At 45.6% G+C, this 276464-nt stretch overlaps 2 protein-coding genes across 25 annotated transcripts in view; both read left to right on the top strand.

Moving 5' to 3' along the window:
* The window catches only part of LOC146175052 (CUGBP Elav-like family member 1-A), a 566960-nt gene extending 542253 nt beyond the window's left edge, over positions 1–24707 (top strand). For 18 of the 23 annotated variants that reach the window (XM_084584452.1, XM_084584454.1, XM_084584456.1 and 15 more), the window contains 4 exons: positions 2517–2585; positions 4314–4487; positions 9179–9367; positions 16158–24707. In XM_084584452.1, coding sequence (XP_084440578.1) covers positions 2517–2585; positions 4314–4487; positions 9179–9306 — 371 coding nt within the window. In that variant the 3' untranslated portion in view covers positions 9307–9367; positions 16158–24707. Of the gene's footprint in view, positions 1–2516; positions 2586–4313; positions 4488–9178; positions 9368–15378; positions 16122–16157 lie in introns of those variants that run through there. The other 5 variants (XM_084584458.1, XM_084584444.1, XM_084584443.1 and 2 more) reach the window with 2 other exon arrangements.
* Positions 24708–84254: 59547 nt separating this feature from the next.
* On the top strand, positions 84255–237283 carry LOC146175055 (uncharacterized). Of its 2 annotated transcripts, XM_084583476.1 has the most exons (8): positions 84255–84518; positions 120840–120869; positions 124210–124341; positions 163871–164014; positions 214495–214652; positions 215100–215115; positions 231263–231480; positions 237173–237283. In XM_084583476.1, the coding sequence occupies exons 1-7, from the start codon at positions 84473–84475 to the stop codon at positions 231421–231423; spliced, it is 687 nt and encodes a 228-aa protein (XP_084439602.1). In that variant the 5' UTR covers positions 84255–84472; the 3' UTR covers positions 231424–231480; positions 237173–237283. The 2 variants fall into 2 exon arrangements, with proteins under 2 accessions (XP_084439602.1, XP_084439603.1); XM_084583477.1 differs by lacking the exons at positions 215100–215115; positions 237173–237283 and having other exon boundaries at positions 231263–231475.
* Positions 237284–276464: the final 39181 nt, after the last annotated feature.

The following is a 276464-nucleotide window of genomic DNA, read 5'->3' on the forward strand; positions in this document are numbered from 1 at the left end:
GAGCTATTTCCAGCTGAAAACCGAAACATTCCAGCTAGACATGATTTCTGGTTCCATAATCCAGCTGGCAATAGATGTCTTTGCAACTGTAAAAGTGTGGTTTCCTGCTGGAAAATTTGCTTACACGGTTCGATAATCTTGATTAGTTCAGCAGTACAAGAGTGATATGTGTGACGCTTGGTCGAGCATTACTGCTTCAGCATCCCTCGCTATGTTAAGGGATACTGAAAACAGCTCTTTCATAATGTGAACCAAAGCTTGAGACATGGTTATCACGACCACAGGTGGTTTAGCAAGCAAATTGTGGGGACGTCGAGTGCGCTTTCTTTGCACAACGCAGTCTCTTACTTCCACCTAGCAGCCTTGGAGTCCACAACTCTCTCTTTCTGTCAAACATATTAGCTAAGGTGGCAAATGTGAATTAGGTGTCTCTATTCTTGGCTCCATATTTTTGAGCAATAAATGTGCCTTTTTGCTAACAGGGCCACAAAGGGCCAAGTGGTTAAGTTTTACAACTGGAAATGTTGGAGGCAGTTGCCGGTACAAAATGCAGGTGAAGGGCTGATAGCAATACATACATACTGCTATTTGGGTAATTTAGGATTTCAGGAGGCGTTTGCATATCAGCTGCACCTGCTACTGCAACTCAGTGGTTACAATGTGCAGCCCCCGAGCTGTAGGGCCGGTTTTTAATCCTGGCTGCTGGCAGTCAAAGTTCCTTGGACTGCCAAAAGATCAAATCAGTCGATATTGTCGACCATAAACCCTGACTGCTCATTGGAGGGTCAAATTCTAAAGTTAAAGCTCAGCTACTTTGGTCATCTGATGAGAAGAGAGGAGTCGCTGGAGAAAGATTTGATGTTGGGAAAGTTTGAGGGTCACCGGAGAAGGGGTAGGCAGCGAACGCGATGGTTAGATGGCATCCTCGAGGCACTGCAGATGAAGTTATGTGATGTTAGGAAGATAGTGAGAGACCGGAAAGCGTGGCGTGACATGGTCCGTGGGGTCACGAAGAGTCGGACACGACTGAACGGCTGAACTGAACTGCTGAGGCCACTTGTGCAAAATGCAACCAAAGTTTGGTGTCGGTACTTTTTTAATGTCTGATGCGTGAAGTATTGTAAAATGTAATGAAATGTAGTGAAGTAAAACTAGTTGCTGGGCTAGTTGTTGCATTACTCATAAAAGGTAAGATTGAGAGTGAGAGGCACTGACTCTAGCTTCTTTTTCGAAACAACACCAAATTGAAACTTCTTCAAAAGCAAATGCTCCCACACTGTCGGCATCTACCCACCCATTGCCAATCTTGTGATTTCAAGCCAAAGTTAACAGAAATGAGGCTTTCAAGCCAAGAGCAGGGACACTCTTGCCCGTGAGTTGCTCGAATCCTGTAATATAAAATGTCTAGGATTGGACTCAGTATCACTATTTAGTGGAGAAAGTCGTCTTCTGAATTTTGTTAAGATAGGAAAGGCCTAAACTGGCATACTTGTAGTCGCCGGCAGTGTGGGAACATTTATTTTTGAAGTTTCAGTTTGGTGTTGTTTTGAAAAAGAAGTTGGAGTCAACGCCTGTCCTGTGTGTCTATCTGTTAGCGCTGTCAATCTTACCCTTTATTTGTAATGAAATGTTACATTTTGACTCTGAGGGACTGCTTGGCCAAACTGCTGCTTCATGCCTGACCATGTGCCCTTTGTCCTTGGTCTGCCTTTCGTTATTGGCCTGCTCGTTAACACCATTTGCATTCCTCAAATTGTTGTTGCCTTACTTTGCTGGCACCTTGCAGAGCTTTCGCATTTTATTTAGCTCATCAGACTTTTGTCAGCCATGGTTGCTCGGTTGATCTTCTCAATTGTCTGCTGAACTCCAGGTCACCCTTATTCCAATCACAGGATGCCTTATTTTCATCAGGGCTAACTCGTGTGCTGCGCGATGTCGGCGTATTCTACAGAGTGCCATGTGATTGAAATTAGTCTTTGACTGCCAAGCAAGATCATTCCCAAGAAGCATACCAAAATTGCCAATACTAGACAATTTTTTCTGCGTAATCTTGATTCTAAAATTGTATTTCTTGATTAGCTTCTGATTAGAATTAACAGAAAAATTCAACAAAGAAAGGACAGCTTTTCCTCATTGCATGCAGCCTGCAAACATAAGTCGGTGTCACTATCGGAAACAAATTCTACATTGTCAAGATTACCACTGCCAGAACTGCTCAAAGAAGTTGCTCTTTTTCACGAGATATGGCCGCCACAGGCAGTCTTCACACTGACAGCATTGTGAATTGACTGTTTTCAGGTTTGAAATGTGCGATGCAAAACACATTTTTTTTTTAATTTACATCTGCTGCCCCCTGGTATAGGAAATTGCATTCAATGCAATCGTCGGGCTCGACGAGTCCAACTTGTCGTTGGCAATATTAATATGTTAGCCTAGATGAGAATGTCCACAGAAAGAGGAGAGCAGGATGAGGTTTTCAAGTGGCGCCTTTCTCTTTCCTCCTCTCCCCCGTCTAGCTGTGCCTGGAGCCTTTGCGCAGATTGGTCTACAGCAGTCGCAGAATCCTGTTGGGAAGCAGGTTGAAGGTAATGGAGTGCACCCTTGTCTTCTTTGGTGTGGACTGTGTGTGTGTGTGTGTGTTTGAGTAATGGAGTGCGTCCATGTCTGGTGATAACTGTGTTGGTGTTTGTGAGGGACGTTTTATCATTTTTAACCCCTGGTCTTCCTTGTTAACCTTGTCCACTTTGCAAACAGTTAGCCAGAATGTAGCAACCAGCCTTGGAACCTAAGTGAAAGGTACAAGTTCTTGGATCGGCTGGTTAAGGGCAAACAAATGTGCTATCGTCGTCAAATGAAATGCGAACAGTGGAGCCCGTGGAAAAAGGTATAGCTAAGGCAATCTGCCTGTCATCATCAAAGACGGGCTGTTTGTGATAGTTTTCCATTTGTTCTTTAATGTTGGGTTCCTCTCATTGTGCCACCGGCGGGCTTCATTCGTTCTGTCCAGAGATGGTGACTAGCACAACGTGGCTGTGACTGTGACACACGCGGTGGTGAAAGCGCGATGACAGAAGCGAAATCCCACGCCAGGGGGTGCAGTAGTTATGGAAGTGGACTACTGCGCCCAGGAATGCAGGATCGAATCCGGCGGCCGCTTTTCGATGGAGGCGAAAAGCAAGGTGCTCGTGTGCTGTGCAATGTCAGTGCACATTAAAGAACTCCAGGTGGTTGAAATTTCAAGAGTCCTCTACTGCAGCATCTCTCATAGTAAGCTCCACTAACCGCCAGAAGTAAAATCAAAGCGCTGTAGTCCAGCGAGCAAATTTAAAACCGTTCGCTCCAACTGTGCGAGCTACAGCTGTAACCGGTAGCGAAACTGCACTGCACTAGTCACCCTCTCTGAACAAAATGAATGGGGCACTCTAGTGGCACAACGAGAAAACTAACATTAAAGAAAAACGGAAGGGAAAACTATCGCAAACCGGAAGAGCAGGCCTATATCGGATGACGATGGGCAGACTGTCTGAGCTAGACCTTTTTGATGGGCTCCACTGTTCGCATTTCATTTGGCGTCGATAGTACTTAATTCCCTGGAGGGATTTAGCCTTTTGCCTCAGTTGAGTGGGGACTAACAACTATGCCTGGCATCTGGCTATCAACATCCCTTAGGGTCAGACAGAAACGGAAGTGCTGCTGCTTTGTCCAACTTATTCACCATTTCTAGCTCAAGTTGTCCTTGTTGGGAAAACTTCCACGGCCTGATGAGAGTTCAGAAGTTTTTGTGGAGAACAAAGTTTTGATCAGGTTTTCACCTCTTCCTGCAATCTCCTTAACCAACATTGCATGAATCCATCATGGTTTACTGTGAAAGTTTCTTAACTGGAGGACGTGCCAATCGGTTTGCATCAATGGAATTTTTTTAAAAATTTATTAGTGTGAGAACCCAACCAAATAGTCTCGCATTGTTCACCTTATCCTAGAACTCATCTGAACTAAGTGCATCTTAATGAGAGTGTACCGCATTGGTTGCACTGAACAGTGAAGCATTGCTAAACTGAGTTCTGCGTGCTTTGATTAAAATGTCTTCAGTTATTTACGCCCTTTTATCTCACTGGGAAATGAGTTGAACCAGCAGCCTTGTGTGCAATAGGTGGCGTCGCTCAGAGAGAAATTGAGTTTTGTCATGTGATGTTCTTCACGTGTCTGTTTGCTTGGAGTGACATAGTGTGTATGTGTGTGTTTGTGTATGCCCAATGCCTTTCTGCCCCCCGATGCGGTGGGGGTTGGGAGCGGCTGTGTTGACGGAGTGGCAGAGTGCTTCCTCGCGGCTGCAACGTACGCAGGTCCCGAGGGGGCCAACCTGTTCATCTACCACCTGCCGCAAGAGTTCACCGACAGCGACCTGGCGCAGACCTTCATGCCCTTCGGCAACGTCATCTCCGCCAAGGTGTTCATCGACAAGCAGACCAACCTCAGCAAGTGCTTTGGTGAGCAGGACAGCCCTCCGCATGTTGCAGTATGCAGGTGTACACAGTTGCCGACCAGTCTTCCACAGTACTGCGAAATATGTCGGATAAAAACATCAAACTTCAGTAAGCCCCACCGTGGTGGTGCAGTGGCTAGGGAGCGTGACTGCTGTGCCCAAGGATGCAGAATCGAATCCCGGCCGTGGTTGACTCTTTTTGATGCACGCAAAAAGTGTGCTGTGCGATGTCTGTGCACCTTAAAGGACACCAGGTGGTGATGGAAATTTTCCTAGCCCTGTGTCATTTCTCATAGCCTAAGTCACTTTGGGATGCTAAGCGCCATAAACCGAACCAAATATTACAGAAGTGGAGGCTGGGCCTCAATTAGGCGTAGTAAATCAGACTTGACCAACATTTTTGTTTACACTGTGGCTCATAAACGAAAAGAAAACAGCTAGTAGCCCCGCCGGGGTGGTGCAGTGGTAAGACGCCCGACTACTGTGCCGGAGTTCCCGGGTTCGAACCCGACCACGGCGGCTGCGTTTCGATGGAGGCGAAACGAAGAGGCGTCGTGTGCTGTGCGATGTCAGCGCACGTTAAAGATCCCCAGGTGGTCGAAATTACTCCGTAGCCCTCCACTACGGCTCCTCTTTCTCTCTGTCCACTTTCATTCCCACCTCCCTCCCTTCCCTTACGGCGCGGTTCGGGTGTCCACAGAGCAAGTGTGACAGTTACTGCGCCTTTCCCTTCCTGTGAACCAATTTAACTTTAACTTTAGTAGAAATGCTGCAGAACACGTTGGGATCTTATGCCACAGGCAAGAACAAAGAAGTGAGGAACCATACTTGGACATACTCTTTTCTCGCCATCACTCTGTAGATAGAAGGCACAGCCTGATTGACCACGCCCAACCCGAAGAGAAAGGCCAGTAAATTTGCACTCAAAGCTTCACACCAGTGCTCCACTTCCTCTTTTAGCTCCACTTCTTCTTAATCTCTTGCTTTTTGGATGAATAGCCGGTGCTATTATTTTGTTAGATTAGACTTTAACAGCTGACCACTATAAACAGATTGGGATTTGTTTAAGGTGATGGCCTTTCTAGGCTCATGGGCTGCAGAAATGTCAGCAGAAAATGCTTACATGAATTTGTACTAAAAAAGAAAATTGTATTTACCGGTCTGATCCCCAGCGAAGTGTGTGCAAATAACTACGCCACGTTGGGCTCATAAGAAGCCGATCGCAATTCTCCTTGGCCATTGTAAGGCCGATGGTATCGATGACAACGAAGTAAATGACAATAATAATAGTGATAGTACAGTAAAAGCTCGTTAATTCGAACCGCAAGGGGACGCCATCTCAGTTCGAATTAAACGAAGTTCGAACTAACGAAAGCAATGAAGAAAAACAGGACACTGCGACCAGGAAGCAGCAGGGCATGGCGCCAGTTCAATTTAATGTATGAAAAAATCCGTAATTGTGGTCTGCATTTTTTCTTTGAAGGCAACAGCAAGCACTTTTTGCTCTAAAGTGCGAATGTTGCGGAAGGCTTCCTCTTCGCTTTCTTGAAAACTGAAGAACAGGCGGGCGGCATTAAGTCCGGCCGTGACTTCCGCAGTGGAGGGCCGCACCGGTGCCTCGTCGTCTTCCTCGTCGTCGCCACTGGCAGCGACAGGCTTTATGTTTTTAACTTGGGAAATGATGTCCTCATCTGTGGTCACACCACAGACAACTGCGCTCGCATCCACATCTACGTAGTCGGCAAAGGAAACGTCTTTCAGAACGTCCGGCATGGGAGCAGTGACGCTAGTGACGCAGTCTCCGTGCGCAGGTGGCTCGTCCACGTGCTCGCCTTGCGTGGTGGAGGCACAGTGGCGATAGCAATTGGCTATTGTAGCCCCTGTCAGTTGTTCCCAAGCACGCACAAGCATATGCAGTGCACTCAAGAGCGTCACTTCGTAATTCTGGCATAGAATAATTCTTTCTAGTATGTGGTGCTGATAAAATGTCTTCAAATTTTTTATAATGCCCTGGTCCATGGGCTGCGGCACTGCCGGTGTGTTGGCTGGAAGAAAGGCCAACTCAACGGCATTCGTTTGAACTTCAATCTTGTGCGCAGAGCAGTTATCGACAAGAAGAAGGATTTTGCGGCCACAGCGCTCGAACTTCTTGTCTACCTTCATGAGCCACTGCTTAAACAACTCTCCAGTCATCCAAGCCTTCCTGTTTGCTGCGTAGTCTGTTGGGAGGGACCTGATGTTCTTGAAGCAGCGAGGATTGCTCGACTTTCCTACCACGAACAGCGGTAGATTTTCACTTCCTGTCATATTTGCCGCAACCATCACCGTTACTCGCTCTTTGCTTCGTTTACCCCCCGTACACTTGTCATCTTTGTACGTGATCGTTTTGGCGGGCAGTAACTTGAAAAATAAGCCTGTCTCATCAGCATTAAAAATGTCCTGCGGAGAGTACTTCCGTATGTAGCCTTGTAGGACCTCGGAGCGCCAACTTTCACATGTTTCCAAGTTAACAGCCTTCATCTCCCCTGACCGCACGAAACACAAGGTCGTACCTTTCACGGAAGCGGTGCAGCCACCCATCTGAAGCTGCGAAGTCGTCGTAGCCCAGCCGCAGGGCGAAGTCCGCTGCCTTCGCCAATATGACGGGGCCACTCAGCGGTATGTCCTGAGCACGCATCTCCTTAATCCAGAGGAGAAGCGCTTTTTCGAGGTCGGGGTACTTTGCCAGCCGCATCCTCTTACTTTCGCTGGCAACTTCTGCCTCTAAGGCGTCTTCAATCGCCCTCTTATTTTTTATGTAAGTGGACAGCGTGCTCTTCGGCATTCCATGCTTCTTGGTGATTTCTTGTTTCGACAAGACTCCGGTGTCCACTTCCCGTATGATGTCGCATTTATCCTTCAGTGTTTTGGCGCGGTATTTACCGCGGGCGCACGCCATTCTGAAACCGCACGTCAGCACAGCGAAGCACACCACCGAGGCCTAACTTATCAGGCGATCCGCACAACAAAGGTCGTAAGCGCGCCGAAAACCAGAGAACTCGAGGCTGCCGAAAGCGGCCGAGACCACCGCGAGTTCAGGACAAAGACGTTGACGAAGGCTCCTCCTATTCGTTCAATTCTCAAGTGCTAGCGGAGCTGCGATGTACTGGATTCGCTGTATTTTTTGTGCTGGTTGCGCCATCCATCGGTTAACAACTGCAGCTGTACGACAAGATTCTTAGGCCTCTGAGATCGGCGGCTCAAAACCGGAAACCGCAGTTCTCGGAGGTAAAGAGAGGGTGTAGCTGTTGCCACAGCTGCCACCCCTTGCCCTCCAGCCTCTGCGCCGGGTGCTGGCACCGGTTTTACCCGCTTTTACCTTCTCTCCCCATTTTGGAGGCAACTCAGTCACTGCAGCCTCGCGACAAGGCCTGCTCTGGCCATGTGCCAGGCGGCACGCCGCCCAGGCGCGGCGGCGCATAGTTCGAATTAACCGTGGCAGGACCAACTCGCGTTCGAATTAACGGGCTTTTTTATACATGGACTTCTATGGAGCTAGACCGGACCAAGTAGTACGGTTTGAATTATCCCGAAATTCGAATTACTAAAGTTCGAATTAACGAGCTTTTACTGTAGCAACGACAATGACAGTGCGTTTAGTTGATGATGATAGTAGCAGTGGTGATGATAGTAAGGATGACAGTGATGATGAGGTTAGTGAAGACAGTCCTGTAAGTGGCTTTTGGCATTTGCTCTTTTGAGCAGACTTAAGCGCAGTCCTGTCATTTTTTTCTTGTGTCAGTGTTCTGTGTATCCTGTGACGAAACATAGAGACAATGCAGTGGTAGTTATGCAAATGCATGCAAAGAGGGTGCCAAAGGGAGGGACGAAGGTAGCTCAGGTGAACACAACACGCGACATAAATGCAACATTAAGTACCTGAGAAAAGCAGAAGATTGAACAGCCAACGTCTTAGGTCAGCCGCGCAAACACCAGATTCGAAATTCAGAGGTCTTGGGTTTGAATCCCATCAGTCGCGAGTGGTTCTTTTTCTCCTATTATCTAATCACTGCTGTGGAGCAAGAAGTGGTAGGTGTAACATTAAAAGATAGGAAGCATGCAGAGTGGGTCAGAGAAATAACTCTAGTTGGTGACACTAGTGGAAATAAAGAAATGGGCATGGGCAGGGTATGTAGTGCAAAGAGAGGATAACTGATGGTCGGTTAGGATAACCAATTAGGTTCCATGGGAAGGAAAGCGTAGCAAGCGGAGGTAGAATCTTGGGTGCGAGGATGAAGTTATAAGAAGCTTGCATGGGTCAGGTGGATGGATATCGAACAGGATCGGGTTCATTGGAGGAATTTGGGGAGGCCTTCACCCTGCAGCAGGTATAGTTTGGCTGACGATGGTGATGATCTAATTATTTATCCCCGTGATCACATTTGTACTCTGGTCGGCATGAAAAAAGAAAAAACTCCCATGCTTTCTTTACTATCAGCAGCTGTTGGCTCCTTTTATACATACTAATATAAGTTGCACCTACTTTGGGACTTAATGTGAACAACTGTGAGTGTGAATGCTTCTCTGAATGTCGCCAGCAGCTCCATTGAATTGGACATGCTTGCAGACAGCGGTAGTAAGGAGGCTATTCTTGGGGTTGCATCTGTTTAAGTGGACCCCTCGTCTTATTTCCTTCGTTCTTTGTTTTGTTCACAGGTTTTGTGAGCTACGACAACTCCCTAAGTGCGCAAGCGGCCATTCAGGCCATGAATGGCTTCCAAATTGGCACAAAGCGACTCAAAGTGCAGCTCAAGCGGTCGAAAGACGCCAGCAAGCCCTACTGAGACGTTGACCTGACTGACCCCACCCCTCTCGACTCTAGGCGGACACCCAGCAAATGCTTGGGTAAGTCTCCCCATCTACGCTCTCTCTTCCCTCTATTCAGTGTCACAAATACATCAACATAGAGTGGCGCCACCTACGGGGTATGCTGAAGCATTGGATACAGCTGTGGAGGCACCAGATTTTTGTTGTGATTTCTTTTTACGAAATTGAGTGCAATTCTTTTTGAAGTATGACTCACCTCGTCAACTTTACATATGACTTGCAAATAATTATAATTTAAATATGTCTCTAGTGATGTCTTCATTTCCGTTTGTGGAGCTGAATAGTGGCTGTGACACCAGGAGTAGGTCTGAGATCATGTGAGAATATCAGTGAGACATCGAATAGCGAGAATATGTATTGTTGTCTGGTGAATCTCGCTCCTACATTTGAGTCTTCTGCATTGTTGTGTATAACCAGCTTGCTGATCTTCATCATTTAGCGAAACTCTAGATGCATTTAAACCTGGTTATAACGAAATTGTAAAATGTCCGAGATTTTTTGTTGCATCCAGGTTTTCGTGAAGAGTCAAAAGGAGAATCTAGAACGAAAACCAAATTAGGAATTGAATGTAAGGGAAAGCACATCGAAAGAGTTCATTGTAAATCAAAATTACATGCAGTTATAGAAGCGGTGAAACGTATCACTTTCGCGCTGAAGATGCGGCACAATTTTGGCAGCAATCTCCACCTCTGCCGCGGTTCGCACGACGCGTCTACGAGGCAGCAGGAAAATGGGGGTGGCGGAGGAGTCAGAGCGTGGGGGAGAGCGCACGCGTTCACGCAGCCGCCGGGTGGGAGATGCGTCTTCACGCATGTTCCCGCTCGCCTACCACAGTGCCACCGGCACTCAAGTTTGATCATGCCATAGAAATCTACTCTGCCTCGCGCCGCAGGCACGTTGCGCTGTTCCCCCTTCCGGCGCGAGGGAACCCGCGACCAAACGCGAAGGAACAATGGACACACAGTACTTACCCCGTGCCTTTTTCTTCCTGTTTTTCACTGCTTTAAGCATGAGTGATTGTAGTGCCAAGTTCTAAAAGCGAAAGCAGCGGAGAGTGCTGCGTTTGCCATGTAGATACTCCACAAGCTTTCAAACATGGCGCGTTGTATCAATTGCGGTCACTCATTGCTATCCTAGGTGCTCCTCTCGCATCAGTTCGAGTTTTGTCATCCTCAAACTTTGCAGGGTTCTGCCAAATTTCCAGTAATTGAACATTGGCTAAGAAAATGTTGGCGCTGCGAGTTCGCTATGTCAAGGTCAACCGCCGTGACATTTTCGTCATATGGAGTTTTCCCAATACATGCACTTTAATGAGGGTGGCATTGGAAAATTGAAAAACTTTTAATATCAATTTATTCGGTACATGGAGGTTCTTTACATAAAGGTTTAACTGTACAAAAATTGCCTTGTCATTGCAATCCACCCCAACTCTTCTGCTAATGCGTACCATGAGTCAAAATAATGGCAAATGAGGGGACAGTTGTTAGACTGCATTTCTTAATTGTACATCTCACAGCATCTCAAACCTAAACGTGACGTTATGCTCACTTTTCAGCTGCTGCAACCAATATCTGAGTTGTATTGGAGTAGAAACTGAATTATAGATGATGTATCAGTCACTGGCCAAATTCCATATGGCTGATTTGGTGAACTAATGTGTCTAGCATTTATTCCAAAACAAAAGAAGCAAGGCAGGCAAAAATCTAGTGTGCCTACCGCACTCACTACCTTACCCGTAAGTGGCGCTTCCCTTTGTTCAGCCATTTACCAAAAAAGAAAAAACAGTGTTCTCGTTGGCGTATTGCATGCCTTTTCATCAAAGGCAAATGATGCATGCGAATGCAGTGAGCGTACATCTTGTGAACTTAAGTACTTGAGGTTCTCAAAAAGAGGGGCTCATAAGTAGGGGCTCAAAAAAGGGTGTTGGCAGCCAGGGTTTGTAAACAGGTGTTCTCAAATGCATTCTCAAGCAGGAACTCTGAGGCGAATAAAGGAGTGAGCTGATAAAATTTGCTGCATAGGAGCATTGGTAAATGTAAACTGTGATGCATGACACCCATGTCGCAAGAGCATTTTTGATGCTCCGCAGATGACAAACAAACGTCGTGGGTGATGATTACCAAGTACCTCTCTGCATGGCAGCATTTTTATACAATTGAAAGTGTAATACTGGTTCTTTGTTTCAGAGCCCTGAGCAGCATCACTTATCATTTTCATGCTCGCTGAAGTGTTGAATCATAATGGAATATGAAACACTAACTGGTAGCATTCTCTTTTTCGCGTTATGGTGAAAGGAATTTTTTTTTTCTCATTTTTAGAGCAAACTTAACATCAGTGAGCAGCAGCTTGATAGTGTGTCAGCCCATTATGGGAGCATTTGCCTGAGGTCTTGTTCATGTAAGGAAAAAGGGCTGCAGCTTGCACATAGTAAACTAGAAAAGGAAACTCGTAGTTCTGCGTCTGTGGAAATATTTTTTTTTTTCATCTTCTTTATTTGTTTTATTTCTTTCAAAGAAGAAAAAGCAATCTCTGCCTGCAGAGTAAATGGATTTTCCACTAAAGGCTGGGCTTAGAATTTATTCTCAACCTCACCCATGTCCACTGAGTATTCATAACACTGGTGGGGACGTTTGCGGGGCCATAAATGTGAGGAAATGAATTAGCCTAATGTTTAGTGGATAACTTTCGTGGGTACTTTCGTGTAAAATTGTTGCTGATGACTAGTGTTCTTAAAATGCCAGTGAAGAGTACAGGAAAGGTGGAGCACCTGTTCTGGTTATCTGACATTTGTCATGCCGTACGGCACTGTTCATAATCACTGTAGTCGAGAACACAGGGACATAGTGCTCCCGCCATACCCCGCCATGCCCCTTCCCACCTCCCCCCTTTTTTGACCCCGCCGGGGTGGCGCAGTGGTTACGGCGCTCGACTACTGTTCCCAAGGACGCGGGATCGAATCCCGGCCTCGGCGGCAGCTTTTCGATGGAGGCGAAAAGCAAAGCGCCCGTGTGCTGTGCGATGTCAGTGCACGTTAAAGAACCCCAGGGGGTCGAAATTTCCGGAGTCCTCCACTACGGCGTCTCTCATAGCCTGAGTTGCTTTGGGACGTTTAACCCCACAAACCAACCAACCAACCTTTTTTTTTGTTATTCCTCAGTGAACTCAAGCTGGAATTTATGGCCGACTTTGTGTGCCAGTTTCTTAGCCTCCTAAGGGCACATAGCACAGGCCCCCTTGTGGCGTGCATGTTGCTTTAGGAGAGGATTTGGGCTCTGCTGTTTGTTTGTGGTTAGCTACCAGGTTTTTGTTGTGCACACGTATGTATTATGTGTGTGTGTCTGTATTTGTGACAAAAATGAGTCATTCACTGTGGATGGAAGGGTGCACCTCGCTATAGTCTGCTTCTTAGCGCCAGCTGCTCTGGAAGCAGTTGGTGCTCGTAGCAAAAAAGCTTGTCTTCATGTGACGCCACCTCGGGTACCACGTCCAACGGTAATGTTTAAATTGCCGCACATTACTTTGGATTCTTAACAGTCCAGAGGTTGCAAAGGGTGCACCGGAGGTCGCGGTCACTAATATGAGTGATACTTGGGAATAAGATGATTTGCTTAGGTGGCACACGCAGATTGGCGCTCGTGCGAGTGTATTCTGTTGCTCACGCTTGTTTCCACCGAGGCTCATTTCATGCACGGTCGATTTTGATAGGTCGATAACTCAAGACTTAGAGCATTGCAACAGAGCAGCTTATATGTGGGCCAGACAGATGCATGAATACAGTGCACCTTGCAGGCTACACAAATTATATTGGCCCAATATCGGTACTATGTTGGGTTGGATATTGCCGATGCAGTACCACTATTGGGACAATTATTTGTGCTACCTGGGCTATGCCAGTGTAATGCTTTCTGCTCTGACTGGCCACCCATCAACATACTGGCAAGACACTTCTTGCTGCTTATCACAAAGCCTAACTCGCCTCTCACTGAAGTGCATGGTGCTTTGCAAGGATGGATCGCAACAGGTCGTTTTCTGCTACCGACCTACTGCAGCGCAACCATACCTCAATTAAGACAAATTACAATTGAATTTGGCATCACCTTCAGTCAATGAGGCTGGTTTCACCAAACGACAGCCGATGCACCATACAATTGGCCTCCCCTCATAACAGCAGTATCGCTTTGAAAACAAGCACTCCAAACCGAGAGCCACCCTTGGGCACATCTTACATTAACCTTATCACACGGTCTCACAGCGCCAGTGCTTACAGAAGGTACCCAAAGGTGCACATCCGACCCTGCTGCACGCATGAAAAGTTATCACGAGAGCACGATTAGCAGGAGCACCACTTGCACAGACTGCCACATAGTTCGGTTTATTGTTTCATTGAGCAGAAGTTTAATAGAGGCTAACTACACTGCTATGCTTTTACATGCGATTTTCGAGGTTATATGCACAGGTATTGATATGTGAGGTTGCGGTACGTATTCAGGATTGACTGCGTAAATAAATCTGGGCACATGTCACCTGCACTTGCCAAAAATCCCCTTGGAGGCCTCCAAACCTAAGGCAGGTAGGCAGTCGGGGAGTGTAGCTTTAGTGAACAATGTGTCAGTGTCATTTTGAAGGTGTTTCAATCGTGTTTGTGTTTGTGTTTGTATTCTTAAATTTACACCGGTGGTGGTGTAGTTTCATGCGAACTGTTGTGAATGTTTTTTTATTGTGTCCTTTCTTTGTCCTCACACGCTGCGTGCATTTCTATACCTTGATTTCAGAAGCCTTATTTGTCCATTATGAATTATAGGTACATTTACTCATATCGTACTGGTATACCATATCAGTAGGTAGTGTTATCTATCAGTGCTCATGTCACCCTCCTCTCTCCACACATATGCATTATGTTTCGTGTGTGGAGGAAGAGGAGGAGGGTGCTATTGGCAGCCCAAATTGTCGAGGGACGCACATTCTTGAGAAAAAAATTACTGTACTTTGTCTCGCAATTTAGTAGCAGCTTGGTATTGTTACCAATGAATAGAGCATATATGCCCTCCAGGCTACTTTATAATAGCTCAAAGCAATAAACAAAACAAATTTTGTACTGCTGTATTTACTCGCATAATGCTCGCACTTTTTCTCGCGGAAAATTTATTTGAAGTTGGCGGTGCGATAATTATGCGGGGAAAATTTTCCGACCGAGTGTTTTGGATCACTAAAAGCATATATAAATATGTGTGAATCGGGATTCTTAGTAGAACTTAATTTTGGTATAAATGTACAGGATCGCCAAAAGCATGAATTGCTAAAGCACTTTATTTGCCGTTTGCCGCATGCACCCTCATCATCACTCCCTGCATTTCATGGTATAATGTTTGCAGCAGACCATGCTCTTCTACTCTTGATCAGAAACTTGACCTGAGTCTGTGTCGACACTGCAATCGCTGTCTGCAGGAGCATACTACGCAGAGCTTGTTGATGCCAAAGTGCCTGCTGGCAGCAGGGTTGCCATGCTGTAGCGCAGCCTCGAAAGCCTTCAGCTTAAAAGCAGCTGTATAGCTTGCATACCACCCCATCACGATGTGACACTAAGAACACGATAGACTTTAGAACAAAGCAAGTAGTACTGACAGAACGAAGAAAAATCATAAGATGTGGAGACACCTCTCAAAATGGCCGACAACTACGAGCATAATGGAGGTAAAAAAGAAAAAAAGATAATGAGTCTATACTGATGATGATGATCTACCTAAGAACACTATCACCGCCTTGTAGCGTGCACACACAACAAGGCCAGCTAGGTTCAGTAGCACTCCAAAGATGGTGCTTGCTACTACTAGCAGTCGGCTCTTGCAGTGGTAATATTGGTGACGCGATGATTATGCGAGGAAAAAAAAAATTTTTCAAATTTTTGACGCCTAATTTAGGGAGTGTGAGCATTATGCGAGTGCGGGCATTATGCGAGTAAATGCGGTATTTTCTTTTCTCTGTTTAAATGTGCAACTGAAACCTTTTTTTTTTTTTTTCTTTATAAACAGGTGTCTTATCTGAGGAAGTGCCAACCTGGTTTAACATACCATATTGAGAACATGCATATCTCCTTTTGCCGCCACCATCATTTTAATTCCAGTCACCATTTGCAAATTGACATCAGTAACAGACAGTAGTTCACCATAGGAAACTGCGTTTTGCCCAGTGCTACTTTGTCTCTTCAGTCCCAGCCGCAGCATCCATACCTTGATGGCTTCGAAACAGGAGAACGCCTTTTTACTAAGTCTCCCGTGACTCTTGAACCCCAAGTGGTAAAAATTTGAAGCCTTGAGTGCTTGAACGGTGTGTAGTGCCTCCCTTGGCGCAAGCTTTACTGATCAGTTGGCGGCTGTAAATTGAATAGTAAGTGCCATTCTCGTAGATCTCAACATATGGCTGCTTTAGCTAGTTTGGTTAGCTAGCTTTTCTGGATATGCTTTGCTGCCTTTGGTTCAGCAGGTTATCCAGTGCGCACCGCCTTAGTGCACCACAAACTGTTCCACTCGGGCCACTGCCACCATTTATGCATGTGTACTACCAAAGCAGGCTGCCGATTTTGCGCAGCGGAAGCGGTGGAGCGATGTATCTGTTCAGTTATATCAGTGCGGCACAATCGCTGCAGCAGTATCAGTACGATGCTAGTAACGGCGCAGTGGTAGTGGTGGCTGCACTGAAGTGCCTGTGTTCATGTGTGTGTGCGTGTGTTTGTGGGCATCCTCTTTAATGGTTTTCTGCTTTTGTTTCCCCTTCCCTCCCCCCCTTTTTTCTTGGACCGGCTCTCTTCTAGAACGTTCATTGTCTCCTGTCCTGTGTCACGTGAGCAGTCCTGGGCTTAAGCCTGCACACATGCATACGCACGCCCGCACCTCGCCCTCCCAGTGTGTGCGAAGCCTGGCAGACTTCTTTCCGTTTTTCTTTCTTTTTTTTTGTCTACGACGCAAAGTGAGCGATAATGAGAGGCTATGAAAAGAAATGGGAAAGGCAAGAAATGCGGCAAGAGTGGTTTAATGAAGGAGGACGACCCCCACGATGTGCAGCCCTCGACTTGGCGGCGTCTTGCACTTTTTTTCTAGACTTATTTTTTATTTTATTTGTTTTGCTGCCGGAAGCACCGCATTGGTAGGACACCCACTACGTTGAACCTCTTGTCTTCGAGGCAGATGAGAGAGACACTGAGATAAAAAGACTCTCCAAGGCATAGTAGGAAATGTGTTGTGTGCTCTGGCCTGTTGCTGTTCAGTACCTCTCTTTCCGCTTATTTTTTTTTTCTTTGTCTCCACTGTGTTGCCAGTGCTTTTGTTATTCACAGCGTGTGAGCGTGCCCCAGAGGAGCAGGCAGGGAGAGGTGTGTCTTTTTTTCTGCCTGCCCTCATTTCGACACCCACACTTTTAGACATCGTCGGGGTCCAGGACCTCTGTGAATGCTTGTTTCCAGGCAGTTGGTCCCTCAAATTAAGCTGCGCTCATAGCTGTCAGTGCAGTGTTATTGTTTGTTCACCGGTTTTTAGTGTTGTGTTCCCCAGTGTTGAGAACATTAGTAAGAGTGTCTCGCTGTTGACTTCATCTGACTGAACTGTACCATCTTTTGCATGCTAATCGTCCAAATGAGAGGAAGCAACAAATAGATTGAGTTATTTTCCTTTTCCCTTCTAGTCCAAAAGTAGGGAGGGCTTCGCTTGGCATAAACGCATGCTTTTCCAGGATTCTCTGCAATATAGCCATCCTCTGTCACATCTGGACGTTAGCGGCCTCTTGACATACCGTGATGCGCACCGTCACGCCCACACTGTGTGGACGCACCGTGACACGTCACACTTGGTTGCAGCTCAGCGAGCTCGCATTTTTAGCTTGAATCTTTGGTCTTTCTTGTGAGTTGGACCAACTGCCTGGGCCAAGCAGCCTATGAACCAGGCCATGTGCTTCGCCATTTGGTGCCACAAGAATTAATGATATTTGAACACATAATAAGCATTCTTTGGACTGCAATAGTGCTTCTACTAGGCAAGACTTTGGATTGGAATTAATTATATCGGATGGGATATTGATTGCTACTGTTGCTCTGTGGGCAAAAATTAAGCACTCTACAAGGCAGGTGTCGATACTGTCTAGCTTCTGGTCCCCCAGGATCGCCCACAGGTCTTGTGGAAGTCTTGGCTTCACGGAGGCAGGTCATACAATTTGCTTGACCACTTAAGGAACCACGTATGTGCAGTGCATAGCCTGGCGCATAGGCCCCACGGTCCAAGTAATGGTTTCCTTTGGTGCCGTCTTTTTGCTAGCATGTGTGTGCGCAGTTTGTTAAATAGTGTCATTGCAGCTTTGTTTGGCAGGATGATATTTCTTTCTTCGTGCTTTTAATGAAAAATGGAATAGCTGCAAAATGTCCTGTGACGGCATGTTGTCAAAGCAAGTGGTAGTCGCCGTCTGTGTTTAATTTTTTGTTTGTTTGAAGCTCTTGTCGTGGGACCTGCCAAAAAATTCAGAGGACCTGCTCCTGACATGCATAGTTCTGAGGTGTTGAACGTTTGTTTTTATTTTTTTTATTTCAATGTCAGTCGAGTGTTAACGAGTCCGGGAGGGGTGGTGTGCTGTGTTTCTTATGGCTAGACAAGAAGGTTTAAAAGAGAGAGGTAATGTGTAGCGCTTGCAGCAGACAGCAACGGGCAGATACGTTCCCCACCCTTCTTTTTTTTTTTTTTTTGGTATGCCTGCTTTTTGATTTCTCATTGAGACGTGTCCAGCCGAGCTGTTTTGTTGTTTGACAGGGCGTTTACCTTTTTTTTTTTTCCTTGTCTTTTGCTTGTTTGTTTATTTGGCGGTGTGTGGTTGTCAACGTAGAAGGATTACAAGGTTATTTTCAACACACGTGTGGCGGTGTCTGTGGCACGTGATGGTTAACGAGTTTTTCATTCTTCTAGTGGTTGGTGTTGTGTAATCATGTCGTTTGTGCTTTACATTTTTCGTTTCTCTTTCATTTGTTTCATTGAATTTTTTTTTCCTTTTGTCAAGCGATTGCACCTTTCTTGAATTTTGTTTTCGGTCCCGTATAGTTTGTGGTTGCAATTTTTCACTGTGTAATGCGTGTGTGGTGTTTCTATCCTTTTTTTCACCTTTTTTCAGTCAGGGTATGCATAATAGTAACCCTTATAGTAACAGTGTAATATAGGAGTTTTTGTATTGTTCTTTATGGTTATCCTTTCCAGTTCTTATCCTGGCCAGTTGCAATCTTCTTCTGTTTCTGTTTCTTGTCTTTGACATTTTTTTTCTGTCAGAATTTCCAATGTGTAGTGTGACAAAATTGGATGGCATGCACACATTGTTGGTGCATGAATTATATTTTGTTGATCGTTTACAAAACGTAAGCTGTGCCATCACAAAGGCTTTAAAATGCTCGGTCTGTGCAGATTTGCTCAGCAGGATGTTTCCCTACCGCAAGAGAATATGTTGTGTTTTGTCTCATGTTAGTAAAGTAAAGAAAATAGCCAGTTTCTTTTTCTTTTTTGTTGCATTAAGTTAGCTCTATGCAGTCTTCATTCCCCGCTACTGTGTACTCATAAAGTCTTAACTTTTAGCAATTTTCTTAGCAGGTCATAATCTAATGATGAAGGCATTGGCAGTTATTATGCATTAGTTTGAGAGCACATTATTTCCACCAAGTTTGTTTGACGCGTCTCACGATGCATTGACAAGAATTGCAAAATGAAGACATTTAAAGTCTACTAGTAGAAGCAGATTTAGTCAGAGTATATATTTTTTTGGTACAGGATGTACAGCCTTCATTGCAAGTTTGTGGTCCGCTGCAGTCATGTCCGAAGTGGGTGGTGCTCACCATCACTGTGGTTGTGTCAATTAAGGAAGCATTTCACTTTTTTTGCTGACTGAGGCGCTCACGGAGGAAGAGCTAGGGTCATGCTATGGCAGTGCTGCCACTATGGCCATGCTCGTGGTGGTCCACAAACTTTCGACAGAGGCTATACCTACTGATGTTTGTACCTCAGTTTTGTCACGAGCCAGTGTTGGTAGCACATCATCACTTGTTTGTCCCAGCCCTCCGTGTTTGTGTCGCGTTTTGCAAAATTGCCCGACTCTAATGGGTTGAGCATCTTTTATGGGATTATTTGTGGCACTCTGGTTTGCACCGGTGGTGTTTGCTGCTTTGTTGTGCCTGCTATGGCTTGCAAAGGGATCAATGCGCCTAAAACGTTCTCTGGAATCTCAACGCGCCAGCATCCACTCTGTACATCCCACCATCCTTTCTGTGGCTGCCAGTTCACCATCATAACTGGTGTTAGACCAATCGTATGTCCAGAACAGGTTTGTTAAGTGCATGAAGGACTGACCCGTCTTTGTCAGGTGTACAGAGCTTAACTTAAATCAACAATTACGGCACATGAATAGTTGCACACTGTTCTAGCGTAATTCATGGGAAAAAAAACCGAAGCAGGAAGTGCATTCAATGATGGCCTGTAGGAAAAAGGACTGTACTGGGCTCTTTTTTGCCGGGGCGCTGAGTCGACATTGTGAGAAAGTGGCACATTTTATGTCCTGTCGAAAAAGCTCGAAGCCTGTTTTCTGTGAAGCGCCCCGGCTTTCACCCAGGCAGCGCTAATGATCAGCTCACTACTGGTGCTGCGTTGGCAATGTGTGGCCTTGTATAAGGTATGCATTGCCAATATGCTCCTGCATATTGGCAATGGTTTGTGCTGAATGTCTAGCCCAATATCGGGTCAGTACATTACCAGTATGCTCCTATAGTGGGCCCTTATATCTGGTCAGTACATTGCCAATATGCTCTTATATTGGGCCATGGTTTGTGCCGATACTTCGTTTTTGTGGATGGTGAGTGGTTGGTCAATATTGGTGCACGCAATGCCTTCTCTCTTTTTCGATGCCTGGTAAATAGGTCATCTACTGCCCGTGGAAACGGCATTCATCATAAAGCATTGCGAAACACCAGACGAAGAAGAACAGGAGACGACACGAGCGCTATCCACAACTCGCCCAGTTTTCTGGTCTCGGAAATAACATTGGTGCCTCATTCACTAATCCAGCACAAGCACAGTCCATATCCTGTGCACCATGGCGGCAAAAAGGAGACGGGGCAGAGGTGTACCGGAAGAGGGAGAGATTCTGTTGGAAGGAAGCAGGGAAGGATAGGTGGGAGGAGTTGGGAAAGCGTTCGATTTGCCACTTTTCAGCTCACGTGACAGGCATTGAAAAACGCAGAAGGCATTGCGACAGGTAACAAGCATCATTGGTTTGTCAGCTAAAACGGTAAAATGTTTGCCACGGCGTACTCTGGTCACCTCAGCCGGTGCGACTATTACTCAGCTAGTTTTTGAAAGAACAGTCGCAAAGCAGTTAAGAAGAGGTACTTATTGATTCAGTCGGTAGTGTTGTATGGGCAGTCAATTCACATAGTCAGTATCGACTTGTGAAAAAGAAACCTTTGCCACCAGGTTGAGGCGCAATTTTGCTGGGTGACTGTTCTCGCACTCCAGTTCTTCGGTCCTTTCACGCTGACCTCAGGTGTGACCAGGGGGGTGTTGGCTGTGGTGATGTAGTGTAATGAGTGATAATGAGCAACAGCTGAGCGAGTTAGGCCACTGCATACAGAAATCCTCTTGGAGATAGAACACAACTTTGTCACCTGTGACGTGCTGTGTCTCACTGATGAGCGTGCAAGAAGTATATTTGTGCCAAACGCTTGAGACGCAAGATACCAAAAAAAAAAAAGATATTAATGTCACTGTTTTCATGTGTGTGCTTGTGCGTGCCAGCACAGGTGGCCCACAGCATACGCCGAAACGAAAGTATTTGACGACAGTTTTTTTGTGGCGTACGTTTGTCTTCGTTCGTTGTCTTGGCCTGATGTTGGTGACAAAATGGGCCCGTGGTGTGATGGTCGACCCAGTTTCGTGGAAGAAATCAAACTCCTCCTCCTCGTCGTTTCTGAAGCTGTGACCTCCCGAGCCCCCACTGTACGCGTGTTCTCTTGCATCGATGTTAAATTAATTTATTCGCTTTGAGTGTAAACTTCCACGTGCCGTCTTAATTATGCTTTGGCGCTCGGGTTTGTCCAAAAGAGTTTGTAGATTTGTTTTAAAGAATTTTTGTTAATCATCTATTTTTTACATAACCGCCTTGCGTATAGCAAAGACGAAGCACCCTTCGCGAGTAGCGTTTGTAGACTGTTCTAGTTTTCATTTTTTTTTCATTCATTTAGATAATCTTGAGGCAAAAACAGCATACCTCCTAAATAAAAAAAAAACGCACCAGCTTGTCTTTTGACGGCATTCAAAGAAAGCCAGCAGTTATCTCTCCGAGATTAACATATGCCTTGATGCAAGATGACATGACCAAACTTTAGAGCGAGTGTAACGTACAAGAATGTCACATGCCATTACCATTATGGGATATTCTTTGGCAGCGGAATCAACGTTGAAAACGAGGCGGAGCCACAGTATCACATCACACAGTCAGAACAATGCATGACAGAGGGTTTTCACAAACTGAGAGCAAGTATGAGTATACGCTACGGTGTCAAGGACTGTTGTCCAATGCACAGAAGTCGTGACGTTACAGGCATATGCGGTGTGACTATTCGTATAGTGCAGATGGTTGCCAGAACCTGCTGAATTATTTAGAGCAAGCTGGGAGTTAAAATGTTACAAGAGTTCATTTGAAAGATTAATGCGGGTTAGCCTACCGTTAGGGCACTCATCACTCAATTCATGAACACCTTAACATTGCCAGTGTGTCCCTAGAAGGGGAATGCTAGTTTGTTATCCTAAAGTGTGATCAGGAACCATTCTGCCAGAGAAGATGTGTTATCATGAGGTTACTTGGAAAATAACCCTAGGGAGGACTTGAAGTACTTATTTTGCAGAACAAGTAGCAGTTCCACAAATTGAGCATATTTGCAGTAAGCATGTCAAGAGGTTGCGGGCATATCTTGTATGCTTGTCTTGCACAGCTTCATGGAGTGCTATAGTAGAGTGCGAGAAGGGCATCCGTAATGTCACAGTACTTGACCGTGCGTGGCTCCCTCTAGTGTGCACCGTCATACTAGAACACCGGTCATCACACCGCAGATACAACACGAACACAAAAAGAGCACAGTGTAACCCTTGCCATTTTACCATTACACACACACACACAGTTATAGGCAGGCTTTCACAGGGAACACTATTTTCAACTCAAGAATTCCGACACTAGGTGGCGTTTCCACTTTGTTGACGCTTCCCTTCTCATTTCAGTCGTTGAAGATGGGATATGTAGTCAGTTCATAGAGAGTTACTATATGCCTTGAGAAAAGAAAAAGTGAAGGCTCTCCTTGACGTGGGCTCTCGGCTCCCCTATCCCGCAGGCTCCCCCTTTCATGTTTGTGAATCGTGATGTGTATCTGTGTGTGGAAAAAACAAACAAACAGCTAAGTGAAATTTACCACGTGTGTGTGTGCGTGCCGTACGACTAAGACATAAGGGGGAAAAAAGTAAGAAAACACAATGGTCGCGGTTGGAGGAGGAGAGCATTGCGTGTTTCTACACAGTGCAAAGGCGATTATTTTTGTACCTGAATACAAAAAGAGTTGGGCCCTTGAGATGGCCTTTGTTTTTCTTTTTCCTCATTTTTATTTCGTTTCCGTTTATTTTCCTCCCCTTCAGCTCCTTGTGCTTTATGAAAGCCTTCTGTGAGCTTACTCCTCCCTATGAGGCAAAAATACCATGTCGCGTTTGTTTTGGCTTGACAGCGCAGCGTTTTACAGAAGTTATAAACTAAGCATGGATAAAAATCTGGCAAGCAGTCTAAATGCTCCAGGAACAAGGGCTTTGAGGACAGCAGCTTTGGACAGGCGCAGTCGGTGGAGCACATGGTGGCTAGCCTTGAAGCAGCTTTGAACGCTGCATCGACTGCGTTGTATTCAATGTGTTACTGTACCAGCCATTACACTTCAAAGTTTTACCTAGCCCTTCGGGACAAAAGGACTCGCTTTTTTTTTTTCGGTCCCTTCGGCTAAATTCTATTACATTGGCGACTTACATTCAGAGTTCTCTGCAATGTACTAATAGCTTCGTGTATACCAGTCATCCATTGTGTTCTGACAATTTAATCGCTACGGTTTTAAAATCTGCTAGTTGGCATGACTATTTTATTCCCTCCTCCTCTGATGCGAACGGTACGCTTACCTGCATCGTTGCTGCAACGTCTCCTTAAGAATGTGACAAGTAGGTAATTTTGGAGCGTCTCGTATTTCAATCCTTTTTTGAGCCTTCGATCTATTCCAGAGCAAAATTTTAGGCTTCCCTCCCTTACTCCGTTTTATTCATTGTTACTGATATATTACTCTAAATACATACAGTTATCAAAATTAAAATCTTCTCAAGCTTCTCAGTGGATTTCGCACTGTTTTGCAGCTTTGGAACATTTTTACTTCTACGCTCATGCTACCATAGGTTGTGTGATGCAATTTGAGTGTGGGAGCTTTTTTTATAGTGTTTCAAGTGTTAGAAGACTGCCTAATAATTCTGGAAATGACTAAAGTTTAAAAATTAACCTGTGTTTGTCGCCCCTATTGGACTGACGCAGGTAGTAAGCTACCTTGTGAGGAAATGCCTGTCTAGACTAAAAACAGTAACCAGGGAAGTGTCCATCCCAAAGCGAGCTGTCCTCCGACTTTTTGTACTTCAGCTCAACTTTTTCAGGATTCTCATACCGAGCCGTATGCTGTATCAGTGTGATGTCTGCCTTTTTAACCACGAGGAGAAACGCAAAACTGCTAGAAGTGTCTCTGTTGTCCCATTTGTTGCAATCCATTCAGTGTGCACTATTTGTTAAAGAAAGGGGGTGTCCCTTACTCCCTTACAAAAGGTGTTCACTAAAAGGGGTGCGGCTGGCTGCACCATGCCTTTGTTTCTCCGAACTCCTTTTGCAGAGTGCAAATTGTACTCTTTGGTAGAGAAAGCAAGGACAAAGACGTCACACCATAGCCTTGCTGACGACTGTGTAAAACAAGGCGATAGAGAGAGCAATGGACTGGATTGCTCAGCTCTATTCCTCATGCCCAGCCTTTATGTCGCGGGCTCAGCGCAGAAGCCCGTTTTCACTGTCGGAGTGCATGTTACACGCTCCAGTCATTTTTTTCTTTGACATTCTCCTTCTCTGTCCACCCTACCCCTTTTTTATTCTCATTTTCTGTTCTTGTCTTGGAGTTGGAGTTGTGTACACACAACCTTGTTCATTTAGTGCTGACTGCAATGCTGCACCGAGAGGCTATTATTTTTTTCTTTCGGGTTACGAGAATTTGAATAAAAACACCCAAAGTAATGGAAACGCATTGTGCTGTGTCCAGTGTGCTTTTTTCTCTCCTCTGTATCTGCATCGACATTAACATATTTCACTGTGTTACAGTTTAAAATGCTCCTTTTTCCATTTACTGTTACTGTCCACTTCAGATGGCTAAACTGTCACTGAATTTTGGTGAAAATGAACAGATATTTCTTCACATAGTTGTAGGGAAAGCATGGCAGTGTACAAGAAATGAGGATTTGTAATTTCACCTAATTTAAACTCTCAAAATAGTATGCATTCAAGCCTACTGTTCTGCTTTTGGGGTGGATGAATTGTCCAAATGGCCTAAATCCATGCAAACTTTAAGGGGATAGCTTTCTAAGGCATCCTCTTTGAATATTTGCATTTTACTTTATTTCAATAAAGAAGATAATTTGAAGTGTGCTAACAGCATTGAGCAATTGAAATGCTTTTGACATGCTGCTTTACTGCGTGAAAATGCCAAAGTCTTCATATTGGACAGTTTAAGAAGTGGGTAGAAATACCACAGTGCTGGAGTTATTGTGAACTTTATCATAACAAAATGTAGCTCGTGAGAACCTATATGCATATCGAATAATCGCAACAGTAAAAAGAGATCAATACGTTGAACAAAGGCTATTTGGTCGTGTTAATTTCACATTTAAACAGTGCATTGGGCAACAAAAAGATTAAAACGTTAAAAGCTATTTGGTTGTGTTAATTTCACGTTTAAACAATGCATTGTGCTACACCAGACCTAGCAGGCAGTCACTCAACTTGTAAATTTTAAGGGGGTCCAGTTTATCCATCGCAATGGCTCAGTGGTTAATAAGGCTCTCTACTGCCGAACCAAAGTGCCCAACTTGGAACCTGGCCATGGTGGTTACAATTTAGTGCAAAAGGCATTTGTTTACTGTCGAGTGCACCAACACGTGGCCATAACTAGTCTAACCCTCCATTACATGTTTTTCACTCCTACCTTCCTCCACTCGCTTGCAAGGTGGTTCATACCGAGAAGTGGGTGAGATACTGCACATTTTCTATAACCAGTTAGCAGTTTTTAGAGGATGCACTGACAATTTTTCATCAGCTCAGCAATTCAATACATGTTGGTGGGTATGCATTGTTGTCATAGAAAGGGGTAGATACCTAATTTTTGTGTTGCTGTTTTCTTTATAATGATGCATACAATATTACACAGACATGGCAGTAATTGAATTGCAGAAATGAAATTACTGTAATTTAATTACTTTTGCAGTAATTTGTAATGTGATGAATTACTTTTTGGTAGTAATTTCACAGAAAATGTAATTCCTTTCGAAATTACTTTTACTAAAGTGCGCTACTACTACTTCAATAGACAACGAAGCAGAGTGCCGCGAAAGCAGGAACGACATGCGGCAAGCCGAAGCCGGCGTAACGGATCGGCAAAAGGAGACGGAACTGAGCAGAACAGTGCGTCTGAGACCTCTAGCGTAGTAGTAGGGTCATTTAGTATGGCAACCATTCTCCAAGCAGCAGGATACAAGCGCCAGGAGAATGCCGAAGGGACAGTTGGTGCAAGAAGGCCGGAGTTGAAAACTAGTTGGGAGCGCGGCGCAGTGGCACTAGGGTCCAGTGGCACTCCGTGTGCCTTCGGTTAGAGCACAGTGGTGCCTGGTTACACTCGTCACCACGGGGCGAGGGAGGATTGGGTTAGGGGAGATAGGCGGAAGGGTTTATGGCCTGAGCCACCGTGGCTTCAGCATTGCTGAGCAGTGAGCACAAGGTGCCGACGTCGATTCTTGGGACTGCGGAATCAATAACCTAGCTTGACACTGGGTTCTTCGGTCATTTCACGATCATTCGACCATGCTTCTGATTTTGTTCTTTTTTTTTTTTTTCCCTGTTGTCTTGTTTTTGTAATGGCAAGTGCAGTAGGAAAGAGGAAAGGAATAGCTCTCTGGGATGGAATTTGGCGGGAAAACAAAAGAATGTGTGTGCTTCGCGTCTGAGAACAAGTTGCTGTTTTGTTTACTAGCTTTACATAGTTTTGCATGTACGGAAATTAGGAAGTAATTTAAAAGTAATTGAATTACTAAGTAGAAGTAATTGTAATTTATTTTATTACTTTTTGGGAACAGTAATGAGTAATGTAATGGCCGAGGCTGGAGACACGCCCGTGGCAGCAGCCGACCCCACACACGTTCCTCCTGCTGCCACGCACGGAAATACGTCACAGTCATGTGACCCGCGCTTGATGACGTCAGTGGATGCGCGCTTCCGTTTAAAATGGCGCTCTGCAAGTGTTCAGCCGAGTAGCGTTTCATCTGTGTGATATTTGCTCGTCATAGCTTTAAAGGTGTTAATTTTGTTGCGGCGGTGTTAATTATTGCTATTGGTACGTATGAGCTATTTTGTGTTGTGAGTTGTGCGTTAAAGGCGAAGTGTTGCACGCGCGCAGCGAGAACAGTCAATTGCTGCGTTCCTGTCTCGTGTAAGATACTACATATTTTGGCGGCGAGGATGTTAGCTTAAACCAGGACCTCGGCGTGGACTGCTGGCCGTCTATCATGAGCTTTTCAGGTCTTCAGCCGCCTCCGCCCTTCCGTGGGAGTAATGGTAGCTGGCGTTCCACAACTACATGCTGGCGTCTGGTGCCTCCACTAGATACCTCCACACTTCTGCTAACCGGAGAGGGCTATCCTGCCAGCGAATTTTCTACACATTGTCGCCGTCGTCCACTTCAGCGCCTACCGCTGCTGCCTCACACTCCGGTGACGATGCTATCTTTATACTGGCGACGCATTACAAATATTCCGTAAATATGATCGCCGCACGCCACCGTTTTCACTGCCGAGTACAAACTGCCGGAGAAATAGCATATGAGTACATCGCTGCCCTTCGCAGCCTTGTCGGCGACTGCGGTTTTGGGAGCTTCGCGGACATCATCAGGGACCAGCTGGTGAAGACCATTAGTCACTATTTCAGTAACCGCCATCTCCTTCTTGACTCTGTCGCGCTAGACAGTGCCAGCAAGCTTCCTGTGAAGCAAAGGAGCTGTCAGAAGAGGTCGCTCCAGTAGAGCGCGTGGGATGCGAGTGCACATCAGAACGGGTCCTTCAGGTCCCTTGCATCAAATGCAGTTTCCACGTATGTAAATCTTCATCTGCACTTCCGGAGTGTTCGTGCTATCGCTGCGGTTCTCCTGCCCACTTGGCGAACGACTCCACATGGCAAGCTCGCAAACGAAAGTGTCGTCGGTGCGGCGAAGTGGGCTATTTGGCATCTGTCTGCAAGTCGTCTGATCGTTCTAGTGAAGTGCAGAAAGTCGAAGATGATTCTTCCAGCAGTGCTGCTATTATTCAGGTCTCTACTGTTCCTCTGCAACCTGTTGCTTTGCCAGGCAAGCTTTGGGATGAGCCTGCTATTGACATCGTGGGCCGTTTCGACCAAGCTCCTAGCAACTGTCGCTTTGCAATAACACTCATTGACTATTACAGTAAATGGCCGGAGGCTTCTTTCACAACTGCCACAGTTCAAGAATTGCTTCTAGGTACATTTGTTCACGAGGATTACCCTGAATAAATAGTGTCGGATCACGGACCACAATTTTCATCCTCGGGGTATACGTAACTGCTACTCCTCAGTTTATGACCCTTAAGCCAATGGACTTGTAGGACAGTTTAATAGGGTTTTCAGGGCATATGCTCAGATGGCTCTTTGCGAGCGACGTGACCTACGTACCGCTATTATAACTGTGTCTACCACTGTGCGCCACATTCCACGACAGGAATCGCACTAGCCATCCTAGTTCATGGCCAGATGCCTCGCATAAGACTTAACGTTGTGTGCCTGCCCGGATCAGTGCTTCTCGACTGATCGTACAAGAGCACTGAAGCTCTATTGCCAGTGGCTAGAGCAGAAGCAAGCCAAATATAAGCTTTATGTAGACCAGCGGAGTGGAACCAAGCACTATGACTTTCAGATTGGCGACTATGTGCGAGTTTGCGAGCCGATTGTGTGAGGCAAACTGGCTGCTCGGTTTCAGAGCCTCGAAGAGTTGTTGAGCGAATTGGACCAGTCTCACACCTGCTGGATGATGGGCGAGTGTGGCACTCGTCCAAATTATGAGCTGTTAGAAAAGCAGTTGTTCAGCGCCAACCTCCGCCCTCAGCTCTGATGGCTCTCCCCGCTAACATTTTGTTGCCCACTGACTGCACCCGAGTGTCGACCAGTCCACTACCAGAAACGCAGACCAGAGTCCAACCTCGCATAACCCCAATAACGCAGGTGTTAGCCCGGGAACTTCCTCATTCCTGGCTTTGCCCGACACAGAACTGACAGACCCCCCCTCAACCAAAGTGTGCCTCAACAGCAGCAACTACTACTCCTCTTCCTTCTCCCCGCAGAAGTAAATGTGAAAAGAAGCTTCCCGCAAGGTTTAAAAGACTGTGATGTATTAGAGGATATTTAGCCATTTGCCAGCAAGGTTTTTTTGTTTTTTTTAAGTGCGGTGGAAATGTGATGACGGTGTTGCACATGTGTATGCAAGAAAACTAGGAAGTGAAATATAGAATGGCTGGAGAGTAGTCAATTGCTGCATTGCTGTCTTGTCTACGCTACAAGTTGCATTATGTTTCTTTGGTTCGAACCCGGGAGCTTCAGAACAGTAGTTGGTTATGTAAAGTGTTGCTCAATTCAGGTATAGGCATTTGGTAGGAATGAGCTAGTCTTTTGCATATATTACATAGCCCTTCTGGCCTTTTGTGCATATTGTCGCTCGCAAGAGAAAGGGATGTTCCTTACTTTTGCTAACCTTCAAATAGTGTCGTGGTGGCTGCATGGTGACTAGGACAGTGAATTACGTTGACCAATATTTTTCATCACGTCGCAGTCACGATTTTGTACGAGCAGACAGAAATAGCTGAAGATGTTTGCACGGGGCAAATGACATCTATGTTCTCATTTACCAATTCACTTGACCGGTTATCTTACGCCATTGTCGAGAGCGAGCCTTTGGCGTAAATCGCTTTCTTTCCCATTCTCCTGTGAGACCATAACAAGTACACAGCTAATGTAAGCCAGACCACTCAACTTCTACACACAAACGATTGTTATAGGCAGGCACTGCATTGTGTATCCAAGGTGGTGAGGGAACCATGTTCCTTGGCTGGAGTTGCAGAGGCGCTCTATTCAGCGCACCTACTGGAGGAATAGTCGAGTCTCCCTATTTTGGGCTGGAACTGACCTGCGACGCTATTTATTAGGACTACTTTCCACCAATAAGGTTATCTGCTTTTACTTCAGGTTTCCATGAAAATAATTAAATAGTGCTCCTTTGTTAAGGCGCTACACTGATCAGCTCCCTTTTTAACAGTGATCGGACGTTCCAAGAGCCTAAATGGGGAATGTTGCATACACATGCAGTTAAATTACTTAGCATTTAGTAAACATGTTTATTCAGTCATATTTTTTGACCTACTATGTCTAAATATTAAAACATCCTTGCAGCCAGTGGAATTACATTTTTTAATCAATAGCTTTATGGGTTGAATTCATGATCGAACCGGACGAAAAGCACAACAGCTGTATACATTCCAGACCAACTTGGGCTATGAAGACTCTGTAGGGGAGGGCTCTGGATCATTTCGATCACCTTTAACTTCTTTAACAGGTACTGACTGTGCACAGTACACGGGTGCTATGCTTTCTGCATCAATTCAAACACGGCTGCCACGGCTCAAACCACTGTACCCTGGTTCAGTGGTTGAGCATCTTAACCACCGAGCCACTGTGGCGGGGTAAAAGTAAAAAAATAGGTATATAAGCCTTGACTTTTTTCTTTGCACACACCATAGTTTATTTCATCCATGTCTCTGCTGTAACACCCTAAGTTTACTTCACTTGACAATAATGAATCAAAAGCCAAGACATTTGTGATAGCCACAGTTGCTTATGCGCCATAAAACCCCATATAGATAGACATTGAAATTCTGCATATGGAACTGCAACTTTAAACCCAAGCTCTAAGGCCATCTTAGCCCATGCAGTGCTGAGGGCACTGCTGCCACCCAGTCAAGTGATCTTGCAACTTTGGTGACAGGTTGCAAAGCTTGAACAGTTACTGTGCACTCCTAATGCACTGTATGCAATGACTATGGCGAAGGAAGGCTAGAGACGGTGGCAGGCGGGCACCATCTACAAAGCTATCCGATAGCCCTTTTCGGGCCCTGACAGAAAGAACACTTTCATATAATGCCTCCTTCCTGGTAAGCATGTGAAGCTCTCATTGTTACAATTGTTTTTTTTTTTTTTTCTTTTGAATTATGTTTATGAAGAGCAGTACTCTCCCCCATTTTTTTCTTTGTGCCACTCTACCGAGAGTACCATAATGGCAGACCCTGATTCTCTGCAAGAACAAAGAGTAGAGTTGCCTGGCACTTCCTATGATTTTGTTACTCTTCAGAAATGCTTGCTTTTGTCGCAACGCCCCGTCTACTTACTCCCTTGGCTTTGGTATCTGTGACAGCACCTTTTGCATGACATTGTGGCCTATAAGGTTTGACAGCAGTAGTCAGTAAGCCAAGCACAGATTCCTCGTGAACTTTTACTAAAGCTTTCGTAGCACACTTGTTGCATGCAGGTTACCTGCATGGTTGGTCAAAGGACCCCATGCCTTGGGGTGTGCAGTTAAGCTGCACAATGGGGAACTTGTGAAGCTGCCAAAGTTTCTCAGGGAAGCAGACAAGACCATCCTCACCTTACATACATCTTGAGCTTTGGGCTATTTGTGCCTCATAAAAGAGTCAAAAGATTGTGACCTATTATATACATTCTGCTTCATAAAGTGCTTTTAAATGGCACCTTCGTTTCTTAACAAAGGTAGGACTTTTCAATAACCAAGATCAAGCAAAAAAATTATGCCGAATTCAAATTTACTGCAAAAGCATGGGGTAAATAAAGATGTGAGGTATGTCTGATGCCGTGGCCTTTGTCTTCAACTATTTGAGGATGCCTCTTGCAGTTGGCAGGTGACATGAACAGGTGACTCCTGTGACGTCACAAGACCGCACGTCATGGTGGAATCGGCAAGTGCTGCTAACTTTAGCTTCGCCATTGAGATGGGAGGGTGAGATCAGAATCGCCTTTTGAGTCCCAGGCTAGACATGCTACCCTAGGTCACACAAGCACATTCATATGGCTTGGTTAAAGTTGGGCTTTATATCTATGTCACTCCCGGCAGCTTGAGCAGCACACATTACGGCCCACCTCACAGCATGCCTCTGGCAGGTGGCATGGCTGGCCACTTTTCGGCTGTTTCTGTGACATCATCTGTCTTAAATTTACCTGCCTTTGTGTTTGCTTGCATTAAATGTGCGTGTGACATCAGCAGTGACATATGTTCTCATGTGGTTTAACCATGTAAACTGTCCTGATCTTCAATCTGCTTTAAAATAGCAGGCCTGGTCCTTTGTGGCAGTTGTCAAATGCCGAGAAACTTGCGCTAAGCGATACAAGGAACAGCAGGCAAGAAGATACAAAGTCATCTACATACACCTTATGTCACGTATATCAAAATAAACTACGCCAAACTAGTGTTCTTGCTTGCTTTATTAAATTTCCCACATTAAAAATTTTTTTCAGGTGTCCAGTTCAGTTCAGGCGTTCAGTCGTGTCCGACTCTTCGTGACCCTATGGACCATGTCACGCCACGCTTTCCAGTCTCTCACTATCTTCTTAACATCACATAGCTTCATCTGCAATGCCTCGAGAATGCCATCTAACCATCGCGTTCGCTGCCTACCCCTTCTCCGGCGACCCTCAACCTTTCCCAACATCAAATCTTTCTCCAGCGACTCCTCTCTTCTCATCAGATGACCAAAGTAGCCGAGCTTTAACTTTAGAATTTGACCCTCCAATGAGCAGTCAGGGTTTATGGTCGACAATATCGACTGATTTGATCTTCTGGCAGTCCAAGGAACTCTTAAGAGTCTTCGCCAGCACCACAATTCAAACGCGTCAATTCTTCGGCGGTCAGCCTTTTTCACAGTCCAACTCTCGCATCCATACATCACAACTGGAAAGACCATAGCACGGGTTATACGGATCTTGGTTGGCAGACTAATGTCTCTGCTCTTTACTAGGCGGTCAAGGCTAACCATTGCTCTCTTTCCCAGAAGCAGGCGTCTCCTAATTCCATGGCTGCAGTCTCCTTCCGAGGTAATCTTGGCGCCCAAGAACAGAAAATCTGTCACAGCTTCCACTTCTTGTCCATTGATGCTCCAGGACTTGATAGGGCAAGACGCCATGATCTTCGTCTTTTTAATGTTCAGTTTAAGCCCAAACTTCTCACTCTCTTCTTGTACGCGCATCAGAAGTCTCTTGAGTTCCACTTCACTTTCTGCCATTAAAGTGGTATCATCCGCATATCTAAGGTTGTTGATACGTTTTCCAGCAATCTTCACTCCAGCTGAAGACTCGTCCAGACCGGCCTTCCTCATGATGCACTCTGCATATAGGTTAAATAGGCAGGGCGACAGTATGCAGCCTTGCCTCACCCCTTTCTCAATCGGAAACCAATCAGTAAGACCATGCCCAGTTCTGACTGTGGCCTCTTGCCCTTCATAAAGGTTCCTGAGGAGACAGATGAGGTGAATTGGAACTCCCATCTCTTGGAGAGCTTGCCACAATCTGCTGTGATCTACGCAGTCAAACGCTTTCGCATAATCAATAAAATCAGGTGTATATAACAGCAAAAGAGCAGCATTTCTTCGTTACAGTACAGATCTAAGTATGATCATTTTTGCATTAACTACACTTACATTGAATACTTGGGCTCACAAAAAGACTGAGGTAGACCCTAAGTTCCATGCCGCGGCGACCCCTTTTGTGATGGGTAAACCAAGGCGCCCTTAGGTTGTGTGATGTCAGTGCACGTTATAAAACCCAGGTGGTTGAAATTTCTGGACCATTCTACTGTGCTTTGAGACGTTAAACCCATTAACTAAAGAAGTAAACCCCAAGTGATCTTTCTTTACCCACAGAGGAGTAGCACATTATACGGCTGAAAAGAAAGTTAACTGAATCACAGAAAATGTGAGCGCATACAGCTGTAGGTATAATAATCTACTGGTAGTAAATTTACTGCCAGCTGGTTCTTAAAAGGACATGCATGTGTACACATACTGCTATGACAGGAAGCACACTTCTAAGCAGTAATAATTTTTTTTTAGTGCCTAAAGCTTTGAATAAACATGTGCATGTCTTTTGAGTGTCCTGCATATGCTAACGAGCGTGCATACTACGAACATAGCATAGAAAAGCTCTCCCCAGTGCCTTTAACAATGGGCATTGTTTTAGGTCTCTCAGCCTGCCCTAGGCAACAGAGACTCACAACAAACTTTTTATTTACGTATTTGAAAGACATTGGACTTTTAGACAAACTAAGTTCACCTTGAATGTCACACTGTGGCATTTTTCACGCTGTGAACTCTATAAGCACATTTATCGGACTATGCATTTCATCATTTCATTTTATACCATGACTCCACGATGCACCTTAGAACGCACTTAATGGCTGCATTTTATCTCCCTCTTCATTTCTTTTAATCTCCTCAGGATTCTTTTTCCATCGTTACCTCCCGAATTCCCCTTCCTACACAGAGTAGCATGTCAGAGAAATTTAAACGGCCAAAATCTCTGTTCTTCATTAAAGGGTCTCTCTCTCTCTGTGCATGTCTTTTGACCTTGTGGCCAGCAGGCACCACCACAACACTTTGAACTCGCACAGAGAACATACTTTTGTCGGCATAAAGGAATTTTTCAAGCTCACAAGACTTTTAGAATAAAAACAACCAAAGTAATATATATGTCTCTTTGTGTGCATTCTTGTGACAACGTACCAGACACATGGATTCTTGTGAAATTGCTGCACCTACTGTCCACTGCTGTACATTTAAACACCCAGCACACCAATCCTGTTTTGATCTGTATTTTTTCATGTTTTCGACATAGCACAAGTGCACTGGTCCACAGTCAAGAGATGTGTAAGAATGCCCTTCCCGGTTGAATTGAGGCCTTTTGTAGTTACAGAGTCAGCACCTGTGACTCAAGTCCCAACATCAACTACAGTTGATGTCATGACACATAAGCCAAGGTGGGGCTCATTTCTAGAAGAGTCAGTATTTTAGTCCACATGGGCATGCCTGCTACGAGCAATGATGAATATGTTTTGAAAATGCCCAAATATTGCAGACAAGAAAAGCATGCTCTGCAAAGTCTGCATTAACCGTGCCCATGACATGGACGAGCAGGGTCATGTTTTTCTAGTGAAAGTAGCAAAGGACAATTAAGCTCGGCTCAGTGACTACTTTTATTTCTTGAAGTACTGGGGAAGGTGGAGGTGTTCTGGGTGAAAACAGAACATATATGAGGCAACACAAGCAGAAGTGCTTTTAAACTGATGAAGAAAGTATACTGAAGTTCTTTTGGACAGCAATAGAAAATGAATTGACTGGTTCTGTTCAGAATTTGTGGTAGTAGCACAGCACAAAAGGGTAAACAAGGATCAATATATTTCTAGCATCATCCTGACATTTCAACAACTCATTTGGCATCCTAGACAGTATGACGAAATATTTACAGCTATATGAGAAAAGTTAACCTTTGTTTATATTTTACGAATTAACAGTTAACTAAAATGTAAGCATGTACAACAAGGCAGTACATGAAGTCCCGGCAGCCCATGACATGAACCAAAATACAGTGATGATAATCTGCCCTGGTGCTTCTCTGCAGTGCACAAGTACAGAGGGGCGAAGCATACACAACAAACAGTGTGCTAGCATACAGGCAGGCTGTGCCTAAGACAGCTGAAAGCAACAACGATGCACTTACATATGAAGGCCAGTTCTCGGGAAAGCAACATAAAAAAAAAAAAAGATACTGCAACAGCGAGTAGCTCTCACAACAAACGGTGTGCTAGCATACAGGCAGGCTGTGCCTAAGACAGCTGAAAGCAACAACGATGCACTTACATATGAAGGCCAGTTCTCGGGAAAGCAACATAAAAAAAAAAAAGATACTGCAACAGCGAGTAGCTATACGGGTAGCTACCGCACCAAATTAGCATATTACTACGTACTACTTTAAGTACAGCACTGCACACTTGGAGAAGACGTGACCGAAGGGGCTGTAAGCAACTCGCACTGTACACAAACCTCGCAAGTACACACACTGTCCCGCTTGTATCCCAACGACGTGAAGAAACCGGGAGCACAATTGATTGAAGTATCAACGCGCAAATTTTACGATAAATGACTGATGCAATAAATCCACTGTGAATTCTTTTTATATAACTTTCAGTAATGCTAAGAGAGCCTTACCAAAACAGTCAATGCGGGAAGTGTTCTCAATGTGGTAATGGTCCCTGGAAAGAGACATGACACTGTAGAGGCTAGCACATTTGACTAGCCTCTATATAGTGCCTAGAATATCTTCTATAACTTCCTCCATGACTATAACTACAGTGCGCCGCCATTTGTAATACGTCCCGCAGTGAAAGTAGCTTGCAGCAGTGCCGCACTGTACCATTTGTTGACAAAAAAAAGAAAAAGAAAGCAACCGCAAATGAAATCATCATCATCATCAGCCTGATTATACCCACTGCAGGGCGAAGGCCTCTCCCATATTTCTCCACTTAACCCGGTTCTGTGCTAGCTGCATCCACTTGACCCCTGCGAACTTCTTAATCTCATCCGCCCACCTAACTTTCTGCCGCCCCCTGCTACGCTTTCCTTCCCTTGGAATCCAGTTTGTTACCCTCAGCGACCATCGGTTATCCTCTCTTCGCCCTACGTGTCCTGCCCATGTCCATTTCTTCTTCTTAATTTCCACTAGAATGTCGGTAACTTGAGTTATTTCCCTGACCCACTCTGCACGCTTTCTATCTCTTAATGTTACCCCTACCATTTTTCGTTCCATAGCCCTCTGGGTTGTCCTCAACTTAAGTAGAACTCTCTTGGTTAGCCTCCACGTTTCAGCCCCATAGGTGAGTACAGGCAAGATGCAACTGTTGTATACTTTCCTCTTGAGCGATACCGGTAAGCTGCTAGTCATAATCTGCGAGTGCTTGCCAAATGCGCACCATCCCAATCTTATTCTTCTTGTTATTTCCTTTTCATGGTCCGGATCTGCGGTTACTACCTGTCCTAAGTAGACATATTCGCCTACTACTTCCAGTATTTCGCTACCTAATGTAAACTGCTGTTCCTTCCCGAGGCTGTTGAACATTACCTTAGTCTTCTGCATATTGATTTTCAAGCCTACCTTTCTACTTTTTCTGTCTAGGTCATCAATCATTATTTGCAGTTCATCCCCGGAGTTGCTTAGCAAGGCAATGTCATCAGCAAATCGCAGATTACTGAGGTATTCTCCATCTACCCTTATCCCTAACTGCTCCCATTCCAAGTCTCTGAATACTTCCTCTAAACAAGCTGTGAATAGTACTGGGGAGATTGTGTCTCCTTGCCTAACACCTTTCTTTATGGGAATTTTGTTACTTTCTTTATGCAGAACTATGGTTGCTGTGCAGCCACTATATATATCTTCCAGCACTTTCACGTACGGCTCGTCTACCCCCTGATTTCGCAATGCCTGCATCACCGCCGAGGTTTCAACTGAGTCAAATGCTTTTTCGTAATCAATGAATGCTATGTATAAGGGCTGGTTATACTCCGAGCATTTTTCTATCACCTGGTTGATGGTATGGATATGATCGATAGTAGAGTACCGTTTCCGAAACCCTGCTTGATCCTTTGATTGATTGCAGTCTAAGGTTGTCCTGATTCTATTAGCGATTACCTTAGTAAATACCTTATACGTAACAGACAGTAAGCTGATTGGTCTGTAATTTTTAAGGTCCTTAGAGTCCCCTTTCTTGTGAATGAGGATAATGTTTGCATTCTTCCATGGTTCCGGTACCGTCGATGACAACAGGCACTGCGTATACAGGGTGGCCAGTTTTTCTAGCACGATATCCCCCCCGTCCTTCAGCAAATCTGTAGTTATCTGATCCTCTCCAGCTGATTTCCCCCTTTTCATAGTTTCTAATGCTTTCTTGACCTCGTCTTTCGTCACTGGTGGAACGTCTGACTGTTTTTCCCTACCGCCAAACTCATTACGGTCCTGACTACTTTGGCTGCTGTAGAGATCTGTATAGAATTCCTCGCAAATGCAAATGAAATATTGCACTTAAAAATTAAATTTCAGGCTCTATAAAGGTCCGCATAGATGGTGTGTTTTAGTTTTCGCCTGTCAATTCTGTTATACCATCCATGGCTGCAGCTGAGATGGCAGAAGACGTGGCCTGGGAGACACGAGAACACCATACACGAGATAGTATACAACTTCGAGTGTATCAGAGAATTGCAGTGAACAGGACATCCGACCTAACGACGCCGAAGCGTAGCTATATATTATCAGTAGAGCTTCCGTGTAAGCAATTCTAGGTTATATGAAATGCGAAGCACACTAGGGTCGCGGTAGTGCGCGCGGCCTGTTATCATATGTGCCAATATATTACAAGTGAGACATATGTACCACAGAAAGAACAGGGTGCTCGCATTTGGGCGTAACAGCTGGTTGAATATATTACGAAACGAGCTGTGGTGATCATGCAAAATAATAATAAAAAACTAAAATCTTTATTTAATGCATGCGGGTTGAACTATAGTCACGCGGCACATATTATATCTGCCGAATTTTTCAGCGCTGGAAAATATTTACTTACTGCCCCATCTCAATGATTTTCCAGGTACGCTGTTTTTGAAAGAGAAAAGAAAAAGGAACACTGTAGAATGATGGAATGCAAGGACGTCTTCAGTATACAAACGGGGGGCTTCTCTGCATGTCAACTTATGTTGCTGTAAAGCCCACCGATTATGATATTTTTTTACAAAAAAGTACCCGATATCCTCTTCACTGGCTGTGATGCTGCATCGTGGGCGGAAGCCGGCAAAGCAGTGATAGGAATTGGTTAATGTAATAAAAAAGATCCATGTTGAAAATTTATAACTTTTGCTACAAATATATTCTACAATTTAGCTCAAAGGACGGGATTGCTGCACATATTTTGGTCATGTTAATGTAAAGTGCTTGCTCCGCAGAGCGAACCGCATGCAAAGGTGATGACAAGACCTGTTTCCGCTCATAGATGCATGCTTCATCTATGCCAATAAACAATGAACAAGAAGCAAATCAGCAATTGCCAAATAATTCTTCAGCTGGTAGCAACATTAGAATAATAAAACTATTGTGTAAGTTGTATTATTGTTTGTTTTACATAAGTAATTATCTGATCTTTTCAATGTTATAATTATTATGTTGTTATAAATTATCAAAGAATATCATTATGTTGTATTATAAACATTATTTAACATTACAAAGCAAAATCCCTTTGATATAGTCTTCTCTACATAGTTATGCACTTTTTCAATAATAACTGTAAAACAACATAATAAAAATATACTTGAAGCAGTGGGTTGCAGAATTTTCTCCCTGTCTCTTACCGCGAAGACATCTTTAACTAACAGTACTTTGCAACTAAATCTCTTAAATTCTGCCTGCAACAGAGCGCATGCACAGATATAGTATTTTGTTAGAAAGGTTTGCTTACTACCCATTCATCACTACCCCGTGGGGCACCCTTTTTTTTTCTATTTACATAAACAATAAAGCAGAGGGCTCTGGCTACTCATTTTCACCCACTCATATGAATCACCTGGTCTGACATTAAGCATTACGTTAACATATCTACATAATATCACACAAACACAGTCAGTACACTAGCATATAAAACCAAGTACTATATAGCACCTCTTAATTATGGCCTAGTTATTGTATGCTTGGCTCCATGCATGGTATCGACGCGAGTGCACCGAGTTGTATATGTTGTTTAGTGTTGTGCAGGATCATATATATGTCACTATATGACTTGTTGGAGTCACTCTAGCTAAAAATTGTTTAGCTGTTTGACTGGAGATGTAAATTTTCCATCTGGAAACAAAAATACTTTTCAGATGGATAGGTAGTTCAATAATCCAGCCTGAAAACTGTCATTCTGGCAGGAATATATATGGTTTCCAGCTGGAAAGAAGTGATTTCCCGTTCAAAAGCCCAGCTGTAATTCAAATTATTTTAATTCAATTCATCTAATTTATGCTGAACATTTCATTTATGAACTCTCGGACAAAAAACTGCAGAGACAGTTTAGGACGAGGTAAGGGAGGCTGCAGTGACAGAATTATCAAAAGTTCAAACAAGAAGTTTCTAATGAAGAAATTCAGCCTTTTCTGAGTGCATGAATTTAATGAAGGATGAACCAAAGTACCGACAATATGCAACATTACTATTCCTAAAATAACATAGCAAAATGCACACAAAATTCACATTTATAGGTTCAGTGAACAAGGTACCATGCAATGCACAGTAAAATAGAAAACACAGGCCCCTCTAGAAATATTAAACACAAAACTTTGTCACTCACAAGGTTGATATTGGAAAAATACAGTTTATTTAGTAGAACTAGCACTGTACAAGTTAAAAGACTGAAGGAGGTAATTAGTTTGGCAATGTCAATTATCATCCCTTTTTCACAGGTACAAAATATTAAAACAATGTTGCCCCTGATTGGGTTATTAAATTGCTGACATTTTTCATCATCAAAGTGCAAATGATAAAAAGATGGTAATAATAAATTATAAAGAAATAATATAGATAGACAATTTGATGCTGAATGGTTAGCTCTGTTGAAGCTTGACAGTAATTGTTTATGAAACAAACGGCTTTTTTTTTTTTCTAGAGGCAGAAGTGCACTGATGTCTTTTTTTTTAGTAGTTGCCTTCCATACCAGCATGCAATAGTTAAGGTGGGAACAGAATATGACATGGTAAACTTGGTTCTGGGTCTGAAAGAGGGCATACCTACAACAGGAGTTTTTTGGATACCTGCTCAATATGACTATCCCATGTCAGCTGACTTGAGAATATACACCTAGGATTTTATGCTGTATCACAACGTTTATTTCATGACTTCTTAATTTTAAATTGAGGCTTGGGGAAACATGTTTGTTTTTAGGAGCAAATAAAATTCCTTCGATTTTAGTTTCATCAATTTTTAGGCTGTTTATTTGGTAGTTCAAGTAGTTTTTACAGTGCACTAGCCGTTAGCCATTTCAAACATATCAAGTTTATCAGTTGAGCTAAAAAACAAACTTAAGTTGATGCATGAGATCATTTATATATAAATTAGATTTAAGAACAGCCCAAGAATGCTGACTTGTGGAACATAGGTGCAAATTTCTCTAACTGGCTTAAGGAACAAATTTCTAGTTCATCCCAGCTGGATAACAATGGATCCCCAACTGTAATTCAACTGCTATTAACTGGAAATTTGTTCCTTAAACCAGTTAGACCAGTTAAGGTTTTCACCTGGCATAGCAAATTAGAATGATAGCCATTGATGTGAATGTACCGAGTTCAGCCGGTTAGATATGATTGCAAAAGAGCATGGACACTATAACAATCTAATTTATTAAGAGTCACATGGCATAATAAATAAAACAAAAATGCCAAAAGTGAATATGTCAGCCTTAATGTTGTAACCACAGAAGGGCGGATTGACCTGCCCTTTCGAAAGCCATGCCAAGATTTTGATAAAATATTGTGCTTGACTATGTCGAGGTGGCTTAGAATAACCTTTTCAAGGCCCTTGGAAAATATTCTTTCATCTTTTATATATGACCAAAACTTTTCCTTATTTCATGTCATTTAGAAAACTTCCAGATGAAATAAGCGACTAGAGGTTGAAAATTCTGTAAACATGTAGTGCTAACAAATGTCAATGTCGAAGCTAGTGTACCACAAGAAAGTATGATACACTTACGATTCATCTGTGCGATGGCAAAGAGGGAGTTAAAGTGGTCCCAGTAAACAAAAACAAAACAAAATAAAACATTGGAACCCCCTGGAATGTCAATCGTACTGATGCACTCAATTTTTTTCCAATTGGAATTTTCCTTTCAAGTAGGCAGCCCAATTGGTCTCAATGGGTTTCAGTTGGAATTCATAGGAACCCACTGGGAAGTCTATTTGGAACACTTGATTCCATCTGAAAATCTCATTCCAGTTGGTTCCAATTTGATAGGTCACTTGGATCCTGCAACTACTTGTGCAAAGTAGTCTATAGAGTGCCATCTGTGCATAACTATAGTATTAATCAGATCATATATGTTCCAAATGATTACTCGGTTAAATGAATCTTTACCAACTGGTTAGCCCACTTTATCAAACCCATATGCACACAGTGAGACAATTACCATCTGAGTCCAATTGGTCTGGCCAACTGCACTGGGTGTATCCATGGGAACATTTCCATATTTCACAAAGAAAACAAACACAATATTCAAAATAACAACAATCAGCAGTTAACTTCTGGAAGACAGAAAACTGGACGAGTTGGTTTGGATATATGACTATCAGTAGCTTAACCTGTAAAACACAATTCTTCCTCTTACTATCGCTGCGCCTACAAAATTAAATGAAATAACTTCACTCGAATGGCAAGACTGGCCCCAGCATGAGAGTAGGAAGAAGTATGTTTGCTGGGTGTATGGAATCTTGTGTTATATAATGCATCTGTGAAACTGTACAGTATTGCATTTCTTATGCGAGACGTATGCTTGCCTGTACTCCTTGATATCCATCAAGCATGTTTCCATGCAAATTGTAAGTCAGTCTACCTTTTGTCCCATTCGGTATGTTCCGTTGGACCCATTGTATGCAATGAGTGTGACCCATTGTATATACGTACCATTGGCACATCCCATTGGACCCACTGAGTGCAATTGGTCTCACCCATTGGCTGCAATGGGTTAAGTGTCAAAAAACACCATTGGTTCCAGTTGGAAAATTAAATGGTTACAGTTGAAAATATCCAATTGGTCTTTTTTGACTGAGCTCGTATAATGCAGGCCCTGAAAGCATTGATTCAGGTTGAATAAGTACTAGTACTAGAACCCCTTTATAGTAAAGTCACTCGGACCAGCAAATTTCTTTACTATATCTGCTTATCAGAGCTGCTGAGCCTAGTGGTAAAGAGTTTAAAAAACTTTGCTTTTTGCTTTTGCGTTTCTATAGGTATATTTTAATTCATGGGAAGTATGTCGGCGCGGCCAGACGCACTTCAAATTTTTGTCAAATATGTATTTACTATAAAAGTGAAAAAATTACAGTTGTCTGCAGAAGACGAACTGGGACTTGAGTTTTCATTAAATGTAACCATGAGCTGTTTGCTGTAGCAAGTTCTATGCTCAATTCAGTTCAATTGGCTAGCCATTTGGTCTGTACATCAGATGTCAGTTTATTTTCAAGGTGAAGTTAGCAAACAGGAGATATATATGGCTTGTTTCTCTTCACTGGTACTTGAAGCAACCACAGTCCCAACAGTCTTATATTTTAAATAATATTTTCCAAGTGCTGTACTGGAAGCTTCACTTTCAGAAGACTGCAAATATAAATAAAGGAATTGCAGTACTCAAAAGCAGTAGATTACTGCTTCATGTCTCCTTATCCATAAAATGAATGAATGAATGAATGAATGAATGAATGAATGAATGAATGAATGAATGAATTAATGAATGAATGAATGAATGAACATTATATATTTTACACTTGACCATAGCAGCTTGCAGTTGGTAATGTTCACGCCATAAACATTTCCACCTGTCTCTCCTCCCCCTCCCCCCCTTTTCGCCCGTGACGGCAAGTGTAAGGCACCACTGTGCCTATAGCTGACACAACAGTGAGTGCTGCTGAGCGCTTTCAACTAGTTTTGAATTTCAACCACCTTGCACCATCTGTCCCTTCGACGGACCCTCGACGCCTCACGTACCTTAAATTCTGCTCGGAGAATGGTTGTGACTCAGCGACCGCAGACAAAAAAGCCACCACTCTGTAGCTTGAAAGTGAGTGACCCAGGGCAAAAGCAACATAAACAATAAAATGGCATACAAGGGAGCTTGCAAACAAAGCTAACGAATTACACGGCAATATGTATATATATATATATATATATATATATATATATATATATATATATAATGGAATAATAATGTTGGTGTACATCAACCATACTCACGACAAAATGCAACTTCAGTGCCCTCAGAGATGGGGAAAAGAAATCATTTACCCTGGAAGTATATTTATTTACCAATTAAATGAGGCAATGAGAACTACTTTAGTGCCTGCAGTGTCTTGCATAATTTATTCTTAAGGGTGGCAGAACCAATTTATCAGTGCATCGGGTGAAGATATATTTCTCTTTTGGTTTTAATTTAGCGAGGGACACAAGAAAAGCAGCTGCTGTGGGAGAAGAGAACCTCAGATAATATACTAGTTGGTATTTAGAGAGGACATTAATGCAAATAATCTTATATTTAAGAAGACAAATCTGCTGTTATGAGCTGTATAACTGTCCCCGACAATTAATCTAATTACTTTCTTTTGAAGCATTAGTAACTTATTAATGTTAGTGCTTCATGTAGTGGCCCAGACCAAATGGCAATAGTTAAGATAAGATTCAAATATTGTGTTGTAGATTATCAACTTTAGATTTGGAGAAATTTCTGAGACATCTGCAAAGGACACCAACAGACTGTGGCACTCTTTTTATGTAATCTGTTCTGTTCCTTCTGTATGTGCATCAAAAATGACGCCCAGCGATTTAAAGCTGTAGATAATTTCTATTCTGTTATTAATTTTTAAGGTAAATAAAATGGGCATTGATAAAGTTGCTTTAATTTCTATTCTGTTATTAATTTTTAAGGTAAATAAAATGGGCATTGATAAAGTTGCTTTAATTTCTATTCTGTTATTAATTTTTAAGGTAAATAAAATGGGCATTGATAAAGTTGCTTTAAAGTTTAAAAGTCAAAAGAGATGTCTTACTATTGACAATTTTAACAAGTCCATTTGATCTTAACCGTGACTGAAGAACAATGTTTCCTCTTTTTAATAGGTTACTTATATATGGACGAATCAGTAAGAAAAAACTTTTATCATCAGCATACAGAACATATAAAACGCTGCAAAACTACACACGCTGCACCTTCACTTCTTGCCACCGCTGCCTCATGCTTTCTGCTGCACAGTGCTGGGAATGTTCGCCCGTTTCTTCCCCTTAACTATTTCTTGGTACACTTTTACTCTCATTTACTCCCTGAACGGACCGCGCCGCTTCCTTTCCATGTTTGTAGACAGCTTTTCCCTTTTTTATCCTACGCGCTGCGTGCTTTCCCTCACGGCTACAAGGCCTTTGTAAAGTAGGCTTCTTCTGAATACTGCTAAGTCTGATGGTAAAGTCACTTAAAAGGACACTCGGTGTTATTTTTGTCTCGAAATACAAATATATATATATATATATATATATATATATATATATATATATATATATATATATATATATATATATATATATCTTTTCCCTGTGATTTTAGGTAGTACGCGGGCGGCGATGTCATATCTTGGGAGTCGTCGCCGCGGCCAGGCCCACTTTACTATAACCGATTTTTACCAAAATTATCTTTACATAAAGGGGGGAAAAAGTACAGCTGTCTATGGAAAATGGACTGGGACTTCAGTTTCACTTTACTATATCCGAGTTTATTACAACGGGGTTCTTTATATGCTGCATCAAGTGGTGAACAAAGCTCAGTGTTTCTAAATGCATCCATGAGTTACCAATTAATACTATCGATATTATCATATACATTCTGTCAGAATCAGTAAAACTGTATGCTGCAGAACATGCATGGTACAGCTAGTGAAGTGAAACTGCAGTTCCATTTTGCCGCCTATAGATAACAATTCAGTTTTTTTTTTTTTTTTTTTTTTTCATATGCGTATGTCTATATACAATCCACATAGTAAGTATAAGTATTTAAATAGCGCTGCAACCTGATGGGTCAGTGATTGGGTGCTCGACTGCTCTATTGAAGAATATGGGATCGATTCACGGCTGTGGAGACTGCTTGGAGGTGCCCATATGTGCTATGGGATGTCAGTGCACAAGTGGTAAAAATTTATGAAGCCCTCCACTACAGCATGTCGCATAACTTGAGCCGCTCTAGGATGTTAAAGCTCATCCCAGACGAAAAAAAACACTCATTTCCTGCTGGATTATGGAACCGTGTACCGAAATTATCCAACTGGAAAACTGCGATTTCCGGCTGGGAAAAAGCAATTCCAGCTGGACTGACATCTATTTCCTGCTAGATTATGGAACCAGAAATCATGCATGCCCAGCTGGAATTTTGAGATTTCCAGCTGGAAAATTTACACTGGAAAATATGGCCGTCCAGCTAGAAATTCAGCTGGAAATGTGCTTTTCCAGCTGAAATGGGTATGTTTGAACAAAGTCTACTAGGTGTCTATTTTCATGGGGGATAACCGACCTAGACCTAGTTACTAAGGGCAATTTTAGTACACTCAAATTAATGTGCTTGATATGTGCGCCATCTTAAATGTGTGTCAAATTCAGCTGCCTATGAAAACAGCTTGTATTAAATATATGACGGTACAATGCAGATGTTTTAAACATTAAATATCTCAGTTTCTCTTAGGCATGCAAATGTTCAACACAGCATGCCTCTCCAGGGCATGTAAGTTTCAAGTTACATATCATTAGCATAATCGCATTCACTATACAGCTAGGACAAAGGCATCTATAGTTTTTCTCCAACTAACCCTCTCCAGTGTAAACTGCTTTATCCCTACAAGCTATCTACTTCACCAGCCCACCTGGCTATCTGGGTCCCCTTGTTACATATATATTTTCCTGGAATTCATTCCTTTACATCTAACTGTTCGATATCTTGCCTTTGAGCTCCTGCTGGTTCACTAATCCACTAGGCTCTCTTCCTACCTTTGCTGCTGTCTTAGATTCAATTTCAAGCCTTTTTGAAGTTTCTATCTCATCAATGGTCACAAGCAAGGTATCATATAGGTATCATATACTCTTGGAGGCATATCGATTACCAGCTGCTAGCCCTGATTTCAGTGGGAATATACTTGCCAGATGCACTACACTAGCATTGCAATAAAGGTGCAATTCACAATAGCCCACATTATTATTTTAGATACATGAAAAGATTATCACTTAAAGTCAGGGGGATGTCATTGTGTCTGAGAACCCTCATCAGTTTTTACGAGAGGTCTGAGACCCCCCGCACTTGAATATATCCGGTGTCCAGCACTGCACGAATATGAAGCAGGTGCATCCGTTTGGCAAAGGCCTTTATATTGCCTCATCATTGTCGTCAGCCAAAGTATCACACTTTTGCGGCAGCTCTGATCGGTCGAGACAGGATGACGTCATGGAGGTCTCCACCAATCGCAGAGCACCACCACAGTATGCGCGAATGCGTGGCTTATATGGCCATATGGCAATCAATGACTGTTTACTAATCAATTAATGGCTAACTGCAAATAAATGACTTATTATTTATTTCATTACTAATTACACATTAATGCCTAATTCATTCATAATTATTAATTAATGCCACACACCTGGTAAAATCAACCACACAACAGTAAATGTAGAACAACTGCAAAGATACAAGGAGCGCGATCTTGTCACTGCGCTGCCAAGCAGAATGCACTGAATAAATGCACTTGCAGAATGTGAAAGAGTAGTCACTCACTTTACTTGTAGCAGCACTCATCGCTACATGCGCAACAGTCGCGTAGCAGAATGCAGCACTCAGGCTTACGCCTTTCATCACTTTAGTCGCCAAAGTGTCCCCGAATTTTATTCTTTTCAGTGGCAATCAGAGAATGCTTATGATTGTTAGAAAATTTTGCAGTAAGTTTTTGTAAGAATTATTACTTAAATTTAGTAAGAATTAGAATTTTCTAAAACCTGTGATGAAGAAAACAAAAGTTAGTCTTTTACACAGAGGCTGGAACTAATTAAGGTATTTTCACATGCCATCTCTTCGGTTTTGCCGGTTCGCACTGTGTTTTGGTACTAGCTGAGCAAATTGTCAATATGCTCACGCAATATTATTCAGATAATGTACTTGTCACCAGACAAACCAAGCTGGTAGCTCTTACAATATTTTTTGCTAATTTTCATTGCGTTCACTTGAAGTGTAAAAATTATAGCATATATATTGTTTACTTAGTTGATTTTACATTTAACGTGCAATTAAGATTGTACTTTCTATATAAAGTGCTTTAAAGAAATATTGCATATGTTACAAGTGCTGACACTTTGTTGTTTCACTATAAGCTGCTTTACATCACAGATCATCGATCATGCTGGCAGAGTGCAGGGATCACTTTTTCAGGTGCATGTCATAAAATGATCACAAAAGCCTCCAAAATATATATATATATATATATATATATATATATATATATATATATATATATATATATATATATGTATATATATATATATAATTTCTCCCATTTAAATAGAAACATGTGCAAAGGCCGCCAGCCGTTTCTCTCACCCTCTTAGTTCCTCCTCAACAATTGCGCTCAAATTTCTAGAGTCTCTCTGATAGAGCCAGACTTTAAGCACTGAAAGTAAGTCATTCATTTCAAAATTACTTTTACTAAAGTGACTCACTGCTGTTTCTATACTTCATACTATGTACTCCCGGTACGATGCCAAGAAAGCAGTAATGACATGCAGCAAGCCTGTCCCACAGTGATGGATAAGCAAAAAAGACAGAATTGAGTAGAACTACATGTTCAAGGCCTCAGACCTGCCCTGTGTCTCCGGATCACAACCATTCTCTAAGCAAAAGGTATACATGTAAGGCGTTGAGGGTCCATCGAAGTGACAGATGGTGCAAAATGGAAGAAGGTCAAAACTAGTTGAAAGTGTGCAGTAGCACTCACTGTTGCATACTGGCTATAGGCACAGTGGGGCCTGGTTACACTTGCCATCACGGGCAAACAAGGGGTTTGGGGGAAGAGACAGGCGGAAATGTTCACGGCGTGTTTGACCACGATTGTTTTTGTTGCCATTGTCTTATATTTTTAATAGCCTGTTCTGTAGGAAAAGGGGAGGGAATAGTCTTACTGGATAGAATTTGGCAGGAAGATGAAAGAATGTGCTCTAGTGTTTGGAGAGGTTTTGTTCACAAGCTTTACTTAGTTTATATACAGATGAAATCCAGACAGTAATTAATGACACCAAGTGTCTATTAGGAATGAAATAGATTAAGACATGCCAGCTAGATTTGTGAATGTAATCAGGTAGCTCAAATGGTTTCTCTACTTCTGATTGGCACTTCGGAACATTCAATTGGAAGGCCCTGTTGAACATTCAATAAAAAAATGTTACAACTTAAACTGCTGTGTAGTTTGCATAATTTCTATAACCACATAAGTTGTGATTAAACAAAGTAACTCTGACTTCTGAAGATCTGCCACTGAATGCAAGAGGAGGGTCTAATGTGCGAGGCTAAACCCCAACAAAGAAAAGATCGTGTCAACTCTTCGGGTATATATAGTGTTCCTATGGTCTATGTGTCATATGAATGCATGCTTGCCTGTCGCCCGCTTGGAGCTGCCATTTCAGGTCAGTGCCAGCAAAATAAGCATTAAAACTGGAAACCTTAGCTGAACTGCCTAATTGGAATGTTCAATTTATTCAAACTGGTGCTTCGAGTCTGTGCCAAAAGCATATTTAGAAATTTTGCAACTGCAAACCTCAATTGACAATCATAATTTTTTTCCTTGACTGGGCCAGTGTCTCGATGAAAAACATACCATACTGCCCATATCGCAACTTTCACACAATAACAAGTCAAAAGACGATGCCGCTGCACTGACTTGAACGAATCTCTGAAAGATGGAAACTATACAAGTATGGGCGGGGAGGCTCCACGAAAACTGCTGAGTTAATTCAGATACAGGGCACACTCAGTACAACTGAACCTTCCAAAAATAGGAGTTTGCATTATGTACCGTTTTTTCTGACTTACAGATTGATCAGCCACACTGCTGAGCCATAATGCAAACCCAGTTCGCGGTCATACATATTAGTTTCATATAAGTACCAAAGGCAACCAAAGCAACCTCGAATATTCACCAGCTGTTGCTGCCTGCAGTTTCTTTCTGACAAGCGATACTAACCGGCCATACAGCCTGTATTTCCTGTCTCTATCAGATACATTAAACACTGAATTATTAATTGCGAACGCGTAGCCTAACTGACCGCAAAAAGGAATTCGGAGGTAAATAAATGCAGTGCCATAACGTACAGAGAGCTATGTAACAGAACACTGCACCAACTGCGTATTTGAAGGCGGAATACCTTCGGCAGAACAACGAGATAAGCAGCCCACGGGGAGCCTAATTCCCTTGCGTCGAATGAAGCGCACAATGCACAGCCGAACCCGAAGCCCAGAGCGAAGCTAGAAATTGCACTACACGAGAAAAACTTCGTCTGCAACTGTACGTCACAATCAAGCGCGTCCAAACTCCGCGCTTGATTGTAGCAACCAAGCGCGGATTTCTCAAATCCTTCTTGCTAATCCAGAGATTAGCAAGGAGATTAGCAAGGACTATTTGATATATGAGTACGCGAAACGCTTCGACTGAAATAGGCATGGAAATAACCAATGAGTACAAGTGCGCGACCAACGCCATGACCAACGCGCCAACGCCATGCCAACGCCGCCGATACACATAAGTTAAAATTATTAAGAAAATGAACAATAACTTATTTTAAGCCACAATTTTAAGTTATAAATTAGTATTATAAAGGTTTCACTTGCTGTTGCGCACATTTTTTCTTTTGCTTAGGTTATGATGACGTAGGTGACGTATTTTGTGCGTGGCAGCAGCGTTTTACTAGTGCCACGGTTTTCATTACTTTTCTGCGATTTTCAGCAGAGTAATTAGTAATGTAATTTAATTCCTTTTAAAAAGTAAATTTGCATGTATGATATTACAGCACACGTCACATGAGATTTGCCTATGGCTGCTGAATTAAATTTTTGCGCAAGTGCTGTGACATCGAAGTTAATTGTCACATGAAGGATGAGAAACAGTGACATGCATCTTTTCGGTCATTTGAGTTCACTACATTCTGAAGTCTGCCTGTATCAGAATTGCAGTAGGAAGCCAGGTTTACTACATCGTTGTTTCCGAGTGGTACGTATAGCGCTACAACTCAAAATAGAAACCTAAAAACCGCTTCAGTATATATGGGTGACCTTCAAGCTCAGCCAAGGTCTGACTGAGACTTAGTCTGTGTAGTGGCAAGTCGCTCTCAGTACAGTATGCTGTGAACTATTCATGAGCATGTGATAAATTAACTGCATTACTAATTGTGCTTCATAAGTGTGAATAAAAAGAACTTTAACTCTACATAGCATAGGACATGGTTAATTGTAGGAATATGGGAGAGGCATTCGCCCTGCAGTGGGTATAGTCACGGCCGGTCTCGAGGGAGAGCGCGTTTCTCTCTTCTCTTACGGCCTCTCCAATGGGGTCTGTTTCCACCGCCCTCCGCGCCTCGGTGGGGTCGCCACCGCCCCACTGCTGCTCCTCCGCTCACGCTCAAGGGAAACGCGCGCTCGCTCTTCGCTCCGCCCGCATCGGTTGCAACCGGCAGGTCCTGATGTTTCACCCCTTATGGCTTATAGGAAGAAGCCGTAATCAGCGTCTGATTTATCGTGCATGAGCAATAAAATAGTCAATAATGCGCGTGCGCGCGAGAGCGCGCCTTCGTCAGTGCTGTCGCGCACGGTCGAATGAAGTTTCGGGTGCACTTACACTTTTTGTCCCTAAATTTTTCACAAAACTATATGTACCATTTTATGCAATGTGCCTTTGAAAGCTGTAAGCAGGTATATAGCGCGACCTGACGCTAGTGCATGGCAAACTGTTGGTGGATATTCCAAGTATTCTTTCAACCGCTGCCGTTTTCGTTTAGAGCAAAAGAGGCACTGACGAAAATTCATAGCACGTCTCAGATTCAGAGTAAGGAACAAAAGTTTACGCATACAGTTAAAATTTCAGTTGTCTAGTGATGTGGGCTGTTCTAGCTTCGTTTAAAACAAATCAGTAGGTTGAAAGACAGCAGATGTATACGTATAGTCTCGCGACTGACGCACACGTAGACAGATCAAAGAAATGGGCATAAACAGATATGCATAATTGAAAAGAGTAGGTTGAAAGACAGCAGATGTATACGTAGTCTCGCGACTGGCGCACACGTAGACAGTCGTAGTCAGTTTAATATCAGTGATAAAAAAACAACATTTAATCAAGGAAATGGGCATAAATAGATATACATAATTGATAAGAGCAGCAAGCAATAAAAAAAATCTCCTTCAAAGTTAACACATTGCACTCATTCATCAAAACGGTACATGCGGCTAGAAAATTAAAGTCTCAAAATCTTTCTGGACGGTTTGTGCACATAATTAAGGAGCTGGCCTTTCGTTCCTGTCTGTCACCTTCTTAGCATAATTGACAAGAAGGAGTCTGAGAAATTTCTCACATATTAAAGAAGCGGACCTTGGCTATTGTCAATGCCTTCCGGGCAACTCAGCAAAGGTGAGTTCTCAAGTGCTGGCTGGATTAAGATTTGAAGGACTTCAAGGACATTTGTGTGTGGTAGGTGCACGACAGCTTTTTCAAAAAAAGACACAACCTTGTCCAAGAGAGCTACAAACTCTGGTTTTGGATAATGCAGTCCGCTAGAATCTTGTCCTCGCAGAATAGTGTACATGGGGCTGCTTCTTTCGCTGGTTTCAAGAAGGATAGCACAAGCGTCACACCCGAAGTCACTGATTACCTTAACAATCTATCCAACGTGACGTAAGCTAAACCAGAATACGTGACAGCTAGTGCGTAATGGGATGACAGGAGATACCATCACTTCTTTCACTTCTTTCAGTTCCTCGGTTACTGATTGCGGCAGAACTGAAATAATTTCGTCGGTGTCGACACTAGGTGCCTAGGCGCGCAATACAGCGCGACATACAACTCCTATAGTCACCTCTAAATAAATAGCACAGAGAAAAGCTTTTATATCCATTATTGAGGAGTGTCCCTTGAGTAACAGTGGCGAATGTGTAATAAGAAAGCATTCTACCAAAATAATGGGGCTGCGATTGCTCTCTAAGGCAGGTATTACTGCACAGATAATTACAAGGAACTATTAGTCCAAAAACATACTAGAAAAAGAAAGAAAATATCGCTAAGAATTAGTGCTTGAAATAGATTTCCTGTTTTTTCACGAAATAATTATGATATCATGTAAACATTTCTTAAACCAACGTTTATTTGCAGAATTGAAATAATGTTTATAATACAACATAAAACATTTGCTGGTCTATAAATTATAGCAAAATTGAAAACAAAACTTAAAAGCGTTAACTCTGACGTTATACTATTAATACTTTATGTCATGTAAGCATTGTGCAACTTACCATTACATTTTTATAAAATTATTTTCATCTTCGGTGTTACCTCGATGGTTTCTCATCTAGCGCTGAAAGACGGTTTTGCCATTGTTGCTGTTATGTTTGCCTTGAAGAAGCTTCGATGTGATCACTGCTCATTCACTTTTTTTATTCATCTTCTTGTACAGGCTTGCGCAAAAATTCAGATTAAAATGAACAAAAATAGATACCATGCCGCAATACATGTCATATGCTTGTCGAGCGTTTGCTGAGCGACAGTGTTTTTTAATATACAGACTCCATTCACGTGTGTAGCACGCTGACAGGATGCCGCTGCAGCATCTACCTTCTGTAATCTTTCATTTAGGGGCTGCACTCACCACGAAACCCGCGGGCGACAGCGCGAAACCAGGCAAAAGCCACCCGCCGCCACTGAAGCAGATGCGGAGCGTACAGTGAGCAGGTCGCGCCCCTTGCGGCGGCGGAGAGCGTGACTCAAGGAGAAAAGTTCCCATTGTTCACGCGGCGATTGAGAAGGCCGTAAGAAAGAGCGCGCGCTCTCTCCCTCGAGACCGGCCGTGGTATAGTCTGACAGATCATGATGACTATGATCATATTGTTGGGATCCTGCCGCGCTGGTAGTGCGGTTATGCATGGTGCTTGGCGTATGTGCCACAGGAGGCAGGATCAAATCCCAGCCGCCGCATCTCTCTTCATCAAGCCATCGGTATTTTTAGATGACTATTGAAATTGAACTTGACCAATGTTTGGTATTAATTACTGTTAATTAGGTAATGTGATTAATAATTGTACTATATTCTACACAATCGGGCTACATATCTTGCCTCGCCTATGTTGAGTGTGTGGTTGTGACTGAGAGCTTAATTATTGCTGATTAATAAATTAAGTTAGTCTGTTGCACCAGGGGTTCAAACTCTGCCCGCGGAGCTTTGCAATGCTGCCCGCCAACTAAACGTTTCAGTACTTGTTTTGAAAGCACGAGCCAACTTCAAGAGTACTTTAATGTTGGATATCAAGCAGGATCGTACTGCACTTTGCAAGTCTTAATTAGTGATAATTAGATAATCGATTAAAAACCACGTTAATTCGTATTGAAAGGTTTTTACATGTAGAATCCGAAAATACATATTGTACAGATTGCTCGATGTTGGGTGTCACCAAAGTTAAACCCGATTTTTTTTTTCCCTCAAATGATCATGGTCATGACAGCTAACATTTGAGCATAAATTGATTATTGCGTTTCACTCCACACAGGTTAAATGATATATCCTCGAAATTTGAACTCATTCGGTGCAGTAGATAGTTTTGAAATGAATTTTTATTATTAATGTCGAGCTTTCTGGTCCGGCAACCATTAGCCGGCGACGTCACAACGAGATCTCATCCCCATACTGTGCAATGTCAGTGCACGTTAAGGAACCCCAAGTGGTCAAAATTTCCGGAGTCCTCCACTACGGCGTCTCGCCTAGCCCGAGTTGCTTTGGGACGTTAAATCCCACAAACCAAACTATCATCCCCATGTCTGCTATTCGCGGTGTCGGCTGCGCTCTTGCATGCACGCCGTGGACGGTAGTCACTGAGAGCTTTTTTTTTTCTTCGGCAAAAATATAATCGCATATTCTTTTTCTTTTATAAGCCTTCACTATAATCTGCGGCCTCCCTCGGACTTGTTTTGGGCTTCGTCTATATATTGTCGAGGAGGCCGGAATCGACGGATAATAGCATACAATAAGAAGCATATTCTCACATCATGAAAGCTTGTTTAGCAACAGAAAGCTCCCGCATATAAAAAGGCGCATATCCAACATTTCCTTCCGCCGTGTGAGCTGTGAAAGGGGGAAGGGGTTAGCGTTGTGTTGCGGATTGCTGAGCTATTGCCGGTCGCTCTTTCGGTCCAAAACTTTTGCAATATTTTTTTTTTTTTGCAAAACTATGATCAGTCTGACCACGGCTAGCTCACGAAAGCATATGCACCACCACCGCAGGTTCAGTCCCTTCATTGCAAAACCCAACGTAATTCGAATGCGCTTCACTGCCCGCATCGATCAAGACCTCCCATCTGCCCTCTCCGCGTTTCGCCTTCCCCGCAGCCGCGCGCGCGACTGCGATCGACTCCCGAGAAGTCTCGTGAGTGCTTCAACGTAAACACAGTACACTATTTAGTAGTGTGTAAGTGCTAAACTCCCGCAGGAATAATGTGCCGATTCGCGGATTACGACTCCGCCCCCAGCATGTTTGTTTATACGAAGTGTCTAAAGGTACGTCCGACGTATCCATTCGATTCTTGTTAAGATACGGCGGACGTCGACATACAGGCTCATGGCTATATGCACGTCGAACGCGGCCACATTCCGCTTGCTACGCGTGAGTGAAACTTATTCGCTATGATATCAGCTAGCCGCGACTCTCGATGAGGTGCTACGAAGAGTGCATCCGTTCTAACATAAATCACGGTCTTCACTTAGGGTTGTGTACGGCAAGCATCGCTGTCACGCATATAGCTGAAATTGTGTAAGGCTCGATTCAAATTTCTACGTTGTTCACTCTTCGATTTCGGTGGATAAGTTAGGCATCGGAGAAGGTTCCACGTAGTCTTGCTTTTTAGGCAACCGTTGAGGGATTCGCACCTTTAAGTCAATTGGTGCGAGCGAGGTCCCATGCGTATTGGTCTGCTTGAGTAGTTAGCTTCGCTATTCGAATTTCGAGTTTTCGATTGTGCCTTCGTTTCTTCCACCATTTTAGGAGATTACGGCTAGCTTCCCAAAGGTGTAGGTGATGGTTGTCAACAGCTGGGTGGTCCTCCGTGGTGGCAAGAATTTTTGTGAGGTTTTCTTTAAGGTCAAGAATTGATGCCGCCCACTCTTCGTAACTAGTTATTTGTTCCGATGTAACTAGTTTAGTGTCCTTCCTGAATTTCCCCCAGTCTGTCACTCTGGCTTGCCCACGTGGTTTACTGTGCTTGTTGCTTTCAAAGATGGTCTACAGCACGTAGTGATCGCTGCCTAAGGTCTCTCACGTATTAAGCCACTTATAGTTGCGGGCGTTGCGGACGAGCGTGAAATCGGGGGAGGTATCCCGAGTTATGCTGGTACCAACTCGAGTCGGATGCTGCGGGTCAGTAAGGTTAGCGATGGCGGAAGCTATTTTCCTGCCTTTCATGTCTTCCTTTGGATATCCCCATAATGGGCTAGAAGCGTTGAAGTTGCCGACTATAGCTAGGGGAGCTGTATGAGCTTCTCTTAGTGCTTTCATAAAGATAGCATCAAAGGCTGCTCGCCGCTGTTTGGGCGACTATATATATTGAGTATATAGGTACCCTTGCTGTTACGGTGTTGTGGTAGCAACTTTATGAAAGTATATTCAATGTCGCTGTGTAGATAGATGTCTACGGTGGTTGCTGTGCATGATTTGTGGACCAAAATGCATGTCGAGTGGTTTGTTTGATATGTTCAGTATCCTCTGATCTTAGCCTCCATATTCACTTCTTGCAGGGATATTATTTGCGGCGCACGAGAATAAGAGTCTATGCATTGTTGTAATGTTTCCCTCTTACGCTTTAGTCCCCTGCAGTTCCATTGTAGGATAGTGAGTTTAGGTTTTGGTTGTGGCGCCATCTTGAGGATTAGAAAGGTGTGTCTGATCCTGTGGTGAATCTTCAGGTTCTTTATCAAGTTCAGGGATGACTAGGCGAAGATTTCCCATTTTGCCCTGTAGTTTTGTGCCCTTGTTGTGAGAAACACCCGAATATTCCTTAATTTTTTGGTCAATTCTAATCTCCTGCGCTTGCATCCTGATTAGAACTGGTTCAAGTTTTTCCATCATGGGGCTTGATGACTGATTCTGACATGCTTTTGATTGTCTTTTCGATCATAATTTGTAATTTATTCTCCATGAGATCTTTGTGTTTTCTAAGCGGGTAATGCGGTCCTGTGTTTCGGTGTTCTCGGTAAATTGCGGCATGGGTGCGTGTGGTGCTGCTGCCTGTTGTTGTGGTACCTGCGGCATTGGCACCTGCTGTGGCGTTTCTAGTGCAGTTTGCCTCTCCAGTGTGCTAGCATTTAGCTGCTGTAGGTACGGAGGGTGTACCTCTTCCTTGTCCTCCTCCATCGGACATGCCTGTTGCGTCAATGGAGGTAATGTGTTGTTGGGGTTGGCTGCGATGCCTTATTGCTCTTTTATTTTCTTATTTTCTGACTTTAGTTTCTCGATCTCTGCTTTAAGTTGTTTGTAAGCCAACGCTTCGGGGGAGGAGGCAGCTACATCTGCCCAGCTCACCTTGCTGTCGTTGCGCTGCTCCTTGTAATGGGGTCCTGTTGTCTTCTCAGCTGGACGACTGCCAGTAGGGTGCGATGCCTTGTCGGTAGTACCAGGTCCTTTGCTTGATGACCGTAAGCCATGTGGTGCTGAGTTGTGCGGTTGAACTGGTGACTTTCTTGGTCTGTCTTGGATTTGGCTGGTTGTGATGTTCGGTACTTGTACTTGCATTGACTCGACCCCATGGGATGTAGGCCTTCGCACACCGGGCACTTGGGTTGGCAGTCATGGGCTTCTTGAATGTCGTCCTGACCACACTGTGGACATCGTGACTGCGCAGGGCCAGGGCAGACATCCGCCCGGTGTCCAAGTTTCCCGTACAGTAAACAGGCTAGTGTTGTTTTCTTGTACAGGCGCACGGGAAGCGCCTCACCGTAGTAAAATACGTGAAAAGGGACCTTTCGTCCTTCGAAAGTGACAGCCGCTATGTTGGAGGAACCTAGTTTTCTCACGCTCACCACTGGTTCGTCTGGGGAGCGAAGCGCTTCCGTGATGTCTTCGCTGGAAACCCTAGAATCCACCTGTATTACTCCTTTACATGTGTCATCAGAGGGCCGGAGATAGGAATACACTGCGTGTGCTGTGTCCACTAGTTTAAGGTTCTGAATTGCGAGGATCTTTCTGATTATTTCGGCGTCTCGCACGCCGACGACGATGATGTTTTGTTCCCAAATGGGCCAAATGCTGAGGGCTGCAGATGTGTTGCTAATGCCTGCTGCCATGTGCAAGGAACTTCCGAGAGTGTTGCTTACCCTGAATTTGCTGAGATTCAGTGTTCCTCTAGGCTTGATTATGATGACTGCATCTTGCTTGTCGAGACGCGGCTGCAGAGGAGGCTTCCAACGCTTGACTTGCGTGCGTGGCGTCTCCTGCAGCGGCATATCAACTGCGGTGGTTAAGTGGTCATCTGGCGTTCGTTTTTTCTGCCGTGCTGAGCGGTTGTTACAGGCTGAGGCGCGCTCCCACTCTTCTATCTTGCGTTGGATATTGGCTTCCGTAACCTTGTTGAAAACTGGCGTTTTCGCCTGCGGAATGGAAACAATACGCATTCCATCCGGGTCGTACCCCGTCAAGGTCGTCATGATTTGCGGCAGACTTTGCCAGCGGAGCTGCGGCAGGCAGCTGAGTCGAGGCCTATCTCTTAGGCTCAGCTACTCCCTCGATCCGCTTGAACTCGACATCCTCGTTGTATTTGTGAAAATGGTCCCACCTGAGAAACGGTGGTCTCCTTGCTGTTCTGAAGTGCCCGGGAACAAGTCCTGATGCTTTTGAAGCGCTTTAGAAATCCTTTTTCTGGAAAGGAGCATAAATTCGGCAGAGCCGATGTAACACATGGCCGTCCTTCCCGACTGCTCGCAGCGCCCTCGACCACCTGGGGATCTTTAACGTGCTAGCATCACACAGCACATGGAAGCCTTTGCGCCTCACCTCCATCTAAACGCACCAGCCTGGGGAACTCTTCATAGCCGGGTTGTTGGCAAAGTGTTGTACCGGTATTTCTTAGTCACTGTATCTACTTTCTCTGATCAGACCGGTATACTCGATTTTAAATAGCTTTATCCAGAAGTTCGACGTCCATTTTTAGTAATTGAAACAGTCCAGTAGACCTTTCCAGTAATTCCGCTGTGCCACCTAGTGATCGTGCAAGGTCCGCTGGGAAAATGGAGCGCCGCCACGCTCACGTCTCCGACTCTGCCGGTCCTCAGGCGAACCTTTATCTGCCATTTGCAGATTCGATTCCGGCTTATGGAGGAATCAGTTAATCGTTCCGCGAACTGATTTGCTCTGTGCTGTGGGATGGACAGCAAAACTTTGCGGTGTGCCTCAACCCTGTAGGTTGCCTCTATTGCCGATATCATTCGCGACGAGGTAGAATCTTTGTCAAAAGTCCTGAAGCCAGATGATTTTATATTCAGCCGCAAAATGAAGCATTTAGGGTGTCATTAAATATTAAAGGGCCGTGAAATCCAATGAGACCGTTTCTTTATTCTGTGATAAGAAACAATTCTTTGCACTTTAAATGCCCTTCGGCTTAATGATGACGTGACGGCTCCTCTTTGCGTTTGAGACGAAAATATATTGGCTTCAGGACTTTTGACCAAGACTGTATGTCCTGCCATTAGGCCTCAGTCACTGGGGGATGACCTACAGTACGTCTTACCAAGCAGAGTGCAGGCCTCCGACATAGTCAGTCAGTCAGTTCAGGCGTTCAGTCGTGTCCGACTCTTCGTGACCCTATGGACCATGTCACGCCACGCTTTCCGGTCTCTCACTATCTTCTTAACATCACATAGCTTCATCTGCAATGCCTCGAGAATGCCATCTAACCATCGCGTTCGCTGCCTACCCCTTCTCCGGCGACCCTCAACCTTTCCCAACATCAAATCTTTCTCCAGCGACTCCTCTCTTCTCATCAGATGACCAAAGTAGCTGAGCTTTAACTTTAGAATTTGACCCTCCAATGAGCAGTCAGGGTTTATGGTCGACAATATCGACTGATTTGATCTTCTGGCAGTCCAAGGAACTCTTAAGAGTCTTCGCCAGCACCACAATTCAAACGCGTCAATTCTTCGGCGGTCAGCCTTTTTCACAGTCCAACTCTCGCATCCATACATCACAACTGGAAAGACCATTGCACGGGTTATACGGATCTTGGTTGGTAGACTAATGTCTCTGCTCTTTACTAGGCGGTCAAGGCTAACCATTGCTCTCTTTCCCAGAAGCAGGCGTCTCCTAATTTCATGGCTGCAGTCTCCTTCCGAGGTAATCTTGGCGCCCAAGAACAGAAAATCTGTCACAGCTTCCACTTCTTGTCCATTGATGCTCCAGGACTTGATAGGGCAAGACGCCATGATCTTCGTCTTTTTAATGTTCAGTTTAAGCCCAAACTTCTCACTCTCTTCTTGTACGCGCATCAGAAGTCTCTTGAGTTCCACTTCACTTTCTGCCATTAAAGTGGTATCATCCGCATATCTAAGGTTGTTGATACGTTTTCCAGCAATCTTCACTCCAGCTGAAGACTCGTCCAGACCGGCCTTCCTCATGATGCACTCTGCATATAGGTTAAATAGGCAGGGCGACAGTATGCAGTCTTGCCTCACCCCTTTCTCAATCGGAAACCAATCAGTAAAGCCATGCCCAGTTCTGACTGTGGCCTCTTGCCCTTCATGCTGCGTATGTTAATTGGGACGTTCTGTCCCGCCATCGGCGCCATTTCTACCTGTACAAGCTCCAACGCCGCCTTTGTCTACTGCACCAGCTCCGGCGCCAATTTCGCCTGTGTCTCATGATCCTCTGCCATGCGTGCAGCCGGCCCAGTGCACAAAGTCAACGAGCGCCTAGGCGCAGATCAGACATCCGGCGTGCTCCCGATCGAAGGTCCATCTGTTTTCTCTGCGGTGAGCCTGGCCATCTCTTCCGTCAGTGCCCCTATCGTGATCTAGGCCTGCAGGGTTTCCCCCTCCACTTGATGACCACCTTACAGACAACGATCCAGGGAAATCGAACAGAATGTCACTGAGGAGCGTCTGTCTTCTCAGCGGCGACTGTTACAACCTCCTCCTCCTCGCCGCCTCTCCACATCATCCCAGACTTTCTCCCGTGGGGCACCGACGTTCTAATGAAGAGGGGGAGGAAAATCATTTATTTAAACCCAATAACTGGGCTCTGATGAGTAGCGAGCGTCGGAGACGTTTGAGCGGGAAGAACGTCTCTCTATAAGTGGCTACGCCAAGTCTCGGATCGGCAAAGACGTAGAGTCGCGCTGCCGAAGTACAAGGAGAAGACCATCCAACGGTACAGCAACAAGTGAAAGCTTAGCGAATGTATGAAGAGGAAGTTCAGTTTTAATTCGGCATCGAATCCTCACTTTCAGACTACCCAATGGGGAACCGTCATTGATATTGTGTACCAAAAAGAGCCCATCACGTCTATATGCTGCGTATCCAAAGCTGAGACGGTTGCAAACTATACTTTACACACCACCTATCGGTCTTGGTGTCTATAAAGCCTAACATTGAATAAACGTGCTTTGTACACATCAGAAACCGCGACAGTGTCTCAACTGATTAACCGGTGCAGCCCTCTACCAAGCCAAACCCTACCTTTGTTACGTATATATCCTGGCCAAGCTGAGTTAAGCCATTGCAAATTTTTTCCAGGGGAGTTTTTGCAAGTTTTTCCTCGCGCTCTCCACTGCATGATTTTGCTCCGCACAGTGTTTATTATTTTTGGTAACGAAATTAAATTTTGTGGTCAATTTGCCCGATTTATTCCTTTGAAAATGCTGTCGCTACTGCCATCAGTGTGCAATTGATCCATATCAGCAGATGCTCAGTTCTCAGCTATCACATCGCAAATGTGTGTGTGTGTGTGTGTGTGTGTGTGTGTGTGTGTGTGTGTGTGTGTGTGTGTGTGTGTGTGAAAGAGAGAGAGAGTGAGATAGAGAAAGATATATATCTCGGATTTACCGCCCCTGTACTTCGTCGGGCGGCCTTGGCAGCGCGACAAAAGCTGTCGCGGCAGCAGCGGCACGGCTTGTGCTGATGGTGACAGCCGCGGCGGCGAACACTCGCTCGGCTAACTTGGTAGCTCTCCAAGACGCTGCGGGGCAATTCTATTAGCCAGCGAGCTGCGACGCTGCTGAGCCTGCAGCCAGGCGGCCTCTTCATAAAAACTCTTCACATTGCCGCTAAGGCTAACCCTCAGGCAGCGTTAAAGATTGATAACCTTCCTGCATTGTTTTTCCCCCTTAGAAAGTACAATACTTGTGTGCAATAAATAAACAAAGCGCATTCGTCTCAGCAAGATTTCTGTCAAATGAAAATTGTTGGAAGGTACGAGTGAGTCAATAATTTCATAGCCACTCACTTTCGATCAGGCGTCGAAATTTTGTCTCATGCGCATATCTTGGACACGCATTGCAGTCCAAGGATACAAGACCATGGTTCAGAAGAAAGCCTTTACCAGACGAAGGCTTAAAGGTAGGTGCTGTCTACTACGGCGTATAATATCACTCTCAAACGGGTTAATTCACTGACGACCAACTACACAAGGAGAGCCAGTATTGTAACTACGTAGCCTGCACTGTTCAGACGACGCGAATTAGAGATCAGCGCGTTTTTTCTTCTTTCTTTTTTTTTTGTAGTTCCTGCGACCGCGGTCACAAGGTTATTTTGGAATGTATATACTATAATGGTCTTTCCTTTTCCCGCCTGGCACCGCTGTGTTCAGCTAACGCACCCCATCCACGAGTTGGCACGTCGGAATATATGCAGGTTTATCCACCACTCGCTAACATAACTCTGTTTTCTCATTGTTTCTTCAGTATGTATATGCATGTTCTCGCGGGAATATATTGAGACTTTGCCGACAAAGGGAATGTGATGTACGGTTGGTAACGATCCATTCTTCTGAAAATACGAGGCTGTGACATGAACGTTGGAGAAATAAAATGTGGAAAGGGACGGGAGAGCGGATGTGTTCTGAGCGTTTTTTTTTTCGAGGATTAATCCACCCTCGTTAAGGTATGACGGCTGCGAGCGGCAGGAAGATTTTGTTTTTTTTTTTTCTGCTGAACAGTTGTACCGGAAGTGAGAAGCTAAACTGCGCAAAAAAAAAAGAAAAAAAAAACATCTGCGACGCAGTGCAGCTCTGTTCCATGTGTTCAAACTGTGGCTTAAATGTCGGCCGTTGGTATCAGTGGCACATACCTAAATCTTGGTTTCTGTTTCCTTCCTGTCCAACCGTAGCATTTGTCTCAATACTTAATTGTTCAATGTATACTGTACTCTATATCGCTATATTGCTGCCTAAATCGCTACTAGTGTGCTTTTTATGTCACTGGTGCACATCACAAGGATTTTAGCGCACGCGCTCGAAGCGACGGTACTTTAGTAGAAAGCGACACATTTTGCTTGCAGTGACCCCGCGACGGTAGGAGTAGATGTTTATGTCATTATCGACTTCGAATTTCTGAGGGGAGCAACACAGTAGTGTCGAACTACATTTTTGGCTCTGGTATGTAGCGAGGAGGGAGTTTACTCTCAATTCACAATAATGATATTGTAAGGTAACGCGAAGGTCGGACTTGGGGGATCAGGCTTTATTGCAGACCTGAAGCCTTGGTCGCACACTGCAGCCAAACACACTCCGCGATGACGATGGATATCTACAAGAGGGAGCAGGATGAAGATGAAGCAGCACGTTCAGCCGTGTGGAAGATGAAGCGCCAGACAGTGCTCGCACTATTTCGCCCGCGCAGTTAAAGCGGCCAGCCTGGCCGCAGTTAGTCCGCAGGATTGCGCCGAATAAAAGGTTTCATACGTGAAACGTGGACAACTTCAGTGCCACGGTAACGACAGTCCGGAGGAGGGTGAACAGGGGAGACGCGATAGTTGACCGGGGAGGTTTTTGCAAGAACTGTGTAAGGACCAATGTAACGGTGCTGTAACTTGTCACAAAGGCCAGGAGTGCGTAATGGGGTTCAAAGTAACACCTCGTCGCCGGGACGGAACGAAACTTGGCGATGGGTTGCATCATAGCGGCACTTGTGATCTTCCTGGCTGGCTTCCGTGTTGACGCGAGCAAGCCGGCGAGATTTGGCCACTCGGGAAAGGAACTGGTCAGGAAGAGAGGGTGAGGAACTGGCATGTGTAGAAAGGAAAGAGGCGTCAAGAAAGGTAGCGGGAGAACGGCCGTAAACGAGGAAAAACGGGGTGTAACCTGTGGTCCGCTGTACAGCCGTATTGTAGGCGAACGTAACAAAAGGAAGTATTACGTCCCAGTTTCGGTGGTCCTGGTCGACGTACATAGACAACATGTCAGAAAGCGTGCGGTGGAACCGCTCAGTCAACCCATTGGTCTGCGGGTGATAGCTGGAGGTCAATTTGTGATGTGTGGTTGAGGCCTCAATAACTTCGGCTACAATCGTCGACAGAAATGTCCGACCACGATCGCTGGGAAGCACTTGAGGGGCCCCATGGCGCAGTACGAGCGATTCCAAAAAGAAGGTCGCGACCTCATGTGCTGAGCCATTAGGCAGGGCAGCAGTCTCAGCGTAGCGTGTTAGGTGGTCGACGGCGGTGACGATCCAGCGATTACCTCGTGCGGACAATGGAAGTGGCCCGTATAAGTCTATGCCAACAACGGCAAAATGAGTAGCTGGGCAAGGTAGCGGCTGTAGTAGGCCAGCAGGAGGAGAAGTAGGCCGTTTGCGGCGCTGACATGGCAGACAAGAGGCGACGTATTTTGCTACACTTGAGGCGAGGCCTGGCCAGAAGAAACGGGTTTTCACGCGGTGGTAAGTTTTATGAAAGCCTAAGTGACCGGCTGTAGCATCATCGTGGAAAGCCGCCAGGATACGGGTGCGAAGCGCTCTCGGAATAACGGGGACCCAACGGGTGCCTTCAGAGCAATAAATATAACGGGACAGCACGCCGTTGTCAAGTTTGAAATTTTGGAGTTGTCTGCGCATCCTAGCGGTAGGAGGGTGAGAAGGTTGATTAGGGAAAGACAGTAGGGATCGGCTTGCTGGTGTGAAATAATGGCGTAGCGATCTGGAGCAGCGGCAGGAGTAGCACAGGGGATGTTTGGAGCTCTGGACGACATTGGGACGCCGAGGGTGCACGCAGGAAGGCGTGAAGAAGCACTAGGTGGTGATTCTGGGAGCGGGCAGCGGGAAAGAGCATCGGCATCTCGATGTTTGCGACCCGATTTGAATATGACATCGAAGTGGTATTCCTGCAAACGCAGAATCCAACGGCCCAGGCGTCCAGTCAAATTTTTGAGGGTTGATAACCAGCACAGAGCGTGGTGATCGGTAACAATCGTGAAATGGCGGCCGTAGAGGTAGGGGCGGAATTTCTGAACTGCCCAAACGACGGCGAGGCACTCTTGCTCTGTGATGGTGTAGTTGCGTTTCGCTGGTGTTAGAGTTCGACTGGCAAACGCAATTACTTTTTCCCGAGAAGCGGTGTCACGTTGCAGAAGTACGGCGCCGATACCGAGGCTGCTGGCATCGGTGTGGAGAATGGTAGCAGCAGTGTCGTCGAAGTGAGCGAGAACAGGGTCCGAAGTGAGGGCATTCTTTAGGGTTTGGAAAGCTTTTTCGCATTCTTCGGACCAATTGAAAATAGTACTGTCGGTAAGGAGGCGGTGGAGCGGTGCAGCAATGGTAGCGAAATTGCGAATGAAACGGCGAAAGTACGAAGACAGGCCAAGGAAACTGCGTAGTTCCTTAGTCCGCTGAGGGCGTGCAAAGTTCAAAACTGCAGCAAGCTTGTCAGGGTCGGGTCGAATGCCATCGCGGCTGACGAGGTGGCCCAGTATCTTGATTTCTTTCTTGGCGAAATTACACTTTTTTGTGTTCAGCTGGAGACCGGCGGATGCCAGGCCCGTTAATACTTGATCAAGGCGGCATAAATGATCAGAAAAAGTCACGGAGAAGATAACTATGTCGTCCAGGTAGCACAAGCATGTTTTCCACTTAAGTCCTCTAAGAACAGTGTCAATCATGCGCTCAAACGTAGCGGGGGCATTACAAAGTCCAAAAGGCATGACATTGAATTCGTAAAGCCCATCGGGAGTAGCGAATGCTGTTTTTTCTTTGTTGGCTTCGTGCGTCGGTATCTGCTAGTAACCGGAACGCAAATTCAAAGTGGAGAAATATGCGGCGCCCTGAAGACAGTCGAGAGAGTCGTCAATTCGTGGCATAGGGTAAACATCTTTGCGAGTGACTTTGTTAAGTGCGCGGTAATCAACGCAAAAACGCACGGACCCATCCTTTTTTTTGACCAAGACAACCGGAGATGACCAGGGGCTAGCTGAGGGCCGAATAATGTCTCGCCGGAGCATATCATTCACATTATCTTCTATGATTTTACGTTCTGATAAGGAAACACGGTAAGGGCGGCGGCTAACAATAGAAGTACCTTGTGTAATAATGCGGTGCTGTGCAGAAGACGTTCGGCCCAAGGTCGGAGAAGTGACATCAAAGGAGGCTTGGTGTTTTCGAAGTAATTCCTGCAAAGCTTGGCGGTGAGTCGCAGGAAGGTCAGGGTTGATGGTGCCAAAGAGAACACAGAGAGAAGCATCGGAAGAAGCTGCTGGTGAGGAAGAGGGGGCGGTAAGGGTGGTGAGGGACACCGGGTGAATGTCCAGGGCACAAGGAAAACATGTCCCTTTAGTCAGCACAATGGGCTCTGGGGAAGTGTTCGAAGCAGCGACAAGCGCTGTGCCATGCTCAAACCGAACAAGACTTGGTGGTAGCGCGATTCCACGGGTCAGATGGCGATCAGAAGGCACGATTAGCACATCTCCGTTATCAATGTCAGTAGAAGTAAGCGCGACAAGTTGTTCGCATCCAGGGGGCAACACTGAGTTAGTAGCGGCAAGCAGGCGATGACGGGGCACGGGAGGTTCAGAAGACGGATCGCTCTCGTTCATGTAGATGACCCTGTCGCGACACGAAATGCTGGCTGATGCGGCAGACAGAAAATCCCAGCCTAAAATAATTGGGTGAGCGCACGGTAACATCATGGCAAATTGTACATGGTGGCGGACACCATCAACAAAAACTCGCACAGTACACTTAGCAAAATGCCGAATTATTGCCCCATTAGCTCCACGGAGTTCAGGTCCATCATAAGGCGTTTTCACTTTTCTTAAGCGGGAGCACAAATCAGTGTGTATCACAGAAACAGCGGCGCCTGTGTCAACCAAAGCCTCAACAAATAAACCTTCAACCCACACTAAAATAATGTTCCAGGGACGCTCCGGAGGATTTTTGGGATGGCCGAAGAGTGCAGTTTTCCCTCCTAAAACTGCAGTGGTCAGTTTTCATAGGCGGGGGGTCGTCAGAGAAGCTTGACGGAGAGGCGAGGTTGAGCGGCGAAAAGGCGAAGGAGAACGGCGTCTTGAAGGCCTGTAACCAGCAGGCGGAGCGGGGCTTTCTGGCGGGGGTGATGAACGTTGCGGATAATCAGGGAATGAACGGGGGTTAGAGCCGGAAAAGCGAGGAGGGTAGTCTGCTTCAAATGTGTCGTAGCCGCGGCGTTCATTCTGGAGCCTGCGACGACAGAAGCGGGAAATATGGCCTCGGTACCCGCAGTAATAACAAACAGGGCGGGCTGGGCGCCAGTTGGGGTAGTATGTCGGCGCCGCGGCAGGTGGTGCCAATGCAGCGACATGAGCAGTGGTAGGCGCCGGTGGCGTAGGCGCTCCAACTGCAGGCGGTAAGGACGTGACCTGGGCGTACGTTGGTACCTGACATGGTAGGAGCGACCTTATGTTGGGGGCGAATAGGTAATTGAGGCCAGCTCTTCTTTGACAATGCTACGCAGGCCGGCACTTGAAGGATGTGGCTCAGATGCAGGGCGGCACAAATTACCTTGAGCCGAGAGCTCTTCACGAATTAATTCGCGAATAAGCGCACGGAGGTCAGCGTTGGCAGTGAAACCAAATGAAGTGGGATCAGGCTGCAGGCATATTGACTGTAGTTCGTCAAGGCGTTGACAAGCCGATATGATGGCATCGATTGTGGTAGGGTTCTGCACGGCCAGGGCGTTGTAGGCGAGTGGCCCAATACCTTTAAGAACGTGCCGAACCCGCTCGGCCTCTGGCATTGTGTCATTGATGCGCCGACAAAGTGAAAGTACATCTTCTATATAAGAGGTGTAGGTCTCATTGGGCCGCTGAAGTCGGGCTTCTAGCTTCTTCTTGGCGGACTCAGTCCGAACAGTAGGAGCGCAGAAAATCTGCCTTAACTTTTGTTTCAAGGTAGCCCAGTCTGGAATCGTCGATTCATGATTTAGGAACCACGTTTTGGCCACATCCTTCAAATAAAAGGACACATTAATTAGTTTAAGCGAATCGTCCCACCGGTTGAAAGCACTGACCCGGTCGTAGCTGTCGAGCCAGTCATCAGCGTCGTCGCCGCGGAGACCGGCGAACATCTGCGGGTCGCGCTGACGGCTGCTGACAGTCCGAGTGGCAAGGGGAGCTGGAGTCAAGTTGGTAGAAGCCGAATTAGCGGAGTGGCCCTCTTGAGTCATGACGATGGTGGTCGGGGTCAAACGGCGGCCAGAACGAAGCTCCAGGTGGATGCAGGTGACGAAGCAGCGGGGAAATCAAGGCGCACGTCCACTACGTGTAAGGTAACGCGAAGGTCGGACTTGGGGGATCAGGCTTTATTGCAAACCTGAAGCCTTGGTCGCACACTGCAGCCAAACACACTCCGCGATGACGATGGGTATCTACAAGAGGGAGCAGGATGAAGATGAAGCAGCACGTTCAGCCGTGTGGAAGATGAAGCGCCACACAGTGCTCACAATATACCGGGTGTCCCAACTAAACTGAACCAAGGGATACAAAATAATACATTTGAGGTAAGTCAGTGAAACCAATTGCATTCAACTGCCAACCTCCTTACGCACTACAGGCGATTTTTTGTTTTGCAATTACGTAATTAGCTAATTATGTTAATTTTTCTAATTGACTAAATATCGACTTTAGACCAAACATGTGAATTGGAAACTTGTAGAGCACCTTCAGAAACCCCCATTCCATTAATTGCGATAAAGAAAGCCTCACGTGTATCTTTTTTTCTGGGCTCAAAAGAAAGCCCGCGAAATACAAATAATACCACGTGACTAGTGCATTTGTGCGCCGCGATTGTGGTGCTCTCAGTCGTGGTTTGAGCGAACGAAATTAGCTGCGGCCGTGTCTCCTTTGCCCGTTAAAGCGGCAGGCCGATAGGCCTGCGATGGCTTCTTCGCCCGAGTCCGACAGCCGGCCCACGTGATGGTGCAAGTAGCACCGAGAGCGGCGAGCCGACAGCACCGGGATTCTAACAAACCCTCCTTCTCTCCAATCAGCGAACTTTACGGCAAACGGATGAGCGATAAGGTATCAGCCACTGAATCTGCGCATACAGGCTTGGTTTGGGTAAAGGGGCGAGATGACATGTGACTCGACTAAAATTAGCGCTGCACCTTCATTTGCCGGTTCTTTATCGTCATCCGCCCCGTCGTGATGTAGGCTGCTGCGGTGCACAGGCCTGGCCAAGATCGCGGTGACGACGGGCGAGCTCGAGCTCGCTCGCTCCAACCATCGCCAACATTTCTGCCTGCCGCTGCAACGGGACCATCGGGTCACGGCCGCAGCTGATTTCGTTCGCTCAAACCACGACTGAGAGCACCACGATCGCTGCGCTCAAATGCGCTAGTCACGTGGTATTATTTGTATTTCGCGGGCTTTCTTTTGAGCCCGGAAAAAAAGATACACGTGAGATTTTCTTTATCGCAATTAATGGAATGGGGGTTTCTGAAGGTGCTCTACAACTTTCCAATTCACATTTTTGGTCTAAGGTGAATATTTATAAAATTAGAAAAATTAACATAATTAGCCAATTAACTAATTGCAAAACAAAAAATTGCCTGTATTGCGCAAGCAGGCTGGTAGTTGTATGCAACTGGTTTCACTGACCTACCTCAAATATATTATTTTGTAACCCTTGGTTCAAGTTAGCTGGGACACCCGGTATATAACCACGACGGTCTTAACTTGTATTCCGGAGATCCCGTAGTCATATTTTCGACGCGGCAGCGTCAACGGCAAATCGTTAGCGTTGTCGGCGGCATTGGGAGCAGCAAATCGCGAGCATACATCTGGCAGATGACATAATGCAGCACGTGTCGTCGCGGGAGGAGCTTCTGACGCGGGCAGCTCCTTTGAGGGGCAGGCGTGAAATGGGAGCGGGACCCTTCGATCCTCAGTCACACACGCTATCCACTAAGCCAAGGAGACAAGTCCGTGCAGCCTGGTTAAAGAGAAGCTTTGTATCTATGCCGGGTGCTTTTTCACGTTATGTGATATCCTGCGACTGTGCGCAAATGATAATGTATTAGATAACAGAGCCACAAATTAAGGAATTAGTGATCAAGCGTCATGCCCTTGAGAATGTGTCGCGCAAAATTTTTGCGTCCTGAAAGTTCGGTCTGGGCTGAGAAAAAGCTTTTCAAATTGCAGTGAACCCATTCGGTCAATATATATATATATATATATATATATATATATATATATATATATATATATATACCGGGTGTCCCAGCTAACTTGAACCAAGGGTTACAAAATAATATATTTGAGGTAGGTCAGTGGAACCAATTGCATACAACTGCCAGCCTGTTTGCGCACTACCGGCAATTTTTTGTTTTGCATTTACTTAATTAGCTAATTATGTTAATTTCTCTAATTTATTAAATATCGACTTTAGACCAAAGATGTGAATTGGAAAGTTGTAGAGCACCTTTAGAAACCCCCATCCCGTTAACTGCGATAAAGAAAATCTCACGTGTATCTTTTTTTCCGGGCTCAGAAGAAAGCCCGCAAAATACAAATAATACCACGTGACTAGCGCATTTGTGCGCCGCGATTGGGGTGCTCTCAGTCGTGGTTTGAGCGAACGACATAAGCTGCGGCCGTGACCCGATGGTCCCGTTGCAGCGGCAGGCAGAAATGTTGGCGATGGTTCGAGCGAGCTCGAGATAGCCGAGTCACATGATGTAATCTCGGCCCTTTACCCAAGCCTGTATGCGCAGATTCAGTGGCTGATACCTTATCGCTCATTCGTTTGTCGTGACGTTTGCTAATGGGAGAGAAGGAGGCCTTGTTAGAATGTCGGCGGTGTCGGCTCGCCGCTCTCGCTGCTCATGCACTGTCAGGTGGGTCGGCTGTCTGACGCGGGCGAAGAAACCATCGCAGGCATATCGGCCTGCCGCTTTAACGGGGCCAAGAAGACACGGCCGCAGCTGATTTCGTTCTTTCAAACCACGACTGAGAGCACCACAATCGCGGCGCACAAATGCACTAGTCACGTGGTATTATTTGTATTTCGCGGGCTTTCTTCTGAGCCCGGAAAAAAAGATACACGTGAGACTTCCTTTATCGCAATTAATGAAATGGGGGTTTCCGAAGGTGCTCTACAACTTTCCAATTTACATGTTTGGTCTAAAGTCGATATTTAATAAATTAGATAAATTAACATAATTAGCTAATTAAGTAATTGCAACACAAAAAATTGCCTGTAGTGCGCAAGGAGGCTGGCAGTTGAATGCAATTGGTTTCACTGACCTACCTCAAATATATTATTTTGTACCCCTTGGTTCAAGTTAGCTGGGACACCCGGTATATATATATATATATATATATATATATATATATATATATATATATATATATATATATATATATGAAGGAAAGAAGCCAACAGTCGGCGAGGCCAAGGAAAGCGTTGGGGATGGTACTTTTTTTTTTTAATTTTAACTTGGATAATCACAGAAATTAGTAATGTAATCTGTTTAGGGGAAAGATAATTAGACACAAAGTAGAAGAAAAAACAACGTGCCGATGGTGGGATCCGAACCCACGACCTCCGAATAACGCGTCCGGTGCTCTTCCAACTGAGCTACATCGGCCGCTGTCCCCCCTGCTACTTTCTTGGGTATTTATGTTGTCTGTATACGAACCTTGAGAGTGTTCACCAGCGCCACCCTCAGCCATAGCGGCGGACGTGGGACGTCCTTTGTTACCGCCAGCGTCACGTAGAACGTGATCAAGAGCGAGGGCGAAAGCTGTGCTAGAACCCTCTTACGCTACCTATGGCTTCAAGACTGCCAGAACCGAGACCCCCTTAAGCTACAAGCAGATCAATCAAGGGGAAATGAGGGTGCTCGTTATAATACATGAAAGAAAGAAGCCAACAGTCGGCGAGGCCAAGGAAAGCGTTGGGGATGGTACTTTTTTTTTTTTATTTTAACTTGGATAATCACAGAAATTAGTAATGTAATCTGTTTAGGGGAAAGATAATTAGACACAAAGTAGAAGAAAAAACAACGTGCCGATGGTGGGATCCGAACCCACGACCTCCGAATAACGCGTCCGGTGCTCTTCCAACTGAGCTACATCGGCCGCTGTAGCTCAGTTGGAAGAGCACCGGACGCGTTATTCGGAGGTCGTGGGTTCGGTTCCCACCATCGGCACGTTGTTTTTTCTTCTACTTTGTGTCTAATTATCTTTCCCCTAAACAGATTACATTACTAATTTCTGTGATTATCCAAGTTAAAATTAAAAAAAAAAAAAAAAAAAAAAGAACCATCCCCAACGCTTTCCTTGGCCTCGCCGACTGTTGGCTTCTTTCCTTCATGTATTATAACGAGCACCCTCATTTCCCCTTGATTGATCTGCTGGTAGCTTAAGGGGGTCTCGGTTCTGGCAGTCTTGAAGCCATAGGTAGCGTAAGAGGGTTCTAGCACAGCTTTCGCCCTCGCTCTTGATCACGTTCTACGTGACGCTGGCGGTAACAAAGGACGTCCCACGTCCGCCGCTATGGCTGAGGGTGGCGCTGGTGAACACTCTCAAGGTTCGTATACAGACAACATAAATACCCAAGAAAGTAGCAGGGGGGACAGCGGCCGATGTAGCTCAGTTGGAAGAGCACCGGACGCGTTATTCGGAGATCGTGGGTTCGGATCCCACCATCGGCACGTTGTTTTTTCTTCTACTTTGTGTCTAATTATCTTTCCCCTAAACAGATTACATTACTAATTTCTGTGATTATCCAAGTTAAAATAAAAAAAAAAAGTACCATCCCCAACGCTTTCCTTGGCCTCGCCGACTGTTGGCTTCTTTCCTTCATATATATATATATATATATATATATATATATATATATATATATATATATATATACCGGGTGTCCCAGGTAACTTGAACCAAGGGTTACAGAATAATATATTTTAGGTAGGTCAGTGAAACCAGTTGCATACAACTGCCAGCCTCCTTGCGCACTACAGACATTTTTTGTTTTGCAATTATTTAATTAGCTAATTATGTTAATTTTTCTCATTTATTAACTATTCACCTTAGACCAAAAATGTGAATTGGAAAGTTGTAGACCACCTTCAGAAACCTCCATTTCATTAATTGCGATAAAGGAAGTCTCGTGTGTAGCATTTTTTCCAGGCTCAAGAGAAAGCCCGCGAAATACAAATAATACCACGTGACTAGCCCATTTGATTGCGCTCAGTCGTGGTTTGAGCGAACGAAATCAGCTGCGGCCGTGACCCGATTGTTCCGTTGCAGCGGCAGGCAGAAATGTTGGCGATGGTTGGAACGAGCTCGAGTTCGCCCGTCGCCATGCGCACCCCAGCAGCCTGTCACGACAGGCGGATAACGATAAAGTGCCGGCAAATGAAGGTGCGAGCGCGAGTCACATAATCTCATCTCGCCTCTTTACCCAAGCCTGTACGCGCAGAATCAGTGGCTGATACCTTATCGCTCATCCGATTGTCGTGACTTTCACTGATTGGAGAGAAGGTGATGCAAAGGCCTTGTTAGATTCTCGGTGGTGTCGGCTCGCCGCGCTCGCTGCTACTTGCACCGTCACGTGGGCCGGCTGTCTGACGCGAGCGAAGAAGCCATCGCAGGCATATCGGCCAGCCGCTTTAACGGGGCCGAGGAGACGCGGCCGCAGCTAATTTCGTTCGCTCAAACCGCGACTAAGAGCACCACTATCGCGGCACTCAAATGCGCTAGTCACGTGGTATTATTTATATTCCGCGGGCTTTTTTTTTTTTTTTTGAGCCCGGAAAAATACATGCTCGTGAGACTTTCTTTATTGCAGTTAAAGGAATGGGAGTTTCTGAAGGTGCTCTACAACCTTCCAATTCACATTTTTGGTCTAAGATAAATACCTAATAAATTTGAAAAAAAAAATCATAATTAGCTAATTAAGTAACCGCAAAACAAAAAAATGCCTGTAGTGCGCAAGGAGGCTGGCCGTTGTATGCAACTGGTTTCACTGACCTACCTCAAATGCATTATTTTGTAATCCTTGGCTCAAGTTAGCTGCGACACTCGATATATATATATATATATATATAGACATGGATTGCTTGTTACTAATGGGCCAGAGTTAAATTCAAACAGGATGTCACACAACTTTCCCGATTATCTATTTTATTCAACAGTTTCGGACAGTGGACCGTCCTTCTTCAAGGTAGAATTGAGGAATCTCAATTCTACCTTGAAGAAGGATGGTCCACCGTCCGAAACTGTTGGAATAAAATAGATAATCGGGAAAGTTGTGTGACATCCTGTTTATATATATATATATATATATATATATATACATATATATATATATTGTTACCGGGAAACGCGGGACCAAAGTGCGCTCACTGACAAAGACGACGATCGAGGAACGCGGGCACGACGAAGCGTTGAAAAAGAGAACGACGCTGAGAGAGTAGATTCTGCACGCACGGCTACCGAAGTCTTAGCGTCGAGTTCAGCCCATCGCAGTGCTATGCAGTGCTGTCACATTAAGTACTTCCCCGTAACGATATATATATATATATATATATATATATATATATATATATATATATATATATATATATAGGAATAAACATAACTGATGACAAAGTTGCGTTTTCGCTGGCCGGGACGACGAGGAAAAGTGTTCGAGAATTGAAAAGAGTGGGGGAGGGGGGGGGGGGGGTGGGGGGCACAAGATGAGAGATATTGTTTCAGTATTTTTTAGTGCGTAGAAAGTGGCAGTTGATTGAGTTCTAGAGACAGACTACCGTAACAGGATGGATAGTTGTCAACTAGCACATATAGTCAATTCATGACGACTTTTTTAGCCGCGATGCTAGCTGCCTACATTTGTTGAGCACACAGATTTTACGCATACTGTGTTTTACACCATGGAGAAAACAATGGCGCTGTGCGCGCGGAGTTCGAGGCTACGTTTTTATGCTCTCCGGAAAAACGATGTCCAGTCAAAGGTGATACGTTCTGCTCGCTCTTAGAGGCAATAATTTAAGTTTTAATCGACCTCCTCTAGAACGCTTAAACATCGCATCCTGAAATGGTGGCGTAGCCTCAGAACACTTCAGTTGTCTTCCTGCCTCTCCGTGGCATGAATCCACCATTACAGTCACGAACCGACCGCAAGGGCCGGCAATAAAAAGAAGCGCGGCTTGTCCATTACTCTTTCTTCGTGACAGCGACACGGTGTGGCGGCGCACTTGCAGACCTTCATGACACTCCGTCGGCGTATGCGCATCGTGGATGAATGAATGTACCCTGTGCACCTGTCTCATTCGGCTGACACGGGCCGAGTCGCTTCTCCGCATCCCTTACCGCACAACAACGGGAACCTGGCAGGATAATGGCCCGCGTACTTCTCGAGTGCCTCGTAGCGGTGTCTACACATTGCGACGCTTCAAGTGTTGGCGCATTCGTCTGCAGAAACTAGCGGGTGCATATATTGTGCTGCTTCCGACTGAGTCGCCTGATGTCGTCAATTTTCGGAGTGTGACCCAAGAGAACAACACGCGTGCGCTGTCTCTTAAATGTCGGCCTTTGTGGGCGCATGCCGCCTGCTGCCCTCGCAGGAAAAACTCATGGAGAAGAAACGAGTAAGGGCGGGGGCACGAGATAAGATTCTGGGAGTATCTTCCAATGCGTAGAAGAAGGAGAGATTGCCGAATTCCACCCGTTAGGCCTCCTCCTTAAAGCTGCAGTGATGTGCATGAAGTGTCTTGAACGATCGCGAGAATTCAATAACTTTTGTCACCGAAGCTACAACTGCTTATTTATAAATACAACTGAAATACAGTTATAACTCGATTTAACGAAGTTCAGGGGAGCCGTGTATTATTTCGTTATATCGGAAACTTCTTTAAATCGAGCGGCACATTGCTCGGTCGCTTAATCCGATAAAATATATTATACGGTGTAACAGCATCAAAGAAGTACTGTGGCTTGATACCTGTGAAGCTTAAATTCGATGAAAATAAAGCTCGTTTTAAAAGAACGCAACAGCGCAACTTATACGAAGAAGCAGGAATGTTTGGAATGTTTATTTTTACGTCTTTCGAAACGTAATAGCAGCAATTGTCCAGGATGTTCATGGCTGCTCTGTACCGAATACCGATATCGTAGGTGCGCCGTGAAATTAGAAAATTGCTTTGAAATTTTTTGGGTCCATGTATTCCTATGGGCGCTAAGCCTAGTTTTCACCCCCAACCGGCCCAGCTTGGCGACAGAAGCGCCATTGCATCGCTCTTACGTCACAGATCGGTGTTGGTCTATATATGCAAAACAATCTCGTTGTTGCAACGCTTCTAGATTATGAATCGGGAGCTCTGAAGTTTTTCCCCTGCTGTAATTTGTGGCTGAAATGACTAATGCAATCTTACAGCGAGTTTTTTGCTTCACCGAAAGCGCACCACGGCTCTAACTCTGAGCAAAGGGTTGATGCTGGGGCCATGTGATCGGTGAGCTCGTCTCGCTCACCGTGTATTGTCTGGGCTGAGCAATGACGAGGCAACACAAGCACCGCGGACGTTTTGATTGTGGGTGTTATGCCGCTCTCCCTCAGGTTATGGAGCATGACATATCAGAGATGCGTGAGAGGCGACGCAGCATGGCATGAATCTGGAAATGAATAATAAACGTCTCCGTTTACAGCGAGGGCACGCAGCGGACAGGCGGATCGTCATAGGGAGGGAACTAGGACGCTCTAGCGTTGGGAGGACACAGCAAATAAATGTTGTGCATTCGAGACTCCTATAGGTATCGATCATATTAATGCTTTCGCAAAAGTTGCATGTACTCGAGATCGGTGCATCGGACCCGGCCCGGACAGCTCGAGGCATATGTACCCGGGGCCGGCCCAAGTACGAGGCAGAGGGATTCAGAGCGATCCGGGTCAGGCTCAGGTACGGGCTTTCGGGCCGGCCCGAGCCTGTGCACAGCTCTAATGTCGTCATCGTCTTAAACAACTTCCATCCTTGAGCAATGGGTCCTTACTCACAGCGTTATCCCAGTGACTCCTTGAAGCGGCCCCAAAATATTGTAGTGGGTGGTGATGGTGGTGACTGTGGGATATTTTGTGAAAGGGATACTGGTCGCGTCTTATGTTGGCCACCTTTGTGGCGTCACTCTTGGCGACCAGGGGGTGGGGGAGATATATTTAGGGGAAGGGGTGGGGTAATTTAGGGTCTTTAAGGTACCCGATTTCGCCGGTGTTTGCCTGAAGTTTGACCTTGAAAACTAGCCCTCCAACCGAAAGCGAAATAAAATGTGACGTGCTTGCGCGCATATTGCACATTTGGCCAACTCAGCCAAATCGGTTGCAATTGTTTTTAGCCCTGTCTCGTCCCCGTTAGCGCTATCAACTGCAAAAATTATGATGTATTTCAAATAATCCTTCCTGAAGTTAGTCGTTAGCGTGCGATGATGCCAAATGCAATGAGTGCTTTTTTATTTTGGGGGGAAAGGGGGGGGGGTGGCATGATTGAAACCTATTGCTAAAGAGGCGGTACATGCGGGCCCAAGGTGTAAGGGGTATTACAACGTACAATCGTGAGTAAATAAAATATATATATATAGCCCAAGTGACTGGCGACCACAGCTGTGTCATCTCACCGCGTTGCGCTTTGGTTCGGAGACGTGCTTATCGGGCCGTTCCCATTTTTGCAGCACAGGGAGTAAGTCAAGAAGTAACCAAAGCATGCCAGCATCTATGCGTCGAAGTGCCGGCCTTACGTGATAGTGCATCTGGCATTTATTTCTGGCTCGATCATCCTGAACAACGATGGCTTCTTTTCTATTATATTTATGTCAGACGAAAAAGAATAAAAGGTTCGTTGGGCCCTGAGTTTGCTGAACCCCCTCTACTACTTAAGGGACGGCCCGCTGCCCACGTTATCAGCATTTTCGTGAACTACAGTGTGACGCGTTATCACTCCGAAGATCCGGTGATCCGTCACGTGTAGTAGTCATTTTTGCTCGTGACTGTTTTACACCTCGTTCTTTCCCTCAATTTCGTTTCTCCCTTTTCCGCCCCCTCCCACTTTTCTATTAGCGCAGGTTAGCCAGACTGGCCTTAAGATTAACCCCCCCTTCCTTACCCGGGACCTCGCCTTGCCCGAGTCTCGGTGTAATGCTGTACTGCGAGCCAGTTCTCCAATCATCTTTCCCGTACACTTCGTGGCCATGTACCTCGTTGCATAACGACAAAGAACTGCGGCAGTTAGTTGCCTCTTTCCCAAGTTAACGAGCTGTGATCAACAAAACTTACGAGCCTGCGACGCCCGAAGCAGAAGGTAACTAGCTGGAAGAGTGATGCGAGCTTCTCTCGTTTTCTGAACCGCTGCCGACGACCAAGTCAAACACACGCGGAGAGCGCAGGCGCCGGTTCCACAGCGGACCTCTCCCTTCTATTCGTTTTTGCGCTTCAGGGGACTGGAGTTCGTACTGCATTTGCTCACACATTAGCCGCTCTACTTATTAGGCTTCTTTGCTTATCAATAGCGGTTTCACATTTTCAACGTAGCGTTAGCGAAAACGTACTGTTTGACAAGATTTTCCACTTTTCCACAATGTAAAACGATCTTTCATTTTCAATTCTTTGCGTGGCTGTCGCGTTATTTGTGAGTCTTACTATAAAATTTTCAGGTATTTATGTTTACTTCAGTTGAGGATTTTTTTAATCTTCTGTACCATTGTATAACTTCTTGGAACGGACAGGCATGTGAGACATTTTTTATTTATTTACCGGTAAGTTTCATTTCAAAAGATGAAATGCACCGTTGCAGAGCTCAGCTCAAAACCTCATTTTCAAATTCGAATCTTTATTTACATCTATCAAATGTTAGGAGCGCAGACAAAAAGCTCACATTTGAGCTTGACTGAGCGCCTGCGCCCCCGTTTAAGGCTTCGAGTATTGGTACGTAACTTTAACATTGGCAACAACAAAGTAATTTCGCCTTAGGAGATAATGGGCGACGAAGTGTTTGCAGAAAAAGAAAGAAAATGCGAAGAATCGTCAGCACATTAAAATAAGACACAAGAAGTTGATAAGATTAACACAAGGAGCTGAGTAATGATTGAAAAACATAGCTGACCATTTGACGTCCGTAATTAGTCTGTATCTTTGGAACGAACCATTCTTTGGGATTTCGTATGGAGTGTGTTCCTAAGTTTTAGCTGAGCCAACAGCTTAAGGAACTTTCGATGAATATTGCTTCTTTTATAATGTTTTACTAGATTGGCACTGTACTCGCATTGTTCAGATATTGAGTTATAATGAAGGAATTAAAAAAAAAAAGGTCTAGTTGTGACATCGCGAGGGACGTTAGCAATACTTCTTATCGCTCTTTTCTGTATTATATGCAGCCTGTGTAGATTTGACCGTGTGTAGTAATACAGCAGACGGTAAAACAGTAGCTTAGGACCGAAGCAAACATTGAATAATATAAAATTGGTCTTACGTTTTGCGGAATAAAGCAGTGCCGTTTACTGAATATACCAACTATTTTTTATAACTTCTCAGCTGTCTTATCAACATGTGTTACCCATGATGAATGCTTCCTCAAAAATACTCCCAGACTTTTCACAACTGGGATAATTTCTAAAGGCGATGATGCAACTTTAAGTGAAAGGTCAGTATCGCACACTAATTTATTTCTTGGTATGAAAAGCACGGCTTTTGTTTTGCTTATGTTAACAGTTAATGAATTTCTCATGGACCGGGTATTTAAACGATGTAAGCACCTGTTTGCTTCTTCGGTAAAGTCGTCTGTGCTGCTAGAAGTGAAGAATGGGTTGTGTCGTCGACATATATTACGAAAGTTGGTCGCGGGTCAATGAGAACGAAGTCATTTATGTAAAGGATATAAAGAAGTGGTCCCAGTACACTTCCCTGTGGAGCTCCAGGTGAAACTGATTTAATGTCGGATAATGTTGCGTCAATAAGTCAATCAATACGTCCATCAATTTTCCGTTTGTAAGTATCTAGCTGTAAGCTTTGCATATTATCAATTATTCCTTTGTGCCACTTATGAAGGGAAAGTAGCTCGATATTTAGCTAACGCAGGTTTATCGTATGAAGGACGAATGAAGGCAGTGGTTCTAAGTCGGCAGTGGTAAGCTGTAGCGCCATCGGAAAAGTGCATGAGAGAGAAGTCGAGGGCATGACAGATTTCCATCTGGCCCAAGGAATGCAGCAGAAAGGCACTGAAGCCGACCAGTAAATATTTGTATGAAAATTTCACAGAAGCCAGTAGAGCTAAGTAAATTTGTTTACAGGACACTAACACACAAGCAGCGGCGAAAGAAGGCACGGCTGGTGAACATATTCATGAGCGAGCTCTTCGAGCAGAGAAGACGAGCGCGTGCCAGTCTCCCGAGTTCGACCACATGGCGGCGCCAGTAAGTGGTTAACATTGCGGCAATGTATATTAAGGATAAAGCCATTGCCTCATCGTTGTCATCAGCAAAAGTGTCACGCTTTTGCGACGGTTCTGATTGGTCGAGGCGGAATGACGCCATAGAGGTCTCGACCAATCACAGAGCACCACCATAGTATGCGAGTATGCACGAATGCGTGCCTTATATGGCCATATGTCAATCAATGATTAATTACTAATAAATAGTTGCTTACTAAGGCTAATTAACAATTAAATAACTAAGTACCGACCACTAATTAATTTACTAATTTTAATTACTGTCTAATAATCAGTAAATTTTAATTAGCGATAGTTGTGTAATTTCTAATTAATGCCGCGCACCCGGTAAAATCAACCACACGCAGAACAACTGCGAAGATACAACGAGTGCGATGTCGTCGCTGCCAAGAAGAATTCACCGCATAAATGCATTCGCAGAATTTGATAGAGTAATCGCTCACTTTACTCGTAGCAGCATTCATCGCTGCATACGCAACAGTCGCGTAGCAGAATGCAGAACTCAGGCTTTCGCCTTTTATTACTTTAGTCGCCAAAGTGTCCCCGAAATTTTTTTTTTTTTTTTTTTTTTTTTTTTTACGTTTATGCTCCTAGATTGAGATCCCCGTTTTGGGAGCCGAAACGTCAGAGATAGTTTTACTGGTCAGAGGAACTGGTTTTTCAAATAATAGTGAAAACGGCACGCGAGCAGCGTCTTCATAGCCCCATGGTTTACCGCCTCGCGAGTTTTAGCCGAATCTCATACGCGACCCTTAGAATCGAGGACAATGTCATGGGTGCCACAGTCAGGTCTTATAGAATGGAATGCCGCCGTTGGCTGACTGCAAATACGAAGAGCTAAAGCTTTGTTCTCTACGCCAGATTTCGCGTAGATCGCTCAGTAATTATGCACACAGATGCCTATCACTGCAGTCAACTAAATGGGAGTATGGACCTAAAAGAAATGCTCCTGTTACTGTATACGAAGAATGATTTTCCCTCCTCGCAACTGTTACCGTTTGTTTTCATAGGAAGGCAAGTGTCGGCACTGCTGTCCGCAGCCTATAGATAGTATTCGTTCATATCCTTCATCTCGGCACTGCTGTCCGCAGCCTATAGATAGTATTCGTTCATATCCTTCATCTTCTGTCCTCCCCTCCCCCCTTATTTTTTTTTTGCGATGGGTGCCTTGTGGTGCTGTCGTATTCGTAACCGCGCACCAAACCCCAACAGTTCTGAAGTCTCACCCTTACTCGTGGTGCATCCGGCTACTTCGGCACTGTGAACGCCGCATCCCAACGCACCTACACTAAACCTGGCCACGAGCATCTGCGGCGCCGTACATGACACCGCTTCCTCATCGCTGGTTATTAATGCGGAAACATTAATAGTCTATGTTGGTGAGGCCGGACTGCGGGAACAAAATATGGATACAGAAAGTGAAGCCAGGGCTGAGTGCGGTATAGTGCGGCGCGGTGTCCACGGAGAAAGTGACAGATGCAGAGGATTTCCTTTAACGTTAATCAATTGGCAAAGCGAAAGCATTTAGTAGGCTATGTAAAAATAAGCAGTGATATTTAGTGATGATGTTTGTACCAATACCTATAAAGTAAAAAAAATTAACTGTTATAAATAACGATAGTGGTAAATAGGAGTAACAAATTAAAAGAAGAAAATACTAATTACAACAAATAAATGACATACAAATAAAATAAAGGTATAAAACGCAAAATACATTAAAATAAGAAACAAACGGATTAAAATTTAAAAAACTAAAAATTACAACTGCGTCACGGCAGTGCTAATGCTTTCTGATTCTCCCAGTGCAGTTTCTGCAGTGAACTAAAGTTTTGCCATTAAATTTTACACGTCCGGCCAGTGTGTTTTGTACTAGAAAACGCTTTTATCACAAGCTCATTTCGGCAAGGCTGGAACCACGCTGAAACCACAGCAGTAGTCGCAGCGAAAGACGTGTGAATCAATCCGCTTGCAGCAATGAATAGAAGAATTGCTCTGGCCGGCGTTTGTCTTCGCTCAGGTGAGATGCGTGGAAAATGAGCCACTGGACGCAGCTTCTATAAGCAAAGTTTCAATATGTCGTGATGCTCTTTGGCCACAGCTATAATAATCATTATCATAATCCTCACCGGCAGAAACCCAGAGGCTGCCTCAGTTACACCCCCCCACCGAGATGAAGTCTGAACAGGACATAGAAGAAAGGTAGTAGTAGATATTGTAATCAATACAGTAAATATGAAACAAGAATATACAGTCAAACTCACTTTTGATAATACCACTTTGAACATTATATCGGACATATAATGGGAAGTTGTAGCAGCACCGTCAACTTTACAACATGTCTGATGGTAAAAAAACATGAATATAACAAAGCATTAGTAGTAGTGTATCGGTTGTAGCAATTAAATTTTCGTCGCTCAGCTCCACCTCTAGCAGGAAAAAGACTTGCAAAACGCCATGACTGTATACCAGCCAAACCTTATTACGAATTCCTAAAAACGATCAAGTCCCCGCAGGCATTAATTTGTGCTAAAATTCTTTCTCTCGGTTTCATGGAATAGTTGGACGTTTTGCAGAGAGATCTCAACGCGATTTCCATGCAGCATGTCAAAGCTGTCCGATTACGGTTTTTTTTTTCCTTAAGATAAGTGAAAACGGTAAGGTACTTCCCCCTCAATAACTAATGTTTGTTTATGGTGTTTATACTTAGACTGGTTATAACAATTACTGGTTATATCATTGGTATTTTCATGGCACTTCGCCGTCGTTATAAGTGTGTTTGATTGTAGCTTATAATAACGGAAAATGGATTTAAGGGCGTTAACTCTGCAGGTCGGTGCTGTGAGAGCAGAGCTGGTGCGCGGGATGTGTGTTCGTGTCAGCGTGCGGACTTAATTTTGAACTTCTTGGCAGTTTGGTAAATACTGTGTTTACTTATAGTTTACTTATAGTGAGAGCCAATAGTAACTTCCTTACGTTCGCATGCCTCTTTTGAAAATTACGGGGGCTATAGTTATGATGTAAGTTGCGCCTCAGCAATCTCAATGTGTCGTGTTGGCGAGCTAGTCAAAGTTCACATACAGAGCTCTCCGTTACTTTTTTTCTTCGTGGTTTTAGTATTAGCTTCTCTGCTGTTGACTATAGATACATTTCACCCGTGGTTACAAGGCATTCGTAGTTCTAATGCCTAATCTGCATTCGTGATTGTCATGTTGTGTGTTGGGCAATAGGACAAACTTTTGCAAACGCTCCTTCACACGAATTGCAAGAACAGGCCTTGGTCTCACAAACCGGAAAGCACGGGATATTTGGCGAGGACTGTGGGAGAGAAGGATGAAACATAGCTGTGAGAAAGGGAAAATGAAATGAGCGCTGCCGGCGACAACTGTAGCCTTTACCGCGAAAGAAAGATTGGCCGCATTCATGTGCTCCCGCGTCGCGGCAAGTCGTCAGTACTCTCACGCGCGCCGGCGCGGAACGCATTTCAACGCGTTCCCGCAGCCGTGTTGCGATAGGTGACGGGAAGGGGTGACTATCGTCGAATAGGCGCAAACGCCGTGCTCGAAGCAAACCCCTGCTTTTTGCCGTGACGTCGCGTTGCCGCTTTGCTTTTTGCTTGGTTACATCGGAGTGGGTGTGTCGCAAGTACGGCGAGCCTGCGGTATGTTGGATGCGAGGGCGGCTCTGCGTGTGGCATGTTGCTTCGCAGGTAAGCGCATTTCTTCCCTTTGAGTGTAGGCTTTCAATACTAACGTGTTGACACGTGTTGTATCAATAGCGAGGCGTATGCTTCAATGGAGAGGTCGGTGTCTTTGTAGCACCGTGCGAGGTATGAAATACGCTTAATTTTCTTTCATTGGGACATTGGAAGCACTTGTGAAATAATGACGTGCAGTTGGTAAATCCTAAACTTCGTTTTCTTATCGTAGCTTGCAACTTCAGAATGAAATATGTTTTAGCCTCCTTTCGAGTAGTCAGTTTCGGCCGGGCGCTGTGCGATTTCTGCATAAAAAAGAAATCCTCAAAGGTGGTTCTGAAAACTTTCACTATTGAACATCGAGGTGCAGATTGGATGAAATCCCAAAAAGTACGCCAAAACGTCGGGACATCAAATTTTCTTGCATTATTTCGCCGAAAAAGAAACAGCTGGCTGATTTGTTCTAAACAGGCCTTTTGTGTACAGCTCTTCGAATGCTGTACAATTCTGTTCCATCTGTTCCATGCTTCACCTTCCTCAGAACTGATAAATATTCAAAATACGTGTGAGTTATGACTCATTGCGTATGACGACAAAGACATTTTTTATGTCTTTCTCGTCTTTTGACATTCTTTTACCCTACATGCCCTTCGCAACTAAAACACACCATCATCAAATACATTTTCATGTACTCTGCACGCAGTTGTTTAGGTTCTGGTACTTTAGGGTGTTCCTATGCGTGAATGTTTTACAACCTCAGTGCTTAAAAGTAACACAGTTTTCAATAGGCAGAAATGGCGGCCATTTTTATTTGAATGAACTTTAGATGAGATCTTTTGGGGTGTGTTTTTAGGTATTCACTTTAAGGAACTCAAGGTAGTCTGTATCGTATCCTTCTTTCGTGTGTGCTGTGCTTTGGCAGTTTAGATTCGTTATAATGATTGAAGCTGAGCTGCTTTTCAGTCCTTGCTATGCATGAGCTTTCATTGAGGAGGTAGGAGGAAATAGTCATTGTGTACGTCCTAAATCTACGGTGCTTGCAGCGCAAAAGAAAAAAAAAGTACGGGCTGCATACAGTTGAGCAAAATACTAAACTAAATAAGCTGAAAAAGTATAAGGAAACCATAAGCTCGGCCTTTATGCATGGGTATGAAGCGATAGCGTTACTTACTCGTTCCAGTCTGCGGCTCTTTCGAATTCTTGTTCGTGTACATAGATGTACTTTGCTCCTCGCTTAATCCAATATCTTAATTGGTGCCTCAATACACTAACACATACACGATAGCATACAGTAAGCTACCCCATTATGTGACAGGCCACCCGACATAGTTACGGAGCTCCCCTTCAACCAAGCCGTACGGATGTGCCTGCGTCGCCTATATAGGCGTATTGCGCCTCTGACTCTAGATACAAGGATTCCTGTTGGTTTTGTACCAGCTCAGAAACATCTTAAATGAGCTGTCCGAATGGGCACCCTCTGACAGCTCCTGCATTCGTCATATGACGTGGTCCATACCACGTGGACCACATACAGGAGTAAATGCCTCTGACTTGGGATACACGGGTCCCTATGGGTTCGATACCCAGCTCAGCCACGTCTCAAATGATGAGCTGTCCGAGTGGGTATCCTCTGACATCTGTACTCGTCATATCACGTGGTCCATACCAAGTGGACCACATAATGTGGTCCACATAAAGTCACACAACCCATCGGCCAATCAGTTTCCTGCGATGTCACTTGGCAACTACCTCCTTCCTGAGGCAGTCCTGCGAGTTTGCGGTCACAACGCCGCCGGAGCATCTTCTAGAGTACAAGGCCTTCAACTCCACCGCGTTAAGAGTGCGATTCTGGGATATCTTGTTTAGTTTCACCTTGTTTGGAGCAAAAAGAGCAGCCATCCAAGTGGCAGCCCTTAACAACATTCTTGTCATGACCTTGGCTAAATGTGAGTGATGACGGTGGGTCGGAATTACGGAATAAGCAAGGTAGGTCGTTATGGTCATTGGAGAGAAAGATGTTTCGTTACCCCCCCCCCCCCCCCCACACACACACACACACACCCAGATGAAGCATACAGAGGTGAGTAAGCTTTTTTGAGCGCTTCGAGGAGCCCTCTGCTAAGCAAACGAATAAGAATCTTAAAGTAAAAAAAAACGTGGGCAGAGACAGAAACCTCGAAATCAAGCTAAGCTATTTAGATATACCAGTGATAAAAGTCTGAGGATTACGCGGGAAGGAATTGCCTGCGCTAATATTGCAGTGTTTTTTCTTTTTTTTGCCGCTAGACACCGCCCCCGTGCTTCAGAACGGCGTGCTAATGTCTGTACACCTTCCTCGCGTCGTTTTTCGCTTGACATGCCATGGAAAAATATACGAGCGCTTTCTCAATACCGCGCTGTTGAAGATACTCTGGGAAGTTATTGTATGGATTTTTTTGTCAAGCTCATCGCTATTGGGATCCCTCGTGTTTTGAAATGCCTGAAGGGGACAAGTGGCCACAGAGACTCTGCTCCGTGTGCAACATAAACCGCTCCGAGTGTGTACGCAGTGGGAGGGTGACCAGTCGGTGACATATTTTTCAAATACACATATTTTCGCTGTCTTCACTTGAGCGAAGAGCTGAAGCTGAATTCACGAGAGTCAGCGCAGAACACGGTTTCCGCGGTCCACAATGGTGCTGCGCCCGGGAAGACAGAATGCATTGTTAGGGGTGAGCTGCTATTGGCTGGCTAAAACCCGTAGCCAGCGTTGTAGGGAAAGGAAGACCGCAGAGAGAATGAATGCAATCGTATATTTACCGCAGATATCTGCTGTTCTGCGCAAGCCACACCTATTTGTTCTTCCTTTTTTTTTTTTTTTTTTTTTTTTTTTTGCAGGAGAACGATGAGCGACCCAATGTTTATCAGTCTGCCATTTTTCGTAACCTCTGTAAGAACCGTTTAAGAAGGTGTTTATGCACTTGTGAACACAACCAAGGTATAGTTGTGTCTTGGCTATGTTCAGATAGGCCTAAAAGGCTTCTGAAGGTATTGGCACCGAAAGTACGAAGAGCGAAATGCTGTGAGATATCGAATCATCCATCATTATCTTTCAAACCGTTTTAAATCTGGCCTACATAGCACCGCAGAAAACAGATATCGACAACAAAAACGACATACGTCTTTCATTCTTTCTGTAGAGCCTAATACGCAACGATGGCGCGTTTTCTTTATAAATCAAAGTGCACCTGCACTAAACCCTGCCTCCAGTCAATATGAAATAATGGCAACGATCTGTTAGCACTGGTACCCAGAGGTGGGCAGCCTCATAAGACCGAGAAAACCAGATCTCAGCCACAAGTGTGAGTGTGATGTTGAGTAAGGTCGTCTTTTGGTGAGGCCTCCTTTTGAGGGCGATGCTTTGCGTAGTTGTCACGGATTACTCTGAAGAGCCCTCCTTCCGAACCAGAGTTCACGTTCACCGTCGTGCTGAGCAGCGCCGCTTTTTGGGGCTCGTTTGCCCCCTTTAGGAAGGCCATATGCCGCGGCCCGCTTCATACTATGGCCACCGTGCCGACCCTTCAGACCGATTTTACTGGAAGGTCATCTTTGAAGGAGTGCGGTTACCGCTCCTCGCCTTTTGTTTGTTAGTGATTATTCTCTTAGCGATGTCATCAACTCGCATGGTAGGCTAGCATGCTGCCTTGCAAAGGATCGGTCGCATCCTTGATAGCGTTCACTAAATTTTCATTTCGCTGGTCTCTCTTTTTTTTTTTCCTATGAGGGAGGAGTGGGGCTTCCCCTATATCCACTTGGCCAAATGCCAACCATGCATGAAAAGTAGCAGCTGGCTTCCTCGTGCCCGAACAGTGGAAGGTGGCAAGTGTTCACACCACTACGACACGTTTAGGCTCATCGTGAATATCTCGCCACTCAGAAAAGCGTCCGCGAGATTCCACGAGATGTGTTGAAGTTGTGTTTCCTTTAACGAAGTGTCTAAAGGTACGTCCGACGTATCCATTCGATTCTCGTAAAGATACGGCGGACGTCGATATACAGGCTCATGGCTATATGCACGTCGAACGCGGCCACATTCCGCTTGCTACGCGTGAATGAATCTTATCCTCTATGATATCAGCTAGCCGCGACTCTCGATGAGGTGCTACGAAGAGTGCATCCGTTCTAACATAGATCACGGTCTTCACGTAGGGTTGTATGTGAAATGGCATTATGCTCAACCCTCACATGCAGACCGAGGAAACAGGATGTTTCTAGCTAAATTCTTAGTTTAAATTCTACCTCAGAGCCGTGGCAGAAGACATGCCGAATCTACTAGGGGCCTGCGCTGCTACTGCGGCGAGCTGCACATCGACTCGTCGAGGCGAAGACCTACTGCACCGCACCGCAAGAGTGCAGAACCGGAAAGCCGGAAGCGCGAATGATCCGAATTCCCTGTGAACGGCAATGTTCTTTGGTATTTGGGGGATAGCCTGCTTCTTTTTCTTGTCGTTGAATTTTGCGTACATGTACTTTAAACCCCCGCATGCTCGAGGTTAGCGTGACCCGACTGAACGGCCGCCCAGCTTTGAAACGATCGGGATCGATATGCATGCATCGCCGGACTTAGGTACGCGGTAGAAAATGTGCGCTGCACATTTCGTTGCAGAAGCTGACTCTTGGAATTTTGCAGAGTGCGCCATGCAAGTGATCGTTGCTACAACCACGCATCCATATTCCAACGGCTGGCCTAACCCGAGGCGCATAAATGTTCAACCGTGGACGTATCAATGATCGAAGAGAGGACAGATTTTCACAATATTGGGCGCGAAATCGATAGCTACCAGTGCTCAGTGTTAGAGAAATTCTGCCTTGATCATGCGCAATTCAGTGTTTCAGGTGTGGTCAGTAGCTATAAGTTTGAACAGTTCGCCTGTCAAGTCAGCGGCGCCAGCGATGGACCGGCGGAGCGATTTTTCACGCTACACTGCTGTCTTGCTAGAAAGCCTACCTAGGCGGCGTTTGACATTCAGCTGCTTTTTGTGGGCCCCGGAATTGAAAGCAACGCCTTCAGAAATGCGTTAAATGTTCAAAAATGTATTCTTTTCAACAGTTTCACTCCAGGCTGTCAAAGCAGGCGGACGTTGATAAAACAGTCGAGCACTCCAGTCTTTAGAAATCTGTAGAATCGCCTTCAGTTTGTAAAATTATTGGAATAGGTCACTTTCCGATCGCTGGGACATAGACCCTCATGACAGCGCTGTCACGTGAATAAGGACCACACCAGACCGAAAGCTTGTCTCATATAACATAGCTAACCGAGGTATACCTTACAGCATTGTGTTGATTTTTATGGTGCATAAAAGACTAATGCTGCCATGCACCAAGAACAAGGTTTAATGTATTTATTTTGTGTGTAATGACTAAAATGTTCTTTAGGATGTAGCTTGTTTAGGAACATTTTAGGAAACCAAAAATGCAGGAAATTTGCACGTCTCTCCTAGGATCATGCTGGCATAGAAAGGGATCTGTTGCAAAATTGTACAAAATGTTTCCTCTTATTTTCTCGACTCTGGCGCATGTGTAAGATATGGTTTATTGTTAGTTCATCTCCACACTCCTTGTATATTGGTTTGTCCTCTTTCATAAGTATGAAGCTGTGTGTGAGGTGTGGGTATGTGTTTTGTGAAGATGACCTAAAATGGCCTGCATGCTGTGTTTATGATTACTGCATGATTTCCATTCCTTAATGACAGGTTTGACAAGTATTGTTTGTAGTTAATTTCAATGTTTCAAAAATCTTGCCATTTCACTCTCACTTTTCTTTGTACAAGCTTCTTGGTATCTTCATGCAGCATATTCACCCTCTGTAATTAAGCATTGCGTCAAGGTAACCTGGTTATTTCTTTTCATCACCTTTCAAAACAACTGTCCCGATTTCATAAAGTCTAGGGTTTCTGACGACAATAACTCCTTGGAAGTCATAGAAATAAATGAGATCCACAATCATGAGCTATCTAGGGTATGCATATACATGTCCATCGCTCAGTGGAATGGTGTTAGTACGCTGTTAGAACAGGTCTTGTGGTAACAACAACCATTGTCTGAGGTGGTCCTTTAATGGGCATTGAAATATAGGCTATGTAACTACAGGTACTGATAGAACTCTTGATCATGTTATGTGATGATGCGATCCTTGCATGCATATAGGTATACATTTCAGAATCTGCAGTGCACCACTTGACCATTTGCCACCAGTTTGTATGAAAATGTATTTTTCATGCATGTTAACCAGTATTTAACAGATGACTCCTGTGCACAAGCCAAAAGTGCCACGAGCCAAATGTCACGAGGCCACACGACATAGCAGGAGCTGCTAAGTCAAGCTTACACAGTTATATTTGAAATATGTTCTGGGACGTTTCAGCTCCAATTAAGAAAGGTTGAGGCTTACAGAGGTCTATGCCAGGTTGTCTATCACCTAACAGGGCAGCCTACGACCGTATGCTAATGAGTATATCTGAGATAACAGAGACATGAATTAAGGAATTAGTAATTATGTTTGTAGCAAAGGGCATGTAAATTAATGGGAATCCACAGTGGGATCTGCAGACAAGAACCTATAACGCTGGCACACCATACCCTTACAGGTGGAGATTAGGAGTCTCCCTAATTTTTTTTCTGCTCAAAGCTTGTCATTTCCTTCGTTCTTCCAGATGAGGAAGATGTGAAAATGATAGCATCGAAAATTCCAGAGACCATTTTTAACAAGGATGCTGATCCCAACAGCGTAAAAAGGAATTTCAGAAAAGATGGGTGACTAGTAATGCTGGCAACAGTTGAAGCTAAGTGGAAAGGCATGAAATTGAAATGCAACATATGTTGCGAGACGATCAGTCTGTGGTGTGCGACATCTGTCTCCGTTAGTTTCATCAAGTGATTGGCCAAAGCAGATGGGGCTTGTGGTTTTGTGATAAGTGCAGTGCAGTAGCATATATGCAACCTTGCCCATTAATCATTGGAGTGGAGTAAGTGCATTGTTTTGTTTTTGTAAGATGTTCATGGTTTCCATGCAAACATTATGAGAATTTTTTTCCTAGAGAATGTTTGCTGAAATGTGAATATAATGTGCAATAAAACTAGTGTTTTCTTGCTATTTACTTTTCCTTGTATACATTAGTTCTGTGAAGAAAACCACAGGCTAGAAGGAAATGTAATGGCATGCATTTTGATACTTGGCCCCGTTGTGCTGGCTGAGTAGTTAGAGTGCTTGGCTGCTGAACCCAAAGATGCAGATTTGGTTCCAGCTAGAGCAGGAGCATTTCAATAGAGGCGAAACAATAGGTGGTCGAAATTATACCGGAGCCTTCAACTATCGTGTTCCTCATAGCTGTAGTTATTTTGGGATGCTAAACCAGATATATATCACATCATACTCTGAGTAAGATGCTATTCATGGTCAGTTAATCATACACTAAATGATCAATTTTTTTTTGCATGGTACAGCAGCTGTTGTACAATTTTACTTTAGCCTTCATGAAGAATATCACACTGGCTCCGCAAGGCCTTCTGTTGACCCTTGATATGCATCACAATCACACACCCGAGTATGTATTTGTCTAAAGGCACCTATGCATGCAAGGAGGGGACCGTTACTTTCCATTTGTCAGAACTGAAATGCACGATCCACATAATTTCTGTAATTCAACTGCCTGCTATTTTAACTGTCCAGCATTGATGCAAGTTTCAAAGAACTGCAATTAGCAAATTAATCCAAGCAGGAAACCATGCCAAGAACTTCTTTGGTTTCATTCTTAACAACTGTTTGAGAACTAAAATTAGCCAAATGTTGCAAAACATAGATGAGAGGTTACAAAATCTAAAAACAATGCAGCCTACCTGTGGCATGTAGGGTTTCACATCCTAAAGTGACATGTGTAGCTATGAAAAATACCGTAGTGGAGAGCTCCAGACTAATTTGACTGCCTGGGCTTTGTACTTTGCGTTGACATCTTGCAGGAAACAGATGCATTTGCATTTCACCTGCACCAAAGTGCGACTGCCATCACTGGCATTAAACATCACGACCTTGGGGCAAGTAGCCGAACGTGCCACTAAGATGTCGCAGCGTCTACGTACATGCTATACACGTCAACCTTTCTAGTATTAAAGCTGTCACATGCATGGCAGATATTCATGTTCAGCTTTGGACTGACAAGTTTAAAAGTGTACTATTTGTATTTGTCTAGCATGAAAAACAAAGGAAACTAAGGAAAAACGAAAAAAAAATGAACATATGTTGATAAAGCACTAGTCATTAACACATAAAGCATATTCGTTCCTTTACTAATGATAAAGTGGCCTTCAACAATAGTACAAAGCCTGAACATTTAGGAAGGTGCTGTGCCAGGCAGCTATTTTACAGAAACCTGAACCATTTCACCTGTAGTAGTGCGCATCCCGGCGGTGTGGGCTGGGCACTTATTTTTCGGTCCACTCCAACATGCGAAAACTGCATCATGTGCATTCCCATTTTCCGAGTTTTGAGCTCTGTAGTGCAGGCTAACAAATTGTCGATTACTTATTTTCGTCTGATTGTTGCACAGCGCGTGTAAATAAATTACCACTGCACCTAATAAACACTGACACGCACGTGCAATATCGCCGATCATAAACGGACACACTGATGTCCGTCCGGACATCGGCGCACTCATCACAGCACTCTAGTAGGACGTAATCCGTACATCAACAGCATCTCACGGTAAGCACAAACCACACCTCCAACAAACACGAATGACGCGATGCTTGGGCTAGAGACACGCCGGCGGCACCCAGCTTTTTCAGCGCCGCTTGTATATGTACTACGTAGAACTTGCAGCACCAAACCTCAATGCGAGCAGAAAGTGATGCGTTACGTGACGCATCTCATCACAGATGGAAGTGAGGAAACATTGAAGAATTAAAACTACATAACTACATAACGACCGTCGTAGACGTTAATCCACATGATAACGAGGACCAAATGAGCGGGCGTGCGGGCCGCGAGCTGGCCGTCAACACCGCGATTACATGCGCTTGCGCTCTGGTCGTGCTTGCCACCCTGCAGCGGTCCAACTCACGTAAACCTATCATCATGCCATCACGTAGTATATCACCCATCCTAGGCACTATTCTTGCCACTGTACTATTATTTGTAATTTAACATTTCACGCATGCAGTATGTAGTACATTCTTCTTGCACTTCGCACGCACACCTCATACAAACTTCGATTTGGCTACATATGGCTACCATGTTGTTGCTACAACCACATCTGGGGATCTCGGATCCGTCCGGCTTTCCCGACGGATCCCAAGGCCCATATCGGAGAAAAATGCGTTGGGTCCGTCGGAAGAACCCTACCTATCGGGTCCGTCCGCCGTACTTCTGAAAAATATTTCCCGGATCCTTCCGTCGTATCCCGAAGAAAAACGCACCGGGTCCGTCGGACGTACCTTTAAGACCATTGATCGGGTCCGTCCGACGTATCTTTATCCACAGCCTTCCTTTAATGCTCAGTTCCTGCTGACACAGCAGCTTTGGAAGCAAATAGTGACCTCGATGTGGTGTTTCGTATATATGCTCTCATTTAGTTTCTGTGCGCAGTCGGGTAAGACGTACTAACACTCCAGAGAGAGGGGACAAGACAAGTGCCCGTGTGTTCATTCGAAGAGCGGATTACCCTATACACGATTTGAAAATATGGCAGCGCAATACGAAATGCACTGAGACGAGTCCTTGTCGTTTTTTGTCAGTCCTTTTAAGTAATACTTTCTCTGGCCGTGTACCTTAAAAGAAAAAAAAAAGCACCACTTTCATCGTAACCACAGTCGAGAACATCGCATGGAGAGGCGCTTGACTGGCCGAAGTATACATAGCGCCCCCTCCAGGAACCACGGCAATTGTCTGCCCTTTAACGTGAAAATCATGCCAATCCTTCCAAAATCTCTAGCATGGACACTCAAACAGAAAATTTCATCGAAGTTTAACCCAGGATAAATAAAAAAAAGAAACAGCTCGCCGCAGCAGGCTGCAACAAACGGTATATTAACTGTATTCCGCCGTGTGGTGCTTTTAAGACTATTGTGAGCCTTCCGTGGATGTTCTTTAATTTGTACATGCCATGATCTTCCTCTTTCATTTGTACATACCATCATCATCGTCCCGCGGCGCCGGCTCCGGCACGCGCCTGGGTTTTGTCACCGGATTAAAACGCTAGACAAGGCATCGCTGGCCTTGCCGTCACGACCTTGCCGTCTCAACATAGCCTTCTTTCACACTATGTTTAATTCCCTTTACTTATATAAATCGCTAGGATCAATTATGCATTTTTTTAATTGACATAAGTGCCAAAGTGTATCGCTAGCTAGTATAATGGGTTAATAAAATGCAGACCGAATATCTTCTGGGAACGTATCTCAAACATGGTTCCAGCATTTTAAGAAGTCTAATATGCAAAACATAAAAAAAAACATGATTTCTCTATTGCGCTACCGTATTGCAGCGCTGCGAAAAGCGTTTTGAATTAACGAAGAGTGAGCGGCCACGTGCTTTTTTTTCATTAAGCAGGCTTCCTTTAAGTGCCAAAAGATAAAGGCCATGTGTATGGTACGCTGATAAAAAAAATGACAGGTTGTTTATTAACCATCTGAACTAGCGCTACGAAATTCATTGCTTATATAGAGCGAATATTTTAAAACGGGCGTCATTGCTCCTAGCTGATTATCTAATTAAGTGGACTACAAAAATGCTGGTTGGAGCGCCACGTAACTGCAAACAAAGTGAATTTAAGTTCACCAAGCAATGGTGTCCCTTTTCTACAGCCCTGTGCTCAACTTATTTGAAAACCCTGCACACAGTCGCCAATACTGACGTAAAAGTAGGTGGTACCTTCACAATTTTGGCTGGCGGAAAATTCTCTACAAGTAGTTTTTAATGACTGTTTAGTGAATAAGTTATTTACTGAGATTTGTTTTTACGTTTTCCTCTCTTGAGGTGGAGCATCTCACCTCAACCTCATAGTGTGAGTTTGAGGTGAGGTTGGGTTAAGTCGCTAGTACGGTCTGCAAAATTTAGGTGAGGTCACCTCAGGATACCTCAACCTTAACTGATAAGGTTGAGGTTGAAGTGAGGTCGAAGTCTTCGAGATGATAGTACTGGCCTCATAGTGAGAGAGGTCGGGAGCCCATCTAAGGAACGTGGAGGATGGAAGCGAGGAATAGGGAGAAAGCAGAAGAATGACCAAAGAGAAATACTGCGCTTTAAGTTTCTCCACTGCATTTGGGAAAATTTTGCCAGTGTCGTTTAGGAAGCCGTTGCTGCCAAAAGCTCCCAACTTAATGCAACGTCGTAGAGGCCAGTCATTTCCCCTTAAATTACAACCTTTATTTCTTCACGTTTGCGTCGGGAACTGGCGGGCCTATTTTATTCCTCAGGGTTGTTTAATTTCATTCATTTTATGTATTCTTGAGAACACGAGGGATGATAAAAAAAGCTGCGTTTAAGCAGCTTGTCCTTTTATTGATTATAGCTCACACATTTATTTCTTATAGCACGTAATGTAACTTCTCAAAGTGTAGTTTTGAAGGATGGCGGGGAAATTGTTTAAAAACAAATTGCCGACTTTTAAAGACAGTCCCTCACCTCCTTGTCAGTACCAAAATCATGGAACAGCGTTAAAGTCATCGTAGTCCATTAAAAACGGGGTGCCAACGAATAGAGGTGCGTCAGACGGGTCAGCTTACTGTGGGTTTATTACAAGTATTTACTAGAAGAATCGCCGAGGAAATTACAACTTTAGAGTCCAGTCAAAGGACCATGCACTCTGGCTTTTTTAAAGGCCACTCGACAAAGGCTGGGATGACAATAGCGGAAGGCATAGATTTTAACTGGTCTCTTTTTAAAAGTGTTTTAAGAAAGAGTGCCACGTACCAATTATTTAAAATAGGCCTTGTGATGCAGTAACACTGCAGTTGAAGTATAACAGAATAATACTAGTGTCGGTAGGTATCACAAGACAGGTGAATTGCGAACGGATAGTTAAAATTGGTATCAGTAGCTTTCAACTTTTAGAGACGCGTCTAGTTGCAACTAAATAACCGTAGCTGGTAATTAGTAGCGTTCTTACCAGTCTCTATATTTTCAAAAACGAATTACCATTTCCTTTGTGATGGATTCAACTCACACCTGTAATTTATCATCGCTGCAGTTGCCAACAAAATGTCTCAATGGCCCATCATCATAATACAGTGAAGCGCACAATCATATTTTTCAAGAACGTATAAATAATGGAATTCCTTATCCATATCATCAAATAACGTCAGTGATCCCCATTCAGTTTAACAAAAAAAAATATTACAGGACTGTGCTCAAGTCAACTTGCCTCTTTTGTTTGCATTCTCGTATAAATTATGCTTTGCGTTCTATATTATCGTTGTGAACTAGCTTCAATCAATCAATCAATCAATCAATCAATCAATCAATCAATCAATCAATCAATCAATCAATCAATCAATCAATCAATCAATCAATCAATCAATCAATCAATCAACCAATCATCAATCAATCAATCAATCAATTTGTTTTATTTTTCCAGAAAAGCTTCTGTTCCCCTCTGTCATGTACTCTGTACTCTGAGGAATAATACATAAACCAATCTGGGCCGCTTCTGGCATAATTCGAAATGGTGCGTCTGCGAAGTGCGCGCGCTGACCTCCGTCACAAGGCGTCACTCCATGGCGAGCGTGCCAGGAGAATTTCCGTGTCTCGTCTCGAGGGAATCTGCGAGAAGAGATGAACTTGGCAGTGCGGCCCGGGCAGAGAAGGTCGCATGGTACGCGCAAAGCCGTTCAAAGTTTAAGGGGTTCTTTTTATGTACGTTTATGTTTTTTTATGTCTTTTTATGTACGTTGCCGAGCGCTCTCCGCAGGAGTTCCCCATGTACGAATCACGCCAGAATTAGATCACATTGATTGAATTATTGAGCAATGGGTAATTGTGTATTCGTAACTTAAAAAAACTGTTATGACCGTTATTAATAACCAAACATCCCTAATTACTTTGGACATGTATCTGTAACAGTTAAAGTTAACTATTATAATTTAGTTATCAAGCCAGATACCTAGCCGACATTATTCTCCTGTTGATTGATGTCCGCCAACTCTGGTATTAAAATGTTTTCGTTTTATAAAAAAAAAATTACTTTTCAAACTTTGTGGCAGGCTACCCAAACGCATCTGGAATAACCTCCGCGGAATACGTACAGTCATGCACAAAACATTGCGAGATAGCGGAGCATCGTTTTATATCTACTTTGCCATCACTCATTATCCTAGCGTCGAGGCTGCGCTGTGCACCCTATATTCTCCTGTATGACCACCTGAGCGCTTGTTTCGTGTGAGGTGAGGCTGTTTCCCTACTTCGGGTCCAGTGTCGCTTTGGCTGCTTAAGGTAGCTGGCAGCATTGTGGCCATCTAGATTGAAGCGCGGCTTATCTATTACGCTGACGGCACATGTTCACGATGCATGTAGTCTTGTATCGTATCTTTAAGAAAATAAATTTTGCTGTCTCGCTTTTTAATCTGACAAAGAGTTGTACCTTCGTGCCTGAGGGGAAGGAATGCGTAGTTCTTGCAGACTGCTCGCAACAAGCGAATGACTTTCATGAAGCAGTTGTTTGTTTCTCTCAGGTGGTAGCGTTGCCACGCAACTTAATTATATAATGTACCGTGTAAAAACATTACAACTGAAACATGGGCAATGAGTTTATTGCTGCTGAACAAATAATGCAGGATAAAATTGAACTAGTGTGCCTCTCAAAGGACACTGTCTAGTATTAGGAAAACTCGCCGTTGCTTGCTATCGCTTGTCAAAAGGCGAGCACACGAAGACACAACTAATCACCGAAATACGCAAGATGAAAAGTGAATCTGCAACATTTAATTTAGAGATGCGATAAAAAACGACATGCCCCGTGAATGTGTGCCGTCATTGCAGTAGATTGGCCGCGCATCGAATAATAGCGCCGCATAGCTGCCGGCGAGCACGAGCAGCGAAAAGCGACAACTAGCCCCGGAACAAGCCTCGCTTCACACGAAACAAGCGCTCAGACTGTAGCTCAGGCGAATATAGAACGTGCATGCGCCCAATCATTACCCAGGATAGCCTTGAAGCTATAATATCGTCGCCAGTGACGCCAAGGCATTTTTTGAACGGTGTTCCGACATCTCGCACAATTTTGTCCATGGCTGTACGTTGTATGCTCTGTCCAACCCTCAGCAGTCATGCAGAAATTGCAGAACCAAGGTTAAATTCCCACAAAGTTGGATTTTATTTGGGAAAGAGTTTCTGAATGAATGCTGTATAGCTTTGGAACAATAATCATTATATCCGCGTCCCGCCATGGTGTCTCAGTGAATAGGACACTCAATCGCTGAGCGCAATAACACGAGATCGAATCCCGGCTTGGCGGTCCCTTTTGATGGAGGCGAAAAGCATGGCCTCGTGTACTGTGCAAAGCCAGTGCAGGGTGAATAACCCCTAGATGGTCGAAATTTCCCGAGCCCTCCTCTATACGAAACCTGATCAATGTATACCCACAGATTTCTTCTCGGCTGGTTTCTAAATTTCACTAATAACTATTAAAAATACGTCCCATTGCTTTTTCTCTGGAAGTCTGGTCTATCTGTTGTAGACAGAGAAGAAACTTGAAAAAGAAACTTGCTAAATGCATTGGAAGCCTAGGCTATTCTTATGAAGATGTGCGTAACAATATCATGTAATATCACACAATTGGTTTGCAATTTAAAGTTATCCCAGAATGCTAAAATAGAGGAAAGACATGTGTAACACTACTGGAAAATTGTTATATAGACTCCGTGCGCATCTAGGTAACCCAGGAGTGATGTGTGCGTCCTACATTGGCGGCGCCGTGCGTATAGAGCGGGTGAACGGCGGAATTTCGGAGCACGCGGCCGGGCATCGTGCAGTTCGTCATGGAGTTTCATTCGGGTGCCTATGAGCCTTAAATAGACCAACTCTGTCTACTCGTTTGTTTTCTGCACACCAACGCTTATCGGATTTCGCCGGGACCAAAGAAATTGAAGGCAGGAACGGTCGATCGTAGTCATAAGTAAGGTATTGTTATATTCTTCCAGCGTAAATGTTTTCATCGCAAATGCCTTACTTGCTGTTCTAAAACAATCTCAAAAGGATGCATCCTTTCTATATGTTCTATTTAGAACGAAACAATTCAGTGTAATACCCTTTCTGTCTCCTTTGCTTTCAGTCGTTTGCCATCGGCCTGTGACAGATGGCGCCTTATAGTTCAGTCACGAGTTTTCTTACGTCGTGGACGGGGCCGGATTCTAGAAGCTCAACATATTTAGCCAATTTTTCGCCTTTAAATTAACTTGTTTGACCACTCACCATATGAAACTCCGCGGAGTTACATGGGGCTCGCATGCACTGGTTGCACGGTATCGTCTGCAACGTTGTAATCTGCAACGGCGCGCCATTAATTTTCGTTCGCTTTTTATGTCATTTGAGGGCCGTTTTTTATGTAGAGCATTTTAGGCTGCCTAGTTTCAACGACAGCACTATTCAGCCAGTGTAGCGCACGTGACAGAATGATGGACTGTAGGAGAACCTTGTGCGATTCAGGGAAATACAAGATTATAGTGTGCCTGTTAAAGGCATTTCCGACTTCTTAACCCTCACTTATCGTGTCGTTTTAGTAAGGCAGCTTAGAAATAGTATTCCACACACTGTTACAGTTTTCCTCAAAGTACTGTGAACGAGCGGTCGCCTATTTAATACGTGATGAACAGAGAAAAATTGCACAGAAAATTGTTTCCACGCGTTTTTATGGGTCGCGCTCCCGTCTGGCGCTGAAGGCCGGGGTTCACTCCCACACGCACGTATCGCAGTGCTTTAGAAATGCATCGCCTTTGAAATGACATTTCATACTTTCGAAATATGTCCAGAATGTATCGGCTTTTCTTCACGAAGAGGCGACACTGTGGGACCACTGCAAAATCATAAAAATGCATTTACATATGTTGTTTACATGCATTCCAACGGGGTGGCATCGCACCTTGGAGGCAGAGGTGGCCACTGGTGGCGCTTCACGGTGTGGCGATGGTGGCGGCGCCTGGCGGGTGCATGGAGACTATAGAAGTTGCACAGTGGCAGTAGTTGTGGCTGTAGGAAGAAGGAAACGAAAATGCACGGGCCTGCTACTGGCTCTCTAGCTGAGCCACTTCCGCTGCCTCGTGTGGACAGAAGAGAAAATAGAGAAGAAAGAAAAGGAACAGGGAGAGAAAGACGCGCGCCGCAACAGCTGTCGTCCACCACCTAAGCGATGACAGGTGCAGTGACGGCCTACAACAGATAAAAATTCGGGGGCAGGCTAGCCCCCGCCGCAAGCGGTGGTGACCTACCTGTCCCAGCACCACCAGGGCCAGGATCAGCCACCCTTCACCACCTCCCCATTCCCAGTGGCAGTAGTCGTGCACTAGGAAAGCGATAAAAATTGAGGGGAGAGAGGGGGAGAGAGGTGTCACTTGAGCTCCACGTTCAAAGGTACGCCACGATAGTGTTAATTAAAAGTAGCCGTCTGCGGCTTTCTCTGCAGAACCTCGTTCGCCTACGTGCAGCTTGCTTCTCACTTAATCACTAGTTAATTAATTGTGTCTCTATTACATCACACATAGTCATTAGTATGCAGTGTTAAACTACCATTATACCTCAAAAAAAAAAACAGCCGACGGAAATGAAAAGCCCTGCTTTAACAAAGTCGATGGTGCGAAAGTACCTGCGCTACCTGACTCGGGCGCCAAGAGTCCCCGGAGGTTTATATTCTTATCGCATCCTTCCATCTAATACAAGCAGTCCGAGTTGGCTCTGTACTGCCCTGACGTCACACAACCAGCCGACAAACGAACGTATGCCCGACAATTCCACCTTCCAAATACCATCTCCCGGAGCCATGCGGTGAACATATGCGCTTACAACGCCAGCTCCGGAATTTACGAAGAACGGGGCCTTTAACCAGCGTTAAAAACGGGTCAGGGAATAAACCATAATTAGGGATATCAGTCGGAATAGAAATGAAATGCGTGTGGGCAGAGCATGCATGTAACGGCAGTGAATGTTATTATTTAAATGGTTCCTTAAAGCTGCGGCCCCGCCGTAGTGATGCATTGGTTAGGGCGCTCGACTACCGTGCCCAAGCATGTGGGATCGAATTCCGGCCGCAGCGGCTGCTTTTTGATGGAGGAAAAAAGCAAGGTGCCCGTGTACTGTGCGGTATCAGTGCATGTTGAAGAGCCCCAGGTGGTCGAAATTTCCGGAGTCCTCCACTACGGCGCCTTTCATAGCCCGAGTCGCTTTGGGATGTTAAACGCCACAAACCAAAGCAAACCTTAAAGCTGCGATGTGGATTCCAGAAGAAAGTAACCGTAGTGTAGTGAAGGCAGAAATTTATGCGGTTGGGTGAGGTTAGCAAGGCTCCAGGGATATATAAAATGGCTGCTGCAGAAAGATAACCGGGGTGATTATATAGAATGCAGCTTGTTCGCTTGAAAAGTGAACGTCGGTGGATTGTGTGGAGAAAAATGCGCAAGTGATTTCATATCAAAATGGATACACACCCTTTGTTTAATTCGGTTTGGCTTGAATTGGGGGTTTAACGTCCCTAAGTGGTTCAGGTTATGAGAGACGCTTCTTTGTGCTGTACCAGGGTGGTGTCATGCGCAGTTTCGCTTTCCATGTATGGCGCACCCATATGCTAGTCCATTTGGAGGATAATTTGGGACAGAGGTTCAGATGGACGACATATCATATGCACCGCCAACTGTATGCCGTTAAGTGTAAGTGTGGGCGTACACTGAGAAATAGAATGGATATTACGCCTTCTTTGTCCCCAAAGACCGAGCCAACTGAAAAAAGAAACCGCGGAATGAAAAGGTAGCGTTAAAGGCGCTATCGCTTCTACATTAGGGCGAAGGTTACGCCTCATTCTAATTTTTGCTTAATTTATAACGTGTCCATGACAGCCCCTTTAACCGAGCCTTGAGGGAAGGTTTGAAAGAGGGGATGAAAAAAAGAAGAGAGAAAGAGGGGTGTGACGGAGGACTATGGATATGTTACGACCATCAGACTGCAAAAATACGTAAATGTGAAGCGAAGGCAGTACAGTTCACTGCTTCATTTAAGAGTAGGAGTAGCGAACAAGGAAGCAAACATGAGTTCAAAAAGTACAGAAAACAATCTTAAAATGGAGAAAAGAATAACGAAAAATTGCTTGAAGATTAAACAAATCAATACAAAGCCAGCTACAACTAAACTGGAAAAATCATCTTGCAAAATTGTCATGCTGGCAAGAAACTTGAGAATGTGTGAGACGATAATAAGAGTAATATTTTTTAACTCGCACGATCACTGTGCAGTAAGGTTAGGAAATCTGGATATGTTGCTTCTGTGACATTAACGGTAGTAAGTTTAACTCGGTAACTGCAGCCTGACAAGAAAAATACACAATGTCAGCGTATGCCTTGGAGCAGCAGTTATGTCTGACCTGGTCTAGCTGCACGTGCAGAGCAGGTGTCGTGTTTGTCCCTGAGGCATTGGGGCGACGTAAGAAAAAAAAAAATCGGTACTCTGGCTGCCGGACAGCGTGCCGCGTTTACCTCAGTGCGGCTATCACGGCGTCTGGCCATGGTCTGGCAGAGCGACAGACAGGCAGACCCTTTGAAAGCGTCGCGGGGAATGGCCGCGGTAAAAATAGTGCGTTCGGCCGCAGCACTCCGACAACAGCACTCCGGAGTGGACGCAATCAGGGCACATGAAGCCGAGGGGCCAAAAGGCACGACGCGTGCGCTGAGCTACGTCTCGTTCTAGCGAGGACAAAAGCAACTAGACAGCGTATCAGGTTTGCTCGTATTTCTTACGAGCGCGGCAGTGTGTGCTAGTGAACAAGATGGTTGGCAGTTAAACAGCTCCTAGCAGCTGCCATGGGGTTACTTTTCTCTCGAGGGAGGTGAATGCTCGACTAGGACCTGACATCTAAGACAAAAGAAAGCGCGAGACAGAGCGTAATTATTTTCCTTGTCTTGTTGTTTGAAGTTTTAGCGCACATTTTTCATTATGTCTTCCTGCTTCCTTTTACACTAAAGATGTTTTATGTTGCTTGAAATTGTTTTCTTTAATTTTCGCTCTTTTCATGTAGCGAATAAGCCTCAAAGAAAATGATAATTTCTGAAAGAAGCCAGTGAACATGCGTGTACAATCAAGTAAGACACGCAGGGCTCCAGGTCATAGAAAAAAAGGAAAAAGACCGCATGGGACGCAACATGTGGAGTTCAGCTTTCCTACTTTTCACGTGGGATGTGAGAGACATTGTACAGGAGATGTTATTTTTTTTTTTTTTTTCACTTTTCGCCCCCATAGAAGTGTGGTCAGCCCGGTGAAGAATGGATATCACGATCAAGGTCTCAGCAGCCAAGCTCTATAGAGAGGCTAAAATGACCCGTGGAAAGGCGGATAACGTATTTTGCTAAAGCGTCATACACTGCAGCAAAACACTTGCGGCACAAGTTGGTGTGTAGCTGCTAAGAGACAAAATACTGCAAAGACGGCACATAGGCAGAGCAAGAATTGCGGGACATATCTTTGTTGCGCTTCTTCTCCTACCAACCGTACAGCCGTACACTCAACAAACTTTACGCACTGCTCGCAGCTGCTGCCCTCTGCTAGCGGCAGCTAAAGTTTCCGCTTCTCCACAGCGCCCGTATGAAGCACTGCTTCCACCACTCTCGTAGAGCGCATCAAGGCACCCTACAATCAAATAGAGCCACCACATTCTTGCACGTTGCCATCAAGCATGTCAAGGACCGACTGTCCCTTCACACTCAGCCGAGCTTGCGTGCGAAATAGCCGGAAGCAAATTTCAGGGTTGTGGCGAGACCGCCGTCTCGTAGAAATTAATTTTGGCGTGAAAAAAGGTGACACCACAGGCAACGTTTTTAGATAGAGACAGCTTGAAAACTGCGCGGTGCGAAGTGGGTCAAAACGATCACCGATCCGGTGTGAGTTGATCGCAAAGAGACCGCAGCGCCCCTCTCCCCCGCTGCGGTAGATACGTGAGGCCATTGAGCTAACACAAAGGCGGAAATTTTAAAATACTACTAATCCTCGGATATTCAGGCGAATCTCTCTCATGAACAATGGCCTCAGGGAACACTGCCTAATAAGACTGGTTCGGACCTTCACAATCAGCAGGATAGCGTATGCCACCCCCTTTCTCAAATCCCCCCAACTCGTCGATAAAGAAACTTCTAGATATGGAAATGCATAATACCCGGAAAGAGATTGCTAAAGTGGACCGGGAGGCCAAAATCCTGGCGGCTCAACTCCACTGTAGTGGGCCGAAAAATGCTACAAGAACTACAGCTTCAGTTAAGTGAGCCACCCTATGTCGCTGAACTCCTGCAGCTTAAGACGCGGAAACTATTCAAAATTGCACCGATCCCTAAGAATATGCACCCGATTCATGACAAGGAACGAAGACAGAATAGAGCAAAATTTGTTCACTGCTGATGTCACTACCTAGAATTTTCCTCGTGTACTTCTTCCTCTTCACAAAAGCAAATTAATAAACGACCCTCCCGAGGAATCAGCCTATTGCGATGCTGCCTGCGGGCTGAAAGGGGCCGCGGTCATAGAAGTGGCAGAGTGGAACCCTTCCCAGAAAGTAATCAGATCCATTAATACGCGTAACGCATTTAATAGCTGAAGAGGCTGCGATAGCGCTAGCATGTAGAGGCACTACAGCCAAAACTATCCTCTCGGATAATAAAGCGGCTGTTAGGAACTTCGGCAATGGCCTAATTTCCAAGAAGACGGCCAGTCTACTGAGAAAGCACCCGCTAAACCGGGAGGTTTCATTCATCTGGGTTCCAGCTCACGAGGTTCTACCAGGCAATGAGGCTTCCCATCACCTCGCTCGAGATGTATACACCCGAGCGGCCATAGAGACCCCACTACTCGGAGACAAAGACCATATCATCACCTACAAGGAGCTTTCTGAGACTCCCAGACTAAGCAGAAGGATCTATCCACCACTAGATAGGTCCCTAACACTCTTAGAATGCAGGGCCTGGCGAAAAATTCAGGCCAATCGTTTATTTACTCATGCTACTCTGCATAATGAGTTGACAGGTGACCCAGAGGCTTGCGATCTCTGCAACGTACTTCTGAGTCAAAATCACCTAATCTGGCAATGCCCCGATTCTCAGGGAGTTAAAGAAACTGATCCCCTTGATCAAATTAACTAGGAGTCGTACATCCGCAGCCCAAATGTGGGTGAAAAAAAGATCGTCCTACGCATGGCGGAGGAGGCTTACTCCAAGACCTTCTCTGCGGCCACGGCGCAGGAGAGTCGGCAAGGAAGAGATCCTCCTCCTGGCTGAGCCCCTGCCTCGACGTCCATGTTGGTGTAAATAAAGACTGCACTATCTCTCTCTATCTCAGCAATGCAACAAAAAATAAAGTTGCGTTTGCGTTTTTTAAACACATCTTTGCACGAATGAGACACCACCGCGTTTGCAGACGTTATCTCAAGCAGGCAGACAGCAGACGACACGCTTGAGCCGCGTCTGCAATCTCCTTGCTTCAGACGTCTCAGCAGTAGACGTGGTGGCTTTCATATGCGCACAAAAGTGTGGTAAAAACGCAAACGTAATTTTTTCTGTTGTATTCCGCATAAAAGAAGGTTAGTAGTACTTTAAGATTTCCGCCTTGGTATTAGCTCTAGCTCAATGCCTTCACCCATCAACCGCAGCTGGGGAGAGGAGCGCTGTGGCCGCTTTTCGATCAACTCACGCCAGAGCGGCGATTGTTTGGGCACACTTCGCAGCGCAGCGCGCCAGCACAGTTTTCCAACTGTCTATATCTAAGAACGTTGAGCACAGGCGAACGGGAAAACACCACAGGAAAGAGTACACTAAGACGACACAGCCTCGTGTCGCGTTCTCTTTCCTGTGGCGTTTTCCCATTGGGCTGTAGTCTCACCTTTTACATGAACCAACTAGGTCAGGGACATATCATATCGACGTGAATATCGCATCAGCTCCAACTATTAGACAAAGTTCAAGAAGTGAGCAGTGAAAAAGAATTCCCCCGTCCCCTTTCCTCTAGGGTAAAAAAGGTCAAAGGGCCCTTTTTCAAGAGTGGCCCCTAAACATTCCCCTGCGTAAGAGGTCACGCGAAGTCCCCAGCAGTCGTATATTTTTTGATTTTTTGCCTTTCTGAAGTCTACGAAAAGAAGACACGTACTGGCGGTTCAGATACCAAACTAACAACTGAAGAAAATTAAGGCCGCTTAGTAATACTACAGATTTGACTTGGAGAATGGATGGCCCAGCACGCATAGAGCGAAATTTGCAAGGAGTGCGGATTACCACCACTAGTTAATATTATCGACGTTACGAAGTATTGATGTAAAAAAAAACAAACAAAAACAAAATGAAAATCGGAGTGCTTTGCACGATAAAGGCCAACTGTACGCGCATTGGCTCACCAGGGCTAAATCATAACAGTGGCGTCGCTTCTTTCGCGTCATCTGAAGGCCTTCTATGACATATATATGACAGGAAGCTGAGACTGTGACCGTGGCTGAAGACAGACAAGCTTGATTTTGCGTTGCCTAATGGCGAATGCAATGTGATCGAAGTGTAGAATTATGAGGTGTCACAGTATGCGAGTACACCTCACTCTTTAGGATTAGGTGGAAGTGGCTGCAAGCGTAACAAGATAGATAGAGTTGTAAACAGTGAGCAGGGAAATTTTTTATTACGGACTGTGCGGTTTGCTCGCCGCGGTGGCTCATTGGGTAGGGCGCTCGAATGCTGTGCCCAAGGATGCGGAATCGAATTCCATCCGCGGCGGCCGCTTTTCGATGGAGGCGAAAAGCAAGGAGCCTGTGTTCTCTGCGATGTTAGAACACCTTAAAGAACCCCGGGTGGTCGAAATTTCCGGCGTTCTCCATTCACTGCGCTGTTCCTCAATGCGTGAGTCGCTTTGGGTCGCTAAACCCCGTAAGCCAAACCAAACCAAACTATAACAGACACTGTAAGGTTTAACGTCCTGGAATGACAGGAGTTATGAGGGACGGCGAAGTGGAGAGCACCGCATTAATTTAGACCTCGTGGATTTCATAGCCGTGCGCCGCCATCGTACATCACACGTTTCTTTGTTTCGTATTTTACCTGCATCTAAATACGGTCACCTCAGCCGTGGTCGAGCCAGCTATTTTTGGCAAATGTAGAAGGCATGATTTACCATCTGCTGACGAAACAGCATAACATACGCACTTTAGAATCCCGAAGGAAGGCTAGTCGTCTCACATGCTCAATCACAGAAATAAAAAAACAATAAAATGAAGTTGTCTGAATGCATCAAAGCTCGTTGAATGAGTAGGACCAGCCAGCCACACGTAGGAACACCCACCTGCACCAATTTTCGCCTGTACAAATCACATTTAAAATTGACCTCGTCCCCAGAACTGCATCCGAATTGAATGCCTTACCTTCTTATATTGGAAGAAGAAGCGAGCACTTGCGCGGGCAGGTGCGCTCGCATTAGGTCCGCCATCAGTCATGTCCTGTTTCCTTTCTTCATCGGCTTGCCGCCCCGTAACAATATTGCCACAGAATTGGAACGTCTCCTCCTCATTTCATAGGCTTCGGCTTCTGGTGTTTTTTTTTTTTTTTTTTTTTTTTCATAACGCCTGTTTTTATTCGTGTAATTCTGATTCTTTTTATTTGTTTTTCTCTGCTAATATTACCTAATATTTGCTAATATTAGTTTGTGACTTCTTGTATTGTAAAATGTTTGACTGGGCCCCTCCTGCTAGGACCCACACTGTAAAAACAAAAACACCTCTTTAGGTGTTTTCGCATGTCTATAACTAACACCCATGCACCCTTGATAAAAAGTGGCTTCAGTGTGCCAGTGCACCCTCAAAGATGGTGATTCGGTTGGTCATAACACCCTTCTATGGGGCCAATGCACTGGGGTGTTTCATCACCTTTACACCCTATTGTAGGGTGGGAACAGTGGCATTGCACCCTTACACCCCTTGAAAAAAATCAGTGCTGATAACCTGCATATATTGCATTCCCTAATTAGGAATTACCTTTGCCACTACACGCTCTTTAATGCTTTTCCTATGTGCACATTTGCAATCAAGCTTAATGGTACACCTGGTAACCACCTGTAATGCCAAATGAGCATGTAAAGAGATGCTGCATGTCATTATTTTGACATCTCGAATGTCCCATGCCAGTATGATTGTTTTCTCAAATTCACAGAGCATGTTACGAAAAAATGTCACAGCTTGAAACACAGAAAGAAACTGGAAGCATTTTATTCGGCATAGAAGGGTCAGGGTTCGGACTAGTGGGTGCTCGGGTGCTAGTGGGGGGAGGGGGTCAGGAGGGGTACTTGTGTTCTGTTCCTTCATTGATTCGCGCTATGGAACCTCATTTATTTAATAATACGGCCGCTCTCAACCGAGAGCCTAGCAGACGGGCAAAAACATACATGTTATGTACGTAAATACCTAAAAAAATGAAAGAAGCAAAACAGTTCCAACAAATGTACACAGCAAAGTATACAATTTTTTTGAAAAACATATCCGAACAATGCACACAACAGCATGGTGACATTTCTTAAAAAACGGCAACAAAATTTTCGTCGTATGCAACAATAATCGGAGTACACAATAATAATCCTACATTTTGTCAGTGTCAACACGTGCACTTGCATAAAATTCAGCCTTGTGCGATGAAATAAAGCGTCGTGCAGCGCATCTTGACTTCAACACACATACGCCCAAAAAGAGGTGCCCTATAAAGCAGCAAAAAATATCGGACGCCTTGTCATATCACAGATTGAACAGCCAAAATCGGCCCATTTTTGGAACAATACCCTACGTAGAGTTGATGACTCGAAGAAGCTTCCGCTGCTGAATGAAGAAGAAATGCTCTTCAACTTCTTGGATGCTGCTCCCAGTATATCCGACGCACGGCGTGGCAGGCTTTTCTTCCTGTTCCTTGATAAAAATGTGAAAGAAGTGCATAAGAGAGCAGCTGTATAAATGTCCATTGCGCCTGAGCAAATTCAACAAATTTTCTACTCTATATTTAGAATACACCAATGCCCCTTTAGTGTACAGCAGTGTGCTGGAAAAGGGCCCCATCAGAAACCACTGGTGGTTATCTAACAATTAACAAATAAACTGTTATGGTTGATTCAGGAGGCACAAAGCTGGCAGTGTTTGATCAAGTCATAAATGAGAGCATGTAAGGTCAACCCATTTTTATTAATGCAGCATACTGTTGCATGGTATTTTCAGATTATGCAAGCTATTTTGTTGAATAAAAATGGCTTCACTCATCAAAAGCGCCTGGGTTAGAGAACTTCCATGCTTCCCCACAAACTTTTCATTTCCCATGAACTAGAATGTTTAAATATGATAGTTAAAAATGTTAATAACCAATAGCTTCTTAAAGTATGCAGAAGGAAAACATACCAGCTGGATTTCTATCACTCCTAACAGCATTCGAATGATTTCAACCGGAAAAAATTGTTTCGAAAATGGTAACAAATTAAAAAAAAAAAACTGGTACTGCAGGCCAAAAGACAAAAATACTGCCTTGTATTTTACATAATGGTTTAACAGCATTTGTAAATTGAACTGCCCTATTACAGAAACCACCACCTTCCAGTGCGAAACCAATTCTTTTTCACACATTTCTGTTGGGTACGCTGGTGGTCTGCGAGATTCAGCGAAGCTGTGACGCGAAGACACTGGTTGCACTTGTGTGATGGGAAAAAATACTGACATTTACTTTACAATGATGCCGGTGCATTGCTGGTATCCCACAATGCACTGAAACAAGTGCTGAATGGATGCTGGGGCTGCACTGGTCCCAGTATCATTTTTGAAATAGGCAGAGAAATGGGGCAATTGAATAACAGTGCCCCAGTAAGCACAGTTTTCTTGGAACTCAATGTGCACTTGAATATAAAATTAAGGCAATTTCTTTTTCCTAGCATTAATGGGAGAGCATCTTTCTTAAGCAACCATGATTGGTGCAGTTCTGATCCTCACTTTACCCACTGCTGAATATCTTCCAACTGAAAATAAAATTAGTTATAGGCTACCTTCAAAATTTGTAATGAATTGTTGACAGCACTGGAACACGGTGTTTACTACTAAAATATTAACAGCTGGCTCGATTGAAGGCTTCACACAAGGCCTACAGCATACCCTGCACTGGCCAAGTAGATACTGCAGAACCAAACAAAAAAAAACGTGGAAGGAGCATACTTAGTGATGGAGCACTACAAAAAAGAAACAAAGTTCATGTAATACATAACACATAATGCATTTCTGAACTTTTGCACTTCTTGTGCTAAGTATGAACCAGCCAAACCCTAGGTCATCGCAATGCTTACTGAAGTGTTTACATTTAGGGTTTAGTAACAAGGAAAAAGTGTTCTCGCTGCTCTATGTGGCAGTTCTGAAACTTCATCACACATTATTCATTGAAAGTGTACACTGGAGCTTTGAGTTGAGCGACAATTACATGTGCAACAGCAGAGCATTACCAAACAACCAAACAACAGAAGCTCTAAAAAATGTCAACACTGAAGCATGGCATGTTAAAACATTTTCCACGCATAGCACATTGTATGCATAGACATCCAGAACATCAGTGGTGAACCTCAAGAGGCGGCAGAAAGCTCAAGTGTTCAAGAAGTTGTAATCATTACAGCGGCAGGCAGTCTGAGCACTTTGAAATACTAAAGGTTTGAATACTGAAAATATGTTGACTAACTTGAAATGCAAAAATAACAATTTAGATTTATTGAGAATGTTTACTATAAATGAGAATGTCTATGACAGTGCCACATGGTTAATGCATGAAATATTAGCATCTGCAGTTGAAGGCATTCTATTCATACAGCATGAACCTTGAAACACAGCAGTATTTTCTCCCAACCAATGTGATAAACCTAATCTCAGAAGAATTAAAATTATTACATCATTTCAAACTTGGCTAGCAAATTACAGCATTTTTTTAAAACCACTATTAAACTGCATTACCCACCTTCAGAAGCCTGTAGGATAAGACAAATATTTCTTTTGAAGCAGACTCAGATTTATATATCCAGACATTAAGAACATGTTAGGTACTAGCATGCATGAGCAGGTTTAGAGACCCCTTTCCATCAAATGTTAAACCCCACCAAGCTGCCTGGAAGAGCCATCTGATAAAGCACTGCTGGTCCACTGCAGCAGAGTGCTTAGTCAAATGGCACACTGCACCAAACTTGACATTACCAGTGCTTCATCAGGTGATTCTTGTATGCAATACGACGTGGTAAGCATGTGATGGCAGGAGTCTCTTAAAAGTGCTTTTGATTGTACTTACAGTGCAAATAATCCTTTCACAGGAAAGAATTCACAGTCGTGATGAAAACTTGTGTAGTATTTCTCTTTGAATTATGAATCACTAATACATATTACAAGTTAAACTGTAAGCCATTTTAGAAACAAAGAAAATTCGCTAATAATGTCGGTTTGAATAATAATTTGAATAATGAATATTCAAATGACAAAAAGAAAACTTACAAATGATGCAAACAACATCCAGAGCTCCCGGCTGGTTCCCAATGTCTGCCAAGACTTGCAGAATGAATACTGTCTGTACATCTACAATAGAAATAAGCAACACAACAATGGTGTACCTCCTTGCAGGTAAAAAGAGACAGCCGAGTTTTGAGGCGATCATTTATTGTCTAATTTAGGAAGGCAAATAAAATTGAAAACATGTAGAGGCACGCAAACTGAAAGCCAAACATCTTACACCAAAAATTAGCAAAGCTTGTGAAGATTTGAATCAGGTATCACCTAATTCTCTGCTACTAGTTGAACAGATTCGAAAAGGCTACACCATTACAATGGAGAAGAACAATAGGTAATTTAAATTTAGCTAATGCGAAAATTGTTACATATGAAGAAATGCACAGGCTAGTTATGGTTTTATTATTCTTTCTGATGCTCAGCCATGTTTTTAGTATATCTGTAAGGCAATGCAAAATGGCAAAAATGTAGGCATTTAGCGAAAAACTGCCAATTAGATAGCACATGCAGCAAACAGAAGGAAACAGCTTAATACTTACGCTTCTTTCTCCTTTCACGTATTCCCTCAGAACATACTTCGAGCACCCGGGCAATGTCCTTTTTTCTTGCACAAATGGTGTCCTTCAAAACCAAGACAAGTTTCTTGTTAAGGCCAATTTCAACTGCCTCTTTGCCGTCCTTCTTGATTAGCATGTTGAAGTCATGTAAGAACTGCAAGTTTGTGTGAATGGTAGTCATAAAGAATTCATTTTACTCAATGTTTTAAGTAACTGAATATTAAAAATCATTGTGCAAAAGCTGAGGCAATTGATGCCTTTGTACACATCTGAAAAAAAAAAAAAAGAAACTGGCATTAGCAAACAGCAAAAACAAATATTTACTAAGGTTAGAAAACTGCAAAAACCATCAGTATTTTTCCACTCATCACCAGACTGCAAGCAATATTAAGGGAGGTCTAATATAAAAAATAACAAAGCAAAAATTATGATCCTCCTCCCTTTAACTTGGCACACAGCTGAATGGCAATAAAATATGTAATATATCTCTAAACTAAGGGTCCACGCTCAGCTTTAAAAAGTAGGCTTCAATTCTTAGAGACAATCTACAGACATGCATCGTTAGCATATGAAAGTCAAATTGTTTTCTGGGCCCTTTAAATCAGTAAACTGCTTTCAACACATACATCACAATTTTTTAATAACAGTAAGTGACAAATTTGCCTGCAATATGCGCACTGTGATGAGCAAAGCAGGTAAACATATGCGACTAAGGCTATGATAACCGCTTCATATGTACATTTAAGCAAAAAAAAAAAAAGTAAACATCTGGTCAGAATCAAACTCTGTAATAGCAACATCTGGTACAATATTTGGCCACAGAATTCAAGCTGTCGACTTCTACTTGTATGCTGAGGCATCAGTATCGAATATCCATTTATTCTAGTCTAAAGACACTACAAAAATCAAGTAATGCGGTCAGACAGTTATGTTGAAATGTGATCACTAAAATAATGAAAACTGGATTGTTTGAACCACATCAGCTGACCTAGCACGTGTACAAATGCCTTAATTGAAGTCTTGCTGAAAATAAAATACGTACCTAAATGATTCTTCGAGAGCAAAAGTAAACGCCATAACAAAAGCAGCATAATAAAAATGCAACTTCACACTCCATGCAACCGCAAAATATGGTCCCCGTAAAATGAAATGCTGCCATTGTGATTAAAAAAGGCAAATCCAGACGCGGGGAAGTTAACATAGGCTGATGATAGCGGCATATAGTTTACGCAGTTTGGAATAAACTATTATGCAACCAGGCCGGCCGACCAGCGCACTTCGATGCCGAGAGCACGAGCGCAGAGGCACGGCCGCTCGATGGAAGCGCACTGCTTCCATCGAGCGGCCGTGGCAGAGGCGTGCCGCGCTGAACGGCCGCCGAGAACGAACATAGCCTCCTTGAACAAAAAGTGTAAGCAGAAGGGCTGCGGGAGGACGCTCCCCGAGCAGCAGGACGGCGCGCGCCTATGCTCCGAGTAAATAAAAAAAAAAGGGGGGGGGGGGGGGGGGGGGGCGGGTTCGCAGCGCTCCGAGTGAAAGAAGGTGACGAAGCATGAAGGAGGTTTCAGGAGGGCGAGCGCGAAGTGTAAGAGATAAGGGAGGAGGGGGAGGGGGGAGTCGAGAGTGCTAGGAGAATTAAGGTAGTACGCCAACATACCTTGCCGCACGAACGGAAACGGTAGAACAAAACCGAGTCGTTGCGAACTGAGCGCAAGTATCAAACTGTCAAGAAACGAAAATCGTTTCGTGAACCTCCTGCGCGTACAAATTGCAAGGAAACGTAGCACATACATTATTTCTGTTCAAGAAAGTTGAGACTGATGTTCTTGCGCGAAATCTGAGTAACTCGCCGCGACATCTACCACATGTGCGATGTCATTTTGGCAGCCGGGTGAAAACAAGCCCGTGTCCCACGTTTTTATTTCAGCACATTCTGGAGCGTTCCCGCACAAAAAGACACAGAATGCCGCAATCCGGTAGGACACTGTTCCCACAAAGCGCAATATGCGTGAGAATAGGCTTACCTTTACAGACGATTGCGTCAGCCGCAAAGTACGCTGTCTGCCTTCGTATCACCGGCACCGAACCAACCAGTGCAATTTCAGCGCGAAAGCAATGTAGTCGGCGCATATACCTCTTAGTCACGCAGAAAAAAAATCGTCCATGCCTTGTTCTTTCGAACATCTCAAACATAAAGCGGTGCAGCAGTCCTTCGGCCTGAGCAAAGCAAAAAGAAGCCCGGACACTTGCCGACACGATAAATGCCCGTTTGCGTTAAACACCACATGTAGAAGGCACTTCACAAGCGTACACACTTCTGTAACACATATGCATGGGAAATGCAACACATTTCACGAGGGTACACAATCGAAGAAGCACATTCAGCATTCTGCGAAACGTGGTCGAAACGCACCCCACAATGCTAACGGCCATATTGTGAAATTTGAAAAAAGTGTTCGTAGCTACCGGCGGCCTCCTGGCGGTGAAATTTTGTTTGTTTCTGTTTCATTTTTAGAAAGCACTCGTGTGTAATTTTAATTTTCGCGTTACTTTCGGTGCTTTATTTTGGTGTTGGGTTATATTAGCAGCGCCGCTTGTGTATAAAAGGCTACGAAGTTACGCAGCCATATACCCCCAGCATGTTAGGTGATATTGCTTGCCCGTAACACCCTAAGGCATTTTCTCCAACCAAAGCACCCCTTTGGCATGCAAGAGGTGATTTCCAATGGCACGAACACCCTAGACTCAGGGTGTAAGGGTGTTTTGAATCAGACAAATGCCCAAAAAGGTGTTTTTGTTTTTACAGTCTGCAGGATTTGAAATAAATAAATAAATAAACCTTGTGCTCGTGCGTCGGACGCCATATCTATTTAGCCACCGCTGTAGCTGAACAAAGTTCAGTTGCCAACACGAGAAATGCTTTTTGCGACAGCAGTAAGCTTATAATAATATGAGAGATGACATAGGGCATGATAATGCTTCGTCTGACGTTGATGAACGCTCTTTTATGGCTGGGGCCATTCAGGCTATGCGGAGAGGCTTTCTAGAGAGGGTGCGTCATAAGGTCCCAAGCCACAGTGTCGGCTTTTCAGCGATATGTCATATTGTCACGGTGTGAAGTCTCTGATAAAGAATGGAGCGTGTCAATATCACTAAAGGCTCCTATGAAGATACTATGGTTTTGAAAGGCGCGAGTAATAGTTGTGCTACCCATTAAAGAGAGATTGAGGTTCGGGGATGTCGTAAATGTCCCACACACGGCTGCGGCTTGGGGACTTTTGAAACGGCGTTACATAAATCACTTATGAATACACTAAGGGAGACGTGCAGTGGTTAAGGTTTACATCGCTAGAGAACAATGTGAAGAACGGCGTACAATGTTCAATATGAAGTAACAAGTGACGGTAGTTTACAGTATTCTTAGCGCTGTAATGTTGACACCAGTTGCGTGAGAGCACCATGCCTTATGATTAAAATCGGTCCTTTGGCATCAAGGGCACCACGAAAGAGTTAGTGAGAAGTTAAAAAACTATGCAGTGCGGAAACAAACGCGCCAGATAAACAGACGTTAGAAGCACTGCAGAATATCTCGATAAGGGTGGTAAACTAATTTTCGGAACTCCGAGGAAAACGCTTTACGTTTGTCTTGGTGCTTGAAGCAAGAAAAAAAAAAAATGTCAGAGGCTTCATCTATAGTAGCAGATGTTTGCGTTGACGGTGAGAGTCTCGCGGGAATGGGAAATCCAGTTTCAACGCCACGTGAAGCACGCTAGCAACATGATGCTTTAATGATTAGACAGCCAGAAAGTAATAACTGTCACAAGAATCAATAAATATATCGCCTATATGGTTTAACATCCCACAGCGACATCGGCAGTGAGGTACGACGTAGCGGAGGACTCCCGAATAATTATGACCGCCTGAGGTCCTACAACGTGCACTGACCTTGCACAGTACAGGAGCGCCTGGTGCTTCGCTAGAGGCGAAACGCTGCCGTTGAAGCTGGGATCGAACCTGTGACCTCGTCATCGGCAGCTGAGCACCCTGACTACTGCGCTGTCTGGCGGGTGTGATAATTATAAGCAGGGGTACATCGGAGGCGCAATGAAGGAAAATGGGAACGATGGCCAGTCGCTCAAAGAAAACGTAATGTTTCAGAAATACGACGTGGTAAAATTTAACTGCCAATATTTTTCCAGTTGCGCAGTGCTTTTTTTGTAATTGTCCAGTTTTTATGCAGTAATTTTGTAGCCTGTTATACTTTTCTATGGTCACTGGGATGGAGAACGAAAGAGCTTCTATTGTTTGACAGAAATGTCACCTCCCCCACACCCTCGGCCCTATGCCGTAGAGACAGGAGGCACCGCTTTAGATGCTGGCCAGAAGATCTTGGGTCCCGGCGGCCTCTTCAGCTAGTCGGACGAGGCGACCCTGGAGCTCATGGTTTTAGCTACGCAGCAGGGTCCCCCAAAATTCTTAGCAATCAATATTTAGCGCCATACCAGGAGAATTTAGGCATTCACAGATTATAGGGTCAAGGAACCCTCTCAACCCGCAGTGTTTACACTCATCTGATCTTACATCCGGGAATATACATGGCTCGCCAGGACCGGGTGTGGGCACGTGAATATTATGTTTAGAGTCGTCTCCACACTACTAGCTGTCTCCGTATTGCTTAACGACGGGTCTGGGGGAGGGGGGGGGGGGGGTACCAGCATACATACCAATCTGTAATGTTGAATGGTTTCCTCGTATTTAATCATGCGTTCACCGCTCCCTTTCCCCAAAGGGTTCATCACAAGACGGATAGTAAAACCTCGAGCTAGCTCGTGTGCCGCTTCTTTGCCGGGGGCAGCGTGTGCCGGTGTCCAGATAAACGTAATTTTTCTCGCAATTTGTCGCTGGCCTTGAGAAAAATGTGACGTAACTACAGAAATACCTGTAGTTGCGGCAGGCTCATTGCCAAAAGGCGCACCGAAATTTTGTTGTGAGAACCAAAATTATTCTTTTTTTTTTTTTTTTTTTCTGGAATTTACACAGAATTTCTGAGCGTTACCTTCTGCATGGTAAATGAAGTTTGCGTCCATGTGAGTTTCAAGTCGCAATTTTAGAAACGTACGTGTGTCATTTCTCTCCATTTCTGACATGTACGGAAAATGGAATATGCTTCCGCTGCACCTCGCACGACCAAATCCGTAGTAAAGAGTCCCAGTATGCAGGACTCTAACGGCACGCAAAGAATACGAACAGCACCCAATGACAGGAACTCGTGCTGCACTGCAACATGGCAACACCTTTTGTAGCGAGAGCTACATTACGCCCTGCTGACGGCGCAGCCACCCGAGCCGTCAGGGCGGCTGCGCCGTGACGAAACGTTTAGCAGGAGCTGTCAACTCGTGCCTCTTTCCAATGGGAGGATCATATCAGAACCAGCCTGCCAGGGCCGTTGAATTGACGCTACCCCTAGGCCACGCCGACACATTTACACGGCTTGGTTCAAGTGGTGCTTTATAGATGTGGCTTGGCAGCCTACGCTACCGCGTCATACCCTTAAAGGCGGAGTTTAAGTGTCCCCCATAATTATTTTCGTTGTCTAGTGCAATATATTGCTGTTAATTTTGTCTTCACTCTGGTTATACGGAAGAAGCCGGCAAAATACAAGTGCTGGAAGGAAACGGCCGTGTAGAGGAGACGGAAGTTATTACAGCTATTATAGGCACGGTAATTTTGCATTGAAACCTACTGCAGGTAATAAAGCTTTATTATATGGAACGAAATAAATTACGTTCATTTACTAACGTGACTGAAGTAATGGGTGTGTCAATACATACCGACAGAACATTATTTTCAGCGGGCATTTACGAACCTGAATCCGCCTTATTGCTGTCACCGATGAACATTTGCTGAAATTGCGGAATCGCTTCAGCTTATCCATTTCATTCTACGCCCGCCCATTTCGTCTCACGCGTTAATTGCCTTTCTTCAGCTGTTCGCGCAGTTTGTTTCCAGACAGTCGACAAGAAGCTTGTCGACAAGAAGTCGGCTTATTGTCGTGGCCGAGCTTTCGTTCTGAAGCCCGTCATTACTTGCTCCATCCGGACTCGGTGTGCACACAAACCGGCGCCGAACACAGACCGAGGGAAACAAGCGCCCAGGAAAACGAAGCGGCAGAGACACGGTGTTCGCGTGTGACAGCTGTCGCGAGGTGCCCTGGCTGTCCAAGTGAGGGCCTTGTTGGCTGAGCTGCACAAAATGAGTAAGAAATTCCGGGAACAAAAAGCCAGGAGGCTGGCAAATCTGAAACAGGGAAAAAGACAGGAGTGGAATTCGAGAGAGAGAGAGAGCAGTGCCAATTTGGAGTGAGGTGGAGTGTAACCGAAAAGTTTTCCGCAAATATTTACCCGTCAGAGGAAAAAAAAACAACAACCAAAACAACGCGGCGATTGTTATAAGTCGTTAAACCGTTGGTAGCTGGGACAGGTGGAGTTTCGTTCGGGCACCTACAATTTAGAAAGCTGTCGATAGAGCTAAATGTTTTTATTTTTAAGATATGTAGGGTTCTGCAGGAAACTGAAAGCTGCGGTGGTCCATAGTTGCTGTTGGCATGCAACTACTTTGCGCCAGATTGGCTGCTTTATGATGAAAATTTCACTTTGGCTGCCTTAAATCTTCCACGTTAAATCGACCGTTTCCTCAGGCGCATTTACTAGCCACGTTTTAGTGATTTCAGATAAAGTAGCAAGAAAATAAATACAACTTATTAGTTTCAAACCTTGTTGTAGTAGACGATGTACCAAGAGAGTAGTGCGTTCACCCAAGGAGCCTGCATACGCGCGCGGTACCACTTCTAACGCTCGTTTGTAGACGCTTCGTGCTCGCGGTTGAAGCGGTTCGGAGCACTAACTCTATGAGGAGCACACATGTTAATTCCAGTGACACCGCCAAGTACACGGCTGTGAAAGGTGGCGGTAGTACCCTAAACAATTAGGACGACGCTTAAGATTTGCCCGAAGAATGCGCGCGGTACTGCCTTTTGAACCACCTTTTACATTCCATGTATTTGCAGATATATTTATTATTTAAATTAGCCATTTTTTTGTATACTATCAGCACACATCCCTAAACTGATTAGTATATCATACGCCCTGCACGCCTCTAGCGCACATGGTACCACCCTGCCGCGAATGCAAGGCGCTCGGCTGTTGTTCCTAAGGATGCGGGATCGATTCCTGCCGCGGCGGCAGCTTTTCAATGGAGGTGAAGGGCAAGTCGTCCGTAGTGCGATATCAATGCACGTTAAACAACAACAGTTGGTCGAAATTTCCGGAGCGCACTACGGGGTCTCTCATAACCTGAGTCGCTATGGGACGTTAAATCCCATGAAACTTGGTACTGGCGATTATTTGTGACCTCTGCCAGGGACAGTAAACTCTCACTAGTTTCAATCATTTACTTTAGTAAACGAGCCAACTGAAGGAAACTGACATTTATAAATAAATCCCTCCCTGCGCACGTAGGCGGCGTAATAAGATGTGGCGATGCCCGTGTTTTCTGAGGCGCCGGAATCGGGAAGTAGGTAGGACCTTTTATCGCCGGTGCAGGTTCGAATCGCACACGATGAGGAAGTTTTTTTTACAACACTTCAATAGGCTTTCCTCTGGCCGATATGAAATGAATCGGCCCTGTGGTAAGAGCACTATGCGTCACCTATGTAAGACATCACTTTTGCATATGTGTTTTTGATGCACCCGTGACTTGCACACAAAGAAAAAGGGCCAAACTTTGGTGCGCTTTATGCCGCTCCTTGCGTTGGTTCAAAACGCTATTTAATGTTCAATAATAAAAGCCGTATATCGGAAACCCTGCTGTGGACGTTTCCTTAGAAGCTAGTTCTAGAGCAGATGGTGTGTATACTTATAGACAACCTGGTTTTACGAGCTATTTGTAATGAAGAAAATCATAGAGATGATTTGGTACTTTCTACCATGTGGTTATTGCAAAACGTTGCACTTTTGATTAACCCTTGTCTGTCATATCTTGCCTTTCAGTCTTCGTCGGGAGCGTTCATTCTTACAGTAGTAAGTATTCTGCCACAGTTATCGTTTTTTTTTTTATTTTCTATTTAAACTTGAGGAAAACTTTCCTCAGATTACGAGGTCACCGCATATGGACCGAGCCTTCTGTGTTTAGTTCCTGGCCATGATCGCAGCATCTCACTGTGCGTAAAACAAATACAAGCGCTCATAGGTTTACCGCGTGCTGAAAGCCAAGTGCAGTCGACATTATTAAGAAAAATATTTTTAAAAAATAACAAAGACCTCTTCCACAAAGCCAGTTTCGAAAGGAAGACAGCGCCATTAAATTTAATTTTTCGAGTTTTTCGAGGCGCTGTTGCCAAAACAGGCGGATCTTCGTCCACCGTATTACCGCGAGGCGATCAACAGTGTTTATTGAAGCGAAAGTTTCGCTATCCTACCTCGGGCCAGGTCAGCGACAGCTCACGTTTGATATTGAAAGAGCCAAATGACAAATTATGGCTATAAGCAAATATCATGCACCAATCATATTGTCATGTAGTGGTGACAAGGCCGTTGACACCAAAAGAAGACACAGGCTTGATGGTACTGAAACGAACTCTTTATTGGGCTGACTTGCGCCCGCCAAAGAAATAAGCAACTCGGCGGCGGCGGCGGTAGCAACAAACGTGCTCGTCGATCGTCGAACAAAGACTGCTCGTCAGACTCGTCAACGCTCAATTTAAAGGTTGCTCAGAACAATCTAGATAACTTCGCAAACTGCTACCAGCACAAGCTGGAACATAGTAGAAAGACACACGAGTGGCCGGAATCTTCGAGACAGACCTCGGTGCGTCTTGCGCTACAACGGAACTGATAAAGGTGCGACTCGCGACATCGAGCATTAACAAACAAAGAATACAGAACTGATACGCGATCCAGAATCAGAGTGATAAGGCCGTATGTCGGCGGCTGCTAAAAAACAACAAATACTGTTTTGAAGGTTTCGCGGCAATATGATATCGTACCACCTTTGATTAGAAGTGTGGCTACAAGCAATGACCAAACTTACACAGAAGAAAGAAAAACTGTTTCCGCCGGGGAACGAACCAGCCAAGCTAGGAAACCACTACTGCACTTTTTTATAGCAATCTAAACATATAACAGTTACTGAAGAACCCTCAGCCGTATTTCACTGAGGTGACCTGATAAAAATTCTTTCATTCAATTTAATTCTCAATGTAGGGTATGCTGCTGGGCTAGTTGGTGGTGGTTGTCAAGCATTATGGTGTCGCAGCGCTGGCAGAAGGGACGAAAAGGACTGGGGACAGACACAACTGCGCTGAACGTTTAACTTTATTTTGGGCGCTTTTGATCCGCGCATTTAAAATTGACAGAAGAACCTGGACAAGCAGGCGCACTCACAAGACAGATATAGCAATCTCAGTAGCAGCATCGCAATCTCTCGCAATCCCGGTAGCCGTATCGCAATCTCAGTACGAGAAGGCCGCCCCACAAAAACGAACGCGGAGCAACAAACACTGAAAAGGCTATAAAAACAAGGCATAGAAGCGAGTAAAAACAAAATGCAGCATGATAAATGAAAAATTGCCATGAAGAGCTAACAATAAACAAGGCCGAAGCCGTACCACGGCGTTTGCCGCGGGAGGCGGCGAGAGCGTGCGGTATTTACCGGTCGCTTCGCCGTTGGGAACCAGAAGATGGGCGGTCGTGCACAACGGGTCCTCCCGTGTGCGCAGCGTACTCCGTGCCCGCTATCCCCCGGCATTTGCCGGGAGAGGCAGCGGGAGACGACAGCTCTCGTTGCCGGCTGGATCCAGAAGCTCTCGCTCGTCTTCTCGCGGGAACCCGCGTAGACGTCTTGGTGGCGCACCCATCGCTGGTCTCCTTCCCCCAAGGGGAGGTATTTACCTCCTCTCCCAGCCGGCGCTGCCATGAAGCTCGTTGGGGTGGTGGTGGTCGGTCTAGGCGAAGGGGGAGGAAACTGGTTTTCCACACCCTTCACCTGCTACACTAGCCAGTCGGTGGGTTCTTCCCATGACAAGTACCCACAAGTTCCGAACACCACCACCCTCATCAGGACTTCCTCCCCTACCCGTGTTCTTCGCGTAGCAGCCACCTTAAGGACTCTTCATCAGCTCGCCTTCAAGTTTGAGAGAAAAGTCTCTCTCTCTCTCTCTCTCTCTCTTCATTTTACTACGTGTGATGACAGGGAATAACAGTTAATTCAGTGGCAGTTTAAACTGAATTTAAGATGAGTGGTTTATTTGATTGAAACTAAACAACTATTTTCTACTATTATATAATTAAGCTAACTGCACATTCCCGGGTAAAATGCAATGCTATATGACTACAGTTAGCATTGGACCGGTTTTGCTGCAAAAAAGAAGTTTTTTTAAAGCCTATGTGAACTTGAACTGGGACGTCGCCATGACGAGAGGCCATGCAAGTGGTCAACAGGATTGTCTCTTGTTTGACAGATCATGGTTACGGGTCTTTGTGAACGCTTTCCTGGTGCTTTAAGGTAGCTGCTAGAGCTCAATCCGTTCGCTAATATTGCGAAGCTTGGGGAGAGGTGGTGAGGACGAAGGCTATCCGGCTCTATGTCTCTCCCGTAAAAAGGTGGTACTCACGCTCCCATGCAGAGCCATATCGATGTATCACGTAGCCATTCCAAATAATTTGCTATCGTACTAATATTTAGTCATTTATGGTGGAAAATACTTTCCCCTCATGGTTGCTTCAAGCTATTCAGCATTTTTCAGTGAGTGGACTTTGTGGATGCAGTGCAACAATGAACGCGGCCGCCGCCGAATACTTTGATGAAACCTGAGATGATTCTAATATGTCGAAATTCTGCTTGAATGATGTTGCCTCAGCGCTAGTCGGGCGGAAATTCCAGATGATGTATCAGTTCTAGTTTCATTGCTATTAAAAATTCGGATATAGTTACTTGAAGAAGTCTCATTTCACGAGGCTCTTCAGCCGTTTTATCGCGGTAAAATTCTCTCCCAGGAAACATTCAGTGCAGTTGGAGTAGACGAGAAATAATATGGTCAGTATGAAGTTGTCAGAAAAACCTCATAATCATTTTTAGAGATTAAAAAGTAGGAAATGTAGGCGGAGTTGGAATAAACTTGCGACATGAATGCTTTTGTTGGCGTAATGCGTACCAGATTTCCTACGAGGCAACTTTCCCGCTGTATAGGTCAATTCTTGCATATAGTTTAGCGGATGAAATATAATTTTGCGCTATTGCAGCCGTTGAATGCGTATCTGTCTGAGAAGCGAATGAAAACGATCTTTAGGCTTTGCCGGTTACCAGTTTGATTTTACGCGAAATAGTTCGGAGGTTAAAACATCTCGATTGGTCCGCGTGCAGTGGAGAACCCGTGCAAGAACCACAACGACGCCAAGTGCAACGCGGCCTGCAAGCAGTTCAAGAACCTGCCGCACGGCTACTGCAAGGGCGACCACTGCGAGTGCACCACGCAGGCTCGGGCCGTGGTCGAAAGTGAGTGTGAATTTCCTGTAATTTAGTTTCAGGAAAGGAAATGCACAGTGTCTGCCGGACTTTTTGAACCCAAAGCCTTTATAGACTCATCTGTGTTAGCAGGATGTGTGCGTTCACGAGATGTGTTCCTCGAGACACCGCGGGATATATGCGGGTAAATTGAGCCTTTATTGTGAAGGATAGCACGTATATATACAGATAATTAATGCATGCGCAGAAAAACACGCTGTGTATAACTTAACCTTAACCAGTGCATAACTTAACCGCCGTCTTCGAATTTCGCGGGGTGAAACAAACTGAAAATGTAAATCTTCTTGCTGAGATCAATACAATTTCCGTCCAAAGCAAACTTTCGGAACTGTCTGAGAGTGATGTGACAGCGGTGCATCGCTTGACGTCCAAGCAAGACAAAGTGCCTGGTATCATATGCCGCTTCGCAAAGTAGAGTGTAGTGGTAAAATAGACGAAACGCTTCCGGAAACAGTAAAGACGTACATATAATTGAGAACCTGACAAAACGAACATGGGAGCTGTTGGAAGAAGTGAAAGACTAGGCCAAAGCAGCAAACAATTATAAATTTGTGTGGTACAGCAATGGTAAAGCTCTGATGAGGCAAATGCAAGGCGCATCAGCAATAGTCCTCTCAGATGCAGGTGAACTAGACTAGTTTGTCTGAAGTGAAAAACTGCTGCTCCTCTGTTTGTAGCCGCTAGAGATCAACATGGCGAACATTCAGAACGCATTTTGGTATGTATTTCATTACAGGTTTGCAAGTGAACTTGGCACAAACTTCAGAAAATCTATTAAATGCCTTTATCTCAACGCACAGTTCATTACAAGCAACAAACTGGATTTAAAAATACATTTACCGGAACTGAATATACAGTTTAAAGTAATAACGATTACAGAAGTCTGGTATCTAAATGACTGGCACCTTTTTTGTATTGCAAACTATCAAAAGTTTTTTTTAAACCGTAGTGAAAGCCGTGGAGGTAGTGTTTGTATGCTTTTTAAGGAAGACTGGAAACCAGATCCTTTACCGCAATTCACTTTTTCTCGGCTTGATTACGAAGTGCTATATTTATGTTCACAAAACACAGTGTTTGTTTTATGTTACCGCCCACCACAGGGTACTGTACCCAGCGTTCTTTCTTTTCTTGATTCTCTGTTTTGTTATGTTCCGGACACAGACGCGAAGCTTGTGGTGGAGATATCAACATCAACCTGTTAGGCGTTCATAGATCCAAAAAAGAAATGGATTTATTACTAAACTCCAATGGGCTTTTGAATGTAGTTAAATAACCAACACGACTCACAACTAGATCTCCATCGTTAGTAGATGTATTCATTACGAACCTGGACATTAGTTCTGTAAAATCAGGCGTACTTACTGCAGATGTGAATGACCGGGTGTAGGTAAAAACGTCCCCGGAAAAAAGGTCCCAGGGAGCTCCGGCTACGGAAAAAACGTCCCCGGAAGAAATGGCTCCTGAGGAAGCGGCAGCTGGGAAAAAACGTTCCCAAGGCAAAAACCACCCCTAAAAAGGATTTATTCCGGAACTCACTTAAAAAAAAACAAAAAAAAAAAAAAAAAACATTATACGCATTTTATGCCATTTTTGGCTTTGAGTTAAATGTGATCATCATTTGGAACTTGCATCCTCTGGGCGCCGGAAATGTTACCAAAAACTGCGTAAAAGCATGGTGAAAGCTCTTTCTACGTTGGGAGGTTCCGAGCTCCGCAGCTCGTTAAGCAGTCATATGGCAGATCTAATAGGCTTGGTAATACTGGCCACTGAGAAAGGTGCGAGCGGATTGGCGTGTGGTTGTCTCGGGGAACCGCCCAAACCAGAAGACGTCCCTAGAATTACTTTCCAGGCCTTCTGGTGACGAGGTTCAACCGTTCGTCTGATGATGGTGCACAATTGTGATAAGAGTGATGATGGTATAAGCAAGATGATGTTTAATACCCAGAAATGTGGCGCAACAAGCACAAACACATGCGAAGAGTCACAACACATGCGCATGTCTCTTCGCATTTGTTTGTGTTTGTTGCGCCACATTTCTGGGTATTATGCAGCACCAATTAGCCACTCAAGCTGTTATTTTGAGATGATGCTTAAGTGGTCGTGCATCATGGCCATACTAAAGCATCGCTCCAAGCTTCTCCGGTAAGGTGGTGGTCAGCCCGCCTTTTCCCCGCAAACAAAGCGAAGACGAGGCGCTCTCACTGGTACTACCGCTGCCATCATATTTGATTTTGGTATGAATGTCCGCATCAGTTAGATGTTCGCGTTCAATTCCAAGTCGGAAGGTGAAACCGCTGTAATAAAGTTACCATGCATCATTCATCTTTGCAGCTCGCCACGGGGAAACGCAGTCTACTTCCTGTAGCGCGACTTCAGTTCCCGTTCGGGGACATTTTTTCTATACTTCACAAACAGGGACATTTTTTCCTGGGACGTTTCTTCCGGAGCCATTTTTTCCGGGGTAATTTGCTCCGGGGACGTTTTTTCCGGGGCAGTTTTTACCAGATCCCGTGAATGACCATCTCCCCATATTTCTTTTTGCTTCAAGCATAAAAAGCGGAAAATAACAGTCAGACATTTTTTTTACAGGATATTTCCGAGAATAACATTTCTATAGTTAGGAACTTTGTACCTGATACTAACTGGAACATTATTCTCTCGAAAAACGATGCGGAAAAAGCATACAAGACTTTCTTGAAAATTTTGAAATACAGCTATCCCATCTTTTCTAATAAAGACACAAGCGAAAACGGCGTTGTCCCAAGCCTTGTATTAGAAAGGGGTTTGTTACCGAAATATAAACGAAGAAAAAATGTATCATAAGTTTATCAAACCTAAATGTACAAATGACCTAAATGCATTTAAATCCTTCAGAAATCGTTGGGATAAAGAATTTAAAAAAGCCAGAAAAGATTACTATACGAGTCAGTTTCAGTCGACACGTGGTCCTGCCGAGATCACGTAGAAGAATTTAAACAGCCTATTCGCCTACTGATAAGGAAAAGAGCTAATCTCTGCCATAGATATATGGCTGAGAAATGTTTAACTGGTATAAAATTAGCCGATGAGTTCAACAGGTATTTTGCGAACCTTTCTAGAAATATGTGCCCACAAATCTTACTGATATTCGTTGTGCACTCAATGCTATATTTATGTCCAGTTGATGACTTTGATATAATAGCGACTTTAAGAGAACTGAATAGCACAACAGCAATCGACATCCATGGTCTAGAAATGAAACCTATTGCTTACGTAATTGACTTATCCTCACCCTATGTTACACATATAAGAAACTTACGCATTTTTAATGCAATTTTTCCTCGTCGTATGCAAGTTGCGCGTTTGTAGCAAGTTTTTAAAAAAGTCGATAGGAATAATTTTGGTAATTATAAGCCAATATCGATTTTGCCCATATTTTCCAAGTTGCTAGAAAAGGTTATTCACAAACGTTTAGTCTCATTAGAAAATAAACATCTCATAGCAACTGATTTACAGTTTGGTATCCGAGAACGCTTATTCACAGAACTTTCACTACTCCACAAAAAGAATACGCAATAAAAGGCTAGAAAAGGCAGGAGAGTGATCGGTATCTTTATAGGTTTTATCAAAGCATTCGACATGGTAAACCATATGAGTTACTACTCCGTAAACGTAATTGCTATGGTACGCGTCGTCGCGCTGCATCACTATTGAAATTATATCTGCGACACCGCAAACAAGCAGTTAGGGTAAATGGCTTGATCCGCCTCCAGTGGCGTCCCGCAAGGTGCGTTTATCTTCGTTTCACTGTTTCACGTTTATCTTCCCGTCAGCAAGCGTGCCGGCTCCAAATCCCACGTAGCCAGTGTGCCGCTCGTTTAAGTACGGTTGGTCCGTGTCACGTGGCTTCCGTTGGTTGAAGCTGATTTGATGGCGGTCCCTGTAGATAGTCCCGTTTCGTAGTAGTACGTTGCTGATAATAGTCGAAGGAATCATTCCGCCGGCTGCATTTCCACCCACGGCAACGCTGCAGACGAAGGAAGACCCAGAACAGCCGACGGTCCTCTTCGGTCGACACCGAACCCAACAAGTTCCGCTGCAAGGGCGCCAGCAACCTCATACGAATGGCCTCTACATCTACGTGGTACCGGCACCAAAAGGAGGACATCCGAACTTGGACTTGACCGTCTCGGCCAATCAGAGCCACCACAAAAGCGGGACACATTTTGCCCTCGACAGCATGAGCCATTAAAGGCTTTCGCCTTAGAATTGACAGTGACTTAGCTCTGCTATACCTGGATATACGTAGCGTAAAGCTTAAAGCGCCCGCGGCAGCGGCAGCGCGCTCTGGGAAGGTTCAGTCTTCCGGGCCTCTCTCGCGGCCCCTCTGGGAAAGCGTCTTATCGCGATGGTATATCGCGCGGCCATGGTCGAACACAGACAGCATTTCATTGAACGCATTACAGTTCGCCGGCGATCTATAATTGGTCTACAGGAAAGGAAAAGCGCAGTATCTGTCACTCGCGGAATTCCGCCATAATTCTCACTGCAGGCAAGGGGAATTATGATTGGTTGGTTGGTTGGTTCATAGGAAGGGAAAGGCGCAGTATCTGTCACACTTGCTCTGTGGACACCTGAACCGCGCCGTAAGGGAAGGGATGAAGGTGGGAGTGAAAGTGGATAGAGAGAAAGGGGGCCGTAGTGGAGGGCTACGGAGTAATTTCGACCACCTGGGGATCTTTAACGTGCGCTGACATCGCACAGCACACGACGCCTCTTCGTTTCGCCTCCATCGAAACGCAGCCGCCGAGGCCGGGATTCGATCCCGGGAACTCCGGCACAGTAGTCGGGCGTCTTACCACTGCACCACCCCGGCGGGGCGGGAATTATGAAGAGCGTTTCACGATCCGGGCCGTGGCGCAGTGGCAAATAGCTGGTATGGGGATCCAAGGAATCTCCGGTGGAAGACAAGGCTAATTATTTATTTTTTATGTATTGATTCAGTGGTGATTGGGCATAAAACTTCTGGATGGTCGCTTCGACTTTGGCGGCTATCGCGCATGCGCACAACGGGCGGCCAAGAGAGATGCGAAACTCGGCGCTAACTCGCGTAGTGTAGCTTTACAATGATTATAATTCTAGAGGACACTTTGCTATCACATGGCGATCTTTAACGTACGCTGACATCGCAAATCACACGGATGCCTCTCCGTTTCCATCGAAACGCGGCCGCCGGCGGTCGGGATCGAACCCTGGAACTTCGGGAGAGTAGTCGGGCAACTTAATCACTGCACCACCGCGGCGTCGCCCGCGCTTGCTTCCGGAAGCAAAACTAGGAATACACTAAACTGTGTTCCTTTTTGGTGAACACCTCGAGCACCAGGGGGGCCTACATAAAGGTTGGCTTGTGGGATTGGTTGGTTGATTTGTGGGGTTTAACGTCCCAAGGCTATGAGAGACGCTGTAGTGGAGGACTCCGAAAATTTCGACCACCTATAGAGTTCTTTAACGTGCACTGACATCGCACAGCACACGGGCGCCTTGCTTTTCGCCTGTATCGAAAAGCTGCCGCCGAGGCCGGGATTCGATTTCGCGTCCTTGGGAACAGTAGTTGAGCGCCGTAACCACTGTTGTGGCTGTAAGAAGGAAAAGAAAAAAATTACCGACGATTACATTACTTCCTAATGCGAAATTTGAGCGCAGCAAATAAGCTGTTTCACCTTTTCGATAGATTGAGGCAAAGAAATCGAGCAACACATGTATGCGCTATCACAGAATTTTTTTTTTTATTTTTCACACGTATTCCTTTAACAAACAGCAGCAGCAGCAGACGGAGGACTTCCACCGGTCGTCTCGCTCATGGCTCAGAAAGAACTGGCAGATAATTTCGCGGTGGCGAATGGCAGCGGCAATTTCGGCTCGGGCGGTGCACATATACAGATCCGCCGCCACCGATCTGCCTCTCTGATTGCCACCGCACAGGGGTTGCATTGGAGGAGGAGCGAAGAAAGGAATTAAGTTCGAGCCGGTGCTTTGACAACCGGGGATTCGCAGGAAGAGGGGGGAGGGGGGCGGCGTGTACACCCAGCGGCAAACGATGGGGGCAGAAGCGCGCGCAGCAAGCGGACAACGCGATAAAGGGAGGAGGGAAGAGATAGCAGCGACTGACTGATGCTGCTGACGCCGATAGTGAGTCAACCCCAGCTGCGGAGTTGGTTTCAGGGACAACGCCGCCGATGCCGACGCAAACAATATGATACCCTCGCTTTCGCAGCGCCAAGAACCAGGTCTAGCCGTGGGAAGGTGGTCGCGTATTCGTCGACGTGCCGCGGCCTACGTGAAATAACCGGCGCGTCGGCAACTGAAGAGCACCCTATCCGCCACACAGGAACAGGGGGGGGGGGACCCTCCCCTCCTCTTTCTGCATGCGGCGACGGTGTTCTATGCAGTCACGTTATCTTGACTCTCTAGCGGCGTCAGCGGCATCCAGCGGTATCAGTCGGTCGCTGCTAGCGCTGGGGGGATGAAAGGGGGGCGGAGCTGGTTACGAGGCCGACGACGACGCCGACGCCGACGCGAAACCCAGGAACGGACGCCAAAGAGCTGCGCTCTAAAAATACACGGGCCTGCTACTGGCTCCGTAGCTGAGCCACCTCAGCTGCCTGCCGTGATTTATTTACAGGAAGGGAAAGGCGCAGTAACTGTCTCACTTGTTTTCTGTGGACACCTCAGCAACGCCGTAAGGGAAGGGAGGAAGGTGGGAGTTAAAGTGGAAAGAGAGAAAAGGAGCTGTAGTGGCGGGCTACTGAGTAATTTCGACTACATGGGGATCTTTAACACGGTATTATTCCCCTAGTGGGGCTGGGGCAGGTGGGCCACCGCTGCTTGCGGCGGAAGCTGCCTGGCGCAGAATTTTTATCTGTTGTAGGCCGTCATTGCACCCGCCACCGCTTCGGTGGTGGACGACGGCTGTTGCTGTGGCGCACGTCTTTCTCTCCCTCCTTTTTTTCTTTCTTCTCTATTTTCTCCTCTTCTGTCTGCACGAGGCAGCGGAGGTGGCTCAGCTACAGAGCCAGTAGCAGGCCCGTGCATTTTCTTTTCCTTCTTCCTACAGCCACAACAACAACAACATCGCACAGCACACGGACGACTCTTCGTTTCACCTCCACTGCCTGATTGATTTATCCAGACAGAAGAGAAAATAGAGAAGAAAGAAAAGCAAGCGGGAGAGAAAGACGCGCGTCGCAACAACCGCCGTCGTCCACCACCGAAGCGGTGGCGGGTGCAACGACTGCCTACAACAGATAAAAATTCGGTGTCAGGCTAGCCCCCGCCGTAAGCGGCGATGCCCTACCTGTCCCAGCCCCATCAGGGACCACAGCGCCACCCCGGCGGGGTTTTGTGGGGCTTAACGTCCTAAAGCGACTCAGGCTATGAAAGACGCCGTAGTAGAAGACTGCGGAAATTTCGACCACCTGGGGTTCTTTACCGTGCACTGACATCACACAGCACACGGGCGTCTTGCTTTTCGCCTCCATCGAAAAGCGGCCGCCAAGGCCGGGGTAGGCCTACATATTGCGCTGCCATTTATTTGATTGAGGGGGAATAAGGGGACGGTTGGTGGTTGCTCTTGGCCCTGCGGGGATGGGACTGGTAGGTCACTGCCGCTTGCGGCGGGGGTTCTTTTGGCTTTAGGAAGAAGGAAAAGAAAATGCACGGGCCTGCTCCTGGCTCTAGCTGAGCCACCCCCGCTGTTTCATGCGGACGGTGGCGCAGTGGTTACGGCGCTCGACTACTGTTCCCAAGGACGCGGGATCGAATCCCGGCCTCGGCGGCAGCTTTTCGATGAAGGCGAAAAGAAAGGCGCCCGTGTGCTGTGCGATGTCAGTGCACGTTAAGGAGCCCCAGGTGGTCGAAATTTCCGGAGTCCTCCACTACGGCGTCTCTCATAGCCTAAGTCGCTTTGGGATGTTAAACCCCACAAACCAAACCAAACCAGAACTGATTGATGTTATTTATGGGAAGGGAAAGGTGCGGTAACTGTCTCACTTGTTTTCTGTGGACACCTCAATCGGGTCGTAAGGGAAGTGAGGAAGGTGGGATTGAAGATGGAAAGAGAAAGAGGAGGCGTAGTGAAGGGCTGCGGAGTAGTTTCGATCCCCTGGGGATCTTTAACGTGCGCTTTCATCGCACAACACACGGACGCCTCTTCGTTTCGCCTCCATCGAAACGCATCCGCCGAGGTCGGGTTCGAAACCGGGTGCTCCGGCACAGTAGTCGGGAGTCTTACCACTGCTCCACCCTGGCGGGGCCGTGCGGACAGGAGAGAGAAAGTAGAGAAAAAAGAAAAAGAAGAGGGAAAGAAAGATGCGCCGCTACAGCCGTCGTCAAGCACCGATGCGATGGTGGGTGCAATGACACGATTTTACAAAGGGGCGAGGGGTGCGGCCATATTGGGGAGCCGGGCTGCTCTCGTAGCACAGGAGCTGGATCCAGTGTAATTTGACTCACAATGCAAATCTGGCGGGAAGAAGGCGGACCCCTGTACCATATGATGTGGGCCTGGCAACGAAATCATACTATGGCTATTAATAACCATCCAGCGCAGGAGGGGTGGGGGGCAGCCCTAACCAGCGCGGACGCAAGGAGTGAAAATGAGCTTGTCGAAGGAGCGCGGACCTAAACCAATGGAGTTCCGGACAGAGGACTCCAACAGCTGCTACAACCTCCTCAACATTTTTAAGTATTTTCACCCGTACCGAACATCCTATGAATTGCGCCACCGCGGGAGCCGTGATAACCATTTTTTTTTTCCTTAAGGAAGGAAAAAACGCAGCCTCCGCCGATAGGTGTTGAAAATGATTGTTGTTTGTTTTGTGGGGTTTAACGTCCCAAAGCAACTCAGGCTATGAGAGACGCCGTAGTGGAGGACTCCGGAAATTTCGACCACCTGGGGTTCTTTAACGTGCACTGACATCGCACAGCACACGGGCACCTTGCTTTTCGCCTCCATCGAAAAGCTGCCGCCGAGGCCGGGATTCGATCCCGCGTCCTTGGGAACAGTAGTCGAGCGCCGTAACCACTGCGCCACCCCGGCGGGGTAAAGAGCGTAAACTATCCATCGCTATCTCATTTAGTATAGATATCGCCGAGACGAATCGTTTGATACCACCCGCATGTATCTACAACCAGCGGTTTGCAAGAGAGGCACCACATGCAGGCGCGAAGTTTGACCATTTTGGACTCCGAAAAGTGTTACTCCCCCATCAAAGCGAAAGATTTCAAATTGCAGTTTTTCGCGTGCGAACCTAACTAATCGTTAGACACCGCTCCGGTCTCTCTATTACGTTCCATATGGTGACAATATTAGTGTAAAAGCATATTTATATTAATATATAAATTTGAGCGCACCACCAATTGGCGTTCGATCGAAGAGCATTAGCTGTCCAAAGCGGTTCTTTACTGAGTGTTAGGAACGTTTGAATTTCAGTCCTTGGTTCCAAATTCGGGTATAAATAATATCACGTAACGCCGGTTTTTTTTTAAATACCACTTGCGACTTCCTGTGCTACTGGGTCGCCCATCGTAGCTGCCACGGTGGCTTAGTAGTTAAGGCTACAAAACTGGAGCACCCAGCAGCCGCGTATCGATGGAGGCTAAACGCAAAGGCGTCCGTGTGCTGTACGATGCCAGTGCAGCTTAAGAAAAAAAAGATGGTCGAAATTATTCCGGATCCTTTCACTCAGCAATTCTTTCTTCTTTGACTCCTACTTCTCTCCCCCCACCCCCACCCCCGCCGGGGTGGCGCAGTGGTCACGGCGCTCGACTACTTTTCCCAAGGATGAGGGATCGAATCGCGGCCTCGACGGCCGCATTTCGATGGAACCGAAAAGCAAAGCGCCCGTGTGCTGTGCGATGTCAGTGCACGTTAAAGAACCCCAGGTGGTCAAACTTTCCGGAGTCCTCCAGCACAGCACACGGGCGCCTTGCTTTTCGATACCAGCGAAAAGCTGCCGCCGAGGCCGCGATTCGATCCCGCTCGACTACTGTTCCCAAGGACGCGGGATCGATTCCCGGCCTCGGCGGCTGCGTTTCGATGGAGGCGAAACGGATTGGCGTGCATGTGCTGTGCGATGTCAGTGCACGTTAAAGAACCCCAGGTGGTCAAAATTTCGGGAGTCCTCCACTACGGCGTCTCTCTCAGCCTGAGTTGCTTTGGGACGTTAAACCCCACAAACAAAACCAAAACAAACTTCTCTTCCTTCTCTTAGGGCGTGGGTCAGGTGTCCACCGAGAAGTCCGACAGATGCGTGCGCCTTTCCTTTCCTCTAAACCGTTTTAACAATTTACCGCCACGGCCGCTGGAAGTTACACCCTCGTTATTGTCGTCGTCGGTACGACTACGTCACGCATTTAAAGCTCGACTAGACTAGCAATTTTGTTTCAATAACCGAACGAAACATTCAGCACTAATCCGAACTTCGGAGTTTAGTCTGGACGCCATCTTAGGTAGCTTAGGCGGCGCACCACCATGATGAACACCACTTCCGACTTAGGGAAATTTGGATCCCCGGAAGAATTGGCAGATATATCCACGCTAACCAATAAGCGCAACGTGGTCGATATAAGAAAGTACAACATGGAGAAAATTGAGCATGCTGTAAAGAACGCAGGAGGCCTTAAAGCAGTGAAGAAGAAATTAGGCATATGCAAAAATTAGATGTATGCGCTAAAGCACAAGGCGGGCAAAGTCATCACGAATATGGACAAGATAGTCAAAATAGCCGAGTTCTGTACTGATCTATACAGTAGGCAAATTAGACAGCACAATAATGAGATCGGCAGTAGGGAAAAGCAGTCAGACGTTCCGCAAGTCACGAAGGACGATGTTAAGAAAGCGTTAGAAACTGTGAAAAGGGGGAAATCAGCTAGAGAGGATAAGGTAACTGTAGATTTGTGGAAGGACGGAGATGATATCGTGCTAGGAAAACTGGCCACCTTGTATACGCAGTGCCGTCATGGACGGTACTGGAATCATGGAAGAACGCAAACATTATCTTAATTCATAAGAAAGGGAACGCTAAGGACCTGAAAAATTACAGACCAATCAGCTTACTGTATGCTACGTATAAAGTGTTTTCTAAGGTAATCGATAATAGAATCAGGACAACCTTAGACTGCACTTAAGCAAAACATCAACCAGGTTTTCGGAAAGGGTGATCAACTATCGATCATACCCATACCATGAACCACGTGATAGAAAAATGCTCGGAATATGGCCAGCCCTTATCCACAGCATTCATTGATTATGAAAAAGCATTTGACTCGGTAGGAAACAAGGCGGCCATACAGGCATCGAGAAATCAGGCTGTAGACGAGCCGTATTCGAAAGTATTGAAACATATATTTAGTGGCCCCACAGCAACCATAGTTCTGCATAAAGAAACTAACAAAATTCCTATAAAGAAAGGTGTTAGGCAAGGAGACACGATCTCCCCAGTACTATTCACGGCTTGCTTAGAGGAAGTATTCAGAGACTTGGAATGGGAGCTGTTAGGGATAAGGGTAGATGGAGAATACCTCAGTAATCGGCGATTTGCTGATGACATTGCCTTGCTAAGCAACTCGGGGGATGAACTGCACAGAATGATTGATGACCTAGACAGGAAAAGTAGAAATGTAGGTAGGCTTGACAATCAATATGCAAAAGATTAATGTAATGTTTAACAGCCATGGGAATGAACAGCAGTTTACGTTAGCTGGCAAAGCACTGGAAGTAGTCGGCGAATATGTCCGCTTAGGACCGGCAGTAACCGCAGATCCTGACCATGAAAGAGAAATAACAAGGAGAAAAAGATTGGGATGGAGCGCATTTGGCAAGCACTCGCAATTATGACTAGCAGCTTGCCGGTATCTCTCAAGAGGAAAGTATACAACAGTTGCGGCTTACCTGTGCTCACCTAGGGGGCTGAAACGTGGAGGCTAACGAAAAGGGTTCTTAACTTTAGAACAACGCAGATAAGCTATGGAGCGCAAAATGGTATATCTAACGGTAAGAGATAGGAAGCGTGCAGAGTGAGTCAGAGAAATAACTCAAGTTACCGACATTCTAGCGGAATAAGAAATGGGCATGGGCAGGACATGTAGTGCGAAGAGTGGATAACCGATGGTCGCTTAGAGTAACAAACTGGATTTCAAGGGAAGGAAAGTGTAGCATAGGGCGGCAGAAAGTTAGGTGGGCGGATGAGGTTAAGAAGTTCGCAGGGGTCAAGTGGATGCAGCAAGCACAGAACCGGGTTATTGGAGGAATATGGGAGAGGCCTTCGCCCTGCAGTGGGTGTAGTCAGGCTGATGATGATGATGGATCCCCGGACAAACTGATTGATTTATAGGAAGGGAAAGGCGCGGTAACTGTCTCACTTGTTTTCTGTGGACGCCTCAACCGTGCCGTAAGGGAAGGGAGGAAGGTCGGAGTGAAAGTGGAAAGCGCTGATATCGCAAAGCACACGGACGACTCTTCGTTTCGCCTCCACTGAAACGCAGCCGCCGAGGTCGGATTCGAACCCGGGTACTCTGGCACAGTAGTCGGGCGTCTTATCACTGCACCACCCTAGCCTCAGGCGCGTATTTGGGTTTGCTCGTGTCTCGTAAGAGACAAAACAACAGAAGAGACGAAGAAAGCGGGCTGTTTCAACTAGCATTTGCCGCCCCTAGAGGGAGCGCAAGCGGTTTAGGTGTCCAGAGAAACAAGTGTGACAGATACTGCACCTTCCAGTGAAGCAATTAATAATATTAAATAATAATAATAATAATAATATATTGTTAATAAATATATTATTATTATTATTATTATTTTTCAAGATGGCGCCCAGTAAGGACGCATGTGCGCTGTGCTCCCGCCCGTTTTTTGGCAAGCAGCAGTTTTTACGATGTGCCGACTGTGCGAAACGTGTTCACACGAAGTGCGTCACCTGGGCGGATGACGAGCTGCAACTTCTGAAGTCCGGCTCTCGGCCATTCTTGTGTAATTTGTGTGCGTCGTCGTCGTCTGACGGTGTTAGTCTTAGCGACGGTGGTGCTAGAGTCCCTGGTGCCCCGCTCCTGCCCAGCCACCCGACCGGTTTTCCCCCTTCAGCCGCGACCGGCGAACATGGCGGTGAGTTTGCCTCGCTACGGGCTCTCCTCCTCGACGCGCTTGAGGGAATCTCTTTTCTGAGCGATGAGGTTGCCCAGCTACGGGAAGAGAACGAGCGCCTTCGTGTAGAGAACTCGCGGGCTTTCGTACAACAAGCCGAGGTTATCGCCTCTTTACGTGCCGATGTTCGCGGCCTACGCCAGGAGCTTGTGCGGTGCGCTGCTTCGCAGTGTGAGCGTCCTCTCGTCGAGCGTCCTCTCGTTGTCTCCGTGGGCAATCCTACCCGTGAGGAGCAGCCATCTGTGGACTACTCCGCCGCTCTTCATCGAGGGATGACTCCTGGAGATATTCCCTGTTCATCTTCTGCCTCTGCTCCTCGCCGTGCGGTTGACTTACCCAGTGAGATGAAGAAGCACCGAAGTCGAGCCATTACTGGCGCATCGAGCTCATCTGTCCTGAACGTTGCCATTTACCAAAAGAAGCGTCCGAAGACTATTTTCGTCTCTAAACTCAGTCCCGATACTACATCGGTAGACCTTACCAACCATCTAAAATCAGTGAATATTACTCCCATTTCCTGCCGGCAGCTGAAAACAAGGTACGACTCCTACTCGTCCTTCCATATTGAAGTTGATGAAGAATCCTACAGTAAGCTTGTTGAGCCTTCGATGTGGCCGATGGGTTGCATATACAAGGACTTTCGTGGGAAGCTTTACGACGATATGCTTCATCCCTCTGAACTGACGCAAAATTGCAGTGGCCCCTAATTTGGACATCTATTATCAAAACGCCCGAGGTCTTCGGATTAAGGGATCTGAATTTTTTTTCTAGCGTCTTGTCCTGTTGCTATACCGCTGTTGTGGTTACCGAAACCTGGCTGTCAAGTGATATTCCTTCCAATGATTTCTTTCCAAATAATTACTCTGTTTTTCGTAGCGACCGCCCTGAAACAGGTCCCAAATCAAGAGGAGGTGGAGTGCTCATTGCTATTGACAGTTTTGTGAAGTGTGTTCGACGTTCCGATCTGGAAACTGTTGAAGAATGTGTGTGGCTCGAGCTCACTTTAAATCGACATGAAAAACTTTTACTTGCAGCTTTCTACATTCCTCCGAATCTACCTCCTTCAGCCTATGATGATGTTCTGCTCTCAATCGAACATGTTATAACCCATCATAGCAAACACAAACTTCTTATTTTAGGTGATTTTAATACTCCTGGTATCAATTGGAACTCACTTATTTCTTCTCACAACAATCATTACATATTAAGTAAGTGTAACGCTCTACTTGATTTCATAGCCTTTAACTCTTTGCAGCAACACAATTTCATTGAAAACTGTTGCGGTAATATTCTTGACATCTGTCTATCGAATTTTGAAAGTGTTCGAGTCTCGAGTTCGGACATACCGCTGACTCGCTGTGACAAATTTCACCCTCCGCTTCTAGTTACTACTGCTGTCTCTGCCTCACCTTCTACTAACTCAGATCGGGTGGGGAATTCGCCCCGTTTCGCGTATGCACGTGGTGATTATGTCGGTCTTTTCAATTTCTTCTCTTCCGTCGACTGGTCCCTTTTAAATGACATTAATGATTCAGATGGACAAGTCAGTCGCTTTACAGAAACAGTTCTTGATGGTATGCGTCGGTACATACCTTTGCATACTCCTACGCGTAGGAAGTTCCCTTCCTGGTTTTCAAGGGAACTAATAACGGCGTTAAAGCTCAAGGAACGGGCCCATCGTAAAGCGAAACGCCCTGGGTTTCACAATTGGGCAGATGAGTTTCGCCGTGTGCGTTCTCTTTGCAAACGCTTATACAAGCGGGACTACGACTCCTATCTTGAGTGTTTAGAGAGGTATGCCTCAAATCGTCCTAGTCAGTTCTGGCGTTACGTTCGCAAGCGTTCCATTAAATCAGATTTAAGTATCAGCTTAGTTGACTCTCAGGGTTCGGAAATTCGGGATGTTGCCGACAGTTTTGCACAACATTTTTCCTCCGTTTACAAACATCCACATTGTGATTCCGTTTGCCTCCCATCTGGTGCACTATCTAATTCCATTCTCTTTGACGAGGAGTTGATAACTGAGAGTCTTAAGCGTCTGAGACCATCTTTGTCTCCTGGACCTGATGGCATTCCAGCTGCCATAATAAAAGCCTTCAGTTATATCTTCGTACCAGTACTGACTGCCATATTTAATAACTGTTTAAAAAATGCTGCCTTTCCTCGCGTGTGGAAAATGGCACGCGTGTTTCCTGTCTTCAAGTCTGGAAACAAAACTGATGTTTCCAATTATCGTCCGATTTCTCTTCTATGTGCAACCTCTAAGCTTTTCGAATTAGCTTTGCACAGCGTACTTTCCTTCCATCTCAAACATATCATAGTACCGAATCAACATGGCTTCATGTCGGGTCGCTCTACTTCCACCAACCTAGTCACGTTTATGACGTATGCCTCTGCAGCAGTCCTTCAGAGGGGTCAGGTTGACACTGTGTACTGTGATATGAGCAAAGCTTTCGACGTTGTTACTCACTCACTACTTCTTGAAAAACTTCTACTCTCTGGCGTTGAAGTCTCACTCGTAGCCCTCCTACGCAACTATCTCCTTGATCGCTTCTGCTTTGTCAGTGTCAATGGACAGACTTCTTTCGTTTACCCTGCAACGAGTGGAGTTCCTCAAGGTTCAGTACTAGGCCTGCTTCTCTTCTCCGTTTTTATTAATGATGTTTCCTCGGCGATAAAGAACTCCTCGTTTCTTCTTTATGCTGATGATATAAAAATATTCAAGGTAATACATTCTTTTCAAGATTGCGTGTTGTTGCAATCGGACATATCTGCTTTTTCTGATTGGTGTGCGATGAATCGACTTACCCTCAATTCTTCCAAAACTAGGGTTGTGTCCTTTACTCGTAAAACACATAGCTTTCTCTACCATTATTCTGTCAATTCTGTGCTGTTGGATAGGGTTGATGAAATTAATGACCTTGGTGTACTTTTTGACCGCACCCTCAGCTTCTCCTCTCACACTAAACGCATTGCTCAGCGGGCTATGCGCACACTCGGATTCGTTTGCAGACTTTCGAGAGAGTTCCATACTCCACTTCCGTTCCTAAAACTGTACCTGTCCATATGCCTCCCGGTCTTGGAGTATGCGTCGGTTGTTTGGAATGGCACTTGCAAATCGAACTTGGACAAGGTTGACAGAGTACAAAAAAATTTTTTACGGATATTTCATTATCGCTTTCCTTTCGCAACTTCCCCCTCTCGCTCCACCAGGAGCGCCCAACTGAATCTTCCTTCCCTTCACTGCCGTCGTATCAGACTTGATATCATATTTCTGTACAAACTCCTTCATGGCCACATTATGTGCCCTCAGCTCTTAGAGTACATCCTACTGCGCGTTCCGCGAAAGAGCATGAGGGAATTCAGACCATTTCAGGTTTCTCCTCTTCATTCCCACTCCCCTCTGGACAGGATGCAGTGGTTATTTAACTCTTTTTGTCCTCACCTTGACATCTTCCAAAACTCGCTCTGTTCATTTACATTGGATGTTCGTAGCGTTGTATTCTAAATAGTACTTTATCACATATAACTCCCACTTTCTAGCCTTAAATTGTATTTACTTCACTTTTTGCTTTTTCTCCTGTTCAATGCTGTCTGTATCTTGAACTACTTTTTTTATCCGTTTCTTGCTTATATTTCAACTTTAAACTTTATATTCGAATCTTACTGTCCCTTGTTCAATTTTACTTCTTTATTGTATTATTCTGTATTTCTAGCCTGTGTTTTAAGTACCATGCACTTGTTGCGCCTGGAATGGTTGTTTATTTTATGTATATTTCTATATTACTATAATCAATGTCAGTTATCTGTTTTTTTTTTTTCTCTTCTACCTACCGTTCTTTTTTTTTTCTTTATTTCCTGGTGTGCTAAAAAATTCTCTCACTGTGTATATAAGTGATGATACTCGTTGTTTGCTTAATTTCCGTGATACTTTTCGTCTCAGTTTCATTTCATGTATTATTTATTTCTTTTTTTTGTGTTCTCTCTGTGTGTGTAAACATGTTTGTGCTTTTTCATTTTTTTTTGTGCTGCAGCACAAAGACCACATGGTTGTTCCTGCGCACATTAAATAAAGATTGATTGATTGATTGATTGATTGATTGATTATTATTATTATTATTATTATTATTATTATTATTATTATTATTATTATTATTATTATTATTATTATTATTATTATTATTATTATTATTATTATTATTATTATTATTATTATTATTATTATTAATTCTCTCAAGGTAGTGCCGTGGCCAACATGACGCCCATTGAAAAAGCATTGCGCCGCGAATCGCTAGGCCACTCGGCTGCTGGGGGCGGTAGACGCTAGTCGGAACAGCCCGCTTTCTTCGTCTCTTCTGTTGTTTTGTCTCTTGCAGAGTCACCGTACCGAGCAAACCCAAATACGCGCCCCGGACAAACCGCCACAAATCGCCAAACGTGAGAAGTGAGAGCTTGCCTTCTTAAACTATCTGCAATAGGTTATTTAAGGGGAGTAATAATCTAATCATCAAGCTCTATCACACACGTACGGCAACAGACATGCAAAGACTGCACAAAGTATTCTTGTAGTAATTTAAAATATAACCACACCGTAAGGGAAAGGAGGAAGGTGGGAGTGAAGCGGAGAAAAAGGGGGTTGTAGTGGAGGGCTACGGAGTAATTTCGACGACCTGGGGATCTTTAACGTGCGCTGACATTGGATGGTGGCTGCTCCTGGCTCTACAGGGCTGGGGGCCTAGCGTGCCACCGGATTTTTGTTTTTTTGTTAAAAATTTATTCACGTTTGTTTAGTACATTGGTTTCCCCGTCCAACCTAAGCACAGGATGCTTGTTGGTTGTTCAGGCAGTATGGTGAAACACCGAATGTGTACAAAAAATTATTCCCCAAACAATGACACTAGTACATGCGTACTATTCCAAAATTGTGTATACATATTGAGCAAATAGGCTGGTTTGGTTTGTGGGGTTTAACGTCCCAAAGCGACTTAGGCTATCAGACGCCGTAATGGAGGATTCTAAAAATTTCGACCACCTGGGGTTCTTTAACGTGCACTGACATCGCACAGCACACGGGCGCCTTGCTTTTCGCCTCCATCGAAAAGCTGCCGCCGAGGCCGGGATTCGATCCGGTATCTATGGGAACAGTAGTCAAGCGCCGTAACCACTGCGCCACCCCGGCGAGGTCGTAAGGGAAGCGCGGAAGACTGGAGTAGAAGCGGAAACAGAAAAAGACAGAAAGAGGAGCCGTAGTGGAGGGCTACAGAGTAATTTCGACCACCTGGCGTTATTTAACGTGCACTGAAATCGCACAGCACACGGACGTCACTCCGTTTCACCTCCACCGAAACGCAGCCGCATAGACCGAGATTCGATCCCGCGTCCTCGGGAACAGTAGTCGAGCTCCATAACCACTGCGCCACCCCGGCTTTTCGTTTCTCCTTTATTGCCTGACTTTTGTAAGACAACACAAACACACACAAGGCATTGATATAATAATCCTGCCAGGAGCTGGCTTCGTCGTTCTAAAATTCCATTAGATCCATCAAAGGGTCTACCTTTGGCAACCACTCAGGATTACCATCGACAAACTTCACAATCCCGATAAACTAATGGAGAGCCTCGCGGAAATAAAGTTGTGCAGGACACGCATCAGGATCACAGTGATATCCTGCCATGCGTGAACGCCATATACTGTAGAGGCCCGTTTGCCTGATTGAATCTTATAGAAACCCCTACTCATTTTGCGTGGGTAAGTGCCGTATTCCGTAAGAATTAATAGGTAAATATTTATTTATGGTTTTTTGAAGTACGTCCCAAAAATAAACCCCTTCCGAACAGTGAAGAAATCAAATTATTAATTGGTTCACAGGAAGGGAAAGGCGCAGTATTTGTCACACTTGCATTGTGGAAACCTGAACCGCGCCGTAAGGGAAGCGTAAAGGTGGGAGTGAAAGTGGAAGGAGAGAAAGGGGAGCCGTAGTGGAGAGATACGGTGTAATTTCGTCCACCAGGGGATCTTTAACGTGCGCTGACATCGCACAGCACACGTACGCCACTTCGTTTCGCCTCCATCGAAACGCAGCCGCCGTGGTCGGGTTCGAACCCGGGAATTCCGGACATTAGTCGGGCGTCTTACCACTGCACCACCCCGGCTTTTTTTTTCTTTATTGCATGAATTGGTACAAATACATCAGTAAAAGATCGTGGTTGCCATGCCCCTTGGCTGACAACCGTGTCTAATGGACTTTCATTACCGCGAGTTCGCCCATCAGACTCAAGACCTCCTCCGCAGCGTCTTGCTGCTTCAAAATTTCTTTTAGTTTATACACTTGTTCAACAAAATAATCACATACAGATCGTGCATCGACATCACAAGTGTCTATAAGCCATCCTACTCCTCAAAATACTGTGAAGGCCCAATAGCATGATGAGGTCATACTGAAAATCATTATCAACAGCTAAGTACCGAATTCCACGTGGTGTCAATGGCAGGTCTTTTTTAAGTGTCCTTTGTAACACATCCCAGTAAAACACCGCATGCCAACAATCCAGGAACACGTGCTCAACTGTTTCAGGTTTCCTACATAGTAGACAGTTTGAGCCCCAAGGTACAAAAAGGCCCTTTTCTTCCAGGCATGTTTTGACTGGGAGGGTTCCTGTATGGAATTTAAAAAATGTTTTTACGCCCAGTGCAACAGTCATGTTTTTAACTCGCTTGAGCACGTCTTTCTCTGGGCCTTCACATTATAAGGTTCTGTACATGGAGCTGGGAACAATTGTGAAATAAGATTCTTGTACAGCCGCTTAGGTGGTACCGTCGCTAAATACTCTACAGAGTACCGCAAGCGCAAAAACCTGAACGACCACGCCATTTCTCACAGGAAGCGTGACACAGTGTATCCCCGAGCGGAGCATGAAGAGACTATAAACTGTGGAATTGCACTGGATAGCATGATTTGCATAAAGGTTCCCCGGAATGCATCTGTTTGGTCACGTAAGAAACAAAACATTAAAGCCATCTGCTGCACATATAGATGCATTAGAGACAACCCTCCGTCTTTAACTCGCCGAAAGAGATTATATCTGCTAATTCGTTCCCAGTTGGACGACCAAATGAAGACCGCAAATACACGATGGAACCTTTGTATATTGATTCGAGCACAATACAATACTTGAAGTAAATACATTATTCTTGCCACTAAAAAGGTATTGCATACAGTCGCACGGGCGAAAATAGAGAGTTTACGTCCCACCCATCCTTTCGTCCTTTCCCGTATTTCTTCTGCTTTTTCATTCCAGTAATTCGTATTTTCCCCGTATTTGTCCAATGGGATTCCCAAATAAACTCCGGGCTTTGTAGACCCATCTTACTCCACAGAAAATTTCCGGTTCCTCTTCCCATTCCCCGTGCCAGACTCCGAGACTTTTCTTTAAATTAACAGCACTACCAGTCTGCCTGCAATACCTTTGTGTTACTTTCAAAGCTTCCGAAACGCTTTCGCGGTCTTCACAAAAAAGCACCACATCATCAGCGTATGCCAATATCTTCACTTCACATACTCCCAGCTTAAAACCATGGATGTATTCGTTAGCAGTTACCATTCTAAACAATGGTTTCAAATATATAGCAAAGATGAGAGGAGACAGTGGACATCCCTGCCGCACAGATGCTCTTACATCAATTCTTCAGATAACACTTTGTTAATCATAAGGCGTGTGAACAACATGCATAAGCCATTTTAACTCCTTTCAATACAACGGCTACATGCATATCATTAAATATGCTTCTGGTCTTTATTCCACATGTTTGATGAGGTCCAACAATATATTTTATAATGTATTGCAATCTCTTAGCTAACACCTTCATCAGAATTTTATAATCAACATTTGTTAACGTGATCAGTCTATAGCTTGTAACTTTTAAAATCATGGCTGGCTCATCAGTCTTGGGAACCAAGACCGTATGCGCGTTGCTAAACGACGGTGGCAGATAACCCACATCAAAGCACTCCTTGAAAAGCCTATATAGCGTGATAGATAACTCACTTTTAAGGCTCTTGTAAAAGGCCGCACTCAAACCATCTGATCCCGGGGACTTTCCGACATTCAATTCATCAATGGCTTTTTCTATTTCCTCCACACTTATTTCGTTCTCTAACTCTTCAGTAACTTCTTTGCCTAATATTGACATCAGAGGCAAAAAGTTCTCTCTAAACCCTTTTTCACTTGGTGCTTTGTTCTAAAACAGCTGAATGTAATGCTCCACGAAGGCGCTCGTAATTTCGTCTTGATCATCATGCCTCTGCCCCTTGTATTCAATAACCGTTATCTCGTTCGCGCGCGCATATCGCTTATCATCAGCGAGGGCGCGTTTTGTTGGCGTCTCGCCACCCAGCCATTTTTCCGTGCGCGCTCTTATCGCAGCGCCTCTGTACTTCTGGGCATCCAAAGCTTCTAGCCTAACTTTGATGCCTTTTATATCATGCATGAACATATCGGGCATTCGTTCTTCTTCACGCCCTAAATATTTTAAGAGCTCTTGCAGTTGATTTTCTTCTTTCTTTTCCTCAAACTGAATAATGGAAGAGCGCTCAATTGCATTCATTTCAACCTCCTGTTTAAATCGTTCCCAGGATTCAATACAGCCTGTTTCGCTTTCATAAAAAAATATCAATGCTTTCCTTAACTTTATTTAAAAATAGTTCGTCTTCTGTAAGCCTCGAGTTTATTTTCCATAAGTCCCATTTCATTTTTGATTTACACTGCTTCGTTCTGCCCAGCGTGACCGTAATTAAGCAATGGTCACTATAAATGACACTTGCTTCACTTCATACTGTTCACCGGTAGGCGAAAACTCCGGCGACACATATATTCTGTCAAGTCGCGCGTGACTACTACCTTGAAAATGTGTGAAATGCACACGTTTCTCAACATTCACCAGGACTGTTACGTCCTCTAAGCTGCGCTAATTGAGGACACACTTTAGCAATTCGGCACTTTGGTCTTTTCCAACATTTCTATTCGAACGATCCTTAGAGTCTACAACACAGTTGAAATCTCCCAAAAATATAAGCGCACGACTGCATTCAAGGAAAGGCACCAACTGCTCAAAAAAGTCGCGCCGTTCTTTTTGTGTCGTTGGTGCTTACAGAACCACCACTCTCACTGCACAGGTTTCGTACTTGATGTCGCACACGACGAAACGCCCCCTTGCACAAGTTATTACTTGCTCCACTGCTATGCCTACACTTTTCCTCAGGAAAAGACAGCAACCTGCCGACAAACCGACTGCATGGCTTACGCAAACATTGAAGCGTGACCGAAAACCAAACACCATATTATCTGTTTGCTGCTCATCCTCAACCTTTGTTTCTTATATGGCTACGATGTCTAACTCTAGTTCGCTCAACAAACGGTTCAACTGCACTTGCTTCCGTCTCGAGGCGAGCCCTCGGATGTTTAGAGTGCCCACTTTTAGCGGTTTTTTCCAATAAGCCATACTCTAAACCCAGCTAACAAACAATGACTAAAGGCTCACTTCTTCAGTCTCTCGTCGCTCACTCGCGACGAGGACCGCGACGAGGTTTGCGATAAGGCTAACTTGCCTTTCTTAGCGCCTTCCACCCTCCACTGCTTTTCTAGTCGACGCAGTTCCCGTTCTGTAGCTGGTACCTTTTCGTAGGCGGTTGTCATATCCATCGGGGACTCAGCAACGCTGCCTTCTGAAGTGCCTTTTGCTGTTGGCTGATCCGACGACATAGTAGCCTCTGCCCCCTTTGCAGTCGTTTCTGCAGCGGGTTCGCTAACTTGCGTCTTCCCTCCGCCGGTGGTGTGCTCCGGCTGTTGGACAGCAGGTTCCTCTCCGGATCCTGTAGGGGGCAGAGCTCCAGCGCTCTCCAGTTCCTCCTGGTCCATGATCAACTCGCTCCCGTCGTCTTGAGGGGGCACAATACCCGTGGCCACACGGGCATACGTGCGGACGCATCCCTCCCGGTCGTGCCCGAATATATGACACGAACTACATCTCGGAGTGCGGCAATCACGTCGAATGTGGCCTGCCTTTTTACATCTTAAGCATATTGGTGGCCCTCCAGGCACCACCACTAACACAAGCCCTCTGTAAAACTTTTACATGTGGGGCAAATCATCGATCGAAAGCCCCTCTTTGAGCACAATTTTTACTAGCCGAGTTGTCGATTCGGCCTCTTCTAAACCCGGGCTGTTCCACTGCTCATAAGTGACTTCTTTCACATCTCCAAAGTCTTCAAACGCCCTCTGCACCGCTTCACTCGAAACGTAAAAAGGCACCCAGTGCACCCTGAAAACCAACTCACGCTTGTTCGGGTCAATGACCGCACAGTAGCGTCTCTTCACTTCCAGCGCGCCTTCTTTCAGCAGGAAAGAAATCGCACACTTTGGACAACTTTTCTAAAGTAACCAAAATTACCTCCCGGGTAACATTCGGTTGGCACAACAAAATCTGTCAGTGCTCGTCCAAGCCTAATTTGGCAGACAGTGAACAAAAATGGATCATGAACGTCAAGCAGGAACAGAAATCTGCTGACAATCTGCCGCAAAAAAAGATGCCCTAAGCCCACGCCACCATTCTTCACACTTCTAAATCTTTCCCATTTCGTAGCCAATACAAAAACCGCAAATATTCTATGGAGCTCCGGCCCACTCAGTTTCGCAGTGTAAAACTTGCATCGCATACCACAGCCTAGAAATGAAGAAGAGGTTGCAGACTGTGGCTCTGGCAAAAATTGATAAGCCAGTTCCTTCCCACTTATCTGCCCTTTCCCGTATGTCATCTGTGCATGCTCCCCAATATATCTCCCTATCACGATATCATTTTAGTGGCACGCCAAGGTACGTTGGCGGAGTCGTCACCCAGGACACGTTTGCAAAATTATCAGGAGCACTTTGCCATCGACCATACCAGATTCTGAGGGACTTGGACCAGTTTACCCTACTGCCTGTAACTTCGCTGAAGGTTTTTACAGAATCAACAACTTCGGTTATACCCTCCTGGTTAACCGTAAAAACCGCAACATCATCGACGTACGCCAGCAGCTTCACTTCCACGGCTTGCAAACAAAAACCAGTAGTATTCTCATTGTCCAAGATATTTAAGCAAAGGGTTTCAATGTAAATGCGGAATAAAACAGGGCTGAGGGGACAGCCCTGCCGCACAGGACGCTGCACGCTAATTGGGGCCCCCAGATTTTTATTTACGACTAATCTCGTAGTGCAATTTCGGTACGCCAGGGCCACGCCCTCCCGAATAACAAAACCAACATTTATATGGTCCACTATACAAAGTAGAATTTTGTAGGCAACACAGTCGAACGCCTTTTCAAGGTCAAGCTGCAGGTTGGCCACACGGCCATTCATGACCGATCACAACATTTTAATACACTTCTTGCTTTGTGTATATTTGTAACAATGGACTGTCCCTTTACCCCACACGTTTGATGTGGCCCAACGATTTCCTGGATTACTGACTGCAGCCTTCGTGTTAACACCTTCATATAAATTTCGTAATCAACGTTCCTGAGCGCTATTTGCCGGTATGATGTTACTTGTAGTAGCCTATAAGATTGATCAGTTTTGGGTATGAGGACTGTGTGGGATTTGCTATAAGGAGGAGGCAGTTCGTTTACGTTATAAGCTTCATTAAACCCTACAATCAGGACTGGCGCTATTTCGAGTTTAAATTCTTTGTAAAAAGCCTCACTTAAGCCGTCTGGACCAGGTGATTTTCCCGGGTTTAAATTGTTTATCGCCAGTTCGACATCTGATTCAGCTATTGGCAGCTCTAATCTTTGTTTCTTTTCTTCATTTAGTCTTGGTAGTGTCCCGAGATACCTGCCCTTAAACGCTCTCATATCAAAGTCGTGCAATGTAAGCAGTGTCTGGCAGTATTGGAAGAATGCTCGCTGTATATTCTCATTGTCATCCGATAAGACGCCGCCCCATTCTATATTTCCGATGTGATTTCTCTGTGACTGCGCCTTTTCAATTCCTAGCGCTCCTGTCGACGGTGCCTCCCATGCAGCTGTCTCTTCCACTCTCGCACGTACAAGCGCACCGCGATAACGGCTCTATCAGTTCGATTTTGTGCTTAATCTTCCTTATATCTTCTGTAGGCTTAAAAATCAAGGCCTCTCTTATATTTCTCCAATTAACCTGGTTCTGTGCTAGCTGCATCCGCGTGACCCCTGAGAACTTCTTAACTTCATCCGCCCACCTAACTTTCTGCCGCCCCCTGCTACCATTTCCTTCCCTTGGAATCCAGTTTGTTACCCTGATAGACCATCGTGTATGCTCTCTTCGCACTACAGGTCCTGCCCATGCTCATTTCTTCTTGATTTCCACTAGAATGTCAGTAACTTGAGTTATTTATCTGACCCAATCTGCATGCTTTCTGTCTCTTAGTGTTACCCCTACCATTTTTCGTTCCAAAGCCCTCTGCGTTGATCTCACCTTAAGTAGAACCCTCTTGGCTAGTCTCCACGTTTCAGCCCCATAGATGAGCACAGGCAAGATGCAACTGTTGTATACTTTCCTCTTGAGCGATACCGGTAAGCTGCTAGTCATAATCTGCTAGTGCTTGCCAAATGCGCTACATCCCAATCTTATTCTTTCTATTATTTCCTTTTCATGGTCAGGATCTGCGGTTACTAACTGTCCTAAGTAGACATATTCGCCTACTACTTCCAGTGCTTCGCTACCTAACTTAAACTGCTGTTCTTTCCCGAGGATGTTGAGCATTACCTTAGTCTCCTGCATATTGATTTTCAAGCCTACCTTTCTACGTTTCTGGTCTAGGTCATCAATCATTATTTGCAGTTCATCCCCCGAGTTACTTAGCAAGGCAATGCCATCAGCAAATCGCAGATTACTGAGATATTCTCCATCTACCCTTATCCCTCCATTCCTGCTCCCATTCCAAGTCTCTGAATACTTCCTCTAAGCAAGCCTTGAATAGTACTGGGGAGATCGTGTCTGCGTGCCTAACACCTTGCTTTATGGGAATTTTGTTACTTTCTTTATGCAGCGCTGTGGTTGCTGTGCAGACACTATATATATCTTCCAGCACTTTCATGTACAGCTCGTGTACCCCCTGATTTCGCAATGCCTGCATCACCGCCGAGGTTTCTACTGAGTCAAATGCTATTTCGTAATCAATGAATGCTATGTATAAGGGATGGTTATATTCCGGGCATTTTTCTATCACCTGGTTGATGGTATGGATATGATCGATAGTAGAGTACCGTTTCTGCAAACCTGCCTGATCCTTTGCTTGATTAGAGTCTAAGGTTGTCCCTATTCTATTAGCGATTACCTTAGTAAATGCCTTATACGTAACAGACAGCAAGTTGATTGGTCTGTAATTTTTAAGGTCCTTAGCGTCCCCTTTCTTATGAACGAGGATAATGTTTGCATTCTTCCATGGTTCAGGTACCGTCGATGACACCAGGCACTGCGTATACGGGGTGGCCAGTTTTTCTAGCACGGTATCCCCCCCCTCCCCCCCCCCTCCCCCCCCTCCCCCCGTAATTCAACAAATCTGTAGTTACCTGATCCTCTCCAGCTGATTCCCCCCTTTTCATCAGATACTTTGGTCATCTGATGAGAAGAGAGGAGTCGCTGGAAAAAGATTTTATGTTGGGAAGGGTTGAGGGTCACCGGAGAAGGGGTAGGCAGCGAACGCGATGGTTAGATGGCATCCTCGAGGCGCTGCAGATGAAGTTCTGTGATGTTAGGAAGATAGTGAGAGACCGGAAAGCGTGGCGTGATATGGTCCATAGGGTCACGAAGAGTCGGACACGACTGAGTCACTGAACTGAACTGAATGCTTTCTTGACCTCACCATTCGTCACTGGTGGAACGTCTGACTGTTTTTCCCTACCCGCCAATCTCATTACGGTCCTGACTACTTTGGCTACTGTAGAGATCTGTATAGAATTCGTCGGCTACTTTGACTATCTTGTCCATATTCGTGATGACGTTGCCCGCCTTGTCCCTTAGCGCATACATCTGGTTTTTGCCTACATGCCAAATTTCTTCTTTACCGCTTTAAGGCTTCCCCCTTCTTTACAGCATGCTCAATTTTCTCCATGTTATACTTCCTTATATCGGCCACCTTGCGCTTATTGATTAGCTTTTATATCTAGGCCAATTATGTCTGGTCTATTGGATTGGAAGCTTTCATACTCTGGGGTTTCTCAATTAAATCCTTTCGTTTTCTTAGACAGCTTACCGGTATCCTCTCTAACTATCCTACCGCCTACTTCTACAGCGCACTCAGTAATGATATCTCTGAAATTACTGTTCAGTGCTTCTAGGGTAATGTCGCCGTCCTCGGTTAGAGCTGAATATCTATTCTGTAGCGAGATCCTGAACTCTTCTGCCCCCCCCCCCCCCCTCACCGCTAATTCGTTGATGGGCTTCTTTCTTACTAATCTGTTGCGTTCCTTCTTCAGATTTAGGCTAAATCGGGACCTCGCCATCCTGTGGTCACTGCACTTTCCCGATTAACTCTACATCTTGCATAATGGCGGGGGTTGAACACGGTATGAAATCAATTTCATTTTTAGTCTGCCCGTAAGGAATTTTTTATGTCCATTTCCGGTTCTTCCGTTTGCTGAAGATTCATGATTCGTAACTTATTACGCTCTGCAAACTCAACTAGTAACTCCCTCCTGCTTTCCCTAGAACCAGTGCCATGGTCACCTACTGCCTGGTTTCCTGCCTGATTTTTCCCTACCTTGGCATTGAAGTCGCCCATTAGTACAATATATTGCGTCTTATCTTTTCGCATTGCCGATTCTCCATCTTCACAGAAGCTTTCAACTGCCTGGTCATCATAACTACATGTAGGTGCATAGGCCTGTACAACCTTCAGTTTATACCGCTTATTAAGCCTAATTACGATGCCTGCAACCGTCTCATTAATACTATAGAATTCATCTATATTACCCGCTATATACTTATTGACAATTAAACCTACTCCTAGTTGCCGCCTCTCTGGTAAACCTCGATAACACAGTACATGCCCATCCTTCAGTACAGCATATGCCTCATTCGGCCTCCTAACCTCACTAAGCCCTATGACATCCCATTTCATGCCCTCTAGTTCCTGTAAGAGCACTGCTAAACTAGCTTCACTAGCTGGGGTTCTAGCATTAAATGCTGCCAGGGTCAGTTTCCAATGGCGGCCTGTGCAGCAGAGCCAGGTATTCTTAGCATCCCCTGCTGCGTCACAGGTCTGACCGCCGCCGTGGTCAGTTGTTCCGCAGCCGCTGGTGACTGAGGGCCGGGGTTTTGTGGAACTTATCATGAGATGTTGCGGCCAATTACTGCACCAGGGTGGCCAACTCCTGTTCTGGTGAGGGAGTGCGTTGCCGGCGGTGTTCACCGGCATCAGGTCGCACCCCAAACCTGTTTATGCAATTCCATCGACACGCGGATTTTTTTTTTATCCGGTGGAGAATTGCGCGGCATCGATATTTGAACCCCAGTCCTCTTGCATGCGAGGCGGATGTTCTACCGCTGCGCCACCCCTGCACTGTTCAATTAGCTTCATCTAATCATTTCCTGCCTTCAGTGAGTGTATATTACCTTTAGTTTGCGTTCACTGACACCACTCGTTAACACTCGCCGTTTGACCCGCTCAGAGGCAACCAGTCAGGAAAAAAGTGGCATGACCCTATCGTTGAGGAGACGGATTTACGCTTCAGCGCCTGAGTATGGTGCTGGCCTGCTTAGAGATGCGGCTAGAGGGAAAATTTGTGATGGCGCTTTGAGTCAGATATATTTTTGGTGGTGACTGAGGAAGAGAGGGCTAGAGCAATAGCCGCCTCCTTAGCCTTAGTCAGATGTGGTTTAAATGGTACCTGCCATGCAGGGCACCCGTCACTGCGAACATCAGCTATCTCTGGTTGTGCGCCAGATAGATGGAGCGATGCATCAGTGTACCCCATATTGGGATCCCCTCCATAGAGTCTCTGCTGTGTCAGTGCCCGGATCTTTCTGCTTTTTGATCGCGTTTTGAATGCATGTATTTTGGAAGTGGTGACCTGTAGCGCAGCTCTTGTTTCCCGTATGGCGCTGTTCAGGTGTCTACAGAACTAGTGTGAGACATACCGCACTTTTCCCTTCTTTGAACCAATTATTATTATTTGGTAGCTCTTTCTCCCGCCTTTTATTCCAACCTTCCTCACATTTCTTAAGGCGAGGGCCAGGTGCGCAAAGAGAAAGAGTCCCAGATACCGTGCCTTCCCTTTCCTTTATATAAAGGAACTTATAGTTTTCAAGTTCGATATCCGAGCATCATAAGCACAGATCCAACCCATCAGGTGGTTGTATTTTCACAACGATCTTTTCAGCGATGCGCAACCAGACGTAAGGAAATAGTGAAATACGCCCAGATAATGCTGTTTTGCCACAGCTAGGTTTATGAACATCTGTCCAGCATTCAATCGAAGCTGAATATTCGAAAATATTAGAATATTCAAAAACTCTATATAAACCAAGCAACAAGCAAATTCAATTCACATTAAAAACTTCAAATATACATAAGCATCTCCTTGCTATGCATGGACAAGAAAATATCAGCTGGTTAAACAGGCAGATGAGCTTCAAACTACCAACTTTGAACAGTGAAAAAATATACTCTGGTCAGACCCCATAAATGTGGCTAGTTTATGTGTCGTATGGAAGCGCAGCCATACACAGTACGTCGTGCATCGGCATTTCATTTTCGCTTGCTCGACGATCTGCCGAGGACTGATCGGGCGACCGTCGGCCGATGCGTTTCATCGGCGTCGCTGGTCTCGGAACTTGTCACACTACGACGACAGGCGGTCGTTGGTCGTGCTGGCGTCGTTGTCGGCCTAGTGGGACTGACCGGGGCATCAACGACAGGATCGACCAACCGACCCGCCGACCACCGACGTCGGCGTCGCGTCGGCCTAGTGTAAACGGGCCTTTAGGGATCAGGGTAGATGGAGAATACCTCAGTAATCTGCGATTTGCTGATGACATTGCCTTGCTAAGCAACTCAGGGGATGAACTGCAAATAATGACTGGTGACTTAGAGAGGAAAAGGAGAAAGGTAGGCTTGAAAATCAATATGCAGAAGACTAAGGTAATGTTCCACAGCCTCGGGAAGGAACAGCAGTTTACATTAGGTAGCGAAGTACTGGAAGTAGTAGGCGAATATGTCTACTCAGGACAGGTAGTAACCGCAGATCCGGACCATGAAAGGAAAATAACAAGAAGAATAAGATTGGGATGAAGCGCATTTCGCAAGCACTCACAGATTATGACTAGCAGCTTACCGGTATCGCTCAAGAGGAAAGTATACAACAGTTGCATCTTACCTGTACTCACCTATGGGGCTGAATCGTGGAGGCTAACCAAGAGGGTTCTACTTAAGTTGACGACACCTCAGTGGGCTATGGAACGAAAAATGGTAGAGGTAACATTAAGAGATGGGAAGCGTGCAGTGTGGGTCAGAGAAATAACTCAAGTTACCGGCATTCTAGCGAAAATTAAGAGGAAGTGGACATGGGCAGGACATGTAGTGCGAAGAGAGGATAACCGATGGTCGCTGGTAACGGGTCGCTTGTTATAGCTCCGAAAGGCTGAAGGCGTGGCCACAAAAAGGAACAAAAAAGAAAATGGTCACTGCAGTTTCAGTACAGTTACCTTGAAGTGTATCTCACTGCTGCTCGCAGATGTGAAATGCTGCTCGCCCGGGTAAACAACATTTTATATGATGTCTTTAGATAATATGTTAATAATAGCTATTGACAGTCAACGAAATGCTTCTAGAATACACACATATACTATCCGTTCATGAACAGTCTTTTGATAATTGTCCCACATTATTGAAGAACTGTATTTTGAGTCAATGAGTCAAACTGTTGATTGAGTCAATAGGAGCTTAATACAGATTCAAAATACCGTTGACAACCATTTTTGTAAGGAACAATTTTGGCAGAAAAAAATAGTGCAATGCAGTAAAAGTGCGACGTGCATATGCATCTAGGGCGAAAGTGAAAAACGAGCTTCCGAAGTAATTCATCAATCATTTCTACCTGTGCTCCACTGCGTAAACATCATTGCCGCAAAATGAAGTGATGCGCTGGGCATTTTCCACGCGGTGAAGAAACCACTGCACCGACAGCTGGCATTCGCGCCACCCGCCAGTAATACCTTCTCTATAGAATATAGACTGCACAGCCTGGGCCCGACTGCTCATTTCATTGATAACATTATAATTAGCCTCTCGAGGGCTGGTTAAGTAGACGAAGATAAAGAAATAAATACAAGCCTGCGAAGAAAACGACACTACAAAAAATAAACATACGGGAAAGGGCACATTTGGAACAGTATCGAAGCGTCCACAAGAAAAGCAAAAAAAGGCAGTCTAAAAACGAATGAGCTTCACAGGAAGAAATGAAATGTTAGCCTGCTTCACCATGGTATAGTTACGAGACGTATAGTGCACTGCTGTGCTGCAGCAATGACATGCCACAACCCTCTCTCTATACATAGATATTCGATCAGTGTGGAAAACTATGTGGCAGGGTGTGGATGAGTTTTCTATCCATTACTAGTACGAGGAAAGGGAAATAATTGAACTGAAGACTTAAAATTTCTTAGACACTTAGGAACCCTGAAATTCCACCAAACAGGTAATGTAATAAACCTTGCAATGTCGATGTCCGGCTGTTTCGATGGTTTTAATTCCGAAGAAACCTAAATCTGTAATCTTAGCGCATAAGTTTCTGCATAATTATCGTCTTGAGATGCTACTGTTACCAAGACTACCGCGGATGATTCTATTGGCCTCGAGATCGAGCAGAGTCGCCACCTTGAGGCTCAGCGGCGAAACCTACACAGTGTGGAAGCGTTTTCGCGTCGCGTGCCAGCCCGCAGTGATTTACGTTCGCGAGCAGCGTGTACAGGAGTGTTTTTGTTTGTTTCGCGGTTCCTGTGAGATTTTGCTTACCCATATGCCTCTTGCAAAATAAATAATAAGAGTCTATAACCCCACGCTTCATTAAAAAAAATACTTGTCCGTATCGAGCATGTCATGCTTGGATAAGGACATCATTCATCGCGGTCTTCGGTGCTTGAGATCCTTTGACATGCAATGTCTCAAACGAAGTGGTACTGTCGTTAGCACCGTGTCAAAGCAAAACAGGTCGCTGCCGTCAATAAAAGTTAATGGAAACGCTCAGAAATCGCATATTCCCGTTTCTGTTTGGAATAACACAGCTACTGAAACATATGCCACCGCAGACTGCTTCATATAGCAGAATGCAGTTTGGACAGACCACTCTATGCCTACTATGCCTTCTGTATTCACGATAGAGTTGTGTGAGTACTTTTTTTTTCTTTTGCTTTTAAACCTCTCGCAGTGTCTCAATGGTAAGGGCGCTCGACTGCTGGTTTCGAGAACGGGGGATTCAATCACAACCGTTTCAAAAGGCGCTACTTTGCTGTGGGATTTGAATGCACAATAAACAATCCCACGTGGTAAATGTGGTGTTAATAATGAAAAAAACAACAACACCAAAACCAGCCTCTGCAATCATCCGTCATAGCCGATGCCACTTTCATGCGTTAAACCCGGGCCAATGTGCATTTCTTTTCTTTTTTTTTTTGTTGTTGAAGGCTTCTGTGCATCCGTAAAAGTTTTAGTGAGCACATTTTGCTTTAGAGAAATGCTCGAATGTTTGAAAAACATATTCCCTGCACCTAATTGTTACCTTAAACATTACATAATACACCTAAAATAATGTACTTTACTGGTCGTCGTTTCTGACAAGGGGAGTAAAACAGCTTCATGCGGGCTGAAATATCAGTGTTTAGTTCGGGAAGAAATACATCTTTATAGTCGCATGATAAGATGACCTCCATTTTTTTTCGGAATAGTTTTATATCCGGCATCTGTTTTGGAAGCAACCCTAATATTTTACTTCGCATAAGATTTAGTCACTGCTAAATAATAAGTGATAAAAAAATTTTCAGCCTGTAAAATTGCTTCCCAGAACATGACAGTGCCCATGCGCAGTTTATAACGATGTCTTCGCAGCGAGTAATTCGTAGCTTGCACTTTAACGTTAGCGAAAATTAATCGCTGATTAATGTAAATTCTGTCAAGTGTGTAAAAGTTCTCTCACATGGTGAAATTTATTGGCATTGCAAAACAAAATAATTACACTACTAATTTACCTTTATATATTAACATCAGACACATCAAAAATCCCATATACTTTCCTCGGTTTCAGGAAATCATTTACAGCTAGTGGCGCATACAGTAATACACTATCACATTCAATGACAGTGGCCGCAAAAAGCACCTCGGCAAATTCAATCCACTCAGCGCTGTACACGTGAACAATCAGCTTTCCTGTGCGGCGAGGTTTCCTGTATAGTGTCGGCGTGATCTCATTTTCGGGGAATACTTGTGCGTGGTTGTCTGGGCCAGAGTTGATGTGCACTCAGTCCAAAGCAACTCGCCACGCAGTGCGCTGCCAGTTCTACATTTAACCTGCTTAATCCTCGAGTCAAGCACAATATAATGAACCAGGCTTTCTTGATTTAATCTAAAGTATTGCAGGTATCTGCGTGGGCTTGACACTAAATTCGCCGGTCTCACTCGCACGAGACACGCGCAAACTGTTTAAAAGTCGATAAGAAAAACAAAGCTGTCATTAGGCAGGCCCAAGCATTAGGTGCTTGAGCGCGGTACAGCGCAAGAAACGTGCAAAGTAAATCTGGAAGTCTGGTGGTTGCGTGCTTTGTTTTCCTAAACTCCGCTCTTCTTCTGCTGCATTGGCGAAATCCTTGGATCGTTTTCTGCAATATTGCAGAAATACTGCAAAGACACGTTTTCATCGCCAACAAACCTGCCGTAAACTCGGAAGCAGACCTACGCAGCGTGCGTTTCTGCGAGCGCCGCCGGCTGCCGATCCACACTACCGGAGTGACGGTGGCGCCACCTCTAGGTCGATCTTGCGGCGAATACCCCAACAATTCATCACACATTCGCAATAAGGAAGCGAGAAAAAAAAAGAGAAATATATTGCGATTGGCTGGAATTAAAGAAAATACCATTCACTTCCTTTACTTCGCTTCGCAGGCTGGTAATGCAGTTTACTCACTGTGCCTCCAAGCCTGTGGTCTAGGTACGTTATAACTATAATAATAATGCGCTGCCATCAGCATCTGTTGTCAATCAATATGCTGCAATAGTTCATTCGATTTCAGTTAATCCGGACCTCCTGTTTATGGCAACCAAAACATTGTTTGGCAGACAACCATGATCAACCCCTCCTTTGCTACCTCGCTTCAAGGACGTATGCCGAGAACTGAGGGATACTAGATTTCCTTCCTGATATTGCTCCACGACATAGTTGCACTTTCGCTAAGCTGAAGCTTTTCTTGTCTTCCTGACTTTTACCACAGCTTCATAAAAATAAACATCATGCGAGCGTATACTACAAGAATACCTTACACTCCAAGGTAAATACGTAAACTACACAGACTTTTATACATGCCACTCAGAAACATGAAATCATGTCGAAAGTTTTGTATTTCAAGGCAACTTGGAGGAATTGGCTACCGGACTGTGTATCAATGTTTTGATGGGGTATGTTAGGCTGGAGTCATTGCTCGACAAAATAATAAATCAGGAGATGGAATGTAGCATCGTCTATGCAATCGCCCTGAGCCTATGCAAACGCGCATTTCTGAAATGCAGTTGAACGCTCAGTAGGAAGCATCGTATAAACTGTATACAAAATGACAAAATGCCACATCTCGAAGACAGGGCACAGGAATATTGCGCCTTATCCGAAGGCACACTTATATTAAGTGCAATGAGAGCTTGGAATGAGGAAATAGCGAAAACAAATCCTGCCAAGGTTGCATACAGTTTGTACAGCGTACGCTCAAATATGATATGACAGACAGAAATAATAATGAAGTAAATAATAAGCTACACACGGTGAAGCCCATAACAAAAAAAAAAGTTACCGACGATTACGTTACTTCCTAATGCGAAATTTGAGCGCAGCAAATAAGCTGTTTCACCTTTTCGATAGATTGAGGCAAAGAAATCGAGCAACACATGTATGAGCTATCTCAGAATTTTTTCGTCTCGCTCATGGCTCAGAAAGAACTGGCAGATAATTTCGCAGTGGCGAACGGCAGCGGCAATTTCGGCTCGGGCGGTGCACATATATACGGTACTTTCTAATGCGAAATTTGAGTTCAGCTCGTCAGCTGTTTCAGCTTTTCTATAGATTTAGGCAACTAATTCGAGCAAGACATATATGTACAATTACAGACAACTGGTTACGAGGGACAATGGCGACGACGACGCGAAACCCAGGAACAGGCGCCAAAGAGCTTAATGCTGGAACGATGCCATTCGAGACATATTTTGAAAAGCGAAGTTTTTTTTTACCGTGGTGAACTAGGTGTATATAAGCAAGCTACATCAAAATATGATGCTTTTGTCTGTGAGTGTGTGAATTCTCGGTTACTGCACATGTTACCCTGCAGTTCGGTGTGGGCGCTCGCATTATTCATGAATTATCTTTGTGTGCACCATTTGTGGTCGCGTCTTCCACTTGAGCTGTGAAGCGTGCCTTTCATAATTGTTTCACACGAATGTAAAGGCGAAGTGTTGGTCACTTGTTTCTGTGGACACCTGAATCGCGCCGGAAGGGGAGGAAGGAAGGTGAGAGTGAAAGTCCACTTGAGCTCTGAAGCGTGCCTTTCAAAGTTGGTTCACATGAATGGAAAGGCGCAGTATCTGTCACACTTGTTTCTGTGGACACCTGAATCGCGCCGTAAGGGGAGGAAGGAAGGTGAGAGTGAAAGTCCACTTGAGCTGTGAAGCGTGCCTTTCATAATTGGTTCACATGAATGGAAAGGCGCAGTATCTGTCTCACTCGTTTTCTGTGGACGCAGCAACCGCGCCGTAAGGGAAGGAAGGAAGGTGGGAGTGAAAGTGGAGCTGGTTACGAGGGACAACGCCGACGCTGCCGCAAAATTCAGGAACGGGCGCCAAAGAGCTGCGCTCTAAAATGAAAGAAATGCACACACCAAGATTATCTCACTGAAGATATGTCGCTTTCGCATTGGGCGCGCATGCCATGTAAGCAGCTGGTACAGCGGTAAGACGCCCGACTACTATGCTGGGGTATCCGGGTTCGATCCCAACCGCGGCGGCTGCGTTTCGATGGAGGCGAAGGAAGGAAGGAAGGAAAAACTTTATTTAACCCTATAATAATAATAATAATAATAATAATAATAATAATAATAATAATAATAATAATAATAATAATAATAATAATAATAATAATAATAATTGGTTCGCAGGAAAGGAAAGGCGAATTATCTGTCACACTTGCTCTGTGGACACCTGAACCGCGCCGTAAGGGAAGGGATGAAGGTGGGAATGAAAGTGGACAGCTTCATCGCTTCCCTTACGGCGCGGTTCATATATTACTTGGCGGTTTTCGGGACGTCTTCAGAGATGTCTGCTTGTTGAATCCACAGGAGTTTTCTCCGTCGACCTGGTCCCCTTCTGCACAATGGTCGGTTGCCCTCAGTCCAGGGCTCCGCTGGCTACTGCCGCCCGTTGGGCTCGCTGTACCAGACCTTGCTGGTCCTCGCAGCTGTCGCTGGGCAGCAGAGTCTCTCATTGCTCCGCACTCGGGTTTCGAATTTTGGGGACCCCATCTATCTTTTAACAGGCCCATGTGATGTGATATAGTGTTGGTTTTTCATCGCACCACGGACATCTGTCCGCGTATATTGTAGGGTGCATTTTGTTTAGTATGTGTAGATTTGGGTATGAACCCGTCTGTAATTGTCTCCAAATGACAGCTTCCTCTCTGGTGAGAGAATTGTGCGGTGGGGGATATCGCATTCTTCTTCGTCTATAGTTTTCTAGTATGGCCGAGTATGCCTTGGGTGCTGGCAAAAATTTCGCGGACCCGTCAGATACTCGGAAAGTAGTGTATGCTCGAGCTATCCTGTCAGCCTCTTGGTTCCCTGCCACCCCCATGTGCCCCGGTACCCACAAAATTTTGTGTCTGGTCTTGTTTTGTTCGTGATTTTTAATTCTGTCGCTCGTTTCGAGGAGTATACGGAGCGCGTGACGACCAATCCTACCATTCATGAAATTTCGACAGACTGCTTGAGAGTCCGTGAGTATCGTTAGCGACCGCCCAGTTATACAGCCCTCCGCCACCGCTAGAGCAACGGCTACTCCCTCGGCCTCTGCTACTGTGCAGTGTCGGATAGAGGCGCTGGTCACTTCGCGTAGAGACGAATCGACCACCGTGGTCGATCTCGATAACATTCGGATAACAGTCGGTCTCGATAACATTCCCATTGTGTTCCTAAAGCGGCGTGCTGAGCAGCTGGCTCTCTTACACAGGATATTTAAGGCGACACTTGAATCAGCTGCCCTGCCTACAGACTGGCTCGTTGCAAAAGTAACCCCGGTTCATAAATGTGGCAACAGGTCACACATAGACCCATACCGGCCAATTTCTCTTACTAGCTGATGTTGCAGATGAACGGAGCATGTCATTAACAAACGCATAATTACACAATTAGAACACAACAACCATATTTACGCTAAGCAACATGATTTCAGGAAAGGCCTGTCCACGACAGCACAGCTTCTGGAAATTTCCAATGACTTCACAAAAACAATTAATTTAGGACTTCCAACAGACGCAAAATTTGTAGATTTCTCCAAAGCGTTCGACCGTGTCCCTCACTGTCGTTTGATTGAGAAAGTTAAACTTTTTGGCGTAGGCTCTAACGCTGTTGCGTGGATATCATCTTATCTTTCCCGCCGATCACAATACGCATCAGTTGGCAATGCCGAGTCAGACAGCCTTGAGGTGTTTTTCGGTGTTCCGCAGGGGCTGTTTTGGGTCCATTGCTTTTTTTTTGTGTATAATAATCACATATAATCATGTGTGGAGCCTAAAATAATAGTACTTAATTTCGCAGACGACTGTGTTGTGTACACAACTGTTCGGTTTCTGGACGATTAAATCAGACTGAACCTCTCACTAAACAACATCGTGAATTTGGTGTGAGAAATGAGGTATGAAGTTCAATGTCAACAAAAAAAAAACGTGCATCAGCTTTACTCATAGAAAGGTACTGAACAAATAAACTTATACTGCAAGGAGCACAGCTATAACAAGGCAGGTCAGACACAGTGAAATATATAGGTTTGACATTTTCAAGCTCACTCAACTGGGCTACTCACATTGATAACACGTGCACAAACGCATTCAGGCAGCTCAATGTCTTGCGTCGGAAATTGGCTACAGCACCACCCCATGCCAAACTAACTGCTTTTAAAACCCTCGTTTAGCCGATACTTGTGTGTGCCAATATCGTATGGTCCCCGCACCAATCCTATCTCGTTGATAGACTAGAGAGAATACAGCGCATGGCACTCCGTCTTATTTACTCCAGATACTCCCCGTACGACAGCATTACTTCACTACGCAATCAAGCAAACATTTTGACGGCGTGTCTCTGCCATGAAGTTTCTTTATATTCTTTATCACGGGAGTATAAACAGGTCAAATGAAGTACATCATGTCACCCATTCAGCATTCACACAGAATTAATCGTCATAAATGCATCAGACCCTTTCCGTCGCATTGTTACAGATTTAAGTACTCATTCTCTCCTTGTTCTATTGAAGCGTGGAACCGTCTCCCGGAAGAAATTGTGAATGTTGATTCTGTTGAGGTATTTGAAATTGAAAATAGGGCACTTCTGACTGACTGACTGAATACGACTGACGGGGAGTATCCTGCTGTTCATTACAACTTTGGTTTGCGTGTTTCTCTTTTTCGTTTTTTTTTTTCTAAATTGTAGTGTGAATTGCTTTCTGCGCTGTTCCACTTCCATTTCCTTTTTCGCTCTGTAATTTTGCTGTTCTTTTATTCTTGATTGTTTGCCTTGTGACCCACTCCTCTATCAGCCTGTAAATGCTTACAGTGTCTCTAAATAAATAAATAAATAAATAGGGTTAAACCTGTGGCCTCCGCGATCAAGCGGCAGCGCAGTTGATCGGAGGAGTTTTAACAATGGTTAAAGCATCGCCGTTTAAAGCTGCTGCTCCTAAGGGGCGCCACATGTACAGCTAAATCTGAGCGGACCAGACTTATAGGCATAGAAAGTGTATACAACACTGCTTTGGCCCCATTCTAGAATTCAACCCAAATTATCTGCCTTTTTGTGCAGCTGAACCGGACCCGTGCCAGCAGTCGGACACGGGCACCTGCGTGATGACTTGCACGGGCCTGTCTTTCGAAATGGGCCAGTGCGTCGAGAAGATATGCCACTGTCTTAACATGGACGACGTGCAGCCCGGCACTAGGCTCAGCGGTAAGGTAACGGGAGGTACTCTGCGCAGCTAACAGTGAGTCCGTGACACACTCTGCTCTGTGCACACAATCCATTATTTTAACACGATAAAGTTAAAGGCCCCATCGGCAGACAATAGAGATTTAGCTTGGCGGAGACGTACTGACGTAAATGTATGCTGGTTTACCGTGCCCCTCTCACGCAGGCGCAGTGGCCGCGATTGCACTCAACCCTGTAAATGCGCGTTCGCAGGAGGCGTCCGGAAAATCGATATACGTCTACGTCAATACGTCTCCGGCAAGCTAAACCTCTCTAATATCGACGTAACCGGCCAAAAGAACGTAGAATCGTGTCGAACGGTATAGAAACAGTTGTAATTCGCTGTGATCACCCGGGAAAAATCTCGGTGCATCTTGCGCTACAAGGTGATAAAGTTACGCCTCGCGACAACAAGCATGAGCATAGAGTACAGAATCGATCCGCGCGCTACAATAGCAGCGATAAGGCGCTTGCTGGTGGCTGTTAAAAAAGAGAAATCTAATATTTGCGGCAGTATGTTGTAACTAGCAACAAATGTTATTGAGCTATTTGACTAAATATTACTTGTAAGTTTGGCGGAAAGCCGTAAATAGAAATTGATGACGTCATTAAGTTATATCCCTGTCGAAAAAAACTATAGAACCATGTCAGACTTACGACAAAGTATTCTTTAAGGTCGCCGCCAGCCATGGACTGGAGGCCATATAGAGCAGACCGTCTGCATCTGCATTGACAAAATAAATGTTTTCCAATCCAATCCAATATAGTTCTATCATAAACGTCAGATGTTTCTGTAGTTCTGTATTACTTTTTTGTAGTTCTGTAGTTTTTCTGCAGTATATTTCCGTTGTCTGTACTTCTGTAGCACTTTTCTGTTATAACTATAGAAATTTGCAATGCTACAGAACATTCTGTTGCTACAACAAGTTTTCCGTCAAAAAACGCACAGAAAATTTGTCGTAACATCAGAAAAGTAATCTTTTACCGATTGGAATGAGTTGCAGAGATGTAGAATGTCGTAACTAGAAATTGCTGTATCCAGTAACATGACCAACATGACATTGCGAAGTGGCGAGATATGTCGTGGCTAGAAATTCTTGACTTCATCTAAGTGACCAAGATGACTTACAAAGTACAGTTGTATGTAGTAACTAGAAAGTGATGAACTCATTCATTAAGTCATGAGTAAGTACAACTTGCAAGTGGTGTGGTATGTTGTAACCAGAAATTGATGTCATTTATCATATGTTGACAGGCAAAGCTGAGTAGTATGTTTTAACTAGGAATGAATTGGCTTTTGGGTTTTAAATGTCGAAGTGACTCAGGTAGAGAGACGCCGTAGTGAAGGGCCCCGGAGTAATTTCGACCACCTGGAGATCTTTAACATTCACTAACATCGCACAGCCCACGGACGCCTTTTTCATTTCGCCTCCATCGAAACGCATCAGCCGGCGGTCGGGATCAAACCCGCGTACCCGGGCAAAGTAGTCGGGCATTTTATTCCCTGCACCACCGTAGCGGGGCGTAGGCTGTAGCTAGACATTGAGTGTGTTGTTAAGTCACGTGATCTGAATGACGCGCCAAGTGGCATTGCAACAACCTAGGGCATACATTTTCATAATTATGACGTCATCAAAACGGAGTGATCAGATTGAGTTTTAAAAGTAGTGTAGAATGTCATAAGTAGACAACAGCATCAGTAAAGAATATTAAGGTGAAAGCCTTCAACTGTTTATACTGTCCACCACGACATACTTTCGTTACACTATAGCTAATGTCATGTCGCATCCTGTTAGCGGCCATTTCGAAACTTTAGTCAACAAGAGTGTGGTCAATGAAACTGATGACGCCATCGATGTAGCTGTATTTAGCCATGATTATATCATGATTTCATTTGTCATAATGAGGGATTTATTGGTAATTAAAAATTATATCTGCACCGGGAATCAAACCTCCATCCATCTGATCTCGAGCTGAGCGCTTTAGCCAACTGCGCCACGGCTGGTATGGTGAAACGCACATCATAATTCTCCTTGTCTAGCGTGAGAGTGACAGTAGCGATGCCAATGACGCCGCATTTAGTGATAATGACAATGACGACATTATCGATGATAATGACGGTGCAATTATTTGATAATAATGATGAGGGCAAATGGGATGGACCGTGTGCATCAGCAACGCTCACGATTTTGCATTTCTGCAGTTAGGACTCCACAGTGGTCCCGAAAGTTTGATTATCAGAAAAGGAAAGACACTGTATCTGTCACACGTGTTTCTGTGGGCACCTGAACGCGCCGTAAGGGACTGGTGCGATGAGAGAAAAACGCTGGGATTAGCCTTTTGACGCTGGGTGTGTCGCTGGTATCCGCGATGCACTGGGAGAAGCGCTGTATGTGCGCTGGGGCCGCACTGGTCCCAGTGCCTCATCCCTCAGGTGCCAATAGGGCAACAGCGTACTCGCAATCGACCATCGGGGCGCATATGAAAAATATGGTTTAAAACGAAGGCGGTATCTTTTTTCTAGAGTTTCCATGTTTAGATAGGTCGTTTCGAGCGTTTCGAGCGTTTCGAGAGAGACCACGACCGCCGCGCCTCGATCTCATGACACACTGACGATTAACGCACAACTAAAGCTGGAACTGAATAATGTGGGCTACCATGCATAACCAAGTTCACAGCTGATTTTAAGGGCACTCTAACACAATGATTACTGCCAAAATGTTCAATGCGGGCTCAATCGCAGGCGAGCGTAGCCTGCACCACGGCCCAGTATAAACAGTAGAAAGAAAAACTAAAACGAGGAGGAGGGTAGTTTACCGAGCGATGGGTCCATGAGAAAAAAAAACAGCATACAGTGCTTGTACTGCATAATATTTGGCGTGTTTCTCAAGCCTTTGCGCTCCTTCTTGCTCTGTGTAAAAAGCAGCCGAGCCCTCCCTCGGTCATCGCAACGTTTCCCGCAATGTTTACATACAATAAGGTTTAGTTACACGCAATATAGGGTCATCGCTGCGGCGCTTGCCGGTATTGAAGCTTGGTCGCACTTTTTTTCTTGAAGGTTTGTACTAAAGCTCCGTGTTCAGCGAAAATTACGCCCACGGTAGCAGAGCACCACCCAAGAGACGGCGTTGGTAAATTTGCCAGCGATGTCAAATTCCACATGTTAAAATGATTCCAGTGCTCAAACTAGCGCGCATAGGCACCCAAAACATTAGTTGCAAGTCGTGAGAGCAGACAGCAAGCTCCAACGATCAAGACGTTGTAATTGTTAGAGCGGTAGCAATGGAAGTCGCAACCTTATAAATGCGGGTCATGACATAAAATGCTGAAATGTTTCAAGGAAATCCAGTTCTTGGCGTGACCGAGTGGTTAGCGTGCTGCGCTAGTGATTGATATGTGTATGTGTGTGATGTTCTATATGTGTAAAATCTGATTAATAAATTAGGCAATAAAGAAAAAAAAAGATATGTGCCTAGGGACTGAGTTCGAGGCGCTTTGTGCACTTTTTTCCTTTTTTTAGGTTTTTTTGTGTACCTACCTTGTTTCGTTACTTTGTACTTTTTAATTTTTATCCCACGCCTTTTTTCTCCGGGCGAACAGTGCTGCCAGTGCGGAGCGTCTCAGTATGCCGCGTCCCAGTGCGCCCAGTTTCCAGCGTCATACTGGGACCATAATCAGGTATGGCGCTGGAACCCAGTGGCACTGGTTTTTGCAACAGGGTGGGGAGCGACTTAACCGTCAAAGTATTTTTCCGGGGGAAGGAGCGGGTTGGTAGCTGGCGCCAAAGTATCTCCTGGGCCTTGGTTAATGAATTATGTGGGGGAGGAAAGATGCGCCTTCCCAGGCTTAAATGGCGACTTATATCATGGAACGAGAGCAAGCCCTCCCTCGCGCCCACAGGAAACGAGGTACTCACCACCCGGCAGACGACATCTCGGGCGTGAGCCTTCTCGTTCCTGGGATTATCCGAGTGAGCTGGAACCTATATCAGTTCTATCGTCCTACCAGGGACTGGACTGGCGACAGCCGACAGACGGCCGCTCCCAAAATTCCGTATTGCTGTTTTGGAGCTTCGGTAGAAGCGACGGCCAGAGCGACGGCTCCTTCCTATGCAGCCTCGGAGGGTCTACACACGTACAGTAGCTGAAGCTAAGCTTTTGGAAGGCGTGGACTCACGGGCCTCAGTTACCGCATAAATCACGAAACCTCGGTCCGTCTCTTCAAATTCGACCACATCTACGTAAACAACCGACTGGTTTCCTTTCTATTGATGCGTAGTGCACGTGCGCGTGCTAGTCGCCTGCCTTCGTGGTGAATGGGGTGCATGTTCTTATGGAGGGGCTTGATAACTTTTCTGATTGTTGTGGGTATTTACCTGTGATCGTCCGCCATGGATTCAGCATTGATACCTAGCCTCAGCAAGACAAGCCTCCCAGCTTTGGTGCGCGCCAGTCTGTAGTACTGCGATATTAAATGTGCTTGCTTGAGTTCATTAAGTGTATTGTGCATTCCAAGTGCTAGCAGCCTATCAGTTGAGGTGTTTCTAGATAGTCATATGCTTTCTTGTAAGCTTGCCGGATAAGACAATCAACCTTTTGCTTTTCGTCTTGGTAAAGGTGCAGATAGGGCAGGGTGTAGACTAGCCTGGTAATGACGAAAGCCTGAATGAGTCGACAGGTGTCGCGTTTTTTCATGCCCCTCCTTTTGTTGGCAATTCGCTTGATTAGTCTGGCTGTTTGGGTGACTGTTGTGGTCAGTTTATCTAGAGTTGCTAAATTTCTGCGGTTACTCTGAATGAACATGCCTAGGATTCGGATGGTGTCTACTTGTTTGATTGAATTTGGTGGCTGGTGACGTCATTCTCTGTCGCTCAATCAGGTGCGCCGCTGAAGGGCATTTTGGACCACTGAAATGCGATGTGGCACCTTCCTCTCTTCCCTTACAGCGCGGTTGAGCTTTCTCTCGTTCCATGTGCTGTGCGATGCGTCCGTGTGCTGTGCGATGTCAGCGCACGTTAAAGATCCCCAGGTGGTCGAAATTACTCCGTAGCCCTCCACTACGGCTCCTCTTTCTCTCTTTCCACTTTCACTCCCGCCCTTCCCTTACGGCGTGGTTGCGGTGTCCACAGAAAACAAGTGAGACAGTTACCGTGGCTTTCCCTTCCTATAAATCAATGGTTGGTTGGTTGGTTTGTGGGGTTTAACGTCCCAAAGCAACTCAGGCTATGAGAGACGCCGTAGTGGAGGACTCCGGAAATTTCGACCACCTGGGGTTCTTTAACGTGCACTGACATCGCACAGCACACGGACGCCTTGCTTTTCGCCTCCACCGAAAAGCTGCCGCCGAGGCCGGGATTCGATCCCGCGTCCTTGGGAACAGTAGTCGAGCGTCGTAACCACTGCGCCACCCCAGTTTAAATAAATCAGTTCTCTCTTTCTACTTTCACTCCCACCTTCCTCCCTTCCCTTACGGCGCGGTTGCGGTGTCCACAGAAAATAAATGAGGCAGTTACCGCGCCTTTCCCTTCCTATAAATAAATCAGTTCACAAAAACAAGTTTCACAGTGCGCCTTTCCCTTCCTGTGAACCAATTATTATTATTATATTAATCCATTATAGAGCGTTGGGTTGTAGCCCTCCACTACATTACCTATATCTCCCTCACTTCACTCCCACCTTCCTCCCTTCCGGACGCATGATCACGGCGTGGTACATGTATCCGCGGAGAATTGTGACAGATACTGCGCTTTTTCTATCCTGTAAATAATTTTCAAACGGCGCTGATGCCTGCTGACCTAACGCTTCCTAGACATCTTAGTCTGTATCTGTTTGCTGTGTGGTGCAGCGTTCGAGGAAGTGGCAAATGGAAGGCGCCGCACGGACGGCAGCCTCGGATGCGCGGCGGGGTCAGCTTCGTATACCACCTGGTGGCGTAAAACGGGGACGTAAAAAAGTGGCAAGAACACGGCTACATATTCGGAGTTCTAGATGCTTTTCCGTTTCCGAAAAAGTTCATATGTTTGATTAAAACCATCTGTGATGGCATACCAAGTACACTGGTGATAGACGGGTGAGAAAGTGCCCCTTTCCTTGTGACCAGCGGTGTCAGGCGAGGTTGTCCCCTCTCGCTTTTTTTGTATGCTCTCAGCTGAGAGCTTATTTGAGGGCTATCATTACAGACCAGAATATCCGCAGCCTCCCTCTCCTAGGGCGTCCGACGCTGCGAGTAACTGGTTACGCGGATGACATTACGTTGTACCTATGTTATGAAGCGAGCCTGCAGAGCTGCCTTCATCTTTTCGACAGATATGGCAAGGTGTCTGGTATTGCCCTCAATTTTGGCAAAAGTAAATATTCTTTAATTGGCAGGCCACAGGCACTTCTGAATGGTGCTCTACATATTACACACAGCGACACAATACGTATCCTTGGCATTGATTATGAGAAACTTGTAATAGCATCTTCGGTATGAAGTTCCGTCTTAAACGAGGTGCGCAGCAAGGTGGCTAAGGCTAGTGCTTTTGATCTACCCGTGCTGGAGAAATGCGACCTTGTCCACACTGTTTTCTGCGGCCGAATATGATACCTTGCACATGTAACGTATCCTCCTTTCAGAGCTTTACGTCCCCTTCAGTTTCTTGCGAACTCATTTTTTGGGCAGGGACGGAACTGGTATGCTGTGCGGAACTCGGCCATCCGCGTTCGAAGAGTGGATTCGCCTCCCCTTTGGCGGTTTCAGTAAGCAGAAGACGAAGAAGTCAGGGAGCTGTCAGGCTGCCTGCTCGTCTCTGCGAAATCTGTTTGATTTTCCATTTAATACTCGATATATATGTCCCAGATAGCCTATATTGCAAGATCCTGACATTTTATCAGCGCCGGGTGCGGCTCCACCGATGCCGCACCCTGGATCATCACCTGAGTGTTCTTCTGGCATCGCGTCAGGCCTACCTCTGCAGACTGTGCCAGCTCTGCAATCATCACCCGTCATCCCAACCTGTGTATCATGCGGTCACCTGTCATCACCAGGTACTTCAGGACTCTCACCCTCTGATGCTCATCTACAACACGCATCTGGTCCTTCCACCGCAAGCTGGGATCGGCTGATGCCTACAGGTCAGGATGATTTTCCTGATAGCTCAGATACTTCGTCTGCCATTACCTGTATAGATGCTGTGGAGAAGTCTGCTCAAGAGCCAGACAAATTTATTCAAGTGCCATCGAAGCGTCGCCGCAGCTCGAGGCGGTCGAATTTCAGTGTCGACGCAACTAACGCTTCTAAAGCGCCCAAGTGCAACCTCACAGTAATCATAAAACCAGTAGATACCGGATATCGTATTACTCGCTTTAATCCGCTGGCAATGAGGCAAGCATTTGAATCTCTGGGTCCAGATGCCGTCCTTCAAGTTCGCCCCAACGAGCGGCTTAATCTTCTGGCAGTTGACACCCGAACCGCGGTCGCTACTGAACGCCTTTTACAAATACGATCAATAGCAGGAATTGCAGTGCAAGCATACGAGCCCCGACCAAACAACTGTGGCGTAGGAGTAATCAAGGGTGTACCCCTGGATCTTTCTCAAGAAGATATCTACTCGGCACTATTGCAGAGAGTTCCAATAAAATCGGTGCGCCGTCTGGGAAATTCCGAAAATATCCGCATTGTGTTTGTGACAGAATCTGCGCCAGAATACTTTATTCTTGGATATACAAGATACCGTGTGCATGAATACATCCAAAAACCACGACAATGTGTTAGATGTCAGCGCTTCGGCCATGTGACTACTGCTTGCCGACTAGCCTTGCGCTGCCCACGCTATGGGGGAAATCATGACCGTACCACGTGCCCAAGTGACATCCCCATTTGTCCCAACTGCGGAAAGCAGCATGAGGCAACGTTTTCCAGCTGCACTGCCTACCAAAAGGAGAAACTAATCTATAAGTACAAGATATCCAACAATACCGACTACAAGTCAGCAAAAGCTGCTTTAATTGACCAAAATCAAATCAGGAGTAGTCATCACAGAAAAAAACCATTGACGGGAAAGAAATCACAAGGACGGTCACAGAAAGATGATGCTGGTGATCCAAGAATTGTTGACGTGGTTGATTTCCTCCTCTTCCACAACAATCAGAGGTTCAACAACCATCTGTACCAAGCCCACAAAAAATTACTGTACAGCAGCCTCATTCGAGGTGTGCATCCCGGAACCGCTCATACGAAACCTCTATTCGCAGAAACTCTGACATTTCTAGTTCCCAACTGTGCTCACTTGTTGAGGCTGTTCGTGCTTTTCTTATACCACTCTGCTCGCCGGTGGCGAAAGCCATCCTTACAATTCTTGATTTCATATCTCCTCTCCTCGCGCAATGACGGTAGCAGACAATCAGTCGTCTGCTCCACCCAGCGTGCAAGCCATCCGAAATAAGGCCACCATCTTTCAATGGAATGCCTGCAGCCTCCGCCCCCGTCTCTCTGACTTTCGACACTTCGTCTTCAAGCATCGTTTCCCTATAATTGCTATATCAGAATCTCGGCTTAATACTACAATCCGTCTCTCAGGCTACACAGTACTGCAATCAACAACTGGTACAGACCTCAGTAAAGTTCTTCTGGCTATCCGGAAAGACGTCAACTTCATCCAGCATCCCATACCAACTGATCCACATAATGAGTACGTTGCAGCCACTTTAAAGTGCATGAACATGCAGTTTACAGTAATTGCTGCCTACATACCACCTCGTGCTAATTTCAATATTGAACGCCTACAAGATATCATGCGAAGTACCCCTGTGCCACACATTATAACGGGAGATTTCAACGCACATCATCCTGCTTGGGGAGGCGTCAGATCGACAGCCAGAGGCCGGCAGCTATTCGACTTCGCACTTTCCAACAATTTATTATTTCTCAACGACGGCCAAGCAACTTACTATCAAGGAGCACGGTCCAGTGCTCTTGATATCTCCATGATCTCTGCTGATCTGTCAGCTTCAACAACCTGGTCTGTGGACATCGAGACACATGGCAGCGATCGCCTACCTACATATATTGAGGTTTGTGGCTTTTCTCTCGCCTCTCAGCGGCATAAAGTTCGCTACACGAACTGGGAAGCTTTCGCTGATGCCGTAGAAAACCAGGATCTGTCAAACTTAAATTATGACTCCTTCATTGCTGCAGTAGCACATGCTCAAACATTGCACACGAGAGTCCTCCACCTGCCAAAGATGTACTCAGCTGTTGACGCCGAATATGAAAAACTTCGAGCAATACGTCGCAGAGCAGAAAGACGAGCGCGCAAGACACTTTCTAGAGACGATATCCGGACTTCTAGGCGAGCACAAAAACACGTTCAACGCCATTTGGACAAGCTAGAAAGAAGGAAATGGACATCCTTCTGTGCAAAATTAGATCCTAGAAAGCCACTATCTAAAGTATGGAGTATTGTACGAAGCTTAAGAAGTCAGCCTTCACAACTACATCCTTTCGAGTGCGTGGCTCTAAATGCCAATACTACTTGTCTTCATGTAGCAGAGACTTTCTGTTCAAAGATGATTGCTCCATTAGCAGCTCCTTCACTGCAAAATGTGCTCCCCACCTTTGTCCCGTCGCCCAGCACTTCTTTCCTAGACGAATTGTTCACTATGGAAGAACTCCAAGCTGCGCTAGCAGTTACCAACAAAAGATCTTGCCCAGGGCCTGACCATGTTCGCTACAATTTGCTGTCGCGTCTTGGAAGAAAAGCCAAAACTCAGCTGCTTACAATCTATAACAACTCTTGGATAACTGGCAGCCTTGTAGAGAGCTGGAAGACTGCGCGCGTAATACCCGTTCTTAAACCTGGTAAGCCATCAATTGATTTAAACGCTTATCGTCCTATTGCACTGCTAAGCTGTGTTGGGAAATTGATGGAAAAAATGGTTCATTCACGCCTTACCTGGCACTTGACGAATAGGGGAATTTACCCTCCATCAATGTCTGGCTTCCGAAAAGGCCGAAGCAGTATTGATAATGTTATTGCTCTTGCCAACTGTGTCAGGCGCAGTAAAGTTGAGCGGTCTCTAATTATTGCCGTTTTTCTTGACGTTAAAGGAGCATTTGATAATGTCACGCACGAGGCGATTCATTCAGCCTTGCGTTCAATTGGCATTGCTGGACGAATGTATAACTGGCTTTCTGATTATCTTCGTGATAGGACCATTTACATGTCAACGGATCAAGGTGACACGTCCTTACATCATGTGTCTCGTGGCGTTCCTCAGGGAGGGATTTTAAGTCCAACCCTCTTCAATATCTCTCTTCTTGGTTTGGACAGGTCCTTGCCACCTACTGTTCAAATCTCCCTCTACGCAGATGACATCTGCATATGGTGCTCCGGAAGAAACAGGCGCATTGTGCATGCTCGGCTACAAAAAGCAATAGTTAGCATTGCATTATTTTTAAACAAGCGAGGTCTTGTTATATCTCCAGAAAAGTGCGCAGCAATTTCATTTTCACGCGTGATCTCTGCCGTTATGTACTGAAAGTTGCTGGCACTCCTATACCGTATGTCAACCATCAAAAATTTCTAGGTGTGACCTTTGATAGGTCTCTTTCATGGTCACCACACGTTCAACAACTTAAGACCAAACTCTCTTCATACGTATCTATATTCCGTGTGCTCTCAACGACCAGAAGAGGCTGCTCTACCGATTCCTTATTACGGCTTTATGGAGCACTTTGTGAAGGTCTTCTGCGTTATAGCCGCCCTGTTCTTCAAGGCCTCTCGCAGTCAAGCATCAAACTACTTGAAGCCATGCAGGCCAAAGCTTTGAGAGTGCGCCTTGGTCTTCCAAAAAACACTTCCACAGTGGGAACTCTGGCGAAGAGCAGACGTCTATCTGTAACCGTGCTGATACCGCAGGAGCTGCTCCGCGCCCAGCTGCGCTTTGCACGTGAACCTACCCACCCGTTTTCAGAGCAAAGCATGACATCACTCTCCAATCTACTGCCTGCGCAATATCAACGCGCAGTACCGTCATCTTTCCCACCGTGGAGGTTTGCTTCATGGCAAATTTCGACAACTATACCTGGCATCAAAAGAAAAGCCCGCACCCCAGGACCCGCACTTAAATACTTCGCCCTTGAGCACATCTGTGCACGCTACAGTCATCATTGTCACATCTATACTGATGGCTCTGTGGATACCATCAATGCACACCACAATTTCGGCAACACTCAGTCATCGCACTTCAGCTGTGGCTACTGAGTTAACAGCTCTGAGAGAAGCAATTATATATATTCTACAACAACGCCCTGCAGCATGGGTTATCTTCAGCGATTGTCGCGCTCCACTACAATTGCTTAAATCATCAAGAATTCAGGAAGAGCTCGTCATTGACATAAATAAGCTACACACAGAGGCCTATGACCTGAGTCACAGCATTGTGCTACAGTGGTTACCTGCTCACTGCGGCATCGCGGGCAACGACCTCGCAGACGCCGCTGCAAAAGAACTAAAAGATTCCACAAGGACAATTTCAATACCATTCTCACGAAGAGATGCAGCAAGACTTGTAGCAACTGAATCATGGCGATTGCAACGCTCTCTGTGGTGTGACCCGAACCATCAATATCGACCTCTACACCGAATAGATCCCACTTGCGTCTTTCGAATTCCTCACAATTTGAACAGGTGGCATCGAAACTGTCTACACAGAATCCGCTTAAATGTGTCATACACAAACTACTTCCTACATAAAATAGGCATAGCGAGCAGGCCTCTGTGCTCTACATGTGATGTGTGTGAAAATTTTGAACATTTGGTAACCTCCTGTCAACGGTTTACTGCACATCGCAGGACACTGCGCAATAATTTAAGCTTACCTAAAGAAACAACCTTGCGCCTTGAACATGTCCTGGGTCCTTGGTGCGACGGATCGTCTGCTGCGCGAGCTACCAAGGCCTTACTAACTTTTCTGAAGGACACAGGGTTGATTAATACCCTTTAAAACTCATCTGTGTGTGATTATGTGCGTGTGAAAGTTAACTTTTCTTAAGGACACAGGGTTGATCAATACCCTTTAAAACTCATCTGTGTGTGCTTATGTGCGTGTGAAAGTGTGCGACACCGATTCTCTTTTTTTCTCATTTATTTCCCCTTCCCCTCCCACACTCTGTCACCCTCATCCCTCAACCCTCATCAGGAGTAGCATGCTAGGCTTACCACCAGGCAGACATCTCATGTTGCCATTAAAATATATATCTCTATCTCTCCCCTTTGGCTGTCTGCTGCCGGTTGGAGGTTCTGCGCTACCTACTTCCTTTGCTGCAAGGTGATGAGTGCCCAGCGGGGGTGCTCGTCTACAATTGTTTAGGCACAAGTGTTAGGGCGCTTGTCCCTGATATACCGCTAAACAGGGGTCCACATGCTTTCTGGATGCCGGCTTTTTATTCGTGTATTGTGGCATTTCAGCGCCATGCCCGCCATGTGATCCCTGACTCAAAAATTTCGGCGAACAGAGTAGTGGAGTCAGTGGGAACTTTACTTCTTCCGCTAGTGCCTGCAGAAAGCAGGCGAAGGGCGGATTCCATTTTTTGGTTACCACTCACAGCATCGTTTGTGCCAGGGCATTTGCGTAACTCTTGGAGGAGGGGGCGGGGGGGGGGGGTTGCCTACACGAGACCGGCTCCAACGATTGGACTTTGTGCGGAAGGCGCAGTGTCCCAACTGTCCACTTCAGGAATCTAATCGGCACATGGCCCAGAAATGCGTCGAATTGCTCGTGGCTTTTGCAGGGCAGTTCACGCCAGTTTCAGAAATGTTGCCATCAATCGATTTCGGATAAATGGTAGATGCCCTTGCGGTCGCTTTGCACGATCGCTGACTCTAGCTGGCGCTTTCGCGTTATGGCGCAATCGTTGTGAGGCTGTCCCCTCAAGCCGGCGCCGACATGCGCATTTCCCGGTCCTGGCGCGTATGCGAAAGAAGATAGTAAGCTTACTGGCCGAGGAAAGTTTACCTTGAGGAGCGAGAGTTTCTTCGCCAATGGTCTCGCCCTTTTGTTTCCGTGTCGGATGAACGTGTCCGGGTGGGTTTCAGTCCATCTTGGTACTTGCAATATAATGCAAAGGTCTTTGTCAATTCACAGCTGTATACGTCCCAATACACATGCGTAATACACACTGTGCATGCAATTGCTGTATAAGTTTGTACCTAATTTATTTGTCAAATTATTGTACACTGTGTATAATTTCATTTACACTGTCATTCAAAATTGTGTAGGTCATCATTACTAGCAGCCAATTGTTTTTCCCGGAATGTAAATAGTGAATTTTGATGTATTTCCTCGACATGAGGTATGTTATGTGCAGTGTCTTCTGTTCTTAAACGTGTACGCTTTCAGGTTTGGTCATTTGTCATTACACAAGTCAATGGTCTAATAAACTTTTTATAAACACAGAAAGGTTCTTGAAAGTATACTAGCACCCAAGTGTGTTAAATATATCGTAGGGTCTTGCACATTACAATTCACTGCAATGCTGCAGTTCCGTATAATCTTAGTACGTTACACAGTACAATTCGCTATGGTTCCACAATGTAATACATTTATAATACAACACAATACAGTTCAAAATCACATTTCAATATAAAGGTGCCGGTATGACCAGCCCGGCCGGCCGGATGACAGAATACCGCTTGTGCCAGCGCCGCAAAAACCACCTCCCCATCTGCATCTAACTGTTACGCAACGAATTTAAATATGAGTAGGTTCGGGCTCTGCAGCGCTGAGTACATTGCCTTTACCGGAGTGCGATGTGCCTCCGCCAGGCAGAGTCGTCGCTATAAAAAATTGACTGGGGCTTAGCTAAGGTTAAACCTGGATATGTCGAATCGAAAAGCTTGCGTGATGCTTATGGCGTAGCTTATGGTTATGCTTTATGATTTAGTCTATGGATATGCTTACGGTTTAGCTTATGCGTATGCTCTATGATTTAGGCTATGGATATACTTACGGATTAGCTTATGGGTTATGGATATGCTTTAGGCGTTTCAGACTCAGCTTTGCTGCGTCGTTTAGCGAGACATTCTTCTCGTTGTTCGGATGTCTCAGACGCTCGTTGAGCTTTCAGCCTTTCACTTCTTCGCTCCATTTCAGTCAACTCCCGCGGTAGCACTTCTGTATTGGTAGTATATGTATCGGCGGCATGTTAACGACGCTTTCTGTCTGCTCTTATTTCAATGCCATATCTACGGCTAGCATGGCGCTATGCTTTCGTGCCTAAAAAACTGTGGATGCTGGAGAGAGAAAGGAGAGTCGTAGTGGAGAGCTAAGGATAATTTCGACCACGTGGGGATCTTTAACGTGTGGTGTACGATGTCAGCGCACGTTAAAGATCCCCAGGTGGTCGAAATTGCTCCGTAGCCCTCCACTACGACTCCCCTCTCTCTCCCCTTTCTCTCCGCTTTCACTCCCACCTTCCTTTCTTCCCTTACGGCACGGTTCAGGTGCAAGAAGAACAAGTGTGACAGATACTGCGCCTATCCCTTCTTGTGACGGAGTCGGCGGCGGTCACACGATTCTGTGGTGGACGACAGCTGTTACGACGTGCGTTTCTCCCCCTTTTATTGCGAAAACAATATTTTCACTTTTCAGCCCTTCGAGTAGCGAGGTGGTAGCTACCATTGACCTTAAGCGTGACCTTTGGCGCACCGCCAAGCACAGCTGCGCACAAACAGGGGCCACAACTCGCGCCGTCAACTCGCGAGGCACCGCGGCCTAACTCCCGCTCCCTCCGTGAGGGAGCGCTACAGCCGGAGTGACGTCATCCCATCTGCCGCAAAAACAGGGCCCCCAACGCGTCAACTCGCGAGACGGTAGCTACCAACCGCGGCCTAACTCCCGCTCCAACCGCAGATACCGCCGGGGGTGCAACGTTCGATACTATAGGAGGTGGCCTAGCGGCCGGTGGAACCAACGCAGTATCCAGGGATGCTTTCATTTCTGCTGGCGTAAAGAATGCCGTTGCAGCCGGTGCCGGAGCGGCAGTTGTACATTCTGACTTAACCTCACCCACAACCAAGTATATCGTTGCAGTCACGGCACTCCTTGCCTCGCTACTAGTTATACTTAGAATAACCAGGTAGCAACCTGCAATAAACAATAAACAAAAACTTTTGTCCGGATGGACCTGTTCATTTATATCTCCAATTGCGGAACTTTCTCTACCCGCGATACATTAGTGGTGCGATCGGAGTCTGACTTTGGACTACATCTTACCTTATGTCCGCATGAGGCAGCGGAGGTGGTTCAGCTACAGAGTCAGTAGCAGGCCCGTGGATTTTCTTTTCCCTCTTCCTTCAGTTCTAAGAACTTGCGCCGTGCCTGACGTCACTCGTGCTCCGACCTACGCCGGATCATGCGAAGCGCGGTGTTGACTAGCGTAGTGAAGCTTTTCGCTTCAGAACAATCAGTTCAGTTCAGTCGTCGTGTCCGACTCTTTGTGACCCTATGCACCATATCACGCCACGCTTTCCGGTCTCTCACTATCTTCCTAACATCACATAACTTCATCTGTAGCGCCTCGAGGATGCCGTCTAACCATCGCGTTCGCTGCCTACCCCTTCTCCGGTGACCCTCAACCTTTCCCAACATCAAATCTTTCTCCAGCGACTTCTCTCTTCTCATCAGATGACCAAAGTAGCTGAGCTTTAACTTTAGAATTTGACCCTCCAATGAGCAGTCAGGGTTTATGGTCGACAATATCGACTGATGTGATCTTCTGGCCGTCCAAGGAACTCTCAAGAGTCTCCGCGAGCACCACAATTCAAATGCGTCAATTCTTCGGCGGTCAGCCTCCTTCACAGTCCAACTCTCGCATCCATACATCCCAACTGGAAAGACCATAGCACCAGTTATACGGATCTTAGTTGGCAGTGTAATGTCCCTGCTCTTTACTAGGCGGTCAAGGCTAGCCATGGCTCTCTTTCCCAGAAGCAGGCGTCTCGTAATTTCATGGCTGCAGTCTCCTTCAGGCTAATCTTGGAGCTCAAGAAGAGAAAATATGTCACAACTTCCACTTCTTGTCCCTTGATATTCCAGGACTTGACAGAGCAAGACGCCATGATCTTTGTCTTTTTAATGTTTAGTTTAAACCCAAACTTCTCACTTTCTTCTTGTACGCGCATCAGAAGTCTCTTGAGTTCCACTTCACTTTCTGCCATTAAAGTGGTATCATCCGCATATCTAAGGTTGTTGATACGTTTCCCAGCAATCTTCACTCCAGCTACCGGCCTTCCTCATGATGCACTCAGCATATAGGTTAAATAGGCAGGGCGACAGTATGCAGCCTTGTCTCACTCCTTTCTCAATCGGAAACCAATCAGTAAGACCATGCCCAGTTATGACTCTGGCCTCTTGCCCTTCATACAGGTTCCTGAGGAGACAGATGAGGTGAATTGGAACTTCCATCTCTTGGAGAGTTTGCCACAATCTGCTGTGATCTACGCAGTCAAATGCTTTCGCATAATCAATAAAGTAGAAGTAGATGGGTTTCTGGAACTCTTGCTTTTTTCATGATCCAGCGAAGGTTGGCAATCTGGTCTCTAGTTCCTCTGCCCTTGCGAAACCCCGCTTGCACGTCCGGAAGCTCCCGATCCATATACTACTGCAGCCTACCTTGGAGGATTTTCAACATCACCTTGCTAGCATGCGAAATAAGCGCGATCGTGCGGTAGTTGGAATAATCTTTGGTACTGCCTTTCTTTGGGATGGGGATGTAAATTGACCTCCTCCAATCATGTGGCTCCTGCAGGGTTGTCCCTGACATAATGTATACAACAATAGGTCCATGAAAACGAGGTTGCCAAACGCGTCACGCCTGCGCCTAGCATTTGGGCCCGTGCGCACTAAGTCCGGCCCACCAGATGCCACATTATTCGTGTTACCGAGTGCTAAAATAACACATGCTCCAATGTTTTGTTGCACCGCATTTGGCGCATTGGTCGTTTGGCACAATTCTTCACGCAGCGAGGCACTACGCGTTTGGATGACGCCCCATCGTCTTTCACAATCAAATTCGCGTGCCTCGCTCGGTACTCGTGCGCGAGCCCACTGGTTGTTGTGGAAGAAGGAAAAGAAAATGCACGGGCCTTCTACTGGATTTGTAGCTGAGCCACCTCCGCTGCCCGTGCAGACAGAAGAGATTATTGATTGATTTGATAGATTGATTTATAGGAAGGGAAAGGCGCGGTAACTGTCTCACTTGTTTTCTGTGGACACCTCAACCGCGCCGTAAGGGAACGGAGGAAGATCGGTGTGAAAGTGGAAAGAGAGAAAGAGGAGCCGTAGTGGAGTGCTACGGAGTAATTTCGACTACATGGGGATTTTTTGATTGGAAAACATTTATTGTCAGCAATGAGCGATTTGTGGGCGCTGTACACTTAGATGGCTTCAAGTCCGTTGCTCTCGGCGACCTTTTGAGCCCACTCAATAGCCCGAACTTGCGTTAACGGGTCAGAGCTCGCCAGTATAGCCTCCCACCGCTCAAAAGAAGGGACTGGTAGTAGGTCCGCTGGTGGCGGCGCTTTATTGCAGCTCCATAATATATGATCGTATCCTGCTATTTCGCCGCAGTGTTTACAATTTGGATTGAATTGTGCTGGATACATGTACGCTAATTCAGAAGGGCTGAAGAAGGCACGTGTCTGGAGCCGACGCCAGATTACTTACTCTTTTGTCTTGTTTCTTGTCTGGTGGAGGATATATCCGCCTTTCTATAGTTTAAAGTGATTAGTGTAGTCATGTAATGTGATTAGTGCATCTCTCGAGAAATCTGAGGAATCAACCTGGCTCACTGCTCGGGGTCTTTAACGTGCGCTGACATCGCACAGCACAAGACAGAAGAGAAAATAGAGAAGAAAGAAAAGGAAGAGGGGAAGAAAGACGCGCGCCGCAACAACTGCCGTCGTCCACCACCGAAGCGGTGGCGGGTACACTGGCGGCCTACAACAGATAAAAATTCGATGGCAGGCTAGTCCTCGCCGCAAGTGGCGGTGACCTGCCTGTACCAGCCCCATCAAGAGGATAGCTCCGATCCCACGTGCTCCAGTTTGGCGTCGAGGTTTTGATAGTTTCCTCCGGCGTGAGCCGTCTACAAGCAATCACCTCGCTAAAACGTGCTGCATGCGTGGTTTCAACGTCGGCATCTGGAAAGCCTCTGTCAAGCGTAGGTTTCATTCCCGCTACCGCCCTGTAAAAGGGTGATAGAATGCTCGGCTTGCGGACCTAGATGGCGATCAGACGTAAACGCTTGCCGCGCTGTCCCTAGCCAGTATAACAAGAAGAGCGCCCTAGGTATGCTTCAGACTCGAGGAGTTCGCTGACCAACTTCAACGCTAAAATGCGTGCTGTTGTTGAAAATCAGTGTAGACCAAGGCCTCCCCGGTCCAATGAGTGGTGTAAAAGGTGGCGGGCAACACGGGGAGAAGCGCCATCCCAAACAAATGTGCTTGCAAGTGACACCAAACGGCTCACTGTGCGCAATGGCATTAATTGTTACTCGAGAAAAATAGAATGCATACGCACACATTCGAGTTCTTACTGTGGCCACTTTTGCTGCTAGCGATAGGTTGCGCTTTTCTGCCTCAGCTAGAATACACGTAGCTCGGGACACTATCTCATGCGGAGAAACTCCTCTTGGGTCAAAAAGGACGCCGGGAACTCGTATACGGTGTCCACAAAAGGCATAGGTACCGGCAGCGTGTCTAGGAAAGCGCAAAAAGCGAGGGCATTGCTTCTTGTAGCGTTAAGTGCAGCTCCAGAGACGCCTTCGTAGGTGTCAAAGATATGCAGAAAAGTTAGAACGCTTGCCGTATCACGAAAAAAAAACAACAAAGAAATCTCGTCCGTGTACGCCAAAACTGACACAGTTTTCTGACCTGGGGTGGGAAACCCTCAGATACTGCGGTAAAAAGCGACGCAGCGTCGAAGTGGTTCAATATACAACAGGGAAAGGACTTGTGACAGAAGGCACCGTTGGCGCACTCCTCGAGTCACCTGGATCTCTGACAAAGGCACCATCTATGAATAGCTGGCTTTGCATGCCGCTGTAGAGCGCACGTAGGAGATCAATGAAATCTCCTGGCCAAAACCGCTATGTACCGTGAACAGATATGAATGTTCGACACAATCGAACGCTTTTGCCTAGTCATACATATCCAAATACTTCTCTTGTGAGGGCGAGGGAAGCAAACATGGATCGCCCTTGTACCGCGCCTGATTGGTATGGTCTCACCAATTCATACAGAGAAGGTCTCAATGGCCTGACTAAGATGGTAGCTACTGATTGGTAGCCGAAATTGAGGAGGGTTATATAGGCCATGCAGGAACTGTTGGCGACTTGCCCTCCTTATACAGTAACGCCAATCGGCCGGTGCTGAAAAAGGCAGGCATTCTCTCGGACTAGATAACACTATTGATAACCTCTAGGATCCCCCCCCCCCCCCCCTCGAGGGGATATCGAAGATAGTGTCATAAAAACCCGTTATCAAACCAACAGGTCCAGACGCAGTAGTCTGGCTCATTGCCTTCAACGCATCTCGAACTTCTACCAATGTCGCCGGCGCACACTGTACCACACCGGTCTCTTCTGGCAATTGAGGAAGAGTGCCACAAAAAGCTGCGACGGCTTCCTCAAAGTTATCCTGCTTTTATGGTTCCCTTGACGTAAATACGTCCGTAAAATAGGCTGAGAACTCTTGTCGGATAATTGCAGGCTGCGAAGAAACCGTGCCGTCCGCCAAAATCACTTCCTCAGTGCATGCGCGGTGGGACGGTTCCTTTTCGGCTCAAAGAGCGCGCGTTGCTTGACGAGCTTGCGCTATTCTCTAGGAGTGTGTCGTAGTGGCCGCGGAGCATTTCTATGTGCGCATGGCGAACGTGAGGTTGCCAGCGCCCTTGACACTGCGCATGCAGCTCAATACTTCATTGAGTGCGCCTGTGGTTCGAACGCGCCGTGTATGCCGGCATATATCAGTGTCTCACTCCGTGACTGCTTCAGTTGGTCTCAGATTTCCGGAGAGACGTTGCGCACCGCAGACATAGAGGCTGTTAGCTCTGCGCGAATGTCTGCAAGGTACTGATTGTCGTGTAAGACTGAGACATCCATGCGCCATGTGAGAGTTCCGGTGGTGCAATAGGGAGGACGCGCAGCGTCACAGCGAGGGGATAATGATCGTTATGTCCCAAAGCGCAGCTAAAACACAAGGAACAGACGCAAACGTTAAACTTCCAATAAGGTTTTACTCCACGCTCGCAAAATTTATACATGAAGATAAGACACTACTTGTGAGATTTAACAAAACGCTTAATAACAAAAAAAAAGGAAGAAAACAAAATACGTTTCACCGGTTGGCACACTGCCCTGAATCTAAGAATGCCAAATCTTTTTATTGCCAGCGACAATGACGGACTACTGACTCAGCTTTCAGGTCCAGCTCATTGGATTGCAGCAGCCTCGGTAACTTCGATTGTCAACCTATCTGCATTTTTGCCAATCAGCTCGCGTTCTTTAAACAAGGATTGCATTTATAATTAAGGCAGTGCCGAGCCAAATTAGCGGAACCGCTATCCCTCGCATCTCTATGGTGCTCGCTTAAACGCTCATTAAGGCATCGGACTGACTGCCCAATGCACTCCTTGCTGCCTGAAAGCGGTATTTTGTATATAATTTCCTCAGTGCACGGCACAAAGGGGTTTTTATGCCGAATCGTGCAAATATTCCTAACCTTGCTGTCAGGACAGGTGGCCTTGCATATGCAGGACAACCATTCCGGTGCAGACATACACACCTTGACTCTCACTTTTTTTGGCGACTTTCTTGAGGGAGTGTGATAGCTTGTGAATATATGGCACCACCACTATCTTGCTACCCCCTTCGCCATCAGTTACATTCCTCGTGGCCTTTTCTTGTTGGTGCAGGCTCTCAGCAACTGGCACTAGTAAGTGCCTCGGGAACCCGGCTGAACTAAGGCGGTACACCTGCTTATGATAAATAATTTTCATCGGGCATGCGCAGGGCTTGCTAACTGCATTTGAAAGGCAAGTCTTCACCACTCACGGGAAGGCGCAGTATCTGTCACTCGCGGAATCTCGCTATCATGCGCAGTGTAGACAACGAAAATTATGAAGAGGTTTCATGATTGGCTGGTTTGGCTCATTTATTTTTGCGGCAAATAGTATCCAGGTCTGTTTTCTTACAGAAAAGAAACGACCCTTTCAATGTTTTTCAAGTTAGACTGAGCCAAGACTTACCCGAATATTCGGTGTCCTCTAACAACTTTAAACGCAAAAGACGGTGCTTTTTTTGCACAGGTTGTGGCTTTTTTAAGAGCTGGTGAAGGTTGGCTGTTCCTGGTCCTGATGGGGCTGGGACAGGTAGGTCACCGCCGCTCGCGGCGAGGGCTAGCCTGCCACCGAATTTTATCTGTTGTAGGCCGTCATTGCACCCGCCACTGCTTTGGTGGCGGTGGATGACGGCTGTTGTTGCGGCGCGCGTCTTTCTCTCCCTCTTCTTTTTTCTTGTATATTTTCTCTTCTGTCCGCACGAGGCAGCGAAGGTGGCTCAGCTGCAGAGAGAGAGAGAAACAACTTTATTTGCCCCAGATGTGAATTAGGGAATGTGGGTCCTGTGTGGCCCCCAGATGGGAGCGGCATCCTGGGCCCACGAAATAAGTGCTAGTTATGTGTTCTTTGGCTTGGTAAGGAGTTGGTGCCAGCCTTCCGCAGAGGGAGCTGGCAGGAGGGCCCTTGAGGGCGAATTATTTTCGCATCCCCAGAGGATGTGCGCCTGAGTGGCGGGTTCTCCGTTGTTGCAATTTGGACATGGGGGATCGCCTTCCCCGTTACTAATTAGTGATAGCCTGGAGTGATTAAGAATTGAATGTGTTGGTAATGTGCCGAGCAGGATGGCTTGTGCTCGGTCGCGGTCGGGGCGGGAGGCGCGAAAAGGCGTCGCGTCTCTGTGAAAATTGGTAATTTCGACGAAAGTCTGGGGGGCTTCAGCGAGTGCGTCGGGACGCGTGAGACCGACTGTCCGGATTGTTAATCCTCGGGAAAGTTGGTCGGCCCTATCGTTTCCATAGTTGCCCGCGTGGGCGGGTACCCAGACTAGGTTAATTTTGTGGTTAGGAGTGCAGCCGCGCAGGATGCGTACAGTAGGAAGGCAGATGCAGCCTGCCGAGAAATGTGTTGCTCTTTTTGAGTCACTGAGGGCTGTACGCGTACGCGGGTCAGCGATGGCCAGCGCTATGGCTGTTTCTTCCGCTGCGGTGGAGGAGGAGGTGCACATCGTGGCGGCGGAGATAGATTGCGGTGTGGTAGCACAGGCAACATAGGTTGTTGCATCTTGCTTTGCCGCGTCCACGTATGTTGCGTGTTCGTCGGTATGATAGGTGTCATCGAGTGCTCTGGCTTTGCGCTGACGGCGCGCGTCGTGTCGGCCAGGGAGCATGTTTTTGGTAGCGGTTTGACAACGAGGCGGCTGTGTACACATGTCGGGAGGGGGGCTGTGGGATGGGGATCGCCTATTGGGTTGACGTTCAACCGGTACAGAATGAGACGGCCGTGATTTGTCCTAGAGAGGCGATGAATGTGGGCTGTCTTGTGTGCCTCTATAAGTTCGGAAAGAGTGTTATAATTGCCCAGTTGGAGGAGGTGTCGTGTGCTAGCGTATTGTGGCTCCTCTAGGGCAGCCTTGTACACCGAGCGGATGACGCTGTAACTGCCTCCTCATCTTTTTGGCGAAGGTGATAGTACGGATAGGAGTACACTATCCTGCTAACGAGGAATGCCTGTGTTAGCCGACAGAGGTCATCCTCCATCATGCCTCTACGACGTGTGGAGATGCGGCGGATAAGGCTGATTATTTGGTGAGCTGTGGTGCGGAGGCGTTGTATTGCTTCCGAGTTCTCTGTATTGTTCTGTATTAGCATGTCCAGGACACGAATAGTCTGGACGGAAGGTATAGGGCGCGTGTCAATGTGGAGCATGATGAGCTCAAAAGCTGCGGGAGCGGGTCGGCGCACTCTCCTGTCGCGGATGACAAGCAGCTCCTATTTTGTTGGGGAGCATGTGAAGCCGTTCGCCCGTACATAGGTGTGGAAGCTGTCAATGGCTGTCTGGAGGGAGCTCTGGATGTCCCCGTATGAACCAGAGTTGGTTCAGAGGGTGATATCGTCGGTGTATAGGGAGTGGTTTACGTGAGGTATGGTGTTTAAAGGGGGGGGGGGGTAAGGCCCCTCATGGTGACATTAAAGAGGAAAGGGGAGAGGACTGGACTGCATCTTGTAGGGTTCCTCTGGTGCCCAGCTTAATCTTGTCACTGATAAGTTCGCAATTGTGGCGTTCTGCGGTGCGGTTGCGTAGGAAGTTTGCGATGTGATTGTAAGTACAGGTGCCTACATTCATCTGAGCGAGATTTTACTACTACCAAAATGGAGGCGTGTGATACGTTGTCAAACACCTTGCTAATATCGAGGCCGAAAATTGTCCGTGTGGCCCGGATGGGACCTGGGTCGAGCATGTCATGTATTTTCCACATGATGTCTTGAGTGGGGAGTCCGGCTCTGAACCCAATCATAGTGGGTGGAAGATGTTGTTTGTCTGTGTGGTTTTTAAGTCTATTAAGGATAACGTGTTCCACGACCTTACCGAGACAAGATGTAAGGGAAATAGGTCGGGGATTGCCCAGGTCAAGTTGTTTGCCCGGTTTAGGTATAAAGATCACTTTGGCATGCTTCCAGGTATCCGGAAGGCGACCATCGTGCCAATGGGTGTTGAAAAATTTCGTGAGGGCTTCGATGGACTGGTCATCGAGGTTAAGGAGCATTTTGTTTTTTATATGATCGTTACCTGCGGCGGCGGTAGTCTTGATGTGATTGAGGACTGCATGAACTTCGGCTGTTGTGATGTCCCTGTCCACGTCGGTGTTTGGAAGTCCCGTGTATGTTGCGGGGATGGGGATTTTGGTCGAGGTGTTAATGTACTTGTCTGTCAGAGTGTCAAGCAGTTCCTCATTTGTGCCCTGAAAAGCGTGTATTACTCGGGCGAGGTTCTTGTGGGATGTGGCCTTAGTGTGGGTCGGATCAAGGAGATGTTTAAGCAAATACCATGAGTTTTTACAGCATAGCTGTCCGTTTAGGAGGTCGCATGTTTGATGCCATTGGTCCCAGCTAATCTTGGTGGCGTATGTTTCGATTTCTCGCTCAAGGCGTGCGAGGCGAAGTTTGAGAGGGCGGTTATGTTTGCGTCGGAGCCAGCGAGCGTGAAGGCTACGCTGTGCCTTCCACATGTGGATGAGTTTGGCATCAGGGTTGTGGCCATCCTCCTCCTGTGTTGTCGTGGAGGTGGAATTTTCGGCATCCTGGAGTAGTGAGGCTGTCCAGGCATCCAGGTCCACGATAGGGATGGGTGCACGTTTAGTACGTATGTATCTGAACTCGTCTCAGTTGGTGTGCCTGACTGTGCGGCGAGGGGCTTTGCAGTGTGTGGCTATGAATGTAGTGCTGAAAACATAACGGTCTCTGCCTATGTTCATGCCAAGATTTTCCCATCGCGCATCTGTGATGTTTCGAGCAAAAGTGAGGTCAGGACAGCTATTCCGTGTGATGCTGTACCTATGCGGGTGGCTCTGTCGGGGTCGGTGAGTAGTGTAGGTCCCAGTGTCTGGGCGGTGTCCCATACTTTAGCTCCCTTACGGCCGCATGTTTTGTGGGGATAGACTCACTGCTCGTGTGGCGCATTAAAGTGACCAAGTATGAGGAGCATTCCTGTGCTTGCGACCATGCCGGCCTTGCGGATAAGGGTGGCTACTTGTATGGTCTTGTCGCTGGGGGCGGGGGGGGGGGGGGCTGCAGACATTTAGGATATGAATAGGGGCGTGTGATCGGGTATTCGGGAGAACCTGTATGAAGGTGTGAGGGACTTCAGCATAGTTCAAATCCAGTTGATTAGCTGTTAGATTTCTATGGACCAGTATGGCGGTGTTGGTTCTTTTGGCTTTGGGGTTTTTGCTGGTTGTATGCGGCGTAACTGACAAGTTTAGTGTCTGTGTATGTTTCTTGGAGTGCTATTATGTCAGAGGTATGCGGCTGGGCCTGCAGGGTATGCTCCAAGGCCCACCGCTTAGCCTTTTAGCCCCTGCAGTTCTATTGCCAGACTATATGATGGGGAAATCAGCTATCGCGTTTGACGTAAGGTTCGGGGCACTGCGAGAGCGCCATAGATGATTTTAAAATACCTCCTGCACGAATGCGCGAGGCTGCACTTTCTGACGTGGCGACAATAACGGTTGGTGGATAGGCAGCGGAATTTGGAGGGGTTGTAGATTTTTTTTATCGATATTTATTGCCTCAGGGCATCAGTGGGGTATGAGATGAGGGATGAATAAATCATTAAATGTATGGAAAAAGGTTGGCTGATTTTATGAAGTCCAGAAGTGAGCGATGATGAGGTCCCTGCGTTAAAGTGGCATATGAGGCAGGATTGGTTGCTGAAAGGCCAGCTATGCTCAGGTGCCGGATTCGTGTTGGTTTGAGTGCTGGGCAGTTCCATAGCAAGTGGTGGATGTCTGCCTCAACATCTTCGTTTTTAGAGATCAGGCACCCTGGGCGGGGATATAAGTGTTGGAAGTATGACCACGTCCTAGTGACAGCTGGTGTAAGGGCAACAACGGCCCGGATCCTCCTAAGCGCAACCTCCTCTGCACGGGTGAGACCGCGGGAAAGGGATATCGCACACGGAGGGATAAGTGCACGTGTGCGGCGCCGGAGGTGTTCCTTTCTTGACAAAAGGAGGGTAGCGTCGTCCACATCGAGGAGCCGTGGGATTGATGCGTCTTGGTTCACGAGGCGGGTTGCTAAATCAGCTTGACTTTGGGAAGGCAGCACATCCCGTGGGACCCACTCAATGCGTATTGACTGTGGGATGCGCGCCGCAAGCTGGTGGATGTCTTGGCAAATTTTAGGGCAGCGGCTGACACGTCGGAGCAGACGAAGTGCGTCAGTGCGATGACAACGTGGGCTGTAGGGAGCATGGTTATGGAAGCCACGGAGCAGAGTGCCTCCTGAACTACCACGAGCTGAGCGCAGAAAGATGTAAGTGGTTCCGAAAGCTGAAACGTAGTGGTCTGATTCAGGCTAGGTCTCCGTGGACAGTAGAATGCCGTTTTGGCTTCACAGCCTTGCAGGCTTCCATCCACGTACAATGGAATCTTGAGACAGGTGAGTATCTTGCTCTTCACATTTCTGGCGAAGCAACGATGCCGAGTTGGCAGACGTTGGTCTGCGGATATCAGGTGGCTTGTTGTTTCCTAACTGTACAAATTTCCAGGGAGGCAGAACTGGCGCATGTGGCTGAAGAATGTGTGACGTTGCATACGCCCTGAGTGCTTGCGTGGAATGTGACAAAGTGGCCTTGAGACTGCTAGCATCACGGCGCTGCTGCACCAGTTCATCGATGGTGTTGAGCTGCGCATTCTCCTGTAACGCAACGACCGGTGTGAGTCGTGGATGGCATGTTATGGTCCTCATAGCTTCTCGATTTATGGCTTTAAGGCGATCCCATTGTGTTCTTGTAAGATGCTGGAACTGGGCCTGATAAACAATACGTAGCTGCAGAACCGCCCTCACTAACTGGCGTGCTACAGACGAGCCAGCGCCACCCGTTTTAGGTGCAATTCTTCTTATTAAACTCACAGTTTGAAGCGCTTGCTTTTTTGCCTGAGGAAGCCAAGCAATCGCTGATCCTGATTGGTGAATTGTTAAGCCCAGAATTTTCAGGCTCGAACTTTCTTGTATTGGTTGTAGATTTCGGAGGGGTGGCGGGCTGTAGTGGGCCGGTGATGGCATCAAGGTGGGCCGTAAGGGGTTGGATATTTGCTGCCATTGTAGCGTAGCTTTCTGCGAGCCGGTCGATCATGGGAGTGAGTTGAAGTAGGGCGACTTCAAATTTAGATATATGCGCAGCGGAGGCCTTAAATTTGGCGTCGATGTCTGCTAATGAAGAGTGGTGAGATGATTTGCGTTTTGTGCGCTTATGTAGGAGGTAGGAGCGCGAGCCACCTGCTGCGGTTGCAACTTAGGATTCATTTGCGCAGATTCTAAGATTTGAATTTTAGCATTCGCTTCAGCTAGTTGGAGTTGGTTTCTTTACCATGTCTGCCTGCTCCCTTACCTGCAAGTCGGGAGACGAGGCGGTGACCTGTGTGAGGGGTTTCCAGGCGACCTGCTTTGGTGTCTTGGCCTGTTCAGTCTGGAGTCCGGCCCGGGGGCTTCGTGAGGTGGAAACGGAACGGCGCCGGTTGGAACGGCTATCACTGCCGAGTGGGGGGAAGGATTGATCCTGAGGAGGCTGGTGGCGATTGTGGGTACGGTCGCGGGGCCGAGGCTGGCGTCCAGGGTTTGTCTCGTCAGCGTCGTTGTCCGTCTCTGCGGTTGGAGAAGAGGACTTGGCTGAAGTGGAATGTACGAAGCGGTATTTACAGCTTCTGCTGCCTGTAGGGTGGCCTCCCTTACAGACAATACACGACGCCTGGCATATCGGTGGTTAGCCGTCCAGAGGAGGATCGTGCGCAGTGCCGCAGCGGCGGCAGGTTGGTTTTCTTGGATGGGGGCATACATCCGCTCTGTCGCCCGAGCCAGTAGTAGGCCCGTGCATTTTCTTTTCTCTCTTCCTACAGCAACAACACTGCGGCCAGGAACTTGGTGCCGCCAAGGTGCTGCAGGTACTCCAGTCCTCCGGCACCGACGCTCCCCTCGATGGCGTCGATGAGATCGTCTGCTGGAGCTGGCTGCAGCAACTGGAATGTGAAGCATTGGGCATTTGTAGGCCTAGTGCTCGATGGCGGCAGGTCCATCTCACGCCCAGAGAGCCAGACAAGGCACCCGGCTCAGGACAGCAGGTCCACATGAGGAGCCTCCGCCAGGTGTAGGGGGGAGGGGGGGCAGGACGCCAGGCAGTAGCCAGGGGCTAGGACACGATGATGGGCAGCAGGACCAAAGGAACAGCGCGTCCAGCGCAGACGCACCTATTTCAAGATCTCGAGCAGGACCAAAGGAACAGCGCGTCCAGCGCAGACGCACCTATTTCAAGATCTCGAGCATGGCGCACTCCGAGAGATGTAAATACAACCGGAAACGCGTAAAAGCTTATAAACAAAATTAAAAATGTAATTCAGCTCCATGTGCACGTAATGCTTCAACTTCAAAACATTGCCTTCTAGCTCCTCATTGTCACTCTTAAAAACAGGCTTAAATACACGAGGTCATGGGCTTAAATAAACGAGGTGGATTTGCATCCGATTTTAGCGCATATATAATATCTAAGTCGGACGAAATAGTGCTGAGCCGATCAGATTTCGTTGGTCCGAATGCAAATTGCTATTCTAATAAATTCTGAACGCAGAAAACGAACGTTGCATAAATTGATTTACAGGAAGCGAAAAGTGCAGCATCTTTCAGACTTTTGTGGACACTTGACCCGTGCTGTAATAGAAGGGCGAGAGGTAGGAATGCAAGTCGAAAGACAAAGAGGAACTGCAGTGGAAGGCTGCGGAGTAGTTTCCGGGACCTATCTGCGTATTGTAAAAGAAGGCTGGGTCGAGACGGCGAGGTCGTGACGGCAAGGACAGCGATGCCTTGTCTAGCGTTTTAATCCGATCACGAACCCAGGCGCGCGCCGGTGCCGGCGCAGCGGGATGATGATGATGGTATGTACAAATGAAAGAAGATTATGGCATGTACAAATGAAAGAAGGTCCACAGAAGGCTCACAGTATTCTGACATTACTCAAGGGTTGGTTCACAGGAAGGGAAATGCGCAGTATCTGTCACACTTGCTCTGTGGCACCTGAACCGCGCCGTAAGGGAAAGGAGGAAGGTAGGAGCAAAGGTGGAAAGAGAGAAAAAGGAGCCGTAGTGGAGGGCTACGGAGTAATTTCGACCACCTGGGGATCTTTAACGTGCGCTGACATCGCACAGCACACGGACGCCTCTTCGTTTCGCCTCTATCGAAACGCAGCCGCCGAGGTCGGGTTCGAACGCAGACTGATTTACTGATTTATTTATAGGAAGGGAAAGGCGTGGTAACTGTCTCACTTGTTTTTCTGTGGACACCGCAACCGCGCCGTAAGGGAAGGAAGATGGGAGTGAAAGTGGAAAGAGAGAAAGAGGAGCCGTAGTGGAGGGCTACGGAGTAATTTCGACCACCTGGGGATCTTTAACGTGCGCTGACATCGCACAGCACACGACACCATAGAGTTCCTTACACTAACTAGAGGGAAAGCGGTGGTTGTGGTTTGTGGGGTTTAACGTCCCAAAGCGACTAAGGCTATGAGACGCCGTAGTGGAAGACTCCGGAAATATCGACCACCTGAGGTTCTTTAGCGTGCACTGACATCGCACAGCACACGGACGCCCCTCCGTTTCGCCTCCATCGAAACGCAGCCGCCGAGGTCGGGTTCGAACCCGGGTACTCCGGCACAGTAATCAGGCGTCTTACCACTGCACCACCCCGGCGGGGTAGAGGGAAAGCTGAGGGCGCTGCACTTCAGCCACCATGGGCGCGCTAAGAATCATGGGCCGGTGTGCTACTTGTTGCGGGACAGTCGGTTTTTCTCGAGTACGTGGAGTGGCGTTACTGCAATGTTTTTTTTTCGTTATCATCATCATCTGAAGGTGCGTACATAGACCGCGAAAGCCATAGTAGCGAAGGCGCAAAAGCAGACGTCGCCAATAAATGGTTTCTGTTTCCCAAAATGCCACTAAAAACTTCCTTAAGTGATGGCACAACGATAAATATTTTCATAACATTTTTTTTATTACAAAGTTTGCCTATTAAGTGCGAAATATTGGTATTTGTGCTGCTCAAAACTAAGCCAATAGGAGAAAGGGCCATCGCTTATATTGGATAAATCTCACACTGGCATTCTGTTTCTCTCTGTTTTTGTAATTTATAGTCACAATACTCAATCTTAGGAATTATTTACGGTAGAACAACGTTTATCTTTGCATTAGTTTTGGCCAAAAGTTGTAGTTCTGCACTCGGTAGCTCTCCGGCCCATGATGCTTTGAGCGCCCATGGTGGCTGAACTGGCTGTCTGGAAACTCCATGTAAACGCCCATAGACGGCAGCACAGCTTTTCCTCTAGGTAAGAGTAAGAAACTCTATGCACGACGCCTCTTCGTTTCGCCTCCATCGAAACGCAGCCGCCGAGGTCGGGTTCGAACCAGGGTACTCCGGCACAGTAGTTGGTTGGTTGGTTTGTGGGGTTTAACTTCCCAAAGCAACTCAGGCTATGAGAGACGCCGTAGTGGAGGACTCCGGAAATTTCGACCACCTGGGGTTCTTTAACGTGCACTGACATCGCACAGCACACGGACGCCTTGCTTTTCGCCTCCACCGAAAAGCTGCCGCCGAGGCCGGGATTCGATCCCGCGTCCTTGGGAACAGTAGTCGAGCGTCGTAACCACTGCGCCACCCCGGCGGGGCAACGCAGACTAAGAGAACATACTCATCTATGTTCTCAACGCAGACTGAAGAGAACACAGATGAGAAAGAAAAGGGAGAGGGAGAGGAAGCCGCGCGCCGCTACAACAGCGGTCGTCCGCCACCGAAGCGGTGGCGGGTTCAATGACGGCCTACAACAGATAAAAATTTGGTGGCTGGCAAGCCCACACCGCAAGCGGCGGTGACACCTACCTGGCCCAGCCCCATCAGTCACCTACCTGTCCCAGCCGGGGTGTCGCATTGGTTATACGGCGCTCGACTACTGTTCCCAAGGACGCGGGATCGAATCCCGGCCTCGGCGACCCGCTTTTTGTTGGAGGCGAAAAGCAAGGCGCCCGTGTACTGTGCGATGTCAGTGCACGTAAAAGAACTCCAGGTGGTCGAAATTTCCGGAGTGCTCCACTACGGCGTCTCTCATAGCCTGAGTCGCTTTGGGACATTAAACCCCACAAACAAACCAATCAACTACCTATACCAGCCTCATCAGGGCCAGGACCAGCCACCGTCCTCCCCTCCCAGGGGGACGGAGGTGGTGAAGGGTGGCTGTTCCTGGCCCTACGGGGCTGCGACAATAGGTCAACGCCGCTTACGGCGGGGCTAGCCAGCCTCCGAAGTTTATCTTTTGTAGTCCTTCATTGCACCCGCCGTTGCTTCCGTGCTGAACAACGGCTGTTGTTGCGGCGCGCGTCTTTCTTTCCCTCTTCTTTTTCCTTTCTTCTCTATTTTCTCTTCTGTCTGCACGAGGCCCCGCCGGGGTGGTGCAGTGGTAAGACGCCCGACTACTGTGCCGGAGTACCAGGGTTCGAACCCGACCTCGGCGGCTGCGTTTCGATGGAGGCGAAACGAAGAGGCGTCCGTGTGCTGTGCGATGTCAGCACACGTTAAAGATCCCCAGGTGGTCCGTAGTCCTCCACTACGGCTCCTCTTTCTCTCTTTCCACTTTCACTCCCACCTTCCTCCCTTCCCTTACGGCGCGGTTGCGGTGTCCACAGAAAACAAGTGAGACAGTTACCGCGCCTTTCCCTTCCTACAAAATAAATCAGGCAGCGGAGGTGGTTCAGATACAGAGCCAGTAGCAGGCCCGTGCATTTTCTTTTCCTTGTTCCTACAGCCACAACAACATAACGCCCTTCACTGCGGTGCATCGGATAATGCTTCGAGGTATATATATATATATATACCGGGTGTCCCATCTAACTTGAACCAAGGGTTACAAAAAATATATTTGAGATAGGTCTGTAAAACCAATTGCATACAACTGCCAGCCTGTTTGCGCACTACAGGCAATTTTTTTGTTTTGCAATTACTTAATTAGCTAATTATGTTAATTTCTCTAATTTAATAAATATCGACTTTGGACCAGAAATGTGAATTTGAAAGTTGTAGAGCACCTTCGGAAATCCCCACTCCATTAATTGCGATAAAGAAAGTCTCACGTGTATTTTTTTTTCCGGGCTCAGAAGAACGCACGTGAAATACAAATAATACCACGTGACTAGCGCATTTGTGCGCCGCGATTGTGGTGCTCTCAGTCGTGGTTTGAGCGAACGAAATCAGCTGCGGCCGTGACGCGATGGTCCCGTAGCAGCGGCAGGCAGAAATGTTGCGATGGTTCTCGAGCTCGCCCGTCGCCACCGCGATTTTGGCCAGGCCTGCGCACCGCAGCAGCCTACATCACGACAGGCGGATGGCGATAAAGAACCGGCAAATGAAGGTGCAGCTATGGGTGCAGCGCTAATTTCAGTCGAGTCACATGATGTCATCTCGCCCCTTTACCCAAGCCTGTATGCGCAGCTTCAGTGGCTGATAGCTTATCGCTCATCCGTTTGTCGTGACGTTCGCTGATGGGAGAGAAGGAGGCCTTGTTAGAATCTCGGTGGTGTCGGCTCGCCGCTCTCGCTGCTACTGCACCGTCACGTGGGCCGGCTGTCTTACGCGGGCGAAGAAGCCACCGCAGGCGTATCGGCCTGCCGCTTTAACTGGGCCAAGACACGGCCGCAGCTAATTTCTTTCGTTCAAACCACGACTGAGAGCACCACAATCGCGGCGCACAAATGCACTAGTCACGTGGTATTATTTGTATTTCGCGGGCGTTCTTCTGAGCCCGGAAAAAAAGATACACGTGAGACTTTCTTTATCGCAATCAATGAAATGGGGGTTTCTGAAGGTGCTCTACAACTTTCCAATTCACATTTCTGGTCCAAAGTCGATATTTATTAAATTAGAGAAATTAACATAATTAGCTAATTAAGTAAATGCAAAACAAAAAATTGCTTGTAGTGCGCAAGGAGGCTGGCAGTTGTATGCAATTGGTTTCACTGACCTATCTCAAACATATTATTTTGTACCCCTTGGTTCAAGTTAGCTGGGACACCCGGTATATAGCAGCGCTCGTAGAAGAAATGCAGACGTCTCGCCATGAAAGAATATCCCGAAGTGGTGGCTTGGAATTTGGTTCAGAGGCAGCGATTATACTGGAAGCGCAAGGCCAACGAGCTGCCGAAACGCCTGAAGAGCGCGAGGCTCGCCTCGATAAACAACGACGACTGGATGCCGAACTGGCAACTAGTAAAAACACGGAACAGTTGCCCACCAGAAAGGACAAGAGGATTGAAAAGGGCAGGACGAAACGAGCGAATCCAACAATCCAGCAAAGAGAGAAACGCATCGCTAAACGGCGATGCCAAGAGGCTGAAAAGCGGATATTAGCCGCCCCTACTACCATTGTCAGCAGCCAACAGAGTGACGCCGACGACCCGCCGGGGTGGCGCAGTGTTTACAGCGCTCGATTACTGATCCCAAAAACGCGGGATCGAATCCCGGCCTCGGCGGCAGCTTTTCGATGGAGGCGAAAAGCAAGGCGTCCGTGTGCTGCGCGATGTCAGTGCACATTAAAGAACCCCAGGTGGTAGAAATTTCCGGAGTCCTCCACTATGGCGTCTCCGCCATAGCCTGAGTTGCTTTGGGATGTTATCTCCCCACAAACCACAAACCACGACGCCATGAAAGAAGAGACGAACACTCGCCGGTGTGCAGACTGCACGTTGAAACTTTGTACATCACTGAACCTATGGAGGAAGGAAACAACTTAGGAGAGGCCCTTGCCATTCCCAATTCATTGGAGAAAGTGTGGCGGAAGTGACGTCAAAATTTAGGGTTAGCCAAGTCGGGCCGCTATCAACAGCGTTGCTAAGGGCCCTAGGTACGTGAACGCCGCGGAGAAAGGGTAAAGAAGGAGGAGAGACGTTGCGGCGTCCGTCGCGGCGCGGCCGCGCCGACTTCAAAACAAATGATGTCAGAGCCTCTCCTAAGTTTTCCTTCCTCCATGACTGAACCTTTTCGCTTCGGATATCCAGGCTTGACCTAATGAGGAGCCTTGCGCTGCCCAGGGGGCACCGCGAAAACGGTGCTAAAAAGCGCCCCCTAGGCGTCGCTGGGTAGTACAAATCGCCGTCGTCTGCATACGAATGCATGGAGTCAGTATGGATCCACTGCTTCAATTTCCATTATGTACGAATTACAACGAACTTAAGGAACTGAAAATTCATCTAGGCCTCTTATGACGTAAAAACGAAAGGCAATAAATAATCCAACGTCAGGCATTATACGACATGCAGCAATTGGAGGGGAAGTCTAGGCGCGCTGCCTCTCAATTATAGCCAGGCGAGAGTCGCGCGAATTCGTGGAGCTCTACAGAAGCTTCACACGCAGCTGAGTTGAACCAAGTGAATACACGAAACCGCAACACGGATATAGGCAGCGTAAACAACCCCTCTGAGGCACAAAAAGTCCTTTCTATGGCCACCTTTAGCCGGCCGTGCATATATAAGCCGTTGGGGTTTGCGTTCAATGCATGCATGTGATTTTGTAAGTTCATCTTAAGCTGGTTTTTGGTTTTTAGGCACTGTTTAGCTGGTAAGTAACACTCGTAATGTTTGGAAATACAGTGTACATACTGAAAAGTCCCACAGAAAGCTGAAGCTGGGTCTGCAGAAACGTTTGAATTACACCGCGCCAGGCGCCTGTGTTCTTCATTAGGTGCAGATATCAGTATGCACGCTAACCTCATTTCACTACTCATCTGCTAGTAGGCTTTGATTTATGTGCTTGCTGCACTCGAGCCAGAGCTTTTGCCTGTTGGGGGCAGTGTGTGTGTGTGTGTGTGTGTGTGTGTGTGTGTGTGTGTGTGTGTGTGTGTGTGTGTGTGTGTGTGTGTGTGTGTGTGTGTGTGTGTGTGTGTGTGTGTGTGTGTGTGTGTGTGTGTGTGTGTGTGTGTGTGTGTGTGTGTGTGTGTGTGTGTGTGTGTGTGTGTGTGTGTGTGTGTGTGTGTGTGTGTGTGTGTGTGTGTGTGTGTGTGTGTGTGTGTGTGAAAAACTTTATTCGGAGGAAGCTTGAGGTAGCCGGGGCAACTTCTCTAGGTGGGCTTCTCATTACAGGAGCCCATTGGCGACCGCTGCAGCTCGGGCTCGGTGGACCAGGGCCTTCTGGCTTACCAGGTCGGAGCAGCCGAGCAGGGCTGCCTCAGTGGGAACTTTGCATATTAGAATTAAGCGCTCTATCAAATCAAGAACGCGCGGTGGATGACCGAAGTGCTGTTGTCGGCTGCTTAGTAATTATAAATATGCCCCGAATAACGTCTTTTACTGTTTTCTCTTGAAAGAGGGTGGCTGATTTCATCGTGATAGGAAACGTTTTAAGTAAATTCTAGTTTATCGTCCTCACCTTTCGTTGCTCGACGTACGCATGTGGAGTTCTTACCTGCACAGCTGCCGAAAACAGTAGCATAACGGACGATTTCGCTCTCGATCACAGATGAGGGTATAGCTGTACTCTATATAATTCCAGCTCTGAGCCGGCCGAGCGAGCAGCTTAGAGCGAACGGCGTTTCTTTACCAGTGAATGCATGCACATGACCGCCTGTACCAATCGCATCGTAGCCCCGTTTCGTGCGGCTTGAAAGAAAGCAGTAGAGTTGAACAAAGAAATTGTTAACTTGTCCGTGACACCCTACGATGCAAGCGAAAATAGCAGCGGTGACGATGTTTCGGAACCGATGGTACACGGCAAGATAAATGCCGCATGCTTTGGACATTTCGCCGGAAGGCAGTCGCAGCACTTTTTTTTTTTTTAAATTTAGGCTACTGCTGGTTCACAATGATGTCCATGATACGTGACGACTCTTTTCACGCTCACGAAGGGGCAAAAAGAAGCTCTAATCGACGTGGAAAGCCTGCGAGATACGCGTTGCAGCATAGGCAGAGCCGCGGGTGTACTACCCAGTCAGGCTTTTCTTGGCCGCCACGAGGCGGCGCCACCCTAGTAAAAAATTCCAGCGCAAGGTCCCAGTTTTTGTACTGAGAGCTGCACTACGCTAGTCAGCAGCACATGTCACCGTGTGTAAGACCATAGCCTCCTTTATACTCTCGTAAGACAGGTCACTAGTGGGCATGCGAGGAAACCAGGAGGAACAACAGGTCCGCTGCACATGGCCATGGCATGCAGAGTTCGCAGCCGCCGCGGCCGCGTGTCGACTCCGCTGCCGACGCCCGAGCTAAGAGAACGTCTCGCCAAGCGGAGACGCCAAGATGCAAAGCAGCCTAGACGACCGGACCAAAGGAATAGCTAATCATCATATTGGCATATATGTTTTTTTCTGCAGCATCCTCGCGTCCTCCTCTATCAAAAAATTAAAATTTGCATTGGAGTAATGCGAAAGCACGGATTCTGCTGTTCGTTGCTTCTGGTTGCTTGATTCACTTCTTGTTTACCCATTTTATTCTTTGGTACTTTAAAATTGCGCGCCAATCCCTTCCTATGCGCTTTTTTGGCTGGACTAAAAGCTGTTATAACATCTTGACGAGGCCGTGGAACGCTATCGCTTGGCAGATGGCGGTACAACAACTAATAGGCAGCAGCAAAGCAGAATAAAAAATAAGGCATTTGAGAGCAATAATTTCACAGCGCGAACAACAGTGCAGAACAGAAATGAAATGGCATACCAATGCATATAGAAAAAAGAAAGAAAAAAAGTCACAACAACGAACATTTTCGCAGATGAAAGTATTTACAATGTATGAGAGAGTAAATTATCTGGAACACAATTTTCATGAATATATAGAAAGTAGCTACGAAACCAAGTGAATACAAAAGCCTATTCATAAAAGCAAGGGAGGCGAAACGAAGTGGCGTCCGTGTGCTGTGCGATGTCAGCGCACGTTAAAGATAATAATAATAATAATTGTTTCACAGGAAGGGAAAGGCGCAGTATCTGTCACACTTGCTCTGTGGACACCGGAACCGCGCCGTAAGGGAAGGGAGGAAGGTTTGAGTTAAAGTGGAAAGAGAGAAAGGGGAGCCGTAGTGGAGGGCTACGGAGTAATTTCGACCACCTGGGAATCTTTAACGTCCGCTGACATCGCACAGCACACGGACGCCACTTCGTTTCGCCTCCATCGAAACGCAGCCGCCGTGGTCGGGTTCGAACCCGGGAACTCCGGCACAGTAGTCGGGCGTCTTACCACTGCACCACCCCGGCGGGGCCGTTAAAGATCCCCAGGTGGTCGAAATTACTGCGTAGCCCTCCACTACGGCTCCCCTTTCTCTCTTTCCACTTTCACTCCCACCTTCCTTCCTTCCCTTACGGCGCGGTTCAGGTGTCCACAGAGCAAGTGTGACAGATACTGCGCCTTTCCCTTCCTGTGAACCAACCAACCAACCAACCGTGTGCTGTGCGATGTCAGTGCACGTTAAAGAACCCCAGGTGGTCGAAATTTCCGGAGTCCTCCACTACGGCGTCTCTCATAGCCTGAGTTGCTTTGGGACGTTAAACCCTACAAACCAACCAACCATACTAAGAAAAAGGGATCGGACATCGCTTAGAGCGGAATTTTGCGCCATATGGTATTTATTTAAGATATATGGCAAATTGTACTGCAACGACTGGAATTTATAGTTATTACGAAACCTTGGAATAAACCATAATCCGGTACTTCGAGTATGTGCGCGGTTCTGGTTTGATACTAAACATGCAGTAGCTATTCTAAATTTCTTAAAGTCATCAGAGGAGAAATAAAATTAGCGTTAGATTCGAAGATGATACCAGTACTCAAGTTTAATAATGCTGTATATTTTTAATGCAGTCTGTGTTGAAGAAAAATAATCTATATTTGCCTCGTGTCTTAGTCTTTTTCTGCAGGTCCTGTAGTTTGGTGATGTTACCTTTCGTAGTAGTTGCCCACACTAAGCGCGCCAATCCTTTCATATGCCCTTTTCCGGCTCTACTTCCAGTTGCGTGACGTCACATCACCTAAGTCACATTAATTCCCTTTTTGTTTATTAATTTTAGTCTTTGGTACTTTCAAATTGCACGCCAATTTCTTCCTTTGCCCTTTTTCGGCTCTACTTTCGATTGCGTGGTCACATCCGTGACGTCACCCTAATTGACTACCTTAATTACCTACTTTAGTCTTTGGTACTTTGAAATAGCGCGTCAATCATTTCCTATGCCGTTTTCAGGCTCAACTTCAGGTTGCGTGACATCACATCATTGACGTAACCTGAACTGATTTATTTAATTGTAAGTAATTGGTTCACAGGAAGAGAAAGGCGCAGTATATGTCACACTTGCACTGTGGACACCTGAAACGCGCCGTAAGGGAAGGGGGAAGGTGGGAGTGAAAGTGGAAAGGAAGAAAAGGGAGGCATAGTGGAGGACGACGGAGTAATTTCGACCACCTGGGGATGTTTAACGTGCGCTGACATCGCACAGCACACGAACGCCTCTTCGTTTCGTCTCCATCGAAACGCAGCCGCCGAGGTCGGGTTCGAACTATTTTAGTATTTGGTACATTCAAATGTGGCGCCAAGTTATTCGCTAATGAAATCATTTAGCCTTTACTGTTTCATTTTTCATTTAATTATTTACCTAATTAACCTGTTGGTCGAATTATTTTTCGCACACATTACGTCATCCTCGATCGATTGACACCACTCATTAGCATCTACGACTTCTCAATTACAACTGCTGCAGAACACAATTTTGCGTGTTTTGCCACTAGTTAATTGGCTAATTGCCTTACTGGCCTAATTATTATCTCGGATACAACATTATGGCACCCTGTATCGATTGACACCCCTTATTACCCTTTACCACTTGTGAATTATTCACAACCGCTGCGGACAACTTTTACATTTGTGCCTGTAATTAGTTACCAAATTAACGTATTAGCCTAATTATATTTTTGCAGCAACATTGCGTCAGCCGCTATTGATTCATACCACTAATTAACCTCTACCACTTCTCAATTACTCGCAACTGCTGCGGACACGGTTTTCCGGATGCAGTCCGCGGACATGGTCTGCGGACAGAAATCTGTGAACATAGCAAAGTAATGCTTTCGCCTTAATGAGAACCATTAGTTTGATCCTAACCGTTCTAAGAACGACACAACAGGTGCGGACGTTTTCTGCGCGCACCTTCCATACTACGTTTTGTACACACGACCTCGCCGACATAGCCTATTTTTTTTTTATTTCAGATACCCTCATGACACCAGAGGCGTTATTGAGGGGAGTGGTAAAAAATATAAAATCAAACTGATAAAAAGAAGCTAATGCATACATGCACATGGCTACAAAAATTATTAACAATGATTCCGAAAAAAATTAATACAACTAGCTGAGAGAAAATACATGTTTCGAAAAAGGGACCAATACAGTATTTAAAAATAACAACGGCGAATAAATTCACAAAAAACAGTCGATAAGTAGCAAGTAAACACAAACATATTAATTCATTCGTAGAAGCATTGAGCAACGAACTGGGTTCGATGGCAGAAGGCTATAAATGAAACAAATACACACAAAAAAGAAACATAGCTAAATACACAATATTTAATAAGAATGACTGAGGTTTACCTCTGATAAACCTAGTTAAGCAAAGCGAAACCATCGCTTTTCTTGGTTGGCTTTGGTTAGGCTTAGGTTTAGGCATGGGCTGGAGTGGTTTTGCAGCGATTGAATTGCCGAGACTGGAATCGATGAGGCCGTCCACTAGAAGAGAGAACACGTAAGACTGTATGTGTCGTCAAAACTCAGGTGGTGGTACGCCATAGGTGATGTAACATGGTTAAGCTAGATATTTACGCTGTGACCTCTTGCTTTTTGAAGGTCAAGTTGAAGGCCAGGTTGACCTTCACTGATTCATGGCGTAGGGCAGCTTTATACGCGGAGGTCACGGGGCGAGCAGTTAAACGGCGCGAGGAAGATAGCGAAGGGCGCAGTGAGGTTTCTGGCTCACTTCTGAGTGAGTGAAAAAACTTTATTGAATTGAGAAGCTGTCGGCTCTCTTTGCGGTGACTGATACAGAACTTGCTGCATACTGCCTCAAACGCTGCTGCCGTCCGCCACTGCGTGTTTCAAGTATGATCGTCTATGGATCAAATGCCCCAGTACCCGCGCTCAAATTCTGCATTACCGAGGGCCGTGATCGTGCGCTGATTAATGCGAAAGCATTAGTTCGCTATGTTTACAGATTTCTTTCTGCAGGCCGCGCCCACAAAATGGCGTCCGCAGCAGTTGTGAATAATTGAGAAGTGGTAGAGGTAGTGGTGTCAATCGATAGAGGGTGTCGTAATGTTGTGTCCGAAAAATAATTAGGCCACTAAGGTAATTAGGCAATTCATTAGAGGCAGAGCACGCAAAATCGTGTCCGCAGCTGTTGTAATTGCGAAGTCGTAGAGGTTACAGAGTGGTGTCAATCAATAGAGGGTGACGTAATATTGTGTGCGAGAAAATAATTAGGCCAATGAGTTAATTAGGTAATTATTGGCAAAAATGAAAAAGTAAAGGCGAAAATGGCCTCATCAGCGAATGGCTCGGCGCCACATTTGAATGTATCAAATACTAAAATAGTTATTTAGATCAGTAAATTAAGGTGACGTCAAGGATGTCACGTCACGCAACTTGAAGTCGAGCCAAAAAAAAGCCATAGGAAGGAATTGGTGCGCAGTTAAAAAGTATCAAATACTGAAGTAGTTAAAGCAATAATTTAGGGTCACGTCACGCAACCGGAAGTAGAGCTGAAAAAGGGCATGGGAAGAGATTGGCGCGTAATTTTAAAAAACTAAAGACTAAAATGGGGAAACAAGAAGTGCATTAAGCAACTAGAAGCGACCAGAAGCAACCAACTGTAGCATCCGTGCTTTCGCATTACTTCAGTGCAGATTCGGCACTGCTCTTCAATTTTTTGTTTCTCAATGTGAGCCGACCTCTGCTAGACAAAGTGCAGTCTGCGACTACACCGGCTACAGAGCAAAATGCCAAAATGTACTCGACGCCGATGGAGACTTCTCAGATAAAAAACATCGTATCAAATGCGCCACTTAGAAACACGGGAAGGCAGAAGCATAGACGACACAAACGTTTGAATCATCTGTCTTCTCCTTCCATGTCTTCAAGTAGCGCATTTGAAACGATGATCAACCAACTGGCCTCCGAGTTTACCACTGTTGAAAAGCGTCTATGAATAACAAAACACTTGGAAACAGCCGGCGAGCTACATGTGCTGGTGCCAAAATTTTGTTTTAGGAACGCGGATCATCTTGTAGATTGTTCTGCTTCGTGGACAGCAAACATTGAGCTTCGCAACTGCGTGCGCTGTCACGAAGGCTTTGTTCCCCTATTTCATCCTTGGCGCTGTCGTGACCTTCGCACTCGCGCATTGTTTGTTCGATACAAACGGCCGCTGTGTAGGATGCACACACACTGTCACATACCTGCCTTAGGCGTAGAAAAAGTGGCAAGGGGAGATCCGGGCGCCCTGTTTTGTAACCATTTAATTCCATTAGTTCGGCCCTGCCATCAATCGTGATGAAAATAAAGTGGGGCAGTGAGGGACTGATCACAACTGCGGCTGGTCTGGATGCTATGGCTCCACTCTTCTTCCGCCGAATGTAGTTAGGCCGCATCGCAACAATCACGTTGCACAAATTAAATCACTTTTTTTATAGGGGCAGAAGGAGCACGGCAAAAGGGGCCTGTGTAGCGCTGCGTGAAATAAAAAATTGGCTGGGGCTTAGCTTTGGTTAAGCCTAGTAGGTTACGCCTTAGCACGGCTTGTGGTTCTTCACTGGTGAATGAACATGTGTATACAGAATCAGCTTCGCTGTTCAAAGCATCCATCATGCTCCAGTCTGGATTATTATTATTATTATTTATTTATACTGTAAGCCTTTTGACAGGCTCATACAGGAGTGGGCAAAAAAAAGTCACAATTTCACAGACAGTGTACAATATATCCTATAAGACAAAAAAAAACAACAACAAAGGAATAACAAGGAACATTGGACAACAAGCAACATTTTAGTACCGACAATATATGCACATGAAATACACTCAAAGCACACTCGTCAGATGAGCAGGATTCACGAGAAGATCGACATGCCCGCCTATCTGCATCTTGAGTACGCCATCGAGAGAGATGCTCGCCGTTGCTTCCTAGTAGCAGCGAGGCGATGCGTCTTCTCTTGCGGTGGCATGGCGACTGACTTGGCAGACGGTGAACGCGAGTATATGCCCCTGGCTCCACCACCTACCTCTGTATTGTGATGTCAAAGCGAGCGCAGCGCCTCCAGCAGAAGGAACGCAATGCGCCCCGTCTACACGCGTGGCTACCGGCCGCCGCTACGCGACGACTCAACTTGGTAGCCCGTCTCACCCTGGTATGACGTCAGAGGTCATTCTAAAGGTCAAACGTGGTTACCAGCCGTCGCTACGCGAAAGACCGTTCATGAGCGTAGTATTGCTTTCGCAATGGAAAATCCCAGTTAAGAAGCACTCACGACGTCCTTCATGATGTGCCGTGTCTTTTGCGTAGGAGTAACTACGCCTATAAGAATGATGCAACTCTGACAAGTTTCATTGACACCTAAGAAGCCTATCGCTGATGTCGAATGCGTATTCGTGCTTTTTCATTCGTCTGCGTCGACTCAGGTCCGCCCAGGGCTTGGGCATGTTTATGAAATTCAGTCGCATCATAGGCGCTCTTCTGCTATTAGTACTAGGGTAACGTCGTCTGTAGCGCATTGCCGAGATTCGAGAACCAAAGAAAATGACAACGAAATGAAACTGTGAAATGTGGCCGCAGGTGGGTTAGTCTGGCCGAATGTCCGAACTGCATCTATGTACTCCTGCGGCTACGTTTCGAGGGAGGCGAAACACAAAGGTGACCATGTGATGTGCGATATCAGTGCACCTTAGAGATCCACAGGTGGTCGAAACTTGTTGCTTTTGTTATCCTCGAAACTATTCCGCAGCCTTCCACTACGTTACCTTCTCTCTTCTCTTTCTTCCTTTACTCCCACATTCCTCTCTTTCCTTGATTTAACGCTATAGCGTTAAAAGCTCCGTTCTGCAAGACATTAGGCGTTATCGACGTTGGCGCTGGCGTTGTCAGCGAATGGATAGTCATGGTTATGCTTCATGACATGGCCGGTTCGGCAGGCGCTCATGATCGGAATTTCTCCTTTATCACCGGAGGGTGCGAACAGAATCAGCCTTCCAGGGCACTTGCATTTTGGGTGAAACTGTCAGACCGTCACCGCTGGGATCATGAAAAGGCGAGCGCACCCCAGCAGCCTACGTCACAACAACGGATGGGCGACAAAGTTCCAGCAAATGAATGCGCGAGCGCGGATCATCGGAGTCAAGTCACGTGGTGTCCTCTCGCCACTTTATCCAAGTCTGTACATACAGGCTCTTTGGCTCATCTTTATATCCCTGGTGGCTCCGCTTGGTGGCGCTATCCACACTCCACGTCTTATTCACGGGTTCCGTTCTTTCAGCCCCTACCACTTAACGACAAACTCGATCCGTCTGCTTCGAGACTCGCATCAGGCGTTCCCTAACGTTCCAAAGAACCTGGTGATACCATCTTTACCAAGGTCAGGCCTGGGCAATCTAGCCAGGACTTCTAAGAGGACTGAAGCGGTGCCACGCCGCGCTAAGCCTACAGGAACGCAGACTGTCGGCATGCCTGACCGCACCCTGCATCAGCCGCAGGGGGCAGCTTCCCCCTCCTCATCGCCGCCGAACCTTGCCCATGCATCCCAGACGCGTGCCTCCGAGCCCGCATCTCAAGGCATGCCTGACCGTATCCTGCACCAGCCGCAGGGGGCTGCTGCACCCGCCGCATCACCGCCGACCTTCGTCCATACATCTCAGACGCGCACCCCCGAGATCGAGCCTCAAGTGCCTCCGCCGCCGCCTCACAGCCCGCCAGCCGCGCCGTCTCCTTCAGACTCGCCTCCTCTCCATGAAGTGACGGCAGGCTCCTCTTCTGACCCGCTGGATCTCACGGCTGCTGCACTCCACCCGATCAAGGACGTCACTCCATCCCCGGACGATGGCTGGGAAACTGTCGGTGCCACTCGCAAGGCCGCGAAACCTATCAGATCTCGCCCGGAAGTAATATCAGTCGAGCTCCAGCTCTCGCCTGGCACCCTTTTTCTCCGCACCCGGTCCTACGAACTGCTTAAAACTAAGTCGATGCTGCCAACTTCTCTGAACGCTGATGTAGCGACCTCACCCTCGAGACCAAGTCAGTGCTGAACATGGCCTTTCTGAAAACGCCCTCTGACCTCACCGCCAACCTTATATTGCATATCACCCATATCAAGCTCTCCGGTAAGCTCGTAAAGTCCGTCCCTACCCTGTCAAACCTCCTCCTTCCTGCCTCAGTGTCATTCATGATGTCGAACGTGGCCTTTCGACCGCCAATCTCATGAAGGACCTAGAGACTTACGCAGCCGATGTCATAACCGCGCGCATGATGCGGTCCACCGAAACAGCACTAATTGCATTTGCTGGTACTGTCATCCCCCGCACTGTTTACTTTCGTCGAGCCGTATTTCAATGCTACCCTCACAAACCCAGCGTTCACGCGCTGTCTCGAGATTGGCCATCGCACACATCAGTGCTCTAGTGCCACTGTTACCTTCCCCAAGTGCACTTCGCCCATCTCCCCGCCGCCCTCTGTCCACGAGTGCGCGCAGCCCTGGTGCCGGCACTGCCAGACAAATGAGCATGCTACTTTCGCCCCTATTCGTCCCTACTATAAGCAGAAACACAGTGTGTCAAGAACGCCTACCAGAAGCGTGTCAACCTTCGCCAGGCCACTCATCCGGCTCCTCCGTAGCCCGCTATAAACTATGGCTATCCTCCTCTTGCAGAGCACGCGCTCTCTTCTGCTTCCGCTTCCCACGCAGCAGTAACACAGGCACCTTCCCAGCTTCATCTCGGGTGCCCTCCATCTCGTCAATCTCCGACTCGTCCGATTCCCAAGCCTCGTTACTCTCTCCAATCAACTCCCAAGTCACTCGTTTCCCACTCGCCCCCTCCTCCGTCCTTTATTGAAGAACGTTGTCATACCCTCGTGCTCCGTGTGGCTACTTTGGAAGTGGCCATTCGCCCCCTAAAAAAAGATCTCAACAGCATCGATCGCCGCCTAGATGCTCTTCAGGCTCGCATGAATCAGCTACTCACTACAATCAATTCAAAATTCTCGAAAACAGAGAATATTGTCGCTGACTGTCTCAAATACCAGTCTGACCTTGAGCTCCGCCTCCTACAGCATGAGGAGGCTATCACCCAAATTAATGCGTATTTCAAAAGCCGCAATACTCACCTCAACGTTCAGTTCGAACGCATCCTTAATTTGATCTCCATCTTTCAGACTTCATGGCAAACCATCACGGATTCCCTTCCCCCTCCCCCAAAGAAACGCGATTGCATGCCACAGCGCAATCAAATTAGATGTCAGCATGCAGGACCTCAATATTATTCAGTGGAACTGTCGCAATCTCAATACTAACCGCATTCCATTACACCAGTATCTTCTTACTCTCCCCTCTCTGCCCCACTTCATTCTCCTCAAGGAAACTCGCTGCTCCTATAACGTCCCTGGTTACCAGGCATTTCACTCTACAGCTACTGACCCCCTATCTTCTATCTACGTTCGCCGTGAGCTCTCGGTAGAAGCCCTTGAAATTCCTTTATTGCTCCAATCCTACCTAGTCGGCACCCTCTAATATCTTCCTCAGCATGGCACTGTTGTCCTTCTGCAACCCCTCCACTTACGCCACAAATTTCACGGCCCTAGGTAAATTTCTTAACACATTGCCCTCTCATGCGAATATTTTTCTCTGTGGCGACTTTAATGCCCCGCACACACCATGGGGCTATCCGCAGACCTTTCGTGCCGGCCGCCTACTCCACTTCATGGCCCAGCAAGCTGACCTCACTCTACTCAACACTTATGAAGTACCCACTAGGGCGGGCATATACTCCCGCGCCACGCAACCCCTGACCTCACTTACTCTTCTGGTCTTATATTACCTTAGTAGTCAGCCACTGCCGATACCCTTCTTAGTGACCACTCTATTATTTTCATCTCCGTCCCTCTTCGGATATCCACCCGCAAGTGGTGCATTCGACATACTGATTGGCAGGGCCTTTCATGTCGCCTCTGCTCTGCTTCATCATGTCCTATGAGGAGTGGACTAATGCCCTTCTCCAAGCGGCTTCATCCTCTACTTGCACTGAGACCGGTGCATGTCCCACTTCCGACCCCATTACCCATCTCATCAGGCTATGGAAGCGTCGCAAAAAGCTTCTCCAAACAGCCAGACTGCAACCCCGCAACAACCAACTGCAGATCACGCTTTCAAAGTTGCGAGATGATATCGTGACATATTGTGCTACGCTTGAGGATTCTCGTTGGAATACCCTATGCAACAATTGGGACACGGCGCTTCATAAAAATGCAACCTGGACTCTTTTTCGAACCCTCCTTGTGCCACCCTTTACTTATACCATATATTTCATTCACCCAGGTCCAGCTAGACACACTTGCAAGACCTCTTCACCGCCTTTATAAAGTTGCTCTTTATCTTCCCATAACCACTTCCGTCGATAAGCTTTGTTCCAACGAGCTTTTCATCCTCTTTGCAGTCTCCTTTCCCTTCACCGTGACCGACAGATACCTCGCCTCTCCGGCACAGCTCATGGACGCTGGCTTCTCTATCAGGCTAACATTTCCCCCATCCACTCAGTCCCTCTGCCAACTCCTTCACCTCCAGAGGCCACTAGACTCCATGTACCTCCTCTTCCAGACAATATGTCGCCGGTCCTGCATGCTAGCCACCGACATGCTGCTGCCTCTCATCATAGTCCGCCATTCAATATCCATGGAGTCGCTTACACGGATGCCTCTTATGTGGCTCCTCGTGGGTCCGGAAGCAAGGTCCTCTTTCATCCTCGTCCATCTACCCTTGTCACACACACTAGCGGCCCCTTTCTCCATCCTCCGGATATTATCTCGCTTGAGATCCTCTCCATCATTCACGTCATTCAAAGTTTCCATTCTCTCCCATCTGTGCCTCAGTATATTATATACACCTACTCCCAGGCTGCTATCCGTGCTATTCAATCTAAAAGTGTAACACATCATCTGTTCACGGAGCTCGAGGCTGCACTTGTTGCGCTGCAGCCCTGCCCCGTCTTCCTGCGATGGATTTCTGGACACTCGGGGATTGACGACAATGAGCTGGTGAACCAGCTCGCCGGTTAAACTCGTAGCTGGGCACCGTTCATCCCCTGGCCAAGATCCTTGGAAGGGTTCATTTTTAATCAGCCAAAGGACGAGACACAGGGAAGAAGAGAACAGGACAAGGCTGGACTAACAACTGAATGTTTATTGAACGAACGAAAACAACGAAGGCTCATTCCGAAAAGCACGCTCACAACTCAACCGGTGAATTGAGAAGAAGAAGAAAATTCAAAGTCAAGGCCTAAGAGGTTTGCCTTAATTTGTCTCTTCGCCCCACCATCAGCGAATATTACAATAATGCTCGCGTATACCGCAAGCTCTACCCCTACTCTCATCCTAATCTTTCCGTTCGGGAGGCTCATATTCTTTCGGCAAATACAGTTTAATACACTCATAACCCCTGCACGGCTATATCTATACAAATTCCTTCGTGATCGATCATGCCCAACTGCCCTTCCCCTTATGCCAACCTTTCAGCAAGGTTGACGACTGGGCAAGTTGGTAAGGGTTCATTTTTAACCAGCCAAAGGACGAGACACAGGGAAGAAGAGAACAGGACAAGGCTGGACTAACAACTGAATGTTTATTGAACGAACGAAAACAACGAAGGCTCATTCCGAAAAGCACGCTCACAACTCAACCGGTGAATTGAGAAGAAGAAGAAAATTCAAAGTCAAGGCCTAAGAGGTTTGCCTTAATTTGTCGTTACATCCTACTGTATTGAAGGAACTATTGGGGGGGGGGGGGGGGGGGTATTTGAAAGAGGCGATTCACGCTTGTCATTTTCTTTATACACTGTTTTAATCGGATTATTTTACTGAATGACATGGAAGAAACTTAGCAGAGATATATGTGACACTGTTCCCTCCACAATTGTATAGGTCCATGTACAGTGCAGGCCCTGGTCAAGATGTCCTTAAAAGAGTTAAAAAATGAATATTACTCCTGCAGCCAAAACTTTCTTTTTTCGACTACATAGCTGGACTTTTCCGCTTAAGACGTGGTGGCAAGAGAAATGAATTTCTGTCCCATGGTGAGTCCGCTGTTTGTTATGTAAAAAATATAAATCCATAGAGCATGTTTTCTTGGACTGCTGGGACTTCTGGGATGTCCTCCGAAGGACTCTTAAAAAATTTTCCGCTTGACCTTCACGGAATCAGGTACCTATCGATTGAAAACGAGGACGGTATTCCATATGATCTGGAAATGTCTTTGGGCCTGCACAGTATATGGAGAATCAGGATGGCAGTGCGTCATGCAGATCTTGACTCACGATCAGTTAGAGAATTCTTTAAAGACAGTGTTGCAAGATATTGTGAACATATAAAACTTGTCGATCCAGTACCTGACTGGCTCCCGCACATTGAAAGTTTGAAATCTTTAAAAGAACTTTAACCCTTGTACGTCAGTCAAACACGGCTGACGATTCCTGTGTAGATATTGTATATTTTGAGTGCAATAATAAAAAAAATGCCGCAGTTCGCTAAAGCGCTCGACTGAGGATCCAAGGTATGGAGGTTCGATTCCCGGCAGATAGAGGATTTATTTGTTTTATTTATTTATTTATGAAGCTGGTTACGAGGGACAGTGGCAACGCCGCAAAACGCAGGTAGGGGATGGTGTTTCGCGTGTCTCTCCAGAGAGCGGCGCCTCGCATAGCTCCTTCCTCCTTATGTATACTCTACGTTTTGCGGGCTATAATTAAACATAGATACTATTCAAAATAATGCATCACGTAGCCTACGCACTAATTGTCTATGTGGACATGAGATTGAAACGTGATGAAATTTTTATTTACGTGAGTACTTAAAAGGCGCATTGCAGCCGATAAAAAAATTACTTTTAATAGGTCTTAGATTTGACTTAGTTTTTTTTTTTTTATTAAAGGCATAGCTGTGTGTGCAGCAACGCTCGGCCATATTATGGAGTCGGCTAAGAAAATAACTGGCATAGAAAAGCATTACTGAGACCGTAGCATGAAGAAACCTTCTCGTCTGAAAGGCCTCCTTGGGACCATTGAATCTTTAAAAGAAGGTAAGGATTGTTTTGGATAATTCCTCTTTTTTCGCCCTACAACGATTGTCTCAAGAGTCGGTGTCTTCAAACATTTAGCAAAACATTTCCGGTTACGATCACCGCTGTCTCGAACACGCGTGCATGAAGCATAGTTAGAGCACAAGGAATGCATTGAGATAATAAGCATACAACACGCGGAGAAACGCTGCAGCACGCCTACGTGTTTCTTTTTTATATTGTCACGATGTTATATTGCCGCGAAACTGCAAAGCTATATTTGTTGTTTTTTAGCAGCCGCCGGCATGGGCCTTATCACTATGATTCTGGCACGCATATGAATTCTGTATTCTTCGTTTGTTAATTCTTGATGTCGCGAGACGCACCTTTATCAGTTTCTTCGTTGCGCAAGGTGCGCAAAGATCTGTCTCCGGCCACTCGTGTATGTTTCTACAATGTTCCAGGTTGTGCTAGTGACAGTTTGCGACGTTATCTCGATGGTTCTCAGCCACCTTTAAATTGAGCGTTGACGTGCGCGACAGGCATCCTTAGTTCGACGATCGATGAGCACGTTTGTTGCTATCGCCGCAGCCGAGTTGCTTAGTTCTTTGCGGGCGCAAGTCAGCCCAATAAAGAGTTGATTTCAGTACTATTATGCCTGTGTCCTCTTTTGGTGTCTACGGCCTTGTCACCACTACGTGACAATATGGCGCAAATCAAGAGGTATTCCCTCACTGGCGTCAATAACGAAAAAATTACGTGGGACTTTAGCGGCTAAAGTAGTGAAAGGCAAAAGCCTGATACCGCATTCTGCTACGCAACTGGCACCAATTAGAAATTAATGAATTAATCAATCAATTGATTGATTGAATAATTCCTTGAGTGATTCGGCAGTTAACAAGTAGGTAATTGATTATATATCTAATTGATTAGTCATTATTTATTAAATAATGATTCACCTAATCTGTCATTATTTATAAATTAATGTATTTATTAGTAATTCATTATTAATTGGCATAAGGCATATAAGGCACGCATTCGCGCATACTGTGATGGTGCCTTGTGATTGGTCGATACCTTTATGACATCCTTCCACCTCGACCAATCAGAGCTGCCGCAAAAGCGGGACAGATTTTGTCCACGACAGCATGAGCCATTAGTGGCTTTCGCTTTAATATAGACCCAGCACATGACACCTTTCTACAATTGACGACGCGGGAGGGTCTCGCTGCCGGGACGACGGGAATGAGCGCGCTCGTGTTAAAGGCAACGATGACCACTGTTGTACCCATCCTTCGCTCGCAGACGCCAAGGCGGCCGCTTCTAAAAAGCAAGCACCATCCGGTGAGGCGCTGCAGCCCCAGCACAGGGTAGCAGCCGAGATGCCGGAGCCGAATCGACCGCACCAGAAGAAACGGGTGATCAGCTCATCACAGGAGACCTACGTACCGCTTTTAGACTTGGTAAGGACAGACAGTTGAATGCGCTGATGAATGATTTCGTGCAGAATTAGGGGGAAGGATTTGTGGAAGTTTGGACATCTCGAACAGTGCACTCATATATGTTCGTATAATGGGGCAGGTTGCAACTGACGACTCTTACTGAGAGTGACTTCTTAACAATCATTGTATATTTTAAGGCGTTAGAGGTTGCAACGGCCCACTCCGTGACAGCACAAACCACCGCTTTCTCCATAAATTTTTTCCGCGATAATGTAATGCATCTAATTATACTGGACTGAACTAATTGACTAAAAATATCTTTTTTGATCCGGCTGACCTGAGGACAGTTCAAGATAGGGGGCAATTAGTGTGAAGGTCCAAATCCAGGTGTGACACGTCTATTTTGCATGTCCATTAGAAATCCCAACTGTCCGTAATACGGCCTCCTCCCTGTCTGTCATTTTTCAGCTCGAAGTCCCAAAGGGTGAGTGAATTTACACTTTCCTTAGTAACAAGAAAATCATCTTACGCATCCTGTGATATATTTGAACCTGTGAAAACAGTTCGGCGGGAAGAGCTATATTTCTCGAATGTAAAGAAAATCAACGCGTGCTGCTCCATTTAAAGCAGGTCTATAATCACTCGCAAGGTGCTCTTGAAACCTTTGCCTCTGTCTTTGCCCCAAATGAGTGACGAACATACGCCACAAGTCGAGGTGTAAGTGTGCCATTACGAAGAAAATTTAGGAGAGGCCTAACCCAATGACGTCAGTAACAGTTGGCTGAGAAGTACAGGTTTGACTCATGCTTTAAATTTTTGTTTTGCTGTTAGCAGTAATTGACAAAACGTGGTTGTTTTGTATATAGTCCTCGTTTATTGCCATGTCTGGCACTTTAAAATTTAAAAAACGATGGTCTTATGATCAGTGTATTAACTTTCAAGCCTACCTTTCCTATTTTTAACCATGCCAAAGGACGAGACACAGGGAAGAAGAGGACAGGACAAGGCTGGACTAACAACTGAATGTTTATTGAACGAAAGAAGACAACGAAGACTCGTTCTGAAAAGCACGCGCACAACCCAACCGGTGGAATGGCAGGAAATAGAGGAGAAGAAGAAGAAGAAGAAGAAGAAGAAGAAGAAGAAGAAGAAGAAGAAGAAGAAGAAGAAGAAGAAGAAGAAGAAGAAGAAGAAGAAGAAGAAGAAGAAGAAGAAGAAGAAGAAGAAGAAGAAGATTCAAAGTAAGGCCCAACTAACGACTTCTCTAATAGAGCGAATTCCTTGCAAGGAAGGCTAACCGATGCCTTAGCCACACAATTGTCCTCAGCCTTAGCAATGTTGGGTTGTGCGCGTGCTTTTCAAAATGAATCCTGGTTGTCTTCTTTCGTTCAATAAACATTCAGTTGTTAGTCCTGCCTTGTCCTGTCCTCTTCTTCCCAGTGTCTCGTCCTTACGCTGGCTAAAAATGAACCCTTATCAACTTGCCCAGTCGTCAACCTTGTTGACCTACCTTTCTGCTTTTTCTGTATAGGTCATCAATCATAAGTTGCAGTTCCTCCCCTGAGTTACCTAATTGTAGTAGTTGAGCACAAACTCTCGGTTCACGGTGAGCTCGAATATCCAGCACTGCGGCGGGCTCGCCCACATCACGTCTATATGTTCTCGCCTTCCTTGCTGCGTTGTGGCGTCTGAAGCGTCGCTATGGAAGCGTTGTGACGTCACGGAATAGCTTAGCCAATCAGAGGGATGGCATGAGCAATGCCGAAGCTCGCATTGGTTGATCCTAGTAGTGTACGTCTCAGCACAATATATAAACAAGGTAGTTTGGCGTCGCTCTTGTCTGGCGAGTTTTTGCGGCCTTGTCTATTCGCTGACCGCTCATGCTTTGTACCGGCCCTGTCCATATCTACTATATGTCATTAGTGCATAACTAAGAAAGGTGCCAAGAGCCTTTGACACAGTGGAAAGCATATAAGGTGTTTTTATTAATTAGAAGTGTGAATTAAAAGTTAGGATAATTTACTAGAAAGTAAAACAAAAACTGACCATGTGGCCGATGGGATGCAGCCCTACGACCTCTGAATTTCGCGTCCGGCACTCTACCAACTGTTATGGTGGCGGTTGTTTAATCCTTCCAGGATATTTATGTAGCGCGTAATCTCTCTTTGAGTGTGTTCGTCAACGCCACACTCCTCCACAGCGGTGAACGAAGAGCGTCCTGTGTTACCGCGAGTGTCACATAGAACGTGAAATAGCGGGAAATGTGTGCCTGTCCGGTAACCCTCTAACGCTGCCTGTGACGTCCAGGCCGTCAAATTTGAAGTTGTCTTTAAGCAAATCAACAAATAAAAGCCGCATAGTAGATTAAAAACATCGACGAATTTAAAACCACGTTGGAAACATCGACAACGTTTGCATGCTTGTCATGTGTTTAATTGTAATGCTGAAAGAAACGCGAAAAATATATTAGCACGTAGGTATGCAGCACGTAAATAAACTACACTGAGGTTTATCAACTGTGATCTAATCAACCGATATACATAGGCAGTCAATTTTAGTGTGTGTAACGAATATTGTACAGCCTGCCAAAATAGGTTTGGCTTGGTTTCGCACCTATGACGCTGAAACGTGGTGGCTAACGAAAAAGGCTTTGCTTAAGTTGAGTACAACGCAGAGGGCTATGGAACGAAAAATGGTAGGTGTAACGTTAAGAAATAGGAAGCGCGATAAGTGGGCTAGAGAAATAACTCGAGTTAATTACATTCTAGTGAAAATCAAGAAGAGGAAATGGGCTTGGGCAGGGCATGCAGGGCGTAGAGAGGACAACGATGGTCGCTTAGGGTAACAAGTCGGATTTAAAGGGAAGGAAAGCGTAGAAGGGGCGGTAGAAAGTTAGGTGGGCGGATGAGGTTAAGAAGTTCGCAGGGGTCGATTAGACGCAGCTAGCACAGGACCGGGTTATTTGGAGGAACATGGGAGAGGCCTTCGCCCTGCAGTGGGTATAGTCCGGCTGATGATGATGAGGTTTAGCATTCAAAAGCGACTCAGGTTTTTAGATACACTGTAGCAGAATGCTCAGGAAAATTCCACTACCTTTGTATCTTTAACGTGTACTGCCATCGTACAGCACACGGACGCCTTGTTTTTCGCCTCCAACAAAAAGCGGCCACCAGGACAGCATTCGATACCTCGTCCAGTGTTCGGGCGAGGTCCCTAACCACCGAGACACCGCCGGAGCCCAAACCGAATATTGCAAGCGAAATATACATGCAGCACAAAGATTTGAAAATGAACATCACCCTCAAGAACTCTAGGACGCTAATACCATCCTTTCACTTAATAATGCGCTGTACCGGCAAGTTTGTTCAATAGTTCGAACGCCAAATATTTCAAGCGCCCTAACCGCTACATCCACCACACCGGCGCTGCAAAAAAATAGGTAGCTTGAAAATTCATTCTAAATATCGCCTTATAATTCTACAAAAATAACAAAAACAGTTTTGAGATCAGCAGTTTGTTACCACTTTTAATAGGAAAAGTGAAAAGTGCGGACGAGTGCTGTTCGTTGGCTGGCTCTCTCCGCAAAGAGAATAAATACTCCGTCGCTTATGCTCTTCGTAATTTGCTCTGAAACTGCTTTCTCTACACATCACTGCTATGTGCACAAATGTAAGGTTTCAAAGGTCAGTTATTGTAAGCACTTTCCCGAGTTTCTCACAGTTTTTGTGTTCTTTTTTCTTCGCTTTTTGTGCTCATCAACTTTTTTTCCACACAATACGCGAAAGTATATTGGTGAGCCACAAAAGCCTTTAGGATGTAAGAACGCTGAACAAGGGTAGAGGGGAAGCTTCAGTTCGCAAGCCGAGTCGACGTTTCAACAATAGGACTGAGGCGCCCCTTCAACCTGTTTCATGCTGTGTAGCTATCTTCTCTGGTTTTTATCCAAAGGCCGTTAGTGATTTTTATGGCTCTGTCTTCTAAGGTTTATTCTCATTCCCTGCGCAGACGAGGCAAGTTTTTCGAGGAAATGTATTTATTCATAATACCTTACAGGGCCCAGAAGGGCATTGAGTAAGGGGGGAAGGGGGGGGGGGGCAGATAATAGCAAAATGTGCAAAAGAAACTAATTAATACATGAGATACAAAAGATTAAGTAAAAATAAACTATTTTACAAGGCAAACCTAAAGGCGAAAATATACATAGGATACAGGGTACTTTGTAGCATGAATGCCGGACATACGGCAGATATCAGTCATAAAAAGAAGAAAAGAAAAAAAATGCAGAAACACTAGTCACTGTAAAAGTCATAAGACGCACAAAGCACCAAAACAAAACGCAATAGCAACGAAGGAACAAAAATTACACCGCGATAAAGAAAATAAAAGATGAGAGAAGAAACGATGTCTTGTGAGATGTTTACGTAGCTGATCCTGGAATGATTGGTGATTGCAGATGCATGCGATGCTGTCAGGAAGATCATTCCAAAGAGCGATGGCGCGTGGAAGTTCAGATGAAATGAAAGCTAGGGTTATTCCGTGTATGCGTTTTAGGCTGTACTCGTTATGTAGGCGGCGTGAAATGCGTGTAGGCGTTTCAAGAGGTAATGGAGATGGCCTTGTGCTGTAATAGTATTTAGGAAATAAACAGAAAAACGCAATGAAACGGCGAATGTCTAAAGGCTCGAGGCCGATGTCAAGTTTTATCGCGGTAATGCTGCAGTGAGGGCTGTAGTTGCGTGTAATGAAGCGAGCGGCTCTGTTCTGGATGGATTCTAACATGTTGGTTAAATATTTTTGATATGAAGACCATGTAGGTGATGCAAATTGTAGTTGCGGCCGTACGATTGTTAAATATGCCAGTTTTCTCACGCTGTTAGGGGAGGTTAACAAATTCCGACGCAGGTAACCTAACGACCTGCAGGCTTTGGCACAGATGGCTTGAATGTGTGTGGCCAATGAAAAGTTATGCGTCAGATGAATACCTAAATACTTGTACGATAATGCCCGAGACATTGTAGTGCTATCTATAACGTACGAAAAGTTAGAGTTTGTATGCTTGCGGCTGAAAGAGATAATCTTGCACTTTGTCGAGTTAATTGCATGCGATCGAGTTTCTTCACAAAATGAGCAGTTCAAGGAAAAAAAGGAAAAAGCTATAGGCGTTTTTTTTTTTATCTGCCATGGAGTCCCTGCCTGGGTCACTTTCGCGACAGTGAGGCACTGTGTAGAGTATGTAGAGTATGCTACGAGCCCCTGTTTGCAGCCTCAGAAAGAGAGAGAAAGAGAGACCACACGGCTAAGAAGGGAACTAAGCAGACTCCACGTTTGCGTTGGGAAAACTAGGGTTCACGAATTATTCTTAAACAATGCATTTGCTGAATTTGCGAAGTACTGAGCTCAGGAAAAATAACCGTTCAAGAGTGAGCATTGTAAATGATAATTACTCGACCAACGCGCGCACGAGTGACTTCGAGAAAGAGAGATGAAGCTAGTTGGAGAGACGGCCGAGATGCGAGGAGGATTAGATAGTGAGGCCAGCAGAAAGAGTGTCCTTCACACGTAATAGATGCAATTTATACCCCAAAGTTCTTATCATCATCACTAGATGTATTAAGATGAACTTGTGATGGAATTTTGTGTGAAAGCTTTATCGAGTGGGTTCTCATTTATATTAAATGTAAAAGGTAGAAGTGGTTAAGCTTCGTTAAACCGAAGGCTGAGCGATAGCTGTTTCTGGTTATGCTGTATATTTTAGGTTTGTTGACGACATCAGAATGGTGGGCGCTAGTAATTGCCACCCGATGTACAGTGCTTCACAAAAGTGGATAGACCACGCGATTTGAGAAAACTGCATTACAGCGTTTCCTGACGGTGTAGCGGCTGCTTTCAGAATTAGCATATTGTAACCCCAATAATATGTTTGCCCACTTGCCAGAGTACTTTTACCAGGCAGGTAGTTTTACGTAGAAAGTCTGCAATGGCAGCGGATCACGTGGTCTTCCCATTTTTTGGTAGCACAGTACAGATAAAGTCCCGCTTTAGCCAAGTTGTACAAACGTGCCTTCACGGCCTAGGAATAGCGGCATCCAAGAGCCCTGGAAGGCTGATTCCTATCCTATCCTCCCACATCACGTGAGAAACGTGAGGTGGCAGCTGCTTTTATCTTTGTGATCGCATGTCACCGGACCTATCGGCGAAATAATGCTCGACCATGTTACCTGCTACGATCCTTCAAATTCCGGTGCTCTCGGCTCCTGGTCCAGGAATAGCAAATGAAAGTTTCGGCTGCCTTTTTATACAAAGGGATCATAGGATCTAGGGACGTCATGAACCTCGCGATTCTTGGAAACAATGTTTGTCTAGATGACGTCACTTAAGCTCAAAGGTCAATTCCATGGGATCAACACTGATGTTACGGTGGTTTTACTTTGAAGGTTTCACTTTGAGATTGGGTGACTGTCAAATGCTCGGCACGACATGAAAACCGGATTTGGGGTTGATAATTGATAGGTTATTTGGTTTCTTTCTTATATAGGAAAAAAAGCGAAGGGAAGGCTAAAGGCTGCTAGCCTGACGAGGCCTACCCTCCGCTATCCGCTAGTAGAGCTATCAATCTAAATGTAGAGATGAGACCAATGACGCAGGGGGAAAATGCCCTGGCTGAGTCCAGATTATGCTAGAATCCAACTCGGAACCCTTGATGGGTTCCGAATCGGGCTGAGCTTAAAAAAAAAAAAAAACGAATGTGTTGCTATTGACACAACTGATCATTTAGTAAGGTTTGCACTTCATTTAAGATCACGACGAGGTGATATAGCTTTCAAATATTGTGGTCAGCGTTGCGAGCACCATGAATGCGTTGCTATTAACACCACCACGCACGTTTTTTTCACTTCGACTCGGAACAGTTTGTCCTATTTTAGTGGAAATGAAAAACCATCATTAAACTGTCTTCGGCTAGCCAAGACAGTACGATATGCATTTTAGCGACTTTTATTTGTTTTCAATACATAGCGGAAAGAGCGTTGAGCATTCGGTCTGGTGTACGTGCTGCATCGTCTGCGACAACGAGCTTCTGCTGAATGTGTTGAGGTTTTGGTTCAATTTGTCACAATTAGTAGATTGAAGGCATCAAAAAGTAATGTCCGGGAGGCATGCTGAATACATCCAGCAAATAACACTATTTGTAGACTGGAGGAAGTTCACCGGCGTCGAGTTTACTTCGCTGACCAAGCAACGCATCAAGTAACAAAAACAGGACCGGGAAGCTAAACCGCAGGAAAAGAAGCGCGAAGCTGACTTAGATTATGACTATACAGCTGTTGCCTACAGAGTTAATGGGTCGAAAAATCTCGGGATAGCGAGAAACGCAAGGTTAAGGTTCTTTTATACTTTAAACTCAGTATTATCAAAACAAGGTTTTTCTCCGTGTCACTCCGTGTCACTATCAATAATTTCAATGTGACGAAGCCTAGCACGCAGATTTTTTTTTCTGCGCATAGTGAGGGATATTGTTCCAATATATTGTACTATATTTAAGGCTCTAGTATGAACAGCTCTTGATTGGTGGTATGAAATTATGCAACTGGACTGAAATAAGGTGTGCAAAGACAAGCATCTTTAATAATTTGCTTCCTGCATAATAAAATAATTCTTGTTCACAAGAAAAACTATGAAATTCGGAAAAAAAATATTGCAAATTGGCCAGTAGGCCGATATCTCTATTAGTTTATGGAAGAACTTCATTTCAATATGACCAAAAATACATGGAAAGTATAGGGCTTCCTGATAGTATAGCAGTTAGATAATTTCTACAAACAAACAAACAAGCGAACGAACGAACAAACAAACAAATACAAGCAAATGTTTCTGTTTGCTGCAAATGAAGGAAAACATCTACTATATGTATATCTAGGTTTTGTGATTGCTGCAGAAACAAGACTCTAAAAACTTATGAAAACAAGTGGACATATTTCTGCTATGTATGACAAATTAATATGATAGTTGTTTCCGACTTAGACGTCTTTGCCTTCCCAGTAATATTGCTGTCTCTCCTGAGCTGCAAAAATATAAAAAAAAAACTGTTGAAAATTATGCGGTATCTTTCGACAATTGCTTATAAAATTCAGGACACTGAATGGTATTTGCCCAGCCACTACGCATGTTATTGTTACAAATTATTTCAACTTGCGGAACTACACAGAAACGGCGAATTTGAGTCATACCATACATTAGGATAACAACAAAAGTGACTAAGCTCAGCAAAGGTTCCCGTACAGTTAGGTTTACTGGAGAAACAATATTAAATTACTGGGGGCTATCATTGCCACTGGCTCTTCACGGTGACATTAAGTCAGATTTTCTCATTGCTTCCTTTTTTTTTAAATACAGCTATATGGCCGTCATACTTCTTGCTTGCACCTATGCATTCTTGCAGAAAAAAAATATTTTATAATCACCGACACCTGTGAACACAGGAGAATGTTTCTTATTTGAATGCTTAATGTTGGACAAAAGGGTAACTACTAATACAACCATTTTTATACCAGGCGCATAATTGATGATTCGGTAGAAGACAAGAAAACTCCTGTGTTGCCGGTGGTATCCTAATTCACGATCTCCGTATGAAACGTTTAGTGATCTGCCAACTGAAGTACGGCGGTGGCTGCTTAGCCTTCTGTTTTTGTATTTAAGGTATGTGCAACCGAACCTTGTTTGTTTATCTGGCGCCATCAACACACAGTGGCGGACACAAACCATTCGTGTGGTGTGTTGCTTGATATGACTTTTCCCGCTGCTTCTTCGACATCCTGCGTATTCTCATTGAATTCAATACAGGTTTATTTGCCTGAAAAAAAAAAAATACATCACACGAGTCACCGCTACTGAACTGAGTGTGGAGGCTGCGGGCGACCGAGCGTTGCATCGAACACAACCAGCGTTCCGTTGAACGCATCACATTTCACTGGCGTTTTAGGTGGCGGTGGTGTGAAAAGCGTTTATTGCATTTAAATACGTGGAATACGTAAGCTCCGCTTTAAGGGCATGACGCGAAAGCGTAGGCTGCCAGCCCACATATAAAGCCCGACTTTAACCAAGCCGTATGAACGTGCCTTAGTGGTTAAAACAGAAGCTTGGGCATGTTGGTAATCCATTATGTAGAACAGCGCGAAAAAAAACGACAGGGACGAAGGAAGTATTAACAAAAGACTAATGGAGCATCACAATAATGTTTTTGGTAAGGTAAAAGAAACTATGGGCATACAATGCAGGAACTGTAAAAGCGACGCTTGCCAGCCATTTCTAGAGGAAGCAAAAATAATCGGCATAATGACCAGACAGTTCGGGAGATTTTAGAAGCAAAAGAAATCAACAGGATAAAGGAAACTTGTATCAGCAGCCCGTCTATAGCTTTATCGGAACGTGAAGTAAGATTTATGAACACGAGAAAATGATGTGTTGTGAAATTCTGGATGACACAGGGTTCGATTGCATTCTTACACTTTCCGGTGTTTGTTTAGTTGTTCTTGTTTCTTTTATTGTGTGAACGTGTTCATACATAAGGATGCAGGCATGCAATAAACTTGTCAGTTGAAAGTCAGCGCTCGTCTTGTTGTCTGCCTTCGTCCCTGTCGTTTTTTTTTTCGCGCTGTTATACACAGTGCCTTAGTGGCCCATAGACAAGCGTCAGCCCGTGACGTCAGTGGAGATGCGGCGGCGCTGGCGACAGCAGTGACTTTCGAGGTGTAGACAAAAGCCCGCGGAGTCTGCTCTGGATGCGCGGCGCTTGCTGTGTTTTCCAGCATAATACCTGCAAGCTGTGGTGCGGTTGGTTGCGCCACGAGGCACGAAAAAGAGAAAGGTACCTGTTTTCACACGTTTCTTGCGGTCAGATAAATATGAGAGCGAAGGGCAGCGGCGTTGAGCCGCAACAAGTAGACCCTTCGGCGACGGATTCTCTTCGCGGCTAATCTGCGTTGCACTTTTGCAATGTCACTTGATCAGTTTGCAACCCTTAATTTTCGTGGTTGCTGTTCAGCCGCGCAACGAAGAGCGCAATAGCGAACACCTGTAGCTTGTGCACGTTTTGTTGTATATACTGTCAAGTCATAAGTAGTTTTGACGCGATGTGTGCGCATGATCTTAATCGAAAACAGGAAAGCCGCGCTGCGACATCCCATTCACCTGCAGTACTGTCTGTGTATATTACCCAGAAATGTGGCGCAACAAACACAAACACAAGCGAAGAGACACAACACACGCGCACACTACCAACTGTAATATGTATCTGAGCCTTCCTCTTCACCACTCCTCTTCTTCTACACCCAAGTACATCTTCTCATCATCCTCTTCTTTGCCAAGGAGATAGTGGCACTTTCTCGCCCGCAGAACATAAACATCGTCCAAGCATCAGTTCAGTTCAGTCGTTCAGTCGTGTTCGACTCTTCGTGACCCTATGGACCATTTCACGCCACGCTTTCCGGTCTCTCACTATCTTCCTAACATCACATAACTTCATCTGCAGTGCCTCGAGGATGCCATCTAACCATCGCGTTCGCTGCCTACCCCTTATCCGGCGACCGTCAACCTTTCCCAACATCAAATCTTTCTCCAGCGACTCCTCTCTTCTCATCAGATGACCAAAGTAGCTGAGTTTTAACTTTAGAATTTGACCCTCCAATGAGCAGTCAGGGTTTATGGTCGACAATATCGACTGATTTGATCTTCTGGCAGTCCAAGGAACTCTCAAGAGCCTTCGCCAGCACCACAATTCAAACGCGTCAATTCTTCGGCGGTCAGCCTTTTTCACAGTCCAACTCTCGCATCCATACATCACAACTGGAAAGACCATAGCACGAGTTATACGGATCTTGGTTGGCAGACTAATGTCTCTGCTCTTTACTAGGCGGTCAAGGCTAACCATTGCACTCTTTCCCAGACGCAGGCGTCTCCTAATTTCATGGCTGCAGTCTCCTTCCGAGGTAATCTTGGAGCCCAAGAAGAGAAAATCTGTCACAGCTTCCACTTCTTGTCCATTGATGCTCCAGGACTTGATAGGGCAAGACGCCATGATCTTTGTCTTTTTGATGTTCAGTTTAGGCCCAAATTTCTCACTCTCTTCTTGTACGCGCATCAAAAGTCTCTTGAGTTCCACTTCACTTTCTGCCATTAAAGTGGTATCATCCGCATATCTAAGGTTGTTGATACGTTTTCCAGCAATCTTCACTCCAGCTACCGGCCTTCCTCATGATGCACTCAGCATATAGGTTAAATAGGCAGGGCGACAGTATGCAGCCTTGTCTCACTCCTTTCTGAATCAGAAACCAATCGGTAAGACCATGCCCAGTTCTGACTGTGGCCTCTTGTCCTTCATACAGGTTCCTGAAGAGACAGATGAGGTGAATTGGAACTCCCATCTCTTGGAGAGCTTGCCACAATCTGCTGTGACCTACGCAGTCAAACGCTTTCGCATAATCAATAAAGCAGAAGTAGATGGGTTTCTGGAACTCTCTTGCTTTTTCCATAATCCAGCGGAGGTTGGCAATTTGGTCTCTAGTTCATCTGCCCTTGCGAAACCCAGCTTGCACGTCCGGAAGCTCCCGATCCACATACTGCTGCAGCCTACCTTGGAGGATTTTCAACATCACCTTGCTAGCATGCGAAATAAGTGCGATCGTGTGGTAGTTGGAACAATCTTTGGCACTGCCTTTCTTTGGAATGGGGATGTAAACTGACCTCCTCCAATCCTGTGGCCACTGTTGGGGTGTCCAAATCTTCTGACATAATGTATGCAGAATGTTAACAGCGTCATGGTTGAGGTTTTGAAGCAACTCAGCTGGAATGCCATCACTTCCGCTGGCTTTCTTCTTAGCAAGACTGGCAAAGCCCATTCAACTTCACTCTTCAGGATGCCCGGCTCGAGATCAGTAATCACAACCGTCTTATGTTGGGTTTGCACATTCGGGTCCTTCTTGTACAGTTCTTCTGTGTATTCCTGCCACCTCTTCTTTATCTCTGAGGCTTCAGTGAGGTCCTTGCCTCGTTTGTCCTTTATCACGCCCAGCTTAGCACAGAAGCTTCCTTTGATATCTTTGATTGTCTTATACAGAGCTCTTGTGTTCATTAATTGGCTGTTGTCCTCAACTGCTTGGCACTGTATGTTCAGCAAGGCATTCTTATATCTCCTTGCTATTTTCTGAAAATCCGCATTGAGAACCTTGTATCTTTCTCTTTCCCCCATAACTATTGCCATCCTCCTTTCCTCAGCTATTTGCAAAGCCTCTTCAGATAACCAGTTTGCTTTCTTGCACTTCTTTTGATCCAAGCATGGCAGTCACCAATTCTACACTCACGTACATATCCGCACACCTCTGTTTTTCTCAGCGCTAATACCACGCTGGACAGTCACAAAGTCCACCACATAGTCACATAGTCACACAATAACAACCAACCACCACACATGTGCAGTAGTACATGTTCATCTAAAACACATCACTTGTGAAGTCACTATGTAATGAAAAAACTGTAACCTGCCAACATGTCTACGAACAACGAAGTACATGAGAATGAGAAGTACATGTACTTGAGGTTAAAAGGATCCATAAACAAACCTGGCCATAATACATGGGAGGTGTCTAATTATAACAGCTTTAGGCCCGATAATAAATTCGATTCTTTCCATTACTCAAGAAGATTTCTCAATAAAAGTAAATTCTTTTCTACGTAAACTCAGAGAGGCTCCGCTAATACATCTGTCTTCTTTCTTCTGTATCCAGAACACCTCTAAAATTTCACGCGCCCCATCTTATCCCGACTCTTCCCTAAAATATTAAGCCTGCTAAACAATGGCTCACACTTCCACTTCTGACAGTGCAGGGGTAAATTTGGCCCCTGCCCATTTTCCAGGGACTTCTCATGTTCCCTTATTCTATCATTTATATGTTCGTACAGAAAAGACACAAAAGCTGCTGCGTAAGTAAATGCAGTTACTTTGAGCGGTCACTCTAGCGCTATATTGCCGAAACAGGCCCGGTCTTTGAAGTTAGCTTTTCTCTGTTTTCACTTTCGCGAGTTTCAACGAGCGACACTTCAAAACCGGTCCTAGAAAACGAGTTAACATCGTTAGGATTGTGGCAAAGTCATGCAGTGTTATTTCTCAGATTATTAAATTTTCTTTTGAAAGTCATTACGAACATGACGAACAAATTAAATATTCACGTACAACCTAGCTCTGATCGACCAGGATATTTAAGTATGATATATATATACAGTATATGGAGTTTAATGTCCTAAAGCAGATTCGGCTATGAGGGGTGCAAAATAAGCAGAATAAGATGAAGCGCATTTGAATAAAAATGTTCCAAGTGTATTAAAGATAAGCAGGTCGCTTAAATTTCGCTGCAAGCGATATCGTGGAGAACGTTGCACTTGAAGCTTATGCACCTCTCCTATATAGAACAGAGAACAAAAAAGAGAGCATTCTTAAAAGCCTTCAAGTATATATTAACCTGTGAATGACCTTGACGCATCTATACAATAAAAGAAATGTAAGACGTGTTTTTGTTTTTTTATCGACCAAGATAAAACAAGTTGGCAGCGCACTATAGGCGGACGTTACAAAGAACTAAAAGACTGAGTTCTTCCTATTTCATGAAATTCTGTCACTTAAGTTGCAGGCATACACTGAGCTAGAAATATGATTTCTAGTTCTCTATAGTTGCTGGTAATATTTCTTTAGATTGAAGGTTGTTGGAGCAGCGGAAAGTTCATCGAAAGAGTCGTTATATATGAAACACATTTCCTGTCATTCATATCGTTGTCCCCCCTTCATGCGCTATCAATAGGCTCGGGAGTTCAACAGTTTTGACTGTTAGTTTTTCCTATACATTGCGCTTTCTCCTTTCATTTAACTTAACCAAAATAACTACAGCCACCCACCGTAGCCGCGCGCTTTTGAGGCCACGGCGAAGGAAGGCAATGCAGCGCTCTTCGCCAGGTAATTCCAGTAGCAATCGGCTCCAAAGGTTCTCAACTACTCTCCAGGCATAAACCAAACTATTTCTACGCACAAGCGAAGCTTATGCTCTAGAATATTCGCACGCGTGTATTGGTTTCGAAGGCAGCGTCGCTTGTCGCTGTGTAGGCACGCTGCGTTTTTTTGCCTACACCCCATGTCGCTGCCGATCGCAGCGCTACCCGTGTTTACATACATGACGCTTGTCTATGGAAATAACGTGAATACCAGGGTCCTGGCAGGCTGACCCTAACATAACCGTCCCATGTGAAACGAGAGACCCAAGTTGGCCGCTCCTGCCACCATGCCACGGTGCCACGCCGACGGCTTGAACGCCTACAGTAGTGTATAGCTTTCGCTACAAAAAGGTTAAGGACAAGATGGTTTGCACGCATGTTTTTGCTATTGTTGTGAACGGTCAATTGCATGATTTAATTGATTGATCTATTGATTGTAAGTATGCAAGCGGAACCTCAAAATAGTATTAAACAAAATGAGAAATGCCTTTTGCACGTATTTATACAAGTGGAATATATGTTGATAGGCAATCGCATAAGTGCACTTACTGCTTGGAAACATATTGCACATTGAGATGAAAGCAGGTACATATCAAGAAATTGCGGTTAAAAGCATGGATTGATCCTATTTAAACTGAGGAAGTGTTTCTTTTTTAACGCTGTTGTGTTAAAGGCGCCGTTCACCAGACAACCTGGCGCCGGTATTGTGACCGAAACATAACGAGCATGGTAGCTGGCAGCTGACATGGTCACGCACGGTCTAGACGTATAGTTGCATGTCGTTACGTTTAGCAGGAGTTGCCAAATCATGCCTCTCCTTTCACATGGGAGGGGGATGTCAGAATCAGCCTACAAGGATCCTTGCATAATTATTCAGACACATCACCCCTATACGCCACGCATACACTTTCATGCGACTTGTTAAAGCGGGAGGTGGCCTATACTGTCGCATCTTAGCCTTAAATGTGGAGCTTAAGTGTCTCCCTTATTTTATTTAGAGACCAAAACGAGGTAACTAATCTTTCTTTATGTGATTTAGGGATTCATATTTATTCAAGAACATCAGCAACAAAAGCAATGGCTTCCAATCGCCAGTTAGAGCTGGGCAGCTGGCTCACAGAGAAACATACTTTGCTCACTTCTGAAGATTAGAGCGTGTAAAATTTTCTGAACCTGCTGGAACCAGCAAGAAACTTCACAGGTATGAGATTGTTATCTTATCAACAAAAAAAAAAGATGGAAGTAGCGTTAGCAGAGAAGCGACTGAGCCTAAGCGGTATGGTGGTAGGGAAAAGGTTTAGAATTGATAGGGGCGGCCCAAGAATTTGACGCTACTTCTCGAAAAACTAATCTGAATGAATAAAGTAATTGAATCACACTAAACACCCTCTCAAAGAGAACAAATATGATGATGCCTTGAAAAACGTCTTTTAAACCCGCATGAACAGAGAGGTTAAAGAACAAATCGTTTTCAAAAAATCATCCCCATGTTAAAAGGAAGTCTGCTGAAGTCTTATGACATATTCTTGATTTTAATTTCCTGTCTTACCATATTTGTTCAAAGCTTCTGTTTTCGAGAAGCAAAAAAAAAAAAACAAAAAAAAAACATCCTAACTCTTAGCAACCAGAATCCTTTAGCATTAGAGGCCTTGTGCAATGAACGCCGCCATGCGCAGGTCTGCTTTTTGAAGGGTCTACGTTATACGTCGACTCCTGAGCAGCGGAAACTGTCCACGCGCTCCTATTCTAGCCGCCGCAGTAACGCCCTGTGCTGCCACGACTAAGAAGCAGAAACTTGTTTTTTAGCACAAAACAAAATAGCGTGTCCGCGGCTCGCGATCGAAGGGTCTCAGGTTCGATTCCCTGCATAGCTGATTTTTTTTTTCAGCGCACTTAATCAGCATTCTTCTAAATTATAATGACGTTTCACGACCCAGCAGACCAAATAAGATTTGTACAGTCATGTCATCCCTCAGGTACACTGTGATTATTGTACTGTGTATGGATTACCCACTCGATGTCATGTGCTTATGTACACGACTGTTTCGTCCAATCGGAGTTTTCATTAATGACATCGGAGCTTGTTTCGGACGTACGTTCTAAAGCTGTCGTGTTAATACAAGTCTGATGAGACTCCGAGCCTGTCCCTATCGTGATAGAGACACTGGCTGCTGAGTACGTTGTCTTCTCATACCGTGCTTTGACCTTGTGCTTCTTCAGTCAAAATAGTGTGCTGAGAAAGCATTACATTTTATATCTGTGATGTGCTACTTATAGTGCGGTTCAAGTTCATGGCGTCAAACTGGAGTGCTTTTAAGGACAGAAAAGCAAACAGCGTGAACCACGGGACCATCAATAGCGGGCGACATAAAACGTTGTATTGTCCGCTGCTTTTTGACCCCATGTTTGCGTTGTGTTAATGTATTGATATTACTTCAGAAAGTTATTGTGTCAACATATATTGCGATTATTTTATTTCAGACGTTTCAAAGGTATGACAAAAGTGCTGCAAGCTTTCCTGTCGCTACCACTATTGTAGCTTCATGTGCGTTCACATTTACTGACTCACACGTGGGCATACTCTCCCTTCTTCTGAGCAGGCCGGCGCTACCTGGACCCGTGCAGAAAAGGGATGCTCAAGCGGTGTGCCAGCGAATGCGGCCGGCTGCACTACGACCGGGCAACTTGCCTTTTGAACGTGTGTCGATGTGGCTCCAAAAGCAACAACAGAGCGCTCCTTGAGACCTCCTGGAGGCGCTAGTCCGCGAACTCCCTCTCAGAGACGGACAGATTGCAAGGAAGCACAAAAACGGGCAAGGTAGCCTTGGCACGCTTGCACGGCTAATCTAAAGGCGGTGCTTAAGTGACCAGGGCGAATTTGTGGACAACTCTCGGATGGGATAAATAGAGTGGTGGTTGAGAAGGGCTGTGTCCACTCTAAACACAAATAAGCCTATAAAGGAGTAAAAAGGGAGCAGCACGTCCTCTAGCCCACTGAGTTAAAGGAGCGCGGTATTCTCTGCCAGCCCTGATGCATATCTTGACCACTAGCTATACAGAATCGTAATATCTTTCTTAATATGTATTTCACGGAATTCGCAGTGACATCAAACATTTAGCCACTGCATCAGAAATTTTGACGTTTTTAATTACAGGGCATAAAAAATTGTTTAAAATCTTCCTATTCGCATATTCTGAATTGAGAAGTAGCCTCCGTAGTTCAGGTGAAAAAAATCTGCACGGCGACTCGGGGAGCATGTCCTGAATTAAATAGGGAGTAGGCTAGAGGACAAGCTACTCACTTTTAGACTTATTCATGTTTTTTTAGGTGTAAGTAATGCACTTGTTGAATTTTTGTTGTCAAATGATTGTCAGCCAGTGCAGTTTGACCGATGAAAGCTTTTTGTTTTTTTCTATAAGAGCAGTTACCATTTCTCTCCTTTTTTTCCCATCTAAACAGCCCTTGTTGTCGTCCTTTGTTACGACGATCATTGCACAAGGGACTTCCTCCTAGGCGACCGGATTCTCCGGCATTCGCCTGGAGGCTGGAGCATTGTCACTTCGGCTACATGAGCGATGCAACTAAAAGAAGGAAAAAAGAAACAGGAGTGAGAATAGGCACGGACACCTTGAGTCTGCATTTAGCTAAAATGCATCGATCAGATTGCGCTGGAAGGGGATGTTGGAAAACTGTGCCCCCAAGTGGTAGCCTGATAACGCAGTTGCTTTGAGAGGCCATTTTCGTGTTTGGTAAGGCGTAATGCAGTTCAACTATCATTGTGAAGTTTTCACCCAGAGACAGTGAGAGGTCTGCGTGAATTTTCTCTCGTCCATTTTTCGAGAAAACAAACTTGGTTTGAATTGACCACGAAGTTAAATATAATTAGGATGGCTTGAAGTCGTCTTTGAACCTTTATATGCGGGAAAGCACCATGCGTGTTGGGTCAAATGAATAACAATGCTATCGCCAGCTCTGCCTGAAGCAAGTCGTCACTTTCCTCTTCACAGCGCACACAGACACCGCTCTCTCCTCCCGCTGCGGTTTATCGGGACTGAATGCTACAGCTGTAGCAGCTCGTCACTACCGAGATCTTGACAGGTAGCGCCGTTTTGGTAGCGGCGAAACGCAAAAGCGCCCGTATGCTGTACGATGTTAGCTCACGTGAAAAGCCCACAGGGGCTCGAAACTAATCCAGTACGACGCATAGCTCTCCCTCTGCTTTCTTTCGCAGCTTCTTTCCTCTTATCCCTAAATGGGTGGCTTGGGTGTCCGCGAAGAGTGCCATTCACGAAATCCTGTTCTCAGATACGTGCACCTGTGTCTGATGTACCCCTGCGGTTTCGTGGCCATTGTTTTTGCTAGCGTCGTCACTTTCCTGAAACATTTTTGACCAGTAAGTAACAAGAGAGCGTCAACTCGGCATGGGTATGCGTACGTCGTGCTTAACACTCACAAGTGGCTAGGGCTTTGAGAGACACTGTAGTGGAGGACGGCGAGTTATTTTCGAACACCTGATTATGTTTAACATGAAGTGTTATCGCACAGCACGAGGACGCCTATGTGTTTCACCTACGCCCAAATGCACATGTATACCTCAAACTATAGCGCGTCTGTTGTCACGAGAGCAGGAGCCGATAATATCAGCACCCGCGCCAGTAAGGTAGCGACGGTGTCAGAGTTTCAGTTCGCTGGTCAATTGCAACATATGAAATAATACTAATACTAACCTTAACAATATTATATGCAATACTACTACTAGTGATAATAATATAATAATAGCCCACATAGCAATCATCATGTGCTCCAAACGCAAGGTTTATTCTATGAGAGAAGCTAAAGGGGGATGGGATGGAATGGCACAAAACAAGACAAGAAAGGAAACACTGAAATCGCACATATGCATTACATAAACAGAGCGTACTCCCTTACCAAATGTGACAGTCGCACCGGCCGCACTCATTCAGGTCGCAAATTTCAGACCTGCTGAAGTTTTCCTTAATGTGAGGTTTTCGGCACTCTGCCATCGAGGGTGTTCTACTGATTATGCCTGCAAGCAGGAAGAAAATGTACTGGTGTAGTCTTGATTGTTGTAATAGGCGCTAGACGGTGCTCTATTTTTCTATTTTTCCTTCTTTTTTCGCTTGCTAGAGATTCTGCAGAACGGTTTAAAATTGTCACTCTGCAGGTAGCATTCTTTCTTATGATACAGCGTTTCCATGCATACCGTCCTACTGTGAAAGTAATTGATAGAGCTCATCGCTTTTTAATGCGCCCCGAGCGGAACATACACATATAGCGCTGTGCACAGTCGATTAGGGAGGTGTTCCCTGCAGCTCTTCCTGTCAGGCACGCGACTGCCGTGACGAAATGCGCTTTTAATCTTACGATCACCAAGCTTGCAATGTTTCTTTGCAATGCAAAGGCCTCATAGATTCATTTTTGACAGCTCTACAAAAAATGTCGCACCACTAATTAACAGTGAATGCTTCAATATTTCTAGTGCAAATGCACCGAACATATGCGTTAAGCATTAAAGCTTGTAAAGAAAAGAATCTTTGATATTATTTCTATCGCGGGGATCATTAACGACACCAAGAAATTAAACCCGTTAGTATCCCTAGCGCGGTTCTCACTTTTAGTTTCGCTGCGCGCTTTTTCACTCCTTATCAGTGATACAACCTTTACCATTAATGGCACACAGTTTATTACTATCTTGATGCACGGTCGCATTAAACGTGCATTTAAGCGGAAACGTTATGTGCCGCGCTTTTAAAGGAACACAACCGAACCGTCGTTTCAGACGATGAGCGAACGCCAACAAGGAAACGTCGCACGACGTAAGGGATTTATCCAGACAAGTGCTGACATGCAGTTCCGACGATAATGCGGTTATATTATTTGATGACGCCTTAGTCTATTGTCGTTACAGTTTTTGCTTCTTCTTCTGAACTTTATATGAAGATCGTTAAACAGCTTTGCAGAATATACCATTCAGCGATCAAAACCAAATTCTTTACGAGCTCCACGCTTAGATGTAGACTGATATGTATTTTTTGGCTATTTGAAGCCTACCTTTCTTTTAATTTACAGCAAGGGGGCGGCAGCGTAGTAAGGCTGCAATCTTTCGAGCATTCCTATTATTCTACTGGCTTGTTTAGTTATCGGTCAGGTGCGATGCAATGTGCTATAGATAACGCGTTGACCGTAAAAAAAAAAAAAAACAGAGAAGCTGTGCATATAATAGGTCAGGCAGTTTAATGCTATAGAATTAAAGTTCACATTTAAAAAATCGCGTGATGTCTCGCCTCTGTCGTGAAAATTTTTAATTGGTCAACATGGTCGGGGCCTTCACCCACCACAATCGCGAAATATCTCCACGAAAAATCTCCACGAGAAGCGAAACTGGTCGAGCGGCGACTCGGACCGTTGCCTCTAATTAGTGAGCCTAGTACGCTACCTCTCGACCACAAGAAGACGCTCATTCGGAGCGATAACTTAAGGGCCTTATACGACGGCCTTATAGCGGATCTTTAGCATGAACTGCACATTACGTTACAGGTACACTGAAATAAAATTAATTCCGTTCAGTTCAGTCATTCAGTCGTGTCCGACTCTTCATGACCCTATGGACCATGTCACGCCACGCTTTCCGGTCTCTCACTATCTTCCTAACATCACATTACTTCATCTGCAGTGCCTCGAGGATGCCATCTAACCATCGCGTTCGCTGCCTACTCCTTCTCCGGCGACCCTCAACCTTTCCCAACATCAAATCTTTCTCCAGCGACTCCTCTCTTCTGATCAGATGACCAAAGTAGCTGAGCTTTAACTTTAGAATTTCACCCTCCAATGAGCAGTCAGGGTTTATAGTCGACAATATCGACTGATTCGATCTTCTGGCAGTCCAAGGAACTCTCAAGAGTCTTCGCCAGCACCACAATTCAAACGCGTCAATTCTTCGGCGGTCAGCGTTTTTCACAGTCCAACTCTCGCATCCATACATCACAACTGGAAAGACCATAGCACGAGTTATACGGACCTTGGTTGGCAGACTAATGTCTCTGCTCTTTACTAGGAGGTCAAGGCTAATTATTTCTCTCTTTCCCAGAAGCAGGCGTCTCCTAATTTAATGGCTGCAGTCTCCTTCCGAGGTAATCTTGGAGCCCAAAAACAGAAAATTTGTCACACCTTCCACTTCTTGTCCATTGATGCTCCAGGACTTGATAGGGCAAGACGCCATGATCTTTGTCTTTTTAATGTTCAGTTTAAGCCCAAACTTCTCACTCTCTTCTTGTACGCGCATCAGAAGTCTCTTGAGTTCCACTTCACTTTCTGCCATTAAAGTGGTATCATCCGCATATCTAAGGTTGTTGATACGTTTTCCAGCAATCTTCACTCCAGCTGAAAACTCGTCCAGACCGGCCTTCCTCGTGATGCACTCTGCATATAGGTTAAATAGGCAGGACGACAGTATGCAGCGTTGCCTCACTCCTTTCTCGATCGGAAACCAATCAGTAAGACCATGCCCAGTTCTGACTGTGGCATCTTGTCCTTCATACAGGTTCCTAAGGAGACAGATGAGGTGAATTGGAACTCGCATCTCTTGGAGAGCTTGCCACAATCTGCTGTTATCTACGCAGTCAAACGCTTTCGCATAATCTATAAAGCAGAAGTAGATGGGTTTCTGTAACTCTTGCTTTTTCCATGATCCAGCGAAGGTTGGCGATTTGGTCTCTAGTTCCTCTGCCCTTGCGAGGAACTAGAGACCGAACCGCCAACCCTTAATTAATACTGCTTAGTAGCAATACAGCGCGATTGTAACATTTTTAGCCCTACGGCTACAAATCCGCATTACAATTAGTAGTATATTAGCAGTTTTCAACTAATTAAAGATATTAATTAGCAACAACGCATAACGTACATACGCAGTTCTGGGGAATCAACGATTAAATGTACTTAATCGTCTCCTAACATTTTACCAAGTCTGCCAATTATTAATAATATTATTGTTTTATTGCACAATAATTATTGTTTTATTGCACAACTTAAAGAACCAACACGGTTTTGTCATCAGGTGGGACAAGAAGCAAACACAGTAATCCAATTTCATAGAGAGACCAGGGCGTGCTTGAAAGTTGTCGTTTTTTTTATATGGAATAGAACATGAAATATGAACGACTTATTACTGTCGAGCAAAGTGTATTTGAAGAAAAGAACTGCACTTTTGAGGCGCTAACTTTTAAACTGCTGTTAGCAGACCAAGTCATTGTTCTGTGTACATTATTCTGCATATTACTGGAAATGTCCATGTCATGCGAAAAATATTTTGAGAGCAGAACAGACTCATCAGTGAGCTTAAATATCAAACACTTTGAAGTTACCCGCTCTATATCATTATTCAATAGGTTGACGACTACGGATGATATATTTTTCTAGGAAGAAGTAAGGCTAATTTTACGTCCGTGGTGTCAGGTACCGGGCTGATTGTTTGTTTTTATTTCTTTTCAAGGTCAAGAAACCTTGTGGGAAGTCCTACGTAAGAAGACAAGGAACGAAAGAGGTGGTCAGGTCTACAAGCATCTAAAAGGAGCGAGTGCAACTTTTTAAATCAGAATAAAACTTGTAACTTTATTCTTTATTTCTTTTTTGCTTATCAAAGAACTGAACAGTGGTGGTTGCCATATAAAGAGAGAACTGATTTGCTCGCAGGCGTTCTTCTTCGGTTCCGAAAGGAAGTTTTCCCCGATGTGTGATTATTCCTGGTCTGCTGTGCGTATGGGCAGTCCATGGCCGGAATATAATTATAGGTTACGACTACAGTGCACATGCTATTTGTTGATGAAAAATTTGACTGATTAATACCCGTGTTACACGGACGACTTCAACGGCAGTTCAGTTTAACGGCAGTTCAGTTTTTCAACTGCCGTTCAGTTAACTGAGCTGTGCCTGCTGTTACACGACCAAATTCGCGTTCAGTTGGATCTGTTCAGTTGACATTATAACCACGTGACCTCGCACATAAACCGAACTAAAAATATTCGCAAAACAGCATATACATGTTTTTTCTTCAAATAATTGTCTGTTCGCATGTATATTTACAATTTTTCTGTGTATTTTGCGCTGTGATCGCAATTTTGCCATAATGATGGTAAAGTTTTAGCCAAGACTATCCGACGAGGATCGGCTAGAGCCACTTTCTGGCGCTGCTTCTTTGTCGTTTTGCATGGTGTATCGTGGCTGGGTGTTCGCCGCAAGCTAATGTTACAGTGCCTTCCCGCAATCTATTCCGGTCCACTTGCCATTTAGTGTTTGATTGCAGCGGTGCGCTTTTTCGGGGAGCCTTTTTGCTCACTGACTCGTGCAAACATCGGTATGTCTTTGAGCCGTTTGGGAAATCAGCGTGATGAGCTATGCCTTCTTCTTGCTCAACAGCAGGCTTTGCTTTCTGCCAAAAGAAGCGAGTTACATGTTTTAAATATAAAGCGATCCGCAATCAGAAAGAAGAGGCAAGCGGCGGAGAAGCGATGCCGCTTTCTCATGATGTGCGCATTAAGAATGTGCACGAAGGAGCCACGACTGTGGACACTACCTCGACCTCCGTCCTGGTACGACACCACAGTACCAATGCTGTCTGACCAAGACTTCAAAGCGAACTTTCGGGTTACGCGGGAGACGTTCGCCTATATCCTGAGCGCATGTGGACGGCTTGAGCGCATAGACACGAACATGAGGAGAGCCATCCCACTGGACAAACGGGTTGCGTTGTCTCTCTACAGACTCGCAAGTTCCGGGGAGGAAAGATCAATAGCGAACTTGTTTGGAGTGAGCCGCCCATCGGTGAATATTATCTTTCGCGAGTTCTGTGACATTGTTGTGGACGAACTGGAGCCAATAGTAGTGAAGATGCCCCCAAGAGATGGCATCGACGAGCATGTGCGACAATTTTCAGCCGTGACTGGTTTTCCGCAAGGCTTCGGTGCTCTTGATGGATGTCACATCAAAGTGTCACCCCCGAAAGAAAACGCACAAGATTATTATAACTATAAGGGGTGGTATAGCATTATATTGCTCGCAGTGGTTGACCACACGTACAGGTTTATGTACACAAACGTAGGATCACCTGGCAGAAACCACGATTCCGAAGTTTACAAACGCACAGTGCTGCCTCATTTAGCAAGCACAGGTTTTTTCTCTGTGTCGCAAAAGTTGATTGAGGGAGAGAGTATTGGTGCAGTTTTGCTATGTGACCAAGCCTTCCCCCTTGAGCCCCATCTCATGAAGCCATATCCCCATCGGCACACTGGGGATGAGGTTGTGAGCACATTCAACTACTCCCTCTCAAAAGCAAGGAGAGTGGTAGAAAACGCCTTCGGGAGATTGAAAGCGCGATTCAGGATCTTGAAAGGTCTTGAATGCGACATTGGTAATGCCAATCGCATTGTGCGAACATGCTGCACTATTCATAACATTTGTGAACAGATGAGAGATGAATGCGACTCCCACTGGGCTGAAGAAGGTGGGCATCGACTTCCTCAACCTGTCTGCTCCAGCAGTGCAACAAGTTTGTCTGCAGAAAGAGTGCGGCGTGCTTTGGCGAGGCACCTCCACACCACGAATGTGTAAGTTTCACTGCTGCTTTTGTAATCTGTTAAGACCAAACAAAATTTCAGTAATGAGGGGTGATTGCAGGCCTTTTTGCCAACAGCCTTGGCTTTATGTGGCAGCATTGTAACAGCATGAGAGTCACATATATCTGCTGAAAACGTGTGTACGTTTGGGTGCACAAAGAAGACATGTTCAAGCCTTTACATTTTATTTGTTGTTCCTTTCACAGTAACGTGATATAACTTTTACGAGCTCACGTTGAATATCATTGGCCTCCTTCTGGAGGCGATTTGCCCGTCTGGCAATTCTCAGCTCCTGCTGCGAGAACTGGGCTGATCTTTCAGTTTCGGCCTCGTAGGCATTCATCATTCTGTCCACTGTTGCTGCGTTGCGCCGAACCCTTCGGTGACCGGGTCGCCTGTTTTCCGTTTCAGCCGGGCTCCCACTTTGTGATGCAGTAGACGATGGGCCAGCTGTATCGCCGAGCAGGTCGCCCAGGCCCAGCGCAGTTGAGTCATCACCTGGTGCTGAGGGCAACACCTGTGCGCCGGCTGCCATCTCCGTGACCACCTCCAGCTAAAAGAAGAGAATGGTTTCATAATCAACCAAAGTGAACTTGCTTGTATGTGCTTTATATTGCCATTTATGTTAACTTGGCCTAAAAATGGCACTTGCAGAAACCTGTACCTTTTTCAATACATCATTCGCATCTAATACTTCTTTTGCACTCTGCTATATTTACTACATGGTGAACGATTAAATAATTTGCAGACAAATTTCTCTCTTCATGGTACTGCCATACATAATATGATATTAAACAGAAAGCCCACAAGACTGAACCGTGCAATATATCAGTCTGCTCTCTCTCTCTCTCTTTTTTTTTTTTTGCTGTTTCAAGTTTGTAGTGCACACATGATATTACATACATAATAAATAAGTACAAAAGGAGTTCCCATAGTGAAAAATACTCTACTGGAATCTCCTGAACTAGTTAGGAGGTATGAAAGGCAGCAGCGGTAACATCAAATGTAAAAAGTAAAACTACAGTATGTTCTAACAAATATAACTCGAGAGGAAAGGGAGAAAAAAAAAAATGTATGCTTAAATTATAGAATACCCACACAGAAGTGACCGTAGACAGAACGACAAGTATCATAGCAAAACAATATAAGCAAGAACAGCAGCATAGTGTTAAGTAATACAAAAGAATACAAGTATGCATTATTCAAATATTTACTACAAACAAGTGAACATGTACAAAAACTAAGTTTTACTCTTACTTCAGTGAGCACTTTTGTGGTATTAAGGTTCATTTGATTCAAAATCACTTTACAATAATGACTTGAGTGAAAGCATTGCAACTCGCACATACCTGGTAACTTTCCTCCAGGAGGCTCCTGTCATTGCAAGGCAATGATCCTAAAAACCTATGTAGGCTATGAAAATATGGCCATTGGATGGCCGCAGAGCCAGTAGCACATCTGCTGTGCTTTCTGTAAATAAGAGAAGCGTCAACAACAGCTATTGCCTTGTAAATGCAGCAACACAATTTGTTCCCATTCAAGGCAAACAATGTAGTAATTGAGAAAAAAAATTAAAATGAATAGTCACTCACTGATACAAAATGCATTTCAGATATCAATGTGAACACAAAGTTTTACAACAGAACCAGGAATTTGTAACACTGGCAAATTCATCTGTTTCTCTAGTGTCACTCTACCTATATTTTCCACATTTTGGATGTACTCTACTTTTTGAAAAGCCATCTTAACAATTCCTCAGATTCTACCTGGCACTTCTCTTTGTTGTGGCTTTCCTTCCCTGCACCCCACATTTAAGAATAACTTGAAGATGTATTTGTTGAATTGCTGATTTTTTTATGCGTTTCACCTGCGTTATTACTTTTGCGTCTTGTCTGTATATTTATGTATTGTGCGAAATATGTTCTGTCTAATAAAGTTTCACTTTCGCTACAGAAGAAAAGTACTCTGAAGATTATTTATGCAAGGCTAAAAAATCGCAGGCGCACAATCAAATGACAATGACTGCACGTGCTACAAAGTAAACAATGTCGCTGCGCTTTTTCTTGGGTCTGCAAGTCGTGAAAACAGTGCTTTAGGCAGTAAAACTTCTATTAAATAATTATCAACACCCAGCCACTTACCTGTAGAGTTGGTTTAAATTTTCCAACTTCTGTCGGACCTGTTTCACCGTCACGTGCACCTCTGTAGTGCCTAGCAATGCATTGAACGTGGCGGTCATTTCTGCATAAAGTGGCGCGTTGTGCCTTTGGCCTCTAAGCTGCGGAAGATAATCCTGCCACAGATTAATTAGCACTCTGGTCATTTCTTCAGTCCAAACGAAGCGCCTCTGCGCCGCCGCGGCCGCTGTCGCACCGTTCACTGCCGCTTCCATGTCAGCCTGCCACTGTGTGACTGCGCTATTGAATTCCCGCGGGATAGTCAACGCACGTGGGTAAACAAACCACTGCCTTGGTCACGTGACCATGCGCCAAACCTACTAACAATGCAAAATAAGCTCTTGAATTGTTTATTTTTACATTTTATGCATTTGTTTAAGGCTTTTTGATGTATTTATGCTTTTATTTGCCTTGTTTTCTTGGCTCCGAATTTTTACTTGCCGTGGCTCACAAAGCCAAGACAATCCATGTTGACAACTCGGCCGATGCAGCCCCGTCCGCTGACCGCCATCTTGTCAGTTGACCGATTCAACGGTGACCCCCGACCTCAGTTGAACTGAACTGCAGTTCAGATTTCAACTACAGTTGGCGCTGCCGTGTAACATCGCTAACTGCAGTTCAGTTCAACTGACCGCCAACTGAACTGCCGTTGAAAACGCCCGTGTAACAGGGGTATAACAAAGCAACTCTGCAAACACTGCAATATTGAAATATACGGTCCTTGGTTCTTGGACCTGAAACTAAGAGGCGTCAGTGGAGCACTGCATCCGCCGCCCTCTTCTGCCCCGCAGGAACAAGGAACGAATAAGGAAGGGAGAAAAACAGGAAGAATTAATAGAAGCAAGAAATACATCGTACGGTGTAAATTAATATAGAAACGACTGAACAGCGCTAAAAGACGGGATGGAAAAGACCACAAGCGAGCGCGCCGCTCTAAAAAGAAATACAGAGCACATGCGAATGAGTACCATGTATATTACATATTGCAGTAAAAACTGGGCGAGCTTAGTGTAGAAAGTACATACGCATGCTGTTTAGGTATGTAATGCGAACCTTTCAAAACTACAAAACTCTGACTGTACGATGTTTAACAAGGTCGCTTGATGAAGTCAGCACATTCTTAAATTCCCTTGATACGCTAGCTTACAAAAGTAAATTTTCTGCTTTTTATAAACACATTCATCGCAAAATGTTCAATGCGGATCTAGAGCCCAGTAAGAAATTTCTTTTCTAAAACATTTTTTAGTGTTGTTGCTTTTCAAGCTTTTAGAGAACACCAACGAGATTTATTACTTGCCACGTGACTATCTATACACTTGCGCGCCGTGATGCTTGTTGGCAACATCAAGCCGTGCGCCAACTCTTTTCCAAAAAGCCACGATGAATATAGGATATACTGGGTCGTGGCAAGGTTTACGCAATGAGTGGGCAATTTGCGCTAATTCGGTTGCGTTTTCGTCCTATTTCGCCGTGGTCCCTAAATAGAGAATACACTTTACAACATAGCCCTCATCGGCATAGATAGTCCCCTCATACGACATAGCCCTTGCCTCTGCCTAGTCAGGTGATCGCCATGAAGTCACTCAACCGCAGCTACGCTGGAGCCATGGGATCGCAACAGCTCTCAACAATTTAATGGCGCAGTCCTCATGGACGATCCAAGCGAGACGCCTCGTAAAATATCTGCATCTCAGAGGTTGCGAAGACGGCAGGCCGAATTCGATAATCCAGTAGACGCAGCTCACCGGGAGGCTGCCGCACAGAGACAAAGAGAGAGGCACAGAGGTCGAGCGAAACGTGCCGCCTAAGTAACGAGAGCAAAGGCTTTAAATTTAAGCCTGGTAAAGCTTGGCTGAACGGCAGTCATTGCTATCAAACAACAAGCAAGTCTGGCCAAGCTTTACAAGGCTTAACACAAACTTTCGCTTTGAGCATCCAGGGTAGAACGATGGAAGTATGTGTACACAGTATGAAAGAGCACTGAAGAAATAAAAATGTAAATTGCGCTAAAAACGGGACAATAGGCGAAGGAACACAAACACGACAAACACGGGGGCAGACCAACTTGCGTATTCAAGCCAGGACTCGGGACTGGCAAGTGGTCACAGCGATGAGGTTCACACACGTTAAAATAGCTTCATGCTTCGTTTTCACAATATTCTACTGCAGTATATTTCTTCTACATTGGTCTCTGTTTTGTGTGTGTAAACGAAGCATGATGCTATTTTAACGTGTGTGAACCTCATCGCTGTGACCACTTGCCAGTCCCGAGTCCTGGCATACTGCTTGAATACGCAAGTTGGTCTGCGCCCGTGTTTGTCGTGTTTGTGTTCCTTCGCCTATTGTCCCGTTTTTCGCAGTTTACATTTTTATCTGCAGTGAACCAACTCGCCCGCAAAAATATTCTACCACTGAACAAGGGTCGCTTTGGTTACTTATGTTTTGTGGGGTTAAACCACTGGGTATTTTTAATGATTTAACAGGAAAATATATTCGGGACGTACGAACCAAGATTATAATATGCGCAGCTATTATTTTGCTGCGTTCGCACGCCTGGCCAAAATGTCCGGCTCTCCTGGCTCATTTCCACTTAGTCGCTTGATGAGGTGGCGGAATCTTAACCGTATAATGCTTAGTCCCTGATCGACAGGATACAGACTCCCACTGCTATATATTCCTACTGAAACTTGCTACGCTTTAAATGTCAATTTTTCGCATGCTTTTATTTCGCCAACTCCGAACCCTCACGCGTGATCCTCAAACCGATGCTGCGCGGTACGATACAAACCAGGTCGGTGCTTGCAGGCGCGTAAAGCTCCCTGCGACGCAAGCTGAAGAGAGGTATCTGGCCGCATAATGTGGGGCTTCAGTCACGGCTTTCAGAAATCATTATTTTCGATTTCAGCCTGCGTAATGACCACTGTCTGAAGTATTCCTTTATTAACAGTCTACATGGGTGCCGCGAGGCAAGACACTGTTGTAGAAGGAAGCAGATGAAGCAGTCCGTTATATATACACGTGACCTGGGGTCCTTTTGTAGCTGGCAGTCGTCGCGTCCAGTCTGCCGGTTGAATCGCCGAGTCCGGAAGTTTAGGGTTTCCTCCGTAAGTAATTAGGTCATCGTCTTTAGCGTATTGTGTACCAGGCCAACAAGCCACTTCTTGATGCTGATAAAGTGAAATATTTCCTTTTAATCGCTCTTATCGAAGTTTAGCCACCGAATAATTTATTCGGCATACTAATGACAGCCTGGTTTTTAATGCTGGATGCGACTATGACGCAGCTGCACGGCTGGTTCTCTCAGTAATATTTATGAACCTTCGTTGCTGTTTCTTTTAAACGTTCTGTAGCTTGCAAAATTTGCGAATCTTAGGCTCTTTGAGTCTTCTAAAGGCGAACTTCCTCAGCATCGTTTGATAGCCTAACGTTGCCAGGGATCTAAACACGTTCAGCAGCCACCGCGCATTCTTGCGGAGCAGGCGGCCTGTGAAATTGGCGTGGAAAAAAATGGGGCGCTGACTGAATGACAGGCCCTAACTCCAAAGGTACAACAAGTCCACAGTCTAGTGCTTTCATCACACTGCCCAATAATTACAGAGGAATAACCGTTACTGAGCCAAAGCCGAGCAATCCTCTCAGTCTCACCTTGATGGTATAGCCTGTGTTACACGCACAAAACAATCTCTTTGCTATGTTGCTCTTGGCTCGTCAGGGAAGGAAGCTATGGCTTGTTCGCATCTTGCACGAGTTGACAAATGCGTCACATCCTCTGATCAAGAAAGGTGTGGATAACTCTCGTTTGTCTAACGACCATATCCACGCACTATTCACGCGCCCCAACAGATATATGTAACACCAGTCTATCCCGGTGACGTTTGGAAGGTGATAAAACAGCACTTTCAGCTTGCGGCTGTAGATCGCTTCTATTAGCCATGTCATTCTTTTCGACTTCTTCGTTAGGGTTTCTCTTAATGGAAGTTACGACAACGCGTGCACGACATTTCGCGAGGCTAGTAAATGGAGGGCCTGTCGTGAGTATCTTTATGCTCTTCTTATTGTTAGGCTGACGACGATGGAAGTTGCGTTGGTCGCACTTGTTACATTGCTATCTTCCTCGAGTGAGCTGTGCGGGAACATAGATAAAAAAAGACAGATTGCACACTACGTACTGTTGCTGTCTCGTTTCATCTTTGTTCCCACACATTGCATTCGAGCGACATAAGAATGCAATTGAAATTACAGGGTCTTTTGATATCTTTCAAATAGTGAACGGCGAAAGCCAACAGTTCCTTCTCTTATCACTCGCCTCTTTCTCTTTGCCTCTTCCCTTTACCCATTTCTCTTTCCTTCCTATGTCTGCCTATTTCTCTTTACCTACCTCTCTTTCATCCTTTTGTTTACCCCTTCTGTTCACCATTCCTCTTTACCTATTTCTCTTTCCTTCTTATGTTGCCTATTTCTCTTTATCTTTCTCTTTCCTTGTCTTTGTTAGCCCCTTTGCCCTTATACAATGCCCACCTCTCTACTACGACTACTTCATATTGTTTAAGACATATGAATGACTGCAGTTTTTTACTATGTTTTTTTTTTTTTTTTCATAGGTAATTTCTTATAAAAATTGCTAGTAGAGGATTTTATGCTTCTGTTTTTTCATCGCCGTTTTCTTGCTATGAGTGTTCAGCCATGGCTTATTCCAATTCGCTGTGGATACGTTGGTAGTCATATATTGGTTTGTCGTCGGATGGAAACGACTCCTTCCGAAACGAAGTGATGAACGAGGGGTGGTTTTTAGACATATTGGTATAGTCATTACAACTCATTAGTAGTTATTTTAATAATTACTACTCATTACTAAGCATTTTTGGCCACTAAGCATAGAAAACTGGGCTAGCTAGATGTTAGTACAATTGTAAGACATTATTTCAGCTACAAGAAACACGGACGGCGCACGAATGCTGGACTTCGTCTGAGGTTTATTCCACGCACAAGACTTTATGTACAAACGACCGCAAAGCGATAGATGTATTAAGCGACAAAATAACAATATCAGAAGTACACACGTGAGAAATACACAGAAGTACACGATTTACTTTTACCACATTGGCGCACCTTCTATCGCCTACCTGGCTGAACCAAACTGCTTGCCTTGAGATAATCTATTTATTTTTTTGCGAAGCGCCACAGAAGGTCCACTGACGTAGTTCACAATCTCATTAAATATACTAAATGCTTCAAAAATATACCTGCATCTTGAGGCCTAAACTTACGCATCACACGCGTGCTTTCCAAAAACGCCTTGAATGCTGGCTTGTGCGACCAACGGCGAATGTGGTGACCTCCGGCTGTTAACGAATGAGCTGTCCGGTGATGCTCGACCAAGCGTTCGTTGATGCAGCGTCCCGTCTATCCGACGTGCCTTCTGCCCCAAACGAAGCGGATATTGTACACCACGCCATCCTCACAATTAACGAAGGGTTGGTTGGGTGTGCTTAATTTTGCTCATAGGTCTCTTCATATCATTATTTACCAGGAGGCACATGCGTCCCAGCTTTTCCGGGGCTGAAGATACAACACGGACGCCACACTTATCGCAGACATTCTTGAGGCGGTGTGAGACCTGATGTCAGTAGGGCACAACGACAGGATTTATAATCTGTCGCCACAGCCTGGAGCGCAGGATCTTCATCATCCATTTTGCAAGCCAGGCAGAAGGAAAGCACAGTGTGAAGAGGGAATAGACGCCAGGCAGGACGAGGTGGCAGAAGACTAAATTAAGGTTCTACAGCCTCAAAAAGGAACAGCAGTTTACGTTGGGTAGCGAAGCACTGGAAGGGGTAGGCGAATATGTCTACGTAGTAACCGCAGATCTGGGCCATGAAAAGGAAATAACTAGAAGAATAAGATCGGAATGGAGCGCATTTTGCAAGCACTCGCAGATTATGACTAGCAGCTTACCGGTATCGCTCAAGAGGAAAGTATACAACAGTCGCATCTTACCTGTACTCATGCGGCTTAAACGTGAACGCTAACGAAGAGGATTCTACTTACGTTGAGGACCACGCAGAGGGCTATGCAATGAAAAATGGTAGGTGTTTATTTAAGAGATAAGAAGCGCGAAGAGTGGATTAGAGAAATAACTCGAGTTAATGACATTCGAGTGGAAATCAAGACGAAGAAATTGACATGGGCAGGGCATGCATAGAGAAGACAACCGATGGCCGCTTATGGTAATAATAATGATAATAATAATAATAATAATAATAATAATAATAATAATAATAATAATAATAATAATAATAATAATAATAATAATAACAATAATAATAATAATAATAATAATATTTGGTTCACAGGAAGAGGAAGGCGCAGAATCTGTCACACTTGTTTCTGTGGACACCTGAACCACGCCGTAAGGGAAGGGAGGAAGATGGGAGCTTAAGGTAACAAATTGGATTCCAAGGGAAGGAAAGCGTAGCAGCGAGCGGCAGAAAATTAGGTGGGCGGATGAGGTTAATAAGTTCGCAGGGGTCAAGTGGATGCAGCTAGCACAGGACCGGGCTAATTGGAGGGGTATGAGAGGCCTTCGACTTGAAATGTTTATAGCCCGGCTGATGATTATGATGACGAGGTGGTGGTTGAGTGCTAACGTGAGTTCCCTTGCACAACAATTGGTCATAGCTAGAAGATCGACGACCGTCGAAGAAGGACTCGCACACGTAAAAGGCGGGACTGGGTCCATGTACTAGGAAGTATATATCACTAAGCGTAGAAAGCTGGGCTAATTGGTTAATAGTATAATTGTCAGACATTATTCTAGCGACGAAAAAACACACTGACGAAAGTAGAGGAGACAGCATGAACGCCGGACTTCAACTAAGTTTTATTCTCTGTGCCGACGTGGGAGCTGCCCTCTACACCTGGCGCCTAGCCAAGTGTCCTTCAGGACCCCTACTGTGGGAAATAAAGTTTTACCAAACCAAACCATTCCACACACGGGCATTTGTGTACAAAAGGGCGAAAATAGATAAATTTATTCAGCGACCCGATAACGTCAACTTCCCTCTCTAATTACCTAAGGAAGGTCGCATTCAGTTCCTTCATGTATGTCATATTACAAGAAACGCGTGTGTGCTGGCGGTACAAGCCACGGTGTAAGAAATAAATACTGACTCTCTATTCGCCTGTTCGTAGCTCGTGAAATGAACTACAGAAAAAAAAAAATTGCATCCGCTCTGTTCTTGTCAAGTCGTTAGAGCATTAAGGGCGCGACAGCGTCCTTGCTCAGCTAAGGCTACTAGAGGAGGCTGGTTTTCCTAGAGAAATTATGGCTTCTGTGATGGAAAGCCAGATTCGCGAGGTGAAATCTGGTGGGTGGCGCAAACTAGGAGTCAACGCACGTTCGAAACAGTGACCTGTCGTTGTGCCCTACTGGCATCACGTCTCACACCGCCTCAAGAAAGTCGGCGATAAGTGTGGCGTCCGTGTTGTATTTTCAGCCCCGGAAAAGCTGAGACGCATGTGCCGCCTGGTAAATAATGACAAGAGGCCTATGTGCAATATTAAGCACATCAAATCTCTCGTTAATTGTGAGGTTGGTACAGCATCTCTCTTGCTTGTGGCAGAAGGCACATCGGGAAGACTGGACGTTGCATCAACGAAGGCTTGGTCGAGCGTCACCAAACTGCTGATTCGTTAATTGGCGGAGGTCACCTAGCTCACCACATTCGCCGTTCCTCGCACAAGGCAGCATGCAAGGTGTTTCTCGGAAAGCACGCGTGTGATGCCCAAGTTTAGGGCTCAAAGAGCAGGCAAATTTTTGAAGCATTTAGTATACATAATGATAATGAGAACTGCGTCTGTGAGCCTCCTGTGCCGCGTCGCAAAAAATAAATAGATTACGTCAAGGCAGACGGGTTGGTTCAACCAGGCAGTTGATAGAAATCGCGCTGATGTGGTAAAAGTGAATCATGTGTACTTCTGTGTGCTTCGCGAGTGTGTACTTCTGATATTGTTATCGGGTCGCTTAATACATTTATCGCTTTGCGTGCCTTTGTACATACATTCTAGTGTGTGGAATAAACCTTAGACGGAGTCCAGCGTTAGTGCTCTCTCCTCTACTTTCGTCTGTGTTTCTTTTTCGTCGCTAGAATAATGCCTCACATTTTTAGTCATTTCTAATCAGTTAAAGACGCTACAAGTCATCGTTAGACATATTGGTCATTTCCGTTAGTCATTTTAGTCATCGCTGCTCATTACTAAGAATTTTTAGTCATTCTAATCAATGGTAGTCGCTATAAGTTGTCGTTAGACACATGGTAATTAAAAGTCATTACTAATCATTACTAAGCATTTTAGTCATTATAATCAATTGCAGTCATTAGAAGTCGTCATTAGACATATCGTTCATTAAAAGCCATTATTAGTAATTACAACCTCCACCAATCTCTATTATAACCTATATTATTCGCTAAATATTATTATCAGTCATTTTGGTTATTTAATCTACCTTCACAAGGCGGAGATTTCTTGATTACGCGTCCGGCGGTCACGTCCAGCCGACGCCCCATGATCTTAGAAAGGCTTTCTCCTTAATACCCACCAGCCTCCTATGTCGCCTTTTTTGCGCACCTTACAGTTGTGAGCAGAAACAAAAGCATTTATCCAAAGCACCCCACCTGGGTGGCGCGATGGTTACTGCGCTCGACTACTGTTCCCAAAGGCGCGGGATCAAATCCCGACCTCGGTAGCTGCGTTTCGACGGAGGCGAAACGGAGTGGCGTCCGTGTGCTGTGCAATGTGCTGTGCAATGTTGGTACACGATAAAGAACACCAGGTGGATGAAATTTCCGGACTCCTCCACTACGGCGTCTATCATAGCCTTAGTCGCTTTGTGGCGTTAAACCCCACAAAACGAACCAAATTTATCCGAAGCCGCTTCCTCAACCTTCTCATCTCTAATTGCCCTAGCGTGCAAATAGACTACGCTGTTGGTGCTTCGTTTGACTTCGTTGCAACACGCTATCTAAAAGAGCTCGACTGCCATAGGATTACGGTTAAAAGCGCCGTACGAGTTTTAAAGAATTAAAACCTAGGTCTTTATCACTAGTATCAACGTGCAGGTCACAAAACGATTCCTTCGGTACCAACCACACATCTCTACGACCCATGGTTCGTGCACCCACCACGGACCTCAGACGGTAGTACCTCATAACTATTTAGAGAAAGGTCGTCTGTGCGGATCCCTCGCACATGTTGAGATTCAGCTCGAAACACAGTTCTGTGCGCCATATGATGCCGCTTTCTTTGACACCACTCATATCCCTGTATCTCACAAGGACGGATCGTAATTTTGCCACCAATGGTTATTGTAAGTGGGGACACACACACCCATTTCCAGGTGGAGTATAAAGGCCGGTCATAATGGATTCAGCCGCTACCGATAGGTGGTGAAGGGTGGCTGTTCCTGACCCTACGGGACTGGGACGGGTTGGTTATTGTCACATGCGGCGGGGGCTAGCCTGCCACCTAATGTTTACCTTGTCAATGTCGTCATTGTACCCCCACCGCTTCGGTAGTGGGAGTCGGTCGTTGCGACGCGCGTCTTCCTCTCCCTCTTCTTTATCTTTCTTCTTTATTATCTCTTCTGTCCGCTCGAGGCATCGGAGGTGGCTCAGCTACAGAGCCCAGTAGCAAGCCCGTGCATTTTCTTTTCATTCTTCCTACAGTTGCAACCAACCAGTCCTTCAATGGAGCGGGGGTAGGAGGGCCTTGGTCACGTGACTTTGTGTAACCATGACGTCACACATGATGGACCAGCTGATGGACTTCACTCAATGCGAAGTCACGTAGTAGCTAAGAAATTGTTTGCATTATTGCAGGTGCGATCCCGTTACTTGGCCTTCATTTTGAATCTGAGAGCGATGGAGAAAGAAACGAGAGACCGGCAAATGTAAGTAGTAGGAGCTAACGCTCTTCGGTGCAGTGGATATGAGAAAAAGTTCAACAGTGGCTCGGCGTCTCTGTCGTTTCGCGTCTTGGCGCCGCCGCTTGGCGAGACATTCTCTCATGCACACCTTGCAACCCCCGCGCCACCATCTTCTCACACGTCCTATTCCTATGTCCGGCGGATCCTCCTCCGCGGAGTCTGGAGCACCTCAAAACCTGGGAGGACTGGAAGACCTTGCTATGCTCTAAGGACCTTGTCCGGCAGAAGACTGCCACGGACAGGGCTTCATAAACCGCAGGGAGATGAACGTTTGAGTGTAGTGGGTCCATGAGGGGGCGTCCAGGAGCCAGAGGACGCCAACTCCTGTGCTTCAATAGATGTATTTACTCCACCACCTCCTCCTCCTACTTCTACTACTACTTCTACCACTACTAATAGTACTACTACTGCTACTACTACTACTACTACTACTACTACTACTACTACTACTACTACTACTATGTTTATCCCGCTCTTCCGGGGTATCAGACGTACGCATATTGTTTTAATTTCAGTTATACACTGTATGGCGTCCTCATGCGAAGCAATTATTTCAGGGCCGTCCGACCCTCGCAGTTCTCGAAGTCACCGAAGATATCACGCATTGCACGCGCTCTCACCTATGGCGCATATAAGATGATAACAAGGTCAAACGGTCAGGCTGATATGTTCAGATCCGCAGTTATTCATGTGATCGTACTGAGTCAGCGATGAAGCAGACTCAACGCAGTGGAAGAGAGCGACGAGCGGTTTGCGCATGCGCAGTGAGGCTGTATAATGAGGCACGTGACGTGCCGGGTCGGCGTAGCGGCAGAACACCTGTAGAACGGCGCAGATGGTTCCCATGGTTACGGCGCATGCGCTGTTGTGGCTTATGACAGGCGCGGCTAAACTCTCTTCTAGTGTCATGGACGAAAAAATATTAGAGGAGGGCCCCATACGTCACATTTTGTGAAGCCGGAAACGAGCTCGGCGCCATCTTGTCCGGCGAACTCATTGTTTACTTTTCGCCGCCGCGCGGGATTCAAATCGAGCTTCGGGTGCTGGCGTAGAGAGACGGCAGGTTAAGCGGCACTTGGTTTCTGGCCGTTATTATTGCACGGAAAGCTAGATAAATCTAGAAATACTTGTGCGAGACTGTTCGCTGCTTTCAGGTATTGCATTACACTGAATCGTATTCGCGTCGTCGTTGCTCTCTTGCTCAAAAGGAGCGGCTGAGTCTTGGCCGTTGTTGAGCATCCGCCGAAGGCGCTTACCGATCGCAACTTTGGTTATGAGCTATAGATGAAACCTTCGCTTTAAGTTCCTGCGGCGGCTGAGCTGCAGTGAGCAGTTTCAGTCCTTACTTTTGCCCGAGTCGTTTTAATCTGACATATTGAAGTATGCATCCTTGATGCTGAAGAAGGCGTTATACGGCGAGATTATCCGGCGTGCATGCTTACGTCCTTTATTGCCCCTCAAGTGCAGTTAAAGCTCAAAGCAATACCGTATACAAAACACCCACAAATTACCTAGATAACTGTGCAAAAACAAAACCCAATCGTCGAAAACAGCTGGTATAGTTGTAACCACCACCAGATACGATCGCTCGAGTGTTGGAAAGTCTCAAATCAGTAGCAACGAGCTTGTGCACTAAGAGTGGGCGATCGCTTTGTAGCGCATGCCGTATTGAATCAATGAGCGGCGCGAAGGTCACTGAGAAGGCCGTTTACAGAGCGATTGTCGTTATCGTCGGTAGTCGCAGAGTGCAAGTTCGTGCACGTACAGTACACGAAGCTCATAGAAATGTGACCGCGAAGGCAGCTTTGCACACAATTCCATTTTGGGAACAATGTGAACATCGGCCAGGGAGCACAACCCAATCACATTATTTCCGCCATACTTTTCTCGCAGAGCGTTGCACGGGCACGGCCTCTCCTGAACTTTCTTTCCTCTATACCGTAGTGCAGCTTTCACTACAAAGCTCTGAAAGTGTTTCCCTTCTATCCTATGCATAGACTGTGACGCTCCTCCTTGTTTGGAAAGCAGTGAAACTGATGAACTAAGTTTTTGGGAAACAATGCAGGCACCAGTGTCGAATAGCAGCGTCCGGAGTAGGCAGCCCCTACCGGAAAGCGTAAAACTTACACTAACCACATTAAACACAGTGACTGTGCTTGTGATTCCATATTTTTCTAGAAGCCATTGTCCTGCTGGCCTTGTATAGTGGGCTTATTTTTTAGATAGCGCTCAACGCTGTCAAGAAAGCGTTTCTCAGTCGTTTTTAGGCGATACCTTATATAGCCCACTCGGTCGAAAAGACGGCGGCGTAGTATTTAGTAGTCGGCACAGCTTGAGAAATAATCCGGGGGCTGCGCAAAAAAAAAAAAAAAAAAAAAATCCTATTATGGTAACCAAGAGAGTTCTACTTAAGTTGAGGACAACCCAGAGGGCTATGAAACGAAAAATGGTCGGTGTAGCATTAAGCGATAGGGAACGTGCACAGTGGGTCAGAGAAATAACTCAGGTTGCCGACATACTAGTGAAAATTAAGAAGAAGAAATGGGCATGGGCAGGACATGTAGTGCGAAGAGAGGATAACCGATGGTCGCTGAGGATAACAAACTGGATTCCAAGGGAAGGAAAGCGTAGCAGGGGGCGGCAGAAAGTTAGGTGGGCGGATGAGGTTAAGAAGTTCGCAGGGGTGAAGTGGATGCAGCTAGCACAGAACCGGGTTAAGTGGAGAAATATGGGAGAGGCCTTTGCCCTGCAGTGGGTATAGTCAGGCTGATGATGATGATGATGATGATGGTGGTGGTGGTGGTGGTGGTCAGAGGTGGGCAACCTCATGAGGTTTCGACCTCATGAGGTCGACCTCAACCTCAAAATGACCTCAACCTCACGGAGTGAGGTGAGGTTGAGGTGAGGTCGGTGACAGCTCGAAATTTTTTGAGTGAGGTCACGAAATTGGACCTCAACCTCACGCGTGAGTTTGAGGTTGAGTGAGGTCGTCATTGTGTGAGGTCGAAATTGTGAGGTCCAGGCTTTTTGCTGTTGCCGCGGCTTTCTTCGAAGAGCGCCCCTTTTGACGCGGAGCTCGAGCGTACTGCCGCGGTGTGCCCGCCGACTCTCGGTGTTTGGTTACCCCCCAATCGGACGACCGGATGCGGCAGCCCCTGCCCAGCTTTCGGCATTCCACCGTAATGTCCGCAGCCCGAGACCGCTTCCCTCTGGTCTACTTGGTAGGAGATATTTTTTTTTTTTACTTCACGAACTCCTCATGCCCCCCGTCAGCCACCCCCGTCTCCTCTGACTTGTTTGTGCCGATGCTTGCGGCAGGCTCAAACGCCCAGGAGCGCGCAAAGCACATAACTCACGTTGACCCGCGGTGCTTGTGTCGGAGGCCGCAAAGAAAGCAGCAAACTAAAAAGCGAAGCAAATTGTCTTTGCGCAGACGGCGCGGAGCAGAACTGTGTCTTGTGCATGCCCGTTTCCAGGCTGCTGCCTTACATTCGATAAAGGACCCTGCTGTACATTACACGGAAACTTAACAGAAAATGGTGCAGCGAAATTGTTAGGGGACGTGATACTGACAGATAAAAAAAAACATGAACAAACCAGAAAAACCGGCACAATACCATCTGGGCATTTTATCGAAGTCCTCCCTTTCGAATTGTACGTCATCGTTCTATATTTCGGCCCTGTAAATTTATATTCTTGTATTTTCCAGAAGAACCTCTCTTTGGTCTTTGCTGCTTGTTTCTTATACAGATTCACAGGTGGCCCCGAACAACTGCAATGGGATGAAATGGACGGCACATCTTATAAGACGCAACTGGTATACAGGAAAACGCATGCGCATGTTAACCATTTGCCGAGATAGAACAGACAAAAAAATATATGGGGCTTGTATGCAGTCAAGCGCAATGAAAAAAAAAAAATGATTTCGCTCCGCTAAGGCCCTTTATTTCTCTCTCAAATTCTATTGAAATCAAGCAATGCAGGAGGAAGGAGGAGAGTAAGGGATTCTTAACTTCATAATATCAGGTTTTTCTTGAAATCTCTTATTCAGGCGCAGAAAAAAAAAGAGAACAGCGTTCTCCTACATGTTTTTATGAGCTAGAAAGTATTGAGATGGTTTCCGGCTGGACATTTTGGTGTCTAGACGGACGAATTGGTGTGGCGAACTGAACGTGTCTGTTTTGTGCTCCCGTCTGCTCGAGACGGACGAATCAATCGGATGAAAATTTTTGTGGCCAGATGTCGGAATAATTTTTTCAGATATTTGTTTTTTTTTTCTTTAAAGATCAATTTTAATGTACGTGATGTGAAGCCAATTACATGCTAGCACTGAGGAATGCCGTAATAATCGATGTCTCAAACCTTCTATAAGCTCTGGGAAGCGCAGTTCTCTTCTGTTTTTAGTGCGCGATATTTGTTATTACTTTCGTCAACATGGTATTTATTTATATATATTTTCTTGTATGTCAATTAAGTTCGTACACTTCCGAAAAGAGAACAGGCTTCTTCCCTCACATTAGGCTCTTTTTCAGAGGCCCATAGCCCAACCCTCCTTTCCACTTACCCGCGCGGTCATTTAGTTTTTTTTTTTTCTTTTTCTTTTGCAAGTATTGGAAAGAGCGATCTAGTCTCTGAAAGCGGAGCTGGCACACATACGCCATTGCCGTTTGGTGTGTATTGGTGACAGTTGGGCATTCACCGCATGAGCAAAACCAGATGCCTACACACCATGCATGGCAAAATTACTTTTGAAAAGGAATTAAATTACATTACTTATTACTGCTCCTAAAAAGTAATGAAATTACATTACGATTACTTCTACTCAGAAATTAAATTATTTTTAAATTACTTTCTAGTTTCCATCCATGCAAAAACTAATCAAAGCTAATAAACAAAACAAAAGCTTGTTCTTTGGACGCGAAGGACACACATTCTTTCGTCTTCTCGCCAAATTCTGTCCCAGAGAGCTATTCCTTCCCTCTCTCCTACAGCACGGGCCATTAAAAAAAATAAAAAAAAAAATAAAAAACCACGTGGTCGAACAGTCGTGAAATTACCGGCGAACCCAGCGTCTTGCTGGCACGGAGCTGTCTCCGCCATTTGAAGGGCCCGAAGAAGCTAGGTTATTTATTGCTTCCGCAGTCCCAAGAATCGACGTCGGCACATTTGTTCTCACTGCTCAGTAATGCTCAAGCCACGGTGCCTCACGTCATGGACCCTTCCGCTTATCTCCCCCAGCCCCAATCCTCCCTCGCACCGTGGTGTTGAGTGTAACCAGGCACCACTGTGCACTCACTAGCCGACGCAGCAGGGAGTGCCGCTGCACCACGCTCGCAACCAGTTTTCAGCTCCAGCCTTTTTGCACCATTTCTCCCTTCGGGATTCCCTTGACGCCTTGTATCCTGCTACTTGGAGAATGGTTGCCCCTGCTACACACGAGGTCTCAGACGCACTGTTATGCTTAATCTGTCCCCCTTTGCCGATCCGTTACGCTGGCTTCGCTTGCCGCACGTCGTTCTTGCTTTCGCGGCACTCTACTTCGTTGACTATTGAAGGAGTAGTGGCGCACTTTAGTAAAAGTAATTTCGAAAGGAATTAATTACGTTTGCTGCGAAATTACTGCCAAAAAGTAATTCATTACATTACTAAATTACCAACCCGAAAAAGGAATTAATTACATTACAAATTACCGACAAAATAATTGAATTACTGTAATTAAATTATTGCCATGTCTGCTACAGACGGACGGCGAAGGGAGGAGCGCGTGCACAGCGGGGGGCGCGGTCCCTCCGGGCTGCTTGCTCACCTCCTTTCTGTTGTTCTTGCCTTTATTTTACGTTTATGTGCTGTAACTATACGACAGTAACGGGGAAACGGTTTCTCTAGATTCACCTACGGTGCATGCGGCGAAGCAGCTTCGGAGACACCACCGTGCAATTTATTAGTTCATTCTTCAAAGGAAAACAAGTGAATACCACAAAGAAGCTCGTCTCAGAATTGTTGGCGAAATGGCATCCAGTATTCGGTTCGGACGTACAAGTATTTATATCGTGTGTGTGTGTGTGTGTGTGTGTGTGTGTGTGTGTGTGTGTGTGTGTGTGTGTGTGTGTGTGTGTGTGTGTGTGTGTGTGTGTGTGTGCGTGCGTGCGTGCGTGCGTGCGTGCGTGCGTGTGTGTGTGTGTGTGCGTGCGTGCGTGCGTGCGTGCGTGCGTGTGTGTGTGTGTGTGTGTGTGTGTGTGTGTGTGTGTGTGTGTGTGTGTGTGTGTGTGTGTGTGTGTGTGTGTGTGTGTGTGTGTGTGTGTGTGTGTGTGTGTGTGTGTGTGTGTGTGTGTGTGTGTGTGTGTGTGTGTGTGTGTGTGTGTGTGTGTGTGTGTGTGTGTGTGTGTGTGTGTGTGTGTGTGTGTGTGTGTGTGTGTGTGTGTGTGTGTTTAGGCGGGTGGGAGTAGGACATTTTGCTCCGGCGAAATTTGACGGGCGAGCCGATGTTCGCGACAGCAAAGTGGTTCACGTTTACCCTTTTTCCTAGCAGTTCCGACCCTTGTAATTTTTTAATGTAAGCGTGGTGTTCGAAGAAGCAATTTCGCCAATTCTTGCAATACTCCACGGGATCACAGAATTATAAACTAATGCCCAGGATTGGCCGGTTGGGACCTCATAAGATAAACAGCATTCCTCTTCGAAATTTTCTGAAGGTTTATGTGGCGTTGGCCGAGTTTTATGATTAATTGGTGTTTTGCTGTCTTTTCCTCTTTTGTTTGTTTTGTTGGGGATTTAGTCTTCACAGGTCGTTTCATGAGTGGCTTTTACGGAAAATTTGTGCCCCGTTAATATGACATCCTTTAATATGGAAGACCCGAATTATGGACAGTTTTTCTAGGGGTGAAGATTTTTCAGTGTATTTATGTCTCGTTAATATAGAAACTCGCTCTCTGAACAATGGAGATGGGATGAATGCACACAGCCTATTCGGCCCATGTATTTGTGTCTCGTTAATATGGACATCGTTTAAAAAAAGCAGAAGAGTCCGAACGCAAGTTAAAGAAGGGTGCACAAGCCGGGAACCTATGCGACAGCCGATACGGTCGGATGCCTGAACGAGTCCTGTGGAGTTGGAAAGAACCAAAGCGGGCGTGTCGTCGTTCTAGGAGGGAAGGGAGGGGGGGGGGGGGCGCAAGAGTGGGAAGGAAGGGAGGAAAAGGAGAAAAGGAGGGTGGATGACAGGGATCGTACACAGCAAACCGAGGGTCAGCTAACTAAGAAAGACCCCAAAAGGAGGGAACCGGGAAATTTCTGGGTGCAGCGGCAGCGCCGCAACTAGAGGCCGCAGTCGGGAAAACAGCAACATGTGGTCGCAGAACAGAAGAGAGGTCGGTAAAAGCGTAAGAAAGAAACAATAAGAAGAAAGACAAGCGCCAAAATTGGGGGTGGGAACTGAAGTTTTTCTATCCCAGAACACAAAGTGTGTTCCATGAAGCAGTTAACGCTTTTCGGTCAGGGTTAAGACACACTCACGAAGTAGAGCGACAAAAGAAACGCGACGACCACGCAACCAGGACCGGGCGTCCCGGTCTGGACGCCCGTCCTTCTCATGCTCCTGGTTTTCGTCACTGTTGCGCTGCCGAACTACCACATTTTGCACCACAGCGATCCGCATGTCGGCTTCGCCTTGAGTCAACGATGCGGCCTTGACAAGGTCTGAGCTCTTCGTAGTCGGCTAGCCGTCGTTCTAAACTGTACTTCAGCTTGCAGTGTTTGTTTCATAGGAACACATACAAACGGCACAGGAAAGGGCTGTTTGATAGCCCTCTGTATAGTAGCCTGCCAACTTGACTCCCTCGCTTCCTTACAAAAACAGTACAAGGCAAGAAAGAGAATCAGAAGAACGGAAAGTCAGGGAGGTTAACTTGGGAAAAAGAGTGCAAAGAAGCTGGAGCCTGTAACTCTCAACTTTAGTCTGACTTTTGGCATGGTGGGAGTTAAACGCAAAAGAATGGAGCTGAACTTAGGCGCGAAGCGGGACATCTGTGAATACAAGCGGCAAAAACAATCTCAGTCAATCCAAGCCGTGAAAGACTGGACCCAAGTTCAACTAGGCCTCAGCCTCGTCGTGTCGACGGTATACCATCTATATATACTACCGGACTCCGATAAATGGCTCAACGTCGGCATCACAGCGTGAGCCACAGTCCGACAGCGCCCAGCACAGTTCGAAGAAATGGAGTCAGCCTTGTTAATGTGGTTCGGGAATGTGCTCGCGAATGGTGCTGTCGTGAGCGACGAAATGCTTCAAGAGAAGGCTCGCTGCCTCGGCAACATTATGGGTGCTTCTTCTCCTCCGACTTGATAGGTTTTACCTGTGATGACTTAGGGAATTTTTGTTCAGTAAAACAGGGAGATGTTTACTCAGAAATATTCTACACTCTGTCTAGGCGTAACTCACTTCAGCTACTCAAGAGGATGGTTGACAAGGTTTAAGAACGAACATGACGTTTCGGGTCGACGGATTTATGGAGAAGAGGCTAGCATCGACATCTCGGCTGTGTTTTATACCCAAATTAATTAAAACAGCAGCCATTAATTATAATTTTTTCTCAATTATATACTTTTCGTTTTTATTCATGACTCGTTATTATGGATGACTCGCTTTATGGACAGTTTTGGTCGGAAACCAAAGCGTTCATACTAACGAGGCACGACTGTATTCCTATTTTTTCTTAATTTAATGTATTCTGTCGCAAAACAATGTACAGTGTATTAAAAAAAAGCTCGGCAATCATCAATTTTTTTTTTTGAATGAAGAAAAAGAGCAAGGATGAAAGCTTGGGCGCGTTGGTGTCGGTTTTCTTGCCTCATAGCGCTAAACAAACAGGGACACTGCCAGACATACGGGATGGGGATAAAAAAAGTGCCCGTATCGTGTGTCTCGCTGTGTCCTTGTCTGTTTAGCGCTATGTGGCGAGAAAAGAAAAAGAGCATATCGGCATTGTTGTCGTCGTCACTAGGGTGAACACCATTTGTCTTTTCAGTTTATAGTAAGAACTGGCTTGTTTTATTTCTAATACGAATCTTATTCACGTGGGTCAGATGGGATAAACTCTTTGTATTGCATTATGGGCCTATGCGTAGTAACGTGGTACCCATGTAGGCCTTAGATTGAAACCGACCACAAAAGGGTAGGCGAGGAGGGGGAGAGGATTGCCACTTTAGTCCAGAGTTGGACATGTAGTGTCCAGAGTTTCTCTGCTTTTATCCAGGATATTATTTGTAGTATAAAATTAGGAGTAAAATACAGCCTTCATACGACAAAATTCTGGCTAGCCTATATATACCCCAGGATTACCGAGAAATGTATATTTGCTTTAAGTTACGGTTTAATTTAATGATTCTTTTTTTTTTTTTTTTTGAGGTCGAGCGCCTGACCTCAACCTCACATTTTGAGTTTGAGGTGAGGTTGAGTGAGGTCGCCAATGGTCACCTGAAAAGTGAGGTGAGGTCGCCTGGGGGACCTCAACCTCAATTGATGAGGTTGAGGTTGAGTGAGGTCGCCAAATATTTTTTGAGTTTGAGGTGAGGTCGAGGTTTTTGAGGTCAAATGCCCACCTCTGGTGGTGGTAATCGATCAATCGCTCAATCAGTTATTTTATTTGCATCAAACAAGGGGATGCTGGGAGCGGTAATTTGTGGTTCTAGTGATTGATGATTGGTTAGCGTGTGTTAGGAGATAACGAATTAGTTAAATCGTTGTAACTGAATGAATAATATGCACGGCCGCTCAATGGAGGCGCACACGCTTCCATTGAGAGCCGTGGAATAAGTAACGAATTAAAGAAAGAAAAAATGTATAACTATAAAAAGGGTTTTCAAAGCTGTCAATGATGAGAATATAAAGACAGTTCTTGAATGTGCTAATTCACAAAATTTGGATTGTGTAATTGATCAGTAAATTATCCAAATAATTGAAAAAAATGAAGAATTGAAAGTGGGTTCAAAGGTGTCAAAATGCTCAGAATGAAAAATAAATGCTTGATGATATTAAATCAGAAAATTTAGTCTGTGTAATTATTAAAAGTTATTGAAATAGTTGAGAAAAATTTGAAAATGCATTCGAAAGTGTCTAAATGCTCGGAATGGACAGCCAATGTTTCCTGAAGCTAAGTAAAATATCAAAAAGAAAAAAAGAACAGCACCATCCGTGTGCGTCAAACGCTATTGCATCATACATTTAACGAAGAGGATTAGGTGTCCCCCTAATTTACTTTTTGTTCCTGCAGCGCTGACACGTGTTTGAGCAAGCTGGATACCTTTAGGAAACATCGTTCAAGTTGTTCGTGGTGGGATCCTGCTGACTGGCTTTATAAATAGTCGTAGATTTTCTTTTCTTTGTCTTTTTTCTTAAGTCTACTATTCTTGCAGATTCCAAATGCTTTCGTTTTTTTTTTTTCTCGTTTTTATATATGATGTTTTCATAATGAATTAATATATCTTGCTTACAGGCCGGACGACAACCTGTGTCGCAGCTCTGCTTAAGCTTATTTAGGAATAAAGGATAACTTTTACTGTAGTCATCATACAAGCTGAAGAAGGGGCGCATTTGCCGTTGGCGTATACCTTCTGTAAGACGGAAGATGAACAGCTCCTAATTAGCTTACTCGTTGACGAATTGTAAATTTCCCAGGTTATAACCTTGTGGAGTTCACCTATTTGTCCTTAAAGTTACCGCGGGGCTTAACTACGCTTTCGGCTTAAGCTGAGAAAAGAACTTAATGATAACTTCGCAAGTTGTTAAACTATTCAAAATCCTGCCATTCTAAATTTATCTGCGAGCTACACAGAGGTACGCTGAAAGCGCCACGCTTATTCCAGGCGTACGCAAATTACTTGGGTAGAGAATTTGTGGATTAGCCGGCGTGTAGAAAGGCCATATAATTAAAGCCAAGCGGCGCACTTCAATGGCAGTATGCAAAAATGAGAAGATAAACACTTTGCTAAGTGGTATCCGAGGACAGTTGCATCATATTCACACATGTGAGGATCATTACTTAGTCAGCTACTCAACAACAAAACGAAATTGTTGTGCATGAAGAATTGATTTAGGGCGCTCTCGCGCCTAAACAACGCCATTACAGCTCTGGAGAAGTAAACTCTCTTGTGTTATTTGTTCATTTATGGACTACTGTAGGCTTGTGCTTAAGCAGAAGGAACGTACCTTGCGTTAATAAATGTCTCGGCGCAAGCCATGCAAAAATGTTTTTGTTAACTAAAACGGAATTCTTTACGGTCTTCTTTATTCGCAAGACCAGCGAGTAACAGCAGTTACTGTACATACCTGTTTCGTTTTTTACGTGTAAACTGCGTAACCGAAGGGTACACCGTAAGAATACTCTCTCGCCCGACTTTAAAAAGAAAGTTGCTAAGAAATACGCACAAAGGCAAAGAGAAATGGAAAGTGTGAACAAAATGAAATATTGCTCTGAGCAAGTCGGCAAAAAATTCTTTAAAAATTGACGCATCGATGATAAAGTGCCTGCCTTCGGTAGACAGGTTAATTCTGTGGGTGTTCCAAGGAAAGAAGCTGATCGACGCGGAAAACGGTTGTTACGACTACTGCAGAAATACGTTCCTATAAGTATTGTCTAAAGCATCTCTTGTATATTATGTTCAGGCAACTATCTTCTTTGAATACTATACTTGTAATTATTCATCGTCCTTGTTTTTCTCGGCTTACTCATCGTAATCTGGTACGATTCTCCTCGACGAAGTAGCAAATGCCGCATAGAAGACGACGACAAGGACCACGAGGGAAGCTACCACCGATTGTCAGCACTTAACAAATAACTGTAACGTCAGTTCATGTAAAATGAGGCTGTGTATCAATGCCGTTGCTGCGGGACAAAATTCCAAGTTTGAAATTTATATCTACGCAGATGGGGTTGAACACCGACAAAACCTGTGCGACGTGTACGAGGAAGTTGAATCTTCTCCTCTTCTGCGGAAAGTTCGCTCTTAAGAGAAAGATCTGCTAGTATACCTATAGGTCTCCATTGTACTGGTTGGCGCTCTTATGCAGACACGACAGTAAATTTTTTCAGTAATTTGTAACGCAATGAGTTGCTTTTATCGGCTGCTAATTTAATTAGTAATGTAGTGAATTACTTTAGGGCAGTAATTCTGAATCAAAAGTAATGAATTCCTTTCGGAAATACTTGTACATAAAGCGAATCACTGCTCTTTTTTTAGACAATTCCGCGTACTCCCGTAGGGTGCAGCGAAAGCACGAACAAAGCGCGGCACGCCTGGGCCAGTGTAACGGATCGGGAAAAGAAAGAACTGAGTAGAACTGTACTCCTTAGACCTCAGTCCCGCGGTGTCCTTTGTCGCCGTATAACAACTACTCCCGAAGCAGCAAGCTGTAAGGCGTCGAGGGGCTGCCGAAAGGACAGTTAAGGCAAGACGGTTGGAGGTCGAAAGTAGCTTCGCGTCGGCTCAGGCACAGTGGTGCCTGGTTACAATCGCCGCCACAGGGCGAGGAAGAGTTGAAAGGGAAAGTTGGGAATGAAAGGCGGAGTTCCTCATGGCATGGACCTTACTGAGCGCTAATTGCCGTGGTCGATTCATGGCATTACGGAAGCAATGAATGATTGCCTTCTTCGGGGTTTCAAACGATGGCGACAGATCCAGGCCAATTAGAAGCAAGTGCACTGGGTTCGCCGTCCTAAACGCAATGAAAGTGTCGAGCGTTCTACAATGGTCCTTTCTTTGTGTGTTTTTCATGCCTTCTTCTTTTTCTTTTTTTTTTCTTTTTTTGTTGTCGTTTTGTAACGGGAACGAATAGTTTGCAGGACGGAATTTGGCGGGAAGACGAAAGAATATGCGCGTCGCATCTCGAGGGAAGTTCATTATTTTGTTAGTTTTTGTTTATTAGCTTCATTTAGCTTTCTTAGCGATAAAGACTCGAAAGTAATTAGAAACCAATTGCTTGTTTTTGCCTTGTGCCTACTGCTGACTTGTAGGGGTGGTGAGGCCCGTCAAGCGGTGCATAATTCACTGCTTTTTTCTCACCATCCCCAGTTTGCAAGTACAAACTGAAATAAATATTTATTTATTGATTGATTGATTGATTGATTGATTGATTGATTGATTGATTACTTTGCAAAAGTAATTCTAATCTAATGTAATTACTTTTCAACAACCGTATTTGGTAACGTAAATTGTTTAAACTTTTGCGATTTTCAGCTAAGAAATTCGTAATTTATTTACCTTTCATAGGCAATTTTGCTGTGTATGCTCGTATCTAAACGGAGCAAGGTATTCTGTTCTAAATGCAATAACGACTTCCCTGTTAGGCGTAATATTTGTGCATGAAAAGGCGTCCTAGCAATCCTGTTGTCTGATGCAGGCCTGAACATACCACAGATGTTGTTTCGATAAGGGAACACGCGAAGACTGCTTCTATTACTTTTGTCTGCAACTCTCCCTGAATATGCTTGATAAAACGACGTCTGGAGTTTAATATCTCATTTCATGTTTCTCGGAGTCACATTGCGGAAACACAACAGCGACATCAACCGAACAAGTTGGCCAAACAAGCCGCCAACAAGCTTACGAACCAACTTGTTCCCCAACAACATGTCACACCGCACGAACAGCCGGGAAGCCGAACAGGTTGCAGCTGTGTTGCCTCGGCGTGCCAGTGTTCGACAACCAAAACAAGGAGGAAACAGTGTCCGTCAATGTATCAGACTGCAGCTTAGCTCGGAAGCAAAGCAACTTGTCACTTCCTTCCTCCCAATCCCTTTCTCTCCTTTCGTTCCGTGGTCTTGATAAAGGCCCGAAATAAACCGCCGAGGGCGATTGGTTGGTCGGCGTAGCACCTGTCATGCTGTCGCGTGCACCGGTGGAAACCCAGGGGGGGGGGGGGGGGAATTCTGTAACGCTCTCAATTTTGCTCTCAAGTTGTAGAGCTTGACGTCAAATTGACGCGGCTTTCACGTGACCTTAAGACGTCAATCGTGACGGATTACGGAATCGACCAATTGCCAGTGACTCGTAGCAAGACTCCGCCCCTGAGGTCCCCGTTCCGCGGTCGTGCCTGCTGCTACTCATTTGTCGCAACGCTAGCCGAGGCCGACGAGGAACCATCTCCTAAGTTTTTATGAAACGGCGCAGTTAATGCTAAATGTTAAACCTGGAAAGCGCATAAAAACAACGGACAACAGAAATAGACAGACACACGAGCGCTCGTGTGTCTGTCTATTTCTGTTGTCCGTTGTTTTTATGCGCTTTCCAGGTTTAACATGTCTAACCAACTCGCCCAAACGGTGCCATTATTGAGCAGTTAATGCGCAGTAAATAAAATTAATAAATATTTATTCTGCTGAGGAACTGCATTTACAACTAACTACATCAAGCATAAGGAGATATGTTTTAGGAATTGCAATTAAATTCGCTCCTCAGTAACGTTTTGTCTCCGCGAGGGCACGCTGATGGCGTCAAAGAGTGCACATGGCGGCTTGCCAGAAAACAGCTGATTCTTCGGCCAGTTGCTATTTTTCGTGCGTCGCCTGAAATCGAGGTCCTGTGCGGATGTCGTGAGCAGCTGGAAAAATCCGATTGAAAACAATGAAGGCTACAAACCTGCAGTGATCAGCGTGGTGAAAGCGTTAGACATAAAAATCGACTAAGTCATCAGCTTACTGAAGATTGTCAGCGTTGTCAAACAGTGTTTACTATCGATGGCAAGAGCGACGAGTGGAAGGTATATGGTCTGCTGTTCTGTTCTTTAAAAAAAATACAAGAAGATCATGAAGGCTACACTACTGTGTCTGCCGACAGAATAACGTTTGCACTTGCAGTAAGGCAGGTGGCAGCTACTATGCAAGAGTTGGCAATTCCAGTGCGGGAAACGAGATCCGACACACGACCCTCCACCACGGACCCCTCGTGCAAGCCACGGTGACAGTCACTCCTGTGCTTCGCAGTCAGTTGGCTTCGCCACATTGGGGTCCGTTCCCGATATTCCGTTGATGTTTTGATGTTGATTGTTTAGTCTCTATAAGGTACACAAACTGTGATGTTAATGCTTCCTTTGGTGTGTTCAGAGAAAGAAAATACTTTATTAAGAAATTTGTTATAGTGACCGAGGAGAGGACGAGCTTGTTCAGCCAGGTCTGGACAGGGATGTGTAGTATGTTGTATTTCGCACAGCAGGCTGTGTTTGTTAGTGGCACATTGTTGGAACGTTGTCAGTGTCTGTTCATGTTGAACGGTATCCCCCCCCCTCCACCTTTTTTGACGGGAAAGGCAAACACATGACGCAAGCTTGGTGCGCGATGCCGGAGGCGAGCTGGTGAATCTGCTTAATTTCCCTAGTCTTATTATAAACAAGGGGCCCACCAGTGAGGTGTGCAGATTACCTTGAAGGCAAAGAATGTGTGCTAGTTTTGAAGTGCCATCATGAAGTCTGTGCAGTGTTTCAAAAAGATGTTCATTTTACACACATTCCTCATTCTATTACCTTTCCATGTTGTGTGTATTATGTACAAACCATTTCAATTGAAAGGCCAGTTTGCACACTATTTGTTGAAAACGACTTGGAAAATAAATTCCAAGGTCAAAAGTAGGTGACAATTATGTAAAGGGGTGCTTATCACATGTTTATGGTGTATGAAAGAGCGCTGAACAAGGGTTGAAGGGAGCCTTAGTTTGCAAGCCGAGCCCACATTTCGATTTTGGCTAGCAAACCAAGGTTCCTCCTCAACCCTTGTTTAGTGCTGTTTTGTATTGAGTAGCCATCTTATTTCTCTCGTTCTACCATGTTTATGGTGCAAAATATTTTTGAATGCTCATGTTTTATCTGCCTCTACTGTCTTCAAGCTGCTCAGCAGTCCCCTTGCAGTTTTACATGTTTTATTAGGGTACATAACATCTGCTCACACATTGCCTTAACAATGTATGTGTGATGCTTATTTTATTTTCACTAGAATTTTGTAATCATTCAGCAATCATTGTGGGCACTGCAGTCTAGTATTTGTACACCATTATCCTAACAGCTGTTACAGCATTTAGCACTGCGAGCAAGGTCTCTAGTAGTATACTATCCAGCTGGCATTTTTATCTCTGATATGTAAGCGTTTTGCACACTGCACCATGCATACAGTACCTATTTGTATAGGTAGCTTCAATATGTTGAAAGGGAGCGGCTTCTTTGAGCCCAATAATTATTCTGCAATATACATGTCAATGTTGTATGGTCATTGTACATCAAGATAAGTGTGTTGGTATGTATGATGTCTCTTTCTCAATAAAAGCACTCGAGTGAAATACAGCGGCCAAGAAATAAGTGCTTCTAGTGTGTATATGTGGCAGTAAAACATCTTGGTGCCATTTTCTGATTCTAATAAGCGTCATGGTTATTTATTACCTTGCTGTAACGCTACGCTTTTCGGTTTAAGCATGTTTACCACGCAGCTAGTGACCACAGCCAACTGTGCCAGGCTGCAAGGTGATAGCAGAGAAGGGACAGTAAGTTGGGTCTGGGATGACTTGGCATTGGTGTAAGCAGCCATGAAGGTTGAAGGTTGAAGGTTTATTTCCGCAACTGGTGTTGCGAGGACAGCCAGGGAAAAAGCTGTATACACAGCTTGAGAGGTCCTGGCTTCCTCTTACAGAGCAGCATTGACGGCGGCGGAGTACAATACATCAAACAAGATGTGAGGAAAAAAAAAACATCATCGGCACAAAGAAAGAGACGTACTTTTAGTACGAAGTGCATTGTACTTGTACAGTACAATACTACATGACTCCAGTGGGTAGTCACTGTCTCCTGCATAACCGAGCAATGACATCCACTTAAGTCTGCCTTCTGCATGTTCTAGTATACAATCAAAGATCCGTACCAACTAGCCCACAGTGAGGTGGTAAACATTCACAGGAATGTTGGCAACGTGTCACAGGGCTGTCCAAGCAAGCATCATGGTAAGGATAGCCTTGTAGCTTCACAGTGATATATGAACAAAAATGTGTTAAGATTACCTGCACAACACAAGCGCTACGGTTTCTTAGGCAGTAAAGAGATTTCAAACATTGAATATTTGGTTGCTGCTGCCATAACACCAAATTTGTACTTTAGCAAGCATTCATATGCATAACTAGCCCGTCTTATGCATGCAGCTTCAGCGAATTCAGACAATCGATCACTCGCCGGAATACAAGCCAGTTTCTCTGTAAGGCTCATATTCCAACCAAAAGGTCTCGTTATCACACAACACTCTTCTAGTTCTTGCTGAAACGAAAAGAGGCAGGCGCTTTTTGCAGCGTACTCACACTTTCGAGTAGCGAACGTGTCGTAGGGAGGGAGCGTAACGAATGGGGGCAAGGCACTACAATCCCTAGTCCCTTCGTCCTGTATTTTGAGGTATATATAGGTATTGAACTTTCGTCAGGTGTCGCTGGGTAATCTCGAAGACAACAGCTGGAAAGAAAAGAGATCTTTCATCTGTTCGTTTCTTAACATTGCGAGGGGGAACGAGTCCTTTTGGTTAGAAAATAAGACTTGCAGAGAAGCCAACTTACAGCAAGTGGTCGATTGCACATATTAATGCATATAATCAACATCGTTCGATAACCGACGCGGGTTTTTTACAGCTTACCCAAGAAAAAGCCGCAGGCGTTTAGCAAGCCTTCGTTCCCCTTTCGGCGCGCAGGAGTACCGCTAGACGAACGCGTTGTTTGGAGTCCTTGGTCACACGGGGAAGCGAGGGTCAAAAGTGCGTATGTTCGCGTCGCAGATCTGTAATAAAATAGGCACAATACAAGTTTACAATGACGTTTCGAACTCGTAGCCAAACACACACAGTCAAACCAAAATTTGCTCACTACTGTGATGTCCACAACGTAGAACCACTTGCCTAGCGACGTCTTTCCATATCGCACCGCGGCGCCTTGACGACAATCAGCGTTCCGCCCGATGGCTTCCTCTATCGGCGCACGCACCTGCTGATCGATGCCTATGCGATTCAAACGATGTTACGTTCCCGACGCAAGCTGGCAGCCCCCGATAGCAAAAAACGCGGTGCGCATGCAGCCGCAGTGGCTGCGCACTCGTTCGTGAGCTGCGTGAGCCCCCGTTCATCGATGTTCGTCGGCAATCGCCGCACAGTCACTCCACTTTCTGCTGGTTTCCGAGTTGAACAGAGTCGGAACAACTAGTCCGGTACGTCAAACGCGTCTTCGTCCTCCCTCCTACGCCGTGGATAGCACCGACACAACTGTCACACAGCCAGCGCAACGCAAGGAACACAGCCGCCATTTTCGCTCTACTCAAGTTGACTGGTTTTGGGGTTACCTCGTTTCGCTCACAATTTCAGTCAATATTCAGCTCATGGGCAACGTCACCACTTTAGTCTTGTTGATGACGTAACCGCAGTCACCGGTGAGATCAATGATGACGCAAAATTTCAATATGGCCGCCGACCAATAGGAGCAGGGCAAGTTGAGCGGTTTGAGACTGGTTTTGTATTGAGAGCGTTACAGAATTCCCCCCCAGTTGTCGACTGCATCATGGAAAATAGACAGCGACGTGCATGCAATGCAGGTCATTTCCAGCATCGTAAGCACGCCGATGAAAGAGCGGTTTGGAAAAGGAATGCAGCGAAGATCCGAGGTGAGAAAGCTAATTTCGCAGGGTGCGGCCATCGACGGTGAGCTCAAGCCATTTGCAGGAAAGCTGTCTGTGGTGGACGGAATACTGCTGAAGGGCTGTAAAGTCGTCATACCTAAAGCTATGAGAAAAGAAATCCTTCAACGGGTTCACGAGGGGCACCTCGGATTGAACAAATGCAATGCCAGAGAACGGAGGTTGGTATTCTGGCCTGTCCTGAACCGTGCTATTGAGGCGCTCATTCGGGGGTGTGTTACTTGCCAAAAGTATGCATACAAGCAGCAGAGTGAACCTCTCCTCATGCAGCCTGCCCCCGATAGGCCGTGGCATCGCGTAGGAATTGACCTCTTCCAGTTCGGGGGCGCCTCCTATGTGGTAGTATATGACGCCACTCGAATTTCCCTGAAGTGGAGCAACTAAGAGGCACAACGGCAAAAAAGGTCATAGGGAAAATATCTGCTATTTTCTCTCGCCACGGCACCCCGGTAGAAGTTTATACTGACAATGGGCCCCAGTTCGCATCGAGAGAGTTTCGTCTCTTTGCTCAAAGGTATGACTTTCACCACATCACGTCGAGTCCTGAATTTCCGAGGTCTAATGGGTTAGTGGAAAAGGGGGGGTTCAAAAAGTGAAGCGCATCCTTAAGAAGACCAATGAGTCACGCAGTGACTTTTGGTTGGGTCTGTTAGGGTATCGCTCTTCTCCCTTGGAAGATGGCCGTTCTCTTGGCGAACTGCTACAAGGCCGGCAGCTCCGTTGTTCCCTGACTCTGTACAACGAGCAGCCAAGCGTCGCAGTGCTGAAACATCGGCAGTCTTCGGTAGGCAAGGTACTGTCACCACTCAAGGAGGGAACTTCAGTTCGCGTCCAAGGCGACAACTGGGCCCGCACGGCGACGGTAGTCGAGAAAGCAGCACCGAGGTCGTACTTGGTGGAAACGGAAGATCAGCGGCTCCTGAGACGGAACAGGCAACACCTACTACCCATTCCCGAAAACGTCGGCAGCCCTGCAGAACAGACTCAAGGAAGTGAAGACCAGATGATCGACGGTCGTGGGGGACACGCGGACACGGACCAACAACATATGGTGGATCCGACACCCGTAATTCATGGATCAAGCCGGGGTGCCGCAAGCCCTCAACAATCGCAAAGGCCTAGACCAAGCACGGTGGATCGCACTACTACGACGCCTGGTACAGATCATTCAGTCAACTCGCCAAGCCTACGAAGATCAACCAGGCAACGTGCGGAACCTCAAAGGCTTCATTACGACAGCAACTTTCACCAAGTGTCAGTTTTTTTTATTGGGAAGAGAAGATGTATCAGACTGCAGCTTATCAGCTCGGAAGCAAAGCAACTTGTCACTTCCTTCCTCCCAATCCCTTTCCCTCCTTTCGTTCCGTGGTCTTGATAAAGGCCCGAAATAAACCGCCGAGGGCAATTGGTTGGTCGGCGTAGCACCTTGCTGCCATCAGAGCCTGTGTCTTTTAGAAGCCTGATACAGTCAACGCTGTTTGGCCTGTTCGTCGCTCGGGCGAATTTCCTGGTGACAACACAGCTCATATTTGAGCTTATTGACTCCTTCCTGCGCATTTCCTACTGCAGATACGTTTTTTTTTTTGTGTGTGTGTGTGTTTTTGTTTTTGCAGAAATATTTCGTGCAAGCCATTTTCCACGTTGTGGTGTCTTGCAGGCATCGCATGAAGGTGAGCGCCACGCGGCGATGATCGCTCGTCCCGTTGCCAAAGGCATGAGCAGTCGAGCGAGATTGCTCCGGCCGCACACCGGCGCTTCGTGGGGATTGTATGTCCATGCTGCGATGTAAGCAGTTGTAGGGTACACCTCACTATAGCCAAAACTATATTTAATTGCCCTTTTCATTCACTAAAGCTTGTGAAGGCTGCCGCAGACGGCGCGCCGACGAATGGTCCGCGTTGTTCGTCGCCGCAACCGAGACCGCGGAGCGGCGCAGCATATGAGCGCGTTTTGGCTTGATGTAGGGCACGTTCGTATCAGAAAAAAGTTGCTATCAGAAAGACTGCCTGCCATACTTGTGCTACCGCAGCATGCCTGCACAAAACGCGGAGCTTTCGGCAACGGCGCCTACCGCGGGTGCCCCATGCGATGATATATATGCACTGCTGCCTGGCTGCCGTACTCGTCGCTAGGCCTAGGCTGTTTCGGCGGATGGCACTCCTGATTCCTGAACAGGTCAATGACCTCAACCTTGTAATAAAGATTCGTATTTTTTTTTTTTTTTTGTCATCGCTTTACAGGGAAACCCATCTCAGAAAAATACGTATAAGACGTGCGTTCGGCGCCCGTTTTGTTCCGCCCAAGTAGCGCCGACGACTGCTGCCGGCAGCTTGTAGTATTGCTCGGCGGACCGGGTCGCACCTGCGTTTCGTGGTTATTGTACGCGCGTCTTGTGATGTAAGCAATTGTCGATTTCAGTTCTCTGTAGTGAATTCTATACTCAATACCATTTTCATTCGCCCTAATTTGCGAATTTTATCCACAATCAGCAAATTTGTACACGACAAAGCCGCGCGCTCAAGACGGCCCCGAAAGCGGTGCCTCAGTGCGATGCAGACTAAAGATACTTTGTTGGGCGAGTTGGTACATATATTAATTATTAATTGTACTGTGTACTGTGTGCTTGTATGTGGCTTTCGTTTACCTTGTCCTTTGTCTTCGTGTTCGCGCTGTTTAAATTATTAATGCAAACTAAAGCCTGCAACCATTTACGTGCCCTCCGTCATCATTAAAGCATATTCAGACTAAGGGACAGCCTCTTTCGCTGTTTAATTTTTCCCATCCCCGCGTATAGCGCATGAAATGAGCTGCTCCTGACATCACGGCGCCGCAACGAGCAGCAAGTTTCCGCGGTGTGACGCGGTTGTGCCCAAGTGTCGAAGAACAAGCTCGCGAGCGCTGTTGGCGGGAGGCGACGACATGTTTCTGAATAGTTCGTGTTGGGGCGATGTGACAGCTGGTCGCCAACACTACGCGAACACGCTGCTGACGGACCGAGTTGACCAACTGTTTCCGCACTCACCTTAAGTCATAGGGCAACCGGGATCAACCACCGTGGAAGCGCAGACCGCCACATGTATCATCATGGCCATTTCGGGTATCGTATTACCATGCAACTTTTTCTATTTTATTTATTTATTCCGTTTAATTACACTGTACCCATTAATTTGAACTCACCACATTGTTCCTTATGCTACCGCCATTTTCACGCTGTTTTGCTTGTAGTTCATTCGCTTGGCAACGCTCATACCCATGAATTACTGCGTGAACAGCAGAAGCTGTCGCTACTCGCAACCTTGCCGACGAACCGATGACATCTCTCTGCCTCCCTCGAAAATGTGCGAACGAGGCGTACACAGCTCCTCCGGAGTGCTACGTGTCACCCAACGTCTTCTTTGCTTCTTTCTCAAGCACCAGACCAAAAAAACAGAAAAGGATTGAGGTGGCTAATTCGGCTATTCTTAGACCCTCGACTAGTGAGACGTGAATTTGCTCGGGCTCTGCCTATCGAGACAATGGCGGACAAATTGCGCAGCGGATCGGGAGCCCAATTCCCTTCGTCGTATATACAGCCCGAGCGAGCGCCGCGTCAGAGTTCCGCTCCCAAAGCCGCCTTGCTATAACCGTGAGTAGTGCACAGAACCATTGGAGGGTACCTTGCTCGAGCCACAGTAAGCACATGACGCCTTATAACATCACCGTCGTTCAAGGAGCGCGTATTGTACCTTCCGCGTAGCTTTGCGAACTTATGGTTAGCTTAAGTTGGGGAACAACAGATGTGGCGTCAGTGGCACCGCCTTGACGGGGCTTAATTGTGTGCGGCATAACGGGGACTCAGCGTCTTTTATTTGATTCTGTTTCGTTGTTTAATTGCCCAAGTCATATAATACCGCAACCGTAACGCGGTAAATATGCATAAGCCGCATTGTGATAAACTATTATGTGAAGACATAACACATTTGTGTTCTTTGTTGCTAGTATCCCATGGCACCTTGCTAGCTTACTGCTGACGTTTGACCAGACGTGGCCGTAAAGCAAGTGCTGAAACCAAATTGCTGTAATTCCTTGGTAAGTGTTAATATAATAAATTACTTTTCTAGTGTATTCGTTCCGTAGTGTAATGAATTATTTAGTCTATCAGCTTCGCAGGAAAAGTAATTCCTTTCGAAATTAAAATTACTTTTGCAAAAATGTGCCACTATTGTTTCTGCAGAGAAGACTGCCTGGTAGGCTGCCTCGAAAGCATGAACGACGCGCCGCGTATAGGATAGCATGAAGAATATCCAAAAAGAGAGAGAATTGGGTAAAATTGTGCGCCTGAGACCGCCGATGTCCTGCGTAGCCAGATCACTTACTGCAGGTAATAGCTGGGTAGCCGTAACCATTCTCCAAGCAGCAAGATGTGAGGTGTCCAGCGGTCACCGATGAGGCGAAAGATAGAGTTGAAAACTAGTCAGAAGCGATCAGTGGTAATGAGGTTGCGCCGGCTTCGGCGCAGCAGTCTGGTTACACTCACCACCACGGGGCGAAGCTTGAGGAGGGGGGGGGGGGGGAGAGGGGGCATAAATATACTGCTACAGGAGCTTCAGGCGGTAGAGAAAGCTCATTACTAACAAGGTGTTGGCTTTACCAATCATCTGTCTTGAACGTAGTGAAAGCGACGAGGGCACGACCTTGGGTCTGTTTTTATCATTTCTTTGTCGCTGTCTTATATTTTTAATGGCTCATGTTGACGGAAAGTGGCAGATATTAGTTGCCTGCGACAGCATCAGCCGGGAAGACAAAACAACATGTGCTTGCGTGTTTGCCTGCGGAGAGGTTATTCTGTTTACGATGCCTACTTAGTTTCTTACAAATGGAAATCATGACGTAATTAAATGGTAATCGCATTACCGTGCGTAAATGATTGTAATGCAATGCCATTAGCTTTTGGAAGCAGTGATTAGTCATGTCATTTAATTATATTTTGTGATTTTTCATAGAGTATTTGTGATCTAATTGTGTTCTTTTTCAAACGTATTTTGCCATGGTCGCTTCAGAGTCGCACGTGTAATGAAAACATTACCTTCCTAGTATGTAGCAATTGAATAGTTCGACATCCACTTACTAGCCAATGAAAATGCTATCCGTTTAAAAGGAATGAGCAATGGTTCTGGAGAACAATCTTGTACAAAAAAGGTGTAAAATAAATCTAACATTACCATTTAGCACTAGCTATACTCGATAACTCCTCTGTAAGAGAACTTCGAGTGGCTGACGGTAGTTGTTTTACAATTTGTTTCTAAGGGCATAGTAATTGCTACTCTTTAAAGAACCGTTTCCTGAGGAAGATGTATTTTTTCGGCAGTGGTCTAACAGCATGTAATGTGCTATGTACTTTTAGCTCGAATTAAATGTACTGACATTGAAAATGTGTTCAAAGCGTGCCTTCCCCACACGGTTCTGGAATGGGCGCTGTCATTCAGTTAGTACGTGTTACAACTCTCATAGCACACCTAGTGAAAGCAGAAGGTTTGGGAGTAAAATGCGATAGAATTTCTTGGCGATATGATGCAACACTCGATGTTTACCTTAAACCGAGAAAAACTGCACTCCAAGAATGGAGGTATTGCAAGCAATGTAAAGCGCTAGAGAAAACTGATCGGAGATATGACAAACTTACAGCTAGCGTATTCTTGAACGTAAAGCTATACAAATGGCAGTTTGATTGGCATGTCCGATAGGAGCTGCAGAAAGCAAGTATTTTAGAGGCTACGGGCTGGACACCTGAAACAAATGATTTATTTATAGCTAACGTTCGCAAAGGAACAGTGGTATGCGTGACAGGGGGATTCAGGAAAGCCTGGCAGTACTAAAAACGTGCTTTTTGGGCTGTCATCATCAGTGAAACTATAGAGCCTACTGAAGGAAGAAAGATCTCCTATTGACCTCTAATTAACTCCTTTACCAGCTGTATCAACCTTATATGTCATCAAATTGCTTAATTTCTTTTGTCTATCTAAGCTTGGATTTTGCCTCCCCGCATATCTACTCCGTTAGCCATTCAGACGTGTCCCTCAGTGTGCATGTTACTGACTGCTGCCGCTCAGGTAAGATGAGCTGTGTGTGGGTGCAGTTTTTGTATCGAACCCTTTGAGAGAAGCCGTGCAAAATCGCTTTAAGTGAAATGCCCGAAATCATTGCAGAAAATAACTTTCGGGGTGGATATTTTGGCGTTTTATAGCTGTTATGGTATTGAAGCGACGAGTACGTTCAATCCTGATGTAAGAGGTATCGCATTAGAAGACATAGAGGGTATTTATTAGTTCTTAAAGTGA

The sequence above is a fragment of the Amblyomma maculatum genome, chromosome 11 (genome assembly GCF_055883805.1).
Source record: "Amblyomma maculatum isolate TAMU_Amacu chromosome 11, ASM5588380v1, whole genome shotgun sequence".
Classification (NCBI taxonomy): domain Eukaryota; kingdom Metazoa; phylum Arthropoda; class Arachnida; order Ixodida; family Ixodidae; genus Amblyomma; species Amblyomma maculatum.

Bases quoted from the DNA above. Each gene is read 5' to 3' on its own strand.
- LOC146175055 (XM_084583476.1), top strand. From the start codon at position 84,473: ATGTTGGATGCGAGGGCGGCTCTGCGTGTGGCATGTTGCTTCGCAG. The intron at 120,870-124,209 runs GTAAGTATTCTG...GTCCGCGTGCAG, and splicing joins GAGCGTTCATTCTTACAGTA to TGGAGAACCCGTGCAAGAAC. The intron at 124,342-163,870 runs GTGAGTGTGAAT...CTTTTTGTGCAG, and splicing joins GGCTCGGGCCGTGGTCGAAA to CTGAACCGGACCCGTGCCAG.